The 288358-nt window shown below is 42.0% G+C and overlaps 2 protein-coding genes and 1 pseudogene across 2 annotated transcripts; 2 read left to right on the top strand and 1 right to left on the bottom strand.

Moving 5' to 3' along the window:
• The first annotated feature begins 11704 nt into the window (after positions 1-11704).
• On the top strand, positions 11705-177077 carry Vat1l (vesicle amine transport 1 like). Its single transcript, XM_027406076.2, has 9 exons — positions 11705-11931; positions 37370-37499; positions 43963-44178; positions 85107-85249; positions 94909-95012; positions 97446-97501; positions 101943-102137; positions 175029-175112; positions 176979-177077. The coding sequence occupies exons 1-9, from the start codon at positions 11705-11707 to the stop codon at positions 177075-177077; spliced, it is 1254 nt and encodes a 417-aa protein (XP_027261877.1).
• Positions 177078-231544: 54467 nt separating this feature from the next.
• Positions 231545-241162, top strand: Clec3a (C-type lectin domain family 3 member A). The gene is made up of 3 exons (XM_027406117.2): positions 231545-231659; positions 237505-237588; positions 240771-241162. The coding sequence occupies exons 1-3, from the start codon at positions 231545-231547 to the stop codon at positions 241160-241162; spliced, it is 591 nt and encodes a 196-aa protein (XP_027261918.1).
• Positions 241163-249175: 8013 nt separating this feature from the next.
• LOC100763763 lies at positions 249176-251349 on the bottom strand (annotated as a pseudogene).
• Between the last annotated feature and the right edge of the window lie 37009 nt (positions 251350-288358).

A 288358-nucleotide genomic window follows, 5' to 3' on the forward strand; every position in this document is an offset into this window, starting at 1 on the left:
TTGAGGTCCACCCATTCATAGTGGTTGTATATCAGATATTTACATTATGATTCCTAACAGTAGCACGATTACAGTTATGAAGTAGTATGAACTAATTGTATGATTTGGGGTCACCACTACATGAGGAACTGGACAAAAAGGTCACAGCATTAGGAAGGTTGAAAACCACTGTGAGGGAAATCATAAATAATCCCAGTTTCATTAGTGACCATTTGGACAGTTCAAAATCATGATCCACACTAACTTCTGGAGATCTCTAATAGAATTAAGAACTAGTCACCCACTTGTTTGAAATGTGTCTGTTCCCTGTTTTCTTTCATTCCAGATCTGACTTCCCTACTCTACTACCAATGCTTCCTGGGGTCCACCCCAGTCAACTTGACCGCTAGTGTTAGCCCCAGTGTCTGCTTTTAGGGAAACTTAAACCAAGATGGCCCATCTGTTAACATTGCCCGTCACCTCTTCACGTACATGTGGAACTGGTACAACCTACCTGTATTTGTTCACACACCTATCATACTGGTAGACTGACTTCCTAACCTGACAAGTGAAAGGTACAGGAAGTTGCCGGGAGAGCAATCTCTACTCAAAGATGGAAGGTATAGAATGTTTGATGCATTAACTCTAGGCTTTAGGGCCCCTAGTATGAACACAGGAGCAAATGGAATTTTTTTTAATCAGGGCAAGGGTTTGCTTTGTCGTCATTCTTGAATCTTCAGGTTTGCGCTACCACTCCAGAGGAGCTTGTTATAGCAATTTGCACACTACTATTAACCACTATAGACAGACAGCTCCTGGTACTCAAAAGGAAACTCAACATCACTAAAGCCACATCTATGCTTGGAACGCTGGTGGGGTCAGTATCCAGAAATCCTGAAAGAGCAGCCCTGTCCCTTCTCTGGGAGCTCAGAAAACCCTTCCTCCTAGTAAATATATCCCACTTGGAAAATATTACTGCATATTGAAGAAATGGGTGAGGGTACCAACATGGGTAACACAGAAGACTGAATCTATAAGTTTATGTATTGAAAATCTCATCCTTGGGGTGATTGTATTGGGAGGTGGGTCTTTGGGGAGGTGATAAAGAGATCCTTATGAGTGGGGTTACTATCTGTGATGGTGAGCTTTTTATTGACAACTTGCCACAAACTAGAATGACCTGAACATACCCTCCATTGAGGAAATGTTTGGATAGGGTTGATCAGTTCGCATGTCTTTGAGGGATTCTCTTTATTATTTGAGGTGGGCAAGATCCACCCTGAACACCAGCAGCACCATTTCATCTTGCACTGGACCCTAAACCGCATAATAGCGAAGAGAGCCAGCTGGACAGAAACAGCTGGAAAGCAAGCATGTGTCCATTTCATTCATTCTTCTCTTGACTGAGGATGTTATATAAATAGTTACTTTGAATTCATACTGTGATCTCTCCTCTGTGATGGACTGTGACTTGGAATTATAAACCAAATAAACCTGGTTATCCCCTAGGTTAGTTTTGCTCAGAATGATTTATTGAGCAACACAAATGAAACTAGTTCAGTATCCTTATAAGATATATTATATCTACATATATTATATCCACAATAGACTCCTCTATCCTTCTACCACAGAAGGATGAAGCCAGAGGCCCCTGCTATGAATCAGAAGAGGCCTTCAACAAACATCGAATCTGCTGCCACTTTCATCTTAGACTGCAGAACCATGATCTTTCTTATTTATAAAATAGGCCCACTCATCTTATGTTGTTCTATAATCCCAGAGTGACTCAGGCTGCCTGGAGCTGAGCATGCTTAGCAGTAAGCTATGTGTAAGCATGGGAGTCTACAAACTGCCTCATGTGCCTTCTGTCCATCACTCCTGCTCCTGGCCTAGGCATCACCCTTCCTCCATGTACCTCATATAACAGTCTGCCTCACTTCCCCTGTGGGCACAATTGAATTAAATCCTAAAGATAAAATAATAACTTGGCTCTTGCAGGCCAAGGAGATACACAGGTGTACACATCGAGGAGACTCACAGTCCATATCTGAAAGGCTGTCTCTATTCAGAAGGGCAGTGGCATATTAAATGAGAGTATGTCCTTTGATTTCTTGTCCTCTCTGAAAATATGAACAGTCTCTAAAAACAATATTGTACAGGATAACTTAGGAGCCTTGCAACATCAGCTTCACATTTTTCAAGTGTCTTGAGTGAAATGGAAGTGGAAGGAGCTTCGGAACTCGTCCAAAGGACAAACAGTATTCCAGGTTGGGAACATGCATAGTTGTGTTGTCTCATCCATGGCTATCATTTCCCATCAATGGCATTTCTGCAGAGAGCCCTTGTGCCAGGTCACTGCCAGTATGAGGACTGATGTGACCTCAGGCCCTAAGCAGGAAAGTCCCTGGAGCATCAATTAGTTCAAGTATCTTCTTTTACCATCCAGAACAAGGACATTTCCAAAGTCACAACAGGCAGGAGGACAAAAACCACAGAGTCAGTCACACAATCCCAACATCTGAGGCTCAGAGTGAGCACTTCTAACATCATGGACATACTAATTATTTTCTACTGACAAGGGTATTTAGCAGCCTCTATCCTTTAGTTGCCTGTAATGCCAGTTGTGACAAAAATGTGCCCAGGCATTGACAAATGACCCAAAGAACAAAATTATCCCACCTGAGAATGAGTCGGCAAAGACCAAAGATTGCAAAGTGAAGCCATGTGGGCTAAATTTGGCTTACAGATATACTGTGTGTTCGTTCAATGTTATATTCATAAGGATTTTATAAATCTTGTATATTTTGCATAAGAAAATCCAGACTACTAGATTCTTGTGAATGTCTAAAATATCTGGCACTCCTGAGCTCACATCCTTACCTGGCAATCATGGCTATTAGAATTTGAATATAAAATATCCCCACAGGCTCATGGGTTGAAGACATTGTCTCCAGCTGGCAGTGCTATTTGGGGAGGCAGTGGAAAGTTTAGGAGGTGGGGCTTTGCTAGAATAAGTAAGTAGGATACCAGGAATGTGTCATTGAAAAGCAACTTGTCCTTCTCTGCCTCTGCTTCTGGGTCACCATGATGGTGAGCAGCTCTGTTCCACCAAGGTATTCTGTCTGTCCACAGCTGGGAAACAATGGAGCCAAAAACCAGTAGTTTGGCAACTCTGAAGCCATAAGTCATAACAAATTGTTCCTCTAAAACATTTTCCCCTTGGTATCTATCAAGCAACAGAAAAATCACCAACACAATGAGTCAAGGTGGTGTTGATAATTTCCCCCTTCAGGACGCCCTCCACATGCCTGTTTATCTCAGCCCCTGCCACCCCTATTACACCCCACACAAGAGCCATTTCATTTGACTCATAAATGTCCTGGTTCCAAATTTAGAATGATGTGTTCTCAAAGTTCGTTGGCTCTGTTTCCTCTTAATAAGCCTCTCAAAAATTTGAGGGCAAGGGCATGACATTTTCTTGTTGCCCTTCCATGGTGTCTGATGCTGAGCAAATACTCAGAGGTAATTATGGATTGATTTATCCACAGCAGCTTTCCCCATACGACACCCTGAGATTACCACCCTTTTGAACGTCAGTGGAAAAGGCCTGGAAGTCAAGTATGCTTGCAAGAAGCTGTCTTCCACAGCCCCATTCGGAGGTTCAAAATCATGCTGCACTAATTTCTAAATCTACATTAAAGAAAGCTTCCTAACTGCACTTGACCCGGGTTCCCAGTTAATTTGCCTGTAGAATCCCCTTTAACCCTACATCCATCAGTATCCTAAGAGACAAGTGTACCACTCAGTGGACTTCAGAAAAGGCTAACACAGAGCCCTAACCTATCCTAGTCAAACGGTGGTTAAAATACTAAGTGACATACTAAAAGGAGTTTCAAATAAGACACACTTTTCCCAAGCACAGACATCAATTTGGATTGCCTCTTTTATATTTCCCCACAAATCTGGGAAGACAGCATGATCAATATACACATTTTGCAAATTAAACAATAAACACACACACATGCAGAGAGAGAGAGAGAGACAGAGACAGAGACACAGAGAGAGAATAAGGATCTTTACCAGTGGTTCTACAGCTAGGAAGAGGTAAATGAAACCAGGACTGGAATATATAGCCTGACCAACTCTAGGACCTAGGAAATTTCCCTCTGTTTACCTTGGCCCTGCATCCTGGGAGCATCTCAGCACTGGTTTTATATATCCAATCCCCACAAGGAAAGCTCCAGGCCCTATTCATGAAGCAGGTGTAGAAAGGTAGTTATTATGCCTTAACTACTGTGTGTGAGAAGTGATACTTGGGGTTTGTCATGTATCCCATGCAGCTTTTACATGCCTGCAAATCGTTTATCTGATTCTCATTCCATGTGCAAACTGTCTTAACATCTCAGAGCCTAAAATTCACACAGTTGGGAATTGGGAACACTGGGATGTGAACAGTGTCTGGGATCAAAGTAAGTGATCAATATCCATATTTTACAAATTAGGAAACAAAACAATACAGGTTAAGAACCTTGCATTGGGGAGCTGGCTCAGTTGGTAAAGTTCAGAACAGCAGAACTCAGGTGCCTACATCTGTAACTCCAGCACTTGGGAGGAATACAGGCAGATACCTGGAATTTACTGGCCAGCCATTCTAGGTCCATGTTTAATGATGACATTGTCTAAAAAGAAAAAAAAGTGAGTGAGCAAGACATCACACACTGACCTCTGACCTCCACATGCACACACATGCACCTGCACCTGAATGCAACACGTACACACATCCTCACTACCCCACCCCCACAAATAGATTTTTAGAAAGAAAGATTGAAAGGTACAGAGATATGATTCAATTGTTAGGGGCACTTGCAGAGTGATCAGAGGATTCAAGTTCAATTCTCAGAACCCACCGTGTGGTTCACAACCATTTATAACTCCAGTTGCAGGGGATCCGATGCTATTTTCTGACCTCTGTGGGCATAAAACATGCATATGGTGCACATACATGCAAACATACAGGCTAAACACCCTCACATAAAAATAAAACATATACCCCCACCCCTATTTTTTCTTTAAGAAAGGTTAAGGAACTTGGCCATGGTTACACAGTTCCTTTGCTTAGTGCATATTAAGAATTTAGAGACTTGCTAGCTGGACTGATGGATGGATAAATGAGTGACAGATGGTTGAATAATACTTCTTGCCCACTTACTTTATGTAAGTTCTGTGAAGAGGAGGTACTTGCTAAAAGACAATGGGTGGGGTTCCAGTTCCTGAAGAATGTTTCCCATCTCCTGGAAATTAAGCCATTTAACCTCAGAAAAGAAAAGGCCAAGTGTGCCCTTCTGGCATTCTCAGTTGCATCCAGATCTTACAACTTCACACAATCATGACTCTGAGAAAAAGCCAACAAACTGGATACTGGCCAATAAAATAATAACAGAAACAGCACTCTGCAAAAAACCCTGGCTCAGCTCAAACCAGACATGTCAGGAAAATAAGAGAGCTAAGGTAGCTGCAGGGCTAGTTCACCCTGGTGTGCAGTATAATAATCTGGAGAGGAAAAGAGAGACAGAGAGACAGAGACAGAGAAAGGGGGAGGGAAGAAGAAAAGAAAGGGGCCTGAGGAAGAGAGGGAGGAAGGAAGACAAGGGAAAAGGAAGAAAGGGAGGGGGAGGGAGGGAGGGAGGGAGGAGGGAGGGAGGGAGGGAGGGAGGGAGGGAGGGATAGATACAGGGAAGAATTCTCCCCAGGTCTGGTTTCTATTGAACCCTATCTGAGGAGTCAAGGTTTTATTTGCTTCTGAACCTGGATTTTACATCCCTATTCAGTTGCCATTATTCACAATGATCTATATCAAAGTGCTTTGGGGAAATACATCTCTACATAGTATTTGGAAGAAGCAGACAGCATTATTGTGTGATAATTCATAGAAGAAATCGCACAGCCTCACCCTAGGGGAAAACCCTCCAAAATATGCAGAATGGGATAAAGAAATCAGTCAGAAATCATCTTGTAGCATGAATGAGGTTTCAAAACCATAAACTGCTTCATTTAAATGTCCTCACCTGGCCCTATGTGGTATATTCTCCTCCACACTTGGCCAACCATGTTTACCAAGCAATACAAAACAATCGATAAAAATCATCTCTCCATAGACAATAGCTGCTAGTGAGTAAAAGGGAAAGAAAGAGCAGGTAAAATGGTCCCAATTTCAATCATTCATAATCTGGCAGCGACAGATCTAAAATACTCTTCTTAGGGCTAGCACATGCAAGTTATGAAAAAGAATAGTATTTTCTTATTAATTTCTACCATTAAGCTGTAATTCAATAATATGGATATAAAACCATGAAATAGGCCAAAATTCATCTTTGGGGCTGGAGAGAAGTCTTAGCAGTTAAAAGTACTCACTGCACTTTCAGGAGACCAGAGTTCCATTCCCAGCGCCAACCTCAGACAGCTCAGAAGCCCCTGGAACTCCAGCTCCAGGGAATTTACACCCTCTTCTGGCCTCTGTGCACAGCTACATGCACATGGCCATGCACACACACACACACACACACACACACACACACACACACACACACACACACAATAAATCTTTTTTAAAAAAGAACACTTTTTTTTTTGGGGGGGGGGGTGATAGCATCGAGTCTTAAGAGCCAGTGTTTTTAAGTGATGTTGTACTTCCCTTTATTCCCTAATGGTCCATCCTCCATTCCATAGAGTGTCATCTGAGGAAGGTCCAATATCATCTCTTCCCTTATCACTAATAACTGAATTCTGACTTTCTCCTTGGATTCTGTCACTTCACTGACAGAACTACATCCCCCAGCCTCCTTTGCAAGAGGATTAAATTAGACTAGATTCTGGCCCATTGGAGGTAGTATTCTTAAGAATAAAGATCTGTAGGGGTGGAGGGAAGGGTCAGTGGGTAAGAGCGCTTACTCCTCTTGTATATTACAGGGGTTCAATTCCCAGAGCTCATTAGCTCGTAACTGCTTGTTACTGCAGATCTAGGGAATCTGATGCCCTCTGACGACCTTCCTGGACTCCTGCATATGTGCACGTGGTGTACGTGCACACTCATGTACATCTATGTGTGCATATAAAATAAATAAATCTTCAAAAAAGTTAGAAAGATGGAACAACATATAAAACCATACACATTGTCAAATAATGGTTGAGATTTCATGTTTCAAAGTGGCATGGCTCCCATTTCAAAGCCCGAGTCTGCAACACTGAGTAGGTGATCTTGGGACAGCTCTTCAGCTTTTTTGCACATCTCTCCTCTGTAAAATAGGGATACTAGTTCCTAAGGCATAAGATTATCCTGAAGAGTAACTATTGTGATTTATGCATAACAAATTATTCTAACTGGATGGAAATGATACAGTGGAATAAAGCTGATTAAAGAGTGTATGTGGATGCATTGATCATCATACAAGTCATATATTTCTCTATAAATTTGCTGAGCCATTTCAAGTTATTTAGATAATCATTTATAAACTAATATTAAAATTGTTTCAATATTATTTCCTATATCTTTTTGCTCTCTGAATTAAGAAAAGTTTGCTTCTGCGCAGCCCAACCTAAATCAATATTCATCAACTTAAATGAACTTCTCTCCCCCTTCTCTATTCCTGTTTTGTTCCTCCCTCTCCCTCCCTCTCCCTTCCTTCCTTCCCCCTTCCCTCCCTCCTTCTCCCTTCCTTTCCTCCCTCCATCTTCCTATTTCTCTCCCCCATCCACACACATGCACTCATGCAGGCATGCATGTACTCACATACACAATCACTCAGGAACACATGCACAGTGCTCTTTTTCTAGAGCCATTTACAGTTCAGAGCTGAGCTGCAATACTCCATTGTACCAGCAGTAATACAATGTCAGTGTTTGACATTGCCCTTTATGGGAAGGTACTTCCCAAGGAAAGCACTGAGAGAATGCCTGGAATAACCCATTCACAACAAATAAAAGCTGACTTACTGTTTATGTGGAGATATGCCAGCATAGCTCTTGCCACATTCTACTAGAGAAGAGCAACGTTACAAATGCTTACTTTTATTGTTATATAGGACTCAAAGGACAGTATTCTTCTCCAAGTAGCTCAAAGTGTGGTGCGTCCCTTCTGGGTTGTTGTGATAATCAGCTGTCTACCAGTTACAATCTGGGGTTTTTTAACAGTCAGAAGACTCACTTGTAGCGAATAATTATCTTCCATTTAGCACACTATATAAGACAAACACCATCTCCTAAATATTCAGCATGTCAACTATAGCACAGATTTACTTCCCCTGTGTCAAAGGAAAATGCTTAGAAACAACACAAAGGGCCTCGGTGAAATAGAGATATTAGAAGTCCATGAAAAGAGCAGACACATTTAAAAATTCCATTGAGTAATGTAACAGGAGCAGAACTGATTTGACCCAGTTCAACAAACTGCAGTCAGTGTTTTATCTTATCCAAAAGGAAGCAGAAATTTTGAGTCAGGTGTAGAATAGAAGAAAGGACATATGACAGGTAGGATTTTAGTTGGGGGGGGTGGTAGAGGAGGAAGGGAGGAGAAGGGAACTGGGATCTTCATGTAATTCAATCTTGTTTGTAATTCAAATATATAAAATATAAAAAATAAAAATATATAAAAAATAAAAAAAGAACTGAGGTGTCAGATATGCAGAGTCACTTTCTGTAAGGTGGAGATGGTCATTCTTACCTCATGAGGTTATTCTCAGAATCAAATTCTATTATGCAACGTCTAGAACAGTAGCTAGACAACACAACATCATAGAGCGCAATGTTATTAACACTGAAGCCACCTCTACTCACTCAGCCTCCCACAGAAGCAGCTGAAGTTCTCAGCCTGGGGACTCTCTCTACCTAGATACCTAGGGTCTGGTAGAGCAAACACTTCCAGGAACAGCTCATGGTCACTCATACACACAGTTTAGTGAGTAAATAACAATTTCCCTGCTTCTTGGATGAGACAACTCTGGGATTTATTTCATCCACAATGTATCCCAAAGGTCTCCTATGGTTTTAACCCCACTCATCCACAGTGGTAATCTGCTCTTAAAGGCATCCTGTATTGGCTTCCATCATTTTACTGTCTCACTTTCCTAATTTATAACGAAAGCATCCTGGGATTACCTCCAAAATAAACCATGGGCACTCCAATTCTTGTTCCAGGATTGAATACAGTGTAAACACGCTATATCACAATGTGAATAGGGTTCTTAATCGGTTTTACAATAAAGTTCAGTTCACTAAAAGGGGACCTTCTGTTCTGCCTCCATCTGCCGTCTCCCTCCCACACACATAGCCATTCCCTCAGGGAATACTCTTATCATTTTCCATTTTCCATTGCCTGTACTCTCATCTCTAACTGCAGTTCTAGTAACCCTGGTACCTCAGTTTTTTTTGTTGTCTGTTTGTTTTGTCTCTGAAGCTTTTAGTGGTGTTGATCACCTGCATTGTTTTTAATAAAAATCATGTTTCAGAGACCAGCCTCAAATGTTGCTTCCTTCAGCCTCCTCTGCAGGGACTGCAGCTCACAGAACATATGAGAATTATCTGAAGATCACCTCTCACCTGTCACCTTGTATGTGCCTCAGTGGGCCTAGAATCTTCTTGGTCTGCAGAACTGGCCTACATGTCCCCTCCTCCCTGAGAATTCCTCCAGCCTCTGGGATTCCACAGAAGCATCAGCTTTCATTGGCTAAATTGTTCATCCAACAAATATGTTTAATTATGGACCAGTCATGAACTACACCCAGGAAAACAAGGTTGGTTAAAAGAGGCACAGCCCCTACCCACCTAAGTTTAAGTTGGGCAAAGGAACAAGACATTGCTAAATAAATCATATCATAGTTACAAACTAACATGCACTTTTGCGGTGAAGAATCCAGCCTGGGAGTTGGTGAACTTTGCACAAGAAATTGATGCTCTGGATGAGAGTGGGTTAGGAATTAACCCTGATGAAGGTGGTGTGCTGAACCTCCAAGGTCAAGGAGACCTCTGAGTTAAGATGGGGATGTAATGACTTTTTCCAGATTAAGGTCAAAGTTTGAAAACAGAGAGGCGCAGGATGGATGGGAGGAGGAGAGACTGTAACAGCATCATTCTGCCATGTTCCTGAGACCATTGCCCCACCAGTCTCACTCACTGAGACTGAGAACTTCACCGTCACCGAGTTAAGCCACAGCAGCACTTTACGTGGTGCAGATTACAAGTAGAATGTGACTGTGGATGTGCTGGGTAGTTTTATGTCAACTTGATACAAGCTCGTGTTATCTGAAAGTAGACAACCTCAATTGAGAAAATATCTCCATAAGATCTGGTTATATGGCACTTTCTAAATTAATAATAATTAATAATAATTGTGGGTGGTGCCATCCCTGGGCTGGTGGTCCTAGGTTCTAAAAGAAAGCAGGCTGAGAAAGTCTAGAGAAGCGAGCCAGTAAGCAATAGTCCTCCAAGGCTTCAGCAGCAGCTCTGCCTCCAGGTTCCTGCCCTGTTTGAGTTCCTGTCCTGACTTTCCTTAGAGATGGATTGTTACCAGGATGTGTAAGCTGAAATAAACTCTTTTCTCACAAGTTGCTTTGGTCATGGTGTTTCATCACAGCAATGGTAATCCTAACTAGGACAGTAGGTATGGGTGGGTGTTGGGACTCAGGAAGAGTAATGTCACCTGAGATCTCAAAGGTAGGGTTTACCTGAACGGAGACATAAACCTGATGAGAAATTGTATCTCCTCCTTTAAACTGCACAGGGCAAGTCCTATAGAAATCGTTTAAAACAGCACAGATGACCTTTGTTTAATAGCTAGAGTTTATTATGTGATAGACATGATTGAATTGGATCTGTATTTTTTTTGTGTGTGGTGTGTGTGTGTGTGTGTGTGTTGTTGTTGTTGTTTTGTTGTTGTTGTTTTGTTGTTGTTGTTCAGGAGGTTCTTGTTCTTCTGGAGATCCTAGCAGGAACTAGACCTGTTCTGGGACCGAATTCTTCTGGATCGTCTTTGCTCAAAAGAAAGCATAGTTCCCAAGAACTAACTGACATAAGGAAGCTTCAGGAGAAGTCCAGGAAGAGCATCCCACATGACAAGCACTGGGTCCAGAGGGAAAAGGCTGGACCTGGCTCTTCAGAGCCCTGACTGGGATGGCTCTCTAACTTCCCGCACCTCCCTGCGGTTCCATTCAGAACCAGCTGATGGTAAACAGCCCAATTTCCCGGCTATTCAGCCCACCCCTGCCTACCCGCGGGAGAGGAGGCAACCTTGTCTCCCGGCAGCATCCTCCAGGCCCTGACATTCATCTCTGTCCATTTCAAGGCGCCAGAGTCTGTGCCGTATATACCATAGTATTGAGCCTACGCTAAGGGTTGGGGTGTCCAGGCGGCAGCTCCTGGTGTGTTTTATTCAAGAGTCCGTTTTTAAGCTTGCAACAAAGAGCCTGATTTGGGAGCTGCACAAAAGCTGGACTTGAGGTTTGGTTTGGAGCAGAAGGAAATGTGAGGGCGGGGAGTGAGGTAGGGGGGGGTGGGGGGAGTGAGGGCGCGGCTCCTCTGAGTATTACGGTGGAGGCGGTGGACCGCGGCTCCGCTCGCAGAGGTTGCAGCCATTGCACTGAAGAGCATCCCACATTCAACAGGAGGAACCCGCGGGAGAGAAGCCCCGACCCCCCTCACAGCCGCAGCCTGTGCGCCCCGCGACCCCTTGCGCGCCATGGCCAAGGAAGGCGTAGAGAAGGCGGAGGAGACAGAGCAGATGATCGAGAAGGAGACAAGCAAGGAGCCTGCTGAGGGCGGCGACGGCTCCCACCGCCTCGGGGATGCCCAGGAGATGCGCGCGGTGGTGCTGGCCGGCTTCGGTGGGCTCAACAAGCTGAAGCTCTCCAGAAAGGCCATGCCGGAGCCACAGGACGGCGAGCTCAAGATCCGCGTCAAAGCCTGGTCCAGTATCCACGACTTTCTGGTTTTTCTCTCTTTTGCGCGCTGGGCGCTCCGGGAGTGGGTGGGAGAGAGCCTAGGCTGGAGATGCTGCCCAGGTACCCAGTACCCACAGGCAGCGGGCGCCCTCTCTACATCCACACTTAGCTCTCTGAGCTCCCCCACTCCCAGCCCAAGCCTGTGGAGCCTGAGGAGGATCTCAGAGGTGGCCCTTTCCCGCACATCAGATGTAGGGTGACAGGAAGGAGAGTGGCTCCCAGGACTTGAAGTCTGAAAGATTGCGTGTGCCCCTCTTGTAGGACAACTCAGCTGCAACACTGGGAGGGATGTAAGGGTGGGAATTGGTCTTTTACGTGGTTTAAAAAATAGCGATCGCCTTATATGTATTGTTCCCGGTGCCGTTTTTTTTTTTTTTTTTTTTGAGTTTTACATATGCGATCCTGTTTAATACTTCCTGAGTCAGGTGCCTAGGCTTAGAGGTGAGAAAACGGAGGCTCAGAGGAAATGAGTGATCTGCCAAGATCACTCACTCACTGCCAGTGAGTGACCTGGCTGGAACTTGACACTTGATCTCTTTTTTCACCTCTGAGTATCCAGATGGGGCTGAGGAAACGGTGCAGGGCTGGTTGCCCCCACCCCCCAACTCTTGTACATCTCTTTCTCCACCCCCACCCCCCATGAGGAAAGAAACTGAGACTCAAGAGGGTTAAATCCCCAGCCTCTAAGCTAGGTGAAAGGTGAGGGATGCAGCCTTACTCCCCACCCCTGCGTCTCCTGCTTTTCCTGGTGGCTGGGAAAACCAGATGGTGTTCTTTAGGAACTCTTGCATGGCTCTCAGAAAGAGCCCACACTCTAAGAGACCCTCTGTTCCCATTCCTCCTGGGGAGATGGAGTCTAGACCAGCTGAGATTCCTAGTAGTAAGTGTGAAAGCTGTTCTCTGCTTGGGGGCATTACACCGCCATGCCCCTGAAGTCAAGTGCAGTGGGGACTGACAGGAGCTGCTCCCTGGACTCAGCATTCTATAGTAACCACGAATCTTACAAGGGCAGTTGGTTGGATTTCCTAAGCCTCTGGTGTCCCTACTCCATAGAAATAGCAGCTGACTCAAACATCCCTGGGGCAGATGGAGAAAGAAAGCCAGTATCTGCAACCTGATCTAAAGGCAAGAAAAATGCAGAGTTCCCTTTGGCCCCTTCACCATCTTGACAGCAGGCGGGTTTTATTGCCAGATTAGGAGGCAGCTGGTGGGAGCAGTGAGCAATGATCCATGGTTAACTCTTCATATATGAAACTGGTCCTGCTTGACTTTAAACACTGCTTGGAGGTTTCTCAGGTGAGGGGAGGAATTCAGGATAAGAGAAGCTTTCAGCCAACCTGGGGATTCTTTTCATTAACTCTTGGGAAGCCAAGGTGATTGATCCCAGCAGACAGAGATTTTACCTGCCCCTTTCACTAATAAATCACCAGCACCCAGCATAACTGGCGCAGTACATATTCTAAGTAAGTGGTGATGGATGAATGGATGGAGGGTGTAGATTGGAAGAGGGTTGTGGGGTCATCGTTTTTCTTTACTTGTTGATGAAAGACCATCTACCTAGTATAATGTATGAATAACTCCCCTTCTTTAACAACCTCATCAAACATATTATGCACCTATGTACACACTTTTATACACGTGTGTGTGTGTGTGTGTGTGTGTGTGTGTGTGTTTTAGGAACTTTCATTCACACTGAAGATTGAGGCCTAGGATTCAAGGATATATTCAGGGAATAACTGTTAGTGTTACAATTTCAAGAAAAGAGCTGTAGCTGCAGTATGAGTAAGTCTGTGTTCTCCAGCTTCTGCATTCAGTAGCCTTGTGCTAACTGTAAGGAAATGCCAGTAGGAGCAGGGATGTTTTGAAATAATCTCAAGATGAAAGCAAAGAGGTGATTTTCAGAGACTGACATACAAACCCACTCTTTAATGGAGTCACATACTTATGTACACACAGACATATATGTACACACATGTGTATGCACATATACACACATGCATGCACACATGCATGTTTGCACCCATGTACACACACATGCACACACAGTAGCCCTGCTTATTCAGAAAACCACAGAGACCCGGTTTGTACTAGGAATATAGTATGGCAAAGAGCTCCAGATTGATTTTTTTCCTTTCACCAAGTGAGAAGCAGAATTAATCAGTTTGCAAGGCTGCATTGGAATAGCTTGTGGAGATGGCCTGCTGGGCCTGTCATCTTCTGCTGGGCTGGGATTGGCTGACCAAAGAGGCCCATTGATTATAAGTTTCTGCCTTGAGAGCAACATGACTCATTCCATGTTTTTATGAATCAACTGAGGCCTTGTGGCTGAAGGTCCCCCTTTTATCTGCTTTCTGTTTTTAATGGAAACCTTTTATCGTCAAATAGGATATTCTTTTTGCTTGGAAACAAAGCATAGCACATCTGAGTTAGTATTACTCAGACCTGGGACAAGGTCTCAAGTTTGTGAGTCTATAATTATAAACGTGGATAAGAAGCAGGAAGAAAGGCATATTTCATCTCATTTACCCTCCAAGTCACTGATTGGTTGGGCAGGTATTTTTCTTATAGAACAATTTGGGTATTGGGGACACTGGGTGATTTGTCAAAAGTATCACACAAACAGTAGTTAGGATGCATATTTGTGTGTCCCCAGGGCTTCTACTCTTTCCATTTTGTTCCATTTTGTGACCCTCAGAAATACCACAAATGTGATTTGCCTCTCTAGACCATGATATCTACAGTTGTGCCCTTTGTGTCTTTAATAAAATATGGGTATATTATTGTTCTTATGTGTGGCTAAGGTGACAATTTTTTGAGATTCCCAGAGTAATATGCTTGTTTTTTCTGGAAATTAAAGATGTGGTCAAGTGCAGTTTAGAAAGAGCCACTGCTTTTTGCTACTTGGTTGGAAGGACAGAGGGTTTTGCCCTCTTAAAAATTGTCAGCTGATGGGAGACCTGTTTCACAAATTCTTCATTGAGTGGGCTATGTAACAGTAGGTTTAAATGCTCAAGCAGCAAATGAGTATGTGTATGAGTGCATGGGAGAGAGAGAGAGAGAGAGAGAGAGAGAGAGAGAGAGAGAGAGAGAGAGAGAGGGAGAGAGACAGAGACAGAGACAGAGACAGAGAGAGACAGAGAGAGACAGAGAGAGACAGAGAGAGAGTGTGTGTTTTAAAGAAAGGTGGACCTGGGTATTTGTTTGAACTTCTACTCTTCCTTCTGTGTGACCTTGGTGAGCTTATCTCACTTTCTCCAAGCTTCCTGGGGTTCATCTGCAAAACACAGACAGTAGGAGGACCCTTGTAGTGGTTCAAGAGGACCAAACTTGAGTTCTAGCTCAGCTCTTTCCTTGTCAACTGGATACCAGGGATCAGAGACCAGTACAGAGAGCCTTTTGCAAGCAGTTTACTTAGGAAGACCTTTCAGGGTAAGAGAGCAATGCAAGTAGGCCAGGGCAGAGAGAGCCAAACAGGGGTATGATCACCTTTGTGTCGCTCTGCAGAGCAAGAAATGGGGTAACCTTTTGCTAATGGGAGCATGGGCAGTCTTAAGCAGAGGTTCTCATACAATGGAGGATAGTCTTCCAGAAAATTATGAGTAGCCAACATGCCCAGGCAGGATCGAGATGAAGTCCAATCTCACTCTTTGGTTGGCATTGCTGATTAGCTACCCTAAACCTAAACAGAGGACTGGTTTGTAAAAATGGGATAATTGTGATGCCTCCTTTATTAGTACTGTACTGAAGTTGAAATGAGGTAAAATACTCAAGACCTTTATATACAATTAATGGTTAATAAATGACTTACTGTCTAAGCTATTATTTTTGGGTGCCATCACATCACTACCTTACAGAGTCTTATCAGTCAATCTAGAATGGTTTGGAAAGTGAAATGATTGATAATTACACTGGGATAGCAGGGGCAAATTAGAGGCATCCTTGACAAACCAGGGTGTGTGGTTCTCCTAACTGATAAGGGTCTGATGACCTGTGGCCTTGTTACCATCATGTCTTTTGAAAAGGAGCTGGTAAGGTCTGAGTCTGGTTGAAGGTCTCCAGGTTGGGCTGTAGGAATGTATTTAAGTGGCCATTAACAAGCCTTGTCTAGTTTGTGACTCAAATTGGCTTGTGGCGGAAAGTCACTAATGGATTGGGGACGTTTATTTTCCCAGAGTGATTTACAGCAAGAGGCCATATGAAACTGCTGGAAGGAGACCAATTGGATGAAAAATAGTTCTGGCTAGTCATAGCCCCATTGGCTGTTCTAAAAATGGGCTGAGGGCAGGCCACACCAGAAGCAAGTCAGCAGATAAGTAGAATTCTAATATGTCAAAGGGTATATAAGAGACAGGAACAATATGCACTCACTGAATAGTTGTTATGAGCCAGAATTTGAGTGCATATATATATGTATGTATGTATGTATGTATGTATGTATGTATGTATATGTCAACAAGTCAATGTCACTGATTCTGTTTGAAGGAAGACATGTCAGGACTTCAGACCTCCAAGTGGAAGAGATATAAAAACTCCAAGCCCATATTGCTCCTGGATTCTTCAGATTTGGGAGCAAGAGAAGAGAAAATCACAATGATAAAGAACAAGAGTGAGAGGGGGGCGGGGCAGGCAGGTCCAGTGGTGGGTAACACAGAGAATGCACCATGAATTTTTTTTTTTATCCATTTGAGATGGAACTGAGTAAGACTCAAAATTGTATACTGTCTGGCCCCAGATGGCCATTTGTATTTGTGTCACTTCTGTTTCCTCTGTGCTTCTGCGGTATGTGATACCTTGAGGATAACGTTCCTGGGACTGTTGATAAAGAACACTCATGCTGATTAAACCTTGGATCCACTCAAGATAGTGGAGTTCTTTCCTTTGCTTCCTTTGATTAACTGGCCACTTTGCAAACATTGACAACTTGAAGACAAGGTGCCCTAAATCAGTATAGCATGAAACTGTCACTAATGAGGTTGATGGGATGAAATACAGCCAATGACATGCTCTGAGTTTGTTCAAGTAAGCAAATGGAGTCTGTGAGGTTCAATGACACAGCTATTCATAAAACTGAGAAATTATGCTTAGAGAACTCTAAGTGCCCAACTCAGAAGGTGCTCTGACATGGAAATTCGGCTAGAGTGTTCTGAATCACTCTGTTTTGAGGGAAGATAAACAGGGTTTGATATGAAAACGGTGACTCTGTGCTGAGTCACAATTAAGTCTCCTTTGGTAATGAACTGACACTGCTGCTAGCTCAGGGGTCATTCTCATCTACTGAAATTTGTGTTTGCTCATTACCTATATCCTTGCTATTGAGAGCTAGGGATAGTGATGGCACCTGTTTATCCAATAACAGTGGAAATTCTTTGGTCATTTTGTTTTGTTCTGTCTTGAGACAAGGTCTCAACTAAGCATCCCAGGCTGGCCTGGAACTTGCAATCCTTCTGCTCCAGCCTTCCAAAGTCTATATGTGTCCCATCATACCTAGTTAGACATCCCTGCCTCCCAGAAACTTGAATAGGTAGGAACACAAAATTGGCATATGTCTTTTCTCATCTCTGTGACCAATGCCTGACAAAAACAATGTAAAGGAAGAAAAGTTTGTTTGGGCTCAGAGATTGGAAAACCAGTCCATCATGGCAGGGATGGCAGGGATGGCAGGGAAAGCATGCTGGCTGGAGAGGTGGTGGAAGCTTGCAACTGCTGCTGGCTCACATAATGTGGATCAGGAATTGGACAGCTTAGAAATGAGGTTAGCTTATAGCCGTGAAAAACCTACCCACAGTTAACCACCTCCACCAGCCATGTGTAGACCCCAAAGGTTCCACAACTTCCCCACATATCCCCACCAGCTGGAGACCACATATTGAAACACATGAGCCTATGGAAGACATTAAGATTTAACCTCCATCACATGCTTAACACCATTGTTTAAACTCATTGTTTATAGGGAGCCAGCTTGTCCCTTAGAGACTTTTTTTTATCTCAATTTAACAGGGACACTAGGCAGTTCCTTTCTCCTTCCCTCCCATCTCTCTCTCTCTCTCTCTCTCTCTATATATATATATATATATATATATATATATATATCACACATATTTCTCTCTTCCTCCTCATTTTCTCACTGTTATAAAAAAAAACAGCAATGGCCATTAAAGTATAGCCCCCAATAACAGAAGCAGTAACTGAAAAAAAATTACAGTGGTAGATAAATAAGACTGAGAAATTAAAATTAGTAGTAATATTTTATGTAGAGTAGGATTCATGCAAGTGGAAATAGTTTCACTAAAATAAAAGTGAAGTAAATTGTAACTAGCTTAATAATGCTATTTAGAATGTAATTTGCTAACGTCACTAATGTTGTCATAATTGTGTTTATTTTGGTAGCAGGTATATCTAAACTTACTGGGAGTCAGAGTTATGTAATTAAAAATAGTTTGGGAGCAAGAGAAAGTACTTGAAGAAAGAGCTGGAAGAAAGACCAATGAGCCCACTCAGAAATATCTTGTTCTGAACTACAGATGTGAAAAAGCACTTGCATAGCACCCACAAGGCTCTGGGTTTAAAGAAGAAATTATTGGTTCATTCATTCACCCTTTAGAAAGTATAACTGGAGATGGTTGGTCAAGCCTCTTTGGTAGGAAATCAAGTATAAAGATAAGCATGCAAAGTGCCTGGGCTTTGGTTACAGGCAGCCATGACTTAGTATTTTGCTTTGTCTTTTGTTAGTCATGGGTGCTTGAGCATGAACTTAGCTTGAACATGAAGATGAAAGCTTTCATCTTCTGACTTATGGTAGGCTCCCATAGACAGCAAGTAGCCAGAGCTTAATTAAAGAGACATTAGTTAGAAACCAAAGGTATCTCCCGATGGCATGGGGAACGAGGACCAACAATCGTGCCCACCATGTCCTCTGCTTGCAGCATACTTACGGGATCAAAGTACATTAGACACACTGTCTTTGAATTCCATCCTCCCCACTCTGGAAATGTGGTAGCATGGGAATTAACAACTATATTTTCAAGGAGAGGAAACTGGGACTCAGAATTCTGTTAAGTGGAAATACTGAAAACTCTTGTAGATTTGGGTTCTGGGCCTAACTATCTCATTGTGGTTTAATCCTAAGCAAACAGAACTTTGAACTAATCCTGGTAACAGTGCTTGATTTTAGGTATTGAGAAGGTTGGAAGAGTCTATGAGAACCCTTGTTTTAAGTTAATTTTCTCATTGCTGTGATTAAAATACCTAACAACAAGCAAATGAAGGAAGAAATGGTTTTTTCCTAGCTTACAGTTTGGGAGGATGCCTTCCATCATGGTGGGGAATGCATGCCAGGTGGGGAAGGTTCAGGATGCCAGCTGCTTATGATGCATTATCAGTGAGCAAAGACAGAATAAACAGGAAATAGTGAGGCTATAAAATAAAACCTCAAGGCCCACCCCGTGCCCCAACCATTTTTCCTACAATGCTCCACCTCTGTTCTACAGCCATCCCACACAGCACTGCTAGCTGGGACCAAGCACTCTAACACATGAGCCTTTGGGGAGACATTACATATTCAAACCACAGCACCTCTCAAAATCTCTTGCCCATAATAGGTGTTCAATAAGAGCCATTTTTCTTCCTGAGTATCTCACATTTGAATTAGTGTCTCTTGGTTCCTAATCAAGTTGGCAGCAAGGAGCAGGAAGTTGGCTTTTGATCCTTATTCCTAGGGTTGGGAATAGACTTGACTTGCTCTGTCTACCATCACAGCAGCCCTTACATAGCCATCCCCGGGTAGTGGTAGGGATTCTCGGACAGTTGAGTGGGCATGGATAATTCACCCTTGAGAATTTGGTTCACTGTAATTCAAAAGATTCCAAATCCCATGACCTTTTCAGTAGATCGATGGCATCCAACACCAACAACAAAGCTCACCCAGGCACAAAGAAATTGTACCCCCAAGTTCCTAGCACTTCTCTGTCCTAAAATGAATCCTTTTGACATCTTGGCATTTGTCATAGAAGAAAAAGTTTAATTAGAATCTAGAAGAGACTCTTCATAGGAAAGGGCAGCAGGCATGTAATCTCAAATTAGTTCCTCTGTGTGTGATCTCATACAGGAAATTGGTTGGAGTCATGGCTTTGCAATGAGTGAGTTTTATGTTGGAAGGCTCGGGAGACAGCAGTGATGCTCCCATGAAAGGCACTGCTTCATCTCTGAGTGTGATATTTTCTTCATAAGAGCGTGGAGTCGGCTTCTGCTTTTAATCTTCTTCTGCCAGTGACCCCTGACTCTTCATCTAGTTTCATCCTCAGCACTGTCTGGGCCCAGAGCATAGCAAATAGCACTTTCCCCAACAAAACCCCATTAGCAAGCTAAAGCACTGGGTCTTGTTACTCTCAACTTCTCTAATTGAGTGTGGTCCCCAGAGTTCAATGCAAGATAATTGTCCCTTATTCAGGGAAACATAATGATTCATATCTTAGAATGTCACTGCATGCAAGTCTTTGGTTATAAAATACTCTATATTTGAAGTGAAGTGGGCCTGGATGTAAGTCCTGCTTCCAACCATCTTAGAACTTGTATAACTATGGGATCATGGTGGGCTTCTTTGAATCCTCAATTTGTTCATATGTAATATGGGTATAACAGTACCAGTGGGAAAATTTTTTTTTGTGCGTGTGAAAGGATAAAAATAGATAATGGGGGCTTTTGGGATTATTCAGTTAGTAAAGTGCTGGGAAGCCCAAGCCTAGGGACCTGAATTCATTCCCCAGCTTTCACATAAAAATCTGGGTGTGGTGGTGCACACTTGAAATCTCAGCACTGAGGAGGTGGAGACATGTAGATCCTTACTGTTCGATGTAGCCACTGTAGCTTACTTGATGAGCCTAAAGTCCTAGTGAGAGACTTGGTTTCAAACAACAAAATAGCAACATAACACAAAACACAGATGAAATGGACAACTCCTGGGGACTGGTACCCAAGATTGACTTCTGGTTTCCACACACAGGAGCACTATGTCTATGTCTATGTCTATGTCTATGTCTATGTCTATGTCTATGTCTATGTCTATGTCTATGTCTATGTCTATATCTATATCTATATCTGTATATCTATATCTAATCCACACATGCACTTACACGTGCTCTCACACCCACAATATACCTAGACAGTACACCTAAAGTACCTAGCAGTGATATTGGTTTATCAGTATTTGTTGAATTAATGATTTTCTGAGGTACATACTATGTGTCCCAGTGACATTATTGGTGTGGAAGAGATGCAAAGAAATACATTAGGAAGTCCCCCAGTACTCCATAAAACTCTGTGTGTAGTGCTAGGGCTAGAACCTGGGATCTTGTGTGTGCTTGACAAGTGCAAGTTTAATCATGGAGCTGCTTCCTTAGTCCCTTATAAGGTTTACTGGATAGAGTCCAGCATTCAGACACTATGTGTCTCCCCCAAGGGTTACAGTACCCTAACATTAAGAGTGGCTCAGGCAGGAAGCACCCATATTAATTCCCGAAGGAAGAGCAGCAGTGGGACCCAGACATACGTGTTCCTACTGTGTTCCAGGACCTGAGCCAAGCTTAGCAACCTTCAGAGGGAAGAGCAGCCTGTTTCTGCCTGACCTGTGTCTTTCTGTCTCATCTGTGCTGACAATTGTGATGGGCCCCTGCTCATCTAGGCTCTGCTCTCTTCCCTCTTACCTTTTCTGTTTTTCTTTATTTTTTTATTTTTTATTTTTGAGACAGGGTTTCCTGTGGCTTTGGAGGCTGTCCTGGAACTAGCTCTTGTAGACCAGGCTGGTCTCCAACTCACAGAGATCCACCTGCCTCTGCCTCCCAAGTGCTGAGATTAAAGGCGTGCGCCACCACCACCTGGCAACCCTCTTACCTTTTCATAGTCTCCTTTTTCCTGAGCTAACTTCTTCTTAAGACTGACAGAGGTGTCAACCTCGAGATTTGGCTGCCTTGTACAAGTTTTAGTAAGCCCCAGTACAACAACAACAACAAAAATGTTTTTCTTCTGATTTTCAAGCAGCAAGGAAAAAGTCTGATTGCTTAGCCATTGCTTAGCAGCCTCTAGATCTCTTTCCCCCTCCCTCCCTCCCTAGTCCCCAAAGGAATAAAGAACTTAGACTGTATTTATGTCTTGTTCTGTCCTAAACTTGCCTAAAATAATAGGACTGTGTGATTAAGAGCTCACTTGGAGTGTGTGTGTGTGTGTGTGGGGGAGAATTGGCATGGAAGCATGTTTGTGTGCATGTTTATTTCTGTGTATCCTTATGTGAGTGTATTGTAGGAAGGGAGGGGAAATAGATACTCCAAAATCAGTAGAGAGCAGTGATCAGAAGGTACAAACAAGAACCACAAAGAGTATACAAACTGAGCAGATTGTACTTGTGTGTATGTGTGTATACGTGTGTACAACTAACTTTAAAAAGAGGTTAGATTTAGATTGCAGGTCCATAACACCGTGCCCTGTTAGGAGAGACTATCCATGCTGAAAAGATTGAGGAGACCAGATAGAGGCTCTTACAGTTCTTATTTCAAAGTTATTAAATAACATAGAATTAACTCTTTAATGCCTCTTTGGTAATCTTAGAAATTCTAACATTACCAATGACCAATTATATACCAAGTATGGACCTGGTTAATACAGATATCCAATAAATATTCACAGGATAGACAAATAAATGATTGGCTCCGAGGGTAATAATAAAGCTATCATAACATAGCTAGTAACATGCTCAAGATAAATATAGCTTTAAGCTCCCCTCCTTCATCAATAAGAACCTGGGTCTATCGAGCACTTTTTCCAAACAAGAGAGGTCATCTCTTCTAAGACCTGCAGCTGCTGGGTCTTTGAGTAAGGACTGAACGAACCCCAGTGGAAATGTTTTCAGGGTTTTATTTCTTCTTAACATACCATGTTACCTTGGAACCCGAAGTTACTTCCCTGCTCTCTAATAACTACCTTTTCTGGGCTGTGAATTGTGGGGCTCTGACTTCTGAGGATGCTCTGTAATTTTCTCCCTATTGACCTCTGTCTCCTCCACCGAGTGCTGGAGGCCTGTCTAGAGAACCCAGGGGGCTGCTTCTGATAACTGCTATTCCAGGAACACTCACTCAGGCATCTCTCAATGCCTTAGTATCAGAAACAGAATTTGGAGAGAAACTATATTCTCATGACTTTGTCCCCATCTTTCTATGTATGACATCAGCCCCCAAGCTCCACTCCTCAGTCTTCAGATAGTTGGATGTGTTTCCTATGGGGTGTTGTATGGGCTCAGATATGGAGTTCTCCTGTTTTGTCCTTGTAATTATGACCCTTTCCTGTCCATTACCTTGTTTTGCCCCCATTGCCCTTGAAGCATCCATACATATATTTTGTGTCCACTCTTTCTAGAGTCATATTCTTACTGTTTGGAAATAACATAAGAATGCTATCATCATTTCCTTTATGTTGTTCATATATTAGTCATGTTATTATTATATCATTATTGCTATCATAAAACCTTATGGAATCCTTTCTTTGTGTCATGGGCACTATTCTGAGCATTCTGCAGCTATCTCTACAACAATAAAAGAAATGAGATCAGAGAGGTGAATGGATTTGTCCAGGATCTGAGCTAGGCATGTAGGTCAATGGTAGAAGGCTTGCTTAGCAAGTACAAGACCCTGAGTTTGAACCTTAGCACTACAAAATAAACAAATAATAATCACCAAGATAATAAGACTGACAGCTTAGATTTAAGATGGAGTGTGTCTGTCTCCAGCATCCATTCTGTCCTTCTTTATTCACCTGGGATTCACTGACCTGTTCTAGACACGAGCCCTGGGCTGGGAAAACAGCTTGACTGGCAGCAAATACAACATTGACACATCATAGCTATCTTCATTCCAGCCTAGAGTTACAGGCCCAGTTTTCCCCCATGTAAGTTTGGGATTTTGGTTGTTGTTTTTCCTCAGAAGACACACTGTTTTTCAAGGGAACTGTACCCTACCCCATGCAAGTAGTTTGTGTCCTGGGATTTGTGCAAACTCTCATGAGACTCTCACTACACTCTCCATGACTCCCTCTTTTCTCCCCAAACAGTTTATTCATCGTCTTTGGTGGGAGAAGAAAATTCAGCCTTGCCTAGGATCAAAGAGAATTGCTTTTTCATTTATCTGTGCTACCTCTAGTTCAGTCAGCTAATGGAGAGCTATTAAGCCCACCGTTCCTATGATTGGTCTGAGTGATTTTGTAATTGGATTCTTTTTATCCTCCCAGAAAAACTCACTGAAATTGTTCCTTTTGGGGATTTTGTCATACACTCTGACTCAACCTTTCAGTCAGAGCTGGAGATGCTTCATGCAGGCACCAATGCGTCCTCTGCACTTCCTGAAACAGCAGCTTCAGTTTTGAGGGCCTCCTTAATGTGACCAGAGAAACAGCCTGTGCTTCTGGGACACTGGGAAATAACTACCAAAGGCCATAGTGACCTCCTGCCTCCTTCAAGCTGCAAGGCCTGTGCCATCAGCCAGAAGCTTGGCTCCTTCCTTGTGCAGTTTGCTCTTCTCTTCCTAGTCACACTCTTTTCTTTCTTCAGCATAGCTGGGCTCACTCACTCCTGAATGGAAAGCAAACTTCTTAAATAACTGAAAGCTGTGTCAATCCCACATTCTGTAGGAAACAAGAAAGCTTGGTCTGTTAGAGCAACAGAGAAAGGTCTTGAAAATAGCATCTTCCTGTTGACATCCCCAAATGCCTCCTGCTTTCTTCAGATTATCTCTGCTGTCTTCACACTCTCCTCCATCGTCCTCTTCTTCCTCCCCCCCTTCCTGCATGTGTGCTTTGATGAATGCTCATGGATACAAGAGCTTGGTGCAGTGCCTTCCTCTCTCCTTCTCCACTTCATTCATTCATTCATCCATCCATCCATCCATCCATCCATCCATCCATCCATCCATCCATTCGTTTATTTATTTTGAGACAGACTCTCTTATTAACAAAGAGCTCCCCAGTTCAGCCAGACTGGCTCACTAGCAAGCCTCATGCCCCTCCTGTCTGCCTCCCCAGTGCTGCTATTACAAGGGTGGTTTGTTGTGCTTAGCTCCCACAAGGGTGGTAGGGATCTGAGTTGAGGCTCTCCTGCTTCTGTGGTAAGCAGTTTATTAAGTGAGCCATCCCCCCCTGGCCCCTCTCCCAGATTTTAAATTCAGTTTTGTATTTATCTTTACTCACCTTTCACCTTCCACTTCCCAGGGGTAAATCTTTGCCCTTTTCAAAGCAGCCAGTGCAGGAGGTCTTTGATTTACTTGGTTCTCCCCCTCCCCATCACTCCAGTGTACTCCTCAGGCTGCAAGGCAGGCAGAGCTGAGGGATAATTCTATTAACAAAGAGTGGAAAGGAAAGGGGAAAGCTAGGAACTCTCAGATGTTTTCCCGATTTGAGTTTCCATTCTAAGAAGCATTGTTTGCAAACCTTTGATGTGCCGTGTGCTAAGCATTTTTTGAAAGACAGACTTCTAGAGTTGCTCATTATCCATGGGGAAGGTAGGAGCATCATGATCCTGCTACTGTCTCCTTTTAGGCTAACAACACCTAAATAATAATGAAACAACATTTGAAATTCAGTTCTTTTGTGCTAGGGCTTGAATTTGAATTGTCCCCCCCAGGCTCATGTGTTGAACACTTGGTCCCTGGCGGCTAGCACTATTTTGGGAGGTTCTGGAAGCTTCAAGGGTTGGGACCTAGATGGAAAAAGTAGGTCTGTTGGATGTCATGGTCTTAGTCCCCAGTTTCTTGCTGCCTTGTTTCCTGTGTGCCATGAAGTGAACAGCCTCCTTCTCCATGCTCCTACCACCACGCTAGCCTGTTTTTCCACTTGCCCAGAATCAATGGGGTGAGAGACTAGGGACTACAGTGTCTGCAAATGTTAACCAAAACAAAACATTCCTCTTCCTAAGTCAGGTCACATAAAAGTGATTACTCTATTCAGCCACAATGACCACATTTTAAGTGTTTGATATCCACATGTGTGTCCAGTGGCTACTACTATATTTTCTAGCATGTTCTCATCACCCCAGGAAGATACAGACAAAACAGTGCTAGTATTTACCTCTTTCTGTTTGTCCTATTGAAACCACAGTTTTCTTATACATCTTGATCTTCAACAGCAGTGTTTTGGGAAATAACTGTCCTATAACAGTAAAAGTGGATTGCTTCTATTTGGGTCTCCTTGTGTCCTCTGTGGCTTTATGGATAAATCAAGCTGGGGTCATTCTGAACCCTTTCCATCTTCATGATCTAGGACTCGAGGTGAGCTAGGGCTTGAGGGTTTGAGGAATGGAAGCAAAGGGCATGCCGATTCCATTCTTTCTTTGAGAAGCACCCAATCCCAATGGGCCAAGTTAAGAGCTACTATCTCCATGCTGGCAGTGACCCTTGTATAGCGGCTTCTTGTCACACTGTGTAGTCATTTATTTGCTGAGCTCTGAACTCCTGGGAAGCACAGATGTCACTGTTAGTGTTGTAACATCATTGCCTAGCCAACCCCCAAAACACAGAGGGTCTGTTGAATATAAATTGGATGAGAATGAATGCTCTGTACAATCAACTGCTGCCAAGAACCCTTCTGAAGCTCATGCCTTGGTCAGCATAAACATGGAACATAGAGATGTTAGTCTTTTCAGCAACCATCATAGGAATGAATGCCATCTGCTGTTCCCAGGGCTTGAGTAGATAAATAACTCCAAGTTCCCCAAATCAAAAACATTAGTCTTGGCATCAAGGGGAACTTATTTGTGCCATGCTTTTCTGTTTCTGATGAAAACTGGCCTTGGATATTTACATTCTCAATATGTCTCTTTGGCTATTTTATTACATAGTGAAAATACTACTGAAGTGTGTCTTGAATACTAATTTAGACAGATGATCTGAATGTATTTCCTTTCTCAGACACAGTAGCAATAAAGAACTCATGCAGCTATATCCTTTGCTAATAGCATCCATCATCACTGTTCATGTTACAGAGAAAGAGATCTGGGTGGGACAACAATCCCATAATTTACTTAATAAGAGTGGTGAGCTATGCAAAAACATGAGATGGATTAGGGAATTCCTTATATATACTACGGATGTAAAGTCTTGTTTACTTAACAATTGTGGATAGAGAGGGTGGACAGAATTATGTGGAACCAGACCCCAAGGAGACTATGGTTAAGAGAAATAGGAAGAAAGGGTCTGGGCCATCTAAAACGCACTCTTTATACCCTCTGCTTGAATGTGGAGCTATTCTTTGCTGTGACTTACTCAGAACAGTTCTGGCTGTCCTCACATAAGATACTATTTGGGATTTACATACAATGTGTCCCTGCTTTTCACATAGTTTTCCTTCCAAGACTATATGATTTTCACAGTCTTGAGATATCAAAACAGATGCTTATAAAGCCAAGAAAGAAAAAAAATATGAGCAAGATTTTTCTGAGATCAATCAATGCCTATTTTCCTGGGTATGTTTATGCTACCAGTTAGGAGTAACAAACAGATCCCCAAACTTTTGTTCTTAAGAAATGAAGTGAATCAAACATTTGCTTCTTTGACCCTACCTGGATTGGAATTAGGTGCTTTGATGAACATATTATCAGTAAGACAAGACCAGAAGAGTGAATGGCTCACTTTCTCTGTTGTTCTTGCTTGATCAGAGCCTCACATCAGATCTGTTTGGTCCCTCTCATAGTTGGTAGAGGCTATCCTAGATGCTGGGGTCCTTGACACTCACTGAGTGTTGAATTCCACTTGGAATTTGAAGGTGTTTTCCTTGATACCACATGATCCACAGCATCCTGTAACCGTAGCTTCCTACAGACATATATGAAGCACTTGGATATGATTTAATATAGGACTTTTACTCCTGAGAAATATGCAAATCCTACAAGTATTTTGTTGGTGCTGCCTGCTAAACCTTTCTGTTTTCTTTGTCCTCAGTCCCTGCCCCTTTCTTTGTTCTTTGATCTCTTTAATTCCTCATTTTCCCTTCCTCTTACTACTTTACATCCTTAATTAATGCTGTTATTCTAATTTCATGTTTTACATAATTAGTTATTAGAACATGTAAGTCTTTCCATCTCAGGGACCACCATGCAAAGGCGCTCTTAAATATTCACAAGTAACAACTGCTCCATGACCATGAGGGGATAAAAGCTTTATGGTATGCATTGCACCATTGCTCTTGTAGTGGATTCTGCCATATGTCACCAGAACATTATTTTAGGATCCCAGTCTTTATTCATCCTGCTATTGGGAGTAATGACTATTGATGGCTCATTGAGAGCCCATCCCCTTCTAAAGAATTAATTTCAGCAGAAGGGAGCCCCCTTGTCCAAGATGTCTCTCTCTCTCTCTCTCTCTCTCTCTCTCTCTCTCTCTCTCTGTGTGTGTTTGTGTGTGTATGTGTTTCTCACTCTTCCTCCCTTCTTCCCTCCTTCACCCACCCCCGCTCTGCAGATTTCAAGCCATGACTATTCAATATAAGGTATAAAGCCTACCTACTCCCCTTGTCTTGACTAAGAACTGCTAAAAGGATGGCAGTTTTGATGGATTCAGAGACATCTATATTAGTACATCAGAAATCAGCTTCTCCTCTGCCCAATAAAACTTCCCTCCAATGATCCAACCATTGTTCCCTGGAGCACTTAGTGTCAGAATTCATGTAAATCTCAATCTTGAAGTCTGTTTACCAGTGAACTTGACCTTTAATACCTTCTTCGGTATTATGAGAATGATGGAGGTAGATAAGACTCATACTTATGGAGCACTTGCTTCATGAGAGGCATTCTGTAGCACAAGCACTGTCAACATTAGATCCACACCAAAACCTTGGCCTAACCCCCAAGGATGTCAAACTACCCACTCATGTAGAAGGAAGAAAATTAAAGTGAAGGAGTTAAATATATCTTTGGTGATGGCAGAGGGTCTCTGGAACACTTCTTTGAGAAAACCTTATGGGTGTCAATGTTTTGACTTCCTAGCTAGATTCCATCTTGACACATCCCTGGTGGCATTACGAGTGCTCTGCTTCTATGCAGCACAAAAGTCGCCATCATACTCAGTGAGCGTTTAAGAGTTTGTTCCTATGAGGCTTATGAATGTGTTTACTCTAAGCTTTCCAGACCAAGCACACTGCTTGGTAAAGATCAGATGTTCCACACGCTCTTTGCAGAGATCCAGTCTTTGGAATTGGGAGTGCTGGATGATATCGTCCAAAGGATGTAAGTATGGAGACTCTGGATTCATATCACTCACATCTTGACCTGGTGAACTTCAGTTGGGCCCTCATTTTGTTCATTGCAAAATTTGGATAATATCATTATCTCTTAGTATTATTTATGGGCCTTGTATAAAGCAAATGATACTGTATGTACAAACTGCTTAGCTTTGGATGCGGTAAGTGCATCATAAATGTTATCTATCATAATCATTGGTCATGAATCAACTGATTTTGACCTACTGAGTCAGAGGAAGGGACCAGCAATCTACTTTAACAAGCTTTCATGGGAAATCTAATACACAATGAAATTTTCAAACCAAAGCTGGGGAGATAGATCAGTTGGTAAAGTATGAGGACCTGAATTCAATCCTTAGTCCCTATATAAGAAACCAGGCATGGTGGCATGCAGCACTTTCAATTCCAGCTTTGGGAAGGTAGAGACAGGTAGATTCCTGACAATTGCTAATGCTAGCCCAGCTCAATGGTGAGACTCAGTACAAGTGAGAAATGCTGTCTCAAAAAAAAAAAAAAAGATAGATAACCCCCAAGGAAGTTGTATACTAAGGTTGTGTTCCAAGGTTGACTACTGATTTCTGATCACATGAGCATACAGAGATACTTGTACCCACATACACAACACACAATGACATTCTTGCACTCTTATATACAATAAGTGAATTTGTAAATAACTATAAAAGAGTATAAGATTTTAAGGAGAAATTTCTAAGGTTCAGAAGTTACGATGAAGTGGAGCTTTAAGACAAGCTAGAGAATGGAGGCCAGGGAGATGGCTCAGTGGATAAATCACCTGCAGTACAAGAAGGGGGACCTGAGTTTGGATCCCCAGCAACTACCTAGGTGCATATTGCAGTCCTCCTGTAATGCCAGCACATGGGGAACAAAGACAAGAGGTCTCTGTGGCGTTTTTGCTCGCTAGACTAGTAGAGTTGGTGAGCTCCAGGTTCAATGAGATACCCTGTCTCAGTAGATAAACTGGGAATGAACAAGGAAAATACACAATATTAACCTTGGACCTCTACATATATATTTACACATTGTGCTCACACACATGAAAGCATACTTGCTCACATACACTGACAACACACACACACACACACACACACACACACACACACACACACACACACACACACACGCTTTCTCCTAAAAAAGATAATATAAAGAATATATTTAGGTTAGAGTATCCAAACCACCAACTGAGAAAAAATCAGTTTATACACTATCCCAGGCCTAATTTTAGGGGAAACAATTGTATATTCATATAGCAAGTCTATATTATAGCAAATGAAGTGCTCAACAATAGTCCCCCTGTAATAAGACACTGAACTTCTGAAGGTGATTTATTTACTAATCTGTCTCTTACCTGGACCAATGGCAAGATAAGCATTGAGATTTCTGATGAGCATACGATCAGAATATAGGGTGGAGCTTTTGTGATCTGTGTCCATATAAATGTAGGCTCAAAGTAGGTGTTCACCATGGTGGTCTTCGCTTAATGATTTAACGTAGTTTGGATTCCCCTGGTCAGGGTTGAAGTACTGGCTATCTGAGAAGAGCTGGCAAAAGCCCTAAAATTCTTTCATAATGTTAGCATATCCCAAATGACAACAGATAAGAGTGCACAGCAGTCCACCATGGTTTATAATTAGCAAGATGCTGATTTAGTAGTCAAAAACTCAAGCTCAGAATTCATAAAAAAGAATGTGCATGTTTATTCAGGGCCTATGATATAGGCTTGGATGGGGTACTGGATTGTCCCATGGCAGGTTTCTAGTTGTGCAGGGAGATTAAAATTGTCCCTACCTTGGTCTTCATAGGTAGCATCTTCATTATGGGAGCAGTATTTGTTGGTGCAGACCACATGACAGAGACAGAGTAACATCTCTCATTACCTCTCCCAAGGCTTCCTAGGGTGACATGATTCACCAAATAAGGAAAGAAATGATAGAGATCAAGGAAGGCTGGCTCCTTTTATGAGTCCATATCTCTGTCATGAGCACTAGTGTCTCTCCCTGTCTCCCTGGGATTTAATTCAAATATTACTTTAAGTAGAAACCACAGAAGAAAGGACCATCAGAAGAAGAGCGTAAGAGGTGAGGAGGGCTTCAGAGACTCAGTAATGGTCCACAGACAATGGAGTGAAGTGAAGATTCTAGAATCTACATCCATCCTTTCCCCATTTCTTCTTAGCCTTAAGGCCTTTGAGTCTAAGATGATTGACTTTTGTGCATTTGGTTTCCTTGCATTTCACAGTGTCTGGGGCTGTAAAACAAGAAAGGAATCTCAAGGCCTTTGTTCAGTCTCAGCTCTGCACAGACTACAGATAATGCTTTTGGCAGTTCCTTTCTTTCATGTGATTTTCAATATATATGTTTATTTGATGGGAAAATGATATTTGCATGCTTTGTTTTCCTGGACATGTTATAAAGCTTAAAGAGACTTGCATGAAAACATATTGTAAGCTCTGCTATTGTCGGTAAGTGTAAGACAATATTGTTTAAAGGGAATGTCCCCAAAGACCTCCATGTTTCCTATTGCAACATTGGAACCCTCTTATGGTGACAGTTTTTCAGGATATCTTCCTCACACTGCTGCCTTCAACCCTTTAGGGTTCTGTTTCTCAGTAATAGCCCTTTTATACCTAACTTCTAATGAATAATTTAGTATGGGAGGAAAAATCTGAGTCTTTTTTTACACATTAAAGTATTCCAATTTTTTTAAATTAGGATTATAGCAGAACATTATCAAGTCCTTTCAAACCATTTTGCAATTATTTCAAATGCTTGAAAATTGTAATATAAAGCAAGATGTGAGGAGTCCTTGTCACATGCTCAGGGAACACAAACTCTCTGTACCTTTCTGGTCATGATGACTTATACCCTCAAACGTAGAGCCAAAATAAATTGTTCTTCCCTTAAGAAAAAATTCAGTAGAAGAGGCATCAAGAGATTATCTCTACCTCTCTCCCCTCCAACCCCCATGTGTACCTGGGTGATTAAGCACCCAGGTGCTTAATAGCTCGCTCACATGAGTGTCCAGGTAAAAATCAGGCTATCTTAGAGAATACTGGAAACTATAATTGTGAAGCTGCATGGCTTGGTAGCCCCTGCTTTGTTGTGCTTTTGTAGCAATGGAAAAATAAAAGCATTAAGTACAATGGAACTGAGGTCAACAAGCTTCACTCTTTGGCTTTTGTTTCCATATTTCTAACATCATTTCTTTGAGAAAAATAATGTTTCAATGGGTGGTTAATGATGGTGGTACTTGTTTAGTTTTTTGATTTGGGTTTTGTGAGACCACAAAGGGAATTCAAGTAAAGAGATTCCAGTAGAAGCAGATGCAGAGATTTACATCCAAGCACTGGGCTGAGCTCCAAGAGTCCAGTGGAAGAGAGGGTGGAAAGATTATATGAGCAAGGTGAGGTCAAGATAGTGAGGCAGAAACCCACAGAGACAGCTGACCTGAGCTTGTGGGAGCTCATGGACTCTGGATGGACAGCTTGGGAGTCAGATGGGACTGACCTAGGTCCTCTGCATCTGGGTGACAATTGTGTAGCTTGGTCTTTTGTGGGGCCCCTAGCAGTGGGACCAGCACCTATTCCTAATTCATGAGCTGGCTCTTTGGAACCTATTTCCTATGGTGGGATGCCTTGATGATGCCATGCATGGCCTTGATGCAGGGGAGAGGAGCTTGGCCCTGCCTCAGCTTGATGTGCCATGCTTTGCTGATTCCCATGGAAGAACTTACCCCATCTTTGTGGAGAAGTGGAGAAGTGGAGAAGGAGGAGGAGTGGATGGAGTGGGGAGGGCATGGGACAGATGTGAGGAGAGAGTAGAAGGAGAGGGGGGAGAGGAAACTGTGGTTGGTATTTAAATAAATTTTAAAAATGATGAAAAAGAGAACCCAGTAGAAAGATGTGTGAATAACAAAGGAATTCAGAGAGAAGGAGGCATGAGGGGGCACCAATTTGTTCTCTTCAGAATATTTCCATTTACTGACTTTTGGGGAACAACCATTTGTTGGGATAATTTATTTGCTCATATTAAAAGTGGCTCCTGGGGCTGGAGAGATGAATCTGTAGTTAAGAGCACGGACTGCTCTTCTTGAGGATCTGGGTTCAATTCCCAGCACCCACATGGTGGCTCACAAACATCTGTAAATACAGTTCCAGAGGATTTAACACACTCTTCTGGCTTCCATGGGCACCAGAAATGCACAAGATGATGGCTCAGGGGTTAAGATTGCATACTGCTCTTGTGGAGGACCCAAGTTCAGTTCCCAGAACCCACATCAGGTGACTCACAGTTGCCTGTAACTCCAAGTTCAGGGGGTTCCCATGCCTCTAGGCTCCTCAGGTGCCTGCTTCATATACACACACTCACATGCAGACACAAACACATACGCATAGTTAAGAATACAATCTCTTTCTTAAAAAAGAATAGTTCCTGCTTGGATTATGCATGGCCATTCTTCCAATATTGGACTCCTTTTTGGCACACTCAGCAGCTGACAAGAGGGAAGGGTGAGGAGTTATAAACATTGCCCTGGGACATGCTACTTTACCCAGCATGATGGGTGGAGAAGTTTCCACGAAGAGGCTGGGGAGATGGCTCAGAAGATAAGAACACTTGTTCCACAAGCTTGAGAACTTGAGTTCAAATCCATATCAAAAGCTAGATGTGGCATCATACATGTCTGCGACCTCAGCACTGAGGGAGGCAGAGCAGGAAGGTCACTGGGACTCGCTGGTTGCAGGCCTCGTTTCAAATTCAGTGAGAGACTCTGTCTCAAGGATATAAACTGGAACATGATAGAGGTGGCAACCCAATGTTCTCTGACCTCCATGTAGCATGCACACATACATGCACACATGTGCATACACTACACACAAAGTACTACACACACACACACACACACACACACACACACACATACGTGTGCCACATGCAAACATAGTATACTGTATTCTTTAAGGTCTCAAGTTTATATTATGCTTGAAGTCAAATCCTTTCATGTTTCTTAAGGATTATACTGACTTAATCTGTGTGTCTCTGGTTTCCTCATTTGGAAATGGCTACCACAGTTCATTACTCCTGGGAGCATAATTAAGTTTAAAATAATAAAATAGAAATACTCAGTACAGTTTCTACCACAAATCAAACTCCTAACAAACTCGACCTATATCCATTTCAAGAGGTTGTGGATGATGCAACAGATAAATGTAGTCCGAGGACAGTAGGTCACCTCTTCTGTACTGAAATAAGACACTAAGTGCTTGTTTCCCAGGGTCAGAGCCATTCCCCATGACCTGATGGAATAACTGAATATCTTACATGGAAACAGTCAGTCTTAACTATTCTTACTGAAGAGTTCAGAAGCTTGGATCTCAGTTCACAATGCCAAAGACAACTGAAGACAGCCCTCCTAAGCTATGTAATGGGCACCTAGCATGAAGCTTTCTCCAGGGTGGCTGTGTTTCCAAAATGGCTGAGTGATTGTTTTCTGGCATTTCACTGTCTGGGTCTTGGAAAACCATAAGTTATCACACAAAGGAAGCAGTGAGCTGAGTCATGTGTGGGTGAGGTGGCATGCTTGATTCAAGACACAGAAATTCTTTTTATTGTTCTACAGCGACTTTGGACAAGAGACCTTTTCACAGAAGCAAAGTTTGTGCATAGTTGATGTTGTCCCATATAAGCTCTGGAATGGCTTTTAAACACATCCCTTCTTTTATTTTAAAAAGGTGGGCAAGGCTTCCTAGAATGTTCACACATCTCTTGCCTTCTTAACTAAAGATGTGCATTACAAGCCTAATGTTTCCTAATACGTTGTACGAAGCTGGTGCCATGTTTCAGGGCTTCACTCTTTAGCTTTCACAACAAGTCTATGGGTGCTGCCTAACCCTTGCCTTCAGATGGGAAAACTGGGGGCAGAGAATCCAAGTTACTTATTCAAGGTTGTATAGTTAGAAGTGGTAGATTTGTGATCTCAACTCCATCTTCCCAGACCCTTAAGAAACATAACTTATTGTTGGAGAACATTTTTGGTTAAGAAATGACAGAAATGATTATTAGACATCAAAGAAGGACCCTTGGAAGTCTGAACATCCACTTCAAAAGTGTTTCCATTGTTTTGGTGTTTGAAAAGGGTGCATTTTAAACCTGAAGTACAGCTGGGCATTGGTGGCACATGCCTTTAATCCCAGCACTCAGGAGGAAGAGGCAGATGGATCTCTGTGAGTTCGAGACCAGCCTGGTCTACAAGAGCTAGCTCCAGGACAGCCTCCAAAGCCACAGAGAAACCCTGTCTCGAAAAACAAAAACAAAACAAAACAAAAACAAAACAAAACAAAAAACCTGAAGTACAAACTTCTATATATCCATGACAATTCCTTTGTTTAGCAGATTCTATTTGAGTACCTGCTTTCTGGTGTGACTGTGGTACCATAGCATGCTAGGCACTGTAGGAACAAAGAAATTTCATGAGGCACACAGTTGCCTTCCAAAGGGTCCCTTACAAGAGATGCATCATCTGAGGCAAGATGGGGACCTCACTTCACTCTTCATCAGGTGGACCTCAAGAAAGTGTCGACTTTTAAATCCACCCTTCAAGGAAATTGGCTTCCTTGACTTCCTCCATCCTGTATAAATGAGACTAATGAGTGAGAGCAGGAGACACAGGCAGAATTAGATGTTCTTTTGCTTTCAAAGAGGCCTTGCTGTGTTCAAAATAGTTCAAGCTGTTTCACTTGGCCAGATGCTAACTGACCTTGGGTTAGATGGAAACGTTTGTTTTTTAGATGGTAGCTAACAAAAATGAGAAGCTTGTAAGAACTGCATCTCTTGATGAAAGATGTGCTTTCAATGAAATATGTTCCTCCATGCAGTTAGCAAATGAAGCTAAATGAAACTCTAAATTTAAACCAACATGGACAAAGCCATTGGATACATTGATGGCATCCATGAAATTGAGCATATTATTTCCTGTGGCAATGACTTACACATAATTTTCATGACTGTCTCCTTTTAAAAGTAATGAGTTAACAGAAAATACCCTGTAACTTCTTGTACTGGGTAGTTTTGTGTGTCAACTTGACACAAGCTAGAGTTATCAGAGGAAGGAGCCTCAGTTGAGGAAATGCCTCCTTGAGATCCATCTGTAAGGCATTTTCTCATTTAGTGATGAAGGGCAGAGGGCCCAGCCCATGAGCTGTTGTGACATCCTGTGCTGTTGGTTCTGGGTTCTATAAGAAGGTGGGCTAAGCCAGTCATGGGAAGCAAGCCAGTATCAGCTCCCCTCCATGGCCTCTGCATCAGCCCTGCCTCAAGGACTGTCCTGTTTGAGTTCCTGTTCTGACTTACTTCAATGATAAACAGCCATGCAGAAGTGTAAGCCAAATAAAACCTTTCCTATCCAACTTGCTTTTTGGTCACAGCAATAGAAACCCTCACTGAGACACTTCTGTCATTCAGACATGACTAAGATGTTGTATTCTCACACCCCTGGGGCCATCTTTTGATGTCTGTTTTCTGAGCCACCTTACTCCCTTAAGAACTAATACAGTCTCTTGATGGCTCCCATTTACTATTGTGGGTGCTACTTATGCACAGTGCTGGCATAAATATGTGTGATGATCAAAGAGAGATGGTTGGTTGCATTGAGCCCTTTTAAATTAGGTCTCCTTTCTCTTTCTGTCTCATAGATCAACGGGTAGCCATTGTGTCTGGCTGCTTTCTATGCATCTGCTTATAGCCACTCTCTAGTATATTTTTTCCCTGGGATTAAGGGCTAGAATGCCTAGTGATCAATCTAGTCAATATGTGTTTTCAGAATAAGGGTGAACAGACTTTGAGGGGGGATAAAGGGGGCTGAGTTAGAATGTGAACTGCAGCTATCCTCACTGCCAGGAAAGCATTACTTATCCGCAAAGAGATAATTGAATTTTGTTTTATTGCTGATATCTAGCTAAGTGGCATTACTATTAGGGACACTTTGGCAAGAAGAATTTGTTTTTCCAAAAGGAAGGAGAGGAAAGGAGGGAGAAGACAGACGACAGGGCCAGGGAAGGAAATGCCAGAGTGGTGTTTTGAGGGGATCTCATTTTGAATCTCTTTCTTTCTGCTTGCTGTTTACAGTGGCTTGAACTTCATTGACCTGATGGTTCGACAAGGGAACATTGACAACCCTCCTAAGACACCCTTGGTGCCAGGATTTGAGTGTTCTGGGATTGTTGAAGCTCTAGGGGACAGCGTGAAAGGATACGAGGTAAAGTTTTAAGTATGACATAAAGAGCAGTAATCATCTAGAATCTATGAGATGCTAAGACTATGTAAGAGATATTTGAAATAATAGCAGTCGTGTTTTATTTTGTCATTTTGAGTTAGATAACATTAACCATATCTGTTATGATAGGACTTTGCAAAAAATCTTATGACTTTATTTGTTTGCTTATTTTTTTAAGAAATTTTTTCATATACTATCTTTGTTGCCCCTGGCAACAGTTTGGATAAGTGGGCTGAACAAGTCTTGTTATATTCTTTTTTCATACTTACTTAATATAGCTATTCAGACTTTTCAGTTTTGTAGTAACGGAATGCATAGTCTCTTGCTCCAGCCCCAGCTACTATTTTCCACCATCTCAGGCTTAGCAATCAACTACAAAACACAAATGTAAGGGGAGTTAATTATAAAGTATTTACCTAGTTGGTACCTTTTAAGTTACTATTTGCAATTCCTGAGCTATTTTAGGAATGGATAAAATAGGATTTTATATTAAAAGAAATAGTTTGAGTCAAGGAACCTCACCCTGACAATAGGATAGGATTGGTGAGGGATGATTAATGGCCTTGGGAAGAGGGCAACATTTAAGTGCTTTATTTCCTTATTCTGCTATAATACACATGAGGAATTCTCCACAATAAAATATTTTATTTTGAAAACCTGATGTGTGCCTGAGTCTTCCCATGTTCTAATACAAACTAAATACTACTTGGTCTATAAAAACTGAAGCACTGGGCCTGGCAAGGCAGCTTTGGGATAAAGGTGCTTGCCACCAAGCCTGATGATTTTAGTTCAATCCCTATAACACACAAGGTTGGAAGAGAGAGCTGCAAGTTGTCCTCTGACTTGCACACAACTGTTGTGGCACACACACACACACACACTCTCTCTCTTTCTCTCTCTCTCTCTCTCTCTCTCTAATGAAACATTGAAACAACATCAGTTATATAAAAATTGGGAGTTTGTCATCTGAAAACTCACTAGAAATTAAATTCAGGGTTCTCACTCATAACAGATCTCCGTAGAAAGGCAGGGGGACTGACATCTGAGAACACACCATAACCAGCTTTGTAGAGCAGTCTTTTTTTCTTTAACCACAATGAACACTCACACACACACACACACACACACACACACACACACACACAGAGAGAGAGAGAGAGAGAGAGAGAGAGAGAGAGAGAGAGAGAGAAGGTTCTTACTATTCCACCAGGTTCAGAAGGTGCAATAATTCTCTGTGAGACTAGAAGGTAGAAAGTAGAAGTAGATCCCAGATTTAAGTCACCAAAGCCATAATACAGTTCCTAGAATCCCATGGCCTTTACCCATGTTCCCACCCTCACCCCCAATGCTACAAAAATACATGCAAGGAATGAGGAGTGAAGATGAACCCTGTGAAATCCAACACCAACCTTCTCTTCTGCTTGACTTTCAGCATATGGCTGGTCCTCACCTGAAAGTATTGAATATTCTAAATTCATGTTGGGGAATGCCTGGGAATCCTATCCCATTTAGTGATGCTTCTGTCAATGGTTTCCAAATAACATAGGAGAAGAAAGCTACAGAAAAGAGGAAGAGATGAACTTTGGATTTTAAAATACAACTTCACATTCTCTGTCCCCAGTAGACATTGTCACCAAGGCACACATCTCTCTTTCTGGAAGTGCTGCACATAAATGGATCTGTTTGTTCTCCACTCCTCCACATGGCCCCAAAGGAAAACCTCACTTTCTCATTCTGCTAGCCCTGAGCAATGAATAAATGCCAATAAACAGAAATGTTATGGTCTTGGTTTAGAGGGATAGCTTACCATACTCAATTAAATGCATTTGTCCTTTAGATATGGCTTATCTTCTTTTAGTTAGCCCTGACTTGACAGCAATATCAAGCCTTCATGGCAACCCCTCTCTTCTGCCAATGATTTCCAGTTGCACACAGTTTTAAAAAGTCCCTTGTATGTTTCTGTATAGTATACTGTACAGGAGAAAGTCAACACTAATATCCTCTGTGTGGAATTGACTTCAGATTAGTAATCATATTGGAGACGAATTCTACACAGCAACATGCTCCATGGCTCTCTAGGTTTTATCAGTAGCAAAGGATTGGAAAGTTGTGTTCAGAGACCATCAGTAAAAGATGTTTTGGGCTCATGGCCTCAGAGCAGATTTATTTTGCTTACTATAATGCACCAACTGGATAAATACAGATATATATTTCACATGTATGCAAGTATATATGTGTGTGCTGACGCCGTTGCCTAATCACATTTGCCATTTTGAGAAGGAAATAAATGAACAACTGATATACTGAAATTTAGTGAGAGACCTGAGACACTTGCAATGTGAAGCACATTGAAACACTCAATTCATGTCACTCTGTGGATACTAGAGGCCATTACCTACTCTGGCGTTCTGAGCTCAGTTTTCACAGTTCTGTGAGGAAGAGGCCAGTGCTGGGTGATCTTGTCCAAATGCTTGCATCAAAGACAACACTTAGCAGTCACTGCCAGCGGGACAGCCTTTCTTTCCTCTCTCAGTTTCTTCATTGGGAAGCAATTCCTTTTGCTTCGTGTAGTGGAGCAGGTCTGTGCTTACCAGTGGATCACTGATCTGTGAATCCCTGAGCTTTGGAACCAGTTTATTCGATGTAAAACAGGTACACATGTTGCTCTTTCCTGGGTTTCCATGCATGTTGCTAAGTGCACTGGATCCACATTGCATCATGAACACAGTATCCATTTCAGAGATAAGGAAAGGGACTTAAAGAATCTGCATCACAGATTTCCCTGTGGTGTACTTCTACACAGTATGTTTTCATCATAGCACTTACCTCAAGTACAATGGGTTACTTGTTTGTATTTGGAGTTGAAGTATCAAGATGCTGCCACTCTCCAGCTCCATGTTTCTTTGGGTTCCTTTAAATGAAGATAAATATTTATGGTCATTCATTTGTACTGGAGGTCTATGACAGAACCCATCTTAAAGGAGTTGTTGCTATTGTTTGATAAGGATAGGAAGCAAACACCAAGCTGCAAGGGAAAGTAAAATAGTAGAAAATCAATTATAATAAATATATATAAAAAGGAACCATTTCTTTAGAAAAGCCATTAATTCTTGGGAGTTGACACTGGCCATAGAAATTTGTTATTACATTTAAAGACTGTAATAAAAGGAACTAATATTTCAGATTCATGAATGTTTTAATTTACCTAGCACATGATGGCTCATGAACCATTAGTGTTTCTTCTGTTATTTCCATTTATCTTTAATAATGATCTGCTAATCAAAAAAAAACCTTGTCATTTTAAAAAGGTAGCTTTTTTCCCTCTTTTTTTCATAATGTTTGCCCAGGCCAACTATTGATGAGAATGCAGTGTCTGGCTGTGCCTTCTCATTTTTTTGCCAAAGCTTACATGAATCAAACCACCTGAAGCATATAGCAAAATGCCTCTGTGTGCTACAGTCCAGTAAACATTATGTACCACTTATCCCATCAATGCACTCTCCTGTTTCATTCTAAGCCATGTTTCTCTTGTTCAGTTCATGCCTGAAGGTTTTTTGTGAACCTCTTACCTGCCAAGGTTCATGTCCACTAGGATTAATAATCCTAGGATTTTTTTTTTCTGGTTTTTTGAGATAGGGTTTCTCTGTGGCTTTGGAGCCTGTTCTGGAACTAGCTCTTATAGACTAGGTTGGTCTCAGACTCACAGAGATCCACCTGCCTCTGCCTCCTGAGTACAGGGATTAAAGGCATATTTCACCGATTTTGATGGACACAAATACAATGAACTAGACTGGAAAGGAGTCTATCTAGGCATAAAATAAATAAATGAGAGTGATCTGGACTCTGAGTCCTGTCCTCAGGGATCAGGGAAGTTTTAGCAGAATTTTAACTACCCTGCTTTATCTGATTCCCTCATCACTAAATTAGAGTAGTTAAATAACAACTGAGTTAGAAGATATCTTGTCACTGACAGTACATGATGTGTCATTCAAGGAGGAGGGAGGGCTATTAGCACCTGGGCTCCATGGCCTCTGGAAGATTTTAATACATTCGTTGTAAAGGATCAAAAATGTCTTGAAATAGGGAGGTAGATATGGATATGCATCTTTGGAGATGCTAGGTTTTGTTTAATGGAAAGGAAACTTTAATTTCCATCACATCCTAATTTCAGAAACCCATCAAAAGTTATAAAATGTATTTTTGTTTAAATTTAAAACATGAAGTATGTCCATCAAAGTGGAGGACTACTTCTATCCAGTATTCAGTGAGTCCAGGATTACATACAGACTTGAGAGCAGAGAAAAAAAGAAAGCAAGTTTAAACCAGAGCCACAGATAAGTCTGAGCAAGGACTCCTCACTGCCTAACCCAGAGAGGACCCAGGCACAGGAGCACATGTTTATGTCTAAGCCATTTTTCACCTCCAGCAAAAAGGAAAGATGTAAGTAGCAGCTACTCCTCTGTGCCCAGCCATCAGATCAACATGGTGATTGATTGCTCTCTCAGACCAAGCAGACCAGGCTTTGCATTGTTCCTATTGCTGATAAGGCATACCAGGGTTCAGTGACTCAGATCTCTCTCCTGAATGGAACTCTGTCAGCTATAGGTGGGATGCCCTGACACAAGAACAGAGATGTGCAGGTTCTCTTAGAACACTACAGATGTGGTCCTCACATGTGTTATCTAATTGAGCTCCTCTTAACCCAGATCTGATAGGTTCCAGGATAGCCAGGAAAGTCTGTCTGTCTTTCTTTCTTTCTTTCTTTCTTTCTTTCTTTCTTTCTTTCTTTCTTTCTTTCTTTCTTTCTTTTTGTTTTTCAAGACAGGGTTTCTCTGTGTAGCTTTGGAGCCTATCCTGGCACTTGTTCTGTAGAACAGGCTGGCCTTGAACCCACAGAAATCTGCCTGCTTCTGCCTCCCAAGTGCTGGGATTAAAGGCATGTGCCACCGACGCCCGGCTCAGGAAAGTCTTTATAGACACTGTGACATCCGCACACTGAAGTTATAGCAATCTTATCCCCTAATACACAGAACTAACTGGTTCTAAGAAGCAGACTACTATGAAATCTCTTGGACCACATCAACCCTCTACACACAAAAATCTTCACTCCTCTAGACCAGTGTCTGAAACATCACCATGCTCATACCATCAGCTTAAGAGTTTATTTTCTACTAAAATATTCCTTCCAGGTGAAGTTGCTTCCTAAGACCTGCCACTCAAAGTATTTGCCACCTGCAACTTTTCAAAGAATATGAACAATTTAAGAGTATGAATTGTAACTCGTTACCATTATATCACCTATGCTTGGAATTCGAGACTGAGAAGGGGCTTACATAAACAATCATGGCAGGAGAGCACTGTGATATTATGGAAATTCACACACACACACACACACACACACACACACACACACACACACACACACACACACACACACACTATACACACAGCCCTTTACCTGTGTTGTGTGACCTCAGGTCAGAGACATAATATACCTTCAGTTTCAATATGTGCATAGTGGGACTACTACCCCAGAAAGCAGTCCTGGAGACTAAATAACTGATGTAATAAGAAGGTTAGAGTTCAGTATATAATTGTTTTTGTCCAATAAATGGGTTTTTCTGTTACAATCAAGTGTGCAAATACAACAACCTCTCATGAAGATAAAATCATTCCCAGCCAAATCCAACGTGTAAGTCCAAGGGCACTTGACTATGAGAGCTAAAATAAGCCTTAAAGGAAGGGCACAGGATTCAGGTGAATGGCAATTTGAGAAGGAGAGAGGAAGGATGTGCATCGTCCTACCCTTATCAGGTGTACAGATACTCTTCAAGCTTCTACCACCTAAACAGTCTTCAGAATTCTATTGACAGAAAATGAGGATATAGCTCAATTAGTAGAATGCTTACCTAGCATGCAAGAGGTCCTGGGCTCAAGTACCCAACACTATATAAAAGCAGACATGCTGGTGCATACCTAAAACACCAGCATCTTCAGCTACATAAGAAATTTTAGGCCATCCTAGAAAACATGAGACTGTTTAATTAGAATGAAGAGAAATAAGGGAAGAGGTGGAGGAGGAGAAGGAATAGAATTATTCTAGTGACAGAATGAGTTTCCCACCTTCGTGGCTGTGAAGAAGACACACTAGCAGGGAAGATAGGTTGTTAAGAAACCTAAATAATCATATGATTTATAGCAGTTTACTTGAGATTTTACCGAAAATATATAAAAATGTGCTTTTTACATCAAAGAACAAATATGAAAATCAGAAGGATTTCTATGGCAGTCACAGTGTATGAATTAGGAGAAACAACCTATGCCTATTATGTAAGAGAAACACTGTGTATGCTATGTATCATGGATAGCTCCTGATAAGTCTGGCCCTTGTTAGAACCCCATCAAGAAACAAGCTTCCTTTAACTTTCTATTTCCTTATTCCCAGATTGGGGACCGTGTCATGGCATTTGTCAACTACAATGCCTGGGCTGAGGTGGTCTGTACACCAGTGGAGTTTGTCTACAAGATCCCAGATGACATGAGTTTCCCTGAGGCCGCTGCCTTCCCCATGAACTTCGTCACAGCATACACGATGCTGTTTGAGATTGCCAACCTCCGGGAAGGGATGTCTGTGCTCGTGCACTCAGCTGGTGGTGGGGTGGTAAGTTTCCTGTTGGTGTTTCTATTTCTTCAAGGTCATGATGATAAAAATGGAGTTGAGCTTGACAATGTGATTATTTTTTTAATTTAAATTAGAAACAAACTTCTTTTACATGTTAATCTCAGTTCCCTCTCCCTCCTCTCCTCCCCTGCCCTCCACTGACCCCACTATGCCAACCCCTTTCTGCTCCCTAGGGAGAGTGAGGCCTTCCTTGGTGGATCTTCAAAGTCTGTCATATCATTTGGAGCAGTGTGTCTAGGCTGTGAGAGTATCCCTCTATGAGGAGAGGGCTCCCAAAGTCATTTGTGTACTAGGGGTAAATACTGATCCACTACCAATGGCCCCATAAATTGTTCAGACCTCCAAACTGACTTCCTCCTTCAGGGGGTCTGGAACAGTCCTATGCTGGTTTCCCAACTATCAGTCTGGGGTCTATGAGTTCCTCCTTGTTCATGTTAGCTGGTTCTGTGAGTTTCTCCAGCCTGGTCTTGACCCCTTTACTTATCACTCCTTCCTTTATGCAATTGGATTCCAGAGTTCAGCTCAGTGTTTAGCTGTGTCTGCTTCTGCTTCTATCGACAATGTGATTCTAGACAATGTGATTCTTATGTAAGTTGTCATTGGTAGAAATGATCCTCAACCGCAGTGGCACTTACATGATCAGCAAAAGTATAAATTGTTGCAGTGTGGTTAGGTTGAGCCTCACTGATGGTGTCTCTGGGGCGTAGGGTGGTCTTGGAGTGTTATGTGCAGACACAGAGATCTCAGGCATGGTTTCTGTGGAGAGACACTGAGTCTTGGCATCATAATCAAGTGCTGTGTTGATTATTATGTGATACCTACACATGACACATCCTATTGATGTCATGTAAAATGCCAAGATAGTGAATAATGCCCTTTTCTTTTCAATTAATTGCAGCATTTGACACAATTGTTTTTAAATTTTTTATTAGAAACAAGCTACTTTCACATGTCCATCCCAGTTCCCTCACCCTCCCCTCCTCCCTTGCTCCCCACCCCCCATCCCAATCCCTTTCTGCTACCCAGGTGTGAGGCCGTCCATGGGGATCTTCAAAGTCTGTCATATCATTTGGAGCAGGGCTTAGGCCCTCCCCCATGTGTCTAGGCTGAGAGAGTATCCTTCTATGTGGAGTGGGCTCCCAAAGTCCATTCGTACACTAGAGATAAATACTGATTCACTACCAGAGGCCCCATAGATTTCCAGACCTCCAAACAGGCATCCTCACCTAGAAGGTCTGGAACAGTCCTATGCTGGTTTCCCAGCTATCAGTCTGGGGTCTATAAGCATCCCCTTGTTCAGGTCATCTGTCCCCATGGGTTTCTCCAGTCTCGTCCTAACCCTTTGCTCATCACTCCTCCCTCTCTGTAACTAGATTCCAGAGTTCAGCTCAGTGTTTAGCTGTGGTTGTCTGCCTCTGCTTCCATCAGCTACTGTTTGAAGGCTCTAGGATGGCATATAAGGTAGTCATCAATCTCATTATAGGGGAAGGGTATTTAAGGTAGCCTCTTAATGACTGCTTAGATTGTTAGTTGGGGTCAAACTGGTAGGTCTCTGGACATTTCCCTCGTGCCAGATTTATCTTTAAACCTATAATGGCTCCCTGTATTGTGGTATCTCTTTTCTTACTCTCCTCAGTTCTTCCCTTGACTAAATCTTATTGCTCTCTCATGTCCTCCTCTCCCCTCCTCTTCTCCCCTCTCTTTCTTCTAACTCCCTCTCTCTTCCCCCATGCTCCCAGTTAGCTCAGGAGATCTTGTCCCTTTCTCCTTCTTTGGGGAACCATGCATGTCTCTCTTAGGGCCCTCCTTGTTACCTAACTTCTCTGGTGGTGTGGACTGTAAGCTGGTAATCCTTTGCTCTAAGTCTAAAATCCATATATGAGTGAGTACATTCCATTTTTGTCTTCTTGTGACTGGGTTACCTCACTCAGAATGGTTTCTTCTAGTTCCATTCGTTCGTTTGCCTGCGAATTTCAAGATTTCATTGTTTTTTTTTTTTCCTTTTCTGTTGAGTAGTACTCCATTTTGTTAATGTACCACATCCATTCTTCAGTTGAGGGGCATCTAAGTTGTTTCCAGGTTCTGGTTATTACAAATAATGCTGCTATGAACATGGTTGAACAGATGTCCTTGTTGTATGATTATGCATCTTTTGGGTATATGCCTAAGAGTGAAATTGCTGGATCTTGTGGTAGAATGATTCCCATTTTCCTGAGGAACCATCATATTGATTACCAAAGTAGCTGTACCAGTAGGCACTCCCACCAGTAGTGGAGGAGTATGCCCCTTTCTCCACATCCTCTCCAGCATAAACTGGCATTGGTGTTTTTGATTTTAGACATTATGACAGGAGTGAGATGGTGTCTCAGAGTTGTTTTGATTTGCATTTCCCTGTTGGCTAAGGATGTTGAGCACTTTCTTATGTGTCTTTCAGCCATTTTAGATTCCTCTATTGAGAATTCTCTATTTAGTTCTGTACCCACTTTTTAATTAGATTGTTTGGTGTTTTGGTGGCTAGATTCTTGAGTTCTTTGTATATTTTAGAAATCAACCCTCTATCACATGTGGGACTGGTGAATATCTTTTCCCATTCTGTGGGCTGCCGTTTTGTTTTGTTGACGGTGTCCTTTGCCTTACAAAAGCTTCTCAGTTTCAGGAGGTCTCATTTGTTAATTGTTGATCTCAGTGTCTGTGCTACTGGCGTGATGTTCAGGAAATTGTCTCCTGTACCAGTTCATTCGAGGGTATCACGTACCTTCTCTTCTAAGAGGTTTAATGTGGCTGGATTTATGTTGAGGTCTTCCTTTTGGACTTAAGTTTTGTTCATGGCGATAGATATGTATCTATCTACAGTCTTCTACATGCCAGCATCCAGTTATGCCAGCACCATTTGTTAAAGATGCTTTCTTTTTTCCATTGTATAATTTTAGCTTCTTTGTCAAAAATCAGATGTTCGTAAGTGTGTGGGTTAATATCAGGATTTTCCTAATTACCGATCTGAACTGGAACCCAGATGCAGAGAAGGACCAGTGAAGAGCACAGAGGTCCAGACCATTCTGGTGAAACACACAGAAACAGCTGACCTGAACATCCGGGAACTCTTGCTCTCCAGTCTGATAGCTGGAATACCAGCATGGGACTGCTCCAGACTCCAGGAACATGGGTTTCTGTGAAGAAACCTCAGAAATCTATGGGACCTCCTGTAGAAGCCCAGTATTTATACCTAGCACAGGTGTGGACTTTGGGAGCCCATTCCATATAGAGGAATACTCCCTGAGCCAAGACAAATGGGGGTGGGACTAGGCCCTATCCCAAAGGATATGAAAGACTCTGATGACACCCTATGGAAGGCCTTGCCATCCAGGGGGAGCAGAAAAGATATATGACAGATAAGGTTTTAGTTGGGGGGGATAAGGAAGGACAGGTGAGAGAAGGGAACTGGGATTGTCATGTAAAACAATCCTGTTTCTAATTCAAATAAAAAAGGTTGGAAAAAAATCAGGGTTTTCAATTTCAATTGGCCTGTCTATTTTTGTTCCAGTACTAAGCTGTTTTCAGGACTATAACAGTGCTTGAAGTCAGGGATGGTAATGCCTCCAGATGTTCCTTTATTGTAAAGGGTTCTTTTGCCTATCCTGGGTCTTTTGTTTTTCCATATAAAGTTGAGTATTGTTCTTTCAAGGTCTGTGAAGAATTGTGTTGGGATTTTGATGGGGATTGCATTGAATCTGTGGATTGCTTTTGGCAAGATTGCCATTTTTACTATGTTGATCCTACCTATTCAAGAGCATGGGAGATCTTTCCATTTCCTGGTATCTTGTTTAATTTCTTTCTTTAAAGTCTCAAAGTTCTTGTTATACAGGTCTTTCACTTGTCTGGTTAGCATTACCCCAAGGTATTTTATGTTGTTTGTGATATATAGTAGGGCTACTTTTGTTGTTGTTGTTGTTAATCTTGTATCCTGCCACTTTGCTGAAGGTGTTTATCAGCTGTAGGAGTTCCCTGGTAAAGTTTTTCAGGTCACTTAAGTAAACTATCATATCATCTGCAAATAGTGAAAGTTTGACTTCTTTTCCAATTTGTATCCCCTTGATCTCCATTTGTTGTCCAATTGCTCTAGCTAGAACTTCAAGTACAGTATTGAACAGGTATGGAGAGAGTGGACAGCTTTATCTTACTCCTGATTTTAGAGGAATTGCCTTTTATTTCTGTCCATTTAGTTTGATGTTGGCTATTGGTTTACTGTATATTGCTTTTATTATGTTTAGGTGGGTTCCTGTTATTCCTGGTTTCTCCAAGACCTCTGTCTGAAGGCATTTTTTCAAAGCTTTTTCAGCATCTAGTGAGATGATCATGTGATTTTTCTTTCTCAGTTTGTTCTTATGGTGGATTACATTGATGGATTTTCGTATGTTCAACCATCCCTGCATCCCTGGGATGAATCCTATTTGACCATGGTGGATGGTTTTCTGATACATTCTTGGATTTGATTTGCCAGTATTTTATTGTATATTTTTTGCATCAATGTTCATGAGGGATATTGATCTGTGGTTCTCTTTCTTAGCTGTGTCTTTGTGTGCCTTGGGTACAATTCTTATAATAACATTCTATTCTACTTGTCATCTGGTACATTTTTGTAAATAGGAAAAATGTGCACAGAGATTGACCTTTGCACACAAACCTTAGCCCACTCAGGAGAGTGATCATAGTATTCTATGTAAAATCTTTAAGACATATCTTTGCCAAATGGGAAAATGAAGGAAATCAAAATTTTTTGTCTATAGTTCAGGTCCATGTGAAGGCCATACACTATGCTTTCAACATAAGCACCAAGACACATTGAAACCACAGAAGAAAAACCCATGGTACCTGAACTATAGAGAAGAAATTTTCTTCCATGGTTTCACTGTTTCCTGGTGCTTATGTCCAATGCATAGTGTATGCCCTTCACATGGACAAGGACTAGACTTGACATATTCTATTGAGGTTTAACTGGGACTTTCATCTTTCTGAGAGGAGTTGGTATTACTCATCAACTCAACAAAGATTCACTAAGCACATGGCATGCACTAGACTCAGAAGAGCAGGCACAGTCTAACAGAATTCTAAAGGTTTCTAAGTTGTGATTCTGTTTTCTGGCTTCAGAGATGAGTTCTTATGATTTAATCTAGCTTAGATATTTTCAGTGGAGGTTTTGTTAGTATTGATTTTTTTAAATCCTTGGCTTTTTACAATTACCAGAGTTTTCTGAAGTATTACACAAGTGTGTGTGTGTGTGTGTGTGTGTGTGTGTGTGTGTGTGTGTGTGTAAGCCAAAGGTTGACACTGGGTCATCAGGTGTCCTTCCCAGTTATTCTCAATCTAATTTTTTTAAAGGAAGTCTGTCAATGAATCTGAAGCTCCCAATTTACCTAGGCTGGCTGTCCAGAAAGTCCCAGGAATCCTCCAATCTCTACCTCCCTGCACTGGGACAATAGGCCAACAACACATCTCTTTTTAACATGGATGCTGAGGCTGGAACTCCAGTCCTCATGTTTGTGTAGGAAGCACTTTACCAGGCCAATTCTCCCCACCCATGAAGGTCATTTCTACATTTTCTTTCTGGAAAATAAGCTCACATCCGAAAGCAAGGGTGTGAAAGTTTCAGAATGCCATAAGAAGAGATCTTCAATCTCATTCACAAATTTGCTGATGTCTTCTGACCATGAGTAAAGATATAATAAAAACTAAATGCGCCTTAGAAGAGAGAATACTTTCCGTTCCAGCAATTTGCTAACAGTAAGCAAGCCATTTAGAATGCTGGCATTTATGGTCTTAGTGTGTTCTGCATACAAAGTGTGGGGATATTTTCACGTTGCCAGCAGAAACACATATCCTTATAGTGATGTTGGCTTCGGTCCTGCTAAGGTCAGTGTGATGATGGTTCATTACACTTAACTTGTTAACATAACTAGCTCTGGGATCACCTAAAATGCAAGCTCCTGGGCATTACCAGGACTTTCTTGACCAGATTATTTAATTCAGGAAAGCCACCCTAAATGTGGAAGCCATTTTCCAAGAGCAACCCAGATAAAAAGACATGGAAGACAGAAACCTTGCTTCTTGCTTACTTGCCTCCACTCTTGCTGGCAAGTCCATCTGTCCTATTGCTGCAGCACTCTTTCAATGGCAGTAGAACCAGTCTCTTCAGGCTTCCAGTGTAAGCTGAAGACTAGTAGCTCTCCAGGAATCTTTAAAGCCTTCAGCATCAGACTAGGACTGCTGAGATGCCCAGTCTCATTGACTGAGCAAGCCAGCAAGTAGCACTTGTCTGTGGTCTCTGCTTCAGTTCCTCTCTCCAGAGTCCTGCCTTGACTTCCTGTGCCAACTTCCCTCAGTGATGAACTGCTCGCTGGAAGTGTAATCCAAAGGAACCTCTTGTTACTAAGTTGCTTTGGGTCAGAATGTTTTATCATAGAACAGCTAATTTGCATATATCACTGATTTTTCTTCATCTTTCTCTTTGTGCTAAGAACAAATAGAAACTTATCAAGAGCACATTTCTCATACATGAAAAGAAATTCTTAGGAGCTCACCATAGTTTTTATGCTGCCTTTTCTGGGCTTGCAGATATTGCCAACAATAACTAAAATGAGAAAATGGTAAAGAATTAGAGAAAAGAGACAATAAGAGGAGGAAAATAAGTTAATGGGGATTACTCAGGCTGGGGTATTTTAAAGCTTTGTTTGAGATGGACAACAATTTTCTCTCCTGCCTTCATAATAGCTAGTGAAAATAGCGGGGAATGATTATTCATGTGAGCAAGCTATGTTCATGTGATGGAAACACACCCATTAGAGGGGAAATACTGGTTTGGAGACTAGAAGGCTGTTCTGTGGCTTCCCACAAGGAACATATGTGGGAAAGCCATGGCAATCCTCACTAGAGCTCAAAGTCAAGAGTAATGTTTCCACATAGTCTCCTGTGCTGTGCTCCCAAGGTTGCTGAATAGTATTGAAGTAAAATAAAAATTTAGTGAGAGTCAACTACTGGGACCAAGAAGATGTGGCCTGGCTTCATCTTTGGACAGATTTAAAGGTATGGTTCAGCCTCCTATCTCTCGGCGGGTGGGGGGGGACGGGGGGGGGCACAGGACTTATTGAAAAACATTTCTTCCAGACAAGATTGGTAGGTTCATTGAAACAATTCAGTGTCACCCTTAAAGGAATGAGTGTAGACGGACCAAGCAAATACTTACACATACAGACAGTTATTTGAGCTGAGCAGGGTTGGCAGTCTTGCAGAAATAAAGATTGGCCTGGGGAAAGTGGGGACCACCTCCACCCCACATTGTGGAGGTGAGTGAGTCCTCCAAGTTAGAATCAGAATCCTCCCAAGAAAATGGCTGGTGTTTACCTGCATTCTTGTGACACCCTTGGAGAAGAATAGAGTTGTTTCACACCACTGTCATAGCCACCCTGTGCACAATTGTTGCAGTAGGCAGGACAATGGCTCCTGAAGACACCCCAGTCTTTGGCCACTCTGAGTGTGTTCCTTACAGAGAAATTGGAATTTCTCAAATTTGATTAGGGTAAGGGTCTTCAGATGGAGAAATTCTCTCAGATTGTGGCTAGTTCCAAAGTAATCACAAAAATTTTTGAAACTAGAGAGGGAAACAGAAGAGTAAGGAAGGTGTGAAAATGCTTCTGTGTGGCTTTGCTGACAAAGTAGGGCTATGAGCCAAACACAGCAGGCGGGCTGTAGTTGCTGAGAGAGACACAGCATCTAGAGCCCATGGAAGAAAACAACTCTGCTAATACTTGTTTCAGCTGAGTGAAACCCATTTTGGATATGAGATTTCCAGAGACACAATGTAAGAAAGATAAATTCTGTGAGCTCCTAAATTTATAGTAATTTGTCACAGAGGCCATTTTTCCTGGACCGCCCCTCACAGTGGCGATCCCACTGTGGCTTAACAAAAGCACAGGCAGCAATAGAAGAGTTAAAATTTGTACCTACTCTGGGTGATCCTAAACCTATTCTTTTCCCCAGCAAACCAGAATGGTAGAACATTGGCCGTTCATTTTCATGCTTCCATTTACTGAGGACTGGGGAAATGGCTCAATCTGTAAAATAAGTGCTTGCTATGCAAGCATGAGGGCCTGAGTTTCATCTTCAGAACCTATACAGGACCTAAAGCCAATGAGGCAGAGACAGGCAAGTTTTGGGGCAGCCAGTCTAACTTGGTAAATTCCAAACCAGTGAGAGACCTGGTGTCAGAAAACAAGGTAGGCAGTTCCTGAAGAATGATCTCTGGCCTCCACACACATACACATACACACACACACACACACACACACACACACACACACACACACACGCACACACACAGATGTATACACACACATGTACACACACACAAACACACACACACACACACACACACACACACACACACAAACACACACACACCATTTAGTGAATTTTCAGGAATAAGTATAAACATTTCAAAATCTGTGAGACTGTGGCCCAGGTATAAGATTAGACCTCAGTAGGATAGAACTAAATTGGGTTTCTGTAAAATACACAGTCTTAATAGCACCAAGATCAGCTTTGCATTAAATATTAGGGTGGAAATTTTGCAGATAGCTCACAAAGAATGCCAACCTTAGCTATGATTTTATAGAACTATAATAGGACATTGAGAAATAATTTAGACCAGAGCAGGATGTGTGGTCGCTGGAGTGCCCCAAATGTATCCACTACTCTATCAAAGCCTTGGATCCATAATTTCCTCTGACTATAGCATGAACAGATGGCCTGAGATGATAATTCCCCTAATCAGATCTTGAGAAACTGGTGGGAAATTGTTGCATGAGCCCTTAAAATGAAAGTAACAAAATAAGCAGTGGTGTGGGACTCCTGTCAGGAACTGTGTGGGCTTTCTTCCAATTCTATTCAGCATACCTTGTTGGTGAGCCCCTGAGTTTGGGCATCGTGACTCGGGTGTGTTCCTTTTTTGGAAGTGGCATGGCTATTACTGGGAAGCCATTTGCATCTATTTGTGACAGTCAATGCTATTTACTTTGGGATTCTACCCTCCCTCTATTTTCCTCATATTGGAGCAGTGATCCCCTTGGCTGTGAGTGGCATCCCCATTTGACAATATAGGAACTGACGAATAGGAAAGTGAGAGTGGTAAGAATATCAGAGATATAATGTGCTCCAAGCCTCTCAATCCTGTACTCCATGCTCTTAATGCTTCACCATCTGGTCCTAGCATCAGAGAGCTGAGAAGATGAGAGTGGTTGACCTTACAGACATCCTCAGTAAAGGACTCCAGGAAGATGGTGCTGGGTCAACTTCTTCTTCTTCTTCTTCTTCTTCTTCTTCTTCTTCTTCTTCTTCTTCTTCTTCTTCTTCTTCTTCTTCTTCTTCTCTCCAACTCTTTTCTCTTCATCCTCCTCTTCTCTTTTCTTCTTCTTTTTTGTTTTTCAAGACAGGATTTCTCTGTGTAGCTTTGAAGCCTGTCCTGGAACTTACTTTGTAGACCAGGTTGGTCTTGAACTCACAGAGATCCACCTGCCTCTGTCTCCCAAGTGCTGGGATTTAAGGTGTGCACCACCACTGCCCAGCTCTGTTTCTTCTTTCCAAAACGATCTTCTTGCCTAATTCAAATGTCACCTTCTCTGTGAAGCCATACAGCAGCCCATATCTAGGTAAACACTTTTGTGAAAGCTACAGAAGAATCTTTATAGCTTTTCCTTTATACGTAGGTTCATCTGAACAGTGGTTTGTAGTTTGAGGTATTATCCAGTAGGAAGTAGGGATGGTTGTGTGGTCAAAAAATCCTGAATGTAACACTCAGCTCTGTCTTCCAAGAGCTAGATTATTGTGAATAATGTAAAGTCTATACAATAGAAATGACTGTATCTACCTCATGGCATCATTTGAAAAGTGAGAAAAATGGGGTCATCATTATCTCTGACATAAAGTCTATTGATTTTCTAGAGAAAGGGAAGGAAAAGAAGGGGCAGAGAGAGATGAAAGGAAGGTATGATGAAGGAGTGGAGGAAGGAACGAAGAAGACACACAGAGAGACTGACCTTTAAACTCATAGTACCAGGAACAATATTAGACCTAAAGCAGGGGCTGAATGATTTATAGCTTCTGGAAATATTTGATGCCAACAAAGGTTTACTCTTGTTCATATATCATACTCTCCAAAATATGCAATGAGGTTGACACCTCACCTCTGCCCAAACTTATAAAAGTTTAATCAAAAAGGATTGTGCAAGCTCAGATCAAAGCTAATCCTTCAGAACATCTAACCAGTACTCCTCAAAACTGCCAAGATATTGAAAATAAAAAACAAAGAGCACCTAAGAAACTGTCACATATCAGAGGAGACAAAGAACACAGGATATATGTGTTGGCATTAGGCATATCTGGGAAGAGGGGATCTCACCTGAGGAATTGTCTTTAATGGATTAGCCCATGGGCAAGTCTGTGGGGGAAATTTCTTAATTAATAACTGATGTGTGGGGTCCTGGCCCACTGGGGGCAGTGCCACTCCTGGAGAGGTGGTCCTGGGAAACATGAGAAAGCAATCTGAAAAACCGAGTAAGTAGCATGGCCTTTGCTTTAGTTCCTGACTCCAAGTTCCTGCTTGAATTTCTGCCCTGATTTCCCTAAATGATGGACTGCTTTTGGTCAGTTGCATTTGGTCAGTGTTTTATCAAGGCAACAGAAAACCAAACTAGGAAAACATGAAAGTGAAATATGGTGCCCTAGGCCAGTTTCTGGAACAGAGAATGTAGCCTAATGGTAAAACTGGTGAATTTAAAAGAAACTGCATTTTAGTTAATATGTTAATTCCCTACTTTGGGTGAATTACCCCGGAGTCGAAGGCATTGCCATTAAAGTCAGCAAGGCAATGTTTGTATGGAAAGTCTCTATACCTCTTTGTAAAACCAAAATTGTTCCAAGATAAAGAGAGGAAAGACAGACAATTTCAGCTAATGGATTCTTGGCTAAGGTAAATGGATTTTCAAATTCTTTATACATCTCCACAGCAGCCTCTCATTTTCCCCAAGCAAAAGGGTGCTTTAGAGAAATCAGAATGCAGCTAGGGCTCCATCAATCCCAGCTATAGTTGCAAATCAGAAAGACAGGATGAAGCAGCTCCAACTCTTTCCTGGAAGTGAATGAGGTTTTGGGCATGGGCTACCAGATGACACATTGTGAGAGAAGTGAGAGGGGAAGAGAGAGGGAGATAAAAGGAAAAAGAGGGAGAGAGAGAGAGAGAGAGAGAGAGAGAGAGAGAGAGAGAGAGAGAGAGAGAGAGAGAAGCAGGCTGAGAAAAATCTGATCTTTCCATGGGCCTTAGTAAGGAAAGTACAGTTTAACTTTCAGAGTTAACTGGCTACATACAACTTAAGGACTACACTGCATTCATTATGGATGAGTTATCTTCCAGCATCATTCAAATCCTTGAAAAGAAGCAACCACAAAAGGGAAGGGGAAGTCTCTACTGGGGAACCCTAAGTCTCCACTATAGCATCCCATGGGCCCAGGAACTGGTGGTCCTGTCTAAATGATGAGTTCATGATTCTTTAGCATGAAACTTTGAGAACATGGAGAAAGAGCCTCAGTTGTTGAAGGTGTGTAGGATAATGCCTTCCTCTCTTTTCTTGTTCCTCAGATTTAAAAAAAAATAGACAAAAGCAACTTAAGGGAGAATGGTTTTTTGAGTTGGAGTTCAAGGGTACTGTCCATCATGGTGCAGAAGTCATACAGCAAAAGCTGGAAGGAGCTGGTCACCTCACATCTACAATCAGGAAACAGAATAAGTTCATGCTCTTGTCAGTTCCCTTTCTCCATTTATACAACCCAGGACCCTATCTGGGGAATGGTGCCACCCACAGTGTGTGGGTCCTCTCACCTCAATTAATGCAATCAAGATAATCCCCACAGTCATGCCTGGAGGCCTGTCTCCCAGGTTCTGTCAAGTTGATAGTTGGCATCAATCATCATAGGAAAACATACAACCTCAATAAGAGTCAGATGTGGTATGGGACTTTTTCAAGGGTGGAAAGTTGATCTTTCTAAAGATTGCAACCCATTATTGAGGGGAGGGCATGGTAGATCAGAGATCATGACTCAGCAGCCAGGGAGAAAAGAGAATTCTCCCTGTGTATCTTAGAAGTGTATTTTGTTGAAAATAAAACCATGATTGATCATGAAAGGCACTAACATTGACCCAACTACTCAAGCCTACAACCTAAGAACTATGGTTTGTTCTTCTCGGACATGATGTCCCCTCCAAATCCCATGATTCATTCATGTATTCATTCACAAATTCAGCACATAGATTGTGAAGATTCACGCAGTTCACGACACTGCATTATGAACTGGAAATTGAACAAGAGATTATCCTCTTTCAATGAAAAGTCCAATAAATGAAAAGTGGGCACATTAATCAAATAATCACATAGATAGCTCTTCTGTGGGCTTTGAAACATGAGTGTTTTTAACAGAGACCCCAGATAGAATCAGGAAGCTACTTCCTCACAGGAATGCCATTTGCACTCCAATCTAAGGATGATGGGTGAACTGAACCACAGTGGAAGCAGAAGACCTTTGTGAAAAGTGCATTTGGGATGAGTTGATTCCTGTGGGTAGGGAATGTATTAGAAATGGAGGTGGGTTGGGCTTTCATGAGAAGTGGGGGATATGCCTTCAGTTAAAAATTTCAGACAACAGGATAATTCCAATGTCCACCAACCTCTCTCCATCTGTCTTAGTTTGGTTTCTGCTGCTGTGATAGGTATTATGACTAAAAGAAACTTGGGGAGGAAAAAGTTCCTTTCATGTTACAGGTTGCAGCTCATTGTTTATAGAAGCCAGGGTAGAAGCTCAAGAAAAGTAAGAACTTGAACAGGGCAGGAACTCAAAGCATAAACCATGGAGGAGGATGCTTACCTCCTTTCTGTCTATGGCTCATGCTCAGCCAACTTCTTATATAACCCAGGACTACCTGCACAGAGCTAAGACCACTGACATCCATCAAGATAATGGCTTACAGACATATCTAAAGGCCAGTGGAATTCTTTTCCTGAGGTTCCCTCTTACAACTCTGGGCTGTGTCGAGTTGCAACTGAAGCTAACTAGAAACCCATCCTGCCGTTCCATTGTGGCCCCAATATCACTCAGTTAGGATATTGCTGCAACTCTTTAATGGTTTCCTGATCATGAACTCTCCTCTTTATTCTTTTTAAAATCACTCTTTCTGTGTGTATGATGTATGTGTGTGCATGTGAGTTCAGGAATGCCTATGTGCACGTGTGTGCCATGATAAGCTTGTGGATGTCAGAGGACAACCTTAGGAGTAAGTCTTTACCTTTTACCCTGTTAGAGACATAGCATTCTTTGGTTGTTCATCTCTTCATATAACAGGCTAGCTGGTTCATAAGCTTCTGTGGATTTGCCTGCCTCTGCCTCCTGTCTCACAACAGGAGTGCTGAGATGACAGAGGTATACTACCATACTTGGCTGTTAAATGAATTCTGGGGATTCAAATTTAAGTCACCATGTTTGCTCGACAGGGACTTTAATCACTGGGCCATGTGTCCAGCTTCACCTCTCTGTGTTCTTTCAGCAATTTGCTTGGGGCCAGAATGGTTCTACAACCCAATCTGCCCATATGTCCCTTTGCTGTAATCAACAGTGGGGATAGTGGGGAATAATGGGGATTATTCTCAGGTTAAGCTCAATATCCTTAACTTCTTGGAATATGCCACCAATATTGCCAAGATTCTCTTGCAGCTACTATCTGATTTCTTTTCTTAGGTCTGTACCTCAGTAAGACATAGAGTCTTTCAGTATCCATAAAGGGCAAGGAAAGGATGGCTATCTGACCACCCAGTTCAGGGCTCTGCTCTATATGAGAAGCTACATGATGAGGGATTGCTTTTTAAGCTGCCCTGGCCATGCCCTACCCTCAAATCTAGCTAGGATGATGTACTGGTGTTTGGGTTGATGGTGGGTGTAGACAGACTCTATAATACAAACCAGTTCCAGGTCTGTCTCTTCCATCACAATCTCCCATGACTTTTCTCCCCCAGTTGCTTGCAGGTGTTGAATTCAATCCAAGAGACATGCTGAACCTGGTACTGTTCCATCGACCTGGAACCTTGAAAATTTTCACTTTCCTCCCCCACCCCATCCATTCCCTGTCCCTACCATCATGCAGGATTCATGTAAGCAAGGGAAAGAATAGAAAGTGCTACTATCTAAACCAGTCAGATTCCAAGGATCTCCTCTTCCCGCCTCATGTTCCTCCAAGTCCCTGCAGGATGCCATTAGTTCTTCTGCTTCCCGTCTGCATCTTTTGTCTCCTGGGCTTTCCCAAGGTCAATGATTCAGACCTGAGTCCTGGAGTCAGACAGTCTGGGTCAAAAGTCCAGTGCTTTGAGCGATTACTTAGCATCTCAGTTTCTTCATATATAATAGGAATCAAAACAATGCCATTGTTATTCAGAAGTCCTCTATTTGTGCTAAATGAAGGGATAATTAAGGGGCACTGAACTCAAAAAACAGGCATAAAGTATTAACAATGATAAAGTGAGGGTCAGCTTACCTCACCCTATCCTCTCAACCACAAAACTCATATCTCATATGTTTTGCATATTCCCTGCTTCATAAGGGCTATAAATACCTATATTCCAAAAAGCTTATCATTTAAAAAATATTTTAGATGAAGTTTTTGCTAAGAAGCCCTGCTACTGAATTAATCACAGAGGCAAAATAACAACCCTAGAATTCTTGTAAATTTTAGTCTATTAGGCAGTTTGGAGGGCTCTTGTTCATGACAGAAAACATTTTTCTAAGAGGTTTTTTTTTGCATTTTTTTATTAAATTATTAATATTTTCACATGTACTTTCCCTCTCCCTCCCCCCACCCCCATTCCTTCTCCCCCACCTCCAACCTACCCCCCACCCCATCCACCCACCACTCCCCAGGCAGGGTAGGGCCCCCAACCAGGGCTCCACCAAGTCCACCAAATCTTCCTGTGCTGGGCCTAGGCCCCTCCCCATGTGTTCAGAGACAGAGCGAATCCCTTCAAGTGGGATGGGCTCTCGAAGTCCCTCCCACCCACCAGGGCAAAATGCCAGTCCACCTCCAGAGGCTCCCAGGAGTGCAGGGGCCTCCCCATTGGCATCCATGATCAGGGGGCTGGATTAGTCCTGTACTGTCCTCCCAAAGAGCATCTGGGGTCGATATGCTTTCCCTTTTTCAGGCCAACTGTTTCTGTGGGTTTCTCCAACCAGGTACAGACCCCTTCGTTCTTCATTCCTCCCTCTCTTCAACTGAGTTCCAGATTTCAGCTCAGTGTATTTCTGTGGATGTCTGTCTCTGCTCTCATCAGCCACTGGATGAGGACTCTAGAATAGCATAGAGAGTATTCATCAATCTCATTCTAGGGGAAGGGTTTCTAGGCCATCCTCTCCTCCACTGCCCAGACTGTCAGATCGTGTCATCCTTATAGGTCTCTGGAGATCTTCCTAGTTCCAGATCTCTTCTCGGACCTATAGTGGCTCCCTCTGATATGGTATCTCTCATCCTGCTCTCTCTAGGAGATATATTTTCATGGCCTCTGTGCCTGCCCTTCCCATCCTCCCCCACCATCCCATGGCCCATGAGTCCTTCGTCCTTGCCTTCAGGGATCTAAAGAGCCCCTGTAATTCTGTACATAGAATTACAGAGCTTGAAGGAGGCAAAGACATCACCCCCTTCTGCCAATCACTAGCGATGCACTAGATGCTTTGAAACATTTGTTTATTTCCTATTAAGTTTTCTCTGTTGGACTTTATGCAACATCAAGAAAGAGAGAGTGTGAAGTCTCAGTTTAAAATCCCTCTGTTCCTGTGTTATCTTCTGAACTGCTCCATCTGTAAAGTTTGAATGAGATTACTGCTAGCCTTTGCAGTTACTGTGAGCCTATATCAGCACATGTCATATGAGCAGCCCCAACAAAAGTTTAGCTGTTATAATCTCCCAGACTAAGAGTTTTGATAATGTTTCCAAAGCTATAGATTTAGTCAGTCAGATCCCAAGTATCCAGGGCTGGGGATTCCCACAGCATATCTAGTGCTCTTGACACTACTCCCACATCAACGGCCTTGGAAACACCTTCATCTCTCTTCATTTTTTTTTCTGCCGCCTTCACTTTGTGCCATAGAATAAGTAGATTTTTCTGTGCCTAGACACTTGGTCCCTAAAGCCCTGCAATGATAGGAAGCAGAACTGCTAAAAATTTAAAGAGAACAAAGCAGCTCTGCCATGTCCTTCATGAATAATTGACACCACCAGGATTAGCTGCATCTTCACATCAGCAGAAAGGGCCATGACTAGGGTTAAGTCCTCCTTTAACTGCCAACCTTAGCAGACAAGCAGTTGCTTTCCTAAATATCCAACATGCTCCTGAGAGATATGATGGAACAATCTCCCACTCCCCATCCTCACAAACGTCTGATGATAACATCTAGGATGGGTTCCTTATGCCACCAATATGCTGTATATTAGATAGATATTAAAAACATTAGATATATAGATATTAAGTGAGATAGACAGACAGACAGAAAGACAGACAGACAGACAGACAGACAGACAGACAGACAGACAGACAGATAGATAGATCTAAATACATTGCTGGCTTAGAGAATCCTATATACATTCCTCTAAGCTCTGTCTTTGCCTGGCAGAGCCTTACTTGAACTCTATTTTGGTTGCTTTTAACTCCTGCACATAAATCATAATTAGCTTAAAGAACTACCTTTATCATAAATATTGTAAAGGTTGGGTTTGGCCCCAAGGCCATTCACTCAGTATTGGATGAATAAATATATCAGCTCTTGAGAGCAGACATACTAAAGGAGATCAAGCCCCATAATTTCCATTCATTGTCTGTGAGACAGAAACTGGAACAGCTACATTTTAACAGAGGAAACTGAGGCATAGAAAGGTGCCTTAGTTGTTTGAGGCTACGTTGTGCTACTAATGGGAACTGGTTTGTGAACTCTGAATAAGGAATCCAAGTTTTAAAGTGTTTGGCTGTGCAGATGAGTAAGTTGTTCTGACAGAAGCCTTGTTTCCACTTGGAATGAGATGAGATGGCTTCTCCTCTATGCATTTTGTGTTGGAAACTCTTCTCCTGTGTTGAGAATAATATGGTCCTGTCCAGGAGCTGACAGATCCCCCGGAGGAGGGAGGACTCTATAGATTACTTCTCAAGGAGTCTGACAAATTAAGTGCTCCAGCCTCTCTTGACCATAAGGTTCCATCTAAAATTAAACCCCCAACTGCCACATTGACAAAGGTAAGAAGAGTGCAGTTCCTTCATTCCTGCCTCTTGCTCATTAAGCCCACATCAAGCACATTAATGTTGTTTGGTGAATATCTGGAGAAAAAGGAAGTCATAAGAAGAAATAACAAAAAGGTCAAATGGAAAACAAAATCTTTTGTAATAGAAAGAGTCCAGAATTCTGAAGCCAGATTTGCAGTTTTGTCATCTGGAAAAATGTGGCTATAATGTCTTCTCATGGTTCTCAGGTGGTGTTTCATAACGAGGATTTTGTAGTTGAAATATCATGCTGCCTAGCACATAGAAAATGCACTTACTAGCTGCTATTAATAATAATATTATTTCCAACACAGTATCATCATCATCCAATTAGGAATACTCAGTGGTATTTTGGCATTCACAGCCAGGAGCAGATGAGTAGTAAACAGCACAATCTAAGGGCTGCTATCTTTTGACACCTAGAACAAGGGCAGATAAGGTGAATTTCACCTCCTTTCATGTATCTCTCTTGAAAGCATCTGTTTGGGGCCTCTTGAATTACTAAAATTGTCTCACATGAGCATTTCCAAACATCAATTTCCTTCCACACAGAGGAGATCATTAAACTTTCAGGAAAAGTTAGCTGCATAGCTCTAGTCCCTTGAACACATGCCAAGATCTTCAATCAAAGGAACTAGTCTTTTTCTAGGTTTATACAACCCTAGGGACACATCAGCTTTCCCAGTAACACACCTGAAAGGCCACAGCTGCTTTTCAGAATACTATTACCTTATTACGAAAAGAAATTGGTTAGCTGGGAACAAATGAGGTATGTAGCAAGTAACACCATTTTCATATTTGAGGCATTAGTCTATGTTCTAGGCAACACTCTTGGGCTGTTGACCCCAGTCCTAGATACCATGTTTCCTAGGATGGCCTCTGGTTATCTCAGAATTCTGAAGCCAGATTTGCTCATAAGCTTCCTCCAGGGTAAATTCAAGTTGCCTTTTCCAATCATATACTCCTTGCTCAAGATATGCTTGGGTCCCTAAATTACACACCAGAACAGGGAAATGAAAATACAGGCTCACCTTTCCCTCATATAATCCAGAGTCTTCCCTACCCTATGCTCATAAATAACTCCCTAACTGTCCCCCAAAACATTTCATCCTGTTTCTTTCCATTGTGCCTTTTTATTTCTTTATTCCACTCTCCTTTCTGTTCTTTTCTCTTTCTGATCATTTCTATTTCTACCTTACATTTCTTTGTCTCTGCATCTCTCTTTCTTTACTCTTTTTTGTTCCATTCTTCATTTTTTTCTATTCCTACTTTCTCCCTTGTCTATCTTCCTCTTTTTTCTTCCTCCTTTACACCTCTCTTTCTCTCCTTCTCAATATCTGTGAAGTATAAGTATTAGAAATAATTGTGCTGGTCCCTGGATATTTTATATTAAACAACCCATCTGAGAACTAGAATATATGACACAAGTATCTACTATTCATCACTGGCAGTAGTGGTAGGACCCAGAGGGAGGAGTAAAGATTGCTGAGGCTGAGGAACATAGGACATGATTTCATATTCTAAGACATCACACATGACTGCTTATGGTGTCCAGGGTGGAGAGGACATAGGGGAAGAGAGGAATAAAAATGACAGAAACAGAGTGTTGAAAGAATGGCCACAAACAAAGGACTAGGATATGCTGTAGGAACTTAACAAGTATGACAGAGAACAGAAAAAATAGAAAGTAACAATAAATAGGCTGGCATCTGAGTCCAAAGAAGCCAAGTTGAGAGTGGTAATCTTGTCCTAAAAATTCATATGGAGTCCTTAGAAGAGTTTGAGTAGATATTCATTTTTATGACTTTATGACTTTTATGTCATTTTATGACTTTATGAGGGAGGGCTGGGGAAAGATGGATGTGAGTATGTTGGATATGACCAGTATGAGAACCAAGTGCATTTAGAAATGGATGCATTCCAAAGTTCTACTTCCAAGATCTCCAAGACGATATTCACAAATTTAGGCATTTTTTCTATATACATTTGTTGTCATCACTGTGTTACTCCTGACAAGTCCTTTTTCATTAGAACACAGATTTTTTTCTATAAAAGTAGTTATACCAGCATGTCTTCTACAAGGTGAAGTAGAGCAGGTGCTATGTCTGTCTATACGGTGAAGTAGAACAGATGCTGCTTCTGTAAACTGAGGTAGACCAGATGCTGCTTTTATGAGGTAAGGTAAAACAGATGCTCTTCCTGTGAGGTGAGGCAGACCAGACATGACTCCTGAAAAGTGAGGGATCCCAGATATTGCTTCTTTGGGGTACATTAGATGTTTCTGCTGCAATGTGAGATAGTCAAGATGTTGTTTCTGTAAGGTATGGCAGACAAGATACGTCTTCCATGAGGTAGATTTGATACTTAATGGCAAGTGAGGTAGACAAGATAATTCCTATGTTACTGATTGTCTTCATTAGTGTTCTGTGTTTTCTTTGGGAGGCTATCTTTAGATCCTGTGTGAAAGCTGTATTATATATTAATTTCTTTACCACCACCACTTTTACCCTTACCATGACCTCTTTCTTTAAATTCTTAGAATTAGAAAGGTAATTAAAAATTGTCATTAAACATTCAATCTCTAGAGACTTTTTGAACTAGAATACTGGTTTTTATGGCTTATTTAGCTGTCCTTCACTTTTCCATATAAAATACAGTCACTATTTTTTTCACTCAAAGTACTGTGAGATTTTTAATGAACCATTTGGTGCAAAAATGGAAGAATTCCTACCACATTTTATGTAAACATAAATGTCTAATAAAATTGCACTGAGTACTATGATGTAAAATCCCAAACATTCTTTGGGATCAAGGTATTCCTGGCCTCTAGCTGTCAGGAGAGTTAGCTGCTGATGACTGCAGCCTTCCCTGAGAATAGCCTTAAAACAATAGAACTATATTGTAAAAATGTTTCTGCCCTTTGTTAGCCTACATCTGAAGAAACAACTCTGAAGGGCTAGCTAGTCCAGTCTCAGAGCTTCTCTGGCATCTGGGTAGAGAATCTCTCCAGCATACCACAGCTTAGCTTCCTCCTCTGCCCAATCCTGCTTTTTTTTCACCCCTTAACACATATTCTTCAGGTCTCCCCTCACGAGTCCTTTCCCAGGAACCTGGACTACAAAAATTATAAGTATACTATATTAGGCACCATATGTGTACTCCATACAAACTGCCTGACCTATTGATACCCCTCAATCATGAGCCTCATTTAGATCTTACTGTGTGTGTCCCTAACTAGGATCTCTGGTTTAGAATTTAACACAATCCACAACTCTACTGAGTGTACAAAAGAAATGAATTCTAATGGATTGAATAAATGGGTGGATCAAGAAGCTGATGAATGCTAAACCATTTTGGTCTCCTCCAATGTATTAAATTGATAGCCTGATAGACCTTTTGCTTAATTTTATGGTATAGAAGGCTTCCCTGTACAATCGCCAAGCCCCAGAATTCATGAGAGAGAAGAGGAAGTGGGAATTTACTCCTCCACTGCCCAAAAACTGACAGAAAAAGGGGTAAAGATCTGCCACGTGAAATGAGCCAACAAAGGTGGAATACAAATGGGCACTCCTGCTGATTCTGGAGTTCTTCATGAATATCTCTCAATGCTTCTGAGAAACATATTACTGCTGCATACATGGCCATTTGATTTGATGGTTAAGTTTTATATTCCCATAGTGTAAGATTTGAAGTTGGAGTTATTGTAAACCCAATTTAACCTGACAGGGGGAAAAAGTAAAACAAGCATGCATATATAATATCTGCCTCTTTAAATCCATGCTGGAAAGTCTAATAAGACTACTTTCAATACTACAGTCAAAAATAGCTAGCTAAGAGAATGTTGTGTGTCAGACCCTTCCGTGCCTACTTAATATGTATTACCTGGGTTTTCTCACTTTACAAATGAGTAAGCTGATATGTAGAGAACTAAGAAAGACTATAAATCAGCAAATAGTGCAGCCATAAATTGAACCTTCATCTGCTAAGTATAGAGCCCTAACTACTCTCCCCTGTTACCAAATGAGTAAATACATTCATTACTAAATGCAGTGGTTTTATAACTGTGATTGCTCTCTAGTACTTTCTCCTGCGAGGCAAACCTGAACACAGGTTCTAAGATGAAGAATATATATATGAGTGAGACACAATGGTGCACAACTGTAATCCACCAAGTAGTCACTCTGCCCTCTAGATACCTTGCTCCTGGGAGTTGGGATAGATGGTTAGACCAGAAGAGAAAAGCAGGGCTTCTTGTATAATTGATTCTCTGAGGATGACCAACCTCAAATTCAGCCTGGGTTTAGAGTATGGTGTTGAAAAGGGAGCCCTTTCCTCATTCAAGGACAACTATGAATTTCACTTTATTTCAAATACATAGTGGCACTCAAGCCTGGACCCAGCAAAGGAAGCTACCTAGGTCTTTCAAAACCCAGCTGGTTTTTGTTCTCCAAGGATCATATAAAATACTGTCTGATGCTGAAAGAACCTGAGTCCACTAAAATGCCTTTGTACACATGGATGCTTTCCCTAGGACTTGCCTGATACAAGGCCTTGGAGAGACAAAGGAGGGAAGATACAGACCTTGCATTGAGATGGGTCTGTGGAGGACACCAATAAACAAGTAAACATGTGGACAGCAGTGGGGCAGGGGGCTTCAGGGATAGAGGCAATGGAAATATTCAGGGGAAAATGGTTAATTGCTTGGAATGGGAAGGGATAATGTGTCAATTATTCTTAAGAATAAGTAGGAGTTTTCAAGTAACCAACAAAGCACTGAAGCCAAGGACCACATGATCTTTTCAGGGAGCTGCAAACACTGAATATGGTCAAGGCTGAAAGGCACGTGCTGACAAATGAGAAAGGTGTCTGGTGACACATGATGAGGGTCCTGAACCCCCACCCCCTATAATGTAGGCCTCTCCAAATTCTTTTCCAGATCCACCAATTAAGTTTTATCGGAAAATTTTTAGTGTTAAATTAATGGTTAAATGAATGTCAAAATAATACCAAATAGCACTTTTGGGGGGTTTTATCAGGTAGATTAGTTACTTTTCTCACTGATGTCACCAAATACATGACAGGAATCAACTTAAGGGAGAAAGGGCTTATTTTGGCTCATGGTCTGTCATCATGGAGAAGGCATAGGCACAGGTATCTTCATGGTGTAAAAGCATGAGGCAGCTTGCTTGTATCTCACTGAACGAAGATGTAAGTCATAAGTATGCCTTCCCTTGGTGACAGTTTCTCCCACTAAGATCCACTTGCTAAAATTTCTACAACTTCCCAAAACAGCATTACAAGCTAAGGACTAAGTGTTTGAACACTATCTATGGGGAACATTTCACAGCCTAGTAAATTGGTATGTATAATATATATTTAATGTACTTTCTTGGATTAATTTGATAAAAGTATGATACTGTGGGATTTTTCTTATTTTACTTGTGTTCACAACAACTTCAGGAGGTATAGATAGACTATGATCATTGACGTGTTTTGAAATTTTAAACTACTTGAGAGTAACTAAAGTGAAGCCACATATACAGAAATGCCTATGTGGCAAAATATAGCATAGATAGCAAATGGCAATGATGGAGGTAAAATCCACACATGGGTGGCTCTTCTTTAAAGCCAGTATTCAAAACCAGAAACATAGGTCAGAAAAGAAGGAGACAGAAGGTCCAGATTTAGCCATCTGCTCATGTCCTCTAACCACTTGCCTATTTTTGGAGTGTACAGGAGAACTTGCTACATGCTATCTTTTCTGATAGTACATGGGGTTGTGTTAAGCTCTGAGAAGTCATTCGGAGAGTGGGAGAGCAGGAGTGAAGTTCATGGTCTATACAAGGTAGAAGTCATGCACCATTCTGTTTGGAGGGGTAAGTGTAGTATTTGCCTCTTCTCCAGAGCCCTGACAGATGGCCAATCTACCTATTACTACATTGAACAAATTGAGCAAAGAAAAATTTTATCTGGTAATCTTTATTTCCCAGGGGCCTGTGAGTTTTCCAATAGAAAGTTCTAAACTTTCCAGGCAGTAAGTCTGGATTTGATGTGATTAGGAACAAGTCCAGTGAGGAATGCATTAAGGAAGGCAAGTATTTTAAGCCTCAAGAGCAGTGTGTGAGGGAGCCCTGTTCTCCACAGTCTACCCCATTGTGAGAGGAAGGTTGGACATTCAGTGCTAAGACCTGGGCTGTCCAGATGGCCAAGTATGATGTCCAGATGAACCCTCCCCTGCGTTACTCAGAGTTCTTCCCTCACTGTTAGACCAGGGGCTGGACCTGCTGGATAGAAGAGGGGCAATCAAAGGAAAAGACTGCCTCCGCCTTCCTCTGACATAAAGTTCATGGGGTGAATAGTGGACTTTACCCAGTAGATCTTTACTATTTACTCTGTGCTTGGCAGCATGCAAGGTATCTGGAAGATAAATCAAGCACTATCTTCAGGGACTGGCATGTAGCCAAATGGAGGTTTTATATACATACATACATACATACATACATACATACATACGTACATTCACATACATCTGCTGTGTATTAATATAATATGCATAAGTCATAAATTTATGTGCATATACACAAACTTTATGTACACACACAGAGAGAACTCTTCAGAACATTATTGAGTCTTTTAACTCAATCTCCTAATGGTCAGGCTGCCATACAAAAATATAAGACACAGCATTGGGCATGTAGTTCAGTAGCAGAGAGCTTGCCTAACATGCACAGGGTCCTCTGTTCTACCTCCAACACTTCAGAAAATTAATTAATTAATTAACTAAAATAAAATTAAATACAACTACTGGCAATATCTTCAGAGTAGAGTTATTTATTTTGGTTCATGGTTCAGGAGAGTTCTATGCATAGTTGCTTGACCCCATGTGCTTACACAGAGCATCACGGCAGCAGGACTACATAATAAGAAACAGTTGTTCAAGGCAAAGCAGAGCAGGAAACAGAGAACAAGACAAGAAGTGGCTAGAGATAATTTACCAGTAAGGACACATCTACCAATAGCCTTCCAGTAAGGCTCTACCTCCTAAAGTTTCCAAAACCTCTCACAATAGTAACACCAGCTGGGTACCAAAGATTCCAACAATGGACATTTGGAAGTCATTTCAGGGTCATATGGCAACACATCCGGGTCCATACTGAGGGATGACACTGAAGCAGACACAGGTATGGTTATGTGAAAAGCAGGGGAAATCACCCTGCTGGCCTTAGAGCACAGCAAACACTGGGGCAAGCAATGTTGATAGCATGAAGTCATTGGAACAGGATTATCCTCCCTCTTGAGGTGCTGTTTCCTTTTAGTGGTATAGATGTTATCATTGAGCCCAGTAGCAGACATACCAACATCTCCATCCTGAGGTCATCACAGCCAGTCCCATCTTCTAACAGCAAATCATGCCTTTTATGGCCCCAAAGCTGATTACTACAGTGCAACGTGGTAATGTTGGAAGGGCTCTGGAGTTAGTGTGCCCAGGACCACCCTTCAGCAAATGCCACATGAGAACTGGGGTACCGGTTCCTAAAATTCAGGCCTCTCAACTGGAGAACCATGAGCCCTGCTTTGTGTTCTATATGATCTCTCAGAGTCCCTACTGGAATGGAGTTGTGTTGTTCACTGGAGAAAGCCATTTTCTAGACTTTCCCATCTTCCCCGACTCACTTCCTAATTCCAGGATTAATTTGAAATAACTATATGCACCTATATTTTTACCTGACAGTGCATTTGGAAGGGACCCCCACCTCTTGAATACATCTTCCATGACCAGGCAAAGGTCAAGTCAATTATTTCTCCCTGTAAATGCTCTCTATCAACATTTCATCTCTAGCAGTGCCTTCCTGTATAGGGAATCTTCTAGCTATGTAGACTTTTCTGTCTCACCTCAATCCTGATTACCTTGGACATTTCTTTTCATTTATTAATTTTGTTTTTGGAGACAAAACGTTTCCTTGCCCTGTTCTAATGCATCCTTTTGCCTTGCAGGTGTTAACATGTACTACCACACTTGACTTTCTACTTGGAAAATTCTGTCTCATTTAAATGTTACCTCCTCTTAGGAGACTGCGATGCTTCTTCTTCCTCTTCACACTGTGCATTGCCTTTCTAATGTGGCTCTCACCAGATTCCATCTGATTACCCATCCTTTCACCCATCCATTCATCTACACATCAATACACCCATCCATCTACCTACCCATCCATCCACTAATCTATATACCAATTCATATATTCGTTTATTCACTCACTTATCAACCCATCCATCTATCTACACACCCAGTCATCCATCACCCACCCAGATAATCCACACATTTATCTACCAACCCATTCATCCCCTGACATCTCTGCATTGGTTGCCTCTGTATGCTAGGCAAGAGGATTGTGCAATTTCCCATCCCTCTTCCTGGGCTACATGGATTGTTTTAGACATCTCTGTGCTTTCCACAAGTAGCACCGTGTATGTAAAGAAGGGAATGTGTGGCAAGGGTTAGATGACATTAAACTGAAAAACCTCACCTGTTGTAGTTGGACAACATCTGTGTGATGACAATGAGCATTTTAATTACATGGCAGCAGATACATTAAGTATGTGGAATTAACAAACGAATATGTTATCATCAAATCACAAGCCATATGTAGACAGTTTCATTATTTAAAACAGCTTGTAAAACATTAAGCCAGTGACCATATTTGATTTCTCACTACCAAAATACATTCTTCAAAGCAAAAATACTCCCTGGTGGACTCTGCTTTATCCTTCTGTAGACTAAAGAGATGGGAATTTTTGTTTTAATGCCACAAATCCTCTCTGTAGAACTTTACAGAGCTTTTTTAACTCAGTTTCCTGCTGGTCAGGCTGCTGAATAAAAATATAAGACAGTGCTAGGGATATAGCTTGGTGAATTTGCCAAGGACAGACAAGGCACTGGGTCTATTTGAGACACTACAGAAAAATGTACTCATTATCAAAGTTAAATGAAATACAGGATATAACTTGAACAATGGGCAACCTCTCCTAAGAAAACTATAGTGAAGAGGTTGGGAAGAAGGCTCAGTGGTTATATGCTTGCCTTGAAAGCAGGAAGGCTAGAATTCAGATATCCAGGAGGACTCATGTAAAATGTTGAGTTGGCATCTCAGCCCACCTGTAATTTCAACCTTGGAAGTAATGACAGTAGATACCCAGAGCAAGTTGGCTAGCAAGACCACCTGTATCAGCAAGATCTGAGTTTGACTGAGAGGCACTGCCTCAATGAATATGGTGGAAGAGCAATTGAGGGTGATTCCAAACAACATCAACCTCAAGCCTCCAAATATATGGGCCCATGGGCATGCATACACATATCACACACACACACACACACACACACACACACACACACACACACACACACAGAGAGAGAGAGAGAGAGAGAGAGAGAGAGAGAGAGAGAGAGAGAGAGAGAGAACCCACAGACAACTACTGTTCTACTCAAACCTCAGGCATTTACAGTCTGTCAAGTAGTAGTATATTGGACACAAATTATATGTCATAGATAAAAACCCACCTTCTATAGATAGCAGAGATCTCATTACAAAGATACTTAATAAAGTATGGTTCAAACTAGTACACATTATAATTCCTGGTAAGGCATTGATTTATTAAAAATATAGTTTAGCCATACAATAGAATTATCCTGCAACTATTAAAAAATGATGGTGCTACCATTTTTTATGATCCACCAAAACACAGTATGAGCTTAGAAATAAAAAAATACATTGAGATGCACAGTGGCATTCATTCATCACAGTTCCAATTCTGTGGGTAAGCAAACACATCATCAGAAAACAAGAATGAAACAAGCCAAAGGGACAGAGTGTTTATCTCTGACAAACAGCATTGTAGTTGATGGTTTTATAGCCTTTTGGAGTTTTGGAGTGTAGTTCTTTAGAATGGCCACAAATGTGTGTTGCTTTCTGCAAAGAGCTCAATGAACCCCAGTATAGATTCCCACCATGGCACTATGGTGCTTTTCATTCTCCAGTGTTTACACATAGCAGGAGAAATTACTGTTATGCTTGGAGCTTCTCCTGTTCTGGGAAGCCATGGCTTTCTGTTATGCCAGTTGCTTTTTAAGAATGAAGGTCATAGCAGAAACAGTAACTATAGTGGTTTGCATTTAGTTATTTTGTTGATTGTAACCTATGGATATTGATATTTGGAGTCCAAAGCAATGAGAAAGGGGAATCAATGATAAACCTGTTACATCTCCCTAAGTATCTTGGCGCTTCTGATAAATGGTCATTGTATTATGTTTCCCCCGTGCTATGTCAGTAGTGAACTCCTAAATTTATTGGGTGTGCTGGAGAGCAAACCCTGGGCCTTACATCTGCTAGGGAAGTCCTCAACCACTGAACTACATCCCCACCCAGCCCCTGAAGCCACATGCCTGTCTGACTCTATACAACTGGGTTTGTTGTTCTGTCTATCCATTAGAGAGCAGACATGATTTGGTTTGAAAATGCAAAGTTTCATGTGATACATCATGCTGCAAATAAAATGGAAACTTGTGGAAGCTGTTGGTTGCCTGAAGAAGATCTGCCTTCTGAACTATGTCTCTCATGCACCTCTGTGCCAGTAAGCAGTTCTAATGTTGGTGACACCACCCTAGAAGCAGTCACACAATTAGCAGTGTCTTTATAGAGACATGAAATCATGCTGTGCAAATGACACTCTCCCTTCTACATGTTTAGTGTTACTCTGATCTTTATGATCCATCCGTGTACCACAAATTCTATTACTCAAATAAGCTATCTATGACACACACACACACACACACACACACACACACACACACACACACACACACACACACTGCTCCACTGTGCTGTGCTTACGATTATTGTCACATTCCAGGTTACTATTTACTGGACATGAGTCATTGGAAAGAGATGAAGGAAATAAACAGGCTGACCCAGAAACAGAAGCCTCGGGATACAGGATTGATGTTGGAAACACAGCAGTAACAGTGAGAACAGTGAGGGTACAGCACGAAAAGATCTATGGCTTTGTGTGCCATGCTTCTTAGCAGCACAGTGAGGCTGTCTGATGTGGGAGGTCATTAGTTCCCCATCTCACCTGATTTGTTTTCATCCTGGAACCTTTAGAGGAGGATGCTGAGTCAGGAAGCTCTTCTTCAATAGGCAAAAGGTTGGACTGGGTGACCCAAGAACATTTTTAAGTTTCCCATCTTCCAGTCTGTGCTCTCCATGCTCCGTGTTCTCCCTTCTTGAACTCCAGTGTGAGAGACAAGCCCAAATGCCTGATCTACAATCTTCTTGAAAAGATGGGATAGGAGATGAAGTCTTTCATGTTAGTGTTGACTGGTGCCACGCAGTGTGTTGAGCCTTGTGGAGGGCTATCTCCTTCCCACCTACAGCTACCTTGAGGAGGGCACCATGGCCACACACGTGCTCTGGCTGCTTATGCAATTTTTCACCCAGGCTAGTAAATGAAATGGAGTATTTCTGGAGGTGCTATGTTCCCAGAACAAGCTATTTAGTGTTCCTGGGATCTAGCAAATCTGGAAGCAGAAAGTAGATGCCCAGTGCATTGCCCACTGGCATGTGTAAGGCACATAAATATTTACTGAGTAAAACATGTACACATAAAATCTGTGGGACACTGGGGAGACAGAGAAAGGAACAATGTTGCTTTACTGAGACAGCAAAGAAGGAAAAAATTTAAAGACAATCATAGATTGAGTCATTTATTTATCTGCTCCAAGTTTTATGAATAGCACCATACTGGGGCTCTGGATCAGTGGTTCTCAACTTGGAGGTTGTGACCTTTTGGGGGTCAAACAGCCCTTTCACAGGGGTCACTTCAAACCATCGAAAAGCCCACATATTTACATTACAATTCATATCAGTAGCAAAATTCCAGTTACAACAAAATAATTTTATGGTTGGGAGCCATCATAACCATGAGGAACTGTATTAAAGGGTTGCAGCTTTAGGAAGGTTGAGAACCACTGTTGTAGATAAAGAGGTGACTTTAAAACAAAGAAAGGGTATCATTGCTTAAGTAAGGAGATGGCTAAGTAAACAGTACTAAGAATGAAATAATTCTGCTCATGATGTATCCACAAAGAATTCCAGTTAACTTTGAAAGTTTCTCCTTAAAATGAAACAGCATGACAAAGAGCTTTGGACACACTTCCTGGCCTGCAAAGTGAGCCAGTCTGAAGATGAAGGCATGGAAAGATGAAGTGACTAGGTCTGAACACCCCAGTAGGAAGCCTTATCGGGAGACTGATCCATGGCATCTCAGTTTCCTACAGGACTAACTGGTGAAGTGGTCTGATCTGGGAGCCTTAGATGTTACCTCCAGCAGTGACAGGTCCTGACCTGCCCCATTCAGAACCTCAGCCCTAGGATTTGAAGTGACAGTGAAGAATCCCCATGACTGGTCTGTGAGGCCTGGCAGGAACAGAGCAACAGTCTGAATTGGGGAAGTTCACAGCCAGGGCAGGAGCTTTCAGATGAAATGCTACATCACATCAGAAAGTGTTGAAACCCACACTGGGCTCCAGCTGGCGTCAACCACTCTGGTTAACGGGAGGCCTTCAGCAAGTGCAGGCATTTAAAGTAGGGCAGAAGGCCATTTTGCCAAGCTGTAAAACCCATCCCAAGGAAGAGCATCTGATCTCTGCTAGGCAACATTGCAAATTGGTTCACAGATAGCTGTGTTTAGGGAGTAGATGCTATGTAGACTGAAGCCTAAAGTAAGAAAGGCAAGCTTGTGTTTCCTCACAAGGTTCTATGCCTCTGTGTCTGGTTTGTTTGCATGGTTGCATGGTGGGTTACAGCCAGTTACCCAAACTGCATATATACAGCCATCTGTTCAGAGTATCCAGGTCACGTCCCTCAAGGAATGTGCAATAGATCCTCAGTCTTACTGAGGCTCCTCCCTCCTAGCCATTCTGTAAGTTTTCTCTTCACTCAATATCAGAATGACAGTATGACCCAATTTACCAGGACACGATTGATCAAGGAAAATTAACAATAGCATTCTCTACTTTCCTGTTTCAAGAATAAATTATAAGGTTTGGATTGAAAGAGATGTATTTATAAGATCTACAGCTCCAAACTGGGTACAAATTGTCATTTGGCTGGAAAGAGGAACCTGGCATCCCCACCATGCAAATATAGCCATCCCGGAAATCTGTCCAGGTGCACCAGTTGGGAGGCAGCCAGCCTGGAAGGGTTCTGACTCTCTGTGATTTAGAGTCCTGTAAGGGGGCTTAGCCATCTGGTGGGCTGACTGCTCCCTGGCTAAGATTCTAGCTACATGGTTACTAGAGTCCAACTTGAGACAAAGAGGCAGTCTATGAGCTATGAGTCTTCTGTGGCTATGCATAACCTCTACTACCTGGAAAACATTTTTGACCAAGACACAAGCCTTGGTGTGATGCCTATAAGGATGGGTTAATAGGGCTGTTGTATGAAGTCAGGCAGGCTATACACTGCACAAAGACACCTGCTTCTGGCAGGCAAGCAAAAAATAGCCTCACTTCAGTTGCCCAGACTCACACCTCTGTGGGTACAGGGTTATGTTTCCAATTCACATAACATTCTAGTAGGATACTGTTTCAGAGTGGCCATGGTTATAAATGGAACCCTTCCAATCTAGCTAATTGCCCTGCAATTGACAATTGTGGGTCCCAGAATGCCTTAGAAAAAAGTCATTTAACCTGGAATGACTAGACCCAAGATCAATACAAAGAATGGACTCATGCTTTGGATAAGAATAAAAATCGGGAGTCACTGAGCTGAGCTCCTTCTCTGGGTGTGCCCCATGCTGAGCAAACGCTCATGCTCCAGTGAGCATCTTCCCTACCTCTGGGGCAGTGACCACTTTCTCAAATGTACAAATGGGAACACTGAGGCTGTGTTGTGTGTGTGTGCATGGCTCATACATGTATTGTGAGCACTCAGGAGGCTGAGACAGGAGGATTGCTATGAGTTCCAGGTTAGCCTGGGCTACAGTGTGAGATCTTGTCTCAAAAAAGCAAAAAGTAAAAGATAGAAGACAGACAAGTGAAGAGGGATGAGTAGAAGAGAAAGAAGACTCCACTTTGTTGAGGAGGGGCATTAGGTATGGCTGTGAGTGTGTGGACAGTGCAGAAGAGACTAACTCTTCCAGGGAACTCTGTGAGGCACATGTTCTGGCCCTGACCCCGTGTAAATCATAGCACAGAAGTCACTGTAGTGTGACATTTTTCTTGGAAAGTGCAAGCAACTGACTACTCACCCCAGATGTAGCACCAAAATGGACCAGAGAAACAATTCCACCTGAATTTAGCTTTGTGAACCAAGGAGTTTACTGGGGTGATTCACAGGAATATGGGTGAGGAATATAGATGACCCAAAGGCAACTAACTGCACCCCTGGAAAGCCCATCACATTACAAACAACAAATCATGGAAGCTGCATTCCTGGAGATCCCTACATGACTTTGAGGCAGCTGGGCTGGCAGAGTCTTCTCTCCTCAACAATTCTTAGTGCTGGTATAACTTTGGAGCAAGCTTTGTGAATCTTGTAAGTTTCAGGAATTTCCTGAGACCTTTGAGTTTTATTTACTTCCTGGGTTTTGTTTTGTGGGTTTTTTTGTGTGTGATTTTTATTTAAATTCTTTAATTACTACTCATATTTACACATCCATTCCCCGCATTCCCTCGCCCTCCCATCCTCCCATGTTCTCTACCCCCTACCCATCCCCTAACTCCTCACCAGGGATAGTGAGGCCCTCCACCAGGGACTTCAAAGTCTGTAATATCATTTGGGAGAGGGCCTAGGCTCTCCTTGCTGTATCTGGGCTACCTCCTGGGTTTTTATGCTCTCTTTTTTTTAAATAATATATTTGCTTATTGTGCATGTGTGTTCATACATGCCATGGTGCAAATGTGGAGGCCAGACCAGACCATAACTGTGGGAGTCAGTTCTCTCCTACTAGGTGAGTCTTGGAGATGGAACTCAGGGTTTCAGGCTTGGTGGTACTTTTGTTTGTTTGTTTGTTTTTTGTTTTTTTCAAGACAGGGTTTTTCATTGTAGCTTTGGAGTCTATCCTGGCACTCAGACCTGGCTGGCCTCGAACTCACAGTAGGAGCCTTTGGGAAACTCAGTGTACACTTCTGTGGCTACAGCCCAAGTAGCTCAGAGACCACACACCTCCAAAGGGTGAAAGCTTCAGGCCCTGCTCCTGGTGCTAAGGACTTATTTCCTCTTTCTGTGTCTGACTCACAGAAGCCTACATCCGTCATGTCCCTAGTGACAGGATCCCACACACTGAGCTACAGGCTGTGACGTCAACCTCAGTTAGGCAAAGAGGAAGTGAAGCATGACACAGCCATGGCTGACATGTTAGAGGCAGGAACCATCATGAAGGGGGTGGATCCCAGCACTGCTGCACATTGAAATTCCCAGGGAACTTAAAAGATACACTAAGAACCAAGCTCTGTTCTGGTTGGGAATAGAATGCCTGCCATTCAGATCTGCTGGGTGGGCTTTTTGCCTCTATCCCATGGAGTAGATGTTACCTACTTAGGATTATTTGCCTCCAGAGTTCTCAACATGAGTTCATCTGACTCCTCAAAAAGACTTATTAAACTGAGACTGCAGTGCCCCATCTGGCCAGTTCTCCTACGGAAGGTCTGTGTGGAGCCTTTGAAGAGGCCTCTATAAGAGGAGATCGCCTGGTACTAGTTCTGCGATGTCATATAGCTAGTAGAAGAGGAAGGGGAAAAGGCTGACGGCATTTTCCAAGCCTTTTCAAAGAATGTGTCTACTGCTTTGGGGGGGAACTAAAAGGGGGACGATCTTGTTGTGTTAACTTCTCCTTGGGAAGTATGAGCAAACACCTACTCACCCAAATAGGGACCAGCTGACAGATTCAAGTCTTGCTTGGAGAACCAATGTGTTTATTTGGCTTGCTTACAGGAACACTGGTGACTGGTAACTCTGGAACACTACTGGAAGGCCACCCCCCCTTATGATGGGTGATGGCTTCTGCATAGCTGTGTGTGTTGGCAAGTCTCTATCAACTTGACACAAGCTAAAGTTATCAGAGAGGAGGGAGTCTCAATTGAGAAAATGCCTCCATAAGATAAGGCTGTAGATAGTCCTGTAAGGCATTTTCCTAATTAGTGATTGATGTGGGAGAGCCCAGGCCATTGTGGGTGGGGCCACCCCTGGCCAGGTGATCCTAGATGCTATAAGAAAGTAGACTGAGCAAGCTATTAAGGAGCTCCCTTGCATGGTCTCTCCATCAGCTCCTGCCTCCAGGTTCCCACTGTGTTTGAGTTCCTGCCCTAACTGCTTTCGGTGATACTTTGGATGTGAAAGCATAAGCCAAATAAACCCTTTCCTCCCAAACTTGCTCTTAGTCATGATGGTTTGTCACAGCAATAGTCACCCAAACGATTGTGCAAATGGAGCCCAACCCCCTCCAATTAGCCTTCCAACTTCCATAGTCTCTACCACTCAACAAGGCCATGTGCATCCAGCCAAGAATTATATGGCAATGGGGTGTGGGAGGGATTGGCAGTTTAAAAAGCAGTGTCCCACATTCTCCCCCTTTTTCCTGTCTTCTGCCTTGACCTTGTACCCCTGTAGCTTCTCAACCACTGAAATTCTCAGCACCCACCTGTTACAATCCGTGTAATGTTTAGGTCAACAACAGCTTTGCAACAACACAACAAAGGAAAAGAAAAACTGACTTTTAGAGGATAATAGATGAGACCATAGAATATTCTTGGCTACTTTTAGTGGTGAGTCACAGAGAGCAGTCCCCAAGGTGGGGTTTGAAAACCATGTTCTTCCCAGAATGGAGGGGACTGAATTGTTGAGCAGGCAAAAGACAGCATCAATTGTGAAGTTCCAATGTGACCATCTATATTGTTATATAAGAGAAGTAAGGATGGTATGAGTGTCCAGAGGCCTGGGCTTTGTGATACAGCACACAGTGGTCTTTGCAAGCCTGTGCCTCTGTGCACTGATGAAAGGGGAAAACATCAGCCTGTGATTCTTTGGAACAAATCTTCCCTCTCCATTTCCTCCATGCAGTTTCTCAGTGCACTCACAGGCTCCTTCTGCTCAGTCTTTTCTATTCTCTGACCAAAATTAATGGTCTGTGGTTTCCATAAGCTGTTTAAAAGTGAAAACAACTTTTTCAAGAGCTAAACAGAATTCTATTTTTAGGTGAACTCAGAAGTGGTTATGATGCTAATAGAAACTTCCTTTCCTGTCTTCTTTTTCTGCTTTGCTTTTAAATGGTATTGGGGATTGGACCCGAGCCTGCCAGCATGCTTGGCCTTGAACTCACTCTGTATCCCAGATGGGCCTTGAACTTGAAATCTCCTTGTCTCTACTCTCAAGTAGATGGGATGAATGGCCTGTGCCCCTGGGTCTAGTTTGATTTTTACTGTCTCTAGGAAACTTCTTCGAATAGTCTTTATAAGGTTCAGTTGAAGAATGAGTTCGTTGAGCAGAAGTCTTAAACAAGAACAATCTCAAAAATCATTCATTTAAAAATTTATTCATTGGTTAATTATTGTTGTGTCTATGTCCATGTATGCCCACATATGTGTGCAGATGCAAAGGTGAAAAGATAGTATCTGGTGGATATCCTCTATCAATCTCCATTTATTCCTTTGAGGCAATATCTCTCACCAATCCTGTGGCTCTTTTCTTAGATAGGACAAAAACCAGTAACCCTCAGTAATCCCCCTGCCTCTGTCCTTGTTGAGCTGGGATTACAGCAATGCCTTGAACACCTGACTTCTTATGTGGGTGCTGGGATCCTAACTCCAGCCCTCATGATGTCACAGCAAGCACTCTTAACTGCTGAGCCATCTCTCCAGCCTCCTAAGTTCCCATTTTTAGAACAGTGAAACTGGCACAGAAAATTAACTTGCCCCAGGCCACATGACACATTTAAGAACACACAACATGGTGAGGGCCATTTTTCTCTGTCTGGTCCCCATCAATGTCCATTGCACCATTCCTTAATGCACATGTTTATTTCCTGCATATGTACAAAAGCATGGGACACCATAGAGTCTTAGATCCAAACTCTACTTGGAATTGGTACTTTACCCTGGTGGTCTCTAGATATGTCATTGGACTTCTAATACTGCATTGACTCTTTTCCTCATTAAAATACAAAACCCAAGTTAGAGGAACCATGTGTAATTCTTTCAACTTTGTAATTCCAGGACCTCTAAGCAAAATCAACAGGCAGGCATTACAGACATATCTACAGGCTTGAGTGAGTTAAGTAAGAGGGAGGCTGAGATATAGAGGATGATGAGGAACAATACAGAAGAAATGACAGGGAAGAAGATTCTAAACAGTAGTGACTGGATGTCCAAAGGTCCTGTGGTGAGAGACAGGGTGACCCTTTGGAAGAAGTGGTATTTTTCCCTAGGATCAAAGCCAGACTTCTAACATATAGTGAGAACAAAACTGGCTAGGTGGATGACTCCTGCACTCTAGAGTCCCTTGTGAGCTACCCACTTACTTTTCTTGTGTTGTTGAGTCTCTGATTCGGATCTCAAATCTCTGCACTCTGTTAAAATCATGTCTTCAATGCTCACCAAGTGACTTTCCAGAATTCCTCTGCACTTCTTCCCATCTCCAAAACTATAGCCAAAGATTGTTGCTTATTAAGTACTCAGTATAGACCATGCCAAAGGCTAATCCTACTGCTCCTCTAACCATTTATTTAGTATGACTGGATTTTCTACTGTAGGATCTTGTGTTGTGTTGCATTTGTGTTATTTAAGTGTGGGGACCTGAAACATTTCCTCATGGTTGTCCCCAGATTTCTTGCTCTCTATGTTTTGGGGTATGGTTGAAAGCTCCAGCAACCTTGTGATAATGGACTAGAAACCTGTTCACACCTATACCCAGCTTTTCAGACCAAACCAGTAAAATCTTGAGATTGAGGCCAAGAACTATAGTATCTCCAAGACTCTGAAATAGGTGTGTCTAATGGGTACCCCACAGGCTGCATGCATCTGAGGATAACTATGGATGCAGCCAAACACATCTGTAGGTTAGGGTTAGGGTTAGGGTTAGGGTTGGGTTAGGGTTAGGGTTAGGGTTAGGGTTAGGGTTAGACAGCATCATACTGTGATGCCAAAAGACTGAACTGCTAAAAGGTTAGGTCCTGGGTCAGCAGTCTGCATGATCATCTGGACAGATGGAAAGACTAACAGCAGCGTGGGTGACTTTAGAGTCCGGACACGCAGCTTTATCATTCACAGGCCCCGTAACTTTGGGCCAGTTCCAGTCCCTCTCTGAATGCCCATTTTGAGGCTCAAATGGGAAACAAAAATTGTGTTAGAGTGGTTTAAGGATTCAACAAAGACTTTAGTGGCTGGCTCATGGAGGGACAAAAGGGAGCCCAGCTGCTATTACTGATGCATTGTTAGCCATAAGAAGGGCAAGGGTGCTTGGAGCAGGAAGCTGTGTCCCTAAGAGGGAAGGTGAGCCAATTAAAATAGGCATGTGCATATCTCTATTAACTGCTGCTGCCAGAAGCATGGATTGTCTTGTTCATTTTATGCCGTGGGTCTGCAGGTAGATTGCAAAATCCTTTTTATTGAGAAGTCATTCTATCTCCCACAAATGTTTATTGAGTCACTGCAATTCCTTGACTGACTGGAGAAAGGAAGAATGAATGAGCTGCTGATTTTGCATTATCTGGGGAGTGAGAGAAAACAGATTTCCTATAACTGTGAGGGAGGATGCTTAAACACAGAACACAGAATGGCATTTACCTTAAAAAAAATCATTGAGATCTCATTGGGGTCTTTCATCATCTCATTTAATTGATGGGATGCTAAAAGGCTATAAACAGTTGAATTTGTGCTTTCTAACCATTATTACTTAATAATATATATTATAATATTATTAAAATATTATATATCATACTTAAATAGTATATGAATATTATTAAAAGAATCCTAGTTATCTATTGCTAATTAAGTGTTCTTTTTTAAGTTTTTAAGATTGATCTAAAGTCTGTCTGTCTGTCTATCTATGCATGTGCATGAGAGTACCCAAGGAGGTAAGAAGAGGAAATCAGTACACACTCTTAATTGCTGAACCATCTCTCCAGCTCCTAAATGTTCTGTATTATGTATTAATTATATGTGTATGTGTTCATGTATATAACACTAACTGTATAAGTATTTGATATCAACATATAATTATACATTATTCTAATTCATAGTGTCATAAATATATGTTATATGCATATATTATTCCTTATATAATACTCATGTTACATGATATAATTTAGAGCCACGCCTGTATGTTGATTTCAGTCAACAGCAGATTTCATGTGCAGCCATAGTTCCCTAATGTTGTAATGTTTCTGCCATTTTAAGTTTGTGGTAAGCTACAATATCATGGTGGGAGCATATGGTAGAACAAAGCTACTCACAACATGAAGCAAAAGAGAGAGATGAAAGCCCAGAGTCTCACATTTCCTTCAAAGGCTACAACTACTGACAATGACACGAAAACTCCCAGTAATCTCTACCCTCAAAGTGTTACCTCAACTATGCTGCAGACTGGGAAATAAGCCTTGACCACACACACCTTTGGCAGATCTTTATAGTCAAATTAAAGCAGGATTTTTACAGAAGTAGCAATCAAACTAATGGGAGATCCTTGCAAATGGTCCCTAATCCATGTCAGTGGCATCCTCAAAGGAGGATGAAATTTATACACAAGAAACTGGCAGAGAGAGAAAACAATGTGAAGAGACAGAGACAGTGGGGAGCCATCTGCAGGTCAAAGAAAGTGTCCTGGAGCAAAAATCTCCCTCATAATCTACAGAAGGAATGAACACCTAGATTTGGGAGCAGTTCTAAACTTCAAGAAAAGTTTTTATTGTAGAAGTTATCCAGTGTGTCATGTCACTGTTGTGACATCCTTCATAAATTGATTCAAAGATAAGTCCATCTTCACGGTGGTCATGAGTTGTGTTTTGCATCAGATGAATTTGATATGTGATTTGGAGGGATCCACCAGATAGAGACTAATGTCAATAGCATTGAACTAAACAATGGGGATTTGGGAATTAGTTGAATGAATAAATGTCACATTGGTCCAAAAACAGAAGGAAGAAGGGGCTAAAGGATGTTAAAGTTAATTCTAACCTCTTCCATCACTGTCAGGGTCTGCTCAAGCCATATTACATCAGAGATGTAACCGAGGCTGACATGAGGTCAGTGAATTTAAAGGAGTTGCTGAACTGGCTGATGATATTAATGTTCATTTGGAAGACAGAGCCTTCTTTGTCCTGTGAAATCTGGTACAAAGCATTAATTAAATACCGAAACTATCCTTAGCATAGAGAGCTGTGCCCTGTGTAGAGTCTTAGGCTTGTGTCCATAATCTAAAATGTTGATCTCCCAGTGAAAATGGCATGCCTATTTTAGGCAGCAAGTTAAAATTTCTTAGCTTAAAATATCAAAATAAATCGACAGCAGAATAATAGAAAATGGAAGTAACTGGAGTCAGGAAGCCTGAGTTTGAGTCTCAGCCATGCTTCTGCAAAGCTGAGAGGCCTGGACCTTGCTGTGGTCCTTCACCTCATCTATGAGACAGTGTTTGGGGAGGAGACACGGGGTGATCTTACAGTTCTGACATTCAATGAATCTCTCCAACTTGTTTTTAATTGGCATTGGTGATAAGATAACATTTCCATAAATTGACCTGCCAACTTGAATTATCTGCCAACATGAAGACATGAAGATAAGATGATAGGCAGAAATGACTGTGACTGATGACTGGTAGAAAATCTCCCTCCTTAAAATGGTAAAAAGAATTCTCACCAGTGATGACAGTTTCTTTTAATGCATCTTAATTACCAGCAAATTGGGTTTTACTGGAAAGTTTTGAAATGCACATGCTCACATAATTTTGTTCGATGTCTTAAATGTTGACCATATTGGTAGAGGAGATACAAATCAACCCCTCTTAACTGCAGTTGTAATTCCTTCCTCGACCATTTGCCATTTAAACCACATGTTGACCTTTTCTTTATTTGACTGGACATCTTTAGCCCTGGATATAATAAGCCCCTGAGGGGGAGAGATGATTAAGATTAATTGAGTATCTAGTCCGAATCACATTTTGTCCCAGGTCCTCAGTCTGGTATAATACTTCATTTAGCCTTTCCCTATGGGACCCTTTCAGTCAGCCATGTATATCTGCTCTATGCAACATGCTGAAGCTTGCTGGCTGAGGGCTTTAGTCTAGCCACGAGCACTCTTGACTCCTGAGGACACAGAGCTGTCAAGAGATACTCCTACAGAAGCAATCCTCAACCAGTAATAGATGGAAATTAGTTTGACAAGCTCTTGATCAGGGAGGTGTCAGAGAGGCTGAGCTCTGGATGTCCATGGTAGATACGAATTTGATAACACATGAGTGGTCAACTCTTTCTTTGGGGGGATTTTGTTTCCCTGAAGTTCCACATGTTGTTGAACTGAACCATTGGGTTAAATCATCTGGGTTCTCTTTTGGGTCTTTTTGTGTGTTGGCGGCGTGTATGCATATGTGTATATGTATGCACATGCTCATATATGTATATAGGTGCAGGTGCACATGTGTCCTTTGCAGGGATTCCTGAGGACAACTTCACATGTTGTTCCAGTTTACCAACTACATTTCTTTTGAGAAAGGTTCTCTCATTGGCCTAAAACATGTTCAGTTGGACAACTAGGATAGCTGTCCATCTAGCCTTAGGAATCCTCCTGTTTCCACCTCCCCAGCACTGAGGTTACAAGCATGCTCCAGAATTTTGCTTTTCTTTCTTTTCTTCTCTTTTTTTTCTGAATGTGAATATTTTTAAAGGATGTGTCATCTTGATGACTCCCCTTTGGGGTAGTAACCCTGTTAGTATCTAAGATTATCTTACAAATAAAACATTTATATTCAAGTGTTTTCTCCGAATTTGTTTCTGAGCATCAAAATAAAACATCTTCCAAGATCCCTGTGGAGTAGATAGTATGACTGCTGAGATGTAGCTCAGCATGGTTAAATAGTAGTTAAGTTTAGTGCTGGAGTTATCTGGCTCCTATTGGCTTTACTCACACACAAGTGGTTACCAGCCAATGCAAGTTTTGTCCTTCAGGAGACAGTGTTACAATGCCTGAACACGTTTGGCTGTCACAGTTGAGTTGGAGATGTTCATTACCTTAAGACGGTAGAGGCCAAAGATGCCAGTAAATACCCTACAGTTTTATCTGAGAAATGTGAATTCAAACTCAAAAATGTCAACTATGTCAAAGGTGTAAAATTCTGCCTTCTTCCCAGCAATACTGGCTGTTAAATAGTTAAGATCTATTACGTGTCTGCAAGTGTCATACTTTGTGGTGTATTCTTGACCCATGTTATGCACCATCTCTCTGAGAATGGTGATGTTTATGTGATTACTCTGTGTTGTTTCCAGGGTCAAGCTGTGGCTCAGCTATGTTCTACTGTCCCCAATGTGACCGTCTTTGGAACAGCTTCTACTTTCAAGCATGAAGCCATCAAAGATTCTGTGACCCACCTCTTTGACAGAAATGCAGACTATGTGCAAGAAGTAAAAAGGTAAGGGGGTGGCTTTGCAGCTCGCCAGGCTGGTCCCTCCTCTTCGATTGAAGATCATTAATGTTTATTTAGAAGATGGCTAACTGTGGGGCTAGGAAGAGGGTGATTAGGATCATTTACTGCTCTTGCAGAAGACTGCCATTCAGTTTCCATCACCTCGTGGAAACTCATAAGGGTCTGTAACTCTAATTCAGGGATCTGAAGCACTCTTCTTTCTTCTTTGGGTACTGCACTCACATGCTACACAGCATACATTCCGACAAAACACTCATACACATGAAATAAAAGTAAATCTTTATAAGATGACTGACAATGACAATAGTAAACATATATTGGAGGTTCAGCATAGCTCTGAGGTTGGTGTTTCACATGTGTGTTGGTGCATCAAATACTCTCAACCTCCCTGCTATTATCCCCAAGGAAGAAGGCAGCCCTAAAACTTGCAAAACTAATGTGTTAATGTTATGCTAACTGCCACTACACTGTCTTGACACATGCAAGTCTAATTCTCAATTATTCACACAAAAAAGCTCAAAGTAGATGCTCATCTGTAAGGAGATTCTGGTACCCAGGCTCTTTATATTTTGGGTCCATCATCATCCTGAGCCTTCTTTTCCTTTGGTTCTAGCTAGAAGATGGGAAGATAGTAATAGACCATGTATTGGAGTTTTTTATTGGTCAGTTCTGGGAAGACTATAGATAATGCTGCCCAAATTTGATGCTACTGTTTGGGTCCCTGGCCACACTTCACTGAGAGCAGACTGAAAAGCATCACCTCCTTATACAAGCAGGCAGACCTTGCCTTCATGGAGTGGTGAACATCAGAGCCTCAGTTCATACCAGGCTCCCTGGCTTGTGAACCTGTGCTTTCTTTCACTGTAGAGAAGGTGACTTCCTAAAGAGTAGAGCATGAGCATAGTTACCTGTAGGAAGAAGAGAGCCTGGAAGAGGATGTTTTAGAGATAGAGGTAGCTGTCTGCATACTGAGCAAGTGAGTTCAAAAGTTCAAGGGTCAGGAAAATAGCAATAAATCTCCAACAGGGTATAAGTTCAGGGATGTCTGACTATACAGTCTAATTACAGTTTACCTGTGATCCAGAAGCTATTGATCATGGCCATGTGTGTCGACAGAAGGAATCCCCTGGAGAGCCCAGGTGCTTGTACAGCTATAGATGGTGTGTGTGTGTGTGTGTGTGTGTGTGTGTGTGTGTGTGTGTGTGTGTGTGTGTGTGTTTCACTTGGCTGCTGCCCAGGGTGAACTCAGTCTCATTGTTTTCAACTGAGAACTGCAGGAGGAACCAGTGGTGGCCAAGAGCTGTTATTTTTCTCTTTTCATAGTCTAACACTAAATTATAAAGCCCAAAAGTAATTAGTCACCCAGCCAGAGCCATGATAAAGGAACATTTTTTTCTGAGTCACAAATTAAGATTAAAAGGGACAAACATCTACCTACAAAGCTGGGCTGTTCAAGCAGAAATTTGGACAAGATTGGGGTTTTTATTAAGTGGGGGCATTTTTGTAGAAAGGAAGTTTTTCTGATGGGTGGATTTTAAAATTTGTCAGTCTGGAGCTCACTCATTAAAGTGATTGCTATGCAATTGTATGGACCTGAATTCAATCCTCCAAACCCAGTAAGAGCCAAGAACAGTAGCACATACTTGCAATCTCATCACTAGGGAGGCAAAGACATGAGAATCCCTGGGGCTTGACGGCCAGCCAGTCTAGCCAAATATATCTCAAAGCTTAATGAGAGACCCAGTCTCAAAAACTAAGGTAAAGTTAGACATGGTGGTGCACACCTTGGGAGGCAGGGACTGGCTCTGTGATTTCAAGATTAGCCTGGTCTACATAGTAAGTTCGAGTCTAGCCAGGGCTACAATACAAAGACCCTGTCTAAAACTTAAGATGTAGAATGAATGATTGAAGAAGATATTCAGTGTCAACCTCTGGCTCCTCCACACACACACACAGACACACACAGACACACACAGACACACACACACACACACACACACACACACACACACACACACACACACACACACACAGAGACAGACACACACACACACACACACAGAGAGAGAGAGAGAGATAGAGATAGAGATAGATAGAGAGAGAGAGAGAGAGAGAGAGAGAGAAAATGTAAGGCTATCCCAATATTTCCAATAGTACATAATAAAAGGGGGATTTTTATCTAAAGCTAAATATTAGAATCCCATCCCATCTCTCAGAGGTGCAGACATTACAGGTAAATTTAAAGACTTCTGTTTTCCCATTTCACCTACTTTCAACTTGAGTTTCCCAAGCTCTGATCTGAAATATGAACTATAGTTGTTCCTTCATAATCTTTTCTTTAGCTTCTTCAGCTGATAGTTTTGCATTCATCTACCTAATTGAGGGTCTGAGATGGGATTGAATCTGTGTCAAAGAGGAAGAGCCAGCAACAACCAATCAGGAAAACTCTGTACTTACGGAGTTTGGAGGGGAGACAGGAAGGGGAAAGAAGAAAAAGAAACTATTGAAAGAATACATTGGTTTACACTTTGCACATACGCTCTGGTGGAGAAATTCAGGTGGGAAATTCTGACATGATAATGATCTGAGTAAGTTTTGACTGAGAGTTGAAAGATGAGAAGTTGAGGGGCGAATAGCATTTTGGATGGGTGGACAGCGTTGCTGAAGTGCTATGGAAACTCTAGATTCTGAAAGGAAACAAATGTAGCTGGTTGTGGAGAGCAATAAGAACAGAAAATCAGGACACCTCAGCTGTCCTCAACAAATGGAAGCTCATAGCCAGGTGACTCCTGCCTGGCCTACTTCCCACCCAGCTGCTCCATCTCCTCAGCCCCACCCTCCCTGGCTCCACTCAGAGCCAGAATCAGTGATTTCTACTGTCAGCAAAGTAGAAGGCAGGAGTGTCTTGGACCCATCTCACTACCACCTGCCTCTAGAGGTGGCTTCCAACAGCTCATTTTAAGTAGAGACCCTGTGGATATGGGAAATGGCTAGGGAACTGTGACTGTGAAGCCTCTGCCCAGAAATTCTGTCCTCTGGAAATAGTCCGGAGCAAGCTCAAAGCCAAAGGCACAAAGCTACTGAGCTGAGCTCTGCTTCTGCATGGTCGTCAGTGCTCAGCATATGTCGAGAGTGACTTATAGTAGGCCTGTCTGTAACAGCAGCAATCATATCCAGCCTCCACTGTCAACAGAAGGCAAATAGTGCAGGGATTTTGCTACACCACATGTGTGTGTTATGTAGCTCCTAAAAAACGATAATTATGAAGGCTGTGTCACAAAAAGAAAAGATGCCTATGGCAGATTTTAGGGGAAGAAAAGAGAATGCCAAGTTCCATCAAAACTATGATCACAACTTGATTCAGATTCTCTCTGCATGGGCTGTCCAACGAAAGAGAAAACACTTGGTCACACACATGTAGTAAAGCATGTGCAGTGTTGTTTCCTTTTTTTTTTTTTTTTGGTGTTTTCTGTATATACATGGTTATAATAATCTATGTACAGTGAACTACAACAATACAATAAAACAAAATTTCCTGAAATAAAAACTCATACAGACCAGCCAATTGGAGGGACTCTTTCGAATTCATGCTAAGCCAGGAAAGAAATTAGAGGAAAAAAAAAACATTTATTTTGTAATACATGTGTTGTGTGTGTATGTGTGTCCATGCATTTTTTATGTGCGGGTATGATCACACATGTGTGCATGTGTGTGGTGGTAAGGGGATAGTCTTCACAAATATTGATACCCATCTTTGAGGCTGGGTCTATCATTGGTATGGAGCTCACCATGGCTAGACTGGCTAGTCTGTAAGCCCCGGACATCCTCCTGGGTCTGCCTCCCAAATATTGGGATTACCAGCTTGCTCACCACATCCAGCAATTTTATTTGGATTCTAGGGAGCCTAACTTAGCTCCCATTGCTTGTGAGGAATGAACTTTAACAGCTGAGCTATCTCCAGAACCTGGTGAAAAACAACTACTCTGATGTAGACTTTGTCTTTGCATTGGTTTCCTTATCTATGTGTAAAAGAAGATGACAGTGGATGGAAATGGACCAGTTAGAAAACTTGAGGGCTGTGCATCTGATTCAAAGGCCTTCAGAAATTAAATAAATAGAGGGGGTTGGAATTGCATAGAGAAGGTCAACATAGCCCCATGGCCCCCGGAAGGTTGTAAAGCATTTCAGCAGGAGGGGGTGTGGGAATGAGCCTCAGGGGAGCTGGGACAGGGCAGAAAAGGTAAGAAGACCATGCTCAGTCAGCCTCTGCTCACTTAGATAACCACTTCACAAGCATCTTAAACAAATGCCCTCCACTTCACAGATGAGAAGACCAAAGCTTAGGTCCAAATTTACCTTCCCAATGTGTGCGCTCAGTTTTCCCCAACTCTTTATAGTTTGCAAGGTGACCCAAGGAAACATTTGAGCTGGAAGAATGTATCCATCACTTTGAGTAATTTTGCTGGTATGGACTTTGGTTTCACTGGTGTGGACTGCCATGACTCATTGAACTATGCACTGCACGTTTTAAATCTGTCCTATTTATTGCCATCAACTATAGCTCAATAAGGCTGCCTTCAAAATCAAACAGTTGGTGGAAATGGTACACAATATTGTTTAAGACCTTATGTTTATGCATTCATGTTTTATTACTTTTTATTGATGCCTTAAAAATATGTTATGCAAACACAATGGTGACCAAGGCACACGTATCCCTTTGTCCTAAAATGTCAAAACTATTAGTCACAGTTAATGTGATAAGCAGTGGCATCAACACCAAATAGAGACAGCCAGGGCATTTGGGAACGTACGGAAGTGATGTCTGACTGAAAGCCCAAAGCACACATGGAAGCTCGTTTATTTTAGGCCTTTGCAAATTTGATGATGTGGACACTGTTCTTATTTCTTTAGGGAGAAGCCAAGGTACAGAAGGTTTAAATAGTGTTTACAGACTTACATGCACTGGGACTTGCCACACATGGCCTGCTTTCAGAGTTTAAACTTTCTATCATCTGTGCACATGCTCCCTAAGGCAATTGGGGTGACTCACCCCTGGGTCAGTGAGGGAACCAAGCCACCCAACTTGAAGGCTGTGGCTGTGTGAGATGCTGAGGTGGCAGGAACAGGCTAGATCAGGGCTCTTTATTCTTAACACTGTGTACACTTGGAGTCATTCTGTGTTTGGAGGCCATCCCTTGCAATGGTATGTACTAGATGTAGTTAACAGCTGCCTGCCATATCCCCCATATCATGGCAATGTGTAACCTCTCTGTCCATCACCCATGGGGGGGGGTGAGCAAACAGCTTCCAGTTAAGCAACCTTGGAATAAGTAGTGGTTGAGATGAGGGGGTGTGCTAATTACCTGGATTTCTTTGCTCATTCTGATTTGTGTGCATGTGCCAAAATATCATACTGTAACTTATAAATAAATGCAGGTATTGCATGTGGAAAATTTTATTACATGTATTTATTTGTTATTTATTTATTAATGGAGGGTGTGTGCCATACTCTGTGTGTGGAGGTCAGAGGATAACTTGTAGAGGAAGTCAGTTCTCTCCTCCCACCATGTGACTCACTGGGCTTGAACTCAGCTTGTCAGGTTTGATGATTGGCACGTTTACCTGCCAAACTATCACTCTAACTCAAAAATGTAAAATTTATTTCTTTTTTAAATTTAAATTAGAAACAAGCTTGTTTTACATGTCAATCCCGGTTCCCTCTCCTCCCCTCCTTCCCTGCCCCCCACAAACCCTTTATCCCATCCCCTTTCTGCACCCCAGGGAGGGTAAGGCCCTCCATGGGGGATCTTCAAAGTCTGTCTTATCATTTGGAGCAGGGTCTAGGCCCTTCTCTGTGTGTCTAGGCTGAGAAAGTATCCCTGTAGGAGGAGAGGGCTCCTAAAGTTCATTTATGTACTAGGGTAAATACTGATCCATTACCAGAGGCCCCATAGATTGTTCAGGCTTCCTAGCTGACACCCACTTTAAGGGTGTCTGGATAGGTCTTATGCTGGATTCCCAGCTATCAATCTGGAGTCCATAAGCTCCCCTTTGTTCAGGTCAGCTGTTTTTGTGGGTTTCTCCAGCCTTGTTTTGACCCTTTGCTCATCACTCTTCCCTCTCTGCAACTGGATTTCAGGAGTTCAGCTTGGTGTTTAGCTGTGGGTGTCTGCTTCTGCTTCCATCAGCTACTGGATGAATGCTCTAGGATGGCATATAAGGTAGTCATCAATCTCATTATAGGGGAAGGGCATTTAAGGTAGCCTCTCCACTATTGCTTAGATTGTTGGTGTCATCCTTGTAAATCTCTGGCAATTTCCCTAGTGCCAGATTTCTCTTTAAAACTATAATGGCTCCCTCTATTATAGTATTCTTTTCTTGCTCTCCTCTATTCTTCCCCCGACTCAATCTTCCTGCTCCCTCATGTTCTCCTCTCCCCCTGTCTTCTGTTCCAATTTGTTCGAGGGTACCTCCCACTTTCTGTTCTAAGAGGTTCAGTTGGCTGGATTTATGTTGAGGTCTTTGATCCATTTGGACTTATGTTTTGTGCATGGCGATAGACATGGATCTATCTGCAGTCTTCTACATGCCAGCATCCAGTTATGCCAGCACCTTTTGTTGAAAATGCTTTCTTTCCATTGTATAATTTTAGCCTCTTTGCCAAAAACAGGTGTTTGTAGGTGTGTGGGTCAATATCAGGGTTTTCAATTCAATTCCATTGGTCTACCTGTCTATTTTTGTGCCAATACCATGCTGTTTTCAGGACTATAGCTCTATAATAGGCTTGAAATCAGGGATGGTGATGCCTCTGGAAGTTCCTTTATTGTACAGGGTAGTTTTGGCTATCCTGGGTCTTTTGTTTTTCCATATAAAGTTGAGTATTGTTCTTTCAAGGTCTGTGAAGAATTGTACTAGGATTTTGATGGGGATTGCATTGAATCTGTAGATTGCTTTTGGCAAGATTGCCATTTTTACTATGTTGATCCTACCTATCCAAGAGCATGGGAGATCTTTCCATTTTCTGGAAATGGAAATTTCCAGAATTAATTTCTTTCTTTAAAGACTCAAAGTTCTTGTTATAAAGGTCTTTCACTTGTTTGGTTAGCATTACCTCAAGGTATGTTATGTTGTTTGTGGCTATTGTAAAGACCGATGTTTCTTTGAATTCTTTCTCAGCCCATTTATCATCTGTATATAATAGGGCTGTTAAGTTTTTTGAGTTAATCTTGTATCCTGCCACTTTGCTGAAGGTGTTTATCAGCTGTAGGAGTTCGATGGTGGAGTTTTTCAGGTCACTTATGTAAACTATCATATCATCTGCAAATAGTGAAAGTTTGACTTCTTCTTTTCCAATTTGTATCCCCTTGATCTCCTTTTGTTGTCTAATTGCTCTAGGTAGAAGTTCAAATACAATATTGAAGAGATATGGAGAGAGTGGACAGCCTTATCTTGTTCCTGATTTTAGAGGAATCGCCTTGAGTTTCTGTTTGATGTTGGCTGTTGGTTTACTGTATATTGCTTTTATTATGTTTAGGTGTGTTCTTGTTATTCCTGATCTCTCCAAGAACTTTATCATGAAGGCATGTTGGATTTTGTCAAAGGCTTTTTCAGCGTCTAGTGAGATGATCATGTGATTTTTCTTTTTCTTTTTGTTTATATGGTAGATTACATTGGTGGATTTTTGTATGTTGAACCATCCCTGCATGCTTGGGATGAAGCTTACTTGATCATGGTGGATTATTTTTCAAATGTGTTCTTGGATTCAATTTGCCAGTATTTTATTGAGTATTTTTGAATCAATGTTTATGAGGGATATTGGTCTGTAGTTCTCTTTCTTAGTTATGTGTTTGTGTGGTTGGGTGCCAAAGTAATTGTAGCCTCATAAAAAGAGTTTGGCAATGACCCTTCTGCTTCTATTGTGTGGAATACTTTGAGGAGAAATGGTGTAAGCTGTTCTTTGAATTTCTGGTAGAATTCTGCACTGAAGCCATCTGGCCCTGGTCCTTTTTTTCGGTTGGGAGGCTTTTGATGACTGCTTCTATTTCATTGGGGGTTATAGATCTATTTAAATTCCTTATCTGTTATGGATAAGACAGAATCCATCCTTCTGCTTCATACAAAAAAACAAACCTCAACTTCAAAGACAGACAGTACCTCAGAGTTAAGGGTTGGGAAAATATTTTCTAATCAAATGAGCCCAAGAAAGAAGCAGGTATAGCAATCCTAATATCTAACAAATTAGACTTTAAACTAAAGTCAATCAAAAGAGATGCAGAAGATCATTTCATATTCATCACAGGAATCCATCAAGATGAAGCCTCAATTCTGAACATCTGTGCCCTAAATACAAAGGCTTCCACATTCATAAAAGAAACATTAGTAAAACTCAAATCACAATAAAACCTCACACACTTATAGTGGGAGACTTCAACACCCCCTCTCACCACTAGACAGGACCACCAGACAAAAACTTAACAAAGAAACAAAGGAACTAATAGAAGTTATGACCCAATTGGGTTCAACAGACATCTATAGAACACTTCTTCCAAACACAAAAGAATATACCTTCTCAGCACCACATGGAACCTTCTCTAAAACTGTCCACATACTCGGCAATATAGCAAACATCAATAGGTACAAAAAATTGGAATAACCCCCTGTATTTTATCAGACCACCATGCTTTAATGTTAGAATTCAACAAAACCACAAATTGCATAACCCCTCATGAGGAGCAATGTACAGGAATGCTCATTCACCAAGATAGGTGAAAGACTAAAGAAATAAATCCTATCCATGTCTGATTGGTAAACCAAGAGTTTAATTTTTTTTGTGGAGGGAGTTTACTTACAGGCACTTTGGTAAGCCATTACTTCTAAAACATGGTAGTATTCAGGCATCCATATCATCAAAAAGCCTACCCTACCATACATGGCAACACACAAAATTTGGAACTCTGCAGTTCCCACCCCAGTCAATATTAAGTCTCCTAAATACTGTAGCACCACAAAGACAATGTCTCAGATGGAAGGGAGCAGCTAGAATCTCAGGCAAGTGGCTGGCCAACCTTCTTCCTTTTGTGAGGGAAGGTTAATGGGACCAACCTTCTGACTACAATTTCCTCTTCATTATTCTACTCCAGAGTTTTTCTTTGGAGAGATATTTTGCTGTCCAAACTTTGTGAAATACTTGTACAGATAGTGCCTGACTCATGGTGGTTTGGTCCAGGACATTTTTTTAAGCAGTGACATCCATAGACATTATATTTCAGATATTGATTTTGAGTTCTTCCTGGGCTACCAAAGTGTCTTATAATATTCTGTGATGCTAGAGGTGGGGCAGTGTCAAAGCAGCCATGTGAACATGGGGGTAAATCTTTGGCATGCTACAATGTATTGCACTGCTTAGCTATGTCAGATATCAGGTTAGATGAATTCAACAAAAATTTAACTTGAGGTATTTTCATCTTACAGAGGACTTATCGAAGGCATCTTCAGGAAGTCAGGGATGACAGTAGTTAAACAGATGGCCCTAGAGTGTTCACTCGTTTTATTCTGGACACTAGATGATATGACATGGAAAACAAAGACTCAAGAGTTTGGTTCCTGACCAGTTACATTATTTTGCCTCGTCTCTTTCTGTGCAGGATCTCTGCTGAAGGTGTGGACATTGTTTTGGACTGCCTGTGTGGGGACAACACTGGCAAGGGGCTCAGTCTCCTCAAACCTCTGGGGACCTACATTTTATATGGTGAGTGCATACACAATGGGCTAAGATGAAAAACATCAGAAAACACCCCACTATGCTTACCACAGTCTTCAAGGTGAAAAGTGTTAATATCCTGGGTAAAGGACAAACTTGGAGTGTCGGGATTTTTTAGTATGCTTATTATATTGATACTGTTGTCATAAATTATAAAACTAACTAACTTATTGCCTACTGCCCTATCCCATACACTGTCATTTTTAAATGTTTTGTTTTGTTTGAATAGCCCTGGCTTGCCTTGCACTCATAATCCTACTGCCTCAGCCTCTTCAGTGATAGGATTATAAGTGTGAGCCACCATGCCTGGCCATATCTACTATGTTCTTGAGTGTACAGGAAAGTTATGAAGATTAGAAGCAAATTTTCTCTATCAAAATGAAACTTTAGTGCCTGACCTTCTTGTCACACACACACACACACACACACACACACACACACACACACACACACAAACAAATTTAAACTTTGGTCTCCACAAATTCCAAAAGGTGTATAGAAAGCCAGAGGCCATCTTCCAAATCAGAGTTTTGGGGTATCTGATGTTTGAGATTCCTTAAACCTCTCTGTCCTGTCCTTGCATCAGAAATGAGCCTTAAATCTGAGTATTTCAGAAGGAAAAAATGAAGTAAATTCTCTTTATAAAAGTGATTTTTGGGGATTATAAATATCTTCTCCTCATCAGATCATTATTACAAAAGAACTGAGCTCACCAAGCAGGTGAGCAACACTCCTTTGCTGACATGCTCTGGTCATTTCTATCCTGACCACCTATTTCCCAAGAAGTAAATAATTAGCTAATATTATCAATGGAAAAACCTACAAGGGTCAATATCATTATAAGAACATCGGATGTGACTAACAGAAGGCAGATGGACAATTTATTCATCCTTCCTTTTCATTAGCCAGGAGTTATATTTTTGCCTCAATTCCATCATGTCATTTGGGTGAACTTCAACTTGATTATCTCTCAATTATCCAAGTAATTACATTGATCACTTGGTTACTATGTAATGGAAGCCTGACACTATGATTCCTGGGACTCATTACCCCATCAAAGATAAAGGAATGGTTAACTGATTGGGAAAGAGTTTAGCCAGATCAAATGGTTAATTCTAAAATATGCAATTTTTAAAGTAAATGACTGTTCTCTAAGAAAAATTATGATTCCAAATGGGGAATGTCTGTTGAGAGGGGCTGTGCCTCAGGATGTTCTCTCTATTGTCAAGAGTTTCTTCTTCTCACCACATCCCCGTTGGAAACCCTACACAGGGGTCATTTCCCTCTGAGCATCTCATCTCATCTTTCCCTCCATCTGGTATCTGAGTGTCACTTGGCCCAGTTGTCATCACACGGTTTCCAATATTCTTTTACCTAAAGTTTTAGGTTTTGTTTTGTTTTGTTTCTTAACTTCTCTGCCTAGAACCTTTTGGATCTGACAAATAGTCACACATTCCTTGGATCTCTGAAATTACTGTTATCTCCTCCATCTTTCCTGTATCTCATTTTTTGTATGCATCCAAGTTTTTCTCCTACCCTTCAGTACCCAGCCCGTGTCAGAGTCCTAAGTCCCTCACTTGCTAGTAAATCAAATTTGGATCTATGTACTGCTTTCCTACAGAAGTTCACTTCTTATTTTCAATCAACATAACCAAAATGTCCCATATTATTAAAACATTGGACTAATGAATCACCTTTTGCTACATGCCTGGTTTTCCAAAGGAATGAAACAACCACCATGAGAAATCTCCCTTCCTCTAAGAGTTGATGACACCTAGCCAAATGTTCCACTTTGTGCCCCACCCTAACACTTCTACTTTTTCCAAGACTGAAGCATGTTTTTGTAAGCTTTTGCCACTTGTGTACAAATGAAACACCTGCCACTCTTCTTCCATAAGAAGATATCTTGGACCAGGCTGGTGAAACCCACAGAAACAGCTGACCTGAACAACAGGGAGCTCTTGGTCCTCAGACTGATAGCTGGGATACCAGAATGGGACTGATCCAGCCCCCAGGAATGTGGGTTTCAGTGAGGAGACCTCGGAAATCTATGGGACCTCCTGTAGTAGTTCAGTACTTATCCCTAGCATAGGTGTGGACTTTGGGAGCCCAATCCACATAGAGGGATACTCTCTGAGCCAAGACACACAGGGGTGGGCCTAGGCCCTATCCTGAAGGATACGATAGATTCTGATGACACCCTATGGAAGGCCTCACCCTCCCTGGGCAACAGAAAGGATATATGATAGGTAGAGTTTTAGTTGGGGGTGGGTGGTAGGAGAGGAGGGGAGGGAGAGGGAACTGGGATTGACATGTAAAACAATCTTGTTTCTAATTCAAATACAAATATTTCAAGATTTAAAAAAAAGATATCTTGATTTTAATGAACAGTTACTTGACTTGGGAATCTTTCGTTTGCAGGATCATCCAACATGGTTACTGGAGAGACCAAGAGCTTCTTCAGTTTTGCAAAGTCAGTAAGTATCTGTGCCTGTCTGTGAGCTGGTGGTTAACATTCATTTGCATGTTGTGAGCTCCATCTAAAAACATAGGTCACCAAGCAGTGGTGGCACATACCTTTAATCCCAGTGGTGGAGGCAGGCAGATCTCTGCGTTTGAGGCCCACCTGATCCACATAGTAAGTTCTAGGGCATCCATGGCTACACAGAGAAACCCTGTCTCTGGAAAAGCAAAAACAAAAACAACAACAACAAAAAAGACATTGGTCAATTGCTAGCCTGTCATCTGCATTGTGCATTCTAATAAATCCCATTTCCATACCTTGCTAACTGCACACAGGCCGGATGAGGACTTGAAAGTTGGTGGTGTCAGTAAAATTTTGAAAAGCTTCCTTTTTATTCCAGTAGAGATTGGTTCAACTATCTGTTACAAGTGAACGTAGATTTACTGGACTGGAATTGTTCCCTATAGTAAACAGTCTTTTATTTTGACCATTTTCTGGCCAGGATTCTGGGGGCACAGTAGATTTCTGTGTCCCCATCCTACTGTGTTGGAGATGGGAATGGGAAACTCCTAACTTGAATAATTTCTGAGTGTGTGATGACTTTGTCTGACATTGAGGGGTGTTCTCCCTCACTGCAGCTGCTCAGAGCTGTCTGTATGTGTTGGCATTAAGCTGGGTTGGGATTGTTACCCCACCCACTAGAGCAAGGGACCACTATTTCTCACAACTGTTCAACTTCTGTCCTCATGCTCCCAGTCTCTGGTGCAGCCAATTCACCAGATAAGTGTTGCAAGAATTTCTTCCCTGTGGAGATGTAAATGACACCCCCACATAAGGTTCTCACAAGAAACCAAAGTATGATTCCATCAGAGTTCACCCAGAGGAACCACTAACATTATTGCCCTTACAAATGGAGTGTGGGTGAGTAATTAATGGTGGGAGTGCTTTAGCTGACCCTAAAGCAGCTGCACTGGGAAATTCATAACCAGCTAGATGATGGCTTCCCCGTGGCCACATAAATGGAGCCCCTTCCTTTAGCCTTCCCAAGATCATGTTTGTCTATTACCTTCTGATACAGCTAGACCCCATGCAATTAGGGCAAAATTGCATTACAAATGGCCTGTAATCTGCAATTTCAAGTGAGGACCTAATGATCCCCTCTACCCTCTCCTTCTCTGAGGGAATGTCAGGGATGAAAATGGTAGTTGTTTCTCTCAGAGGAGTATGCTCAATAATGATAAGCATTACCACACAGGCATTTCCTGAGCCTCTACTGTGGGTAGAATTCCAAGATATCAAGGTATCACCATGGATGGGACAGAAGTGTTTAGGACCCTTGTGGCTCCTACATTCTATTAAGGAGATATACCCAACAATAAGGAAATGTGTTAATAACTGGATTGTGAATGCCCATCCAACCTCAAAGGGATTCTGGAAGGAGGCAGGATGAGGTAGAGGCATTGTGAACAGGGTGGTGACAGAGCCAGGGAACAGACACTAGAATTCACTCTCCATATATCACAATGGAGTTGTATTGGTCACATTTTGGAAGGGTTTTCCCATCTCAGTTAGCCCAGTCTAGAAATTCCCCCACTTACCCAGGGATTTGACTCCAAGATGATTTTGGAGGCTGTCAAGTATTAAAAATGCCAGGAATATTTATCTGGACAGCCCAAATTTTACCCTCAAAGAACATCTGCTGAATTGGGGGATGACAGTATTCCTTCTGTATGTGAGATCAGAAATTAAAGGACTCATTTTTTGCATTGTTTGCATACGGGATTTTAATAAAAGTGAAGTCCAGGAGTCATTTGAACTTCAGTGCCTGTAGGAACAAGGATAGAGCCTCCGGAAGGATGCTATCTACTGTCTGTCCCTGCAGACAGGCTTTGTACCACTAATAGCTGTTTTGTTGCTGTGGATACAATTTGCATGACGCTGAAAGACTGCTATAAGGAATTGTGCTGGTCCCAAATTACATACAACCGTAAGAAATGTTTTCCCTTTTCTCACCCTTAATGCCCAATCCCAACACTCAGTACTAATGAAATAATTACAGTGTGCCCATGCTAGAGGAGGTATTTATAACAACACAGCCAGGATGGAGACTCTTCCTCAGATGAGTACCTTTGTGCTCTGGAGCTGAAGGTCATGAATAAAAGCCCAGAGGCCCAGGACCATGCAAGCTGATTGGTTAGAAGTAAATTGAAGAGAAGGTTTTCTGAGAAGTGCATTGATGGCTTTTCTCCAGGAAAAAATATCCTATGCAATCAAGAAAGGCACATTTAGAATCTTATAGAGAGTTCTCACTCTGATATCTTAATTATGCTCCATCTTAAGATTTCAGCTGAGTGAATTCTTTATACTTTGTCAGACTTGCTGTTCGATCTTGGGCCATTACAAGAGTGATTCTTTTTTTTTTCCCGAGACAGGGTTTCTCTGTGTAGCTTTGGAGCCTATCCTGGCACTCGATCTGGAGATCAGGCTGGCCTCAAACTCACAGAGATCCACCTGCTTCTGCCTCCCAAGTGCTGGGATTAAGGCATGTGCCACCAACACCCAGCTTTTTTTTTTTAATTTTTTATTTGAATTAGAAACAAGATTGTTTTACATGTCAATTCCAGTTCCCTCTCCTTCCCCTCCTCTCCTGCCCCCCAACTAACACCCTACCTATCCCATACCATTTCTTCTCCCCAGGGAGGGTGAGGCCTTCTATAGGGGGTCCTTCAAGTCTGTCATATCCTTTGGGATAGGGCCTAGGCCTATCCCGTGTTTCTAGGATCAGGGAGTATCCCTCTATGTGGGATAGGCTCCCAAAGTTACAAGGGTGATTCTTACAGATGAAGTTAACATTTAGGGAGCAGCCAAATTCCAAGCTCTTGCTTCTTGCTCAATAAATCTCAAACATGGCTTTCAGATTAAAAGGACAATTAAATTTATTTATACATATGGAGCATGGGATATATTCACATGAATGTAATGGCATAGATCTTATATGAGCACATTTGCTTTCTATGGCAACCTCCCTCTCCCCAGGTTATAATAAGGAAACTGAACACAGAGAGGTTAGGTGAATTGACTAGTTACACAACTAGCAAATGACACTCAGCTCTAGACATTTAAAAGAAGATTTTAACTATACTTGTTAAATATTTTTTTTGTGTGTGTGTGTGTGTGTGTACATCTGGCATGGTTTGTGTGAAGAGGTCAGAGGACAACTTGCAGAAGTCACTTCTCTACCTTCACCATGTAGGTCCCAAGGATAAAACTCAGGTTGTCAGTCCTTGTGACAAGCACTTCCCGGCACTGAGGCACTGAGCCATCTCTAGAGCTATTCGTCACAGCTGTGCAGTGGCTGTAACATCAGCTGGCTTGCATTACACAAACATTCACTGAGGTCCTACAGATGTGTAGGTAGCAAGCTTAATTCTGGGGCCCAAGATTGTGAATTTTTATTTTGGGGATACACATGCTAGGAGAGCAAAAGTAAGGGAAAACAGTTTGCAAATAAACAGGAAGCCCTTAGGCAGGTGCCACCATATCTAATTTTATGTGGTGCTGGAGAGCAAAACCAGGGTTCCTGCATACTAGGCATACAGTCTACAAACTGAACTACACCCATAGCCACATACATGGAATTCTTCACTGAATCACATTTAGCAGTGCTGGGGATGAGACAGCTCAAGAGGAGCAGTACATCTGACCATAAAATCCTTGTCACATATCAAATGCTGAACCCACACAAGAGCCATTTACACTTGGATTTATCAATCTGTGCTGTGCTCTCTTCTTAACTTACCCTTCCTTTCTACCTACCTTTCCAGTAGCCTTTTCATTACTCTTCCCTGACTCACCCTCTTAGAAAAAAAAATTTAAAAGATGTTCTTGCATTCGTGGTGGTCACCTCTACCGTGCCTTCTGAAAGTCACTATTTAGCTGACAGTGACAAGGATTTCCCTCCTGTCTCTATTTCCAAAGTTCTGGGATTACAAGCATCCACCTCCACAATGCTCACTCTATGTTTTTCTAGAATTTAAACCCAGAATTTTGTATGTACTAGGCAAACACTGTCCCAACTGAGCTACATTCCCAGTGTAGACAGTATTTTTAGTGTCCCTTTGTGGTATTATGTTAGTATTCAAACAGATATGGCTTGTGAAGCATTTTTAGAGTGGAGATTTTGGAATAAGGAATGCCCAGTCTTCTTTCTCTCTCTCTCCAAGCTAAAGCTGTCTCACAGCATTGCTGTCTAGTATATCCTCTGCGCCAACTGCTGTGGTTCCAGAGATAGATGCTTAAAAGACAAATCACCAAGACTGCTTGCTCGTCCACCAGAATCCACCCAGTTTCAAACCTGGCTTCCTTGGAGTAGATGATAGCTCATGATATAGTCAATGTTGCACATTGTAGCCCAGTCTTCAGACTTCGTAACCTAGAATCTTCTCTAATTGCAGTGGTGGCAGGTGGAGAAAGTGAACCCCATCAAGCTGTATGAAGAAAACAAAGTCATTGCAGGGTTCTCACTCCTCAACCTGCTCTTCAAACAGGGCCGCTCAGGCCTCATCCGGGGAGTGGTCGAGAAGCTCATTGGGCTGTACAACCAGAAGAAGATCAAGCCTGTGGTGGATTCTTTATGGGCCCTGGAGGAGGTAAGCAAGCAACTTCTTGGTTTATTTTTAGGAATTGGGGCATCCATGATAATCTTTTACAAAAACCATTTTCTCCAGTTTGTTTTAAGCAAAAGTCTAAAGTAGTGAACCCAAGCTTCTGACATCAAATTGTCACCTACCAGGTTCACACTCAAGAAATATATAGTTGAGCATCAAGAAGAAAATCACCAAAAAAATTCATAGCATTTATGTACATGCATGATTTTCATTGGATCACATTCATAGCTATCCTTGGTCACACATGGCCCACAGGTTTGGCATACTTGGGTCATGGTGCTTTAGGTATAAGGACCACATCAAGTTCCCAAGAGACTTTCAAACCAAGTGCCTCCAGCACTTCTACATAAACCCTTTATTCCTGGGTAAGACATCAAATTTGGATGGATACATCCGGTTCACCTTGATTACATAAGGGTGTGCACATTGTTAGAATGTCATGAATATTGTCACTGTATGGATACATAAGAGATCAAGATCCAGGTAGCTCATAGATGGAAATGATTTGTTTGCAAACACTGGACAGTTTATGCTCCTTTGAGACATTGTCAGCTGTCATTGTGGACACTGAAATTGTGTTGGGTCTGGTGTTGAACTGATTTAGGAGTTTTGCTGCTGTGGTGTTGTCGTTGTTGATGACAGATCTGACAAAAGTTCTAGTGTTTGAATGCATTCTTGAAGTGTGAACAAAATAACCTTCAAGGATGCTACAGTAGGAAGGAACTGGTTGGTTTGGTTCATATGGCACTCAAGGAGGGAGGAAGTCTTCAATGAAATCCTAGAAATCCTTCAGGACAAGAGAAGGGTAGAGCACATAGGAAGTCAGTCATGACAGTTTCTTGTGAGAATAAAAGAAGCATGTGGCCTGGGTTTGGGGTGATATTTCAGATCTCTCTCAGTCATGAGGCCTTGGAAAATGCTTAAGTTGGCATGAGTTGTGTTGTTCATTTGTTTCGCATTATTTTCATGGATGAGGTCATATGGAAGAAATAGTTGATGGATGGATGTGTATTTGTGTATGAGGGGTGTGTGTGTGAGTATGTGCACACATGTGTGGCACACTCATCCTTATATGTATGTGTGATGGCCAGACATCAAAATTAATTGTTTTCCTCTATCATGCCCCACTTTGTATTTTGAGATAGTCACCTACTGAACTTGGAGAATGGAATTTAGGCTCGACTTCTGGCCAGCGCTCCCCAGATCTGCCTCACTTCCCTCTCCCAACACCAGTACTGGGGTTACAGATGGACACCATCATGCTCAACTTATATATGGATGCTGCAGCTCCTAACTCATATTCTTATGCTTGCACAGCAAGCATATAGTCTACTGGGCCATCTCCTTGGCCCTGGAATAAGTGGTTTTAAACTTTGGGGAGTCACAGAAACCATTGCAACCTAAGTTGCAAACACTAAGTTGTGTGAATTAGAAGTTTATGTGTGATGGAATTGGGTGAAGCATAACCATGCCTTCAGATTAACTGTTCCTAGACCAGTGAACTTGAACTATACCCATATATGTCATCCTAATATTGAAGTATTGTGGACACCCTTTACAACAACAACAACAACAACAAAAGAATAGCCACCCAAAGTCCTGGTTTGTTGTGATAACCGAAATCAATATTCAGTACAGGGCATTCCTAAATCAACCTAGCATAAGTAGAAAACAAACTGCATGCCCACATTCCAGAGAAAGATAATGCAGTTAATATTCCAGCTTCCTTCCTTCCCAACCTTTTTCTATTGCAGATGCTCATTGTGATTCAATTTATTGCTTAAAGTAAATCAGACGATAATGTGTTCTTTGTCCTGTGTAATTGCCAAGATGGTTAGCCTCTTGTCATCATTTTATTGAAAATCTTTTCAATTTAATGAACAGATATCCGTATGGTATTCATAGTGGCATGCTAGAGAAAAACAGGAATAATCAGGACAAACTCCCACCCCTGTGGCACATAGAAGACTTATGTTTAAACTCAGTGCCCAGAGACCCACAAATCTGGTAGCTTTTGAGGGTTTAAAAACTGAGAGGAGGTCCAGATGGCCCAAGGAGTTTTCCTAGAATTTGACACCATTCCTTGTTCATGGTAGTGATAGAGTTGCTAAACACTCTGCTGAATAATTATTGTATGCACAGTTTAGGGGAGATGCTGAAGATACAGTGAAGAATAGATAGATAATATCCCTGGGTTTTACAAAGCTTTTATCCAAGGGTTGAAGGAACAGAAAATACTAAAGTAGGCAAGGCAGGCAGAAAACTTGCCGCTTGTAATAAGCTCCTAGGAGGGCATATGTTAACTATGTTTTCATCACAATGACCACACTACCTGACAACCTGGGATGAAAGTGTCACTTAGGGACACCATTTCAGAAGCATTCCATCTTTTGTGGAGGGGAAGACATGGCAGAGCATCTCAGATCATGGTGGTGGAAGAGTGTGGGATTGGCTAATCATATCATAGATTGATCAAGGAAGCAGAGAGCAATGCCAGAGCCAGGGCCCACCTCTATTGACCAGTAATTACCAGATGGACCTAGCCTCCTAAAATAGCATTACTGGCCTGGGAACAAACATCTGGAATACAAGCCTGTGGGGGACATTGCAGATTCAAGTGGTAGCAGGGGGACATTGGGGGAGGGAGGCACTTAGTTCCCACATAGAAGTGTTTGCCAAACTCTTTGCATCATTGCCTCTCTAAGGACCTTTTTCAGACATTCTCCACCTCCATGAAATTTTAATGATGTGTGTGTGTGTGTGTGTGTGTGTGTGTGTGTGTGTGTGTGTGTGCACATGCATGTGTGTATGTATATGTATATATGTTAAGTATGTGTATTTGTGCTTTATGGATAAAAAGTTGTTTTTTATTTCCCAAGATCCCCATTTTACTCTTTGAGACAATGTGATATCCAATGAAAGTCCCCACTGTAGAGTGGCTCAAGGGATAGGAGGTCTCTCTTGGAGTAGCATACTTGGAAAAGGTACTTGAAGGAGGTAAAATCCATAAGCAAAATAATTTCAGACCCAGGAACAAAGAGATAACGGAACATCTCAGAGAGTTTACAGGTGAACTATTCTAAGTCAAGAAGGGATGGTTCAAAGAAAGCCTGGACAGGGCATCAAAGATGGGCCAGAAAGAAACTTGCATTTACTCTCAGTACTGTGAGGGTCTGCTGGTGGGCCAAGGTCAGGAGGAACTGGAGTTATTAATCAGAGTCCTGGACAGTTATGTGATCCAAAAGAGTTCAGTGCAACCAAGGAATTATAAAGACAGGCTGATTTCAAGCCAGCAAGCCTCCTAGTGAGCAGCTGTGCTTCCATGGCAGGGTTTAAGAAAAGGCAGCTGGACCTGCCATCACTGTCCCTGTTTAGGGGACTGCTGGAGTAACATCAGGACTTGATAGAAGATTGGGTCCACCCAGGTTGCTGGGAAAAGGTCTAGCACTAACCAGCAGCAGGAAAGTCATGGCTGGCAGCTCTCTTGTCTGAGTCATGTGTGGACGTGGAACTTAGAAATTCTGGGACTTGTCCTTGAATCTTCAGGTGTCCTGCCATTCCCATACTCTGTTCTGTTTGTCTGAGCTGTACAGGCTACTCTGTGGTTGTTTGAATAAGAATGGCCGTCAGAGAAACCCTGTCTCAAAAAAAAAAAAAAAAAGAATGGTTGCCTTAGGCTCATATATTTGAATGTTTAGTCAGTGAGTGGCCCTATTTGAAAAGAATTAGGAGGTGTGCCCTTCTTGAAGGAAATGTGTCACCACAGGGCGGGGGGGGGTGTCAGGCGGCAGGCTTTGAGGTTTCAAAACCCCATACTTGGCCTAGGATCTCTCTCTATGTATCTACCTACCTATCTCTCTGTCTGTCTGTCTGTCTTTCTGCCTAAGGAAGTTTTTAGCTATCTCTCCAACACGTGTCTGCATGCTGATATGCTCCCTGCTATGATGACAATGGACTAAACCTCTGAAAATGTAACCAAGCCCCAGTTAAATGCTTTCTTTCATAGGAGTTGTCTTGGTCATCTTCACAGTAATAACACAGTAACTAAAACATCCTCCCTCCCAACACACTCTCCTGAGTGTACATGCACACACACACACACACACACACACACACACAAGAGAGAGAGAGAGAGAGAGAGAGAGAGAGAGAGAGAGAGAGAGAGAGAGAGAGAGCTGGAACCCAGTCTAAATCTTGAGATTAGTCAAGTCCTGATCCACTGTACTCCCAACCATTTTCTCATGTTCTATGCATCCACCTACCCACTCCCTGCCCACACTCCAGCAGCTTCCAGTTTTCTGGTCTTTAAACCACCCACATCCTCCCCACCTTGATTCTCTGAAGAAGTTGCCTCCTCTGTATTAAATAGACACTCTCCCCATTATTCATGACTATTTCTGTGACCTATGCAGAGAGACCTTCTCTGCCCCCGCCTTCCATGGAAGTCACCTCTGCCCTGGTCACTGACTCCTTTCTCACTGTTTGGAGGTCTCTGTTGTATTAACCAATGATTGATCAGCTTGTACATTGACTCTTGGCTTACATCTACTAAAAGGTAACCCCTATGTGAGGAAGATCCTACACCTAGGCTTCTAGTGGCTGACAGAGTGGATGCTCAGTAAGCAGCATATTGTATGGATGAGTCAATGAGCCCAGCACCACACAGAAACCTGACTAGCTGGACACTTTCTATGTTTAATAATAAATATTTGCTGAGCAAATAGGTGAGTAAGTGAAGAAATAAACAAGCTATACTTTTTCAAAGATGCTTCCCTGCAGCCAGCAAGTTGTCTCAGTGGGTAAAGGTATTTGCCACCAACATTGATGGTCCCTGGAACTCACAAACTGAAAAGAGTAAACCAACTCCCACAAGTTGTCCTCTAATCTGTGCATCTATACATACTATATACATACATACATACATACATACATACATACATACATATAGTGAAGGAGAGAAAAAATTATTAAATGAAATGTAAAAAGAATTCAACTTCAAATAAAAAATATTATTTTTTAAAACAGGGTTTCTAAGCAGAAAGAAAGAAGTTTTTCACCCAGGGCCTGATTTATGTTTTGATCTGGATAATTTTTTATTGTGAGTTGGGGGACCTGCCCTGAGCAATGTTGAGTCTACTGATTGGATTGCCAACAGCAGCAATAAAAGAAAAATGTCTCTAGTTATTGTCATATGTCCCCTGGGTCACTGGGTAGGACAAGGGTGATGGAAAAACTATTCCTAGTAGAGGATCACAGTTTTAAAAGAAGCTGTGGGACTGAGGTTGTGACTCAGTTGCTCAACATTTACTACACAAAGTACCACATTTACCAGGAATGATGGTGCATGCCTGTAAATCCAGCACCCAGGAGGCAGAGGCAGGAAAATTCGATGTTCAAGGTCATCTTGGTCCATAAGGAGTTTGAAGCCAGCCTGGAGTACATTACATGATATTCTGTCCCAGGAGTGGGGAAGGGGAGAGGAGAAAAGGGAAGTGGATGGGAAGCCAGGAGAAGCCAGAGCAACAGAAACTATAGTAGATGATCCAGTCACCGGCCAAACAAAGGAACTGTAATCAGTGTAACAGGCTGGTCCTCCACAGAAGGGAGACAGACGGCGGCTGCCTGTTTGCCAACAAAGCCTCCACAGCCACTCATCAGCAACACCCACCAACTTTCTGACGGTTCTTTTCTACAATATTTACAGACATCTGTTTAGAGCTGCAGTTGGGCCAAATGCCGAAATTTATCAAGCCCACACAGCTCTTCTGGGCTTAAAGGGAGTACAGCATGCTTATTGCTTGAGAACCTTCCAGGGTGAACTGTAATGATTTCCCTCCTCCCATTAGGTAAGGGCTGACACAAAATTGCTTCTTAGACCAGCTATGTAACTCAATTTATAGAATATAAAACCCAACGGGATTAAAAGAAAATTTTCTTGGGCTCTCTGAGCCCTCAGACAAGAAGATTTAATAATATCAGACACGATTAAAGGTTCTTTCTAGCCATCTGTCTGGGACTTTATTGTAAATTTAATACACAAAGCAGAGTAGGGGACACTGTAGTCTCCCATTTGCTTTTGGATGCTAAATGTACAGCTGTGTTTTATATTGTGAGAAAAAAATTAAGCTTGCAGTTTAAAGCTGGAAAGGGGACAAAACTGTGTTTGTCACCCAAGTAGCTGTTGCTCCCTTGGGCACTTGTGATGCTTGTCTTCATAGATAAGCTTTGGAGTCGCCATGGAAACAAACCTCTGGGTGTGTCTCTGAGAGCAGTTCCAGAAAGGCATGACTGAAGAGAGAACACCCACCCAACATGGCAGCATCGGCCTATGGGCTGGTATCCTGAACTGAATGAAACAGAGCTGAGCATCAGCATCCATCTATCTCTGCCTCCCGATTATGGGTGCAGTGTGACCAGATGCCTCATGCTCCAGACACTATGCTCCTGAAGCCATGCTTCCTTGCCATGGAGGCAGAATAAACTCGTCTCTCCTTAAGTGACATTTGTCAGTCATTTGGTCACATGGACCAGAAAAGTAAATAAACAAGCACCTACTATGCACTTACAGTATTTTCAGCTGTCACAGCTACACAAATCATAGGCAACCTCTTTTCTGTCCTTGAATTGTTAGCAAAATTTAAACCTATGAAGTAATTAGAGAATAGTAGTAATCAACTGCCAGTTATCAATTTCAACTGCAACTGGGTATGAAATCAAGAGAGAACGAAGTTAAGAATGAACTAAATGCTCAGAGATGGTTTTAGTAGCCATAAAAGGGAAGAGGGATATATCTCCATAAGTAAAGCTCCAGCTGTACAGGCATATATATGGACCCTAGCTTATATATGCAGTACCCACATAAAAGCCAGGTATGATGGCACAAGCCTGTGATGCCAGCACTGGAGAAGTAGAGATGGGCAGACTCCTTGTAGGTTATTAGCCAGATAGTCTATGAAAATCAATGAGCTCCAGGTTCAATGAGAAACTCGGTCTCATAAGGTGCAAATGATTGAGGAAAGTACCCAATGTTGACCTTTGGCCTCCACACACATATAAACACATAAGCACACACATCTCCAGGGACATGTATACACAGCTAGGTGAACACAAACATACACCACACACACACACACACGTACATGAGAATAAGTGGTGCTTGGTAAATTCTAAAAGAATAGAAATCATTTGGTTGATGTTGGGTATCACAAAAATACCACACACTGCAGGGACAATGTGAACAAAATCACAGGCATGAATAAGGCAGGTGGGGCAGAGAGAAAGTTCCAGAGTAAACATGGGAGAGGAAAGAGGAAATAAGGTTTGGTGAATGGATCCAAATCACAGACACCTTTGCTGCCTGGCAGACTTGGAGTTGGCTTCTGATTAATATGGTTGCTATGAGAAAGTATGACACCATTTTATTCTCAGTTGAGTGAGGTTCAGCCATACCCCAAGGTGATCACAAAGTTGTCATGAGCCAGAAGTGAGGCTTGATGGTAAAGACCTGTAATCCCAACACATAGGAGCTAATGGCAGAGGAACATGAATTCAAGGTCAGCCTGGGCTCCAAAGTAAGCTCCAGATAGCCTGGTCTACAGGCCAAGGCGAAGACCCTGTCTCAAAAGAAAAAAGTGGGGCTAGAGAGGTGGCTCATTAGTTAAGGCTGCATTCTATTCTCACAGAAGACCCCAATTCAGTCACTAGCATCTAATCTGGTACAGCCACCTATGATTAAAGTTCTAGGGAATCTGATGCCCTCTCCTGTCCTCCAATCGTATCTGCTCTCACATGAATGTACCTACACACAGATACATAGATACATGTAATTTAAAACAACAAATCTTTTAAGAAGAAAGTTTTTTAAGAAACAAAACACGTAGTAGACACGTATAACACTAGCACTTGAGAAGTAAAGGTATCTGCAGTTGAAAGCCAGCCTTGGCTGTGTAGTTATGTATGAGGCCAACTTAGGCTATATGAGACCCTTTCTCAAAAAAAACTAAAACACCAATAATCATCCAAACGCTATGTATCTAGACTATATCACAGTGGACTTTACCCATTTGCCAGTTAACAGCTCACAGGGGCTGCCTGAGATCTTAATAACTGTATATATTTGTGCATGCATGTGGATACTCATGTTTGTAGATTGTACACATGAGTGTGGGTACCAGTGTTGGTGAGAGCATCTGAGAACATGTGTGCTTTTGGAAAGTGAAGAAAAATTTCAGTGTTATTTCTCAGGCACTGCCTATATTTTATTTTAATATAGGGTTTCTCAGTAGCCTGGGCCTCATCAAGTAAGCTATTCCAGCTGGCTAACAAACTCCAAGGATCCTTCTGTCTCTGCCTCCCTAGCACTGGAATTCTAAGTGCAAGTCACTTCACTCAGATTCATTGGATGGGCTCTTGGGTTCTTGGGATCTAACTCAGGTCCTTGCACTACCAACAGTATGCATCTTAGAGCCTGAACTATTTCCCCACCCCTCAATATATTTATAAGTTCTCTTCTGAAGGCACCATGTATAGTATTTAGCAGCATGATTTCATCAAAAGTCTGGCTGTAGTCTCCCATATGACACTACGAATCATAGGTGGCTCTTTAAGTTTTAATTATGCTACATTAAAAATGCTATTTCAGGTACTCTGAAGCCACATGTGGCTGGTGGTCACCATACTGGACAGGGTATGTTTAGAATACTCCCATCATTGCAGAATGGCTCACTGGAGCTGGTCTATATGATGATGTCACCCTTCTGCTTGAAGGCAGGGAAAAAATTGTCTCTGCAGCCTTCTGGCCTGGTTGCCTCTCAGTCAATTATGTTAATTGTGCCCTTCCATTTATCTCTCTCTTTGCTGTGGTATCATGAAGGTCACTCCCTAAACAGAGTCACTTATTTGATGTATGTGTCCTGAATCTCTCATTATGCATAACCTGCACTTTAGCTCCATGTAGATAGCCACGACTGAATATATTTGTGTCTTTCATTCAAAGCCAATACTAGCTCCAAACAGACACAGGCTGTCTAAAGGCATGACTGGGTGGAAAGAAAGGCTAGATGCTGAGCTTCGAGGGTGCTTTTCTATGCCCAGAGACAAAAGAGTAGCTGGATAAAAGAGAGATTAAGATGGGGAAGCAATCATAAGAGAGTGGCATGACCCAGGGACAGAGCTGGCAGGGGAAGGGATGATTGACAGTCCTAACATAGTTGTAGGCTCCAGATGTCCCCAGAGAGCTGAGACCCACAGCCATGTGGTAGAGAAGAGGACTGGATAACTATGGCCATTAATATAGCTGGGAGACTCTAGATGTGCCAGACAGCGTTTGATATGCTTCATTATTAACTTGGTTAAACTCTCCAGTAACCCAAAGACCTAGAGAGCTATTACACTCATCTGTAAGATCACAAAAATGTGCTTCTGGAGAGTTTTCACTGCCCAGAGACTCTGCCGTTAATTGAATTTTCAGGACATTTGAACCTTGGAGAAATCTAAAGCATAGACATTGTAGGAAAAAAATGGCAATGAATAAATTCACTGAACAAAAGAATAAGCTAAGTAATTATATTAGGAATCAGCACATACTTTGTGGAGGCCTTAACATTTATTTAATCTTCATGAGGACCCTGAGTGGTGGTTACCATGCCAACAGCTGTGACACAGATGAGGAATGGAAGCCTACAAAGGTAAAGTTTCTGGAGATCACAGAGCTTGTATGTATTAAAGCTGACCTTGATACACAGAGAACCTGACTCTGAACTTGGGGGAAGGATCGTTAACTTCCCCACTGTGGGAGGGAAGGATAACTTGCCCCTTCCTTCACTTGGTGGTCAGACTCAGAGGAGGTATCCTTAGGCAGTGTCATTTGGTATGCAGATAGTTATTACCATTGGCCACTGCTTGCTACCAAGGGTGTATACACGAGATATTATTAGGTTAGACCCAGGCTCATTGCCAATCGTTCAGAAGGCCAGAGAGGGAATGTGTAGGTAGGGCAGAGTGACAACCAACATAAGCCTGCTGCTTGGCATCAGGCAGAGTAACTGCCTGGACATCATCCAACAGGAGCCCAAGTCTGGAGGAGGGCTGCTTAGAAAGAGGATTAGGGAGTCCCTGGGGTGAAGGATTATGAAAAATGGAGTGGGACTGCTCACAAGCACAGGATTTCTTATTAGAGAGATAAAAATGTTCTACAGTAAATGGTAGTGGTTGTCATACAACTCTGTGAATGTTCTAGAAACCATTGAGCTACATACCATGAATGGATGAACTGTATGATACTTGAATTATATTTAAATACAGGATGGTTAATACTGATTGTCAACAGAATCTAGAATCACCTATGAGACCAGCCTCTGGAGATGTCTGTGGTGGAGTGTCTAGATTAGGTTAGTTGAGGTGAGAAGACCCACCTTTATATGTGGGTGGCACAATCCTGGGGTCCCAGACTGAAAAAAAAATGAGAAAATGAACTGAGCACCAATATTCATGGTACTCTGCTTCTTGACTTGGATGTCATGTGACCTCACATTCCTACCACCATGCTTTCCCTACTATGATGGACTGTATCCCCTTGAACTGTGAGACAAGTAAACCCACCCTATAACTATTTCCCATTTCAATGCACACCCCAAGTTACATGTGTTCTGTTATCCACTTGTGTATTTGCCTTCCCCCTTCTCCTAGCTGTCCAACAGACCAAATAAATTGCATAGCTCTAACTCAGTTCACCCATCTATGTAAAGCAAAATCTCATCTCTTTGTAACTGGTGAGATGACTCAGCAGGTGAATGTGCTTGCCTCCAAGCCTAAAAACCTGAGTTCCTTCTTGCTCGAAGGAATGAACCAACTCCTAAAAGTTGTCGTCTAATGGCTAAACATGTTCGATGACACATATGTGCATGTGCCTGTGTGTGTGCGAGCACACACACACACACACACACACACACACACACACACACACACACACAAACACAAATAAGTAAGTTAAGCATAATCAAATTTCTTTTAGGATGTTCACATCTGTCAAGAGACTGAGCCTGGAGGATTAACAACCATCCTAGGCTACATAGTGAGTTCTGGGCCACCCTAAGCTATGGGGTGGGACCCTTAAAAATTGAGATATCAAACATCAGGGATTACTAGGCAAGGTGCCAAGTAAGCAAGGAGAACTTAAAATAAAACCAAACCAATGTCTACTTCCAAATCACTAATTTTTGAATATGCTACCCCACATGACAAAGGCACTTTGTAGATGTGATTAAGGATTCAAAATGATTGTATTACGTAAATAGCTTCAGTGTAGTCTTGGGGACCTTGTAAAAAGGAATGTAGGGACCAGAAACAGGGAAGGCACTTTGATACCATAAGCAGAGGATGAAAGGTTTTTTGATGTAGAGCCATGAGTCCAGGAATGGGAAATGACTATAGGAACCAGAAAGGGCAAGGACCCTAAGGCACACAGCTAGCTCGGGTGATTTAGTACACAATAGGCTTTATACCTAAACAGCTGTAAGATGATGAATTTGTGTTGGCTGAGGCCCCTGCATTTGTGGCCATTTGTTAGAGAAACAACAGGAATCTAATGCACTATCAATGTCCCAAATACACGAGTCTCTGAGCTTTGGAAACAATTGCCTGTGAGGCCTGGATCTACACACAAGGGGTAAAAGGGAATGTATAACTTTATAAGAAGGAAATAAAATGAAGAGAAGAGAGTTGAGCAGAAGTGAGAGCTGGGTCTGTGTGATAGCCCAGCTAAGGCCAAGGAGCTAGAGAAAGAGACAGGGTGTGAGGATTCAGGCATTATGCTGGCCTGCCCCTATCACCTGGTCAGTCCAGGGTTGCATGATTGCATAGTCTGCATGCAGGTGCAGAGGACCTCTTTAAAAGACAGACTCCCACCCACTTACACTCTCTTCTCTTTCTGTTCTCTCTTTTCCTCTTCCTGCTGTTCCCCTGGGGCAGACAGGACTTTGCCTGTCTCCTCCTTCTCTTCTGTCCTCTCTCTATCTCTGTGTCTCTTTTCTCTCCCCCCCTTCCCTTTCTAATAAAACTTCTCACTTAAGCTCTGTCTGCCTGGCATGTTTGTGTCCACCCTCCACCCCACCCCCTGCCTTGGACACCCTCACCTGCCATGTAATGCACATGGGTCCTCACGATTTATTCCTAACACAGGGGGAGCAGACACATCAATGTAGAGCCAAAAATTTCATCAAGGTAAACACAAAATGATGGGGAGATTGGGGAAGCTGACCTTGAGAGAAGGAAGAACAGATAGGATAGTAGGAATCCCCCAACCAGGTGCCCAAGTGCCCCCATTATTGTACCCTCAGTGGATGCCTGTGGCTCTCACCTCACTTCCTTGGTCCATGCTGGAAATTTTGTTCACTGTGCCCTTTCCTCTTCCTTATCTTCCTAAAGAATTTCTGGTCATTTTCAAGACTCAGAAAAGAATTAGGAGCTTATGACTTCAGAGCCCATGGGCTCACCTCCTTCGTTGACACATTCATGGACTACCTGTTAAAATGCAGAGAGCAGTGGTCACTTCCATTTCTAATTGGAAAAAAATTGTTTTTGTTTTTTTATTTGAATTAGTAACAAGATTGTTTTACATGTCAATCCCAGTTCCCTCTCCCTCCCCTCCTCCCCTACCACCCCCCAACTAAAACCCTACCTATCATATTCTAACTGGAAAAATTAAATGAACTAATAGACAAAGAGTGTTTAGCCTATTGTTGACACAGAAGTCCTTGATGCTGTCAAAGTGCATTGTCACACCACTGAAGCAGAGTTAAAGTGTCAAGGTGCCAAGAAAGTAGAACTCAAGAGATTTCCCATGCCTCAGAGCACACATTTTCCTTGGCCCAGTGCATCATCTTCTATTCAGATCTAATCCAAACAATCCTATCTGCACCACAGACCTCAGTGTATTATCCACAGCTTAATGCTCCTGTTTGAAGTCCACAGGCTCAGGTGTGATACATTCCTGTTATGAAGAAAATAATTATCTTTTGCCTTTGCTCCTGTCACTTGGTAGAAAATATATCATGAAACTGGTCTTCTTTGCAAGCTGGGGACCATTAATGTAAGCAGCTCCTGGATATGTTTTTTAAAAGATCTGGAGCTATATTCTGCTGATGCCAGTGGTTAGAAGTGTTCTCTTTGCCTCTGGAGCTAATGGAAAAGTTATTTTATATATCTTACTTTCAGGAGAACAATGGAAATTATCTCTAAATGTTTTCCAAGGTATCTATAGAGGTAAGCTATTCACAGATGTTCATTTTGTCACCAGATTAGGTGGAAGAGCTTGCTATGCAGCAGATAAAGAGATATTTGCACCCCAGCACAGACATCTGCATCAGAGGGTGCAGGGATAAAGGCCTGGCAGCCAAGCATGCCAAGAACAAGCTTCACTCCCATCCTTTGGAACCTATCAACTGTTCCCTGAACCCCTGTTTCCTCCATCAGAAATGGAAATACTTGGGTCTGGTGAGATGGTGCAGTCAGTAAAGAATTTGCTGTGTAATCATGAGAAATAAGTTTGATCCCCCAGAACACACATGTTTTAAAAAGCCAGACACAATCACAAACTTGTAAAACCAGTACTGGGGAAGGCAGAGACAGGAGGATTCCTGAATCTCGTTGGCCAGCCTGTCTGGCTGAATGGGCACACTCCAAGTTCAGTGAGTGACCCTACTTTTAAAACTAGGGTAGAGAGTGACTGGAGAAGACATCTGAAAAATGGCCTCTGACTTCCACATGCTTATGTATGGAAAGTATGTAGACACACACACACACACACACACACACACACACACACACACACACACACACACAAGAAAGAAATGAAGATACTGTCATATCCCTATAATTATTATTGGGCTTTTTAAATTATTGCACAATCCCCAAAATTCATTGTGCATTGAATTTTTAATTGCAAAGTACTCTATTCACATGAGACTTGGTTCCCATATGTGAATAAATAGTATAGCTGTTGAATCAATAGACTGTTTTATTCAACCCTCCTACTTCCTAGCAGTTACCCTCTAACACTTTATTTTTCCCCATTCCTCATTTTCCTATAGAATGGGAACTGCTGATTTTGTTTCCCAGTGGCATTGTGTGGCCACTCACTCTCAGTGCTGTACCAGAGTACTGTGGGCCAAGCTGTTTAAGCAACTAAAACTTTTTGTCTTTCAATATGGTGAACAGAAAGACAATGAAGATGGCAATAGGGTTAATGCTTTCTGAGACCCATGAAAACGGACTTGTCCATGCCTGTTTAAGCTTCTTGTTGTTGCTAACAGTCTGCAGGGTGCCTTGGCCTGTAGATGCATTACCCTGGTATCTACATTTATTCCTTAGGATGGTATCCCCCCATATTTCCATCTCTCAAATTTCCCATTTCCTAAGGACACAGATGATACCAGGCTCTACCTCCAACAACACAAAGTCTGCCATCTAACACACTGCGTCTGAAAAGGTGGTCACAACAGAAGGCCCTAAGCATTAGGATTTCAACATACATACAAATTAAAGGAGCTAAAGGTTTCAGATTCAGGGTTCATTGGGGACCCTGAGATGGGTCACCCTTTTGGATAAGAAACTTATTAATGCTATAAACTGGGCGTGGGGAAGCAGTGGTGCTCTGAGAAGAGTTGAAACGCACAAAGCAGAGTGGGAAAGGGGACGTTCTTATGTCTCAAAGGAAGGAGAAAGGTTTTGTGTCACAGGGTCAGTGAGTAGTTCACAGCATGGGCTGCAGTCAGGCTGTCTCTGATTACTGAGCAGGTCTTGCCTCCCAAGAAAGCACTGTGATGCTCTGATGGTGTGTGTGGAGGGTGGACAAACATAGTTGAGGTGTACCCATTATGCAGATAGCCTTCTGCTGTCCCGTGTTCTGACAACCTGAGGTCTGTAAAATTCCTTGGGAAAGTAAAAATAAATGGCACTGGCCAATTTCTTGGAATCCAGTCACCAGGGGAGTCTGTTACAAATTTACAAATAGGATCTTGGTAGGGGGCCTTGCCATTTTCTTATATCAAATGTGGCTATAAGAAAGAGGTTTCTGCAGGTAGGCATGGCCTGATTAGCTTATAGCTAAAAACCTAGCAGACAAGAGGGGAAAGACACAATTCAACACATACTTTATGAATCCAAAACGATGGGAAAGTACAATTATTCTGTGGACTATAAAGCGCCAAAGAGACAAACTTTGGTGTCTGGATTCAAAGGGAAGATTCTAGAAGAGGTTTCCATCTACCTTCATCTAGGTCCAGTCTGTAGTTATTTCAGAAAAATCACCTCACTTCTTACCTGGGTCTTGCTTTGTATTCTATAAAATGAAGATAATGGTGGTACCTTCTCAATGGAGATACTGTAGTAATGGCCAGAGGTGATATGTATAAAGTCCCTGGGGCTTCTGCCCTTCAGAAGCAAGGAACATGTCTTTCCCTGATCCTGCAGTTGGTCCTCTGTGGCAGCTTCCTCCAAAGTACCACCATGGGACCACAGACTCACTTGTGCTCCTGCTTATGTTGCTCAATTGTTAGCAAAGGCATCTGTAGATCTGCTTCAGGGGTAGGAGCTCCTTGCAGCACATGTGATAAACACATGCTGCTGTCTGCCTCTCTCTTCCTTCAATCACCCAGTCTTTGATTACTAATTTGTTAGCTTATTTGGAAGGGCTCTGCCAGGAAAGTGCCATGTGCCTGTTAGTCATTTAATAAGCTGTAAGTGAGCAGCTGCCCACCAGGTCCTGGATGGATGGCAAAGTACCAGGAGCAGCTGAAATTTGATGCTGGCCTGGAGCCAGCATAGTGCTGAGACCTTAACTACATTAACTTGTCTGATGCATGATGGTCCTATCAGGAAAAAAAAACAACAAACAATTCTTTATCCCATTTTATGGGCAAGAAAGCCAAATTTAGTTTCAAAGAGAGGGTTATAAGACCTTGTTAGGGTCACACAGTAAAATAGTGGAGCCAAAACTTGACTCTCAGGTTCACTGTCTCCTAACTAGAACACAGATCCCTTTAAGAGTAAGGGTGTCCTGAGCCCTTCTCTCAGGTTCTCTCAAATTCTTATTGAAACAACCTGGCTCAGGGCTGTTTGAAGGGGAGAGAGAACAGCTTTCAAGACCCCAGCTCATCAGTCCCTAATTTCTCCAATTACAGAGGACTTTATAACCTAAACCTTGGCTCTTGGCTTTTACATCTATGAGATGAGAATAGCCCTTGGTCTCCCTGCCTGTTCAAAAGCCTTTTGCAGTCATACAAGTTGTTGACTGGATGCTGGAGGATAAAGGCCAGAGTGTGGGGCAGCTGAGATGACACAGCAGGTAAAGGCAAAGCTGGCTGCCAAACCTGATGCCTGAGTTCAATCCCTAGGATCTACATGGCAGAAGGAGAGAACTGACTCCCACTAGATGTCTCTGACTTCCCTGTGCCTTGGCCATGACAGCTTGTGCATGTACGTGCATGTACACACACATGTGTACACACACACACACACACACACACACACACACACACACACACACACAAAGTGTTAAAAATAAATAAAAGCCAGTGTGGGTTCTTGGGGACAACCTTTCCAATTTCTCTTTCAATGTCTCACTTTGATAGTTTTTCCCTAGCAACTTCACATACATATGTGTTTACTCAGCAGGAAACAAGTAGGTGAGGGCAGGCCCATGAAGATGAAATCTTAACGCTATGACTAGGAGGTAGAACAGGAATGACTCACCTTAGTTCCCTGTGGCTGGGGGAGCTAAGCCCACATTCCAGATGAGACAGAGATGAGAACTGATACCTCTGCCAAGACACAAAACTCTTCACAGTCTGACAGATTCACTTTACTCCAAAGCCAGAACCCCATCACTCTCACTTCCTTGGCCTCATCCTCACTTACAGCAAATTGCCAATTACTTGTTTTAGTTCCATTACAGTTCTTTGCTCATCAGTTGAGCATACTCCAAAGGAACACTTTACTTTCTGAGCTACAACATGCAAGGTTGTGCTGGAAAATGCAGAAGTGACAATAGAAAACAGTGGCAACTTCCCTGTACATAGACTATAACCTGTTTTTGAAGAGATCAAGGCTTACAGTGAACCCATAGAGACAGCAGGACAAATATTGTGACCATTACACAGATTTTCACATAGATAGACTGAAAGGGTGATTAGTAAAGTAAGAGAATTTAATATCATTTTATTATGGAGTGTGTGTGTGTGTGTGTGTGTGTGTGTGTGTGTCTGTGTGTGTGTGTGTGTGTGCGTGCATGCATGCGCGTGCCTGCATGTGTACCTGTGCAAGCATGCATGTACTCTGCTTTTGTGCATGTTTACCTTTTTCCCTCACCACCTTTTTTTGCAGCTAAAAGAATAAAGTGTATAAATATGATACGATCACAATGCCCCTCCCACATTTAGGAAATATTTTTAAAAGGCATTAGAGATCACCCAGAATTGTACTTCCTAAAGAAAACAAGCTCTTGTTTTAATGTAGCTCATTCCAGCCTTTATTACAGTACATACATTTTATGACCCTTTCTCCCTCCCCCAATGGCTTTAACTGTGGGTGCCCCAGGTCTTCTGCTGAGTCTGTATAAGCAATTTAAGAGTCTGATGTGATGCCAGAGAAGGGACATGGGGTCACAACTCAGTGAGGTGGTATTTGCTTTGGAATGGTGTTGTCAATAGAGCAGGGGGAGGACCTCGATTTATCTCTAAGGTCATAGCTGTGTGAGAATTAGAGTGGTAAAAGGACTTGGGTTGAAGAGAGTATTAATGAGGGAAATTACCAATATGGAGCCAGGTAAAAATACAAAGGATTTTAATAGGGAAAAAGCCTTACAGAGCGACCTAGCCAGCCAGTGGGCAGCAATCTGTACAGCAAGCCGAAAAGTGAAACCAAAAGCGAAACCAGCCACCTGAATGCTCCTCACTCTACATCACCCTGACCATGCCCTCAAGGGCGTGGTCAGGCACACCTGTAGCCAGCCCCTAAGCAGGCACGGCTACAGCATCCTCTACAGAGTATAGCAAGATCAGAGCCAAAGGGGTTGGAGGTGGGACTGGAGTTGTGACATTGAGATTCAAGGAACAAGCTGGTGCCTTCATTTGTAGCTTATCCATGATTTATAAATGATGGTGCATTTTCTCTTTTTATGCCTTTATGGTCACAGAGTCCTTTAGAATAATTGTCACCTGAATTCTATCAAATGCCTGTGCTCAGATCTACTGACTTATTCCTTGTTCAGAACAAATGGGAATGGACTCCCTTTAGACAAGATAGGGCCAACTGATGGCTTACAAGACATCTGAACTCCCTCCCCAGCCCCTGACATCCATCACCAATTAATCTTGGTCTTTTCCACTGGGTGCATATTATTGTTGGATGACTCCCAGCTCAACATTCCAGGCAGCATCTGGTTCTACTTGGAAAGGTATATTAAATGAACTACAGTGGTTATCCCTACCCCTCACCACAAAAGGAAAAAGCCTGTATGTGTTCTACACTAATGCAACTGTGCTTCAAACATGTTCACTCCATAGTTGGTTCATTTTGCAGATATGGAGCCAGTATAAAGAGAAGGCTGATGATATAAGTGTAATCCACCAAAATTTTCTATATTAGAAATAAAAAAACATACACAACCATGTTGTTACTGGCTGATAGGCCCATCATATTCCTCTCTTTTTCTCTGTGTTCTATTCATCTAATAAAAGCAAGGGCTATGGATGAAGTTGGAAATGCATGATGACATTCCTTTTTGTAATTAACCTCGCCTGTGCATGTCAGGGGACAACAGCAATATGAATTATTTATATAATTTATCCTATTTCCATAATAACATTGTGTAATTATCTCAATAGATGCCACAGCACTTGATAAAATTCAACTACTATTTCTCATTTAATTACTGGTTTTTGAGTCTCACACACACACACACACACAAAAAAAAAAAAAAAAAAAAAACGAACGTGGTTGATGTTCTAAAATGGAAGTTAAAATCAAACTTCTCAACAGTGCTGCATTTGGTGTAAAGGCATACGACTCTCAAAAAGCTATGCACAGCTAGGATGGTCCTCACAAGAAAAAGCGCTGGCAAATAAACTCATCAAAAGATGAAGAGACTGTGCTGCTGCCCTGGCAATAGAATACTGTTCCTGCATGGTGGGTTCTTACTAAAAATCTCTTTTAGAAGGATGCATCTCTGTTCTGGGTAGACACACCCTATGTTTAATTGCATACCTGCCTACTGGTACGGAGGATATGGCAAGAAACACTAAACTGGAGGTTGCTCACTTGTAAATTTTGGATGCAATACCACTAGATTACCAGAGGCCAAGGACATGAAAGACACCTGTGAAATCTAAGCCCTATCTTTTATTGACTTTGATTTATACTTCACCCTTTTTTTCTATGTTAAGTCTAAGACTTAAACATATATTTGCTATGTAAATTAATTTTAGAAATAGACTTCATGGTAAGTAGTTAGCATATATAATTCTGTATCTCTGAGTTTGGTATTCTGTGAGAGTGAAAATTAATCTGTTCACACTTTTGGTAGCTACTAAAAATGATAGCTCTACTACCTACTAACTTGTAAGCTAACCAACGGACTGACCCAAGATTAGAAAAAATGTGGGAAAATAAGCACAGGTCCCAATGTCTCACAGAGAAATAGCAACAACCCATATACAGTCTTTGAGGTTCTGGTTTGTGAGAAATTGGTGTGGGTATTTTTAGAAGCAGTCAAACAATGCCACTTTTCAAAAAGATGTCTAATACATAACTCAGTCACAATATTGTCATTAAAACCCACTTCTGGCTGGGCAGTGGTAGTGCATGCCTTTAATCCCAGCACTTGAGAGGCAGAGGCAGGTGTATCTCTGTGAGTTTGAGGCCAGCCAGGTCTACAGAACTAGTTTTAGGATACCCAAGGCTACACAAAAATCCCTGTCTCAACAAAACCAAATGAACAAAAACCCAGCCACTTCTGGGGCTACAGAAATGGCTCAGCAGTTAAGAGCAACTACTGCTCTTGCATTGGCCCCGATTTCAGTTCCAAGAACTCACATGGAGGCTCACAACCACCTGTAACTCCAGTTACAGGAATTCCAAAGTTCTCTTATGGCTACTCTGGGCACTGTACACATGTGCTGCACATATATACATGCCAACACTCATACATGTACAAAAACACATAATTCTTTTTAAATTCCACCTCTGCATGTATTCTTTCATAGTACTCTTTTTGTTCCTAGTATTATTTGTTTGTTCTTTTGTCATGAATGACACCAGTGGTTTACCAATGTGGTTTATTTATCTATTCACTTAGATTCTTCTTCTTCTTCTTCTTCTTCTTCTTCTTCTTCTTCTTCTTCTTCTTCTTCTTCTTCTTCTTCTTCTTCCTTCTCCTCCTCCTCCACTTCCTCCTCTTCTACCTTCTTTTTGAGAAATGCTCTTACTGTATAGCTTTGGCTATCTTGAAACTCACTATGTAGACCAGGCTAGCCTACAACTCAGGGAGATTTACCTGCCTCCATCTCTTGATGTCTGGATTAAAGGCATGGGCCACCACACTGGGCTTCACTTTATTCTTCTTATTTGTTTGTTTGTTTTTACAGACAGGGTCTTTTTCTCTGTAGCCTTGACACCTGTCGTGGGACTCCATCTGTAGACCAAACTGGCCTCAAACTCACAGAGATCTGACTGTCTCTGCCTCCCAAGTGCTGGGATTAAAGGCATGCACCACTACTGCCAAGCTTCACTTTATTCTTAATAGTTTTCACTTTTAATACTATTTCTGGCTTATTTCTTTATTTCCTGACTTCTTGGGCTGTAATATCAAAAGACATTGTAGGGGAAATGGATCCCACTTCTGACACCATTCTGTAACAATAAATCTTTCTGCCAAGCTGCCCAAGTTCCACCTGCCACCACGTTATGTTCCCAAGTAACACACAGAGACTTATATTAGGTTCAAATGCTGCTTGGCCAATGACTAGGATTTCTCATCTGCTAGCTCAGTCTTAATTATCATAAATCTATGTATTTTATAAGACTTATCTTATCAGATGCCAGCAGAAGTGCCCTGTCTTCCGGGGCTCGCATGGTGACTCTGCCTTTTCTCCTCCCTTTCCCAGAATCCTCCTTGACTCCTAGTCCTGCCTATCTTGCTTCCCTATTGGCCAACAGTGCTTTATTTATCAACCAATAAGACAATCATATACACAGAAGGACCTCCCCCATCATCTCTTCTTTGGAGTCTCCTCTTAAAGAACATCAATCCCATCATTAGACCCCTTCCTCCATGTTCCCATCCAACCCTACATAACTCCCAAAGACCCATAATAGCATGGCTCTTTGATGGCGTTTACAGTCTCAACACATGAATTTGGGGGAACACTCATTCATTCTGTAATACTTCTCAAATTCCCTAAGGAAAGCCTTATATCAGCTTTTATTTCCTAAATAGTATTAGGACTTAGATCAGTCTTTCTTTGCTAATTAATATAAGGACTAGAGATAAATAAATGCAATTTGAATATTATTTAGAAGTGACATATATAGTTATAGTCTACCCTTCACTTATTTTTTTAAGATGTTGTTCTTGACTGATCCAGACCCCCTGAATGTGGGTGTTAGTGAGAAGGCCTCGACAATCTATGGGGCCTCTGGTAGTAGATCAGTATTTATCCCTGGCTTACGAATGGACTTTGGGAGCCCATTCCATGTGGAGGGATACTCTGTCAGCCTAGACACATGTGGGAGGGCCTAGGCCCTGCCCCAATGATATGAAGACTTTGGGAATCCCCCATGGAGGGTCTCACCATCCCTGGGGAATGGAGGGGGTTGGGGGGAGGTCAGAGTGGGGAGGAAGGGAGTGAGAGGGAGAAGGAACTGGGATTGATATGTGAAGCAGGCTTGTTTCTAATTTAAATAAAAATAAATTATAAAAAAGATGTTGTTCTTTGTAAATTCACCTGTAATTTTTTTCACTAATTATAAAATGGCTTGCCTTCTCTGAGCATCTGCTATCTACTAAGGCTGGGCTCATGATCCAGAGACACAGAAAAATCAAAGCACAAAGAGAATGATTATAAGCAGGAATAAATAGAGATCTTGTTCCAATAAGGAGCAAGGCTCCTCAGAGTGACTGATGACAAAGAAGCATAAGAACCAACGTAGGTGTCAGCTTGGGCTTGGGCAGTCTATGGGGCCTCTAGCAGTGGAACCAGTATTTATCCCTAGTGCACAAATGGGCTTAACTCATTCCATATGGAGGGATACTGTCTCAGTCTAGATACACCAGGGAGGGACCAGATCCTACCCCAAATGATGTGACAGACTTTGATGACCCCCCCCATGGGAGGCCTCACCCTCCCTGAGGAGTGAATAGGAGGTGGGATGGGGGGTTGCTTGGAGGAGGAATGGGAAGGCAGGAGGAAGAGGGAACTGGGATTGGTATGTAAAATAATATTGTTTTTAATTTAAATAAAAATTAATTTAAAAAAGAAAGAAAGATCCTTTGAAGCTATCCCCCAGAGTCAATATGTAAGTCTTTGTTTATATGGCTCTTGTCAACAATCTACAAAGACACTTGCTAGCTTTAGATGCTCCAAATCTGGAAATAATTTTCTCATGGTTAAAAAAAATAAGGTGGAGGGAAGGAAAGGAGGGAACTATTACACTGGTTGATGCAGCTCATCGTTTCTGCAGGAAGGAATTTAAGACAAAGGCACATAAGAAAAGGTAACGCTGATACGAGGTGCCTGATGTTACTTTTTCTGCCAAGATTCTAACCTTACAGGTTTTTGCACTTAAAAATTTTATGAGAAGGGATCCTCAGATAATTCCTGTAAAAACCTTGAAGGGTAGATCTGGGATCATTCTGCCTACCCTTTGGAATTCATTTCTCAGCCCAGGTCTGTGTTGCTGTTTTTTTTTTCTGCTTCTGGTTTCTGTGTGGCAGCCATTTTTCAGTTTCCTGTTATACATGTTGATTTTTTTTTTTTGTCCAGGTCTTCAGGCTTCTATGCATCATGGTTCCCTGCTTGTAGCATTACATGCTTCTTAGATTTATTATAACAATATCCATCCTCAATGCTTTGGAACAGTGACTTGCCCGTGTCTGTGCTTCCTCCAATGTTGTTATAAGTGTAACATAAGCCCCTGCTGATTAAAAGACACTTTGGTGCTTTTTTGAAGGATCATCATTAAAAATTGTCAGTACTGGTGGCTTCTGCTTCTCTCCCTGGCAGTCCTTTCTATCTGATTGATTGATTGATTGATTGATTGATACTTAGGAAATATGGCTTTGTTTTAGCTACTTTTCATATTTCTAGGACAAAAACACCCGACAACAGCAACTTGGGAGAAGGGTTTGCCCTAGCTCATGGCTACCAGGGATTCTGTCCATCACAGTGGGGAAACCATAGTAAAGCAACTTGGTCCAATATGTCTGGAGCTTGCAGCAGCAGGGACTCACATAAAAGCTAGCCAGAAAGCAGAGAGCTTAGACCCAAACCAGAAGCAGGTATCATTCAAGGTCTTCCCCTCCCCCTTCTGCTAGACCAGAAACCCCAAAGTTCCACAACTTCCCCCAAACAGTACCACCAGATAGGAATCAAATACTCCAGCCCCTGAGTCCATGAGGAACATTTCACAGTCACAACTGGCTTACATTTGCTAAAGCCTTACTTTATTTCCTTAGCTTGCATTGTTAAATTTCCCTTTATATCACACATTGCATGTCGAGTGGTTTTTATTTCTCCACTATCCCACCCACAGTTATTATTTGATGACTCTTCCAAGACCTGTTAAAAAATGTTTTTAAAGTGCTTACTTAATTCACTCATCCAAATTTTACTAGTACCTGGTCTGGGCTAGGGGATGCTGTAAGGTGAGGAGACAAGGCCCCACCCAATGTCCCGGGGTCAAACACATAGAGGATGATAAAACTGATACATTAATCCATCAGTTAATAACTTTAAAATGAGATGAGTGCTTCCAAGGATTCCTCATGGAAGCACAGCATGATTGATCTTGGGAGACCAGACAAGGCTTTCAACACATCACAGCGAGCTGATTGCTCATCATAGGCCACTTCCTTATTACCACTTATTAATACAACTGGACAGTGCTGAGACTGATGGACAAATATCAACAGATTCAGCTTTAGGGTGTTGGGCCTGGGATGCAGACAGTGTGCAGAAATTCATTTGGGCAATGGTCCCAGAGCAAAAGAGGGAGGGAGAAGAATATTCAGAAAATGAAGGATATGTTTTTAAAGGTAACTCCTGCTGTGCATGGCAAGTGCCTGATTCCAGTCCCTGGGGAGACTTAGGAATGTATCTCAGAACTGTCTTCCTGGGAAACCAGAACAAATGGTATTTGCCATTAAGTGTCACTCCCCATGAGTCAAAGGTGAACCCACAGACACTATCTCTTAGTCTTTCTGGCCAAACTCTACGTGGAACAGGTTCCAACAGCAGTAGTTGCACAAACTTTCCAGTATAGAGGGTTGGAGTTGAATTTCCTTTAGCAGAATACAATGTAGAAACCTATGAAGATGTTTGCACCTGGTAGGAGGCAACAGAGAAAACTCCCTAGTAAAAATACACACAGGTGTATGCTAAGAACTGATTTAACAACAGGCCCTTAGAAAGAGAGTAGTACTTGCCAATTTCCCTGGTGTAAATGTCCTCACCACTATGTCACTGGAAACACAGTGCTGGAAAATAAGCAAACCATCACTTCTCAGAGCTCACATAGACCCAGTTCCATAGGGCTGGCTGACAATTTGATCTCTTGAATGGTGGATTGGACCAGATACACAGCTCCATTTCGCTAGTCTTCTGTGTGCAGAAACACTAGTTTTATACTGGTACAACATGACTAGAGAACACAACCTTAAGACATTCTGGAAGGTTTACATGAGGCCTATTTTGAAAATAATATCAAAGTAGACCTTCTCTCCCTGGCACCAGCCTTCAGACTTCACTGAGGTCCATTTCTGTTCAGTTCTTTAAGTCTTACAGCTCTAGTCACTGCTTTGCATTCTCAGCGCTATGTACTTGCAATGAAGAAACATAACTGAATATTTATTTTCCATATTTTTCAACAAGCTATAAGCTTCCCAAAGGTAGGGACAGACATGGTGTTCAATTTCATACTCATGTACTAATTTGCTAGTTTGGTACATGAAACCTCCTCCCTTTTACCTCCATTTTGCTGAGTGATGCCAAATACAATACTACCTTCAAGCAGGGTAGTTTAGGTCCATCAGAAGCAAAAGCTCATGGCCATGGTTTTCTCCATCAATGACTTTAATGTCTGCTTAGGAAGAAGTAAAAGCAAAGAATAGCAGTGGGTGGCTCTCCTATAATAGCGTTAGACAACAATTAAAAAGCTATGCCAAGTTTTTCATAGTTAGTTGTTAAGTGAATAGCCAAGATCATTGGAGCTCCTGGGGTTTAAGAAAAAAGCCACAAAAAGGGATGACTCAGTTGCTAAAAAGCTTGCCTTGCTAGCATTGGGCCTGAGTTCTATGCCCCAGAACTCACATAAAAAGCCAGGCACACAGTACATGCTTATAATCCCAGTGCTAAGGAGGAAGGACAGGATGGTACCTGGAGGTTGCTGGCCGAGCAGTCTACACAAATTGTTGAGCTTCAGGTTTCATGAAAGACCTATCTCAGAAAATAAGGTGGAGAACAGCTCCTGACCTCATGTGCACATCCACTGCACACCCAAGTGCCCACCCTCATCCCCCCAAAACCTTAAAAAGCCAAGAACAACTACTGAACCTGCCAAAGCATAGTTGGTCACTGATGCTAAGAGTGCTTCCATGGCTTCAAACAAGAAGAGGAGAATGACATCGAGAGAGCGCTGGATCATATGGGTAAGAGTCTGGTGATAATTATAACATAATAGGGATAGAAATCATTGCACACTGAATTCTGACCATGCTCTTAAAACTGGTCTAAGAATCCTATGCAGACCATGTTTCATTTAATCCTCCATAAGAAGGAGACAGTGCTATCTATTTTTATCTCACAGGAAGCAGGCACAGAGTAGGGACAAATTGATCAAGGCCTTTTGGTAAGATGTACAAGATGAGGAAATAAATTATATTTAAATTTTGCTTTAAAATTAGGTTGTAGCAATTTAGAATCACCTAGGAGACATACCCCTGGGTATGTCTGTGAAAATGTTTCCGGAGAGGTTTAACTGGAGAGGGAAGATCCATCCTGAATAGGGAAGAATTATAGTATGGGCTGAGTTCCTAGACTGATTATAAAGGAGGAAATATTATCATTGCTCTCCATTTACTGACTGTAAATGCAATATGACCAGATAGATTTCTCATTTTCCCATCACCCTGACTTATTGCAATAATGGACTGCACCCTTAAACTGTGAGCTAAAAAAGACCTTTCCTTCATTAAGTTGCCTTTGTCCAGTAATTTGTCACAGTAACAGGAAAATAACTAATTCAGAGGAGTGCAGCAGCTTCTCTAAGACCATACACCTGCTCAGTGGAGGAACTGGCTTTTTAACACACATCACTGGAAACATGCATATCCCCATGCTTGCCTTTGTTTTTGTCCTTTATCTTAGTCCTTCCTCCCTTCAGTGTTCCTTAGAGTAGTTCTGATGCAAACATCACAAACTGTCTCCAGGATATTCTGGTTACTCCCAGAGGAATACAGAGTCACTGCATCAGTGTAATCCAAATAGAAATGAGCATGAGCTGGTCAAGACAATATCTAACATTATGTCCAAAGGGAAATTTTGAGGTCCTAGTAGTACTAGCTTTTGAGGGTGAGGGTAAATGAGGTGAAAATTCCCAAGAACCAGCCTGTGGACCTCATGAGGATACCACAGTTCCCTCTCTGTCCAGAGGTCACTTTGCATTAACATTTACTGGGGAGCTGTCAGAGAGTTGCCTTATTTTTGCAAACTCTCTGGCTGTCTGCCCTTTTGAAAACAAAGCTTCTCAGTTACACGGTGAGCATTCAGAAGCTCTCACTGAAGCTCAGAACCAAGGAAGAAGACCTTGGATTAAAAAACAGAAGCACTGCTATTCTGGAACTGGCTCCTACCAGCTCTCAACTGTAGATTGCTAAATAGGGAGAGATTTTGTGAGCCAGTCATCCAATAAAGCTATTATATTAAATACTAAATTGTGCAAAGTTATCATTTAAATGGTTACTGAAATCAGAAGTAGCTAATATTTAAAACCTATTGATTTTTAATCTTTACTTGATTAGATATGCTCTTAAGTTTATTTGCTTTAATTTGTCTTTTATGGTCAAGTGTAATTAATGGTGAACTACTTCATTTGCACCTACACATTGATGGCAATTTTTCAACCCATGAAGAATGGCAAGTACTACATCCAGAGCTTGATTTAGTATTTATTAGTTTAATAGGCTTTGGAAAGTAATGACAAGCTAAGGAAACAGCTGTGTGGCAAAAGCACTTGCTCAGAGTGTGTAAGGTCATGGGTTCAACCCCCCAGTACTGTCAAAAACAGAAACAGCAATGAAGGAAATGTGAATAATGCAAATTAATCTTTAAAAGCTGTCTTGCTAAGTGATGAAGCTGAAAGAGATTCATTTATTAATAGAACTTGTTTGAGAGTAAGAAGGAGCTTTACCGTAGATCAGATATCAATCACAAAATGCGCTGAACTATACTAAGTTTCCTGTGAGAAGAGGAATTGGATTGGAATGCAGTTCAATTTGTCAAATCATGGTTGAATGGTGCCCAGAGGTTGGCTACAGATCAAAGGGTTTGGCAAAAATCAACAAATGCATCCTCTGAGAACAAATCAACTGCCACAGAGTCGACATGAGTGTTATGTGTTGTATTAATATTTGTAAATTGTCAAACACACATTTTCTGTGCCAGTAAAATTTATCACAAATTTATGTATATACACATAGGATCCTTTTTCTGTACCAGAAAGTCAGTCAGTCAACTTATGGCATATGACTACCTGTGACCATGACCCTGAGAACCAGAAATTCAAAATATATTTGGGGGGAAGCAAATGACATACATAAGAAAATAGATTATTTTTGTAAAACATTGTTTAATGTGTGGAAAGATTACAAAAATGGTGAGTGAAAGACCCATACAAGATTCTTCAAGGGGTCACCAGGAAGGCTCTTCAGATGGCTGTGTTTTGAGCTATGTAGGCAGTTGTGGGTCAGCCTGGATATCATAATGAGACCCTGACTCAAAAAATAGATGAATGGATAGTTACAGATAGATAGATTGATAGATAGATAGATAGATAGATAGATAGATAGATACATACATACATACATACATACATACATACATAATACATACATAGGTAGGGATATGGATATATATGTAGGTACACACATATACATATATCATGTATGAATTGAACTGTTTTATTATTTTTATAACTTGTTGAACTGTTGACCAAGAAATATCAAGGCTTTGAAAGAATCTACATTGAAGGTGATGTATACTTTTTAAGTATACTACAAAAAAAGATTTTTCTTCTGACACATTGACTTTTGCCAGTTTTTAAACAAGTCAGTCATATTTTCAGAGTAAACTCTTATCATTCCCCCATTTTGTTGTTGCCATCCTGAGCAAACAGCACCGTCTTGATTAGTGGTGATTGATCTCAGTGCAATGCTACTTACTTCCACAGAACAGCCGGGCCACACAAGAGTGCTAACAGACACTGCTTTGATGAAAAAGAAATCATCTTTGTGTATTCATCAGTGAATCAAAGTTTGTAAACTAAGCACCAGAGTGGGAAAAATTTAGATGAGAGATACTGTTGAATAATCTTTGCCCTTGGCCTAATGGAGACCTCAACATAGATCCTAAGTCTCTAGGGTCCTTGTGAAACATCACTTTCTTAATGAAGGGCCAATTTGAAAAAAATGAGAGAGGAAAGGGGGATAGGATTAGAGGAAATTTAAGCTCATCTTCTTAACTAGATGATATACCAGGAGAGAAAGAAATAAAAATGAAAAGGGTTCCTAGTCCTCTTGAGCTCCTGAGATGAGCTGTTACCATGGAAGGTATATCTGTGATTTATAATCTCAAAGTTATTAGCTTTTATTAAAGTATTGTCTTTCATCATCTCACCTTTAATATTGGAAAATAAAAATTACTAGAGGGATTCGAGTCCCATGGCAAATTTAATGGAGATAATTAAATTCAACCTAATTCAGTCCCAAGGATCTTTATTCAGCCTCAAATCATTACAATAATGAAGGTACTTTTTGACAGAGCTCAGAGACTAACCAACATTGTGATTTGGCTTGTCCACAGATTCCATTAACACAGGGTGTACAGGGCTACAGATAAGAATATTGACAGAGTCAGGAAGATTGTTAGAGGCTGGACCAGATTTCTGTTCTGTTTAATTCAAAGACTGCTCTATTAAGCCCCTTGCCATTTTGTAGGCAATGAGTTTCTCTGAAAGCAGGAGAGATTGTTACAAAGTATACCGTTTTAGTTAGTTTTCTATTACTGTTAAAAACACCATGGCCAAGGCAACTTACAAAAGAAAGTGTTAGCTGGACTTTTGGTTTCAGAAGCTTAGAGTCCAAGATGGTGGAGCTAACTGGGCATGAGGCTTTTGAAACTTCAAAGCCCACCCCCAGTGACTGGCCTTCTCCAACAAGACCACACCTCCTAATCTTTCTGAAACAGTTTCACTAACTGGGGACCATGTATTCAAACGTATGAGTCTATGGAGCCATTCTCATTCAAACCACCACGACACTGTGCATTAGTTACTTTTTTCCTTCTTGGGACAGAACACCTCTCAGACACAAGTTCAGGGAGGAAGCATTTATTTTGGTTCATGGTTTGAAGAGGGTGCAAATTCATCATGGTAAAAAGGCATAGTGATAGGACCATACATCTTGGCAGGTAAGAAGATCATGCTGGAAGTGGGATCAGGTTATATCATACTCAGATCCTACATCTCAGTGACCCGCTGAATCCAGTGAGGCTCCTCCTCCTAAAGGTTCCACGATTTCCTAAAAGAGTGCCACCAGAAAGAGAGCATGTGTTCAAACACATGAACTAGTGGAGGACATTTCACACTCAAGCCATGGAATACACTAAGTAATTGAGATATTAGCTTTGCATTTGAGGAGGCGATCGATGGGTTGAAAGAATGCTAAACTCCAAGAGTTCCTCCATGTTTGGTGGTGGAGCCCCAAGTGATAGACTTTCAATTAATGACCAGGGAAGACTCTGGGTCTGGGCTACCCTTCCCATCACCGTAGGAAAACATTGATTATTTGGCACCCACATTTGGTGGCAAAATAGGCAAAGAGTTGATTCATAAACCTAAATTCTCTCAGTCTTAGATAGGGTTTCTATTGTTGTGATAAACCACTGTGACAAAAAAAGCAGCTTGGAGAGGAAAGGGTTTATTGCAGCTTACAAATCTCAGTTCACAGCCCATCATCGAAGGAAATCAGAACAGAAGCCTGGACATAGGAGCTGATGCAGAGGCCATGTAGGAATACTGTTTACTAGCTTGTTTCTTGTAGTTTGCTTACAAACTTCTTATAGCACCTAGGATTAGCAGCCCAGGGGTGGCACCACCCATGGTGAGCTAAGCCCTCTAATATCAATCATCAATCAAGAAAATTGGTCACAGGATTTCCCATAGGCCAATCTGGTGGGTGGCGTTTTCTCAATTGATGTTCCTTTATCCCAGACAACTCTAAATTTTGTCAAGCTGATACTATCCAAAGACACACTTTGAAGAAATCCATGTTAGTGTGTGAATGGGAGCTACAAGAATGTGAAGTAAAAGCAATATGATAACTGGATCAAAAAAAAAAAACCTCACTAACTCATGCCATCTGGCCCAGCCAGCTCATTATTCTGTGGTCTCAGAGGCCAGCCAAAGGAGACACGGTGTCCCCAAATAAGCTAAGTATGATTTGGTGACTGAGAAACATTTTTCTCAGGATGTCCCAATTAATGCTATTGGCATCCTTGCAGGAAGCCAAGACTGATATCTCTCTTCCTCAAACACATATTTCAAACCCTGTGATATTCATTCTTCCCTCTGAATGTCTCATAAAGCTCATCCTCTCTTGTCATCCCACAGAAGCTGGAGTAATTGCATTGGCCATCTTCCTTGTTAGACCCCCTTATAGACTGCTTTCCCCTTGTTTCCAATGCCCTGCCATGACCTCTACTGTGACTAATACTAAAATGTCAGATCCCAGAACCAGCTGGGAGGCTAAGTGATACACATGGTGCACTTGGCTAATGTCTTCTATAGGACAGGTGGAAAACATCTTCCAATCATTTCTCAAAACCTACTTCCCTCCATGAAAAAGAAGGTCTAAAAGTGGGGATAGATGCAATGCACCCATCCTCCCAGCTGAGTATACCTATCTATTCTTCCTTTTCCCACCACAGGATCCTTCCCTTATTTATCTTGTGACTCAGAATATATAGGTTCCTTATTAATGTTTGTTCACTAGAATAATTCTCTCTCTCTCTCTCTCTCTCTCTCTCTCTCTCTCTCTCTGTCTGTCTCTCTCTCTCTTACACATACACACACACACACACACACACACACACACACACACACACACATACACACACAATATTAGGCTGATAGTTAAAATTAAGTTGCTCAGAAGACAGGAGCCATCCATCATTCCTTCCTATCTAGCTTATTCCTTATTCAGGAGCGCCTCAGCTAGATAAGCAATTCTAAGGCATCCATCTTTCCTTTCACCCTAGAGCTCTGCTTTGGGGAGATGGAAGGAAGGTATTGAAAACAACTAACAGTGAAAGACTGTAAGTCCCTCAGGAGTTTTAACCTTGGTGGTGGTGGTGGTGGTGTGTGTGTGGTGTGTGTGTGTGTGTGTGTGTGTGTGTGTGTGTGTGTGTGTGTGTGTGTGTGTGTGTGTGTGTGTGTCTACATGCACACATGAATGTACATATGTGTGTATATATTCATATGCACTATCAGTGTGCATGCACATGTGTGTTGTTATAATATACATGTGTGTATATGTGTGTTGCAATGCCTCATGTGAAGCCTAGACATGTGGAAAAACAGAAATCCTTTCATGTCCCCTGATTTTCAAACCACACAGACCCCTTTGTGATGGGTGTTTTACCTAGACTGGGATGATGTTTTGATGGGGAAGATACCGGGATGATTAGTTGAAACAAAACATTTTCCAATTAACAGAAATAGAGGCTGGAACTGGAATGTGAAGTGTTCTATGACAGCGTTGCCAGGCAGCCTGTGTAAAATTAATGAGAGGTAGAGATATGAGGAACTGTTAAACACCTCCCTTCCCTGGCTTAAGAGGACTGGGGGAGGATGAATATGATAATATGATGTGGAGTCATCCCATATCTTTGCATAAGTTTGCTTTGCCTTCTCTGGTCCATTTGTTTCTGCTCCTGTTATATGCACTAAAGCACTAAAGTGAGACTGTTGTAAAATACAGGAAATAGCCATCAAATCTAAATCTTCTGGGTGTGCAAACCAAGAGACTGCAGCAAGCATGGGGTACCTGGAGTGATGAAAAAAAAAATCTTCATTGCTAACCTGACTAGCTTTAGAATCACCTAAGAAACACACCTCTAGGTTTCCATAGGAGGATGTTTCCAGAAATTCGTAACTGCGAGTGGGAGACTCACCCTGAATGTGGCTAGTGCCATCTCATGGGCCAGGGTCCTAGGCTGAATAAAAATGAGATGGTAAGCTGAACCCCACTCCCATCTCCTTGCTCCCTGCTGTGGACACAGTGTGACCAGCTGCCTTACACCCCTCTTTCCTCCTTGAACTGTAAGCCAGTATAAGACAACAGCCTCCTCCTTAACACTTCAATCGAAAAGTCACCAATACTGCTGGTATTGCTAAAATAGGTCACCTATATGTCATCTAACCAAAAAGCAAACCATACTCACACAGAATCAAAACTCTATAAAGGAGAGCAAGGTAATTGCTGTCCAAATGCAGTTCTAGTCAAGTAAGACTTCATTCAGCTCTCGGAATCTGGGATTCTACAAAATTCTAGCTACTGTAAGTCTTGGCTGTTTCCAGTCAGATATGGTGTGGCATGTGGAGGTTGGGGCAGAGGGAACCAGTAGGGAGGCAGAGTCCTTATGATTTCTGAAAGCAACAGCCTGAGGAAAGGAAGAGGAAGAAGCAGGGGAGACTTCCAAAATGCCATGTTAGAGATTCACCGAGATAGAACTGGTGATGGGAAAAAGTGACTCCGCATACCTCAGTGAGACTTGAAGACACTGCTGAATTACACTCAGAAGTGTTTAAATTCATTTGCATATGCATAATGTCTATGTATAGTGTGCATATGAACATGTGTAATACATAAAGTAATGCAGGTTCATAGTGTATGCAAATATACCCACATTCAGTGAGTACAAAGTTAGCTCAGTTCCCCAACACTCTGGATCAGAATCAGCCATCGGTTCCATCTCCTGCCATTTTTTGGTGCTGAAAGTGGCCACCTGAAATCTATGTTATGAAGGATGACCAGGACAAATCTTTTCTGAGTTAGAAATGGCTGTCATTGATGCTAAGTGTCCCCAGACTTAGCAAAAAAGCAAGACAGGCTTCCTGCTCTTCCCTGGCTGGAGCAAGTCAGAGATGAAGAATGCAGCGAACCAAGCTACCACTCTGACTGACCATGGAGTTGTTTTTAATGAAGAGTGTATGTTGGTGATCCTCTGTCTCTCAACAAGAGATGCTGCTATAGAATCTCTAGGGTATCTCACAGGGGAGTCTGTAAATTTTATCTATAAGGGCCCATGAAAGAAACATAGGCATCAGGAAGGAGAACTCTATCTCCTAAGGAACTGGTTCTCTCCACTCTTCTGGAGACCATGAATCTTGTAATGAATTATGCTTCCTGTTCTAGTTGCATTCTGTTGCTGTGATAATACAACTTAGAGGGGAAGGGGTTTGTTTTAGTTTACAGGTTACAGTTTCTCATTGAGGGAATTCATGACAGGAACTAAAACAGGAACTTAGAAGCTGGCATTACCTCTGACCTCAGAACTCATTTAATAGCTAGAGCAGTACAATAGAAACTATAGAGGATTACTGCTTGCTGGCTCACTCACTGGCTCCCTATGGTTTATAGTTAGCTAGCTTTCTTGTATGGCTCAGCAACATCTGCCCAGACAGAGATGGTGTCACCCACTATGGGCTGGACCCTCCAACATCAGTTAGTAAAGACAATCCACCACAGATATGACCACAGGCTAATCTGATCTGGGCAATTTCTTGCTTGAGATTCCTTTCACATGTGACTCTGAGCTATGCCAAGTTGACAGTAACAGTATTAGGACACTTCTCCCTTCCTGAAAGAGCCAGAAACAAAAAGAGCCAGTGTGAACACACATGAACTCATTTGTGTTTCTTCTTTTTTATAGGCTAACTATTTGACATTTTCTTATTTATTTATTTATTTATTTATTCATTTATTTATTTATTTATTTCAAGTACATTTGTGTTTTGCCTTCATGGATAACTGTATGAAGAAATCAGATCCTTTGGAATAGGAGTTATAGACAGATTTGAGCTGCCATGTTGGTTTTGTGAATTGAACCTGGGTCCTCTAGAAGAGCAGTCAGTGCTCTTAACCACTGAGCCATCTCTCCAGTCACTCCCCTACCCACCCACTTATTTTTGAGACAGGGTCTTACTGTGTAGCTCTAGCTGGCCAGAAACTTACTATGTAGACCAGGCTGGCGATGAACTCACAGAGATCCACCTGTCTCTGACTCCTAGGGCTGGGTTTACAGGTGTATGTCAACACAGGCAGGTTATTTAACATCTTTAGAGATGGGGAAAATGGCATCTACACTGCCATCTTCATGAGCACATTTCATGTGGTAGAAACACAAACAATAAATTCAGAGATGCTTTGCATACACAAAGAAGCCTGTACTGACCTGAAAGACTTAGGCTATATCTAAGATGTGAAAAGCAGTGATTGAACAACTCAAATTTAAGTGATGGCTCTGCAACCATTGATCCCATTCATTTCCCCATTCCTTCATATCAGCCCTCTGCCCCTGCACACACCCCCAAATAAAACAAAATTTAAGAGAAAACAAAATAAAGAGTAAAAAGGGAACAAACTTTAAAAATCTATCGTGGAAGTTGTCGTGTGATTCTGTGAGTCATGCCATGTATCTCTTTGTCCATTTATCTTAACTCACCAGTGTTCATTGCAGAGTCATTGGTCTGGTTCAAGGTCTCTGTTTTCTACTCTCAGTGCCCTATGTTGTGGAGATCCTGAAGCTTTGGGTCTACAGGTCATGTCCCTTCATGTCCCCAGCAGATCATAGATGGGGTGGATGATGGGGCAGGCCAAGTCATATCCTTGAGTCTGGGTCTGGGCATCTGTGCTCTCATCAACTGGATGGTCTCTGCTGTGATGCCCAAAGTGCAGGGCAAGTTTTCCCGTGTGTTGTTACTAGTCAAGGGTTCAGCTCCATAACCATCTCAGCCCACTCTATTCCTTTTCCTTCTCTTCAGATATGCCTATGTCCATAGGACCTGAACCATTCTGTCTCCCTCTCCCATGAACAACCATATCATGCCACTGCTCACACCAATAGTGTCCATCTGGCTGGTACTGCAAGGTACCAGGTGGGTCTGTGTTCCCCACACCCTCAGCCTGGAGTGGCCAGCCCCAGACATGCATTTAGGTCTCCTTGACCCACTCAGGTTGCCTGGGGGAGGCGGGGTGTGCTGGGCCAGGCTTCCTCATCACAAAGAGATCACCATAGTGCCCAACCAACCACCCGGAGCCATGGTGGGCTCCTGGTTGCATTGGGCTGCATGGTGTGGGGGGTTTCTCTGGAATTCAGTCAGGGGCCAGGGATTAGGGTTTCCCCCTATCCCGGCCTGTGGCTAGTTGAATCCTATCCACCCATTTGGGTTTCTTCTATCTGTTTTTCTTACCCTTTAATCTTGTGTAATTATGAACAGTTTCTTTGTCCTGGTTTGGCTACTTATTTTGTGATATTCAGGCATTTGCATTTCTCTTAATCCCCTCAAACCTTCTTGAATAATAATAAGTCAGAGGTTTCTGTGCTCTTCAGAAAAGAAAAAAAATAATTTAATTTCACATAAACACTTACTGCAAGAAGTTGCTGCTGTCTGCTGAGTTCAAACCTGAGGACTGCATTAGTCAGATGTATGTGACTGTGTCCAATACCCAGAAGGACAGCTGATGGAAGCACGGGCATAATTTGGCTCATGGCTGCAGAGGTTCCAGTCCATCGTCAGCCAGTATAAATGGAGTTCTTAGTTGGTCTAAATAACAAAAACCTGGAGTAGGAAATAGAGGGACATGCTGAGATATCAGAGAGAAGAAGGAGCACGCCAAAGCCACCTTTACCTCCTTAGATTCCCATTGGGAAAGAGAGCGAGTTCCTTTCTCTTCCCACTTATATCCTCTCTCTGCCCAGCCTTCTCACTTCCTGACTGTCTTATGACCTCACTTCCTGTCTCCTGACCTCTATGGTTAGCTAGTGGCAAACTCCATCCTCTGATCTTCACACAAGCTTTATTTGTACAAGCAAGATATCACCACAAGCCAGCCCCATTGCTTTTAGACACACAGCAAGGTAAAACATCAGGTAGTGACAGTGTGTAGCAAAGTTATTTGCTTCATAGTGACCAGGAAACAGAGAGGAGTGAAAATGGAACGAGGAACAAAGCATGTCTTTCCAGGGCACACTCCCAGTGACCTGCTTTCTCCAGTGTGCACCCATCTTCTCTTTCTACCACTTCCCAGCTATTCACCATCATTGATACAGCCAGGAATTAAACTATTGACTGGGCTTGAACTCTCGGGATGCAATAATTTGCTGAAATTCCATCATGTAGAGAAATTCCTGACGTATGAACCTGTGAGGACCATCAAACTCAAATTGAAATCACAACAAATACTGTATCAGATAAGTCTGTCTTCTCTCAACCATTTGTGTATGTCCACATCTGTGTGTCGGTCTCTGCATGTATCTGTGCCACTAAGTGTGTCTATGTGTGTTCCATGCATATATAAAATCCACAAGACTCTTACAAGGTCCTGGAAAAACAAAAAGCACTATGTACCTGCTGAGCCACTCAGAGCCACACAATTACAGTAATTACCAAGGCCAGTTCCATCGCGAAGCAGCGGAGTTAGACAAGTTTCAATTGAGCAGACAAAAGCACCTAAGCCACTATAGGATGTGCTTCTTATTATGGGCTGCAGGGGAGCATTCTTTTCCTGCGTTGGCCTTGGAATGAGAAGAGATTAATTCTTTATAATGAAAAGACAGGCAGCTGCTGGCAGCTTGTCACAGCTGGGAATGGAAGTGGTGGGGAGATGTGGCATGTGACAGGACCATACTTAGGCAGTGGGCAAGGAAAAAGGCAGCCTTGAAAATAGGGGTATGGGGGGGGTTGCATTAAAGTCAATGGTGCTCTTGCCATACACCAAACACTTCTAAGAGTTTCTCATTATACATGCATACCCAAAACTCCTGATGGTAGATGAAGAAAGTGAAGCATGGAGGAATGCAGTCTCTTCCCCATGGAGGAGCTTAGCTCAGACTTGGCTTCCCAACCTCTGAGCTTTTCACTATATCCTACCCCTACAGTGTTTGTTGTCTAAGAACTGCCTGGCTGCCATCCAAGAAGACCCTGTCAAAGATGCAGACACTAGGGCCTCAGCCCACATGTATCTATTTAGAATCTTAGTTAATCTCTTCATATATTTTGCTTGAGAAACACTAGGCTATCCCTGAAGGCCTCTCTCAAAGCCTGGAGCCCCTGGCCACAGTGGTGGGCCTTGGGAAGGTTCTCCAGTTCATAGACTTCCCCATGCAAGAGTCTGCAGGTCTCAGCATTCACCAGAGACCTGCTGACATGGCAGCTGTGAGCTTGCTGACCATCACTGACAGGAGCTGAGAACTAGGAACCAGCAGGAGCCCATAGCAACATCCCCTGCCCCTGGGTAGACTAAGGTTAACAAAACAAATAAACTGCCCTGTTGTCAGGCTTGTTTTGTGTGCTCTGTCTGCATCTGTGAAAAGTCCCTTTGGCATTTACCAGAAGGCTTCCTCATTCCTGCTCTCATGGCTTCTTCTCTGGGGCTTAATTTCTTATTCTGCAAGATGAAAGAGATGGGCAAAAACATCCCCAAAGCCCCCTCCTGCTCACTTTTTACTCAGACTGGAATACACAGCTATTAAACTACTTTTGGTGGGAGAGTGGTTCCTGTAAGAATTGTTCTGGGTAAGTGCATTTGAGTTTACATGAGAGTAAGATGGGGTTTTTCTCCAGCCAACCCTTCACCATAGTCTAGACATGTCTCTCATGATACCTGCCAGCCTTCCCACATCCCCTTCTCCAAGCAAAGACAGAAATCTGCGTACACAGCTCTTAAAGTAAACATACCCAAAGCTGGGTCCCCAGTCTTTTCCTGGCTATGGGCCTCTTCTCACCTGACTCTGCCTCTCTGAGCTTCAGTGTCTCTGCTTTCCATAGACAAGCTTTTTGATTCATACCCTCCACTAAATTCCAGAAGCTATAAAAATCTGAAATGATTTTTCAATATTTGCTACTCCTGAGGCTTAGGATCTGTTTTCTTCCTCGTAGCTGCGGGCAGGATCTCTGCTTAGTATGTGTCCCTCCAATATCAGTATCATCACCTTCCCTGCCCCCAGTAGGTTCCCTCAGCCCCAGTATACACCAAGCATTTTAAGATTGAGTATAGAGACCAGCAGACAGCACACTAAGATAGCCAAACCCTTCTCTAAGACTCTGTCCCTTTCTCCTTTTCTTAATACCCCTCAAGCCAGCCTCTCAGACCTTCAGTTTTATTTCCTTATTTCTTACAGAGAAATGTCTTTCTTGATTTAAGACCTGGGATCAACAAATACCCCCAAGCTCTGTGACAGTCATCTCTGCCTACAGAGCTTTCATTTCATAAAAACAATTTCTTTCTGACCATGTGACCATCTCCACGAGAGGAGCTGTGATGGTAGAATTGTCTCTACTCCTTTAATCAAAAAGAAGCATGCCTTCTCTTATGGTTTGAATGTGTAATGTCCCCAAGGCTCCAATGTTTAAGCACTTGGTTCTTAGCTGGTGACACTGTTTCTGTGGTGTCTAAATATCTTCTGGAATTCTGATCTGACAGTTGTGAAATTAAGCCACCTTTATCAAATAATTGTTACTTTGGTCTTGATCAAGTTGTTTAAAGCTTATCTATAAAACTGGGCCAATACACTTCATTGGGGAAAGGATACCTGGGAGATTAGGGGATTCTTCAGTGTGGTTTTCCTCTGCCCAGAGTCAAATAAGCAAAGGGAACCATTTCAGCTTCTGGTACCTAGTGTCTGTCCCACTTTGTTGCATCAGATGGACTCAGCAGAAGAGACTAACCCAGAACCATTTTTTACAGTTTCTCTTTCTAAAATCAATTTTCCTTTTTCCTTGACCCTGAGGATGACATAAAATCTAGAGGGGAGACTGAAGGAGACTGGAAGAATAAATCAGATCTCAGAACAGCAGAGTTAGTGCTGGGTTATGGAGTGGTACCTTCTGAGAAATCTTTAAAACAACTTAAAAAGCCAGTAGCAGCTTTTACTTCCTTTCTCTCGGCTTCTTGCCTTGAAAGATCTTAACCATGAAATTGACTGGATGCTGTATTTGGTCCTTTGATGATCAACACTACACATCCGTTTGATCCTTCCCCACCAGTGATCCATCATTAAGGCGTAAGAGAGAAAAGCAACACCCACAGAGGTAAGAGTTAGGTACATGGATATGGCCATGTTTTCTAAAAAGTATTCCAAAATTAAAACTCAGGAAACAGGCTGCAGAGATGGCTTAATTCTTAAGAGTGTTTGCTGCTCTTCAGCAGGACCCAAGTTCAGTTCCTAGTCCCCATGCTGGGAAGCTCACAGTGGTCTGCAACTCCAGCTCTAGTAGATTTAATACCCTCTTCTGGCCTCTATGGGCTCCTGAACATATTAGGCACATGTGTGCACATGAACGAGTGCACATGCACACACACACACACACACACACACACACACACACACACACACACACATAATTTTTAAAAATCAGAAAAACATAAGGCATGGGGGTGCATGCCAGAAATCCCAGCACTCAAGAAGTGGAATTTCAAGGCTATCCTTGGATACATTAGCAAATTTGAAGCCCCCCTTGGCTAGATGAGACCCTGTTTCAAAGTAAGTCTATAATAAAACCTGAGGGCAACTCCACAGCCCTCTCAGCACCATACCAACCCCAATGACTCTTGTAACTGCAACTTCTTCATCCGGGCCTTTGGCCTTTGTCAGGGTTAGGATTGTGAACATGTGTTTTGTTTTGTCCCCAGACATATAACTATATTGGACACTTTACCTCCACCCATGACCTGGAATGGGGCTTTTCTTTAAACCAATAATTAAGATCAAATAAATAATATTTAAATACAAACCCCTCTTGAACCATGTCTTTCATGTGCCTCACCAAAACCAGTTACAAAAACAATTGCATAGACTGTCTTATTAATAGCTCAAGAGAGAAGTCTTGGAAAGCAAGAAATGCTGTGTTAAAGTGGTGGTGAAGTCTATTGGATCTCCACAGCAGAATGCTCCACTGTTTTTATGCCAGGGGACCCGGAATGCTCTTTATGTGTGCTCTGCATTCTCAAGATGGATGGAATGTGACATCCTTCTTTGTCTCCAGAAGTCCCCTCCCTCTCCTTCAGCTATTGGACTCCCAGCTCAGTGGTATTTAGACAATGAGTCACTCTTTTCCAGGCATGGACCTTTAGTGGGGGAAAGATCCATGGCATCTTTAAACACGGGTAAAAGAAATGTGCATGGTTTTAAGCACATGCAATCATGTTGTTCCCCAGGAAGTGTGGAGGCAAGCTGACTCCTTCAGCATTGGGTGCTTGATAAATAAAGCACAAGATGCCGTTCTCAGTTCTGGCAGACCAGAGAGCACTTCAAATAGGAAAGTAAATTTTAGGTAAAAGAAAAGAACCTCATTTTCCCAAATCATCAACATTTTTCAAGCCATTGATACTTTCATCATGGAGAGGGAAGCAGATAGGGAATCTGATGGGGACTTAAGTGACAGAAATGCCTTACATCAGGAAACAGGAGCCATCTTCCATACTCACAAGGTGGCAAGACTCATGTCTATTTTGCTGTGGAGGAAATGCCTTGAGGAGAGCAGTTGGTAAATGATACATCTGGTATTTGAAGTCAGCAATGAGTTTCTGAAGCCATTCTCCTGTCTCACACAATATACTTGGCTTCCTGCAGGCCTTTCTTTCCAAAAAAGGATATCATGTCCAAATGAGTCTCCAATCCACACTATATCCCCAAATTCTTCTTACTGTAACAAACTACCAACCCAGTCTCCACCCCAAATTACCTATCTTCTTTGGAGTGAACACCAGGACCCACCCCTACACCTTACTAATCACCATTCTCAAAATAACACACCATGTTCCACAGCCAGCCCATTTTCTCCAGTAACACTCAGTGGCAACCTCTGTGTGTGTGTGTGTGTGTGTGTGTGTGTGTGTGTGTGTGTGTGTGTGTGTGTGTGTGTTACAGGGGATTGGCTTGGCCCAGGGCCCCTTGCGTGCTAGTCAAATGCTCTTCACTAAGCTCTATCCCCAGCTCATAACATTACATATTCCTGACTGCTATGGCCACAGGTTTTCTTTGGGGACATTGTTCAACTGTTGCCCACACAGTAACCACTGCCTCCTACTCCACCATACTCTCCACCATCACTGCAGTAAAGAAAGCCAACCAGAGTTTGGTGCACCCTTGTGCTTGGACAGCTCTCTTCCATGGTGGAATGGGACCAGTTTACAGGAAAACATCATGAAGATTTCACCTTGGTGAAGCAACACTCAGTAACACATTCCCAGCATTAACCTGACCTTTGAGATGGGCTCAGGACTCCTGCCTCAGGTGTATGTTTCTGACACCCAAGGAAACCCTCTGCAGACTGCAGATGGCCCTTTGATGTTTAAATAGTTCTAATCTCAAGGTGTTCAGCGCCTCATTAAGGAAACTCTTTGCTCTTGTTACCAGGAGACCCCCCCCTCCTCTTGGCCTTAGAATAGTACCCTTGTCCAGTGGAATGGGCAGATGTGAGCTCTCTGTGTCTTTCTTTCCCAAGGTGTTTGCCTTTCTAGAAACAGCAGGTAGGGAAAAGTGAGCTGAACTGATGACCCTGTATTCTCTCTGGTTTAACACACTGTAACCAATATAATTCATTGTATGTTTGTGATGTACTTGACACCAAACTAAGGATCTTAAATTGTGTTCCAGTTCTTTTGAGTTAGATCATACTATCATCCCCATTTTCCTGGTGAGACCAAACAGCAGCTACTCAGGGGTGCCCATCCAGGCAATGAGAAAGCCAGGTTATTCTATTCCAGAGGTCAGAAGATACATTTTTCATTAGATTGCAGCTCATAACCATTGACTCCTAAAGTCATCATTTCAGAGAAGGGGAGGACAGCTTGCTTAGCGTCACATCAAATGACATTAGTATGCACAGGACAGCCATGTTGAAGGAGAAAGATTCTAGGATTTAACTATTTCAACAGTATTTCTTAGCAAAAAGAACCCAAGACGCAGAGAGAAGAAATTACTTGAAACTAAGATACTTGCTTCCTTGATCTGGGGAAACAATAGGCTACAGAGAGTTAACTTTTACATCCAATTTTCCAGGATGTATTTTATGGAAGAATAAGAGATGTGAGACATTAAAAAGATACTCCAGAAAAGAAAAATAAAGAGTTTGGGGCTCAAATACTACATTTGCTGATATATGAAAAATACCAGTTACATGAGGTATAAACTGACTTTGTAGAGAAATTGCATGCAAGAAAGGACTTTTCATCACCATTTTTAACAGTGATCTTACAGAGAAAATTATTTATTTGTACAAATGCAGAGTATTGTACACTAGGATCCTAGTAGCAAATCATGGAACCTGGTGCTGAGTGATAACTTACAGACTGCTATGGGATATGGAAAAGTCATACAGCTAAAAGAAATGCATTGATGTTAGCAAAGGCAGATATATGGTAGAGTTAGTGGTAGGATATTAAGGTTCATTTATTATGAGTAGAAAACTGAATTCCTCATGTGCAAAGCTCTGTGGACTTAAAACTTCTGATATGTCAAAAAGCTGTGTCTCTGGCTGTTGAAGTGGCTTAGCAGGTAAAGGCATTTGCTGCCATGCCTGACAACCAGGACCCACATGGTGGAAGGAGAGAATTGACTCCTGAACATTGCCCTCTGATCTCTGTCTCTGTCTCTGTCTCTGTCTCTGTCTCTGTCTCTCTCTCTCTCTGTCTCTCTCTGTCTCTCTCTGTCTCTCTCTGTCTCTCTCTCTCTCTCTCTCTCTCTCTCTCTCTCTCTCTCTCTCTCTCTCACACACACACACACACACACACACACACACACACACACACCTGGGCCCATAAACACTTAATGTAATTTTTAAATAGTTTCACCTCTATGATGATATTTTGTATTGCCTGCCTGTTTTGCCTGGCAGATTAAGAAGGTCACTATATATTATTGTACCCTGAGTTTTCTTTTATTCGTCCATCCCTGGGCATATAATGTGACATTTGGGTTGTCATTGTTTTGCTGTAAGATGGGAGGGTTCTCAGGAAATGTATCCTACTAGCTTAAAATCTAGTAAGTTCAAGAAGGACCAGATAATTGAAATAAATGAGTTTCTTTCCTACAGAATATCATGCTGACACTGTCTACAGCACTTTCTGAATTTTGACTGTGAAGACTCTTTTCTTAGTCTTATCTCATCATCCACCATTTGGAACCCACAGTAGAAGCACAATGTCCAGGCCTACTGAGGAAGCCATCCTTGAGATGCAACAGTTCATCATTAATGCTGGCAAAAGCACCCTAAGTTTCCCCTTCTCTAATCCTCCTACCTGCATTCTTGCTTGCCTCCATGAATTCACAGAGATCCAAATGGGAGGAAAACAACAAAAGGTTTTTTGTTGTTTAGCAGAATCACTGTGTTAGCTCCTAGGAAAATGAATACTGGGACTCAAGTGTGTTAGAACTGGACCCTAACCGAGGGTTCCAAGGATTTAAGAAACACTCTCCCACACAAATCTCATTGGTTAAAAATTGCCACTTGGCTCCACCTAACTGAGAAGGTTGGGAAGTGTAGTCCTCTTGAGTCTCCAGAAAGGGGAGGAAAGTCAGATACAAGTACCAGGTCCTCCAGCTTCAGCCTCCACATTCTCCCAGTGGCCAAGAGAAGGAACTTATGTGAGCTGAGATTTCACTCACCTCATCTCAAAGTATCCTTACTCTATCTCCTTCGAGCATAGAGTTCCTTGCAATTTATTTGTGTTCCCCATTTTCAGTTGGGAAACTGTTGCTTGGGATGTTTAAGTCACTTGCCGAGGACTCTTTCATCTGGCATGTGACAAACTAACATCAAACCCTCGTCTTGAAAGAACTGTATTTACCTAATAGGGTTGTTGAGAGAATCAAGGGAACCAGAATGTCATTCATTCAGTCAAATATTTATTAAACACCTACATGTACCTAGTTGCTATTCAGGATTTGGAGGAAGTGTTAGATACTGCCCACACAGAACTGAACCTTGTATGGGAATAAAATAATAAGCAAAGAAATAATCAAATGATTTCTGATAATGACAAGCCCTGAGAAGAAAAGTATAATACATTAAAGGCAAAGGACTGGGGGACAGATAAAGACAGCAGATGTTACAGGTTAAGGTGTCAAAGACAGCAGGGTCTGGAGATAGCGAGGCAGTCTCAAACAGCCAGAGAAAGAGGAAACAGCTAGTGCAGACATAAGATGGGAACAAACTGTTTACTTTAAAGAAAACATCAGTAAGGAAAATGTGCTATGGTGGGAAAACAAACGGTGGAGTAGCAATCTCTGAGATCAGAGAAACAGTTTCATGGGGCATACTCAGTGATGAACTTAGAAATAATTTAAAAAGGACAGGAACAACACAATTGAAGCATCTGAAGAAAGGGATTCTGTTAGCCGTGTGTGTGTGTGTGTGTGTGTGTGTGTGTGTGTGTGTGTGTGTGTGTGTGTGTGTGTGTGTGTTTCTGGCTCCTTTGTGTAGAATAGACTGTTCTAGAAAAGAAGGAATAAGAGAAGAGGTAAAGAGAGTTTAACGAAGGCTTCTGGAGTCATCCAGGCAAATGATGCCACTAGCCTAGGTGACAGAGGTAAGAGAAAGTAGGAAGTGTTGAACCTGAAGAATGCTTGGGAAGTTGAGTCACTGGAACTTGCTGGTCTATTAGAAGTAAAGACTGGGAAGAAGAAATCAAGAAAAGTACTGGACTGAAAACAACAAATGAATAGTGGCGTTAGTGGATAGATTCAATGTCCCAAAAGGTGTCTGTTTTAGTTCCTGGAACCTCTGAATATATTTCCTTATGTGACAAAGGGGATTTTACAGGTATGTTAAAATAAAGGATCTTGTGATAGGGGGACTATCCTGGATATCTAGGAAGCCCACTGGAGTTATGAGGTTATTGAAAGAGTGAAGCCCAAGGCCACAGCAAGATACTGAAAGCCTCAGATAGTAACCTAGGAAACGGACTTTCCCCTGGAGCATCCAGACAGAACACATCTCAGCTGACATCTTGATTTTAGGCCACTGAAAGCCATTTTGGATTCCTGCCCTCCAGAATGATAATAAATTTGTATTGGCGATGGCCACTAGGCTAGTGGTAATTTGTTGTAGCAGCAGCTGGAAATTAATATCACTTATTTGGATCCTTTAAAACACTACACAGTGACCACCATAGAAAACCAGCAATTACAGCCAAGAGAACAGAAGGAGACAGGATAGATTTATTGTCTAACTTTAAAATGGAAAAGTGCTTAACTTTGTGGTATCTTCTGTTGCATCAACAGGCAGGAGGCATCAGTTTATAGCAAATTTTATATCTGATAATGGGGGGCTAGGAGAGTAAGTTGCAGGGCCAAGGCTATGATGGGTGAATCTGCAAATTAGGACACTTCCATGTCTGCTAAATAGACCTCCCTTTTCTTTTGCCATCGAAAGGGACTCAGGTCTAGTTTTTAATCTTTAGATGAAGAGAAAAAGGTGTCATGGTGTTCTGTTCCCCTCAGGGCCAGTGGACTTCCTCCAAACAGGTCACTTACCTTTGCCCCCCTAGTGGAATTCATTCCTCTTAATTAGCATATTGCCTGAAACCAGTGAAGTGATTCGCTGAGTGTGTGACATCTCTGAAAAATTATGAAAGTTTCATTCAGAGAGTAACAATTCTTTTTGGCTGTATGAGATTGGATCTTCATCTACTATGACATGATTCTAATGTGGTCTATTGAGACTTTTATGAGTGCAATTAAGAAATGTCATTACTACTTATTATGGATAATAGAATAAATTGGCAGTTCAGGTACTAGAATCCATATTCTACACCTTCACAATCTTTGGAGAATTAGAGCTGAGCTGACTATTTGGGCAACCAGGATTTTTCAGTGCCTTCTGGTAAATGGTAGCTGAGCTCACTACTTCCTCCAGTGTCCATCCAATGATGGCTATAAAGAAAATCAACCCTTATCTTAAATTGAAGACAGACGAAGACACGGAAGAAAGGGAGATGGAGAATGAAGATTAGAAAGCAATGTGGTAAGAAATATGGGAAAGGGGTTCAGACTGGATCCTGTGCACAGCCATCATTAGAGAAAGTGTTGCTTAGGGATGTCAGTAATGGTATTGACATTAAGCGGGCCCGAATCTGAAGCTCATCTATTACATAAACTATCTGAGTGGCCATTCACAAATTGTCTAGCCCTTCAATTTGTCCATCAAATTGAAGTGATAAGAGCTGCTTGTAGGCCTGCTGACCATTGGGAAGAGGAGATAGGGAGAAGAGCCACAGCACGCCGTCTTCTGGAAAGACCTGGACATTGCAATTATGAGTTCAAAGCATAACTACCCTGGGTCCACGGAGGGAATGTGCTCTTCCGTGGTTAGGATGGATGGTGAAAAAGCTCAGGGGCCACCTCCCACTGCTCCAGTGCCATGCCTGCCTACCTGTTGTCATGCTCCTTACCATGAAGGTCAGGAACTCTACCCTCTGGAACCATGAGCCCCAAATTAAAATGTCTTCTTTTCTAAGTTGCCTTGGTCATGGCGTCTCTTCATTGCAATAGAACAGTAACTGAGACAACTTAAAAAAAATAAAAGGCATTGCTCTGAACAGGTGGGAGGATCCCTGATTTCATGACTAAGTCTGTTGGATGCTAATGACAAGCATGAAACAAGCTATAAAAGAGAAGACCACAGCCTAACTCACATCTGTGCACAGAAGACCATAGTCTAACTCACATCCAGTTGGCCAGGTGTCCTGCATAGGTCCACTCAGTTCCTGCCACTGTCTGGGAAGTTGAAGAGCACAGCCATCCCCCCCCAGAGCCTGTGTCACTGTTATTTCACACCTAGATACCACACCAGAAAAGCAATGAACAAATGGAATGAGCCAATTCAAATGTTCTGTTAATATTGGAAAATGATCCATGCTAAGGAAACCACACAGAAGGGAAATGGGGATTTTGAGAAGGGAATTCTAAGCATGGGTGGACTGCTGTGTCTCTGTAGTCACTTCCCACTCCTGATGCAGGTTCAGATCCTCCTTCCTGTTAACACTCACCAGGATGCTCATAGCCAGCTTCTGGCAGCTTTCTGTCCTGAGAACCCTTTGCTGCCCCCTGGTGGTTCTTATAGACTCCACAGACAGCAAGTAATGATAGTGGCTCCTATTGCCGGCTGGAGTCTCTCCCTCCTCTCCCAGATAACTGTGGGAAGTACCTATTTCTACCTCTTTATAGGACTGAGCACTCTGAAACACTAACGACTAGAGATCTGAGCAACACAGAGCTGGGCAGGAGCCAGCATACCTCAGCTCCTCAGAGCAAATTATACCCATCTGTTGATGCTTCACAGCTGGAAACCAGCACAGACAGAACTAGCTACATAAGAGGCATCACACATCAGCAAGTGCTGCAAATCAGGGCTTCCCCTACCTGAGAATCCTACTCTTGTACCTTCACCATCACACCAATGGCCGACCGGCCATATTTACCACCTCACGGATGACAACACATGCCCTGAAAGGCAGCCACCCAGGAGAACAGCCCCCAAACCCTGTCCATTGTACTATATCTAGCAATCTCTCTTTGGTTCCTGACTTGCTTCAGAGGTGTTAAAAACCAAAGTTTTGAGATTCTGTGCAAAAATATAAACAGAAATACTTAGGATAAAGCAAAAGTAACTTGGGGAGAATATAGAGGGTGTAAAATCTCTGCACAAAATGATTATGCCTTATATCTTAGGGGATGTTTTTTCCTCTCCTAATAGTCATTACACCCTCAGAAACTGATGAGCTTCCAGAGCATTATAAATTTCAGACATTTAGCAGGGCCAGCACTAAAATAGCTCATTAAAGAGTATAGGCTGGAAGGAAGCCTGGTTCATCTACTTTATATGCAATAATCAATTACAGCACATTTCTCCACAGTAGTTTCTACTACTCTCCTTTAGGATGAAGTAATGGAAATGAGATCATGAGACTTAAAGAAGCTGTTGAATACATCTCCACTCTGTCCATACAAATTCCCCAAGGCAGGAGAGGAAACAGACAATCCCGCCAAAGTCCGTGGCAATAGGTGCCTTGGAGAGTTTTAACAGAAGCATGGAAGCTTTGGCCAGTGCTCTGCCAACCAGGTCTAAAGGTTGGTGATTTGTGACATTTTCTAGTTCTGTGGTATAGACAGTCCCACTTGGTGAAACTCAGACTACTATTGTGCTATCAAGTGATTTTCTATATTCCTGCAATTTGAAATTGTGGATCCTTATGAGCTTGTACAAGCTGAGCCCAACATGTCCCTATTTGGGATAAGCGTTTATGTGGGGCTGGGGTTATAGATCTGTGATAAATTACATGCCTAACATGTGTGAAGCCCTAGATGCAATCCCAAGAATCATGCCCAAAACAAAAATCTAATGTTAAGTTAGTTCAATGATGCATCTGTGATCAACCAAAAAAGCAGTATTTCTCTCTGCCTTCACGTCTTCCAGCATCTTCTAATAGGTGTTTCCAAGAGACAGTTCCTTCAATGTGCAATGACGAAGCATAGAGCTCAAACTGGCCTTAAATCACCCGGCAAGAATGTTACCCCCTTTGCATTCTTCTCCCAGTGCTCCTAAGGACATCAAAAGTGAAGTTTCAGAGGGTATAATGGTCCTTGGGAACACTTTTCATATATATATATATATATATATATATATATATATATATATATATATATATATCCTCTTCCCTAATCTGGCATGAAGTTCAGTTTAAATCCCCAGAACCCACATAAAAATAAGCTGGACATGCTGAAATCACAGTACTTGAGAGGTAGCAACAGGGGTCTCCCGGGGATGGCTGGCCAGCTAATCCAGCCTACTGGTGAGGGTCAATGAAGTATTTATCTCAGAAAGCAAGGCATGACTGGAGAGACGGCTTTGTGGACAAAACATTTATCATGCAAAAACCCACTGAAATCCAGATATAGTAGCAAACGTCTAGAGTCTGGTGTTCCTACAGAGATATAAGAGGCAGAGACAAGAGACTCCACAGAAGCTTATGGACCAGCTAGCCTGGCATGTGCATAGGTAAAAAAAAGAGACCCCTTCTCACAGTGGAAGTTGTGAACCAACACCCATGAATGTCCTCTGATCACTAAAAAAACACTGTAGTGTACAAGTGCCTATGCGTGCACGCGTACACACACACACACACACAGACACACACACACACACACACACACACACACACACACACACACACACACACACCTGTAATGATTCTCCACAGTTCCTCTAACAAGGATCCCTAAATAGTGAAATTATGGCAGACATAAGAGATTCTCAGGACCCCTTATTCCCATCTTTAAGTCCTACCTCTTCCATATCTCCGCCTTGTGACCTTGAGCAGAGTATGAGCTAGGATCTTCCATTACCTCATCTACAAAGCAAATTGAATGCACCTGCCTTGTACTGCATCAGGAAGATGAAAGGCAATGAAGCCTGAAAAGCATCTTTCTGTCTGCTGCTGGTGTGTGTGCTCTAAGAACTCAATAACCATCCTCATTACCCTCATTACTACTATTGCCTACGGTACTCAGGGCTCAAATACCTATTGCATCAACATCATTATTCTAGGTCTATTCTGGTTTCTTAAACAGTTATGGGTGGCTGTGTATCTGAGTGTTTGTGCCATGACTGTGGAGACTGGTAAAGGAAAGGAAAACAATGCCAGAAGATTCACTGGGCAGGTTTTTCCTAATGCAATCTGGAAAGACAGACAGACAGACAGACAGACAGACAGACAGACAGACAGACAGACAGACAGAGAGGGAGAGAGAGAGAGAGAGAGAGAGAGAGAGAGAGAGAGAGAGAGAGAGAGGGATGCTCTTTCAAGCTGCCTTCATCTTGGGGTGATTTCTTTAAAGCCTGTATGAAATCCCAAGGAATAGAGAATGAGAAGACCAAGGATAGACTCCACATTGCACAGAGGCCTGTGTGTTCATACAGGTCAGATCATGTGGCTTTAGTACAAAGTGTTAGTTTAGAAGCATCCAGAAGTTAACAGAACTCATCTATCAAATCAGTGGAGACAGACAGTGTGGTCCTATATCTTGCACAATGCCTAGATTTTCCCTGCACAAAGAGCTCCCAGACTACAAGAGGGGAGGAAGAAAAATAAAGTGGGAACAAGAGAGAGTAATGGTTGGCTGTGTCATGAAAGAAGCAGAGGGAACTATTTGAGGGTGTTTGGAGAAATCCTTCCCTAAACAGATATAAACAGTCTACCCCTTTCTCATAAAGTTGCAACAACAAACAGAAGTGTGATTCCACCAAAGTTCACTCTGGGGAATCAATGAGTTTATTGGGTTTGCTTACAGAACATGGATGAGGAGCTACTGACAGGAGCATGGCAGACCCCAAAGTATCCTCACTTGAAGCTATTCACTCGGGCTTCCCAACTGTTTTATGGATGGAGCCCTTCTTCAACTAGACTTCCCTATCCTATATATTTTGATACCTCCAAGATGTCCCTTCCCAAAGACCATATGCCATTAGGGCAGGATTGCATGCAGATGCTAAGAGGGGCAGCTGGAACCTCAGGTGATGACCCAAAGCCCCTCCTCCTGTGAGGGAATGATGGTCTCTTGCAGTCAGGCACTGACTTCAATGAAGATGGTGGCTATTTAGCCGAGAGGCCTGCATTATACAATGGGGAGGGGGGAGACCCAAAATCTACACAATGGAGAGGGTAAAAAATGGGAGGGTTGAATAAGAATAAAGTATAAGAAAATATATGTATAAAATGTCATAATAAAAGCAGTTCTTTGTGTACAAAAATAGTCAAAAACTGGAAATATTTTCTTAATAAGAAGTAATTTTTAAAAAGAAATTAAGGCCAGGTGTCTTAGTCAATGTTCTGTTGCTATGAAGAGGCGACATGACCATGGAAACTCCATAAAGATAAGCATTTAAATAGAGCTGGCTTACAGCTTCAGAGGTTTACTCCATTGTCATGGCAGGTAGCTGGCAGCACACAGGCAGACGTGGTGCTAGAAAAGTACCTCAGATAGCTGGAGAGATGGCTCAGCCATTAAAGAATAGGCTCACAACCAAACATATAAGAAAAGTAACTCAGAATTGTACATCCATATCCACAGGCAGCAGGAAGAGAAAGACATCTTAGGCCCTTGAAATCTCAAAGCCCACCCCCCCCCCCAGTGACACGCTTCCTCCAAAAGGCCACACCTACTGAGGCAATGCCATACCTCCTAATCCTTTCAAATAGTGCCACTCCCTGGTGATCAAGCATTCAAATCTATGAGCCTATGGGGGTTGTTCTTATCCAAACCAATACACCAGGCATGATGATCTATGCCAATATTCTCAGTACTCAGAAAGTGGAGGCAGGAGATCATAAACTCAAGGTCATACTCAACTACATAGCAAATACAAGGTCAGTGTGAGCTACATAGAACCCTGTCACAAAAACAGTAAAAAAGAGTGTTCCCCACCCCAGGAACTTTTGTCTCTATACCTTCTGAAAATGGATCATTTATCAGGAAACATGGCTAGCTGTTTCCAAATTATAGAACTTATCTTTGAATTGTTATTTTCTTTCCATAAGGAAAGTAGCACATTCTTTTTTATAAATATTTAAACCAAAAGAAAGAAAGTGAACAGAAACCTCCCATATTCCCATAACTAGTGATATTTTTATGTGTTTTGTTGTTTCCAGAATTGTCTTTTTGTATAGGGATTTTGTTTTTGCTTTTCTTTTGTTTAAGAGTTAGGCATTTGGAGAAACATACCAATAATACTGTATAAAAAAATAGGAACTACTTTTTGTACTCATAAGCATGTACAACTACTACAAAATACTCTAAGTCATGACAACAACAGCATTTAGTCAACCATTCCTCTATACATGGATACCTAGCTTGCTTTTTCACTTTATTGGCATAACTACTTTCATATTTTGAATGTCTTTCTTTTAATGTTTTTAAAATTCCAGTTGGAGGATTATTTTTCAAGGATATAGTCCCAGAAATGGAACTACCAATTTGAATGATTTTAAAGAATTTGCATGGTGTATTAAAGACCTTTTACAGATTGTACAAATTTCCTTTTTAATATTTATATTTAAAGTGTGTGTGTGTGTGTGTGTGTGTGTGTGTGTGTGTGTGTGTGTGTGTGTGTGCATCTGCTTGTGTGTATGTACACAATGCATGCAGGTGCATTCAGAGATCAGAAGAGGGAGTCAGATCCCCTGGAGCTGGAGCTGTAGGCAATGAGCTGCTGGATGTTGGTGCTAGGAACCAAACTCAGATCCTCTGCAAGATCAACAAGCATTCTCAACCGCTGAACCATCTCTCTCATCCCCACAAATATTTGTTACACTCCTTGGAGTGCCTGTGACTTGTTTCTTATTGGTATGGAGGAATTGTCTCATACCTTCCTTACACCTCCTAACAAACTTTTTGCTGTGTGAATCTTACCATACCCATTCTTCTCCACTACCTTAGAGGGTCTGGCTGGCTACTATCCACCAGCTCCATGCACTCCACTCTGACCACTTTTAGGACCAGCGTCCAATCTGACGATGCTGAGCCCAACACATAATCCAGTTGCTGGAAGACAATGTCTCCTTCAACTATACACTTGGATTTCCTATATATTAGGGCTGTTTTAGTCTTGTTACCATGGCAACATAGACCCTAGGCTAATAGATATTCCTTGGTGCATAAAAGAAAAAAAATAGCTGATAGGCAAGCAGGAAAGATGCAAAGGAAAACATTTTTTAAAGGGTTGGTTAGAACATTCCCGTTTCCCCTTCATGTCCCTGCAAATGGGCAGGGATAATTAAACATTAGACCTTAAAGTCACACAGATGCTGACAGTGGGGACATAAGGAAGTTCCAGGGCTGATGAGACCATCTGTTTCCAGTGCTAATTGAAATGGATGGAAATAAACCAAATTATCTCAAGATTTCATCTCTTCCTGACAGAGTCTTTCAAAACATGGGTCACTGTGTAGAATCCTCTCCACCATTTGGGAGAGTTACCCAACTTGCCAACAACTTAAAATGATCCTAAAACCAAGGATTTAGTAGCACACCTCAGACCTGGTCAGCTCTGCCTCATCAAGTATCCCTCACTCCCTATCCCCACTGGACTCCCTGTTTCTCTCCACCTGCCAACACTGCCCTCTGCAAAGTCTTCCAGAAACCCCTCATGGCTCCCTACTGCTCTTTACAGAGTCACAGCTGTACAGTTCAATAGTGCCCCCAGGAGGCATGGTGCCACCCCCAACTCCTGTTTTCCTGACTGAGCCACCTACTCCCCTTCCGGACTCTGGTCTGAGGGGACACAGCTTCTTTTCCGGAAACGCCTCTCCACTCCTGAAACCCCAGTGAGAATGCCACTTTTCTCCAAATTGAGTCATTTCCTCCCCTGGCTCCCACGCCTCTTCATTCATTTTGAGAATGTAGCTCTTCCCACACTTTATGAGAATTGATTGTCTCCATGGCCTCCTCCCTCCTCTCGAAGCCCGTGGCTTCTCTGGGGTATTGCTTTGCAAGCATTCATCTGTGCATGCTGCCTGGCTGAGAGGTGGTTGAAGTTTTTACCTTGGCAAAGGTGAACTGGCTCATTGAAAAGGCACATCCTTCTCTGGGGAGATGGGAATAAAGTTCTCAAAGCATTGAGTGTGTAAGTAACCCAAAGCCTTCCCCCATAACATTATCGCCATAATCCAGCAGAGTGGGTGAACACTGGAGTACAAAGTCATTGTCATAGTTGTTGATATCCAGGCTGACCCACAACTGCCTACATAGCTCAAAACACAGCCATCTGAAGAGCCTTCCTGGTGACCCCTTGAAGAATCTTGTATGAGTCTTCCACTCACCAGACAATTTTGTGACATTTCCACACGTTAAACAATGTTTTACAAAAATAATCTATTTTCTTATGTATGTCATTTGCTTCCCCCAAATAGATTTTGAATTTCTGGTTCTTAGGGTCATGGTCACAGGCAGTGATCTGCCAGTAAATGTTGACTTTCTGGTACAGAAAAAGGAACAGCTCTTCTATCTGCTATGTCAACAATGGTAGGCAGATTCACCTCCCCATCTGTCTCTCATTTTCTGTGTGCAAAGTAAGACTAGCCATGCTCTCTCTGCCTGTCACAGGATCCTAAAATGCAGCAAATGCACAGTTTGTGGCAAACGCTTTCAGAGCTTGTTCCTTCAGCTCTAATTGGCCAGTGGAACTGAAGTCGCCATCATTGGCTTCTGAATTCACAGTGAATCCCAAACCCTGGACACAGGAAACCATAAGACATTACCTACCAGTCATCAAAACAGTGGCAGAATGAGGGACACACTGAGACTAGAAAAAACAGCAACCCCAGGGATCCAGAAGGAGGAAAACACACACACACACACACACACACACACACACACACACACACACACACACACACACACACAATGCTTCCATAGAGAAAGGAGAAGGCCTTAAGTTAGACAAAGCCTTCTGACCAGTTGGCTGAAGCAGGGGGTGCCCTATGACAGGGCACCCTGGCAAGGATTTGATATGGGAGGCTATGGACTCTCACTTGCAAAGCTAACTCTACCTTTTAGGAGACATGAAGCATTCTCTCTACCTATTTAGGGTTTGCTCACACGTCTCCCAACAAAGATTCTAGGCTGTTCATCCCACAAGCTTTCTCTGGACCCTGTTCCTTCATAACTTACTTGCATTTTAAAAAATCGGAAATGTAAATGAAGAAAGTGAAAATTATCTCTAATTAGGTGAGCTATCCAGGGATTGTAATTTTTAAGGTGTATCTATGTCCTTTCTATATGTAATTATTTACTTATCTGTAGATATAGCCAGATATAACTATTATGGTATGGTTACCTTTTTTAAAATTTTTCACTTTGCAGAATGCTATTTTGTGTTTCTTTAAATGTTTGCATTTATTTTAGTGTGTGTATGTGTGTACATGTGTGCATGTGCACAACACACGTACATGCATGTGTATGTCACTTTGCATATGGAGGTCAGGACAACTTGCAGGAGTCAGTTCTCTCCTTCTACCATGTAGGTCATAGGGACTGAATTCAGGTCATCAGTCTTGGAATCAAGTGCCTTTGTCTGTTGAGCCATCTCCCCATCCCTGTCTTGTGTTTCTTAATGCAGGGATGTGGGTCCCTACTAGCCTTTGACTCATACTGGCTCCTATTCCCTTTCTAAGAAGGCCTCACCCTCCCTGGGGAGCAGAAAGGATATGTGATAGGTAGGGTTTTAATTGGGGGGGGGGCTGGTAGGGGAGGAGGAGAGGGAGAGGGAACTGGGATTGACATGTAAAACAATCTTGTTTCTAATTCAATAAAAAAATCTGAAAAAAAAGAATGAGTCAAGTCCACCTGCTGAAATCCCAACATGCACCTCTGCTTCTAATATTTCAACTCATAGCACAGTAAGGTTGGTCTCATCATATTCCTTTGGGCTATGGGGTATTCTACCAACACTGTGATTCTAATTCATCCCACATATCTTATCTACTTATCTGTAGATATAACCAGATATTATATTCTGGTTTGGTTGCAGTTCCTCCCCTCCCCCGCCCTTCTCTAGACCAGTCCCTCCAAACATAGGCAGGTGAACTTCTGCTGATGGGTCTTCTGAGGGACCACACAGAGATGGTGAATGAGTTTCATTAACAATGCAATAATATCCTGAAGGGTTCTTTCTGCACTGAGTGGAAATTTAATTATTTGATGCTTGCCCAGAACAGAGGCTGGGATCCAACTCTTCCTCTGCTGCCCTAGAGTTGAAGAGTTTATCACTGTAACTCTCTGCTGATTTCCAGTGTGGTGTGACAGTTAAACCAAGCAGTAACAAGGCCTCATCCATCCAGGTGTTCCTCATTTCATCCTCTCCAGGGATTTTTTTTTTTGTGGTGTTTTCAAGATAGGGTTTCTCTATATTGCTTTGGAGGCTGTCCTGGAACTCATTCTTTAGACCAGGCTCAAACTCACAGAGATCTGCCTGCCTCTGCCTCCTGAGTGTTGGGATTAAAGGTGTGCACCACCAACGCCTGGCTTATCCAGGGATCTTAGCCCAGCCAGAGACTTCTTGTTTTCATTCCTCCCACAAATCAGCCGAGCACAGTGCCTATCTTATGATGGACAAGCACCATTTGTGAAATGAAGTGCTGTTGGGATTCAAAAGTTCCAGAATTTCACAGCCTTTGGACGATATAACAGCATGGCCAGTGTGATGGTCGATGTTATTTGTTGGCTTAACAGACTCTACTAGAATCACCTCTGGCTGTGGCTGTGTGGAATTATCATAATTATGTTAATTGAAATAGAAGGTCTGCCCATTGTGAGTGGTGCAATATGTAATAGAGATAGGGAACTGAAGAATAGTGTGTATTCATCACTCTCTACTCTCTGATTGAAGATACAATGTGGCCAGCTTCTGATGTCCTTGATCTATGAGCCAGAATAAATCTTGTTCCCATACATTGCTTCTGCCAGGGTATTTTATCATAGCAAAAAGGAAAGGAACTAAGACAACCAGTTTATCACTCTTTCAGGCACCATGTGTAATTGAGGCTGTCTCCAACCTAAATTTTAAGAGAAAAACATTCTAACCAAGGAGCATATGAAGTCAGAGACCAAAGGTGTTCTGTTACTGGACATCTCCCATGCTGTACGCCTTACTCTCTTCCTAGTCCCAGGGTTAAAACAGAACCAAATCTCAGGTAGGCAAGTCCCTATCCAAGTTGTTTCATGGGATTAAGATGAGGCAAGATGCTGTTTTGAAAAACACATCTACTAAGTAATGGAAAGGTGAATATGTACAAATATATTCCCATGATGCTTTAGTTCTTAACTGGAGGAGATATGCAGTAGGGCAGCTTTTGATAAAGCCTGGAAACACATTTGTCACAACTAGTACAACTATATGGTAGAACTAAGAGTAATTCTAAGAAAATGATGACCTCCCTCTCCCAAAAGTTGGGATGGATTTTTTTTCCCTCAGGGTTGTGGATAATTGTTACCTGTTAAAAGTTGATTATAAGTTGCAATAGGGTTGGGGGTGGAATCATGAAGTTTAGAGTTAGGAATATCTTTTGGAAAAGAAAAAAGGGGAGTAGATGGGATGGTGCACAGGACCACTCCACAGCAAAGAAGCATCTGACCCTAAATGTCATAGATTGAACGATCCCTCCTCAGAGGACAGGATAAATGCAATGATCTAGGAAAAGCAAGTGTAGGGGAAACAGTACACTGATGGCCCTGTGCTACAGTCCCCAGCATCCTTCAGCCTCAGTCCTCTTCTCCATTCCTTTATCATCCGCAGAGGCTTCCTATTCGCACATTGCAACAATGTCTCAAGCTCTGCGAATATACAGAACTAATTTCTCCTTATTCCACTGTTTGAACTTGGGCACGCCATTAACCTAACTAAACGCCATTCTTCTTTCAACTCTCCTCCATGAGTGACAGGGACTCAAGAAGAAAAATGGAAGTATTTTTATGTAACCCTGAGTGACAGCCTGATAGACTCCCACCAGCTTCATGGCACTGACGCAACAAAATGAGAATGCATACAAGGTGCTTTGCTTGGTGACAGCACCTGGCAGGCACCTGTCATGTGTCAGCTGCTGTGATGGTATTGCAGAATGTCCTCTGCCACCCAGGAACTTACCACCCCTGCCTTGTCCTTTACATTTACCAAAGTTTTGTTTTCAGCTTTCTACTACAACCCACTGGCAGGCAGTGACTCATACTACTAGGTGCTTCTTCAAAGCCCAGAGGCCTCCCCATTCTCCCTCTCTCAGTCAAAGGAGCTAACAGAGACTCCCTTCCATCTAAAGGGAAAATACCAACTTTCTGAAGGAGCACTTTGTACAGAATTGCTTTTCTCTAAATGCTTTTACACAGAGTCAATCTTTTTCATTTCACTTAGTCAGTGCATCTCAATTCCCTTAAGTACTGAAGCCTCTCCCCATTCCCTGCAAACCAACCTTTTCTCTGCAAACCTAAGAAAAAAGTCACCCCTGCCTACTAAATTGTAGCTTCCAATGTTATTGAGGTTCACTGTCATCCACTTTAAGTATATCTAATTACTTAAGAACTTTCAAGGCCTTGAAAGACCTTTGGGCTCCTTACAGTGTGTGAGTGTGTGTGTGTGTGTGGGGGGGGGGGTCAGAGGTCATTGTCTTGGATGCCTTCTTCTCTGACTTCTCTGCCTTATTTTGGGGGCTCATTAATTTGAATTTACTGGCTGGCCAGTAAGCCCTAAGGATCCTCCTGGCTCCACTCCTCCAGCAACAGAGCTATAAGCATGAGTCATTTTTACTGGGGTTCAGGGAGTTGAACTCCGGTCTCTGTGCTTCCATGACTAGTCCTTTATTAACTGAACCATCTCCTTGGCTCTGGACTTATTACAGTTTTTAACCCTTTCCACAAGTTCTTCCTTTGATAGTTCTACGTGAAAACCTTCAGGCATGGTAAAAAAAAAAAAAAAAAAAAAAAAAAAAAAAAAAGACTCAGTTGTTCACCTGCGACTAAGTAAAACCCACATGATCAGTCAGCAAGGTTATTACATCCTTAGTAAGGAGCTACATCCTTTCAGGCAAAAAATACCGCATCTCTTCCCTGATTTGAGGATTCTTCTTCTAAAATATCCAAAACAAGAATAAACTTTAAATACACTTTCTGAATTCCCCCATTGTCTTGTGGAACTTCACAAATGTCAGAAACTCAGGTTATTATCTTAGCCTCCCAATCTCTAGATAGGACAATATTTTCTTAGATTATTTCTGTCCTTCCATTTGGCTAAATGATAGATTTATAGCCCATCTTCAAGTCCCAGATGAGAAATCACTTCCTCTCCATGGCTGTCTTGGGTTTTCATCCTTGGCCCATTCCCCAGCAAACTGCTTCCTCTTCTGTGCTCACCACATCCACAACATCTCTCTTGTGCAACAAGCTAGGGGCATGGCTCACTGTATGATGGATGGCAGGGTGTATACCTAACATACATGAGGACCCTGGTTTGACCTCCAGCATGGCAGTAACAACAATCAAAGATTGTACAGTCTATATTGGAGTTTAGGCCTTTCTGAGAGACTGCATCTCCAAAGAGGAAGCTCTTTGTATCTCTTTGTTTCTCTTATCATCATCCATCCCCCGGCCTCACACACACTAGAATTAGCATTCATTGGATGCTTACTTCAGTTTTTCTCAAGCACCCAAATCCATTGTTGATTAAAAATTAAATAGTCAAGCATGGCAGAGTACATCCATCATCTCAGCACTCGGAAAGTAGAAGAGAGAATCAGAAGTTCAAGATCATCCTTGGGTACATAGATAGTTCAAGGTCAACTTCTGCTGCATGATACTCTGTCTCAAAAAGAATATGAATGACTAAATCAATAATTATAAGAAGCATTACTCTCAACATTTTTCCTACCCTTTGCTTTCTTTAAAAAAATAGAACAGAATAAGTATGACTACTCAGACTTGCTATAGATTAGGTAGATTTCTGCTGCATGGCTGCCTTTGACTCTGTTTTATTAATTGAACCTCTATATGACCACAATATATGTTTGACCAAGGAACCCCATGCCATCAAGATGCTCATCAAGAGAATGAGCCACTCCATCCTTATAGTTCTGACTTGCCTTTTGCTTTTCTTTCTTCCTTACACTCAGGATGTTCCTAGTGTCTTCTGAGCCAATACTTGCTACTAATGCCCCCTTAAAAATTCTCTTGAGGGAGCTGGAGAGATGGCTCAGTTGGTAAAGTGTTTGCTACACAAGTCCAAGGAAGGTCCAAGTTTGAACTCAAGTACTCATATAAGAAGCCACACACCATGTTACACATCTGTCATCCCAGCACAGGGAAGGCAGGGATTGAAGGATCCCTGGAGCTGGCTGGCCAGGAATGAGTAAGCTCCAGGTTCAGTGAGAGATCTTTTCCCAAAGTACATGGTAGAAAGTGATCAAAATATAAGATGGAGAATGATTGAGGAGGACATCTAACTAAGGTCAACATATGCATGTACACCTATACACAAGCACACAAGAACACACACACATATATCATCCTCTTGAAGTATCCCCAATAGCTAGATATCCTGTTGCCAAGTAGAGACTTGCCTTACATATAATAGCTAATTCACCCACTGCCTTCCAAAATAATAGTCTTCATACAAACCCAGACAAGAGAAAGAGTGGTTGCTAGAGTGCAAAATTTAAGACAGTACTCACTTTCAGGCCCTAATCCTCCCCTTGCATGGTTCTGAGAAAAAGTTCCTCCTTAAATTTGACTCCATGTCCTGCATTTCCACCAAGGTCCACATGGAGTTTGTTCAAGGAGGAGATGAGGATTGCCTCATGTTTGCTCTTTTCCTGGTAGGTCAGTCCATGGGCCTGACAGTTCATATTTCCAGTCATTCTTCCATAAAGCCTTGTGGCCAACGACTGGATAGATAACTCAACAGTTAAGAGCCCTTGCTGTTCTTGCAGAGGACCCAGATTTGGTTCCCAGCACCCATATCCCATGACTCATAACTGAATGTAACTCCACCTCTAAGGGAACTTAGGCCCGCTTCTGAACTCTGTAGGCACCTACACTCACATACATACCTCCCCCCCACACACATGCACATAACTAAACATAAGATAAGTCTGACTCTGTAGGCACCTACACTCACATACATACCTCCCCCCCACACACATGCACATAACTAAACATAAAATAAGTCTGACTCTGTAGGCACACATAAACACACACACACACACACACACACACACACACACACATAACTAAAAATAAAATAAGTCCATCTTTTCATTGTAGGCATCAATCACTTTCATATCTGAAACTACACAGCAGAACCAGGAAATTCAGGTCCTGTGGGCTGATTAGTTCGCTCTTAAACACCCACTTTTGATTTTAAGCAGCCATTGGTCCTTCCAAGAGATGAGCCTGGTTCATGTGATGTCTCACAGATGACTTTTCTAGACGAGTCTTGTCATTATGGTATTTCTCAATTCTTCATTTTTCAAAAGTTTTAATTTATCATCTACTAGGCACAGTGACTCATAGAATTATCCATCTTCATTTCTTTTCCTATTCTAGGTGAATGGTTCTTATTACTATTCATAACACAAGCCCAGTGCCATGGTTATTAAGTGATGTCATTTGTACTGCAATGGCATTGTGCCTTTCACACCATTCAAAAGAAAATTGAATATTATGAAGCATTAAATGAAACCCCCAAACAAAAACTGAGCTTCCTATAACCCTCATTGCCCAAGAATAAAAGAATGAGCCACTCAAGTAGCAGTGTGGAAATACCTGGATATTCTGTTTGTATGACACATGTTCTTATTTCAACTCTGTTGCTTGTAAAGCTACTGTGACAACCAGGGGAGAAAGGAATTTATTTCAACTTACAGTTCTAAGTTACAGCCCATCCATTGTGGAGATGTCAAGGTGCCAGCAATTTCAAATAGCTAGTCACAGCACATCTGCAGTCAGCAGCAGAGATAAATGCATGCATGCATGCAGCTTGCTTGTTTTTGCTCAGCTTAATGTCTTCACTCTTACACAGCTCAGGAGCTCCCACATAGGGAGTTGTGCTTCCCACAGTGGGCTGGGTCTCTCCATATCAGTTAACTCAATTAAGACAATTCCCTAAGTCATGTCCACAGGTCAACCCAATGTGAACAGTCTCTTATTGAGACTGTTTCCCCAGGTGATTCTATATCTTGTCACTTTGACAAAGCTAGCCATCATAATGCATACCCTTGGAAAGTCCCCACTCACATGTCTAGCATCTAGGTTCATGCTCACTTTGTTCTTTAGTTCCCATGGCCATTAGCCTTTTGTGGATCTTTTTCACAATCTTCTGTTGGTCAAAATTGTCCTCTCTGTCCCATCCTCCTTAGCTATAAGTAAACTCCATTCATTCTTTAAATCCCAGATCAATTATTTCTTTTTTCAGATTTCTCCCCAGTCCTCCAGCCAGGTCAGATTCCCTATCCACATTGTCCTCACACCAATGAGCAATGGGCAAATGGCAGTGTTGTGTCTAAGCTTGTGTTTAGGACCCAGACGGGAACTTGGAGACACCATATACCAATCAGTCTTCCCAGATCTAAGTTTGAGTGTACACTTAACACATTGTGTTTGTTTATCTTTTGAAATCGAGTCTCACAGTTTATCCATGACTGGCCTCAAATTCATAGCAATCCTCTCAAACCATGGCCCAGCTTCAGTAAATTTGATGAATGTTTTAAATGTGCTAATCTAAGATGAAACAGCAGCACATTAACTCGGGGATTTGAAGACTTTAAATGATGGGAATGTCTCCTGAGAGGTTTCAGAGTTGAAGAATCCAACAAAGAGGTTGAGACAATAGAAACCAGCAATAGTAGAAAGGTCTTGCTCACCCTAGGCTCTCTTTTCCATCCACTCTTTGTTTGTTTGTTTGTTTGCTTGCTTGCTTGCTTGCTTGAGACAGGATTTCTCTGTGTAGCTTTGGAGCCTGTCCTGGAACTCACTCTGTAGACCAGACTGGCCTTGAACTCACAGAGATCCACCTGCCTCTGGGATTAAAGGCATCAATCTGCTCTTAATAAGAGAAAAAAAGAAGTAAGAGTAAAACCCAGACAAGGGAGATTTATTCAATATGGCCACTCTGGGAAGAACAATGGGATCCAGCCCGCACCCCTTCCCACAGTCTAGCTCCGGGGTTCTGTAATAAGGTCTGGGTTAAAGCAGAGGCCAGAGCTCCTGTCCAGTTGTGGTCCTGCCATTCATTGTCTGAGCTCCAGTCTCTCCTATATGTTATGGTTAGTTGTCAGAACTGTGTGAAATTCCTTCCTGGGACACAAGCTTCCCCTCCATTTGGCACCATGTTTTATTGTTTTTCTCCTGCCAGCATGACATTCTGGGGGAAATTCCAACTCCTTGGGGCACTTTGTTTCAATTGTCTGTTAGCCAAAAAGAAGGACACAAATGTCTCTTTAAAATACCTTTATGCTTGTCCAGACAGTCACACTTCCAGATGCCAGAGAGGAAGCTGGGAGCTGGGAGCTGGGAGCTGGGATCTGGGAGCTGGGAGCTGAAAGCTGGGAGCTGGGAGCTGGGAGCTGGGAGCTGGGAGCTGGTAATGGCTTCAGTTACAGAGAGCTAGCTCCTGTCAGAAACCTGCCTCCACTAGGCAGGGGATGCTTTCACTATCCTTCTTGTCTTCTGTTCTTCTGCCAGAGTCTCCTATGGTAGAGGAATGAACAAAGTGGCCAGAGAATGGATGAGAGGCACAGAATTTTGAGAACACCAAGGGTGCAATCTGTGAGGCAGCATTGCTGGACTTCTGGAAACCTCATCTCTCCTAGATCTAGTGTAGATAGATATGAGCACATTTGGTTATAATTGCTCCACAGCTGCCCTGCTCCTACATGCTGTGAGCCAATTAAATTTTCCTTGTGGGTCATGCCCTGAGTATTAAACACAATGGACCTCATGCAGAGCATGAACCAATGGCACCAGATGAGCTATGCTGGGCTGCAGTGCAGAGGCTACACAAATCAACCAGGGACACTGCATGAGTAAGACTACCTGCACACAATGAAGTAGTTTTAAATGATTTATTCTAAGAACCCCTATTAGGAGGCTGCAACCTCCATGAGGGTCTGTCTGTGTTTAACCTTGGGTGCAACAGTTAGGGCAAATTGCATGGAAAACAAGAGTCTTGGTTGACTATGGGCCTGTAAAGAATCAAAACGCAAGAGACAGGAGTCCCAGGATACCCACAAAGGGTTGTTCTCAGTCAGAGCACTGCGGCTTAGCTTTGCTGATTCTAAACCTTCTGCATCATCAGATAGATCCAGGGACATCTGGCTGCCATTGGCCTTCCTCTCTCTGACTGTTTGCCTCCTTGTTCCCTCTCCTCTTCCTACTACTGAATCTCAGATCCCAAGGCCTGTTCAGTCTTCTGCCCACACTTTAGGGATGGAGAAGGGAGAAGAAATTGGTGTTCACCATGGTGCATTGTCTAATGATGAAGGTCAGAGATGACAATGGGGAGCCTCATATGGATGTACATTATTTTGTCATCATTGTCATCCCTGTAGTGATGTCAGATACCCTCACTAGTCACCTACTCTGACTCACTCATGTCTTAGAGGTCACAATGACCTAACTTTAGTTCTTGATGCCCTCACGGCCCACGATCAATTACCAGGTCCCCACATAATCCCTGTCTCACAGCCAGATCTGGCTGTCACATGTGCAATGCCAGAGGCCAGAGTACAAGCAGAGGCATCTATCCTTCGAGTGGCCAGTTTTCTCACACCCTGAGGTACCTCCTAAGCTACTAGGACAGTCTCTAACGGAGAGCTGGGTTTTCTTTAGGAAGTCCAATAGAGGGCGCTAAGACCTCAGGTTTACTCCTACAGTAACTCCTGGTGAAGCACATCTTCCTGGTCCTGAGCAGACATTATATGAAATTAGTTTGTGCCAATCACTGTGCCGAATTCCTGATTTGCCATCCCTGTCACTCTTCATAATGGTGGTTCTAGGAGGTGGACCTAACCTTGTGATGGACAGAGTAAGTTCCCCCCAAAGACATCTGTATTCTCACCCCCCCAACCTGGGGTCATGTGACCGCACAAAGCAAAGGTGAAAGTCACAGAGATGAGGAGGTTCTATGCTGGCTTTGTAGATGTACTGGCAAAGGGATCCAAAGTTCTAGAAGCTGGGAAGGACAAAGAAATGTGTTCCTCCTTTGACCCTCCAGAGAGGTACATGGTCTTCAACCTACCTGGATTTTAGATCAGTGTGACCCACATCAGATTCATGACCCCAGAAGTACAGGAAAATAAATTTGTATTTCAAGTACTATGCTAGAAGTAATTTGTAACATCAGGGAAAACAAATATATGCAAGACTTTACCTACACTTCACAGGGGGAAACATGTCTCAGGACCATTAGGTAATAGTGTCATATAATAAATGCAGAAGTTTAGATTCCAACTGAGTTCTTGAGGTTTTTCAGGGCAGGCTGGGGTCCCCACAGGAATGGCAGATAGTTAGTAAGTAGGGTATGCTTGGGTGGGGTGACAGGGAACACTGAAGAGGTCCACTGTCCTTCCCTGTCATACTATATAAGCAGGTTGCTCCTTTCCACTGCCATGTTTTCTTCCTACCCAAACATCATTCGCTCCCATTTGAGTGCATATATTCTTGAGAGGGTTATGGAATGCTTATCTTTATGATTAACCTGTTTACTAAGGGAAAGTGAGGTTCCTTCGAAGTAGACCAGGGGCTGGAGAGATGGCTCAGCAGTTAAAAGCATTTGTTACTCTTCTGGAGGACTTGAGTTTGGTGCCCAGTTCCCATGTAGAATAGCTCACAACTGCTTGTAACTCCAGCTCCAGGGAAATATGACACCTCTGGTCTCCAAGGCTACAGCACTCCTGTGTATATACTCACATGCACACACACAGAGATATACTCATGAATTTAAAAATAAAAGTCTTTAAAAAAAGATAGAGCACCTCCACTCTACCTGGGCTTTGGCACTGCAGAGTGGAAGAGGGAGTAGGGAGCGTAGAGATTGCTGTTTCATGTAGTCAGAAGACAAAACACAAGGACATCAGACAGTGTTGCCAAGTAGAAGCAGAGCCAATCGATTGCCTGTGCTATTATCTGCTTGGGTGGCCATCCCAGTAGCCTCATGAAAAACAGCCATAACAGAAAAGGCTCAGGTGACTTCAAGATCTTGAAATGCTGAGGAGTCTAGATGGCAAGACTCAGATTCCATGCATCCCACTGTGTGGATGGGAAACTAGTGTCAGTGGATATAACCTGAGAACTTCCAGAGTACCCAGCCCTGGGAAATCCAGCTGCTGGGACACATCTGGCTAGCCTAACAGCTAGCAGAAGCTGTTGTCTCCCACAGGGTATGGGGAGAAGCTCTGATTAGCAACAGACTCCTCCAGGCCACCCAGGAAGCACAGAGTAGGCCACCAAGAGTCGGCTGCCTGACTCTGGGAATTTGAAGAGACACAGGATGGAAACCCACTGGGTGAGACTTGGCCACAACCGCTCCACATATCCACTTGTATGTTCATCTGTTCACTTATTTGTGCACTCATTCTGTGAGTGACCATATGCTGACCTTCCTTTGCACTGGGATTCCTGTAAGCACCCCCAAGCAGTCCATGAGCTATGTGGGGCCTCTGAGTGTTTGAAGAGAGGCTGGTCTGACTTGGGATACTTCATAAGTTTGCAGCATACCCCAAATTCCCAAAACATAGAACAGACACACATCATTAACTTAGTATAGAATACACATTGAAATGAGAGAGATTTGAATAGTGTCCTAGTTGCAGTCTGTCGCTGTGAAAAATATCAAGACCAAAAGCAAAATTAGGGAAGGAAAAGGTTTGTTTCCACTTACAGATCACAGTCCATCACTGAGGGAAGTCAGGGCAGGAACTTGAAGCAGAAATCATGAAGGAACACTATGTGGGACATACATAGGCATTGCTGGCTTTCACATACATGACAAGACTACCATCCCCAGGAATGGTGCCGTCCACAGTGGCCTGCACCCTCCTGTATCAGTTAACAAGACAATCCCCCACAGACATACCCATAGATGAATTGGTCTCTCCTGAGAAACCCCACAGCTGAAATTGCCTTCTCAAGTTACACTAGGGTGTTAACAATTAAAGCTAAGTAGGACAGAGAGTTGGAAAAATACGTTATTGAAATTGATTTCATTAGCTGCTTTGTTACATTTCTTCCTGTGCCTAGTCAGAAAACCTTTTGGCATACCTGTAGCCTGTTTTGTGTTTGTATCTAACTGTGTCGTTCTGTTGGCTCACCATATAAAGGCTGGCGGAAATGTTACAAGTCCAGGGATGGTGTTGATGTTACTGCCAGCCCAACTTGCCAGGACCCCACAGCACTTGGCCAGAGTGTGAAGATCAAGTGTATGGGGCACAGAACAAGTGCCCAGAAGAGTTCACAGTTGAGCTGTCAGATGCATTAGTCCCAGGACTAGGAAGCTCCTGGAAGCCATCTGGAGCATGCAGAGATGCACAGCAGGCAGCCCACTGAGCTTCAGGTGTACCTTCAGTTGTAGAGTGCAGAGTGCAAGAACTGAGGGAAGGATTTTGACCACTGGGATAATAGACATTGCCCCTGCTCAGGCTGTCAAGAGCAGAGCAGTACACTTTTGAAGCAAGCCACCAATGGAGATTCAGTGTCCCATTCAGAAGAGGACAAGAAGATGATTTGAATATGTCTTCCTTAAACCAATGTCTAAATATTATAATTTGAACCTTTAAGCATTTTCTACAATACTCACTGAACATTTTACACTCTTTTTAAGTTTTTAAAATAATTTTATAATTTTTTATTATTTTTAAATGTGTGTGTGTGTGTGTGTGTGTGTGTCTGAGTGGTATACAGTGTAAGTGCAGGTGTCCATGGAGGCCAGAAGAAGACATTGAATCCCTTGGATGTGGAGTTGCAGGTAGCCATGAGTTACCTGATACGGATGCTGGGAACCAAACTTTGGTCCCCTTCAAAGGCAGTGTATGCTCTTAACCACTGAGCCCTATCTTCCACACTGGTGGCTTCATAACTATAAAATCTTTGAAATCTGCTACATTTTTTTATGGTGACAGTATGTGGCAGTTGGAAGCACATTCGAGTGCAAGACTTATGGCTACTGAATTAGGCAATGCAAGCCTACAAGACTTGTCCAAAATGATGCAAACCTACAAGACTCTTCTCCTTAGTGCAATGTTGGTTTCTAACAGAAAGATGCATAGAAAAGTCTTGGATTCAGAGGAGACAAATCTCCCCAGGTGCTCTCAAACATCTGGAGAGCAGCACCTATTAGGGGACCTTTTATAAGCTGACAAATTGGCCATAAAGTCTGAACACAGCACAAAAGTGTCAGCAGAGGCCAGTCTTGTGTGGCCAGCACAGCCCTGTAATGGGTTTTGCCCAGAGTCTTCGAGGGAGAAGCTGGCACTCACTTCTCCCACTTGGTTCTCCCTTCTGAGGGACAGCCAGAGGCAGACTTCTTAGATGCACCCACCTGTGTTCTGTGAAAAGCTAGTGCAAACATTCCCTCAAGAAGCTCAGCATGTGGATGAAATAGCACCATACGTGCAAAATGCTACACCCTGTGCCTGATAAAGAATTGATCAAAAGTGGTAGTCTCCTTCCTTCTAAGCCTCTGCCAGTGGGGCTCCTGCACAGCTCCAGGAGCAGCCTTAAAGGATCGTGGAGAGTCTAACAGCATGACTGGGGTGGGGGTAATTAAATGACCTCTTGAGATTGCTCCTGGTCCTTTATCAGTTTTTCCATAGACAGGACTTCAAGGCAATGTTTCATTTCAGAGAGAAATTTCCAAAAAGTATGCAGATTAAAGGCAACCCTACAGGGGACTTCTCCTCACCCCTCCAGCCTCATGATCCACTTTAACTTGTAAGAAAACAGCTCTTTACATCTTCCTGGACTCCTACTTAGTACAGTAGCAGCTTAAAGTATGCCTAACTATGTCCTATCATCCTGGCTGCTCTAGATGCTGAGACAGGAGGATTACAATTTGCTGTCTTTCTGAACTTCAGAGTGACTTCCAGACCACCCTGGGAAACTTAGTGAAGCCCTGTCTCAAAATAAAAAATAAAACGGAGGTTGAGGGTGTGGCTCAGTGGTAGAACAGTTGGCTAGGATCTGCCAGTGTCTTACTTAGGGTTTCTATTTCTGTGAAGAGACATCATGACCACAGAAACTCTCATAAAGGAAAACATTTAATTGGGATGGCTCACTTACAGTTTCAGAGGCTCAGTCCATGGTGGAGAGCATGGCAGCATGCAGGCAGATGTGGTGCTGGAGGAGTGGCTGAGAGTTCTACATCTTGCAGGCAACAGGAAGTCAACTGAGACACTTGGAAGTATACTGAGCACAGGGAACCTTGAAGCCTACCCCTACAGTGACACACTTCCTCCTACAAGGCCATACCCACTCCACCAAATCCACACCTGCTAATAGTGCCACTATTAGAGATTATGGGGCCCAAATACATTCAAACTACCATAGCAAATTAGGGGCTGGAGGTGTGGCTCAGCAGCAGAGTGCCTGTTTGGAAACCATCAGGGAAATTCTGGCAACGTGGCTCAGCAGTAGAGTGCTAGGTCAGAATCCACCAATGAGGAGTTAGGGGGCCATAGCTCAGTAGTAGAGCACTTGCCTAGAATCTGACAATGAGGGACTAGGGGCAGTGGTCAAGTGCTTGGCCAGATTCCACCATCAAGAGGCTAAGGGTGTGGCACAATAGTAGAGAACTTGCCTGGTATACAGAAGGTATCCAGGGTTTCTACTACCCAAAAGGAGCATCGTGAGGGAATTCGTTACCATCTTCTACTTTTGAGGATCAAGTGAAACATCCCGCTTTAAGTAAAATTGAGGGGAAATCCTGGGTTTGAAGTCTATCCAACTTGATTCTGAATCACACTTCTTAGCCTTGTAATCTTTGAGTGAATTGTTTATGTTCTTTAGCCTTGAGGTACTTATCCTTAAAATGGGCACTGTATGTACCTCATTTACCACACCACCTCCACCCCCCCAAAAAACAGTGAACTTTAAAGCACTGGTGATTTCACAGGCTTGGGATAGGTATCTGGAGCTGGGTATGGTTTAGCTGGGTCCTTTTGCCTGTACAAGGCTACAGTCAAGATGTCAGCCAGGATATGATTTCATTTCAAGGCTTGACTGAAGAAGATTCTACTTCTGAGTTCTTTAGGGGTTGTTGGCAATATTTAAACACTCAGAGGAGCTGGGTGTCTCAGTTCCTTACTGATTGTTGGATGGAGCGTGTCTTAGATCTCTGTCATGTAAGGACTCTATAGGACAGCCCCAAACAATGTAGCATGTCTTACTAGAGGCATTGCAGCATAGCTGTGGTCTTCTGTAACTTAATCTTAGAAAGGGGAGTGCATCCCATCTGCTGTACTCTACAAGGAAGCAGGTCCCTAGCTCCAGCCTACACTCAAGGGGAAGCAATCACAAAAGGATGTTAACTCACAGGAGGGGCAGAGAGCTATGCGAGAGCTTTTCAGCTAGCACAGTAGGCCTTCCTTATCTACAGATTCTGCATCAGAAGTTTCAACAAACCTTGCAGCGGAAATACAGGGGAGGGGATTGCATGAACATGCATGCTTTGATTTTCTGTCATGATTCTCTGTGTGGTAGAACAGCATGGTATCATATTGTATTTGGTGTTTCAAGTGACGTAGAGAGGACTTAAAGTCTATGGGAAATGGATGTAGGTTCTATGCAGATACATACCACACTGCTTTATAAAAGGGCACGCACACATGTTGGAATCCATGAAAAACTTTGGAATCAGCCCTCCACAGACACCGAGGGGCAACGGTGGTACCTGTTGTTATGACCAAGAGTGAAAATACTTCAGAAGTCACCATGTAAATGGAAGGAATCAACTGGTTTATTTATTGGGGTAAAAAAAAAATTATGTGACAAAACATAATGAGATGGTTTCCCACCACGAAGTGACCAGAAACACTGCATTTGAAAGATGCATTAAATTTATATTAAATGTTGATTTGCCAGCATGTTACCACATAACATTATTTGGATGGTAGAGTTAAAAGGCCCTCCTCTCCTCCACTTAATTTTCAAGGTACACCTGCAAGCCCTCCTAGTTGTTTTAGAATATCTACATTTTTATATAGAGATGTAAATAAAAGTACGCCTGTCGGTTTTCTCATTTAGCAAGATTACAAAAGCATTTGATCCTGCTGTGTCTTCTTGATAATTAGTGGTGTATATCTTTCTTTTCCTTAACAGCTATGCAACATTTCCATTTGGTAGATGGATGTAGAAGCCGTTGTTTATTTACCCATCCCTTTACTGTGACACAGAAGCTGTTTCAGGGTTTCTCCACTAAAAGCAATGCAGTCATTATCTTTTATGTTTTTCTCCCATAAATTGAATTGTGTCTCTAAAGTCTCAGAAAAGCAATTTGAACACAAACATTTTAATGGTTCTGTGTGTTTGGATCCAAATGAATAGAAGCCTTTGATTTTCAAATAAGCAAACAGTTCTCCATCAGCCACAGGCTGAGTTCCTCACAAGCAGTTAACTATGTCTGACGTTTTCTTTTTTAATGTCATAGCATCTAGCCTTGAAGCAACATTTACTGAGTATTTGTGGGCCGAAGGAACAAAAATATTTTAAATTGTGAGACTTTATGAAAAACATTTAGACTCAATCTATTATAAATTTTTATAAATTGACTTTTGCGAGGCAAGAGAAATTGCATCCCCATTTAGATTTCACTAAGATGTGGAGAGCACACCTGGCTCAGTGTCGTCTCCATTAATCCCCACAGCGCCCCCTGCAGTTCACTTTCTACACAGCAGCAGAAGGAAAGGCTCAGAACAAACAGGATTGTGTATTATTATTACAACCTTCTTTTCACAGGGGGCCCCCAGGAAGTTCGTAAGTCTGACGAGCGCCTAGACATGGAAAAGGAAACTATAGTCCTTTTTTTTTCTAGGGAGTGCTCTCTTCTGAAGAGAGTTCCTGCTAGGTAGAAGCAGTTTCTTCCAACACTAGAAATCATGGGAATTCTGCAAAGATAATTCAGTCCTGGTAATTGGTTTACTTAATGAAATTAAGAATCAGAGTTATGTAAACTTAAGTAGGAGGGTCTCAAATGACTCTCACAAATGCTTAACATTTAGTCCCACCACTCTTGACTTTAAATATATGTATGTATGTTGTGGACAGCAGTGGCTCAGTGTCTTCCTCATTAATTCCCACAGCGCCCCCTGCAGTCATTTTTCAGACCCACAAGACTTACTAGAGATGGTCAGAGTGTATGACAAATGGATATGTTTGCAACACGAAAAGTTGCTGTCTGAACCACTATTTGAGCTGCAGCGCCCTCTGGTGGAAGGCCGGCGGGATGACTTTTCCAGGCCCATTCTCCAGGAGCCACATCTCACTAATCAGCTCTTGTCTGTCTGACTTTGTGTCTCAGGTAAAGGAGGCCATGCAGCGCATCCACGACCGGGGGAACATCGGGAAGTTAATTCTGGATGTGGAAAAGACTCCGACTCCGCTGGTAAGTGGAATGCAGAGGAAACTACGGGTTCAACACCAAAGGCAAATTGATGGATCATCAGGTGTAGGTACAAATGATGAAGAAGAAATGCAGGCAGTTTACAGGCTCTCAAAAACTAGGGGTGATCAGATGATTCCAGAATGAGGGATAGTCACGGGCTAAGCTGAAAGTGGAGAAGACAGGAAAATTGCTGAGTGAGGACGGGCTGGAATGGATAGAAAAGGACCATTTACAGTTGTTATCTCTAGGTTGCTACCAGTGGGAAGACTTCCTAGTTAATTCTATGAAATGTATTGCATGTGCCAAAGAGAATGGTGCCAACTACCTCTGGATGCTCCTGGTGCTCCTGTTCAACTCACTTCCATTTTTGGGGAAAAAACCCTGATATCCAGGCAATCCAGGAGAACACAGCACTTCAGATTCACCTGTTCCCAAACTGGCTGCTTTGGGGGAGGGGTGGCATACGTTGTAGCCCTCAATGCAGAGACTCTCTGACTGCATGCATTCAAAGCCCGGGGCCTTGTCCATTTGCAAGCTAGGAAGGTTGCTTTGTACTCCAGCTTCAGTCCTGTTTATGAGCTAGAGATTGGCAGGTTCTTCTAGGTCAGTTAGAAAGTCATTCATTCACTGAGCATGGCTGGCCATCCTAAGTTCTAGGTAAGCTAAACAAAGAAAACATGGAGGTTTGTTGTTGTTTTAAGTTTCTTTACTAACACAGTAGTCTTGCATCGGTATCTGTCTTTTTCAAGAAAAAAAAAAAAAAACTAAAATGATCCATAGCTCTCAGTCCAAGTGTGTATTTTCAGAAATAGCTCCTGGTCTTCTGTAGCCATAATATGGCTCAAGTGTAATCGTCATTTCACTCCATACAGAATAGTTAAAGGAGAAGGCACTTGGTGACACAAGCCACTGATAATAATATAGATATAAGTTTTTAAAATACTCTTGAAGTCACAGGACTGTATAGTGGGAAATTACCAATATGGAGTCAGGTAGAAATATAAGGGTATTTAATAGGGAAAAGGCTTACTTACAGAGTGACCTCGCCAGCCGGTGTGGCAGCAGTCTGTGCAGCAAGTACCAAAGTAAAACCGAAAGAGCAAACACAGTCACACTATGTCACTCTGACCACACCCTCACAAGCGTGGTCAGGCACACCTGTAGCCAGCCCCTAAGTAGGCGTGGCTACAGCTTCCCCTACAGGACTGTTTGAGGGAAAATGATGGCATGAGGTTAGGGAGAGGGAGTAGGATCTCAAAACTGCCATGCAAATACACTATGGCCTACGTAAATAGGTCCAATGCACAGAAGGCTCCAGATCTGCCCTGGCTTTCCATGCCAAGGCACTGCTTATCTCCATGAACCCATGAGATTCTCATGGCCCTTGGGCTGGGGTTATATCTGCTTGACCAAGGGGCAGAGCCCATCATATTAAGGCCAAATAGTCCCCCAATTCAGGCCAACAGGACTTACCCCTGTTGAATTATTGCTCTTGTTTTCTGGAAATATTTTTACCCTGACACCCAAAGGAACAAAGAGACAGTAAAGAATGGGTACTTGGAGCTTTGGTGGTAGGGAAGATGTCACAGACCTTCTAGATGGAAGATAGCATGAAGTCAAACCGAATCTAGGGCGTGAGATTCAGGATGGGTGCAATGAGATCACCTCCAGAGCTAACAAGTGATATTAAAGGAAGCAGCAGGGCCTTGAGTGTTAGTAAAGGGTACAGAAGGGATCCTCCGAGGCACTTTCTCCTATGGGAATGACCACTCTGAAAGAGGTCCACCCCACAATGCTTTGTCTGATGCTCAGAGATGGTGAGGGAGTGGGTACATAACCTCCATCATGACCCCTGTTGAATTGCAGATGGCCAATGACAGCACTGAGACAAGCGAGGCAGGGGAGGAAGAAGAGGACCATGAAGGTGACAGCGAGAACAAGGAAAGGATGCCCTTCATCCAGTAAGACCTCATATCCGAGAAAGTATAGAGGACGGCTGTCAAGAAAATGGCCGCTATGAGACCTCTCCTGTGCCCCAGTGAACAAATGCTGTAGTCCAGTGTGTATCGTGTTTGTCTGCAGTCAGCCAAGCTAAGAAGTTGTTGATCACTGTTGTGTTTGGAATTAAGTGCCAATCCCATTCCATGCAGTATTGTGTCCCTTCTTGGTCTGAGTATCACACTCTCCCCTCTCCCTCGTATCAAACCCATCCTTCTTCGGGTCCTTCTTGACAGTTCTAGAATAGCCATGCAAATTAATACAAGACCACAGGGCCCAATGTCTAAAACCAGACATGGGCAAGGCCAAGTTTGATTGAAAGGTGTTGTCACAGAGCCCTGTCCAGATCCCATTATTCTTCAGGCCAATGACACTCTTTGCCTGCCAGAAATCAGCTATGCCTCCAACTATGGCACTTGTCAGTTTGGCTAGTGGCAAGAGAGTAGGCCAGGAGAAGTATTCACGATCTTATAAATGCAGACCCCCCCAAGCAGTACTTTGTCACTCTCCCTCTAAGAGGCCATGTCTCTGCATTTGCCTCTGAACCTTAAGGCTTGAATCTCTCTTTAACTCTGATTCCTGGTTCTTATTCACAAACCCAGGGAGGCAGGTGTGTGTTCTTTCTAGGATAGAGATGGGTGAACAGCATCTATCTGAGGACCAGCTACAGAGACCTCTCCTCTGAAACCACATCTCATGAGCAAAGTCCCCCCCATGGCCACACACAGGAGTTTAATTAAATCCTAAGGATACTCACCACATGTAGACCTAACTCAGATGTCATTAAACTCACCTAGGTTCTCACCCTCAGTCTTCAGAATCACCATGGTTATTTCTAAGTTCCTGCCTAAGAAACACCTTTCCTAAGGAAGAGCTCCCTTGAAGACCACATTTGGGGTTGGAAAATCAATTGGTTTCTTTTTGCCTTCTTGAAGAATGTTCTTCTGTGCAACCAGCACAAGGGATACATATGGTGGCTACTCAGCATCTGATGCCGAGTGTATGTCCCCCTCTCCAATACACAAAATCCTGGTGCTGACTTGCAGGCTCCTTAGAAATCAGGGACCAAACTGCTTGATCACATACCCTATTCTATTTTCCAGATTGAAAGACATATCCTTGTCCTTTTTAATGGACTTTGAAGTGACAACAGTTACCTTAAAGGAAAAGGAGTCTCCCTCCACAGTGGGGCTCCTTATTGCCTCTTTCCAGCCCTTCTGTCCTAAGAGTTCATATGTCACTCACAAACCAAGGTAGATATAAAAGTCACCCATGCAATTGGCACCCTGAATTTATTTTGCCTTCTGGGATTCCCTCATGCCCTTGAGTTGGTGTTCCAAGTTTCTTTACAATCTTGAAGATGTTAAGAGGGTTCCTGTCTTGCCCACCTTCTTCAATGATAAGCTTCAGGGTGAACCCCAGGCTTTTCCCATGGGCTGGGAACAAACCCATTTCAACAATTCCTTGCTTGGTTTGCAAAGTCTCTGTAACTGGTCTCATACCATTCATCGTGTTCCTTTTTCTGGATTCTGAATCTGTGGTGATGATTTCTTCATGCCAAATATTTACCTGAATGGTAAGTATTTCCTCACTGTGACTGTACAAGTCAAATATGAAGATGAGAAAAGGTACCACCTGCCAATAAGCCAAGGGATGAGAATATCAAAGAGAGTGCCAACCACAGACTTTTGTTTTCTAGCCCTGGGGAGTGACTAGCACTCCAGAGAGATGGTGGCCCTTGCTAAATAGCATGTAGTCAGTCACATTTCTGCCATAATCATGCTCAAGGGTTGGTCGACCTGAGGACCACTCTCAAAGTGCTAGTGTATAGAAATAGCCTTCTGGTCATTGGCCATAGGAGGGTTCTCCTTCAGGGGACACAGAACCTGACCCACATTCAGAATCCAGATGGTCTTGTCATGTACAGCAGAGCGTATAGGAAGTCATCTCTCCCCAACTACTGATTACACATGGAAAACCTCTCCTCTACTGAGAACACAGAACGTGAAAACCTGAGTGTGACCAGCATGGCCCTGGAGAACAGGAGGGTGAGTGAGAGACAACTAGAATCAGTCTGTCATCCTGTGGACTCTTGTGCTAAGCACCTTCCTTCCCCTCTCTCTATAGTTTCCTGGAGGAAGCATAAAGAATGTCTGTTTGCCTTAAGGGAACCGCAAAGGCTTCCTGGAAGGTTGAGCTTTATTGGAATGAACCGAACATCATCTAATGTGTCTGTGGCTTCAGAGCTTTCGTTATATTGTTATATTGTGCCTACAGAGCAAATTATGTTTACATAAAAATATAAATAAAGTATTCAGCATAGCATAACCCCTTCTGGCATCTTTTACTCCACATAAATATTTGGTTGGGTGGCCTCACTATGAGAACATAAAGAGCAAGTAACTGGGAGGAAGAGGGGATCACTTAAGATAGGAAATACAAACTGAAGACCTGATAGAGGAAGAAGTTGAAATGAGATTATCATTTTGAAAAGACTTCTAGCCCAGACATGGTGGTACACACCTGTAATCCTAGCACCTGAGTGATAGAGGCAGAAGGGTCAGAAATTCAAGGTCATTCTCTACTAAATAATGGGTTTGAGGCCAGCCTGAACTACAAAAGACCCCCATCTCAAAAAAAAAAAACTCACCAAAAACTCATTCTGATTACCTGGGCATAGTGATGTAAGTCTGCAATCTCAGCACTTAGTATGCAGAGAATGGAAAATGGTGATTTTGAGGCTAACCTTCGTTACATAGTGATCCCCTGTCTCAAAAATAATTTTAATTGCATGCAGATGATACCAATAATGATACCAAACATAGAAAGTAACAATAATGAAAATGGCAAGCATTTATGAGACACCTACTGAATGCAGCTGAAAGAACAAAGAATGCATATGCTAAATCACTGATTCTTCCAACAGTGCTAAGTAACATCTGGTATTGAACCCACTCACGGGCAGAAAGACCAAAGCACATGAAGCATTGATACCATCTAAGGTCACATGGCTAGTGAATGGCAGAGCCAGCACTCAGCAAGTTCCAGCCAGGCTTTCACTATGGAAACCTATGCTCTTAACCACTGATTACACATCTCACGCTTTAAATATTGGTGCTGTTAGAATTCAACATAGCCTGCAACTTTAGATCAGATGCCAAAGCCTTTATCAGGCCACGCCTCCCTGCAGTTTTTCTCTGGAACAGAAAATTTAGAAGCAGACTGTGCTGCGACTTGACAGCCCTCAGTTTATGGTTCCTAGCTCCTTTGTGCTATTTCTCAAGCAGGCTATACTCAACTAAATCAAGTGATGTGAAAATTCCCTATTAGCTCTAAAAGATTCTAAAAAGTCAAATCTTCCCTTTGTTCTGGGGGAATGATCCAAGACTCCTCAGAGGGATTTGGTCCTGAAGGCTGATCTCTGAAGAACCGCCTCTACAGTGTTCTCTCTCTCTCTCTCTCTCTCTCTCTCTCTCTCTCTCTCTCTCTCTCTCTCTCTCTGTGTGTGTGTGTGTGTGTGTGTGTGTGTGTGTGTGTGTGTGAATAAAGCTCCTTTCCAAAGTTTTCCCTTCCCTTCCCTTTAAGGGCATCCTTCCCTTCCCTTTAAGGCCTCATCATGCCCAGATCAATCTCCAGATCATGTTTCTATCCAATGTGCTCCCTTCCACCATGAGGCCCCATGATGCCCTTGAGGTCCTCTCATGATAACAAACCTCACTGAAGAGAACTGAATGTCAGCATCCTCTGCAGATCCCCACTTCCACATTTCCTTTACAGTGGCTATAACAGGATGCATGCCCAGTCACCATCCCTTGTTCATGAGAATTTCTTTAGGGATTCTGTTTCCCTTTGATTTCAAGGTTGTGCTTGTAAATTTGTTTTGCCTTATAGAGACTAATACTTGTATCCAGAAGCTCTTTGTCCCCCTCCTGGACTTTCATTGAAGTAGTCTGATTTTAAAGCTTGTATATCTCAACAATGTCCATTTTCACAATCTAAAATTCTCAAGGTTATCGAGCAAAACGCCTTTGCAAGGACAAGCTATCCCAGGAAAGAGAGTTCACGTCTGACAGCTGCTCAGTGCTTCATCATGCTTTCCATCGACATTGTCTCGAGCCCCCATCCATGGATCACATGGATAAATCTCAATTTACAAAGTAGAAAGAATGTTGAGACTATCGTGACATCTATGGTTGTCTGGTTTGGTTTCAATGAGGTAGGGTCTCTAGTAGCCATGCTAGCTTCAATCTCACTTTGCAGTGGAGGATAACTTGAACTTTTGATCCTACTATGTCCACCTCCTGATAGATGAGGTTGCAATAATGTGCCACCACACCCAGTTTGTGCGGTGCTGGGAAACAAACCCAGGGCCCTCTGCCTCCTAAACAAGGACACTCAGACTGAGCTACATCCTCAGCACTGCCAGTGAAAGTCTTACACAGTCTCAGTTCAGAGACTTCCTCATTTATCCTTTCTTATTTAATGCTTTTGTTCTGTATATAGATCTCATGGCTGCCCTCAAAGGGTGCTGTATGTGTCCAGCCATATCCTGACATAGTCCAGAAACAACACCTGGAATTGACACTTAAAGTGAGTAAGCTCTTAGTAAACATTAACTTCCTTTCTCTCTCCACACTGGCCAATGCTGCAAAGAATGGGTACCCGGGAAATACATAGAAGACTCTTTTTCCTTCTGTATTAATACAACAGAGAATTTATAGAAACCCATGTTTGTTTCCTAATTTGATTATAGAAGAAAAAATGGGTGCTTTGGCATTCTCTGTCATGAATAGATTGAGCCTACCTCTGACTACAAAGGTGGTAGGGTGCATGTCCTCTGAATATTTCAACAGGTATTCAAACTTCCAAACAAAGGAGCAACCCATGAAGGAATGACTAAAACAATTACAACACAGGTGTGTGCCCAACTCCATTGCAATGAGTAAGAGCAAAAGCCTTCGAATCTCTCCAACAGGCTTAATGATTTGGAAAATTTGATTTAGCCTCTGAATTTTCTCCTATTGAAATGGAGATGGAATATATTATTGTTTGGCTATGAATTCCCTCCCATTGCCCCGTCCCCAAAGGCATGGTTCAGCAAGCAGTATTCAGAGTTATGGTAGATTGACTGAAAGTGGCCCCATAGGCTCATAGAGACTGACACTATTGAAAGGTGGGGCCTTGTTAGAATAGGTGTGGCATTGTTACAGGAAGTGTGTCACTGGAAGTAGTCTTTGAGATCTAAGATGTTAAAGCCTCACCCTGTAGCATGAATAATAAAAACACAGGGACAGATATTGGGGTTCAAGCTGAAGATCAGAAATGCAAAGCGGGCAACCACTTGAGAGCGCTCACCTCTATCAATGTTCAGACAAAGGGGGCAATCCATCAAAACTCAGATTGCATCTCCAGACTGCACTGCTTCTCACCAAATCTCAGACTGCTGCCTGAAACTGCAATGAGCTCCTTATATTATCTCTAGTGCTGGGATTAAAGGAGTGAGCTCAGTTTCTCTTTTAGACTGATTCACTCTCATGTAGCTCAGGGTGGCCTTGGACTCACAGAAATCCATTTGCCTTTGTCTCCTGAGTGCTGGGATTAATGGTGTATGCCACTACTACCCAGCTTCTATGGCTATGGCTAGCTTTGCATTCTGATCTCCAGGCAAGCTTTATTAGATCATAAGCAATAGATTACCACAACACCCAGTTTGGTATTTTGTTCCTGATGCCTGCAGATCTGGATATAGAACTCTAGCACAATGTCTGTCTGTACACTGTCATGTTTCCCACCTTGATAGTAATGAATAAAACCTCTGAAACTATAAGCTGGCCTCTACTAAATGTTTTCCTTATAAGAGTTGCTGTGACTTTATAGCAATGGAAACCTTAACTAAGACAGAAGGTGGTACCAGCAACTTGGGTATTGTTGTGATAGGCCTGACCATGCTTTTCTTTGGATGAATGTGGACTTTGGGACTTTGGATTAGAAAAGCAGTTGAACACTTTAAATGGGGCTTAATGGGCCATAGTAGTAGGAGCATGGAAAACAGTGGTACTAAGGATGATTTGATCTGTGGGAGCTTGGCTCAAGAGGTTTCAGAGAAGAAAAATACTTGTATGTGACCTACAAACCATTCTTGTGATATTTTGGCAAACAATGTGCCTACTTTTTGCCCTTGTCTTAAAAGTCTGCCTGGGACTAAATTGAAGAGTTTTGAAGCAATGGCATTAGCAGAGGAAATTTTAAAACAGCTTAGTACTGACTCTGTCATGTTGTTATTGGTGTTCACTCTTATAAAGATCCATAATGTAAAGGAGAAAGCTGAGCAAGGAAAAATACAAAACGTACGGTTGAAAAGAAAAGGGGCACCAGGAAGTGCAATGGAGCTAAATCCTGTATTCAAGAATATAAACAGATTAAAAATAAGCCTGATATTAGATGGAATAAAGGGAGTGGTGGCCTCGTGGCAAGAACTTACCCAGCTAAATTCCCAGCTTTTTGAAAAGGAATTAAAGAAAAGCTTAGAGCTCAGTATGTTGGTGCACGCCTTTAATTCCAGCACTCTACAGGAAGAGACAAGCAGATCTCTAAGTTTGAGGCTATCCAAGTCTACAGATCAAGTTTGAGGCCAGCCAAGCTTAGGTAGTAAAGGAAACCATCAAAAAAAGAAAGTTGGGGGCTGGAGAGATGGCTCAGTGGTTAAGAGCACTGCCTGCTCTTCCAAAGGTCGTGAGTTCAATTCCCAGCAACCACATGGTGGCTCATGACCATCTGTAATGAGATTTAGTGCCCTCTTCTGGCCTGCAGGCATACATGCAGGCCGAACACTCTACACATAATAAATACATAAATTAAAAAAAAAAAAACAACAGGAAGCTGGTGAAAATGTATTTGAATGAGGGGTCGTGTTCCATCCCTCTGTGACCAAGGAAAACCACTGAGGCCAGGCATGTGTCAGGAATGTCCCTGAATGTAGGCTAAAGAGGCCATTGTATGAAGCTATAAAGTTGAAGCCTGGATTGCCTTGGAGACCCAAAAATGTTAGAGATGCCAGAGCCATGGGATACATGCCAAGGAGAGCTTCTAACAGGGAGTGGAGCTGGCCCAAGAGAAAGAAGTGTGTTGCAGTCAACCAAGCTTAAAGGAGTTGGAGATGTGAAGAATGTTTTAACATCAGACCTGGAGATGCTGAGTTTGCAGTTTGCCCAGCTAGTTTTCAATTTTGCTTTGGTCCAGTATTTTCTCACTATGCTCCCTTCCCTGCATGGAATAGCAATGTAGATCCTGTGCCATTATATGTCAGATGTGATCTGCTTTTTGATTTTGATTTTATAGGGGGTTGCAGTTAAGAGATTACCATGAGTCTCAGAAGAGACTTTGAATTTTAGTCTTTTACAGAGTTAAGATTCTTATAAAATATGGGGACTTTTAAAGTTGAGCTAAATGTATTTTGCATTATGATATAGCTATAAACTTATGGGGCCAGGGAGTGGAATATGGAAGTTTGAATGAAAATGGCCCCACAGGCTCATGAACTGGCATTATTGGGAGGTGTGGCTGTGTTGGAGTAGGTGTGATGTTGTTTGAAGAAGTGTGTTACTACAGGTGGGCTTTGAGGTCTCAAACTTTTGAGCCAGGCCAGTGTGGCATTCCCTTCCTGCTGCCTGACAATCTGGATTTAGAATTCTCAGCTCCTTCTCCAGCACCATGTCTGCTTGCACACTATCATGTTTCCTGCTGTGATGATAAAGGAATAAACCTCTGAAACCGTAAGAAAGCTCCAATTAAATGTTTTCCTATTGTGGGATATTTGTATACTATTAGAAGATATATGTCTGTGATTGGTTTAATAAAGACCCAATAGCTAGGCAGGAGGTATAGGTGGGACTTCTGAGCAGAGAGAGGAAGTAGGAAGAGATAACCAAGGTGTGGAGGAGACACAGAGAGGAAATAGGAGGTGCAAGATGGAAGAGAGATAACACCATGTGATAGAATGTAGATTAATATAAATTGATTAATTTAAGTTATAAGAGCTAGTTAGGAAAGCCGGGCATTGGTGGCATACACCTTTAATCCCAGCACTTGGGAGGCAGAGGCAGGCGGATCTCCGTGAGTTCGAGGCCAGCCTGGTCTCCAGAGCAAGTGCCAGGATAGGCTCCAAAGCTACACAGAGAAACCCTGTCTGGGGGGGGGGGAGCTAGTTAGGAACAAGCCTAAGCTATAGGCTAAGCTTTCATAATTAATAATAAGTATGCATGTCATTTTTGTGAGCTGGTGGCCCAAAAGAAAGTCCAACTATATTTTCTTTTGTAAGAGTTGCCAGCCATAGTCATGGTGTCTCTTCACAGCAATAGAAATCCCAAGACAAGAGGTGATACATTTCAGAAGTGAGAGCACTGTAACAGCTCTACCATCATGGATGGCTTAATCCATTGGCAGATTCAAAATCTGGGAGGATGCAGAAATGTGGAACAAGAGGCCTTTTTGGAAGAAGCATTGGCTAGAGTCACTGAAAGGTATGCTTGTGATGGCCTCCTTCCATTCATCCTCTCTACTTCCTGGCTGCCATGAAGTGAACATCTTTGCTCTCCTGTGCCCTTCTGACCTGATGTTCTACCTCACCACAGCCCAGAAACAACAGAGTTAGCCAAGCATAGACTGATTAGAACCTCTGAAATCATGAGCTAGTCCTTCTTCTTGTGAGTTGGTTTCTCAAGTGTTTTGCTACAGCCATTAAAAGTCTGACTGATACAAATGGCCATATTGTCTATGTTTTAGGATTGTACAAATCTTAAATGTACTACTGTATGTGTACGATATTGAAATATCACCTGCACATGCCTAGTATGATCCAGCTTTTATCTATCTTTTTAGTGTCTCACAGGGAAAAGAATGAAATTTTAGCCATCATCCAGGAGTTCTCAGTTCAATGTCATGATAACAAATACATTTTATCTCTTCCATGAAAGGCAAATTTATTTGAAGAATCCTCCTTGATCCTGAGAACTGATGTGTGTTGAGTAGAAAGGAATGACCATAACTAATGAAGGGGTTCCATCAGGAGCAGGTACAGACAACTATCCAGGCAGATATTTAAGTATGTGAGTGCAGAATCACAGGGTGAGCTCATGGAATGATCTGCCTAGCTGTTGTGTGCATTACAAAAAGAGAGACGGCCAGGCATGGTGGCGCATGTCTTTAATCCCAGCACTTCAGAGGTAAAGGCAGATGGGTCTCTGTGAGTTCCAAAACAGCTATGAGTTCAATACCAGTCTGTTCTACATGGTGCATTCCAGGACAGTCTGAGCTATAGAGTAAGAATGTGGAGAAACAAGCTGGGACACTGGATTATGACTATCCATGAAATCCAAGAGTTTTAGGTTTTATGCTAAACATCTTTTTTAAATATGAAGAATGAAAAAAAAAACATGGGAAATCTTTCTAAAATAAACTTCATTGTTTTGCTTGGTCTACCTTTGGGAAGCAGACCAGATAGGGTACCATATTATGATGACAGGTTTTTTGATCAACTTCCCAGGGTCCAAACGTGACCTATTTGGCTGTATTTTAGGGTGGCTGCTAAATTGGCAAGATGTGGATAATAATACTTATCTCAAGAAAAGAGATAAGCACAGCAAGGCATGGTTTTTCCTAGGAACCTAGGAATTGTTTTCCATTAGAATCTTCCAGAAAGTAAGCTACCATGCAAAGGAGCCAAAATTAATCTGAGACAACAATCCACATGGCATGGTCTCATGCCAGGACTCATCAAAGATTAGGATTATTTACAAAACAAAACAACAACAACAAAAAATTGTTCCAGCTTACAGTTTGATTTCCATGGGATGAAACTAAATAAAATAAGTCAAAATAAACCATGAAAATTACCCATAATTAGCTGTTTAACAACCACTTTAGATATGCCCACACTGAGATATAACAATGCCTTTTCAGTACATATTGTCCCACCCTACAAATAGGGTACCAAATTTTACAGAGGTTGGATAGCCTGCCCATAATCACTGTATCAGGAAATGCAGGGTGCTAGTTTGAGAAACAGACCTCCATATGATAGAGAAGCTCTTTCCAGCAATGGGGAAATATGGAGTCCAGAAATTCCTATTTATCTTCCTCACAGGAATATGTCCCACATATTAGCAAAAAACAATAACCTCCTCATTACTAGACCTGGTATAAAATCAATGTTCTCAGGAAGTATATCATTAGCACAGCTTATGTCATAGGATCATTCCAAACCAAACGTTGAACAGATTTTGATTGTCCAACCTGGCTCCATGTGCCCACTCCAGTAACTTGCCATGGATCAGACAATCTGATTTATAGCTGTTCCAGAACCATGCCAGTGACAGAAAGATAGATTCTCATAGGAAGGGATGCTGGCCAGTTAAACCATCTTGGTGGTTTGAATAAAAAATGACCCTCATAGGCTCATAGGGAGTGGCATTATTAGGACTGTGGTCTTGTTGGAGTAGGTGTATCCTTGTTGGAGGAAGTATGTCACTCAAGGTGGTCTTTGAGGTGTCAGAAGCTCAAGAGCCAGACCTAGTGGCTCACTGGCTCTTTCTGCTGGCTGCAGAACAAGATATAAAACTCTCAACTCCTTATTCAGCACCATGTTTGCCTGCATGCTACCATTCTTCCTGCTGTGATGACAATGGACTACACCTCTGAACTGTAAGCCAATCCCAATGAAATGTTTTCCTTTATGAGAGTTGCTGTGGTCATAGTGTCTCTTCACAGCAATAGAAACTCCTTTCCCCCAGTGTCATAATTCTAAGGCATATTCTACAAAGCATCTCAATGGGTCATCAGGGAGGGATCAAATCTAGGTTGCCCAGAATAATGACTTCCTCTTTAATCTTCCTTGGGGCTCTTACTTCCTCATCTTATTCTCCTACTCCCCTATTTCTGCTGTGGAATATTAGTTTAAGATGTATTAAATTCATGCATGCTGTGGAATATTTGTGTAATGATGCAAAGATGTGTTGCATTCTTTATGTTGCATTTGTTTACCTCTGTAAAGCTGTGTTACTTTGCTTGCCTAAAACACCTGATTGGACTAATGAAGAGCAGAGGGTTAATAGCTAGCCAAGAGAGAGAAACAGGCAGGCCTGAGAGAATAAATATGAGGAGAAATCTAGGGAAGAGTGAGGAGTGAGAAAAGAAGTAGAGGACACCAGGCACCAGCCACATAGCCATGCAGCCAGTCATGGAGTAAGAAGGAAAGAAAGATATATTTACAAAAAAAAAAAAAAAAAAAAAAAGAGCCCAGAGCTGGGCATTCATAAGTAAAAATAAGTCTCTAAATTTATTTGGGGCTAGGAGGTGGGTGCCTAGAAAGTAAAGAAACCAACTGTAAAGATAAATAAATCTTTCTGCCAAACCGCCTGAGTCCTATAGCGATGTGGATTCTTTCTGCCGGCCACCGAGTTCTGCCTGCCACCATGTTAAGGTCCCAAGTTACACACAGAGACTTATATTAGGTACATATGCTTCTTGGCCAATGACTAGGATTTCTCATCTGCTAGCTCAGTCTTAATTATCAACCATAATCATAAGACTTATCTTATGTTGGATGCCAGCAGTAAGCACCCTCTCTTGCTGGTGGATCACATGGCAACTCCAGAGCAGAGAGCAGGAGCAAGAGAAAAGGGGCAACTTCCTATTTGTTCCTGCTTATATGAGTCTGCCTGCTATGTCACTTCCTGCCTATACCACAAGACTTCATTTTACTACATTCCCAGAGTCCTCCTCGACTCCTAGTCCCACCTAACTTGCTGCCTCATTGGCCAAACAGTACTTTATTCAACAATCAATAAGATAAATATACACAGAAGGGCATTCCCCATCAACCAACCACATATTTCTACTTCATGATATTCTCTTCCATATAAACAACACTCACCCAAGTCTTCCATTGTATTTATCATTCATTATGTGCCCAACAGTGATTTACACTCACACAGCAGTCCCTACCAAATCCCACACATATATGATCTGGTTATACCAAAGTTTACCAAGAGCCATATACAGTTCTTGGAATGCTGACAGCTCCCATCTAAATGAAGCTTCTGCATTGGCCTTTGTCTTCTCTACCTGTAAGCTTATTCCAGCACCACAAGATACAAACACACATGGGTTGTAAGTAGAGAAAAAGTGCCCAAAGAGCAGGCTCAACTAATGGAGACAAAGAGCCTGATAATAAATGCCCCACTCAGCACCCTTGTCCTGTGTGTCATAGTTAAGAGTCATGAATAGTCCCCCATTTCCCTGCTCCTAGTTGCTAACTGTCTCCTTTCCCTTAGACCACTTTGGGTCAAGCCTTTGTCTTCTAGCCACCTATGGGAAAAATCCAAATAAAAATAGCAATTTAGATGTTAATTTTCCAACTTCTCCTTAACAATTTTACAAAGTAAATGATGCTGTCCCAAGCTGGGCGGTAGTGGCACAAGTCTTTAATTCTAGTACATGCAAGGCAGAAGCAGGCAGATCTCTGTGAGTCCAGCCTGGTCTTCAAAGTGAGTTCCAGGACAGTCTCCAAACCTGCAGAGAAACCCTGTCTTGAAAAACCAAAAATAAACAAACAAACAAAAACCAGATGCATCCCCATTTTACAATGATAAAATACAAATCAGTGATATCAAATAAAATATCTAAAACAATACAATCAGCAACTGAATTTCCAAAAGTTGCACTCAAGAAATCAAGCCATGCTCTCCCAAATGCCCAAGTGTTTGAAACCACATACAACCACTTCACACTCTGGAAACATTTACTCAAAATTTAAGCTGGTGTCATAGTTAATAAAACTCCTGGTGCCAGTTCTTCTCTCTATTTTCCAAAAGGCTTTCCAGGAAGTGAGAAGGGATTACTGTTGTTTTTCCACCTCTAGAGAATTCTATCCAAGGGAAAGAGCTGAGCAGCCCTGATGACATAAAGGACTGTGCTGTGAGACAGACAATCAGATCAACAGAAAGAACCATAGTACATGTGGCTGGTGAACAACCAATTAGTAAGGCAGGAAATCAGTGCCTCATCAAATTGACACTTCAAGTGTATAATTATTAACTAGATGAATTAAGAGTACACCAAATGCTCCCTACCCATGTTCTAACTCTTGAGAAGTAGATTTAATTCTGCTGTGCAAATATTTACTAACCTGCAGCTATGTGCATGGCTTTACTTTACATGTTGTAAAGGATTCAGAGAAGAACAGAACCTGGACGAGAGTTCAGTGTCTAGAAGATAGAGCAGGCCAGAGATACAGTTCACAGGACAGAGCTGGCGAGGATAAATGAATGGCACCCTGGTGTGCAAAATTGGAAGAAGCAATGTTGAAGCAAGACTTGGAAAGTCTCTAGGAGATGGTATGAAATGATAGTAAGTGGGCTCGGTTTTCTCTTTTGAAATTGTTTTTATTTTTATGTGTACCACTTGCATGCAGATACCCAAAGAAGTCAAAAGAGGGCCTCAGATCCTCTAGAGCTACAAGTTACAGGTGGTTGTGAGCACTTGAGATCAGTGATAGAAACCCTTCCCTGGGTCCAATCTCTTCAGCTCCCAAGGACTCAGTTTTCTTGCTAAGAATCAATTGTGTCTGTTGTAGAGTATCCACCAGAGAAGACTGCTGGGACAGGGGTTTAAGCCAATAGAAAGTCTTTATTAGCCAGCAGATAACTACACTGAGTGTTCAGGATCCCAGTGCAGCATCCCTGAGCCTTTCTCAGGATGAGCTTTTAAGCACAAAAAAATATGTTCTGGGTTGATAAGCTTCAGTGTTAACAAGAACAGTTAGCCAGAAGCAGAACTACAGCAGCCCCAAAACCAAGCTTAGTACGTTTAGAGACTTTCAAAGGACTATGAACCATGGTGAATTAGGTCTTTGTTTTCATTGTGGCAGGTGGTACTCTCTACATGTTTTATGGCCTGAATGTTACTTCCATCATGGAGTCAGTTGTGCTAAGATCTGGGGTCTATTAAGGTCTGGGGTCCTTTTATATTCCCCACTGGTCTTAGAGAATGAGTCAAATCATGGACTCATTCTTCTCTAAAGAGATGTAGTTGGTCCTAAGGACCATTAATTTTACTGCACTGACACATAATTGGCCATATGGTTTAAGATGCAGGGCCCTGCCATTAATGCCATGAGAATTAAAGGTCCAGTTAGTGCTGATAGCAGAATATTTTGCCAGGGGAACTAAGAGAACAGAGAGTGGTATCAATTATTTGATTTATATTTTTGAGTTTTTTCCCAGAAGTAGCAACATTTTCTCTAATTACTCCTGATCAATTAGAGGAAAGCAACAGGTTTCTCCCAAATTCATACATAGTTTTCCTTGTCTCATACGAAAAATTAGTCTAAGTCTTTTCTTTTTTGTAGGACCATTTCTGCAAAGGGATGTAACTGTTGTTTTAATTTAGAAACAGAAACTTTTAATACGTCTAGGTCTTGATTAACCTGTGTACTAGTTTGGAAAGCATTAGAAGAGGTACATTTAGCCACCATTGGTACATGCCCACCAAGTGTTTTCAGGGGCTTGGTAATATTGCTGTTATCAAGGATGAGTTAACCCATACGACCGAATAGGAGGCATCAGGGTAAGGGGAAGTGCCCAGGTTAAAGGCTGTGGATATTAGACGAGTTTCAGCCCCTTGTAATCTTCTAATGTTGATTTGGACTGCCCCTGGTCACAGTGAGTTTTGCCAGTTAATGGGCTGACAGCCTGGTTAGTTCCTGTTGCGATGTATTCTGGGGGGTGGGGGCAGGTGTCTAAGCATAACCAGCAATCCTACTTGATTAACTATCCCCAAGGTCCCTTCCTATGACATAGAGTCTGATTTTCTAGGTTTTTCCTGTTTCCCAAAGGCCAGAATCTTTCTTAAGGAATTTTTCAGGAAGCCTAAATTTTACAACCTTAATTTTTGCTATAGAAATTTCCTTGTTGAGGAAGGGAGGGAAAAGGGAACTGGGATTGTCATGTAAATCAATCTTGCTTCTAATTCAAATTTTAAAAAAAAGATAAGAAAAAGAAAGAAACTCCCCTGTTCCTGGCAATTAGGGGTTCCAGCCTCAGGGCATGCATAGAATTTTAAACTCTACTTTTATCTCAAAAGATAAATTCCCATATCTTTCTTTTCTCCAATACAACAAGAAACTTTAGTGGGCATCAGTAAGCAAAGTCCAAGATGGAATATTTGCCATGTTAGTTATTATCTCCCCTCTATCTGTCTTCCTTAGTTCCTGGCTCCAGGCCTGAGGATGGTGGGGATTGGACCATAACCCTCTTTTCATACCAAACACAAGTCTCAGGAAGAGGGGCAGCGAGTGAAAGGGCCTGGTGCCTGATGAAACCTTAATGTCTGGAAAGTGGCTTCCATTTTGGGGGGGATGTGGTGGATCCCTGGTGTAATGCCAGTCGCCTTCACAGCCACAGGAGTGGAGAGAGTCACCTTATAGGGTCCTTTCCAAGTTGGCTCCAGTGCCCTTTGTCTACCCACTTGACCCAGACAGTATCACTAGACTCAAACAAGGGGAAACTAGTGGTGGACTTGGAGGTCAACTAGGTCTCTCAGATGAATAGCCTGAATGGAGGACTGAAGGGCCTGTAGTGACTTGAGAAAGGAATGGTGAGAGTTCTGCCAACAGCTGGTCTCTGAGCCAGGGAAGGGGCGGGGCTACCATACATAATCTCATGGGGGTAAATCTGTCCCTATATGGAGTACAACAGGCTCAAAGCAAAGGAAGGTTTATCCACAATTTGCTGGGCTTTATGTTTTACCTGCCATGATTTTGAGCTCTATGTTATGCACAATGAAGTTTTCTTTCCTTCCTTCCTTCCTTCCTTCCTTCCTTCCTTCCTTCCTTCCTTCCTTCCTTCCTTCCTCTCTCTCTCTCTCTCTCTCTCTCTCTCTCTCTCTCTCTCTCTCTCTCTCTCTTTCTTTCTTTCTTTCTTTTAAAACAGGGTTTCTCTGTAACTGCCCTGGCTGTCCTGGAACTTGCTTTGTAGAACAGGCTGGCCTCAAACTCACAGAGATCTTCCTGCTGCTGCCTCCTGAGTGCTGGGATTAATGGCATGTACCACCACCCCAGCACAATGACGTTTTCAATCTATCTAAGTTATGAAGTCTCAACCTAAGTCTAAAGCTTTAACTATTAATTGAGAGGTTTTGGCTATGAAGGCTGAACCATTGTTGGATGCAATTGCTAGGGGAAGGCCAAATCAGGAGACCAGTTCCTAGAAGAACTTTTAAACTACCGATTAAGCAGTTTCAGTCCAGGTGGGGAATGCTTCTACCCACTAGAAAAAATACTTGTAAAAACTAGCAGGTACTTTTTTTATCATCTCCTGGCAGGCTGGAGTGAAGTCAGTTTCTCCAGTTTGCCAGAGTGCTGATCTCTTATCCTGTCCCCTTCCCAGGTAAGAGCTCTTTGTTTTGAATTTACTTGAACACAAACCTGGCATCTGGCTAAGACACCCCACAGTGTAATATACCTTGGTCTGAGCAACTCAGAAAGATTTGTGGGCCCTAGATGAGCAGTCTAGTAAAAGTCAGTTACCAGAGTCCTGTCAGTTGTTCCTGGGAGAATGATTTTTCCCTCTGGTGCCCTCCATCAGCCTGTGGGTTTGAGCTGTTCATTTTAGAAGAAATGTCTCAGGCAGCACCAGGCCAGAGTATGCCATCAGAATATCAATAGACCCCACTGGTCTTAGGGCCATTTACCGGACAACCAGGTCAGCAGCTCAACAGTGGAGGACAGCAATTTGTAGGGGAAGTCAAATAGCTTCTAGGAGGGATAATATTTTCTAATATCCTTTTTTCCAGTGGCGAGAAGCTCTCTTCTTCTATAGATCACACCTTGAACATGCCTGCTAGTGAAAGCATAGCAGCTGTCCATGTATATGGTGGTGAACTTTCCTTTTCCGCATCTGAGAGCCTGGGTCAGATCAATCATTTCTGCTCTCTGTGCTGAGGTACCTGGCTTGAGCCCCCAAATCATCTCAGTTAAACTAACTGCAGCAGCTCCCACATAACTGGTTTCATCGTTCATCTTGTGGTAGTCATGGATGAGCACCTGTGGGTTGTCATCAGACAAGAGGATAGCAGGATTAATGGTGGTGGCTTTTTCAAACCAGACTCAAGGGTGGTCTAGAAATAGGACCTGGTACTGTGTCACGTGTGCATTGGACAGCCAGCATTCTGGTGTTCCTCAGAGGGCCTCAATGTTATATGTTCTAAGATAATGGACCAGAGTTAACTTATTTGTTTGTTTTCATTAAGCTAGCAGTAGCCACCATGACTCTTGGACAGGTGGGCCATCATGTAGCTACAGGGTCCAATCATTTGGATAGTTATGTCACAGGGTGTTTCCATGGCCCCAATGTTGGGTTAAAATCCATTTTATAATACTTTTTGTTTCATGGACAAATAGGTGAAAAGGTTTTGAGACATCTGGAAGTTATGGGGCATGAACCAAAATCAGAACTGTTTTTAAAGCCTCAAATGCCTTTTGTTTAGTCTCAGTCCAGATTAGGGGCTCAGTACCCCTCTTTGTGCTGGTTTATAGGGCCTTACTATTTCCACAAACTCTGGTGTCCAGAGACAGCAATACCTAGATGCTCTCAGAAACTCTCAAGCCTGTCTCAGTCTTTGGAGTTGGGATCTGAAGTATGGCAGTCATCCTACTCTGAGGCAGGCTATTTTTGCTTCCCCTCACCTGATAGGTAGCCTCCAAAGTACTAAACTGGCCTTTCATATCTGACATTCTGAAGTCCAAAGTCTGTAATGCTAGCAACAGTCCCTCGGTAGCCCTTTTATAATCTATTTTATAAGGAAACCTCTGATAGAAGATCAGGAAGTCAGCATTCAATGTCTCATCAAACAACTGGATAATTGTTAAATGCTTGGGGCAACCTGGTCAATGTAAGTCACCACTGTAACCTCCCTTTGCATCTGTCTGTTTAAAAGTAAAGATGGGTTGACTCACCTCTGCCAATGGGAGGCTGAAGAATTCATCCTTGAAGTCCAAAACACTGTACACCTGTTTCTCTGAAGAAATCAAACACATGAGAATCAGTGGTCCCCAGTTTCTTCCCAGGCAAGAGAAGTGTATTCCAGGGTGACTGGGAAGGCACCAGGATGACTGTCACTCCCAGCCAGATAGTATGGACTGTAATTTCCCTTTTTGTTTCCAGGTTCATTGGGTTATTGCTTAATCTGGATGGGGGTAGGTAGATTGATTAGTTGAACAATTATAGGAACCTGGTGTTGGGTCAGTCCTGGGAGGATGGTTTTTGCCCATACCTGAAGATAGAGGTTTCTGTCCCACCATGTCCCGCTGCCCTTCAGCCCCAAATAAGTACACAGAGACATATTAATTATTAATCTGTTGAACAATGGCTAGGGCTTCTTATTGGATAGATCTCTCTTAATTATTAACCCATTTCTATTAATTTAAGTATTTCCACGTGGTCTTATTTCACAGGACAAGAGTCCACACCTGTTGTTCCTTCCTTGGCTACATGGCATCTTCCCTGGACTTCCTCTCCCCCAGCCTTCCCCTGGTCTCGTAGCCCCAATTATGCTTTCTGCCTGGCCAATCAGTGTTTTATTCATCAACCAATAATAGAAACATATATACAGAAAGACATCCATCATCACATACCCTCAGGAACCTTTGCTCTCAATCTGAGAGATAGTCCAGCTGTATCTTTTGATTGGAGGCAGAACTTTTAGCTAGAAGATACTATTCTGACATAGGTAGATACAAACATTTTGCTGGATATCTGTAAGTCTATTTGTGTTTCATCATCAGAGAAGGTGATGGGGGCTTTCAGTTTATCCAAAAGGTCTCGTCCTAATCAGTTCTCTGTTTTTAAATGCCTTTTGTGCTACCTCCAGCAACTGGGATCTACTTATACCTTTACATTTTTCTGGCTTTTTAATACCAGAGGCCAAGTAGATGACAAAGAAAATCTTTTTAGTAACTGTCTTTAATCCTAGCAAAAGTTGTTTAGAGTCTCTTTGGTCAGTGTTGGACACAAGGGAAAGTCCATTTTATCCGGGTAGCTGCATTGTCCAGCAGTGATTCTCCGTCCATCCTGGGGATTTTTTTTTTTTTTTTTACTTTTTCAGAGAATGATACATTCTGAGGTTTTCAATTATATGGGTCATTGGTTTATATGAAGACATCAGTCATGAAAGGAGTGGGTTGGCCTCTTTTCCCTTTCCCTGGGGTTGCTTAGAGTAGGCAGAGGAGTAGAGGGAATGCTCATCTCAGGGGACATATTTCCCCCTTCCTGTGTGCAGTGCACTTAGATGTCAGGGGACCCTGGATGAGAGACCTGTTTCCCGACCTACACATTGAGATGTTCCCTGACTGTGAGCAGGAGTCAAACAACCAAACAAGGTAGAACAGGGTTTTTATGTTTGTTTGCTTTGGTTTTGTTTGGGTTTTATTTTTGTTTGTTTGTTTCTCTGGGTGACTTGGCAAAGCCAAAAATATTTAGGTCCCCAACAGGAGGGGACACAGGTCTTGGGGGGGCGCTCACACCAAAGAAAGCCATTAGTTAACAGAAGGAAACAAAACTAGAAGAAACATAGAAAGAGACATGCACACAAACACAGAGAGGCAGGTGGGAGAAACGCAGTAAAGACAACCAGAAGTGGCCACCACACATTCATACCCCTGAACAAACAAGGGGAATCCAGTGATATCTCACATGGGGATCCAGACACTTCCATATGTCCTAATATAAGGTACCTTAACCAGACTTATCTCCAGAGGTGATAGACCAGGCAACTTTTTAATTTGTTTCTTTTGGGGGGGTGTCAAATTCCTTCAAAGCACTGGGCAATGATTGATCAAAGAGAGTCTTGGGGATCTGGAACTCAGGCTGTACACCCACCCCCCAGGAGCTCCATCGCCACTGCACTCTTTCACACTCCTGGGATTCCTGGTGTCTCAAAGTCTGGTCTCTGGGAATCTCAGTGGGATCTCCAGAAATATTGGAAGTATCCACCAGACAAGACTTCTGGGACATGGATTTAAGCCAATAGAAAGGCTTTATTAGCCAGCAGACAACTACACTGGGTGTTCAGGATCCCAGTGCAGCACTGAGCCTTTCTCAGCATGAGCTTGTAAACACAATAACCATGTTCTGGGTGTACATACTTCAGTTAACAATAACAGTTAGCCAGAAGCAGAACTACAGAGATCAAAATGCAAGGTTTTTGTATTTTAAGACTTTGCCAGGACTATGAACTTTAGTGGATTAGGCCTTTGTTTTCATTTTGGCAGGTGGTGCTATCTACATGCTGAGTTTTATGGCCTGAATGTTACTTCCATCATGGAGTCAGTTGTGCTTCCATCATGGAGTCAGATCTGAAGCCGTTTCAGTGTCCTATCAGTAGCTGTAATACGTACGAATCAAGGAATCTGAAGACTGATAGCCTGGGTTTGAATCCCAACTCATAATTACCAGTTTTGTGACCTTGAATAGGGTTATTAGCCTCTGAACCTCTGTCACCCTCTTACCATCAAAACATCATGGTACAAATTAGATGAATCAGTAGATGCAAAATGCTTAAGTGGGAGACTGGCACAGAAAATACGTGTACTTGTGAGGCCCTTGACCATTGTACCTGACCTTCCTTGAAGCATGACCTTGTCCCCAAGTACTGTTAGGAGTTGAACTCTACCTAACTGGGCTCAGGGCCCATGGAAAGGCCTTGGGAATATGCTATACTAGTAACTTGATGCCAAAGAAGAGAGGTGTAAACATACAAAAATCAATGGAACACATTCAAGCTGAGAGTGGTTGTCTTAGGGTTTTTATTGCTGTGAAGAAACACAATTACCATGGCAACTCTTATAAAGGAAACCATTTAGTTGGGGTGGCTTACAGTTTCAGAGGTTTAGTCCATTGTCTTCTTGGTGGGACATGGCAGCATGCAGTCAGACATGGTAATGGAAAAGGAGCTTAGAGTTATACATCTTGATACACAGGCAACAGGAAGTGGCTGTGACATTGGGTATTAACTAGAGCATAGGACACCTCAAAGCCCATCCCCAGAGTGACACACTTCCTCCAACAAGGCCACACCCCTTAACAGTACTACTCCTTTTAGGGGCTGTTTTCTTTCAAACCACCACTCCCTGGCCCCCAAATTCTTGTAGCCATATCATAGTGCAAAAATACATTCAATCCAATTTTCGATACTCCCCATATTCTGTAATAGTCTCAAACCCATTTAAAAGTCTAAAGTTCAAAGCCTTTTCTGAGATTCATGCAATCTCTTAACTGTAATCTATTGAAAACTTTAGAAGGCCAGCTTCTAAAATTTTCACTCAGGGTTCAAAAAAAAATGAGCCACAAATAAGTTAAGGAACTAAAATCAGAGGGAAAAAAGAATTGACTCACACACAATTGCTACTCTGCATGTTCCTTTCTTCTTCTCCTTCGTCTTCCCCTTCTCCCTCGTCTTCTCCTCCTTCTCCTTCTCCTTCTCCTTCTTCTTCTTTCCTCTGCAATTCTTGGGGGTACAGGTATATATACATTTGCAACAGTAATTCTTTTTGCAATACAAAATTGTAAATCTTGGAGTCAGCAAGGCAGATAAGATTTACACATAGAGTAATAAACTAAAACTGCTGGGGGAAGCTTTTATCACCAGTTGCTTAGGGCTGTAAGTCAAAGAGAGGGTCTAAATTTAATTTACACAAGAAACAAAACCTGGCACCTTACGGTGCCCTGGCCTCAGTGGTGGCACAGGCCTTCAGGAAAGTTTACTTTTCTCTGAGGACGAGCACATGGGCTGATTACCTTTGTCAGTATCTTCTCAGGGGACACAGGAGGGAGCAGTAAATCTCTGAGCTAAAATCTTGAGTTAATAAAACAAGAAGTTTGAGAATCTTTTAGTGTAAGCTTAGTTTAGGTTATTACTTCTCTATCTACCAGTGAGGTAAAACCAGGGAATGCTCATTTTTTTCTATCCATCTAGGCAGCTATGAATCAAGAAGTTTGGGCATGCAGTAATTCTATGTCCTTGGATATCTGGGAGTGTCTTAGATGCAATGTTTTTTCCTGGGCCCTATACACTGACTGAATGCCTGTCAATAAAGATAATTGCAGGTAGAAAGATCTCTGTAATTACAATGGAGAGGGAACAAGGACCTGATAGTGGGAAACGTCTCACATATAGCTAAGGAATGTAATCAGTAAACTCCAACTGGGAGAAATTGTGCCCAGTAAATGATCAGGTAGTGCTAAACTGTGAGAAGTAAATCCCAAGTTTGTTGCAGAAAGGAATAAGCTACAGGAATAACTATATGTCACACTGATCAAAGGGACCTCAAAGACTACAGCCAAAGTTACAAACTTCCTCCAACAAGGCCACACCTACTCCAATAAAGGCACACCTCCTAATAGTGCCACTCCCTATGAGCTTATGGCAGCCAATTACTTTCAAATTACCACAGTGGTTCCCTAAAGAGACTCCATGAGTCCCTAATACCAAGATCCCCAAAGCCAATAGTATTTCTTTTTTACTCTTTTTCTGACAGTGCTGAAGGTATAACACAAAGCCCTGGGTATAATGCAAAAACTCCCAATACTGAGCATGCTCCACCCTGGCTCCCTCCCTATACTTCTGGAGCTTAGGACTTCACTGGGTTAGTTCTGATTTCTGTAACATATAACCCAAGAAGCCCGTCTAATAAAAACAGAGTTCCTGGTAAACTAGGTAGAGATAAAGTAGATGGTTCAGCTTCCCGGTTGTGTCCATCTTAAGCATGTTTATCTCCTAAAGGAAGGTCAGGCCCTGTAGGTGACAAAAAAAAAATTCCACTGCATATCCTAGGGTAAGTTTCAGAATGGGCAAGCCATATTTGCAGCTTTTCTGCAAGTTGGACATGATATAAAAACAATAGTTAACAAAAGAACTGACAGGAGGCTAGGGGCAAAGTTCAGTTTGTAAAGCACTTGCTTTACAAGCACAAGGACCTGACTTCAAACTTCCAGAACCCATGTAAAATTGCTGGGCATGTGGGCACACCCTCATAATCTCAGTATTAGGAGGCACAGACAGGAGGATCCCTGGGGCTCATAGGGCAGCCAGCTGAGCCTAACCAGCTGTGTTCAAGACCAATGAGAGACCCCCTTCTCAAAGAAGGTGGATAGGGTTTCTGAAGATAACACCTTAATTTCCTCCTACTGACACACATAACAAAACTGAAGCTCCTGGGTACATACACAACACTACCAAAATTGCCATGGTAATAGATGTTATTGCAGTCCAGTTAAACACTTGACACTCCAAGTCTTGGAGCTGGAGGACATTTGCAAAGCAGCCTCCTTGGCCTCTTTATAAAACTGAACCCTAGAAATACACTTGCCTGGCACTCAAACTGGAGCTACTCAGCCTCAAAGCTTGCACAAGTTTGGATTTTGACTTTCCCCTGACTGAGAAGACCTGCCAGTGCACATACTTAATACCCTGCTTTCGTCTGTATAAAATCCACTCTGTTTGCCAGTTTTGAAGTAGACCTTGCTTCTGGGTGTTGACACTATTGCTATTTAAAGGCTGCCTAGACATGGCTTGCACAGTGAATCATCAAGACAGAAGTTTTGTTTTATCCTCACCAAGAAACTCACATGGAAAGGGAAGCAATTGTCTGCCATTTCTATAGTCTATCTCCAGCTATCAGACACATTGAGATAGAACCAACTCCTTACATGTTCCCAGGACCCAGGAAAGATTAAAATATAGTGCTATCCATTCATACAACAAAGACATCTGTTCAACAATGTTCATAGCAGCACTATTTGTAATAGCCAGAAACTGGAAGGAGCCTAGATGCCCCTCAACCGAAGAATGGATAGAAAAAAATGTGGTACATTTACACAATGGAGTACTACTCAGCAGAAAAAAACAATGGAATCTTAAAATTTGCAGGAAAATGGATGGAACTTGAAGAAACCGTTCTGAGTGAGGTAACCCAATCACAAAAAGACAAACATATGTACTCACTCATATGTGGATTTTAGACATAGAGTAAGGGATTACCAGCCTACAATCCACACTGCCAGAGAAACTAGTAAACAAGGAGAACCCTAAAAGAGACAAATTTTGACCCCTGGAGAAGGGGAAAGGGGCACCGTCCCCTGAGCAAATTGAGAACATGGGAAGAAAGGGGAGGGAATCATGAGAATGAAAAGGAAGGATGCAGAGGTCATGAGGGAGCAGAAAGGTTGAGTCAGGTGTAGATTAGAAGAAAGGATATGTGATAGGTAGGGTTTTTAGTTGGGGGTGGTAGGGGAGGAAGGGAGGGAGAAGGGAACTGGGATTGTCATGTAATTCAATCTTGTTTGTAATTCCAATAAAAAATAATAATAATAAATATAGTGGCATCCATTACCATAGTCATGCCCATTGAATTTTTATTGAAGTTCTTGGAGGAGGAGGAAGAGTCTTAGGGGTCCTCAGTGTATTAGCTATTTCTCCATTGCTGTGATAAAACACCATGAGCAGAAGCAACTTATAGAAGGAAGGTTTATTTTGACTTTTAGTTCCAAAAGGACAAGAGTCCTGTCATGGTGGAGAGGCAGGAAAACAAGAGGTAGTCACAGAGGCAAGAGCAGGAAGAGCTCACATCCTCAACCACAAGCACAAAGCAGGGAGAGTGAACTAGAAGCAGAGCGAGGCTATGAACTCTCCAAGCCAGTCCCCAATGATGTACTTCCTCCAGCAAGGCCACACCACTTCATAATCTCCACAAGCTCACTACTAACGGGGACCAAGTGTTCAAATTCTTGAGACCAGGGAAAACATTTTCATTCAAGCCATCATACCCAAAAGCTGTCATCATGATAAATAAGCAGTTAGTCATCAGTTCCAACAGGAAGTGACCATTGCTAAGTGCTCTGTGTGGACTTTTGAATTCTCTCACCATTTGAGACTAAGTTTCTCAGAGAAATAAACTGAGGCTAGAAGGTAAGTAACTTACCCTTGTTCCATGGCCAGCAACTTGTTGCCAAAATTTAGACCCTAATCATCTGGCTACAGAGCCTTCATGCTCAAGTGACCCCCAAGAAACAACAGCTTCATTTGCTGGTAGACTGCCACATAAAATTCTCAGTTCCATTGGAACTTCAGACAAATAGAGAATAATTTTTGGCACATGTCAAAAATACTATATGAACACATCTAACATCCAAAATGTATATGGCAATGGGTGGGGTGGGTGTGCACACCCAGGGTAGGGTTTTACATTCTATGGCTTGTGTCTTCTTTCCTCTTCTCTGGCAATCCCAGCACAATGGAATTACTCCCAGGCATGGTTAACACTAATCCTAGAAAAGGTTCTCCTTCATACTAAGGGCTAGTGAGAGTATGTACGCTAAGGGAAGGGATGGGGAATTGGGGGCAGTTTCACATGAATATCTGAGAACCTGTCCTCATTCTCATTAGGTGCTAGATAAGATGGAGCCATTGCAGAAGTGTCCTGGTGGTGCTTGTTCAGTAGACTGTGCAAATGTCAATCTTATATGCAGGTGCCTTTGCTCACAGGACAGAACCACAGCCACAATGGAGCTCTGGAGTCACATGGCTCTGGTTGAATTTTAGTTGCTCCAACTCCCTAAACCTTAATTTCCTTCTGTTTAAGTGATAAAAAATGGGACAAAACAACATCTGTAGTGTTTGATTTGAGGTTAAGTTGAATTAGTATGAAGGTGCTTAAAATTACACCTCAGATTTATAAGAAACACTAAATGAATGGTAACTTCCATATGAAGAGAGAGAGACAACAGAGAAGGGGAAAAAGGGGGAAGGAAGGGTAGGATGGGGTGGGGGAGGAAGAAGGAAAAAAAGAAAGTGGAGGAAGGGAGAAAAGAAAGGAAATAAAGAGGGAAGGGAAGAGAGGGAAAGTGAGAGGAGAAGGGGAGAGGAACGGGAGGAGAAGGGAAAGAGGAGTGGGAGGAGAGGGGGAGGAAGGGGTGAGAAGAGGGGATGGAAGGGGAAGAGAGGGAAGGGGAAGGAAAGGGAAGGGAAGGGAATTTTGAATCCAGTAATTCCTCCACTCTCCTTCATCCTAAATAACATATGGGTAAATATCCACGAAATGGCCATGCATTGCATATAGACCTGTGGAGTTACATTTACTTAGCCTAAGGTCAATCGGTGCAATCAGAACCTCTGTTATCACCTCAGCCTCCAGCTTGACAAGTGTCTTCATTCATATCGAGTCACCAAACCATATTCTCATCTTTTGATCACACAGTTTTTTGTTTTGTTTTTGCTTTTTTGAGACATGGAATCTCTGTGTAGCTCTGTAGACAGGCTGGCCTCGAAGTCACAGAGATCCACCTGCCACTGGCCCACCTTTGAAATCCCAGTTTTAGGGGCATTTGTCAGAACTTCAAACAAACTTCATCTATCTTGTTGTAATTACTGCAGATTTTTGTTCTCCTTTCCCTAAGTCTGGTAGAAAATCCAGCCATCCTCAGTAAACATTTGTATATGTATTAACCACTGGAAGATGATGTTCAAAGTTGAGCCAGGCTTATTTACCGGCACACCACTCCAGGGTAGAACTTGGCCCCACAATGTTAAGAGAGACTATGACATCATGGAAGGTACAAGTCTCCAAAGGCAGACAGACATGGGCTCTAGCTCTAGCATCATTCATTCTTCAGCACACCAGACTATGAGTGGGAGAGGGCTGAATGTGAGCTTCAGATTCTCTGTAACCACAACTAGTCCATATTGAGTTTCTACTATCTCACTGTGTGCCATGACCTTGAGCATTCCAAGAACATCTCTGCTTTGGTTTTCTTTGGCTGAAGTGAAGAGGCCTAACTTAACATCAATGCAGCCATGACAGGCTGCAGACTAACAATACTGGGACTAGGCCTTAAAATAACCAGGAAAAACCACAAACTGTACCCTGTGGAAGACCAATCAGAATTGATACAAACAAGTACTAGATGCTCCAAAACATTAAAGATAACTTACATAGCTTGTATATAGGTTGTCAATTTCCTTGCAGCAATGCCAATACCAGTCCCTATTTGACAAGATCTTGCTGCCCAACTCCTGTCCAATTAAGGAGTTCAACCCCCATCCAAATCCGGAATTCCCCTAACACCCTCCCATCCTTTACTCCTTAACCTCCCCCATCACTCCCCCTCCTCAACTGAGCTCGAAACTCTCTGATCCATCCACTGTGTTGGAACAGACAGAAAGCCCAAGCTCCAGCTTCCAATAAAGGCTCTTTGTTTTTTCATACAAATTTAGACTCTTTGTCATTTCTGGGGGTGGTCATGATGTGGGCATAACAGAAGAACACATCACTGTGAACTAATGGGATGTAAGCAGCTTACTTTTACCATTTCATATTTCCACAGGTGGGGAAAGTAGATCAGCTGGTTCCTTCACTCATGCATCCTTGCTGGAGCCAAGGCCTCCTCTATACTCACAAGCTCATGGCTTTCTTATATAAACATTCCATTGAAAGGCCTCACTAAATTACTTCTAAATCCTTTCACCTTTGTTCTGTTCTAGGTGGGTTGAAGCAAAGCTCAGAGCCCACATTCAAGGGAAGAAAATTATATAAGCCTGTGAACAACAGGGATTGGGATGGGGAAAGCCTGTTAGTATCTCCCACTATAAAATGAGAAGACCACTACCCGCCTTGAAATATCAACCAGAGGATTAAATGAGCAGTCTTACATAATAAGCAAAGTGCTGTCAATTCTCCCCCACAAAGAATAATAAACACTTATGATTTACCACATGCAGCTGAGAAAAAGGACTGAAGGGTCAGTGTGCTGTAGTGATTAAGGACATAGAAGCCCCCCTTCTCTCTTCCTTCAGAGTCACCATGTGAGCCCGGAAAGACAGGTCACTTGCCACTGGCATCCAATAAGATAAGTCTTATAAAATATATAGATTTATGATAATGAAGACTGAGCTAGCACATGAGAAATCCTAGTCATTGGCCAAGCAGCATTTGTACCTAATATAATTCTATGTGTATTATTTTGGCCACCCAATGCCCCAAGGTTCCCAGAGGAAGAGAGAAACCTGCCGCTTCAGCCGGCCCTGTCAGGCTGCTGAGAGGCATCAGAGCAGCTTCCATGTGCTCGAGCCATCCCCGTGCTCTTGGGGGTTGGACTCGGCACTCCTGAGACAGCCTGCAGCTCTCGAGAGTTCTAGAGTTAGGATTCTGAGCTCTCACCGCTGCAAGCTGCCTTCCAGAGACTACTCAAACTGCAGCAGAACACGGGAAGCTGGAGGCAGTGTTACGAAACTCCATGTAAACTTCACAAAAGCTTAAAAAGGGATTTTAGCAGCAAAAGATCAGAGACAAGAAGCATGACTTCTTGTTAGCATTTTCTTGGGTGGGCTCTGTTTTGCTAGAGACAAGCAGAGACCCGAGCAGTTGCTTTAAGAGAGGCTTCCTGACTCAGCAAAAGCAGAAAAAAACCCACAGGACTCTTTTTTTTGGGGGGGGGGGGTTTCGAGACAGGGTTTCTCTGTGTAGCTTTGGAGCCTGTCCTGGCACTCACTCTGGAGACCAGGCTGGCCTCAGATTCACAGAGATCTGCCTGCCTCTGCCTCCCAAGTGCTGGGATTAAAGGCATGTGCCATCAACACTGGGCCTGCAGGACTCTTTTTAAGAGGCCCAGGTAGGAAGGAAGGAGAAAGGAAGGAAGGAAGGAAGGAAGGAAGGAAGGAAGGAAGGAAGGAAGGAAGGAAGGAAGGAAGGAAAAAGAAAGAAAGAAAGAAAGAAAGAAAGAAAGAAAGAAAGAAAGAAAGAAAGGAAAAGAAAAATGATAGGTGTTAGAAAGAGGCCTCATGGTGTAAAGGTGATGCTGCCAGGATTGACAGCCTGCATTTAATCTCTGGAATCCACATTACAGAAACAGAGAACTGACTTCCAAAAGTTATCCTCTAACATCTACAATCACAACAGGGCATGTGTGCATTCTTTTCCACATGCAATAAATAAATAAAATGTAAAGTTTTAAAAATCACTGTCTTTTCTATAATTAAATGCGCTCTTTTCTAGAGAAATCAAGCACTCTTCTTCCATCATGTGAGTTCCAGGAATCAAACCGAAGTCATTAAGCTTAGAGGCAGGCACTGTTACCCACAGAACCATCTTACTGGCCCCAAAGATATTTTTAAAATGGGATTGAACACTAACGGTATTGTTTTATGGAGCCTTATGGTAGGAAAAGTATACCGGTTTTAGTTACTTAATGAGAAGAGAAGGGTCACATTTGGAGTTAATGAAATACCAATTTGGCATGGACCAAATGGTGACCGTTGGTGCTTAACAAAGCTCCAACATTTGGACGTTGCAGATCACACTTCTCCAGCATCTTTTAACTTTCATTTTTAATGAGTACTACTATTAATGCCTTTCCCTTTGGCAAATTTTGTGCAAACTTTGGTAAAGGATGAAAATATGTGCAATGGTAGCCTTTAGGTTCCTGGAGAAGTCCAACAAAAGACCACCATACACATATGCAATCAGCAAGAGCATTTATTACCATGCTGGGGCGGTACATCCAACACAAAGGCAAAAATGACAACCTCCAAGTTCTTTTATATACAACTAAAGGAATTCTAAAAGCAGTGTGATCATTCTATCTAGGATTGGTTTATGCAAATGGCAATCATTAGTATGTTTCGAATTGATTAGGGCTAACAGTTGTCTAAGGCTATAGCTTTTACATCCTTGGGCAAGTCTGGACAAGTACTAGGCTTTGTCTCTAATTGGTTATTGCCTTAAGGCAATGGGAGGTTTGGGTTAGGTCTAGTATGTGCAGTTCTTCTCACGCTCACTCACTGGAGCATTGATGACTGTTTGGTTGCTCTTTGTTCATGTCTGCCTTAGAAACTGTCTTTTCTTGTTTGTTTTTTGTTTATTGTTTACTCAAGACAGGGGTTCTCTGTATTGCTTTGGAGCTTGTCCTGGAACTCACTCTGTAGCCCTGGCAGCTTCGAACTCACAGAAATCTGCCTGCCTCTGCCTCCCAAGTGCTGGGATTAAAGGTGTGCATCACCAATGCCCAGATAGAAACTGTCTTATTTAGTTTCAAGAGGCAGGAACTCAGGCCTAGTTCTTAAGTGAGTTATTAGGGGCCTATCATGATATTTGTTTGGCCCTCTCAGTAGCTTCTCTAAACAAAATAATTCTTTGGAAAAGATCCCATTATACTTTCCTAATTACACCAGTAACAGGAAAGTTCAGATCTAGAGCCTGGGGACATTAAGGGCAAGAATTCAGTTAATAAATATAGAGAAATCAGAATGGTAAAAGTATAATGGAAAAAGAGTAAGACATCAGGACCTTCCCTTTCGGGAGGGTGTCTATCATACGCATGTAGCAGGATAAGAAATGTCAGATGGAGAAAGTAGAATCCCTGGAAACTTTAGACCATACTGGCCTGACTTAAACAACAGTGTCTGAAGCACAAAGGGAAAAGAGCCACACCCCAGGTTGTCCTCTGATCTTTCTATGGGTGTCATTGTACTGTCATTCATCCATCCCGACTCAGATACACAAACAGGCACTCACACATGAACACCTACAATGTACATCCCACACCAACACCACACACACACACACACACACACACACACACATGTTTTGGGTTGGTTTTTTTGTTTTGTTTTGTTTTGTTTTTTTGAGACAGGGTTTCTCTGTCTCAGAGGTGGCTTTGGAGGCTGTCCTGGATCTAGCTCTTGTAGACCAGGCTGGTGTCAAACTCACAGAAATCTGCCTGCCTCTGCCTCCTGAGTGTTGGGATTAAAGGTGTGCACCACCACCACCCGGCCTTGGTTTTGTTTTTAAGGCAGGATATTACTATGTAGCCCTGGTTGGTCAGAAGCTCTCTATGTAGATCAGGCTGACCTTTAACTCACAGAGATCCCCCTGGTCTCTGCCTCCTGAGGGCTGGGATTAAAGGTGTGCACCACCACACCCAGCCCAGATTTTACTCATACATACACATATACAGATATTTTTTTTTTTCTTGAGACAGCGTTTCTCAGTAGCTATGGAGCCAGTCCTGGAACTTGCTCTGTAGATCAGTCTGGCCTTGAACTCACAGAGATCCACCTGCCTCTGCCTCCTGAGTGCTGGGCATGTGCCACAACCACCTGGCCACATATGAAGATCTAATGATTTCAAGAAAAGCTTTTGTAATTCTACCCAAATTTCTATAGCAACATAAATTCATTAGTGGTGAAAAGCCCAGTATAGGGCTTACTGTGAAAGAGCCTCCTCATTTCTACCTCCATCCTATCCCATGACAAGGCACAAGCTAGGACATTCTAGACTCCCTAATGAAGAATCCCAGTAAACAGCTGGGCTTCTATAGCAGGGCTTGGACTTGGCTGAAGCATCCTGCCACCTAGTGGCTGTTCAAGGACTTGCTTTTAGTTTCCCCTTTCCTCCATTACACTTTCCATTTGTTGACCCAGTAAATGTTTGCCCAGCACCCAGTGTTGTCAAGCACTTTAATGAATCGCTTTGAATGCTCTTTTTTTCTGCACATAACATGGGCATAAGTAAGAATCAGTTTGGAAGAAAGGAAGGAAGATATTTTTAAAAGATACTTCTCTAGGGGGGGTTCATTCATGAAGGGTCAGAGTTAGGAAATCTATGCTGGATTCCCATGAGTAAATACACTTCAGAAACTCCGAAGATATCCGTGTGTGGTGGTGCACACTTGTAGGAGGCAGGCGGATCGCTGCAAATCTGAGAATAGCAAGCTCCCAGCCATCTAGAGCTACTCAGGGAGATCTGTCTCCAAAACAAAACCAACAAAAACCAGCTACAGACTCCACCCACTCGCCGGAGGGCCCAGACTAACCAGCTTGGCTTCTATCCAGGCCCAAAGCCAGGTCTTGGGTCGATCCACACTACCGTCTACCCCATCTAGGACCTGCTGGAGCTAATGAAGGGAGCAATACCTACAAGATCTCCTGTGGTGGCAGCCACAGGATATCCCAGAGTTCCTGTGAGGATTCAGGCAGGGTGGGCTACCAGAAGCCAGAGGCCTTGAACCAAACCAGAGACCCATTTATCAGTAAAAACTGATGGAACAAAGAAGTATACTACATGGCACACCGCAGCTTCCATTGCTGCAAGGACGAACGGAGGTGTTGGAGAAGCAGGAAGGAAGGTGAAGCAAAGAGATTTTTCTGTTGTTGTAGGTTTTGTTTTGAATTGGTTTTGGGTTTTTTTTTTTTTTGGTTGAGTTTTTAATTTTTTAAATTTTATTCATTTATTTATTTGCTTTTGCTTTTGTCGCTGTGTGCTTACTTTGATTTGTTTCCTTATTGCTGGGGGGCGTGGCAGGGATGAAGGGAGTCACGAGGGGACTGGGACTTGAACAGAATCAGAGTACATGATGTGAAACTCCCAAAGAGTCAATAAAGAAGCTATTTTTAAAAGCTACAATTTCCACAAATATTCCCTAGGGGCTCCCTAAAATACAGACGTGAGCCATAAACATTGAGTTGTGACACCAGAAGGTTCATAACCCAGTTTTCTATGTGTGCAGAGTCTGCTTAAACATAATATTTAGTTTCCAAACGGCCTTCATATCTACAATAGCCTTTAATCTTTTTGCAACCAAATGAAAACATTATCTTCACTGTGCAGAGGAGGACAGTGGTGTCTGCCAAGGACATGTTCATTCTTCAGGTCCCATAACTAGTTCAGTGATAAAAATGTGCCTCAGATCCAGGCTGTGACCAATTCCAAATCCCATCATTCTGTGCTGTCTTGGGCTGACCCTGGACATGGGGCCAATATCAGAGGACTGACTCTGGCCAGTGCCAGCTGTTAAAGGGCCACATAATTAAAATATTTGCTTAATAAATAGTTTAAGAATGACAATGCACAAAGGCGTTGGTGTCGCACGCCTTTAATCCCAGCACTTGGGAGGCAGAGGCAGGCAGATTTCTGTGAGTTCTAGGCCAGCCTGGTCTCCAGAGGGAATGCCAGGATAGGCTCCAAAGCTACACAGAGAAACTCTGTCTCGAAGAAAAAAAAAAGGAATGACAATGCAAAGCCAGGTGGTGGTGCCACATGCATTTAATCCCAGCACTAGGGAGGCAGAGGTAGGCGGATCTTTGTGAGTTCGAGACCAGCCTGGTCTACAAGAGCTGTTCCAGGACAGCTTCCAAAGCCACAGGGAAACCCTGTCTCAAAAAATAAAACAAAAAATGCACAAAGCATGGAAAACAGACAGTTTTAGAGATAAATAAGATACACCTCTTTGTCTTCAAGGTTTTTAGTGTCCTTTGGAATTCTTCACACATCTCTTTTTTTGGTTCATGTTGCCTTTATTTACTATTCTGCCTCACCATCTCTCACAGCTCCCAGTAGTATGCTGGCTGTGCTGGCAAACCAGCAATCTGGATTGAGAGAAAGAAAGAAAGAAAGAAAGAGAAAGGAAGGAAGGAGATAAGATGGAGGCTGTGGGGGAGGTTGGAAGGAGAGAGGGTGTAGTTGGTTGTTTTACTTTTTTCTCGATGGGGGCCCATCACCCAGCTCCCAAGCAAATCACATGGAGGCTTTATAATTTCTTATGAATATTCAGCCTTAGCTTGGCTTGTTTCTAGCCAACTTTTCTAATTATGCCTTCTACCTGTTGTCTCTGGGCTTTTTTATCTTTCCCTATTCCTCATACCTTTCTTTCTTTCTTACTCTATTGCTGGTTGTGTAGTAGGTGACTGGCCCCTGATGTCCTCCTCTCCTCCTCTCCTTCTCTGGCTCCTAGATATTCTCCCAGATTTCTGCTCCCATTTATTCTCTGTGCCTCTGGGGGGGGGTTACAAAGACAGATTCAGATGAAAAAAAAAAGAAAACCTCTAAGGGTTTATAGTGTATTTAAAAATATATGTAGGCTTGAGAGACAAAAAGAAACAGGATAAAGTAATTGAAAGAAAGAAAGAGTAGCAGGGTGGTGGTGGCGGATGCCTTTAATCCCAGCACTTGGGAGGCAGAAGCAGGCAGATCTCTGTGATTTCAAGGCCAGCCTGGTATAGAGAGTGAGTTCAAGTGCAGCCAATGTCACACAGAGGAACCCTGTCTCATAAAAGGAAAAAATAAAAGTAAAAGAAACAGAACAATAAAAAAGCCATGTAAAAATGGAAAATACACAGAGAGTCTGGATACTGTATGCTATTGTGTTGTTTTTGAATTGTTTAATTGCTGGGGAAGGAGCAACAACTGCTAAAAGACATTTGATTATCAATGCTGCTAAATTAATCCAACTTACACATTTTAAAAATGCCTTGACTTCTAAATTTAAATATAAGGACAGGCTACTTGGGAAAAGAATTTTTGCTATGTTTCCACAGAAAAGGTAAAGCTATGGATTCTTTCCAGACTAATATGGTTTGGTGAAGCAAGACCCCCTGAAACAGTGTCCCAGGTGATCCAACATGTAAAATAGCTGCCATGTTACAGCCTTACAGACTACAAAAACAAGGACCTGGCCAGGTTTCTGTGTCTTATCATGATCCCCATGGTATGGACATTGGCCTCCAACTAGCAGGAAGCAGTTTGGAATGAATGAATGACACCCAAATTCCCAAGTATTGTTTATAAATATTTGTTTTCATCTAAATGGGGTTGGTTATAAATGGTAATGATCACAATCAATCTTTTTAAAGGAAAAATGGGGAATAGGATATAGAAATGAATACTTTAAAAAAAGAACGCAACACACCTTTGCATCGTTAAATGTTCCACAGCATAAATAAATGTAACTCATCTTCAACTAATATTCCTCAGCAGGAGGGAGAAGGTCTGATGCCGCTGATTTGTATGGGGTAAAAAAGTTCCATGTTGCTCAATTTCTTGTCAATAATTGACCAATGAGTTTACAAAATCCCCAAATACTTAGGAATTTGGTATTTAGGGCCAGTAAGACGGTTAGTGAGTAAAAGCCCTTGCTGCACAAGAAGCCTGACAACCTGAGTTGTCAGGTTGATCCCTGGAACCCACCATGGAAGGAGAGAATTGACCCCCAAAAGTTGTCCTCTGACTTCCACACATACTGTGGAACACAAATTCCTGCACACAGAGACACACACTCACACTTGTGCGTGCACAACCATACACACACATTATATACGCTAAAAATAAACAAATGATTTTAAAGCATTGGATATTTGTGCTGGTTTTAGGTTTTGTTACTTTGGTTTCTAACAAGGTGTTCAGATGCACCTCAGGCCTGCACATGTGAGGCACATGCTCCACCACTAAGTTAGTTCACAGTCCAAAGTTGTACACTCAAGTGCTTCAAAGACAGTGCCCACATGGGCAGAGGAGACCTTCCTGGGAAAGCAGAGGATCAAAGGGAAAGCAGATCCCCTCGGGTAGATCAGAACTCTCTGTGGGGTTGGTGTAGAGCAGCATAGGAATTTTTTGTTTGTTTGCTTTGTTTTAGAGATAGGGTATTACTGCTGTATAGCCCAGGTAACTTCAAATTCTTGGCAATTCTTCTGCCTTAGCATCTCAATGATGCATTCACAAGCTTACATTGCCACACCCAACTGGGCCTGTGAAAACTGGCTGCTGAGAATGGATTTGGCAGCCTCAGCAAGCAATTTGGCAAGCTTTGCTGTACAGTTCTTGTCAGGCCCCAGAGAAGATGGTCATCTCATCTAGAGAAAAGATTCTTTACATGGGCAGAGCTGGTTTGCTTGTCTGCCTCTGGAACCATGGACAGAGAGCCAGCCATTCATCTACATCAAATCACTAAGAATTCCTTTTCTACAGCAGAATCTTTTTAACTAGGAGAGATATACGTTAGGCAGTAAAAGGCTCCATAGCAGATAAAAAAAAAAAACTGTACCTCACAGGGCACCATGAATACTCATAGGAACACATGGGATCACTCTTGAACAATAAAGGGAAGCCTCATGAGGGAAGGATTTCATCTGGTTCCATCTGCACAAAGAAGGTCAAGTGATATTCAACACAGGGGACATATTCCAGACAAAATTAATCAATGGTCTGTCCCACTTGTGGCCATACCAAGTAGGAGTAAAACTGTGTTTTGTCACTCCTACCTGTCTACAGGAATTAACAAGCATCAGGGAGAATGGGCTATTATCCCCAAGGAAGCAGGAAGAAGCCTGGTCCTGTTATAATAACCATGATCTAACACACTCCACCCTGTCTCCAGGAGAGTGTGATTAATGTTTAATCAAGCCTTGTCAGTTACATGAAGTCAAGGAGAAATCCAATTCCCCCAGTGTGGCACTTTTCATTAAGAGTGGAATATTTTATTTGCTAAAAAGCCAACACCTTACTTTATTAAGCAGTTGTTTCTATCTTGTCAAAAAAACATCCCTAGGGCAGATTCACAAATAAAAATCCATAGGTATATTAATCAGGGTTCTCTAGAGAAGCAGAATTGATAGGATGAATATGTATGTATGTATATATGTATTATGTATGCATGTATATCTATAGATATATAGAGAAATATTCATATATGTGTATATAGTTATATATCTATCTGTATATATATATATATATATACATACACATACTTTGATATATGTGAATATCTATCTGAACATATATTCTATGGGTATATATACAGGATTTATTAGAGTGCCTTACAGATTATGGTCTGACTATTCCAGCAATAGATGTCTCCTGATGGAAAGTCCAAGAATTCAGTAGTTGTTCAGTTCAAAAGGCCAGATGTCTCAGATGATTTCTATACCAGAATACCAAGGAAGTAGGCAGTGAAGAAATGGACTTGCCAGTGAGAGTGAGAGCAAGCATGCAAAGAGCAACAACTTCCTTTTCCCCAGTACTTTATACAGGCTGCCACCAGAAGGTGTGATCAAGATCAAAGATAGACCCTCCCACCTCGAAACATTTGGATTTAGGGTAGGTCTTTCCACTCCAAACGATTGAATTAAGAAAAATCACTCACAGATGTACCCAGCCACTTGGGGCTTAGTTAATTCCAGATGTAGTCAAGTTAACAAACAAAATAGCCATTAAAATGAGCAATCAGAAATTTAACTTTCCCATGACGCTTCCTGGTCACTAGAAATATTATCATGGAATAAGAGGCAGAGGATAAATTTATGAACTCTCTCTCTCTCTCTCTTTCTCTCTCTCTCTCTCTCTCTCTCTCTCTCTCTCTCTCTCTCTCTCTCTCTCTCTCTCTCTGTGTGTGTGTGTGTGTGTGTGTGTGTGTATGGATTCCTGAATACCAAACCATGAATCAGAACCTGACTCCTCCAGGAGCTTTGAGATCTATATCACAAGCCACAGACACTGTTAAGTGCCAAACTAGTAAGTGTGAACAGTGTTCCAGAGAGAACGCTCCCAATGTGCCTAACTAGCCAGAGTGAACAGCTCTGAGAAAGCTCCCAGTGTGCACATCTGAGCATTTCAAGGAAGAGTGCCCACATAAGCAGAGGAGACCTTGCTAGGAAAGTGGAGACTCGAAGGAGAGATAGACTCACTCTCAGGCAGAGACGGAGCTGAGTGTATGGGGTAGGTTATATCTACTTGTAATCCAAGAACTTGAGAACAGGAGTCAAGAAGATCAGGAGTTTAAGGTCATGCTCAACTGCATGATGAGTTCAAGGCCAGCCTAGGCTACATGAGAGCCTGTCTCAACAACAACAAAACTGAGCCACTGAGATGATTCAGTGGCTTAAAAGACCCTTGCCATCACCAATCCTGAACTGGCCACTGGCCTGAGTTCTCTTTGTGAAAAACGACATAGTGGAAGGAGAGAATCAGCTCCTCAACAAATGTGCAATCACCTACCTAACTACATAGATATATTCATAAATACATACATAAGAAAGCAGAAGGCCATATTGAATGTCAATCTAAGAAATGTTTCTTAGACATGTTCCTTGCTAACATACCCTTTTGTGCTCCAGAATCTGTTAGCATGCCTTTGATCTCAGAGGAGGTAGGTGGTGTGGTTTGGATCAATGTTCCTCCAAATGAGTGTACAGGTTTTGTTTCCAGATGAGGCAGTATTAGGAGATGGTCTGGGCCTTTAAGATACAGACCTAAGTGATTGCAGAACCCATCTTATCATTTCTCTGCTTCCTGGCTCCATATATGAGCACTGGCACCCCACTGTCATATGCCGCACTCAGCAGAGGCCAAACCAATGCCCTCTAACCATCTCTTCCGACCTCCAGTCTCATCCAAACTGTAAGCTAAATAATCTTTTCCCTCATAAGCTAATTCCCTCAGCTCTACATCATAATGGCATGAAGCTGACCTTTCGGTGGGACAGAGCAGCTCAGAGTGTGTTTTACTCCCTTCAAAATGGGGATCAAAGAGGACTCTTTCTGTCCCATCATCCAGCCCCTCACCCTGCTTTCAAGCTGGCACTGTGAAAAGATGATGCTGGAGTCAATGCAGTCACCTTGTGACTGCTAGAGAAGTGAAAAGAAGGACAGAGATGCTGGCCTAATGCATAGAGTGCCATGAGCCCACAGTGGAATGAACTGCTTCCTCTTAGGAAAGAAAAAAATATACTCATGTTTGCTCATTTTCTGTTATTTATAGCCGCACACGGGCCTGAGCTTACTCAGATTTCAGAGTTTTGTGTGCTTATTATTAGGCAATAAACTACCCTAAAACTCAAAGCCATAGGTCTGGCCATATTGTTTGCCTATAATTTTGTGGACCCAACTGTGCTCAACAAGGTTTACTATCTCACATAGCTTCTGAGGGCCAGGGATTTGGCATTTGGGGATGGTTAAGTTAAGTGGCTCTAGCTCATAGAGGCCTCTTCACAGGGCTAGCTGAATGTCTTCAGAACTTGCCAGCTGGCTTCTCCGGAGCAGGAAATTCCAGAAATAGAAGTGGAATTCCCAGTGTCTTTCATGACATTATTTTAGCAGTCATGTTATGGGCAGGTGGGTTATAGCTCAGTCAGTGATTGATTGCCACAAGAAGTTTGATCCCCAAAACTTACATGAAAAATAAGGATATGTTAGCACATCCCAGGGCTCAGGATACGTAGGGCTTGCTGATTAGCTAGCCAAGTAGAATTGGTGAGTAGGAGATCCCAGTAAGAAACACTGTCTCAAAAAAATAAAGGTTAAGAGTGGCTGAGGAACAACACACAGTGCTGGCCTCTTCCTGCTCTCTCTCTCTCTCTCTCTCTGGCTCTCAAAGAAAAAAGGTTATTATCATGTTCACAATTTCATCTAACAGCATTCATTCTTGTTCCATGAAGGAGACACTAGGCTTCACAGTGTATGACCGTGAGTTCTGCATCAGACAGTGGTCAATCAGAGAGTCAAAAGCATTATGAGGTATAATTGTGATACACATGAACACAGGTGTGTGTGCTCACGCGCACGAGCACACACACACACACACACACACACACACACACACACACACACACATGCACGAATATTTTGAAGGTCTTATGGCAGAGATCTGACTACTGATTACAGAACTGGTCAAGCTGTCTGTAAAGCTGTCATCTTTCTTTCTGTGACTGGAGCTGAAGGTCCACAGAGACAGTCACAGGGAACGGGAGATAGAAGTCAAGTAGAAAAAGGAGGATCAGTGAACCAAGGAGTGTGAGATGGACCTTCATTACTGTCTCAGTGCCTTTGACTTTGGCCTCCTGGTTATCTTGCCAGTAAGTGGATGCCTCTCCATGAGCAGAAATGCTCTAGGATGGGCCTTCTAGGAAGCTTAACCTAGCTTCACTGAGTTGAGGCCACAGTGGTTTATGTCTGGGAATTGTCACTGAGATGGGACACAGGAAGTGTCTGTGGGGCTGAAAGAGCTCTGGTTCCTGAATCTATGGATTGTCATGCTCATTGTATGAATGAAAAGAAATAGAAAATTGAAATTTTTTTTTTTGGTTTTTCGAGATAGGGTTTCTCTGTGGCTTTGGAGGCTTTCCTGGAGCTAGCTCTCGAGGCTGGTCTCGAACTCACAGAGATCTGCCTTCCTCTGCCTCCCAAGTGCTGGGATTAAAGGTTTTTGCCACCACTGCCCGGCTAGAAAATTGAAAACTTAACAACTAAGGCAGCTTGTTCAACCTGTGCCCCTCAGGACATATGCAATCGAGTATATCTATAAATGCGACCCAATACAAGGCAGTAAATTTACTCAAAAATTATGAAATTTCCCATTTTTGTAATTCTATTGCACATTCTCGAGCATGTCCTTGTAGAAGACAATGTCATTCTGTAATGTCAAAAGATTGGGCACCTGCACAAAACTTAAGTCAAAATGGATCAAAGACCTCAACATAAACCCAACCACACTGAACCTACTAGAAGATAAAGTGGGAAATACCCTTGAATTAATCAGTACAGGAGACTGCTTCCTGAACATAACACCAGTAGCACAGACACTGAGATCAACAATTAATAAATGGGACCTCCTGAAACTGAGAAGCCTCTGTAAGGAAAAGAACATAGTCAACAAGACAAAACAACAGCCCACAGAATGGGAAAAGATATTCACCAACCCCACATCTGACAGAGGGCTGATCTCCAAAATATACAAAGAACTCAAGAAGCTATTCTCAAAACACCAAACACTCCAATTAAAAAGTGGGGTACAGAACTAAATAGACAATTCTCAATAGAGGAATCTAAAATGGCTGAAAGACACACAAGAAAGTGCTCAACATCCTTAGCCATCAGGGAAATGCAAATCAAAACAACTCTGAGATACCATCTTACTCCTGTCAGAACGAATGGCTAAAATAAAAAACACTAATGACAGTTTATGCTGGAGAGGATGCAGAGAAAGAGGAACACTCCTCCACCACTGGTGGGAGTGCCAATTTGTATAGCCACTTTGGAAATCAGTATGGCAACTCCTCAAGAAAATGGGACTGAGTTTACCACAAGATCCAGCAATTCCACTCCTTGGCTTCCCAAAAGAAGCACATTCATACAACAGGGACATTTGTTCAACCATGTTCATGGCAGCATTATTTGTAATAGCCAGAAACTGGAAGCAGCCTAGATGCCCCTCAACCAAAGAATGGATAGAGAAAATGTGGTACATTTACACAATGGAGTACTACTCAGCAGAAAAAAAAGCCAATGGAATCTTGAAATTTGCAGGAAAATGGATGGAACTCGAAGAAACCGTTCTGAGTGAGGTAACCCAATCACAAAAAGACAAACATGATATGTACTCACTCATATGTGGATTTCAGACATAGAATAAGGGATTACCATCCTACAATCCATACTGCCAGAGATACTAGTAAACAAAGAAGACCCTAAAAGAGACAAACTTTGTTCCCTGGAGAAGGGGAAAGGGTCACCATACCCTGAGCAAATTGAGAACATGGGAAGAGGGGGGGGGAAGCTATGAGAGTGAGAAGGGAAGAAAAGGAAGGATGCAGAGGTCATGAGGAAGCAGAAATTTTGAGTCAGGTGTAGATTAGAAGAAAGGACATATGACAGGTAGGATTTTAGTTGGGGGGTAGTAGAGGAGGAAGGGAGGGAGAAGGGAACTGGGATCATCATGTAATTCAATCTTATTTGTAATTCAAATATATAAAAATAAATAAATAAATAAATAAATAAATAATATGAAACCAAAAAAAAAAAAAAAAACAGGATTGGGCACACCTGAATGTTTTATTCCAATGAAACAGAGTTACTTCTAAAGCTAAGGGCATGATAGAAATCTTGCATGCCTAAGACTCTGAAATTGAGTCTTAATACCACAAAGAAAAATATTTACCCTGAAAACACTGATATCAGATATGGTAACTCAAACCTAGGTCTTAGGAGGCAAAGGCAAGAAGATTCAGAGTTCAAAAGCAGCTTAGGCTACCTTGTCTCAAAAACTGAAAGAGCACAATCCAGCCTGCTGTGGTGGCACAAGCCTTTAATCCCAGCAATCAAAAGGCAGGTCAATCTCTGTCCTCAGGCAGTTTGGGGCCAGCCTTGTCTGCATTGGAAATTCCAAGACAACCAGGGCTCAGTAGGGAGATTCTGTCTCAATACAAAACAAAAATAAGCAAATTAAAATCAAGAGAACATTGACATATGTTTTGCAAAAGATTTAGAAAAAGAAATCTAGACATTCAAAAGTACAACCATTATATTGTTTTGATCTGACTCCCTCCTCTACATTCCCCATTCCCCATCTCATGTTTCTGTTTTATAAACCACTTTTACTTTTGCAGGGTGGTGTGATGGTGGTGGTGGGAGAGCTCATGAGATAGCTCATCAGATTAAAAACCGTGCTGCCAAGCCTGAAGATCTAGTTCAATCCCCAAGCCCCACATGGTAGAAGAAGAGGCCAGAGCCCTATAAGTTGTCCTCTGATTCACATGCCATCATAACACAAGTGCAAGTATGCTCTCAAAATAAATAAAAGTCATTTTAAAGTGAACAAAAGCACATATACTATGGACATTTTCCCTGTCAATCAGCATCCTATTATGGTAGAATTTCAATAGTCCAAAAATCCAATATATTCACCCATTTTGAGTAATACTATTGTTAGTTTAGTCATTAAATATTTCTTTTGCTTCCTCTTGATGAATGTCCATTGATAGACTCAGACCCAGTCTGTATTCTCTCTTTATTCCAGTAAGAGTCACTCAAAGGCAAACACTGGCTTTCTCACAGGCAGCCTTGGTATCTGGTATGTATTTTGGAAGATGGCTTCGTCTCCTCAGCCAGAATTAATTAGAAGAAGCTGCAGGCCCCATGAATGAGGGACTTTCAGAGACATTAGCCTGTCTCTTGGACTTGCTGTCTCCACACCCGCATGGCCAGCTCTGGAAGCATTTCCTGTCTGGCTTCAACTTGAAGGAACCCCAGCAGCCAATATAAGCTGCCTAGCCCTCTGCAGACTGGCACAGAGCAGAAGCTGAGAAAGACTCTGGAGACGAAAACTAGACACTAACCAAACAACAGCAGTCCCTTCACTGTTTACCAGGTGTCCAGAATGGATGTGCTGGTGGCTTCCTGAAAGGAAAGAAATGCTGATCTGTGTTCTGAGGCCCTAAAACCTCTTGCCTCTGAGAAAAGAGGCAGTGTTTTCTGACATAACCTCTTCCCCACTAGCCTGGAGGACTCTACACACCTTTGAAAAAAGATATAAAAGCTGATATATGACTCTGTTATTTTTTTTTCTGGTGGGAGAATTGGAACTCTCCCTTTAAATACAAATGTGTGTGAGATGACATTGGGTATTATGGGATGAAATTACAGGGACAATTATCCTGAATCCAGCCTGACCCATCCTACTATCCTCAAGCTTAAAGTGGTGGACAGAGGGACTTTCTTTGCCAATGCAGAGTTGTCTTAAACTCCATTACAGGGCACCCTGAAGTGTGGATGCTGCATTGTCAGGGAGACTCTCCCAATGCTTAGCATCTCTGCGTCGTACTGAGGCCAGCCCTGATTCTTTGGATCCTGCCAATACCCATTTGTATTGCATATCCTATTCATATTTGAATATCCTGAACATATTTATATATCACATCCATATTTGCATATCGCAGATTTTAGCTAGAAGGTAAACAATGCTTACTTTAAAAGGTAGAGTGAGTGGAGAGATGATTTAGCAGTTGAGAGTACTGACTATTCTTGTAGAGGAGTTGGATTCTATTCCCAGCACCCACATGGTGGCTGTAACTCCAGTTCTAGGGAAGCTAACATCCTCTTCTGGTCTCTGCAGGCACCAGTCATGCACATGGCACTTGTAAATACATACATGCAAAACACTCATACATTAAAATAAAGTAAACGAATGAATAAATATAAAAGAAATGTCAAAGAGGAAGAGCCAGCCATTCCAACATGTGTAGGAGACATGAGGTCCTTGTGCTCACAGATAAGCACCAGGAATGTTAAAAATACAATGTTGTCTTTTCAAAGAAAGATGCCAACCTGTTTTCTGCCTAGAAGGCTGGGAATGGGTATGGTTAATAACCTGGTGACCTCTGTGCTATCTCTATGGACAGACCACATTTGGCTTCCCCAGATTCTTATGTCTATCCCAGTCACCCTCCCCAGACCCTTATCTTGAGCTATGTTTCTCAGTCTATCTATAGAACCCATTTTTATGGAAGAGGTCACATGTGCTTTTCAAAGAGTTTTGATGTAATCATGTCTTAAGCTTTGTTGTCCACATGGGATTGAATTAATCACCACCAGAAAACTTTTTTCCAAACTGTGTTGTGCTTAAATAAGTACCTAAATAAACTATTGGGGGTCAGACTCTTGAAGTTTGAACCAACACTGGCTACTGAGCAATGTTGAAGAAGACTTCCTTCTGGCCTCACAGGGATCAACACTCTGCTGGTTGTGGTGTTTGCAGACACACACACACACACACACACACACACACACACACACACACACACGAAAAACTTTCCTTGTGATTCACATGGACCATCCTGGAAGCTGACCCAATCCAACTACAATCCTCTTGCAGGATAGTCACTGGCTAAGACCCTCTTCTCTTTCCCATTGGATAGGATTGGTAGTAAGTACTGAGAATCCCACATTTCTCATTCCCTATGTTACAGTGATATTAACTATATCTAATTTATGCTAACAAGGGTCCGAGTAACACTTTAAGTAAGTGCTTTACAAGTGTGAGTTCCCTTGTGTACCCAACAACCCTGGATTTTAGGTACCACTATCTCCTGTTTCAACAGATGGAGAAACAAAGATGTGAGGAGGTTGAGAAAACTGAAGAGGTTGGAAAAACTGTCCACCAAGCACACACTGGATTTGATCCCCAACAATCCAAGATAATGTGCTGCTAAGCATTAGACTAAGTACCTTTGAATATATCTGTGTACATAACATATTTTCCAAGAAAACAGTCTGGATAGATGTTTCAGCATTGAAAATCACATACTGTTCTTGCAGAGGACCCTTGGAGGCTGGTTGCCAGCATCCACATCAGGCAGCTTACAGCCTCCCATAATTCAAGTTCCAGGAAATCCAATAACCTATTCTGGCTTCCACTGGCACCTGAGTGAGTGAGTGCACACAAAGATACACACACACACATACATACATACATACATACATACATACATACATACATAGAGAGACAGAGACAGAGACAGAGACAGAGACAGAGAGAGGGAGAGGGAGAGAAGAGAGAGTTGTCATCAGAGATTCTAAAACAACCTCCTGAAATTACTCTTGTCTACCATGACAGGCAGAAGCTTCATACCAAGATGAAAATTAAGCAACACCCCTTAGCTCCATCACTGAATTTATGCCAATGAAGCACTAAGAAAAAGTATTCATAGTCAGAAAAGTGAACCTGCTCAAGTTTAATATTCCATCTTGTTGCCATCTTCTTGCTTCCAGTACAAGAAGAGCAACAGAATGCTGACGTCCAAGGAGGAACAAGGACTTTATTTGTTGCTGGCACCTAAAGGATGAAAACCATTTCTACCAACTCCAACTCTGGGAGTCCCACAGAGGGGGATTGTTAAGGTCTTTCCACTGTGGTCTGCCCATGCTCTCAGAGGAGGGAGATGAATACTGACTTATTTGTATCCTTTAACCATCTTGGCAATGATACCAGGCAAGTCTCACCATAAATCTGAGATGCTGGTACATCTGGGAAAAACATTGACTGAATGTTTGTTTTCCTTTAAAAATGAGCTTTCAGTGGAGTTGGGGTTTGGAGGATGGGAAGAGAGGATACAGACTGGGGAAGTAAAGGTGTGGTCATCAAAAAGAAAGGTAGTAGGAGCTTGAATGCTATTTTAATAATGATTCATTACATTCATAGCAGTAAGATCTCCTATTAAATAATCTGGGTATCATCATTCCATTGATAGTTTTCAGGGAATTGTTTTAATCTTCCAATCTTGATGGTAAATACAATCCTCATACTGTAGGAATGTGAAGAGTAGAAGGATTGTTCTCATAATAAATTTGTTCAACTCACAAAGCCAGCAAAGGCAAAGGTAGGGAGACACAATTTGACTCCAGTCTCTGTGATGTAATTTGTGCCTTTCAACTATCCCATGTTGGTGTGGAGAATGAGGAAAGGAGTGGGGTGTGTAGATATTTGAGGGCCAAGGACTTAGAGTCCTTAACACTTCATCTAAGGGTCCTAAGAAGTAGCCAGCATGGGAAGGTGTTATAGGAAAATTTGGTCCTAAAGAGGGAGGAACTGGTTCAAGATGAGATCATGAATTAGGAAGCAGCCCAAAGAAGTGACTGCCACATTCCCAAAGCCAACAAACCATGGACAGATATTACCTCATCAGGCATGGTCATGGAAGAAACAGCATAAACAGCAGGCTTTGGTGAATTAAATTGGGTCCTGTAATCGTGTGTGTGTGTGTGTGTGTGTGTGTGTGTGTGTGTGTGTGTGTGTGTGTGTGCGTGCGTGCGTGCGTGCGTGCGTGCGTGCGTGCGTGCGTGCGTGCATGTGTGTGTGTGTGTGTGTGTGTGTGTGTGTAAATGTGGGGAGAGAGTGCTTCATAAGTGTACATATGTATTGAGACCAGAGGACAACCTACTTGAAAAAAAAAGTTTCTCACTGACCTGGAGCATGCCAAATGGGCTCTTGGGCCAACCAGTCATGGTCTGCCCATCACTGTCTGTCTAGAGCTAAGATTACAACTGTGTGCCACCACACCCAGTGTTTTTTTTAAACATTAAATTCTGAGAATAAAACACAGGTCCTCATGCTTTCAAGTACCTATATAATGAGCAATCTCCCAGGCCTTATAAATTGCCAAGACAGAAGATTAGTCATTGTAAGCTGATAACAGAGATGGAGGGGGAGGAGGAGGAGGAGGAAGAGGAAAAAGAGGAGCAAGGATGCTTTTTGGATAAAGCAGAAGCCTGTAGTGTTAAATAAATCTGTCTGACTTGCTGGGCAGTGAATTCTCTACCCTAGTAAGGAAAGTTCCAAAAGAGGACTATCACCAATACAACATCACGGACTCCTGTAATAGGTCTGATGACTGTGTATCTCTTAAATGTGACATTCTATTTTGCTCATCTTCCTGTCCTGACTTTATCAGAAACTTTCACATTGAACTTTTGGATAAACCCAGGAGGCCCCCATCCCTCTCACCACCAGGTGAATGTTGCTTCTTATCTGAGTTCTGATTGTCAAAGAGCTAAATTTGACCATTTATAGATTGAGAAAAGAAAACCCACTATATAATAATGACTTCCTTACTGTATTTACATGAAAAAAATCTTGTCATGACAGCCAAGAAACTGAGGGGAAAAAAAAACCTAGCATAACACCTAAGATTAATGGAGTCTAAGTCACCATCTTTCCACTTCAAAGCATCTAGGTTGACATGTCTCATACAATATATGTTTATGAAAGGCCCACTAAGCTATCTAGCCATCTTAGCAGGCATTAGAACTCTGCCATCCAACATGGAAGCCACTGGCCACAGGTGGCTATCCAACAGCATTAGTTTAAAAAATAAGAAGGGACCAAGGAGTTGGAGGGTGCAGCTTGTTTGCATGGTAGAATGCCTGCCTAGTATGCAGGAAGTCTTGAGTTTGATATCCCAGAATCACATAAAATGGATGTGTTGGTACATGCCTGTAATCCAAGCACTGGGGAAGTTGGGGCCAAAGGCTCAAAAATTCAAGGTCATTCTTGACTACATAGCAAGTTTGAGGTCAGTCTGGACTACTAGAGACCTGAAGGAAAAGACAGAGAAATAAGGAGGGGAGAAGACAGAGAGGAAGAGAAAAAAGCAATTTCTGTATCCAATATCACGTATGTAGTTGGATATCAATACATGAAAGGCAATGGCATGCACAGATCTAAGAACCTTACATAGGTGTGATGCCTTGTTTTTCTTTATGGAAGTAGAAAGGGAAGCCAGAGTATCCCATGGATGGTCATCTACTGTGACAACACTATGCACATCTCTACATGTGTTCTAGTTTGCTTAGTCCTACTGCAAGATGGGTAAAAAACAAAACAAAACAAAAACAAACAAACAAACAAACAAAAAAACTGTGTTTTGCTTTTTGTTTTTGGGTTTTTTTTAATGATCATTGACCACTGTCACACAACTAATAAGTCACATCTGAAATTTGCTCTCATGCTATCAGAGCTCTTGTTCATTCCCATAGGTAATACTGCCCCAGTGTAGCACAGTCTCACAACCTCTTCCTTTAAAACCATCTCTGACTCTCTTCAAAGTGTTGACATTCTCAGTGGTCACCAATTTGAGTCACAGACAACAGAAACAAGGTAATTTGTCAATCTACCTAGCAACCTTCCTTCCTTGCATTTCAGCTTGGCTGTGCTATATCCAGGTTCAATCCCATGACCTTCCCTAAATGATGCCCTTGAACCTCTGAGCACAGCCTTCAAATGTGTTTGGCCTTGAGTATTAATAGACAAAATCACAATGTGGCCGGATGGATTTGCTGGTTAGAATTCGAGACTCTGGAAAATAGCTTAGAGCAGACTTTAAAATAGCAACTGGGTAACAAACACACCAGTGACACAGGGTGGCCCAGGATGTGTGTGTGGCAAACAGACATTTATTAAAGAAAATAAAATACCGGTGACAGTTTTAAAATCCTCATCAAAACACTTTTTGTCTGAAGGTAATATTTTTATAGTTCCTATTCCCTGCCTATAAATGTGTACCCCTTCTTAAATAGCCATTTCAGAAGCCCATATCCAACCCAGGAGACAAGCTAGTTTCATCATTCTGATTAACAAAACAGGAATTGTTCAGCCTTCAAGAAAAGGGAAGCTGCCTTCCCTGAAGGCAGTGGGGAAGGGACCATCAGTCTCATTCTCTTTCGTGTCCATGGTGGTCTTGATTTTTTTTTATTAAGATTCTGAGGGTGATTCCAGAGTTTTGGAGGCAAGGACTCACATACAGGGACAGACCATGTTTGACATCAGAGTCATGTGTGACAGTATGAGCATCTTTGGCTTGAGATGCAGGCATGCAGGTAGTATTCATACATACATGTGCTGAGGAGTTGTGTGTCAATTTGATACAGTCTAAAGTCATCTGAAAGGAGACAGCCTCAACTAAGAAAATGCTTCCATAAAATTAGGCCGTAGGTAAGCCTATAAGGTATTTCCTTAATTAGTGAAAGGTGGGAGAGGGGCCTTCTTTGGCTCAATAAGTCCTTAGAGCTCTACCTGCTGTCTCTTCCTTTAGCCAGTTATCTAGCAACTTAATCTACATATTTTCCTGAAGGGGTGGAATGAACTTGTAATTTCTGCAATAAGGAAAAAAAAAAGCTAAATTTGGGTGCTGGAAAGATGGCTCAGCAGTGAAAAGCATTTGTTGCTCTTAGGAAGGACCCAGGTTTAATCTCGGCACCCAAGAAGCAGATCACAACCATCTGCAGCTAGAACTCCAGTTCCCGGGACTCCTGTTCTCCCCAGTTACCAGGCATGCAGGCATCACACAGAGATACATGTGCTGAAGAATAATTTTGTTCAATTTGACACAAGCAAAAGTCATCTGAGAGGATGGAGCCTCAATTCAGAAAATGCTTCCATAAGATCATGCTGTAGGCAAGACTATAAGGTATTTTCTTAATTAATGATTAATGAGAGAGGGCCCATCCCATTGTGGGAAGTGCCACCCCCTGTGATGGTGGTCCTGGGTTCTACAAGAAAGCAGGCCTAGCAAACCACAGGGGTCAAGCCAGTAAATGGCACTCCTCCGTGGCCTCTTCGTCAGCTCCTGCCTCCAGGTTCCTTCCCTGCTTGAGTTCCTGTCCTGACTTCCTTCAATGAAGAACAGTGACATGGACGTGTAAGTCCAATAAACCCTGTCATCTCCAAGTTGCTTTGGTTATAATCCTATAATAATAACCCTAACTAGGATAATACATGAATGCAAAGTGCCTATACACATAATGTAGGATAAATAAATTTAAAACAAAAGCTTTTTAAAGTCAAGGCAGGGTTTCCACCTGTGTCTGAGCACAAGACTGAGCACCTGTTAGATATTCAGAGCTTCCCCAGGGCTCAGAGTGATGACCTCTTAGCAGGACTCCAAGTGCTAACACAGCCACGAAACTCATCGCACTTCTGTGGGTTGAGGTGCTGTATTCCTCTGGTGATGGGCCTCATTGCTTGGAAAGGAGGGAGGATTGGAAGGACACAGAATCACAGTTGCCTGCACATGTTCTCAAGTATTTACTCAGAAAATGCTACAGAGCAAGGATTGTACTGTGTATCTAAGCAAGCTCACTGACCCAGTCTCCAGCTTACAGATAGCCAGCAAATGAGTGGATAAAACCAAAGTCCAAGGTATCAAACTGTGGTAGAGAACAGCAGATGGTGCTTAGACAGTGCAGAGAAAGCCTGAGTGTGGAGGTGACATTGAATTCAGACCTAAAAGAGGAGGGACCAGCCACAGTCACACCAGAATACACAACAGTTCAAGTTTTGGGAGGGATAAGGTAGAAGACCACAGGAAAATATCTTGAAAGGCTCTGTGTGTGGGGGGACACAGTTGTGATTAAAGTGACCAAAGTGACCGTCAGATTATAATTCAAACTTGGCAAGCAGTCTCTTTGACCTGAGAGTCACCAGGAAGAGCTTTGGGAGACACAGGTGGTATATAAATCTCATAAACAGCTATCGAAATCTAGTTTGATGTTTAAATTTAACAGAAGCTCTGTCTCAAAGTGGCTGTGGGGGGAGGGGCAATCCCAACATTCGATGTTCAGATGGTTATGGGTTTGGGATGTTAGAGAGCTAAGCCATACCCAAAGATAACTTCAGGGGCTCGGATTTGGTCCACTGAGTGGATGATGAAGACATTTACTGTGATGGGAAACACAGGGTCAGTAAACAGAACTTTTTTTTTTTTTTTTTTAAATTCACAGGACGCTCATGGGGAAAGAAAACAGCATTTAATTTTTAACCATTATATATTGAAATGCCTCTAAGACATTAAACTTGAGGTGTCATATGAGAAGCCAGACATAAGAATTGGAGGGGAGTAGATTCAATGGATGAGTCTCTGATAAAGAATCTGACTCCCTGAGAGGGAACAAGATTATGGAGCAAGTGAGTATAGGGGATTTGAGCTCCCAGCAGGGATGGTTTGATTAACCAAGAGCGTCAGATTTAGTGAGACCATTGTGTAGGATACTATAACCATGGATACAGCATTGTCCATTTGTTCACACCCACATAATGTGAACAAATGGCAAATCCATCCTTAGTTAATAAGTGACGTATCCTTTGATTGTAACATATCAATTGGTTATGTCATAACATTATCATAGATTGTAACATACTAATCTTTTGATTGTAACAAACTCACCACACTAATTCAAAATGTTGCCAGTAGGAAGAACTATGCTGGCAGGCACAAGAAGGGTGGCAAGGTATGAAGGAAGTTTTTGTCCCCCTGGCTCAAAGTGTCTGTAGATTTAATGCTACTCTGTAATAAATAAATAAATAAATAAATAAATAAATAAATAAATAAATAAACTCTACTGGGCCTGGAGAGTTGACTCAGCAGATAAGAGCCCTTACTGTTCTTGCAGAGGATCCAGGTTCGACTCTTAATATCCACCTGGAAGCTCACAACTATCTGTAACTCCAGTTCTATGGGATCCAACACCTTCTTCTGACTCCTGTGGGCACTAGGCATGCACATAATTCACACAGGTACATGGGAGAAAACTACTCATGCACATAAAATAATATTTTTTTCTCTTTTTTTATTAATTCAAGTTAGGGAACAAGATTGTTTCACATGTAAGTCCCTTCTCCCTCTCCCTCCCCTCACCCCCATCCTTCCTCCTCCACCCCCAATCTACCCCCCACCCCATCCACCACCACTCCCCAGGCAGGGTAGGGCCCTCAACCAGGGCTCTGCAAAGTCCACCAAATCTTCCTGTGCTGGGCCTGGGCCCTTCCCCATGTGTCCAGGGCCAGAGTATAAAATAATAATTTTTAAGACTAAAAAAAAACCCCCACAATTCTAAAATAAATAAATCCTACTAACTTGAGAAGAAAGAAGCGTGGACTTTTGGATGAGACTCAAAGAAAATCAAATATAAAAGGTATCAGAGGTTTTCCTGGAAAGTAACAAAGAGCCTAAAAACCTTATATACTTATTGAGAAGAAAAAAAAATGCCTTCCCTTCCAAGGGTACTGTGAGGGTAGTGCAGCTCCAAGATCTAAGACACACACTTGGCTTTTCATCATTGTTTGGCAACTTGAATTATCCCCCTCTGAGGAAAGGATTTGCAGAGATGGCATAAACATTTTTGATCAATTGTGGAATCAATGTTTGCTTTACAGATTGATCTTTTCCCCCCTTCAATCAAAGCTCATTTTTTTGCAGCCCAAGCCTTCCAGAGTCAGGGAAAAGTAGACTGTGATGTCATCTCTGGCCCTGGGAACCTTAGTGATACTGGCAAGACCACTTAGGCCTTTCGAGACTCATTCTCAATCACATACAGCAAGCATATAGGCTTGCTATAAAGAGTAAAATAGCCTGATATTGAGATCATCCTGGGTTACACAGTGAGTGTCATGTCAGCCTGAGCTATGTAGTAAAAGACGTGTCTCATAAAAGCAATATTTGGAGCCTGGAGAGATGACTCGGGAATTAAAAGTACTTGATGCTCCTGCAGAGGACTTGGGTTTGGTTCCCAGAATCACATGGTGGCTCACAAACATCTGGAACTCCTTATTATAAGGATTTTCTGTCTCTGCCTCTCTTGTGTTGGAATTACAGGTAGGGTATCAAACTCACTTGCTTTTCCTGGGTCCTGGGTATATAAGTCTCATGCTTCTCCAAAAAGCACATTACCTACACCATCAATCCCATCCCACCCACCCCCACATAATACACAGTCTTAAAATTCATATCTAGCTAAGAACAATTACAGCCTTTCATTGTCATTATCTATTTACTTTTCTAAAATATTTTAATTTTTATTATTTTTGCATTTGTCAGGGTTTGTGCACATGAGTTCGGTTACCTGTGGAGATGTGGGATTCCCCCTAGAGCTGGAATTACAGGAGGTTGTGAGCCACCAGATGTGTGTGCTCAGAGCCAAACTTGGGTCCTTTGCAAGAGCAGTAGTCTCTCTTAACTGCTAAGACATCTCTGCAAATCCCTCATTGCATTCCTCTATTTCTTACATAATTCATTTCCAATCCCTGAACTCCAGCAGAATAATGCAGACACAGTAGTGTGTGGACACATGAGTGTTCAGACTTAACCTGTTTAAATGCACAGTGGTATTGGAAATGGTAGCAAATATCTAGAATCCAGCCCTTGGGAAATAGAGCCTGGAGAATCAGAGTATCAAGGTCATTTTTTAGCTATATAGCAAGCTTGAAGCCACTTTGGTCTACATGGGAACTAAAATAAGATTTTAGTTTTTTCATTTTGTTCATTTGTTTGTTTTTGTTTAGGGTTTGTTTCTGTAGCTTTTGCTGTCCTGGAACTCACTCTGTAGATCAGGTTGGCCTCCAACTCACAGAGATCATCTGGCATCTGCCTCCTGAGTGCTGGGATTAAAGGTGTGTACCACTACCACACAGGTTTAGTTTTAAAAATAAAAATAAATGGGCCAGGGGAATGGCTCAGGGGGTAAAAGTGCTTGTCACCAAGACTGAAGAACTGAGTCTGATCCCTGGGACCTACATGGTGAAAGGAAAGAACTGACTCCTGAAAATTGCCCTCTGACTGTCACATGTGTTTGTAACATACTTTCGCATACACACACAGACACAAACACACATGCACACACAATGCACATACAGGAACTTCCCTGATGGGATTTAGGCTTTTTCCTTGGGGAGAGGGGTCATAGTATCACTTTATTTTCTGCTGCTGAGAGTTCATCCCAGTGTCCCACATCTGCCAGGCAAGCACTGTGTCACTGAGACACATCCTCAGGCAATTTGGCTATTTTTTTTTAAACTCTGAGAACTAAAATGGATTCATTTTCCAGATATTTAATACACTTCGAAGCTCTAATACCAAGGCTTACATATTGGGTCTTCACAGAGACCTCAAGCTTCCCAGATATAGTATATATTAAATATACTTCATATATCAACGTTTTTAAAAAAGCAAGTCTTTCTTTTACTCAAATACACTCTGAAAAGGCAAATGGATAGGAAAATGCAAACAGAATAAAAATATATGCATCAGGAGCCCAGCATGAGGTAAAAGAACAGCAGGCCCCCTTATGCCATGATCGGAGGAACTTTCCAACCTTCCGTCAGCGGGCTTCTAGCCAACCTTGAAGCTCCCTTATATAAAGTCAGCCCCAGGCAGCCCAGAGCAAGATGTGACCTGACAGCCTCCCTGCTTCCTAGTTGCTCCAGCGCTGCTGACCAAGTGGCCAGACTGGCTTGTCCCAGAACCATGGCAAAGAATGGACTTGTCATTTGTATCCTGGTGGCCAGCTTACTCCTGGACCAGACCAATAGCTACCCATCCAGAGTGAAAGCCAGGAAACACAGCAAACGCCGTGTGAAAGGTAATGGGACTTTGCTGCCCCGCAAAAACCCTAGGCTTACTCAGGCAGGGAAGGTATAGCACTAGGTTCATACCCAAACGGCACCAGGAGATCAACATTACATCGTGGGTGTGTGGCTTTGCAGGGGATCCGGTGACTTTTGGAGTCTCTGGGGGAGTTTGCTATTTAAAGAAATCATATACTAGCAGGTTTTTTTTATTATTGAAAAATATTTTATAATGAAAACAGTCTGTATTTGTGCCTTTTGTCCAATGAATTTTGATAAGGTGGAGCGTTTCTGAGCTAGAACTCACATGGACCTGTGGATATACGGCTTTATGGGTGGTGGGAAAGCAATATACTGATTAGTGGTATCCTGTGATCATCTGGGTATAAATATATTCAAATATATTTGTAAGCTCACTACAGTCTCATTAAGTTAGATGGCTGGGGCGACTGGCTTCCTTTTGGCTATCCTGTGGGTTTATTTCCCCTTTGGGACAGTTGTTGAAATCATGTATCTAATTTTTCATATCATGGACCACTGAATGTCTCTTTAAGAACCTGTCAACACAAAATCAGACAGGATTTAAAGATATTTTGACATGGAATTCACTTGCCAAGCATAGCTGGATTTGAGGTTGGTTTATGCTAGGTTGAGAGACAAAAACTTCACAGCTGCAAAGAACCAAGATGATGGGACTGTATCTGCCTGAGATGGAAACCAGAGCAAAAGAGAAATGCAGATGTCCCAGTGACGTTTTATCTCAGGCTCTGAGTCATTTTCCTAACAGGGTGTTTCAACAAAAATATCATGTTGAAATAGCACTGTTTCCTTAGCACTTTCACTTTGTTAAATGCAAAGCCAAGCTGCAAGGGACAGCTGGCTCACTTGGGAAGTGGAGGCAGGAGGATCAGGATTTCCTTTTATTTTTTATTTTTTCTTTTCTATTTTTTTTAATTTAAATTAGAAACAAGCTTGTTTTACAGGTCAAGAGGATCAGGATGTCAAAGTCCTCTTTGGCTAGGGAGTTCGAGCCTGGGCCTCATGAGTCCCTATCTTAGCAAACAAACAAACAAAACGTGAACAAACAAAAGCCTCCACTAAAGTCTAGATTTCACCTGTCAGCAGTGGATGATGAACCCTCTTGTGGGTCTTTGCTGTTATTGTTTTTGGGTTGTTTTGTTTTGTTTTGTTTTGTTTTATTTCCTATTCCCAAGGACCATTTCCAAAGGGCATCTATGAAAGTCTGGTCTGAGGGAAGGTTGTTTAAGCAGAGATGTTTTTCCTTCTAAAGTATTGCCTCTCCCTGAAATCTCTTTAAATGAAAGTTTCAGATAGTTCTCATGAGGAGGTGAAGTGTATAGCGAACGGCAGGTGAGGATGGCAGAAAAAAAAAAAAAGAGAGAAGACACTGAGTGGTGTGCCATGCTTTTGTGACTCTCCATTTTTTACTGAAGTAGGAACTGTGGGGAGAGGGTAAAATGTATATATGCAAGCTCTTTGCTCTTTCTGATTCCTTCTTGCTCTCTCTCTCCTATCCTAATATCACCCCCAGCCGGAATGTTATTTTAATCATTTGCAATCACATCTTTTTGGTTTGTTTTTGTTGGTGGTGGTGGTTTTTTTTTTTTTTTTTTTTTTTGAGACCAGGGTTCTCTGTATTGTTTTTTTGAGGTTGTCCTGGAGCTCGCTCTGTAGACCAGGTTGGCCTCAAACTCACAGAGATCCGCCTGCCTCTGCCTCCAGAGTGCTGGGATTAAAGGCGTGTGCCACCATCGCCCAGCAAAACACATCTTAATCATCCCCCCTCCCCCAAAGTAATAATCTTTGCCTTCAGATCTAATGAAAATCAGGTCTACAAGAGGTAAAGCAATCGGCTTCAATTTGCTGGTTACTTCTTTTCCCACCTATTCACGTGGTTTTTTTGTTTGTTTGTTTTGGTTTTTTATATATATATTTTGAGTTCCTTGAGATAGTCCCAAAGTTTACAGACCCAAATGTGAAAGCCAAGGCAGGAGTGGTGACACATATCTGTAATCCCAGAACTTGGGAGGTGGAAGCAGAAGACTGTGAGTTCAAGACTAGCTTCAATTATATAACAGATTTAAGCGTAGCCTGGGTTTCATTAAGACCTTGTCTCAAAACCACAAAACCACCATTACCAAAAAAGTAAAATCTGCCTTTTCCCTTCCAATCCTTACTCATAATTATCTACTATTAAAAACAGATTGACATTACAAATATTTGACAGGTAAATAACTTTACTTGAAGTGCTCAGTCTTGAATAGCTATAAATGGAGGCATGTTTCATTCATTTTAACAGCTGGGCAGGTTACTTTATTGTTTGGGGAGGTTCCCACTTAACTGGTTCTTCCTTGGCAAAGTTTCTGTTTGACACAGTGTTCTGCATAAGACCTTTGTGCGCATATGTCTATCCTTGTACTAAGAGACTGTAGTATACTTTCTAGAAGCAATGTTCTCTGTTAATCAGACTCTCTAATTGTCCCTTCAAATGATAGCACTAGTCTATGCCATTCTCACTTAACTGCACAAACCAACACCTTACCATGTTTCCACTGGAAATATTTGTTGTGTTTTCTATCTTGAATCTGATACTGCATAGCCACGAACACAAAGGAATAGGAGCCCCTTTAAGAGACTCAAAGTGGTGACAGCAGTTAAGCACCAAATACAAGTGTTCCCTAAGTACTTACTTCATGGGTCTCAACAAATTATGTGTTATACTAATGAATAAAATATACCTTTTAGAGTGAGCTAGCTCCTCTGGGCATTCCTTCTGTTCATACATCTGAGCAATGGAGAGCGGAAGCCACCAAGGTACCCAGATGATGGCTGCCATAATGATCTCCCAGGAGCCTAATAGGAACACATGTGTCTTTGTGGTAATGACAGTGTTTACAGCTACTTATTTAAATAGAATAGGAGCTGGAAGCTAAGCAGGAAGGAAGGGGGATGAAATGTGTCTAGCTGACAGCTTGTAAGTTGGAAACAAGACCACAGAGGGCCTTTGCAAACCTGGCCCCAGGAGCTGATGGGTTTGCATCCTAAATGCCCCTTTATTTATTCCAGTTTGAGCAGTCTCACCGGAAAAAAAAATATGTGGGCAATGGCATTCCTGAGCTGAGCTGTTAAATGCTTAAGAACTGATGTACAATGTCAAGTGAAACAGAGGTGGAGGGGGTGCTGAATACCCCAGAAGGCAGTTTCCTGGCCCAAATGTGAAAACATCTGGCTTGTGAAGCACAAGTTTAAGGGGACAGAGAATTAGGACACTGGATTTTATACTCTCCTGAGAAATCACAAAGACACAAAACTGATTTTCTTTTGTATGTGTGCCTGTACATGTATGTCAGTATGTGTTCACAAGTATACATATGTATATGGAACCCAGAAAACAGCCTCTAATATTTCTCAGGTGTCATCCACCTTGTTATTTTTTGTTTGATTTTCTTTTTTATTAGAAGTGTCTTTTCTTGGTCTAGAGTTCTGACAAGTAGGCAAGGCTGACCAGCCAGGGAGCCCCAGGCATCTGCCTGTATCTGCTTCTCAAACTGGGATTATAAGCATGCCACCATGCCTAGCTTTATTGGTTAAACTTGGGTTCTGGAAGGTCGAACTTGGCAATCATTACTGATTGAGCCACCTTCCCAGTCCACATATCCGAGTCTCCACACAGCAGCCCTACAGAGACAGCTGGAGATGGTTCATAATCATCTTTACTCATCATCTCTGTCTAAGTCCATGTGCTGAGGACCAATGAGCTGGAGACAGCTGCATTACAGAAGCAGATCAGAGGAGTGAGAATGAACAGGCTGGAAGCCAGAGACACCCACGTTTGAGTTCTGCATCTTATGGTCTTGGAGACTTTCAGAGGGTGGAATGCAGCTTTCTGTTTCTCTGCACCTTCTTCCCTAAGGATCTCAGAGACAGTGAAAGAGCTGGTCTCACAGCCTAGTATGTATGATGTCTTTTAATATATTCCTCTGTAGCATTTTGTGTGGCTTGTCACAGTTCCTAGTGATCATGAAGACAGTCCCCATTCTTCTGGAATTTAGATTCAGTCACAGCTACTTACTTATGTACAACTGAGGTTAGCCAAAGACAATCATGAAGATTTTTTTTACCCCATCTAAGAACATTCAAGAACAAATAAATAACCGGGGCTAGGGATATAGTTATTGGTAGAGTCAATAACTATATTAATCTCTAATACCACCAAAGGGGGAATGGGGAGGTGGAGAAAGAGGTAAATAAAGTGGCTAGAGAACAAGGAATAAGGAGAAATAGTAGGTGATGAGTTTCCCATAGGTAACTTTTCAATGGTCCTTTATCACTCAAGCCCTCCAGGAGCCACTGCACCTCCACCATACCCCATCAGCATCATAAAAGTCCCAGGGTCAAGGAGGAGAGTCTGAGTTCTGGCCTTACCCACCATGGCATTTAGCTCTTTGCACTCACCCTGTCTTCCATTAATATTCAAACAGCATAAACCTTTTATATCTCCCAAAGTATATACCCTCAATACAAGCGCCATTCATGTTCACTGTTGTTTGTGTGAATCCTGGATAATAAACCAAGGAAACTAAGTAAGTAAAATCCAGATGGTGCTCTGAAGGAAAATAAACAAGGTTTGGGGAAGGTTAGCAGTGGGGATGCTAATTTCCAGGGTTATCATAGAAGTCTACTCAGAATGCAATTAGGCTTGGTAAGGAGAGATGAGAGCAGACACCACCTGCAAAGTATCTACAATCCTTCTCACCCAGGGTCTCTTTGTATATTGTCTTCAGGGCACACTTGGCTCAGCTCATCAGAACCACCACTGCCTTGGATTCTACATTCCAAAGCTGTGTTTGTTTGTTTACATCTCAACTTCAGTTCCTCCTCCCTCCTCTCCTCCCAGTCCCTCCCCCCACCCCTATTCACTCCTCCTCTGTATCTCTTTGGAAAAGGGCAGTCCTCCCATGGATATCAGACAGCCGTGGCCATGGTGTATATTAAGTTGTAGTGAGACTAGGCATCTCCTCTCCTATTATGGCTGGATGAGACAACCCTGAAGGAAGAAAGGGTCCCAAAAGCAGGCAACAGAGTCAGAGACAGTCCCTGCTCCGGCTGTTAGGAGTCCCACAAGAAGACCAAGTTGTACAACTGTAACATATATACAGAGGCCCTAGGTCAGTCCTATGCATACCCCCTAGAACAGTTATCTGTTCAGTTTCTGTGAGCCCCTATGAGCCCAGGTTAGTTGAGTCTGTGGGTTTTCTTATGGTGTCCCTGACCCCTCTGGCTCCTACAATCCTTCCTCCCCCTCTTCTACGGGATTCTCAGAGCTCTGCCAAATGTTTGGCTGTGGGTCTCTGCATTTGTTTCCATCAGTTCCTGGATGAAGCCTCTATGATCACAACTTGGTTAGGCACTTATCTAAGTATAGCAGAATATCATTAGGAATCATTTCATTGACTTTTTTTTTCCAGTTGTGTTTGATTCTATCCTAGGAGGTCTCTAGGCTGTCCAGCCTCTTGGTCTTGACCTCCCAGGAAGTGTCTGGGGTGAGCTCCCTTTCATGGTATGGGTCTCAGGCTGGGTCAGTCATTGGTTGTCAACTCCCACAATTTCTTCATCACCTGTAGGCAGGACAAATTGTAGGTTGAAGGTTTTGTGGTTGGGTTGGGTTGGGATCCCAACCCCTCTACTGGAAGTCTTGCCTGCTTACAAGAGATGGCCAGTTCCTCTGTATCCCTGAGTCAACCTTATAGACTCCTATTTTTGTTTTTTTACATTTCCATTTTATCTAATCAAATGTTTTCCATCTTACCCCCTCCCCCACCCAACCACGCCCCCCAGAAAAGGATGGTGACCTGAAGTCTCAAGTAGAAAAGCTGTGGCGGGAAGTGAATGCCCTGAAAGAAATGCAAGCTCTGCAGACAGGTGAGATGGTCAGTCACCAGAGTCTGCTCTGGAAGGGGAGCAGGCAAGAATCAGCCATTGCCTGGGATTGAGCTCATCCAGGTTGAATGTTGAGTTCTGGGGATTGTCTGTTAATTAAAAACAAAACAAAGCAAGACAAAAAACAAAACAAAATTGACAGCCAGATATGCTAGCACATGCCTTTAACCCCAGCACTTGAGAGGCAGAGACAGGGGGATCTCTGAGTTGGAATCCAGCCTGGTATACAGAATGAGGTTCAGGACAGCCAAGTCTAGACTTAGAACACAGGAAGTTCCCTGGGGCTCACTGGCCAGCCAGTCTGCTGAATCAGGGAGCTCTAGGCAGAGTGAAATACCTACTAGAAAAACAAGGTAGAGAGCAATTGAAGAAGATGCATGACATTAGCCTCTGGCTTCCACACTGAAATACACACACACACACACACACACACACACACACACACACAAATCATACACAGAAAGAAATATACAAACACAGACATACACACACAGAAACTTGCACAGAAACACATGCACACACACACACATACACACACACAGAAACATACATACACAGACACACACACAGAAGCACACACAGAGAGATACTTTAAAGGCCAGGTCTTAATTACCTTATGTCTGTGTGTCTGCTTGTTTGAGACAGGGTCTTACTCTGTAGCTCTGGCTGTCATGGAACTAACCATATAGACTAGGCTGGCATCAACCTAACAAAGGGTGCTGTGATTAAAGGCATACATCACCATTTCCAGCCTTAATTACCTTCTTTATAGGTGGGGAAACATAACAAAAGGAGTATTAAATGACTGAAATGAAGCATTACCTGCCAGATGTTCACTGAGTGCCATTAGGGAGCCACAGAGATTTGACTGAAACAGGTCCACACCAACAAGACTACACCCAACATGGATGCGCATGTAAAGATATTGTTAAGGCCTCTGCTTGCTAACAGACTTTGTCTGGAGAAAAGCTCTCCTCCACAGCCTACTAGCTGCACATACTTCTGTGCTTTAATGAATGAAAACAGAAGGCACAGGTCCTGAGTAGCCCTGGCCTGTAAGGATACCAGGAGCCAATATCTCTCACACTGGCTTCGAGAGTTGAGTTTTGAGAGTCCCCACAGGAATACTGCCTATTAAAGTTAGCACCTTCAGGTTAATGAAGTCACAGCTTCCCATCAAGTAGTCATTCCTTCCAAGCTAGTGTATGCTACCAAACCAGGGTCACCTTCACCGTACACAATGCTGCCTAGGAACAGGGTGATAACACTCTTTTTATCAGCTTTCCAGGCATACATAATTGGAAAGTTAAAGTAAGGCCAAATGATTCTGTATAATGAGAAAAAAATAGGTTACTCTTTCTGCGTGTTCTGACACCATTAATGCTTTGTTCTGAGACAGAGCCTTAAATTGAGTTGTATGGCTCAAACTCACTACACAGCTGAGGCTGACTTTGAACTCCAAATCACCCTGCCTCCACCTCCCAAAAAGCAATGCATCAGCATACCAGGCTACTACCTAAAAGTTAATTTTCCAATATATATGTTGAATAGTCACTTTGAATTGGCTTCTCCAATACTTCATACTAAAATGTGATGGAGGGAGACTTAGGTCATGCATTATGGCTCTAGAGCTTGGCTCAACAGTACTAAACCCTTAAACTACCTGTGGCTTTATTTTATCCTGAATAACCTAAGCAATATTACTATCCCCTGTTTATCTTTGTAAGAAAACCACAGTTCCAGCTGGGCATGGTTGTGCATACCTGGTAACCCCAACACTCAGGAGTGACAAGTTTATTGAAGGCCAGACCAGGCTCCATGCCAGCTTGGGATCTGTGTCAAGACCCTTGTTTATTAGAGCATGGCTGTAGCTGAGTTGATAGAACACACTTGCCTCACATGTGCAAAGGCCTGGGTCCTATTCCAGCACTGCATTAAAAAACAGGGTTTGGCCAGGCGTTGGTGGCGCACGCCTTTAATCCCAATACTTGGGAGGCAGAGGCAGGTGAGTTCGAAGCCAGCCTGGTTTGAGTGCCAGGATAGACTCCAAAGCTACAAAGAGAAACCCTGTCTTGAAAAACCAAAAAACCAAAAAACCAAAAACAAACAAACAAAAAACCAGGGTTTGGTGACACATGCCTGATAATGCCACAGAATCAGCAGATAGAAGCGGGAAAATCAGAAGCTGAAGGTTCTCCGGAGATACATAGTGAATCAGAGGCCATCTGGGATTACATGAGACCATGTCTACAAAAACCACAATGAGGGCTGGCAAGATGGTTCAGTAGGCAAAAGTGCCTGTCACCAAGCCTGACAACCTGTGCTTGATTCCTGAGCCCCACTTAATGAAAGGAGAGAACAGACTCTCACATGTTGTCCTCTGCCAAATGCACTCTGGCAGGTGTACACTCTCACACACACACACACACCACACACACAGTGTTTCCCTGTGGTTTTGGAGGCTGTCCTGGAACTAGCTCTTGTAGACCAGGCTGGTCTCAAACTCACAGAGATCCACCTGCCTCTGCCTCCCGAGTGCTGGGATTAAAGGTATGTGCCCCCACCGCCCGGCTTTTATGGTTGTTTTTAAGACAAGATCTGTCTCTGTAGGGCTGGCCAGGCTGGAACTGTAGATCAAGCTGACCTCAAATTTATAGCAAGCATTCTGTCTCAACCCCTTAAGTACTACAGTTATAGGCATGTGCCACCACAGGTGGTTTGTGTTGCTTTTTAAATTATGAAATTCCATTTCATTCTAAACGTCCCAAGGAAACCCACCATGTGGTTCCTTACATAAACTAGGACACAAATTATCTCAAAGCAACTTAGGGTTTAAGGTTATGTTTTGAGTCTTGTGTGGGTATGAATTCATTATATGTTCCCTAAACCCTTTGGGGGCATGATAACTTGTAACAATTTCTCTAACTTCAATAACCTGACAAATGTGGATGATAAAACACCACAATATTGTGTGGTTGCTGAAATTGCTAGTTATTGCCTATTATTGTGTCTGGCATGAGTAAAGCCATCATTGGTAACTCATCACTGTCAGCACATCAATCATTACACAAACATCTATCAATGCTTGCTAGGTTTAGTATTAGGTATGTCACACACACACACGAAAGCATCCTACTTCTTCATCAAATTTCCCATCTTCACAGTCTGTCTTCGAGGCACCAAAGTCCATAAGAAATGCTACCTTGCTTCAGAAGGCCTGAAGCACTACCATGAAGCCAATGAAGATTGCATTTCCAAGGGAGGAACCCTGGTTGTCCCCAGGAATTCTGACGAAATCAACGTCCTCCGAGACTATAGTAAGAAGAGTCTGCCAGGTGTCAATGACTTTTGGTTGGGCATAAATGACATGGTCACAGAAGGCAAGTTCCTTGATGTCCACGGATTTGCTGTCTCCTTTCTCAACTGGGACCGTGCCCAGCCCAGTGGTGGCAAGCGGGAAAACTGCGTTCTGTTCTCCCAGTCAGCTCAGGGAAAATGGAGTGATGAGGCCTGTCGAAGTAGCAAGAGGTACATATGTGAGTTTATCATCCCTTAGCAAGTCCCTCCCAAATATCCCTTCCAACTAAAGCTGTTCATGATAAATAAGCTGGTTGTCACCCGAAATAAGTCAAAATTACACTTATTAATTGCAAGATTGTAATGCCAGTATTGATATCCATAGGTTTATAGAGTCAGACCATATTTCTACTTTAGCTCATTATGGTGTTACCCTTCATGTAGCAAAGGGGATCAGAAAAGAATGACCCAGACATGGTAACAAAGGGACTTCTGAAAATGGGCTGTCAAATCCCTTTCCAACTCTTCCTGTCTATCTCAGGTAGATAGACCTACCATATTTGAAAAATATAATAGCTATGTGGTTCTTCAAGACAGAAAAGCAAGACTGGGATGCCTGGAAGATTTATCTTTAAAATTTGTCATGATAAAAATACATTTTGAGAAATGTGTCATTGGTTGATTTTTCCAGTTGTGTGAGCATTGTAGTATGCCCTACATGAACTCTATGTTGTAGGGCAAAACTCCAGGTGACCTCTAAATGCCTCAAGACACAAGCTGTGTGAGTATGATGCTGGTCCAACATGGCAGGCTTTCACAATATACTTCTTTTCCTAAGTACAAAGACATAATAAAACAGTTGGAAACACAGCAGAGTATACTATCTTTCCATCACTATAATAAGATACCTGATACAGACATGTGTGAAACAAAGTGAGATTTATTTAGCTTATAGTTTCAGTGGGTAAAAGCCAAAGATTAAGCAGCCCTAGTGATTTGGCCAATGGTGAGGGTGGCAGATTGTTAGCAAGAACTAGTGGTAGCATCTAAAACAAAATCAGTAATAGAGATGATGAGTAGGATCTCCTTTCAAAGGAGTGTCCCTAATCACCCAAGGACATACTAGACAGATCCACCTCCTTAAGGTACACAATATCTTTCAAAATTTTGTCACATCAGGGTCCTTGAGGGGACAGAGCAATCAAATGACCTTCAGTTATGTGTGTACGATAGGCATATAAACAACACACTCATTTATTATTGTTACCAAGTATTACATGCTGTGCTGAATCATGTTAAACTTTATGCCTAGTGGTGTGTTAGGTTTGTTTTTAGGACTATCACCAAGAATATATATTGCTACACATAATTTGCTACATGAGGATAGCAAAAACGTTTCTAGGCAATAAATTGTTCAGCTCCATCACAGCCCTTGGGCAACCATCAAATATGCAGTCTATTACTGGTCAAAATATTGTGCAGTGCATAGATATATTTAATTGACAAGAATGTCCTAAGTGGGAGATTCTAGGTGCTATATAATTCAAAACCTTTTTAGCACAATGCTTAACAGGCTTAACCCTGTTAGCCTATGGTCCTTGCTTTCAGATGCTACATCCCCTTGTGAGACATGGCTTCTGTCTGCCATATCAGAGCGGGGATGTCTGGAGAGGTTCTCATTTAACTCTTCAATTTCCCCAACCCCAGCTTTCTTGGAGGTGCCCAGTCAAGTCTGCCCGCAAAAGTGAGTGAGCATATTTGATCAATTTCTGCTCTAAGCATTCTATAACTACTTCTAGCCAATGAACAAAGCTAAGAAAGGAGACGAGCAGCAGGTGGTGAGGACAAAGAATTTAGAAAAAGACAAGGCAGGACTGGGGGTGCAGTTCAGTGGGTAGAGTGATTGTCTAGCATGCAGAAATATCTGGATTCAAATGAAAAGGACCTTTAAACCTATAATCCCATCACTGGGGAGGCAGAGGCAAAAGGATTAGGAGTTCAAGGTCATGCTCTACCAACTGAACTGCATGAGGTTTTATTTAGATGACAATAAAAGAAATATGCCTCTTTCCCTTCACTTATATATCCTTACAGTCTCCTTTTATATGTGATAACAGTATTTTTTACTTTCTTTACATATATATTATCATTGTGCATTTCACTCTATGAGGGACAATTTGTCACTAGAAGTTGAAAGTTGGACTTACATATACTATTTCAGAGTAACACATGTGTGCAATTTTTTATTCAAACAATGCTATTTCCATTAAATTGCTTAACTAGATTTTATAAAAATAACTTCATTGCTTAAAAACAGCAGCATAAATTTAAGGCTTAGGGGAAATGGGTTTTGTAGAAATAAACTATTCTGAATATATTCTGTCCTTCAAATAAACATCTTTTCTCTTTTGTGAATAATGTCCTATTCCTAAGAGCTGAATTACATATGCTTAGAATTAAATTTTGGGTTTGTTTTTTCATTGCATAATAAAGTCCCAAATCTGATCAGTGTGCATTTGTTTAGATATTGACTACATTTATTCAGAATATTATATTTATATCAAACAGGGCAGAATTTAAGAAGGAAAAGGCCTGGATTTGATCAAACTGCTAACACCGGTGTATTGGAGAATAATTTCAGCTAGCCTTGAAGAAGCACAATTTTGAGATGGGGCATGGGAGATGGGAGTGGGAGTGGGAGTGGGGAGCAGGGGAGACTTTAAACACATGTAATTGGAACAATATTTGGTTGCTCCCAGGCAACCACAATATCACCATTGTCTTCTGAAAGATAACATTAGTAGGTGGGCAGTAGCTAAGTCGAGAAAGCACTTGCTTGAAGAAGTGAGTTCAGACCTAGAAAGACACATAGAAGGCTGAGTGTGGCAGTGTGCACTTGTAACCCAAGTACTCTACAACACTCAAGGTTGTCTTCTGACTTACACATGTGTCCCATGTATACCTGCACCTACACACACATGCACATGCATAGGCACAGGACACACACACACACACACACACACACACACACACACACACACACACACAATCACGTGGGGGGGAGGGAGGGAGGGAGGGAGGGACGGAAGGGGGGAAGAAGGGAAGGAGGGAGAGAGTGAGAAATAAATTGAGCAGGCATGACTGAACAGCACATTCCCATCACATTCCTAGTTCTGTGCTAAATTTGACACAATTCTCACTTTACTTCAGAATAACACTGCAAAGTAGGCTCTAGATTCAATTTTGTTATATGGAAGAAAAACACAATGAGAGAGGTGACAGCTGTCCTAAATCACATGCCCAGAAGTAGTGGACCACTCATCACACCCTCAGCAACCATGGAAGCTCTGACTTGGTAAAATCTGGCCCAACAGATGATGGGGCCGATTCCAAGTCACGGCTCAGATTCCTCATATAGGGTCATAATTTGGGCAAACAGATAACTTGAGAAGACATTGGCTCTGAAGCTGGTGTCCTGACCCCTTTGCAAGGCCTGGGTTAAGAGGTCAAGGACCATATGTAGATGGCAGAGTTTGGATCCCCAAAGATTGTGACAGATAGGTTCGTCGTTCCCAAGCAGCAAGAACTCAAAGTAGCATCAGTAGCAGCAACTAGAAAACACAACCCCACAGAGCCACCAGCAGCTAGAGGAATTCCTTTCCCACTCACATCCTCCATTCACTTAAATGAGGTCTTTCACTACTATGCTCTGGAAAGAATGGCATGATAAATCAGGATGCAGCAGAGTTAGTGACTATTAAGTCTTTAGACAGAGTCATAGATGTAAAAGACAGTATACATCCTAAGACAAGGGTGTAGGCATCTTGAGAGAAAGTCGCATTTCATCAAAGAGTCTGTGTATGTGAACCTGCAACATTCTAAGTTATGTTCCGCCAATGTTGTGATTTATAATGAGTTTAAAGATTAAGGAAAACACAAAATTTAAACAAAGTTTGAAAGTTAAATAAACATGTATAAGCTGGTTTCTCTCTGACTGTGAAAGAGGCCACATTTGCTATTATATCAATGACTGCAGATACACAGTTGAGAAGGAGGGACAAGGACAGCTTCTCTGAAAATGCCTACCCTCCCCCCTCCAAAAGGTAGCGGGCTGGACAGGAAGCCATTAAAGACAAGGTTCAAGGTGGTGTAGTGGGAATGTTGAAGTGTAGCTCTCCACACTTGATGGCTCTGGCATGGATGTAGGAGGGGAAGGACTCAATTCTATTTAAAGGGTAGGCCACAGAAAGTTTGACCATGCCACAATGAGTATAGAGATAACACATATTAGACTTTTCCCCCTTATTTTTCTTTTTGCTTTTTTTTGAGGGGGCAGTATCACATGGGTGGGGACAGCCACAGAAGGACTGTGAAGTGGATGTGGTCAGAATACACTATATGAGATTCCCGGGGAGTCAACAAAAATGTTATGTTGAAAATAAAGTAAGGTCACATGCTCAGGGGAGAAAGGAGGAAGACTGATGGGGAGGTTGAGGCCGGTGAGTTCTAGGCCAGCCTGATGTGAGCATGTGTTTAAGTGACTGAGTCTCAGAAGAGGTTATGAACGACCATGGGAACTTTTAAAGTTGAACTAAATGAATTTTGCATTATGACAGGCGATAAGCCTATGGAGGCCATGGCGTAGAGTGCAGTTGTTTGAATGTGAATGGCCACCGTAAGCTTGTATTTTGAATGTCAGGGTCCCAGTTGGTGGATTGTTAGAAAGGACTAGGGGGCATGGCCTTGTTGGAGGAGGTGTGGTCTTGTTGAAAGAGGTGTGGTTTGTTGGAAGAGTCGGGATCTTTTTAGCAGAAATATGGCCTTGCTGGAGGAGGTGTGTAGGGGACTGTAGCCACGCCTGCTAGGGGCTGCCTATAGGTGTGCCTGACCATGCCTGTGAGAGCATAGTCAGGGTGATGAGGGATGTTCACACATGGCAGTCTCTGTTTTTGCTTTCATCTTTGGCTAGCTGTACTTACTGCTGCCCCGCCAGGCTGCCTAGGTCACTCTGTGAGATTTCCCTATTAAATTCCCTTGTATTTTTACCTGACTCCTTATTGGTAATTTCCTGTGATATCTGGTTGTCACAAGCAGGATATTGTAAACCTAGGCCCCCTTTGGGAGAGCCACCGGATACCGCAAGGACTGTGGAAGAGTTGGTCGGGATCACACTTCCTCTCTCCTCAGGTGCACACAGCTTGAAGCCAAGCCACTTCACCAAACAAGTGCATTCCCTTTGCCGCTGAGGTGTTCAGAGTCTGCCCAGCTGGGAGAGTTCTCCAGATCTCCCCACGTTTTTGCAATGCAGTTTCTAGCTGCTTGTGCACGGGACTGGCTGGGATTGCGGCCTACCAGCACCCGGAGGCCCCCTGCCCTTGAGCTGAGTAGGCCTCTGGAGTAGGCCTCAGCTTCCAACGGGGCCCACGGCTTTCCCTTGCTGAAGTGGAGAAATGCTTCTTACTGGATTGTTCTTCATGGTTAGCTCAGCCTATTTTCCTACAAATAGAACAGGACCACCTGCCCAGGTGTAGCACCACCCGAAGGAGGCTGGATATTCTCACATTAATTATAAATCAAGAAAATGCCCCACAGACATGCTCACAGGCCAACCGATACTCTCATAAATATCTAGGCTTGCTGGTGAGAGTTCTTGGGATCTGCCACTCACCTCAATGCTCCGGTTACAGGCATTCTGACCTTCAGTCATGCCTAGCTTTTTTATGTGGTAGCTTGGGATTTGAACTCAGGTCTTTATGCTTGCTGAGCAAGAGCCCTTACCCACTGAGCCATCTCCCTAGTCTTCATAACAACTTATTGCTCTCTTCAGAGGATATGGGTTGGATTATAAAATTAAGTGGTTGACTTCATAGGGACCTAGGTAGATTTTAGCAGTTTTGAAGGCTATTGAAGAAGGGTCCCTCCCTCATAATCAGAAACTTGTTAAGCCAGAAATTGAAACCCCAAGGCTTTGATTATTGGGCAAAAGAATAGTATCGATGACACCTTTTTTTTTTTTTTTTTTTTTGCAAAATGTTTATTCTATACATGCACTGCATTCAGAGGGTGTTAACACTTTAAATGTTTATCATTTCCAAGTAATGAGAATAAACAATTTTATCAGATATGCAGCTAACAATTGATTATTAAAACTTTTTAATGGATCTAAAGTTCTCATAAATTTTAGTACAGATAGTTTTATTGTTTGTTTCATCTAGCAAATGATTTAAAAAAAAGTAGTATGCAGAACTAATCGTTTCCAACTGTGCAAATATACCATGTTACCAAACCACCAATCCAAAAGCGCTTGCCAAGCTGAATCAATTACAAAGACATAATAATTGGGGGTTACAGAAATTGTGTAGTGTTTTCAAAGCTCTTCAGAATTACCCAGAAACACAAATCTCTGACACTTAGGAGTTGAAAGATCTGTTTCCCAGCATTATAATTTTAATTTGCATTTACATTCATTTAAAATATATTACTCTGATATTTATATCACAATGGTGCTTTCCAGTGTCCACAATATTTATATATGTAACTCACTAATGTAAGGGACTGTTCTTACCTCTGTAACTAAACCTGAGCAGAAAAATAAACTACCACCCCACATACCACTATAAAAACGGTATGACTTCTAATAGATGAATGCAACATGGTTTTTCATATTTGAGCTGTATTCTAAATACCAGTATGTAAACTTGCCTATTTAGTATATGACAGTTATAACTTTATTCACTGAGAAATTATGCATTTATTTTCCTCAACCATTTCTCTTACTTTATCTCAACAATTTCTTGACTTACTGTTTTTGTCAGTGAATCACAAACTGTATTTCTTGGTGGGTAGGGGAAAAGATGACAAACAATGTCAAAAGAAAAAGAAGACTGCCGAAATTAATTCTTACATTTTTTTCTCTTTTATATCATTTTAAAAAGTCAGTTACATTGCTTAATCTTTCTTTCTTTTGAGACAGGGTCTCTCACTAGGTAGTTCTGGATGGACTGAATCTCATGTAAACCAGGTGGGCCTAGAATTTAATCCACCTGCCTTGGCCTATGAAGCTGGATGAGGATTGTATGACTCCCCATCTAGAAGCACTTTTATTTTAAACACCAATACAAATAAATTAATGGCAAGCCAGTACCATCCTGCATCCTAAAATTCTAATCCATCCTAAAATTCTAATTTCCTTGGTAGAAGAATAAAATTTTTCAATAATCCATTACAACGTTTAGTTAGATCTATGATTTGATTAAGTTGGTCAAAACAGTGAGAAATCACAATCCAGGAAATGGTTGGCTATTTTGGTTGTAGAGGTGAAGACTCAAAGAACAGAGACTAACAAACAAGTAAAACAATGTGTCTCCATTTTAAAGAGGATTTGAAAAAAGTCACAGGGCAATTTGAACCTCTGAAATCTATTTGACCTATCCAGTATTCAGGTCTGGAACAGAATTTGTCAATTTGTTTTGAACCATCTCTATCCTTTTCTTGAATATCAGACTGATCGGTACTCAGAGCTTCACACACAATCAGAGCTTAATAGCTAGCTCAGTACAATACAAGATTTTGTTTTGTTTTGTTTTTTTATTAGTTCAAATTAGGAACTTCACATGTCATTCCCTACTCCCTCTCCCTCCCTTCCTCCACACCCCCTTCCCATCTACTTTATAATACAGTATGGGAATTTCAGAAAACAAACTAAATTCCAAACTACAAAAAGATCTACTCCAATATTACATTCAGGTTTCAAATCATTTAATAAAATGACAAAAGATTTGACTTCAATCACTTTGTACACAGTCACACCTAGAACACACACCTCATCTACTGACCTGCTCTGCAACACAAGGCCATTTGTCAGAGACTGCATTTTTCAAGTGAAACTGTTAATAGAATAAAAAAGTAATTTCTAATTTTTACAGAAATGTTTATTCAAAAAATATTTTCTCTCACTCCCTAAACTCCTATAATGAAGGATGTATAGTATTTTTATTTTCTCATCCAAACTAAATCTAAACCATCAAAATTGATTCCAGGCAGAAATCCCTGCAAATTAACATCAAAACCAAAAATAGAACAATTATATTTATATATATGCATTATATAAATATTTATATATATTTATACTGATTGGAAACATCCAGCATTTGAAAATCACTTAGAGATGAAATTTGAGCTCCTCTTAAAATTCCAAAATCCATCATATTTAAGGACATACTTCCCATCTTTCCTGGCTACTTCCTCCCTTCGAAACAGTTCAATATAGGCTCTAGTGGGAAGAGACAAGTTTCTGAGTAGTTTTTGTTATGTTTTGCTTTTGTTTTGGTGATCTGGGTGGCAAGAACAGCTCTCTCCCTTTACTTTGAGTCACTCCCTGAGGTGTAGCCCTATGGCTAAACTGGTGTCCCTGTTCCCTGATTTTTCCAGCTGCCCCCCGGGGAATGGCATTGCCTCGAAAGCCAGAATGATACTTACTAACCCTTGTTTCTGGTTTCTTGTGTGTTTTTTCAACAGGATGCTTGGGTGCTCCATTCTCTTTATTTCTGGTGGGAGATGCCACATTGGAAGGCGTTTCCCTTAGTGGTTATACAAGAATTGAAGCTGGTTCTTTAGGAGGCTTCTGACACACTTCAGCATAAGTTAACTTTCCAGGTTCCTGTAGACTCACAGCTGTGGGTGTGTTTACCTTACTACTGTCTGCACTTGATGGCTTTGCAGTAGCTGGAGAAGAAACTGGTAGAGTCATCTGGTTGATAACATCCTTTGGAAGTGAGGAATGCTCCCTTTGATCCTCCTCTTGCTGAGTTGTGCTTAATGCAGGAAGCTCAGCAGTACACGAAGGACTGGGATTTAAGCTGAGTTGCTGGGCAGAAGCACAGTCTTTCCGTTCATGCTCTGAATGCACTGGGAAACTAACACTCACTTCTTCACTATCCTTTTCTTTCTTGACATCTTTAGTGACATCATACATTCTATTCTCCAACACAAGTTCATCTCGCATTCTTGATGAACTTCCAGGTAAAGGAGGAGCATTTGTAGCTACTAAATCAAACCTTGGTGTTGAAGCCTTTGCTTCAGTTGTTGAAGGGTCTTTTGATCTTGTCAGCTTCTCTTTGTCTTCCACCACTGAAAAGAGTTCTCCTGCCTCTACCAAAGTCCTCAATCTGATCCATCTCTAAAATGGGAGCATCCTTTTTTCAAAGTTTGTTCTTGATTCCCTGTTACTGTAGGGTTATGTTGTTCAGAGAGAAAGTTCCTTGAACTAGATCTGCTCAATGGTCCATCCCCCTCTGTTGAGTGTTCTGAACCATGGGATGACCTAAAATGAGGCTGCCAAGGATTGTTGTGGAATGGTGCACAAATATTAATAGTAACATCATTTGTTTAATACGATCCTGGTGAGGTAAAGCCATTCACAAAACTACCATTGTGAAAAGGAGCCAGTAGTGTTACATAGTAAGGTGCAGGACTTGGAGACCAAGACTGAGGCACAGTACTATACCCTGAGTACTGCTGATGAGGGTCATACACTGGCTGCATAAAGACTGGTGAGGGATATTGAGTTGGCGTCTGATTGGATTGAGTATACATACTAGAATCCATTAATGGATAATCATTCTTAGCCAAAAATATAGCAGTGGCTTTTATCCTTACCATGATTGGCTTGCCCTGAAACGTTTTAACTTCTTCTCTTAAATATTGAAAAGCCTGTTGTGCATCTGTATCTGACTGGAAAGTGATATACCAGGTACTGTTTTGTGAGAATTCACAGCTTATCACTTTGGGGCTGTTTTCATTTTTAAACAAAGCTTTTATTTCCTTTACTGGCGTTGTTTCAGGAATTTCTCTGAGAATTACAATACAACGCTTATGACTTGGTCTCACCTTCTTCCCTTCTCACTAACTTGTCCTAGAGGAGAAGATCTCAACACTTCAAAAATTAAATTTTGGTCTGTGGTCAGTTTTTTTATTTCCTCCATGTTGGCAACTGTCCATACTGGAACAAACTGATTACCATCCATTTGAGTTGTCAAGTAAAGATCCTTTGATAAATTTTCTCGAGAGAAACAGAACTCTAATTGTTTTTTCAGACATTTTTTAAATCTTCTGTAGAAATTGTTGAACTGCTTTCTCCAGAAACATCGTATATTTGGTAATGCAGATCTTCAGGTCCTGAAATCATTCCAGCAGCTTTCTCCTCCATGTCTGAAGTATTCCTTGTGTACTCCCAAGAGAATACATTACTTCATATTACTTGCATATATCTTCTGAAATTTCTGTATTACCCTCAGGATGAGATCCAGATTTGGCTGCATTTTCATGCCAGAAACTTTCATTTAGAGGAGTACCATCTGGATTTCCAGAATGAATTTCTTCCTATACATTGGCATTAGCATTTAAACAAGTACCATTAGATATTACCTGCTCCACGAAGAGCAACATGTCTGCTTCCTCTCCACATGATCATTCAGGCTGCTGCTGTGACTCCCAATTGGCTCTCTGAATCAATGACATCTTCGCTTTCACCCTGGGCTGAGGCTTGCTTGTGGATGTTGTGGTCTTAAACTGTACAAAAGATTCTAAAATTACTATTTAGCTTGAGGCTTTCTGATTATGAACAAAGAAATTATGCTGTTTGCCCCTTAGGAGTTGATCCAAATGGGCCTGTCAATCATTTGAACAGCAAAAACAAAAACAAAAAAGTGCTTCAAGAAAGCTGTCTGATCTGGCTCATTGATGGTGGCACATGCCTTTAATCCCAGCATTTGGGAGGCAGAGAAGAGGGAGATCTCTGTGTTTTCAAGGTCAGCCTGATCTATATAGAGTGCTACAGACCAACCAGGGCTACATAGTAATATCCTGCCCTAAATACAAATCCCAAGATTTGGTCTACAAGAGCTACAAGAGCTATTAGGTCTACAAGAGCTAGTTCCAGAACAGCATCCATAGTCACAGAGAAACCCTGTCTCAATAAACCAAAGGAAAAAAAAGAAAGACAGCTGTATGCTAAATTTAAGAAATAATATAAAGCGAGTAGAGAGGGACTCAGAGGTTAAGAACAATTGCTGCTCTTGCAGAGGACCTTGGTTTGGATGGCAACAATCACATGGTGGCTCATAACTATCTGTAACTCCAATTCCAGGGACCCTGATGCCCTCTTCTCACCTCCTTGGGCACCGGGCATGCACATGGTATGTACATATATACAAACATACATACCTACACAAATACATACATACATACATACATACATACATACATACATACATACGTACATACATACATACATATGCAGGAAAAATACTCATATGCATAAAATAAAATAAGAAAGCCTAACAAGTAAAATAAATAGTATGACGCTCACCTAGATATACATGGGAACCAAACCACTGGTTACTTTTTGTAGTATATTTCTTCTTTAAATTCCCTATATAACAAACCTCTTCTTTAAATTCCAAATTTCTACTGAACCACTATTTCTATTTATTTTCTTGATTGAAATCTGTGAGATACTACTCTGCTCCAAGAAGGCAGTCATTAATTATCATTACTTTAAAGATATGTTTTATTATGTGTGCCTGTTTATGTGTATACATGATGGCAAGTACCTGTGGAGGTCAGAAGAGGATATCCTAAGCCCTTGGACTGTAATTTCAGTGGTTGTGGGTTGCTCTGGTAAGTGCTCTTGTCTACTAAGCCATTTTTCCAGCCCCAAATACATTGATTTTAGCTTTCAGACAAACTAAGAGAAGTTTGAGGCTTAACCACTGTGGCTTACCTTATACCCTTACATGTGTCATTGATTAGATTCTGGTGCCAAATAAATGGAAACCCTAATACTTAAAATCTTCCTTGTCTTGGAACTTTCATGATGCATCCATAGTGACTATTTTTGATTGTGGACACATTGAAATGGTCTCAGGGAGCCCAAGCTCTATTTGTACTTGTTACTTAGTGACGACTAGCCTTTTACTTCTGATCCTTCTGCCCCTGCCTCCCTCCAAAGTGCTGGTATTACAGGCATCTGCCACCACACCTTGCAACAGAGTTAACTCCTAAACAATGACACCCTCTCCTTTCTGAGAATGAGGACTACATGGAATTGAAAGATTTTAGTTTTCTGAGGGAAAAAGTTTTAAAAGATTTTAGTTCACAGAGAGAAAGTTTCCCACAGGCCTTGGCACATTACAAAGGAGTTGGCCCCAACCCTGGGCACATCGTATGGTTTAGACTGGGGCAATCGCCAAGACAACCCTCTTTGGGTCACACCTGGCTGGCCAACAGACAATTGAGGACTTTTTAGGGTACATTCTGTGTTTTTTTTCCTTTGTAGAAAAGCAGGTCACACCTGGGTGACCACTCTAAAAAGAGATCATACTTTGTAATCAATCACTTTGTGCCCCTTGTCTATATGCTGATCTGCATTTTTTTCCTATATAAGGAGCCTGTAACCCTTGTTGGGGTGTGCAGCTTTCCCGATATTGCTGACACCTGAATGCACATTCATTCAACAAACCCTCTTGCTTTTGTAGCTCTTGGTCTAGTTTTTCTGAGTCTCAGGTGCTCCTCGGCACCCTGTGCCCTTAGGGGCCTGTGAATCTTTCATTTGGTGAGCTAGCCAGTCGGTCAGAGGAGACCCCAGACTCATTACTGTGACTAAGAGGAGGTAAGTACGGCCAGCTTATTTGGATTTATGTTTTCTCTTTGTCGGTCTGTTTGGAAACCCTGTATAGGCTATGCAGGCTTTGTAGAGACTCATGAGGTAGACTGACAAGTCATTCCCCTCTGATTCCACCCCTGGAGGATGCTCCATGGGGAGTTTGGATGGGCGAGGGTGCACAGGCAACCCTCATCCCTGGGAGTAGATGATGCAAGTGTCTGCTCCCCTTTGAGTTTGTCGTTTCTGTTTGGCACTGATTTGCAGCCTTTATTGTTTGGCCTAACTGTCTGTCTCAATGTTTGTCTCTTTGTCTCTTTTTGTTTCTCACCATCTGACCACCATGGGACAACAACTAACAACCCCCCTTAGTTTGACTCTAGACCACTGGGGAAATGTTTGGGACCGAGGCAACAACCAGTCCCTGGACATCAAGAAGAAATAATGGCAAACTTTCTAGAGTTCTGAGTGGCCAACATTTAATGTTGGCTGGCTTCAGGATGGTTCTTTTAATCTTGAAATTATTTTATAGGTAAAATAAAAAGTGTTCGACCTGGACCCTACGGACACTCTGACCAGGTTTGTCTAAGATGGGGATGTCTAAGAGAATCAAAAAAAGAGCAAAAAATAATAAAAATTTAAAGAGGGTCAAAAGGAAGTCATAAAAGTGTCAAAAAAGAATGTAAACTCTTTACTAAGGGCTCTCATATCTATTTATAATAGTAATATGGGTGAAAAATATTGACCACACCAGGTTAATTCTGTTTAAAAGTTTTAAAAATTAATTCTATATAACTTGTTAAAAGGTTCTATCTGTGTTTTCTGGTATAGATGTAAATTTTATTATAAGCCAAAAGCCAAAACAAAAATGGTTCAAATATTTTTACTGTCTAATTCTAACAGCAGCCAGTCACTTATGGACATAGTTCAGAATTTATCTCTGAGCTCTACTCATTAAATTTGGGTTATCAGGAATTCAGATGTCTTTTTAATAAAAATAATATTAAAACTGTCTCATGGTTAAATCTGTCAAAAAGTTAAAAATAGTAACACTGGGAATTGACAACACAAATTTAATAGTCACCCAGATGATAATAATTTTAAATACATCAAGGACACTTTATTTTTGATATTCTTACAAAAAGACATTAAGAGATTTTTACATGTTCAAATTTATAAGGTTATAAGATATTTATACTTCTGTTATATTGTTAATATTTATGCTTAAATCAAAAGAGCTAAAAACTAAGATCACAGTCATAAGTTCCATATGTTAATAAAAAAATTAAGCTGTTTATTTCTTATGGTACAGTAAGACAATGACCTAAGTTTAACTTCTAAGCCCATGGGTCTCAATTCTTTGGAGTTTTAAAAACAAAACTCTATTATAAAGATAGCCTAGGACCATCTATATGTCAGATGTTTACATTGATAAAACAAAATATTTTTAAAGATAAACCTGACAATATAAAGTCTTAGTTTTATAAAAGCTGCTAACCTGTTATAAGATATTAAAAAATACAAGTTGCTAGCCATTCTTATAAATGAACAAGTTGCCAGACTTACCTAGGCAGACTTCTAATACTATAGAGATCTGCAGAATATGGCATTTAAAATGTTAACTAAAAACTTTATAATATCAGACAGAGAATTTTAGATCCTGACAGTGACCCAAGGTCTCTAAAGAAGTTATGGGGCTCCATGAATTGTGACAACGGTGACCAATGAGCATGATGCTAAGATGCTATACCTGCTGCCAGGCAGGAACGGGCTCAGACTATGGACAGGCTACAGGACACTGGAGAATTGATTGCACTACCTTTGCCTAGACAAAATAAGGTCTGTTTTTCTATGTCCCTCTTCCAAAGAGAGAAAAAACTCTCACTTTATAGACCTGGCGAAGATTTACTTCTGCCCCCAACACAATTGAAACTTGGATGTGGCTAGCTGGACCCTGTCATTTTTAATGGATTCCAAAACTGTATGAAATTTGTCCTTCTCAGATCTCTGATAGTATTAATGGTTAAACTATAGCCAGCTTTATAGATCATTTAATAAAGTTCTGATAAACTGATAAAACCAACTGCCTGCTGTTCAGTCACAAGCTCAAGGTTTTTGGTTTACTTTGGTTGTCGTCTAAATGTAAACTTGAGGGGCTTTTCATCAGGCCAGGAGCAACTCTGTCCAATTTACGCCTGACTCTCTGGACAGAGAGAAATGTGCAGGCTTCAAGCCCAAATCTGTAGTTTTTGCTAGAACTCAAAGATATAAATAAATTTCTGCCGTTCTACAGATACCCAATATCTGCTTTTTCTGCAATGTGGCTTTTAATACAGATTGATAGTGATAAAAAAATCCTAAAACTTCTATGTCCTATTATATAATAAAGTTCATATAGGCTTCAGAGGATCAAAAGTCATAAAGCTTGGATCCACTTCTCACAGATAAAAAAGGACTCCAGATAAGTACAACTTTTGTTATCCCATCTATTTGTTTCTGAGGATGGGATTTTCTCCCTTGTCTTGGAACACCTGTCCTTCTTGATCACTAAAATATGGGCCTAAGAGTTCCAATCAGATATATAAGTTTTAACTTCTGTTCCCAGTTTAAACATGTCTCAACAGATTTCTACTTCTGGCAGACGAATATCAGTTGAGGAGTACAGCCTGCTCCTAAAGACTTCGAGCCCTAGACTTGCTATGGATGTGAACCAGTCCAGCTGATATGGACACCCCCTATCTCTGCAACAGAGTCTGCCAACCAGAAACTCCTGATGGATTCTCCATTGCCTAAATTTCTTTTTTTTTGTTTTTCACTAGCATTTCAGCCTTCTTGGGTCCCTAACTTCATCCCAAAGTCAGCAGGAAGTAGCATGGAAAAGAATAGGTCGCCTATTTTCCCTGGTTAAAATGCTAAGTCAAAAGGAACTCCCTTCCATGGGGGAATACCAATATCTCTCACTCCCGATGGGGACACAGAGATGGCGGCCGGGGTCAAAACTGGAACTGCAGCACTGGTCCAGGGACCCCACCACTATAATGAGCTAAAAACAGCCATAGATGAGGATATTAAAGCCATAAAAGGATCCATCACTAAATTAGAAAAGTCTTTGCCTTCTCTAGCGGAAGTTGCCGTCCAGAATCATAAGGGACTTGATCTCCTTTTCCTTAAAGAGGGTGGAATGTATGCTGCCGTAAAAGATGAGTGCTGTTTCTATGTTAACCATTAGCCATTCCATGGCCAAGCTCAGAGAAAGACTCAACCATCGTCGAAAGAAATGGGAGTCCCAACAAGGCTGGTTTAAAGGATGGTTTAACAGCTCCCCTGGGCTCACTACCCTAATCTCCACCCTCTTAGGATCCTACTTATTCTTTTACTGCTTAGTTTTGGGGCATGCATTCTTAATCACCTACTCCGATTTATTAAAGAAAGCTTATCCATAATCCAAGCCCTAACTCTTTATCAGCAATACCAGGATCTCAGGCAATAAGAAGGACCATGGGTTTTAGGATTAAAACCTCACAAGAAAAAATTCTTGTGCTTTAGTCTGCCATTTACTCACATTACAGGCGACAGCCACCACTCTCAAGTTTCAACATTCCTTTTTACTTGCCAGAACTCATTTTCACCAAAAAACTAATGATGACTCTATAAGGCCTCACACAAGGGCATTCCTGTTGCTGCAGAGCCTCTCTGAACCGTCTGCCCCACTGGGAAAATGTTTCTAGATGTGTGCACGGAACTAGCTTGCACTACAGCCTACCCGTGCCCGGAGGCCTCCTACCTAAATCCAAGTAAGCCCAGGCTTTAAGCAGCGACTTTCCCTAGCCCCTGGAGCCAAAAAGCCGAATTATTTTTAGTGGTTGGGCCTGCAAGGCCATATACTCACTAAGATAAGCATAGGCACTTTTGTGACCTCTCTCCACTGATACTACCATCTTACCTGACCGACCATTGTGAAACTCCACCCATGAGTAGCTGAATGCATACACTACCTTCTGGTCAAACATAGTTACTGCATCTGTAGTAGAAATCAGGTAAAATTATGGCAGAATATTTATCATTTGATAAAATCGGTAATATTTTTGCTTATTATGTGAATTCAATGTTTGAGGAGGATGCTAATCTGCCAATTACTCACCTGTATGCAGTAATGGCAGTTAGCTTGTTGGTACAAATAATATTACTAGCCAGAGTCCTCAGGAACAGGTACAAGAATAACCTCACCACCTGCTTGCAGGAAATAACAGCTTTACGCAATGAGGTTTTGGAGAACAGATTAGGTCAGGAAACAATTGTGCAGCAAGTGGAACAGATATTGAATGATAAGCTTGGCTCTGTTTCCAGTACGCTAAACACAGAGCAGTCTGTTACCCAAGATGAGATGCAGCATATTTATGATAAGATAAACACAGAGAGATCCTCCATGTCTGAGCCTTAGAGGCTAGGCTGTCAGAAGAACGTGACAAACTAAAGAATTTCTGTAGCCAGCTAGAAATTCTGATAGGCACTGTTACCCAGAAACTAGATGCAAGGGTGCAAAATACCCAGGATAGGTTTGAAGAATTGGACATTGTCATTCAATCAATTATTGAAGCATCTAAGGTAGCAGATCACAAAAAATGAGTGTAGATTTGAATGTTTGGAAGATACTTTACAGCACAGGGCTGATGAATTACAAAGTTCCATAGAGTCGATTGCTGAGGACTCATATCAGCAAATCCTGTCCTCGAATCTGGACTCTGATACCTAGAAGGCAGTTTCCATACCATCCAAATGCTGCCTAAGGACTGTAGGGAGACACCCTAGCCCTGCTCAATAGTCCTGGGACAGGTGTCAGGTGGACCATGGACTCGCCCATAAGGGCGTGGTGAAGGAAAGCCAGGGTGACATAAGGGAAGCTTCTTAAGGGCTGCACATGGAGACCCTAGCCCCTTCTCTCTGGCCGCACTTGCTGGGTTCCTGTGACCTTGCTCTGGCCTGCGTTTTGCCCTGGTGCTTTCTTGAATAAAGAAATCTTACCATCACAGACTATAGTTCATCTCTGTGCGCATTCGGCGCCCAGACCCCGCAACCTGGGAGGAGCCCACTGGGGCTCCGCTGTGATCGCTACAGCCAGGAAAGGCAGCCTAGCCCAGGAGCAGTGAGTTGCCCATACTCCTTCTCTCTCCCCTGACTCCTGCGCAGCCGGTATCAGTCCTGCCCGAAACCTGCCTCCCAAACCTGCCTCCCACTGTTCCAGTGGGCCACTGAGGTCGGCCTCCCTCAGCCGCTCCCCCCCCCCTCAGCACTCCCGTGCAGAGCGCGCTCTAGGCTCTCGGCGAGCACAGCTAAAGTGCTCAGCGCTCCTCGGGCACAGCTGAAGCTTACTGTGTGCACCGCCACCGCCACTGCCACCACTGGACCTCTGCCTCCCACGGCGGTATTTCCACACTGACGGCTTGAGTTCCCACCACCGGTCCACCCGCCTGCCCGCCGACCACCCGGCCCCAGCCTCGCCTGGCTTCCTGGCCGCCTGGAGAGCTCTCCCGCACATTCACTTTAGCTGTGTTTGTGCTTAGGGCCTGAACGCCAGAGCTGCCTTTGCACACAGCAGAGGGTTTTCAGCTTTCATCTACAGGGAAAGCACCTCGAAGCTTCACGCTGCTACCATTACCCCGTTCCCACCTGCCTGTCTACACCTGCCACAGCTTTACTCCCAGAGCCCCTCCCGCCATCTGCTGGGCCAGTCCCTGGCAGGGTAAGCTTTTCAACTCTAGCTGTGGGCACAGCCACCTGCCTGATGCAAATACCTACCAGGTAAGTTCTAAAGATTTCCTTAGTGGCAAAAAACAGTTTTCTGTGAGTCCGATCCTACTCTAAATAGATGTGGCTCCGCCACCTGCTGGCCAGACATGGTTACTGCACCTGGAAATGGAATTACCAATAAATGTGGTTGCATTTCCTTTGCAGTTAGACATGTATAACATATCTTATGCCTATATGCATTCAGTGCTGGAGGAACAGGCTGACTTGCAAAATATTGGCTTATATGTCTTGTTAGCTATGACTATATTAATTCCCATGTTGTTGTTCCTCAGGAACAAAAGTAAGTCTGATTTCTCCACCCACTTGCAGGACATACAAGCCTTACATAGCCAGGTTCTAAATGAAGCAAAACTTACCTATTCATTGCTTCTTGAGCTGTTAGAACAAAAACTGGATGATAGGCTTCGTTCAATGTTCTATACGATGCAGGCAGATCTGTCTACTAATCAAGCTGAAGTGCAGCACATTTATAACGACATAAAAACAGACAGATGCTCCATCTTAGAGTCTTTATGGCCTGATCGGGCAAAGGACCGTGATGAGATTCAGGAACTTATTCAGACCTTACAGATCAAACAGACCACGAGGAACTGAAATCTAGTTTAGGGATGCTACAAACTAAACAGGCTACAGACCATGGTGCCTTAATGGCTAGGCAGGCAGCAGACCATGAATCGTTGCAGACTGCATGCAGCCACTGAGAAACTCAGCAAGGCTCTCTCTCCTATTCCTTTGTTACTAAGGTACAAGATACCCAGAATAGGCTTCAACAATCAGATAATGCCACTAAATCAATGGCTCGGAAATGTGAGAGGGACTATAATGAACTTAGAACTGAGTTTCAAGCTTACAGGAGGAGTTACAGACCAGGGTTACCAAACTGGAAATGTCTATTGAGTCTATGATGGAGGCGAATCACAACCTTGATTCTAAATTTCAATATCTGGATGGCTATTTCCAGGCCACCCAAATGCTATCTAGGGATGAATGTATTACCCGTCTAGAAAATCTTACAGGAGAATTGTCGAAGCAAATTGTGGATTCTGCATTACTCCTTGAATCTTTCATGATGGATGAGATTAAAGCCTCTCATGAGAAAGTCCTGACCAAGCTGGCAGATCATTTTGGACAAGAAGACACAGACTCACTCTGATCCGAGATTCCCAATTCGAGAAGGTATTTCAGTCACCATAAAGCAGTTACACACACACCTTTAGTCTACCTGGCCATTGTGATAGACAAGCAACCATCTAAAAAACACTCCCAGGGGCAGACAGCATATACATGGCAACCAACCCAATTAAAGGATCTTAAGCATATTAAAGAAGAGGTTGTCTCATATGGTCTTCATAGCCCATACGTAAAACAGCTGTTGCATTCATGGGCCACCTTTAATAGGGTGACACCTGCAGATTGGGTAGGACTGGCTTCAGCTGTCCTGGAGAAGTCTTGCCAAATTGAATGGAAAGAGTTGTTTAGGGAAGTAGGCAGGCTCCTAGAACGGCAAGCCACCAGGGACGGAGTTGATGCACCCCTCCAAAAAATCCTAGGAGAAGGCATTTATGCTGACCCACAGATTCAGGATGAATATGACGACCATATGCTGTCCCTATGCAGGACAGCAGCACTAAATACATGGGACAAGTTTCGTGAATCAGGAGAACAACTAGAAGCTTATGCGAAAATAGAACAGGGACAAACAGAACCATTTAAGGACTTCTTAGACTGATTGACCAGAGCAGTAGACATACAGGTAGCAGATCCAATGATATGACATCCAGTTGTGTATAGCTTAGCTTATGACAATGCAAACCCAATGTGCAAAAGAATACTTTTGCCTCTAAAGATCAGATCAGCTCCACTAGAAGAATGGGTTCTGCATACTGCCCATGTTGACTGTAACATACAAGATGCTAGAATCTGGGCAGAAGAAGCTGTCCCAAGAGGTTTCAACAGACAACAGGAGATTAGAAAAGATAGCAACAGAAGGACTTGGGAAGGAAGAGCACCTTACAGGGGCTCACACAGGTACCGAGAGGCCAGTGCTCATCGCCACCATGACCCAGAGCCTCGCATAGGAAGAGCACGCTCCAGGAGTACACGGAGGCATCAGGAGAATAGATGTTTCAGCTGTGGTAAAATGGGACATATAAGGAGAAATTGTAGACAGAGAAACTCTAACGATTCCCCACCTGACAGGTCATTGCCCTCTGGGTTATGTAGGAGATGTGGTAAGGGCAAACACTGGACTAATGAATGCAGATCGACCAGGGACTTACAAGGGAACTTTTTGGCATTGGGAAACTCGGAAGGGGGACTCCAGCAGGTCCCTACCCTGAGAACAGTTCGATCATTCCCAGTAACAGTGGAAGACAATCTCTTGCAGGACAAATAGTTCCTTGCCTATTGTGGAAAATGATACCGCTCTAGAAGGTAGTTTGAATAGTGATGAAGAATCACATATGATTGGTGAAAACGAGAAACGCATATTTTGGCAAGCTTCTATTAATGATAAAAGGCCTCAGTCACTGGTGAAAATTAATGGCAGAGATATTAAAGGTCTTGGAGACACTGGAGCTGATGTAACTATTATCACTCAGAAATGATGGCCTAAGAAATGGCTGCTTAAAGAGGCAAATGTACAATTTTTAGGAATTGGAACTCTATCTAGAGTTCAATGGAGTGTTAACTCGGTGGTCTGTATTGGACCGGAAGGACAAAAAGGAATACTAAAAACTTATGTAGCAGATATTGCTATAAATTTATGGGGTCATGATTTATTACAGCAATGGAATACTCAAATTAACATCCCTCCAGTGTCAGATACGAATTCTAGAAAATCACTGGATAGTAGAAAGGATCGGGTAAGATGCCATGGAAAATGGTTACCAACTATCCAGGCTGTACAGACACTAAATACAAATGACAGGCCTTCAGAGGAACCAAAGGCCCTGCCATTAAAATGGCTTACAGATGAACCGGTCTAGATAGGGCAATGGCCTTTGACCTCTAAAAAGCTTGAGGCTCTAGAAAAGTTAGTACAGGAACAGCTAGAGGCTGGTCACATAGAGCAATCTACCAGCCCTTAGAATTCTCCTGTATTTGTCATCAAGAAGAAGTCAGGTAACTGGAGAATGCTGACAGACCTGAGAGCCATAAATAAGGTAATTCAGCCTATGGGTGCTCTACAGCCTGGAATGCCATTGCCTTCCTTAATACCTGAAGGATGGCTGATCATAGTAATTGACCTGAAAGACTGCTTTTTCACTATACCATTACAAGAAAGCAATAGAGAGAAATTTGCATTTACAGTGCCAACTCTTAATAACTCACAGCCAGTTCAGAAATACCAATAGAAGGTTTTACCTCAGGGGATACTAAATAGCCCCACCTTATGTCAACAATTTGTACAACAACCTTTGGAAATAATTCGTAGAAAATTTCCACAATCTCTGGTTTATCATTATATGGATGATATTCTTTTAGCAGATTCTAATGAGGAAACTTTGGAATGTATGTTTGAAATGGTGAAGGAGGTTCTGTCTAGATGGGGTTTACAAATTGCCCCAAAAAAGATACAAAGAGGAGATTCTATTAACTATTTAGGATATAAGATAGACTTACAAAGAATCAGACCTCAAAAGGTACAAATTAGAAGGGACCGTTATCAAACTCTTAACAGTCTTCAGAAGCTACTAGGAGAAATTTCTCAATTACAGACGATTATTAATGTGGAAGGACATGACTTAAAGCATTTAAAAATGGCACTAAAAGGTGATAAGGACTTAAACAGTCCACGAATGTTATCTGCTGAGGCAGAAAAAGAGCTACAATGGGTAAAAAACAGAATATTGGATGCACATGTAGATCGGATAAACCTTGATCTAGACTGCATTCTGATTATCTTGCCATCCAGAGAATACCCTTCTGGGATTCTGATGCAGAGGGAAGACACTATATTGGAATGGATATTCCTGCCACATAAGCAGAACAAAAAGTTAAAGACGTATATAGAAAAGATTTCTGATTTGATTTTAAAGGGCAAATTAAGACTTCGTCGGCTGACTGGGAAAGATCCAGTGGAGATTATAGTACCTTTAACTAATGATAAAATTTCCTCTTTATGGCAGGATAATAAATATTGGCAGATAGCTCTTACCGACTTTTTTGGAACAATTAGTAACAACTATCCCAAAACCGACAGAATTAAATTCATAAAAAAGACAGTTTGGATTCTTCCACGCATTGTAAGACAAACTCCCATTTCTAGAGTTCTTACTTTCTACCCTGATGCTAACAAAACAAGTAAGGCTGGTTATAAAGCAGGTGAGGTAAGTAAAGTAGGTCAAAGTCCATATACATCTATACAGAAAGCAGAATTATATGCAATTCTCATGGTGCTTATGGATTTTACGGAACCTCTTAATATAGTTACTGATTCCCAATATGCAGAGAGAGTCGTCTTGCACATAGAGACTGCAGAATTCGTCCCTGATAATACTGAACTAACCTCATTGTTCTTACAGTTACAGGAAACAATCAGAAACTAAAGTAACCCACTGCACATTACGCATATCAGATCCCATACGGGTCTGTCAGACCCACTGGCACAAGGCAATGATGAGATCGATCGTTTATTGATTGGCACTGTGCTAGAAGCCTCAAAATTTCATAAAAAGCATCATGTAAATAACGGGTTTAAAGAAGAACTTCTCCATCACTTGGCAACAAGCCAAAGAGATAATGAGAAACTGTCCTACTTGTTCCTTTTATAACCAAACTCCGCTGCCAGAAGGATGTAATCCTAATGGCCTTTGGAAGAATGAGATCTGGCAAATGGATGTCTTTCACTTTACAGAATTTGGAAATTTGAAATATGTGCATCATACCATTGACACATTCTCAGGTTTCTAATGGGCTACTGCTCTCAACTCTGAAAAAGCTGATTCCATTATTACACACCTACTGGAGGTGATGGCAGTTATGGGTATACTGGCACAGATAAAAACTGACACTGCTCCAGCATATGCCTCCACAAAAATGGAACAGTTCTTCAAATATTATAACATTAAGCATGTCACAGGTATACCACACAACCCTACAGGACAAGCAGTCGTTGCAAGGTCTAACAGGACACTTAAGGAGATGCTCCATAGGCAAGCTGGTAAGTCGAAACCCCCCCAAACATAGATTGCATAATGCTTTATTAATGCTAAACTTTCTTAATGCCAATGACAGTGGACAAACAGCTTCGGGAAGACACTGGACTACGGAAAAAACTGCTGTACTGAACCAACCAGTGTATTTCAAAGATGTGCTGACCTCGGTATGGAAACCTGGACATGTGTTACGTTGGGGTAGGGGTTTTGCATTTGTCTCCACAGGAGAAGAAAATCTTTGGATACCATCAAAATTGATCAAGATTCGAGTTGAGGAAGACAACCCTCTCAACAAGGATGACTGACAGGTATTTACTGAGGTATATCTCATGAACTAAATAAAAGCATCCCAAAGGATGGGAAGTGCTTTGTTTTCATCCTCACAGGAACCCACCTCCAGAAGTCAAAGGACACTACATGTGTAGATACTTAAGGAAAGAACGTAGCTATAACCATGGAACAAAAGGAACGTGCCATACGGTAACATTTACAGCTGTCTCTCAAATAACTCTATTTCTCTTCATTTCCTAGTCCCTATTCAATTAAATCGATGCTGGATTTAGAGTTGGATTTGGCTTGCCTACTCTAAAATCCAAGCATGTTATTTAAAAATTTTAAAAGTTTCTGTGTTATATCAAGAAGCCAATTACTGTAATACAGAATAAATGAAGAATAAGAGGACTATCTTGGTTCTTTCTTTCAAGGCCTACACCCTCTCATAATTGTTGTTCTTCAAGGATTGCCTTTCCCAGTACACAAACATGAACAAGCAAACATTTCTCTGATGACACTTATTGAGTCCCATACAGCCAATGAGAACCAGCCTGACAACAATCCCTACATGCTCTGGAAAAAGAATTGGACTGCACCTCCCCGACTGCACTGGATTCAACTCACTCCATTTCGACTGACACTCCAACCAGAACCTCGAGTAATGACTTTTTTCAATTAAGTTGATGATTACAAAGTAGATCTTCAATCAAGCAAATCTCATTTAACATGGACTAGACATAACTCATTAGACACTTTCCCTGTACTAGCATTTTTTTCCCACAGGACCCCACATGACTACCATCGTCCCATTTCAGCATGAAGTAACCTAGAAGATGCTACGCCCCCGTTCCCCATTATTGTTTATTAGGGTAGTGTAAGCCTAGTTAAGAATGACCTTCTTATTGTTTAGAGTTGGGATTGGAAGGAGGTGTTCAAGTTAGACACCTTTTCCACATGACTTTAAGACTTAGCTGGAATAGACATAGGATGTGCCATAGCAGATTATGGTATCGTCTTGTATTTCACCTTTATGCCTGTTAGTTTTGGATATTTTACACTATTAAGTTTTAATCCTCTTTTAGACTAAAAGGGGAACTGTAGGGAGACACCCTAGCCCTGCACAATAGTCCTGGGACAGGTGCCAGGTGGACCCAGGACTCGCCCATAAGGGTGTGGTGAAGGAGGGCCGGGGTGACATAAGAGAAGCTTCTTAAGTGCTGCACATGGAGACCTTAGCCCCTTCTCTCTGGCTGCACTAGCTGGGTTCCTGTGACCTCGCTCTGGCCTGCGTTTTGCCCTGGTGCTTTCTTGAATAAAGAAATCTTACCATCACGGACTATAGTTCATCTCTGTGCGCACTCGGTAATCTTAAGAAAGGACAACCATTTTAAACACCTAGAAAAACATGTAGAGGTGCAGTTAGAGCAATTTACAGATTCGCTAACATGCTTGGAATCTTTTATGATTAAGGCGATTGAAACTTTTCATAAGGATACCATTACTAGGCTTAAAGATCATTGGGATGCACAGAGGCAGAATCACTCCAATCGGAGGCACCTACTCCACCTAGGTAACATGACTATTCCTCTAAGTTTGTTACTCATACACCATTAGTGTACCCAGATACCATGGCAGAAAAGCCAGCTTCTAAGAAACATCCTCAGGAACAGATGGCTTATGTATGACAACTTATACAGCTGAAGGATCTTAAAAATATTAAAGAATCAGTTTTCTCAGATGGTTCCCTTAGCTCATATGTATAACAGCTATTACAATCATGGGCAACCTTTAACAGTGACACCCACAGATTGGGAATGATTGGTAAAAGCTGTACTTGAGAACTCATGCCAAATCCAGTGGAAGGCATTGGTCAGTGAAGGGTTGAAGCTCCTAGAGCATCAAGGCATAATGGAAGGTTATGGAGCCCCCCTAGATATGATTCTTTGTGAGGGTATTTATGCTAACCCACAAGCTCAGGCTGAATATGACGACCCTATACTGTCCCTATGCAGGAAAGCAGCATTAAATGCCTGGGATAAGGTTTGTGAGCCAGAAGAACACCTGGAAGCTTATACCAGAATAGAACAAAGACCTACAGTACATGTAATTCTACTGCACTAATTAAAATTTGTAACTAGGGCTGTAGAATTACAGGTAACAAGTCCAGAAACAAGACAATCAATTATATATACAGTAGCTCATGGAAATGCAAACCCAATATGCAAAAGAATACTTTTGCCTTTAAAGATCAGATAATCTCCACTAGAAGAATGGGTGTGTATGCATCCAACATTGACTATAATGTGCAAGATACTGGAGCTCAGGTAGGAGAAGCCATCTCAAAAGGTTTAGAAAGGCAACAGGGGATTAAATGTTTTAGATTTGGGAACACCAGGGCTTGGGAAAGACAACCACCTTACAGAGGTCAACATAGGTACCAAGAGGCTAGAGTTTACTACTACTATCAACCAGAAACTTGGGTAGGAAGAGCCTTCCTCAGGAGATCACGAAGGCACCAGGAACCGAGATGTTTCAGCTGTGGAAGAATGGGAAATACTAAGAGAAATTGTAGACAAACAAATTTTAACAATTCCTCATACAGAAGGCCACTGCCTTCTGCATTGTGTAGAAGATGTGGTAAGGGCAGACACTGGGCCAATTAATGTAGATCTACCAGGGAAATGCAAGGAAACATGTTAAGGCGTGAAACCCCGAGGGGGACCTCAAGAAGTCCCCCACAATGAGAAAGGTCAGGTGGTTCCCAGTAGCAGTGGAAGACAATCTCTCACAGGACAAATAGATAGTTCTTTGCCTATTGTGAAAAATGATACTGCTCTAGAAGGTAGCTTGAATAGTGATGAAGAATCAAATGTGAATGGACAAAATGAGAAACGCACATTTTTGCAAACTTCTATTAATGATAAAAGACCTCAGTTGAAAGTGAAAATTAATAATAAAGTTATTACTGGCTTAGTAGACACTGGGGCAGATGTGGCTATTATTACCGAATAGGATTTGCCTCAGAAATGACCTCCTAAAGAGGCAAATGTACAATGTTTAGGAATTGGAAATCAATATAGGGTTCAACAGATTGTTAACTTGGTGGTCTGCATTGGTCCAAAAGGACAGAAAGGGAGACTGAAACCATGCGTGGCAGATATAGCTATAAATCTCTGTGTTCGTGATCTCTTACAGCAATGGAATACTCAGATTAATATCCCTCCAGTGTTGGATACAAATTATGTACAATCTTTAGATAGTAGAAAAGATCTGGTAAGATGCTATGGAAAACAGTTACCAACCATCCATGCTGTACCATAACTAGGTACAAATGCTGGGCCTTCAGAGGAGCCAAAGGCCCTGCCATTGAAATGGCTTACAGATGAACCTGTTTGGGTGGGACAATGGCCTATGACCTCTGAGAGGCTAGAGTCTTTAGAAAAGTTGGTACTGGAATAGCTAGAAGCTGGACACATAGAGGAGTCTAGCAGCCCTTGGAATTCTCCTGTATTTGTTATCAAAAAGAAGTCAGGTAAGTGGAGTATGTTGACAGACCTGAGAGCCATAAATAAGGTAATTCAACCAATGGGCTCTCTGCAACCTGGAATGCCATTACCTTCTTGATAGCTAAAGGATGGCCTATCATAGTGATTGATCTAAGAGACTGTTTTTTTTTTTATTTTTCACAATACCGTTACAGGGAATTGATAGACAAAAATTTGCATTTAGTGTACCAACTCTTAATAATTCAAAGCCAGTTAGGAGATATCAGTGGAGGGTTTTGCCAAAAGGATTGCTAAATAGTCCTACTTTGTGTCAGCATTTTGTACAGCAACCTTTGGAAATAATCCGTAAGAAATTTTCACAATCTCTTGCTTATCATTACATGGATGACATTCTTTTATCAAATTCAATAAGGAAACTTTGGAATGTATGTTTGTAATGGTGAAGGAAGTTTTGCCTGGTTAGGGGTTACAGATTGCCCCAGAAAGGATATGAAGAGGAGATACTATTAACTATTTAGAATACAAGATAGACTTCCAAACAATCAGACCTCAAAAGGTACAAATTAGAAGAGATGGTTATCAAACTCTTAATTCTCTTCAGAAATTATTAGGGGAAGTTTCTCAATTACAGACGAATAGTGGTGGAGGAGGACATGACTTAAAGCATTTATAAATGGCCCTTAAAGGTGATAAGGACCTAAACTGTCCGTGAATATTGTCTGTTGAGGCAGAAAAAGAGTTACAATGGGTAGAAAACAGAATATTGGATGTGCATTTAGATGGGATAAAACTTGATTTAAACTGTATTCTGGTTATCTTGCCATCCAGAGAATATCCTTCTGGAATTCTGATGCAGAGGGAAGACACCATATTAGAGTGAATATTTCTGCCATATAAACAGAATAAAAAGTCAAAGACATATATAGAAAAGATTTCTGATTTGATTTTAAAGGGAAAATTAAGACTCCATCAACTGACTGGAAAAGATCCAGCAGAAATTATAGTACCTTTAACTAATAAGGAAATTTCCTCCTTGTGGAAGGATAATGAATATTTGCAAATAACTCTTACTGACTTTTTGGGAACAATTAGCAACAACTATCTCCAAAACTGACAGAATTAAATTCATAGAAAAGACAGTCTGGATTCTCCCTCATATTGTAAGACAAACTCCCATTTCTGGAGTTCTTAACTTCTACACTGATGCCAACAAATCAGATAAGGCAGGTTATAAATCAGAAGAGATAAGTAAAGTAGTTCAAAGCCCATATACATCTGTACAGAGGGCAGAATTCTATGCAATTCTCATGGTACTTATGGATTTTACAGAGTCTGTTAATATAGCTACTGATTCTCAATATGCAGAGAAAGTCATGTTATACATTGAGATTTCATACTTTGTTCCTGATAATACAGAATTAACTTCACTGCTTATACAATTACAGGAAACAAACAGAAACAGAAGTAATCTTATATACATGATACATATCAGATCCCATACAGGTCTGCCAGGCGCACTAGCATAAGGCAATGATGAGATTGATCATTTATTAATTGGAAGTGTTCTAGAATCCTCAGAATTTCATAAGAAACATCATGTAAATAGCAAAGGTTTAAAAAGTACTTCTCCATTACTTGGCGACAAGCAAAGAAGATAGTGAGAAACTGTCCTACTTGTTCTTTTTATAACCAAACTCCATTGCCAGCAGGTTGCAATCCTAAGGGCATTCGGAGAAATGAGGTTTGGCAGATGGATGTCTTCCACTTTGCAGAGTTTGGAAATTTGAAATATGTGCATCATACTATAGACACATTCTCAGAGTTCCAATGGGTTACTGCTCTTAACTCTGAAAAAGCTGACTGTTATTACACACCTGCTAGAAGCGATGACAGTCATGCGTATACCTGCACAAATAAAAACTGACAATGCTCCATCATATGTCTCCACAAAATTAGAACAATTTTTCCAATATTATAACATAAAGCATGTCACTGGTATACCACACAATCCTACAGGACAAGCAGTGGTTGAGAGATCTAAAAGAACACTTAAGGAAATCCTCCAAAGACATGCTGGTAAGTCAAAATCACCCAAAATTGGTTGCATAATGCTTTATTAACACTAAACTTTCTTAATGCCAATGAAAAAAGACACACAGCTGCAGAAATACACTGGACTACGGAAAAAACACTGCTGAACCAAATCAGATGGTATACTTCCAAGATGTACTAACCTCTGTATGGCAACCAGGACATTGTTACCATGGGGTAGGGGTTTTGCATTGGTTTCCACAGGAGCAGAAAAATTTCGGATTCAATCCAAGTTGATCAAGATTGTAGTTGGAAAGGAAAAACCTCTAGACAAGGACAAATGACATGTATTCTCCTAAGGTATAACTCATAAACTAAATAGAAACCTGCCCAAGGAAAGGGAAGTGTTTTGCTTTTATCTTCACAGGAAAACTCATCTCAAGGAGGAAAAGGACACTGCATGGATAGATACTTAAGAAAAGAAGGTATCTACAACCATGAGACAAAAGGAATGTGCCATATGGTAATCTTCACAGCAGTCACTCAGAGAAATCTATTTCTCTTTATTCCCTAGTCCCTATTCAATTAAACCAAAGCTGGATTTAGAGGTGAATTTGGCTTTCCTCCTCTAAAATCCAAGCATGTTGTTTAACTAAACTTCATAGTTTCTGTATTGTATCAAGAAGCCAATTGATGGAATACAGAATCAGAGAGAATTTGGGGACTGTCTTTATCTTTTCTTGGCTCTTTCTTTCAAGGTGTACACACTCTCATAATTGTTATGCTCCCATGGTTGTCTTTTCTAGTATACATACTTACACAAGCAAACATTTCTCTGCTAACATTTATGTTTGAATCCCAGTCAATGAAGACCTGCTTGACAGCTATCCCCTGATACCCCAGAAAAAAATGGGCCATACCTCCTCGACTGAACTGGATTCAACTTTCTCCATTTCAACTGACACTCAGACCAGAGCTCTGGGTACTGACTTCAATCAAGTTGAGGATTTCAAGCAAGATCTTCAATCAAGCAAATCCCATCAATCATGGACTGGTTATAATCCATTGAAGACTTTTACTATACTAACATTTTCTTCCCACAGGGCCCCACAAGGACATCCCATTTCAGCAGGAAGTAACTTGGAGGATGCTTCCACCCCTTTCCCACATTGTTGTCACTTTGGATAGTTTATATAACTAGTTAGGGATAGCTTCCTATTGTTTATAGTTGGGAATGGGAGGAGGTGTTCAGGCTTGGACACCTCTTTCAGATGACTTTAGTGTTTTTTTTAAAATAGATAGGATATGACATAAGCAGATTGTTGTACCTTCTTATATTTCACTTTTGTGATTGTTAATTTTGGATACTTTACACTGTTAAGTTTTAATCCTCTTTTAGATTAAAAGGGGAATTGTAGGAGATGCTGTAGCCATGCCTGCGAGGGTGTAGTCAGGCTGATATAGGGAAAGTTGAAGATGGAGGAAAACCTACAGGGCAGCCTGCTTTTGCATTCATTGGAGGCTTGATTTACTTACCTTGGCCCTGCCAGCTGTCTAGGTTCTCTGTAAGTAAGGCTTTTCCCTATTAAATTCCCTTGTGTTTTTACCTGGCTGCATATTGGTAATTTCCCACATTACCTACCAGCAGTTCCACACCCTCTCCAGCATAAATTGTCATTGGTGTTTTTGATTTTGGCCATTCTGACAGGAGTAAGATGGTATCTCAGAGTTGTTTTGATTTGCATTTCCCTGATGGCTAAAGATGTTGAACACTTTCTTATGTGTCTTTCAGCCATTTTAGATTCCCCTATTGAGAATTGTCTATTTAGTTCTGTACCCCATTTTTTAAATTAGATTATTTGGTGTTTTGGAGACTAGTTTCTTGATTTCTTTGTATATTTTGGAGATCATACCTCTGTCAATGTGCGATTGGTGAATAACTTTTCCCAGTCTGTGGGCTGCTGTTTTGTCTTGCTGACAGTGTCCTTTGCCTTATAGAAGCTTCTCAGTTTCAGGAGGTCCCATTTATCAATTGTTGATCTCAGTGTCTGGGCTACTGGGCTACTGAACATTACTGGGTGTAATGTTCAGGAAGCAGTCTACTGTACCAATTAATTCAAGGGTATTTATTTGTCTTCTAATAGGTTCAGTGTGGCTGGGTTTATGTTGAGGTCTTTGATCCATTTGACTTAATAATAACAATAATAATAAGCCTCAAATTATGGTATTTCTCCAAAAGAGCAAAAAAGGGATAGGTGCTAATTCAAAATCTGCAGTAAACTTTCCTAGACCATTAACAAAGTACCCCCTTATCCCATGTTCACAAGGCTTTTCTGAGCATGTCCTTTTGGTTGATTGAAGCCCAGGTAATTTAAGGGCCCCCAGTCTTTCCTTTTCTGCAATCTTTTATATGTTCATGTCTGGATCTTCCTCCATAATTTCCTATTTTCCTGCCTCAGACATAGGCATTTGTGTACATGAATTGAAACACCCAATGTGAGTGTGGGAGGACTATCTAAGCCAAAAGCCAAGAACAAAACAAACAAAAAAGAATAGTGGCAAGGCACTGTGGCTACACCTTTAATCCCAGCATTCTAAAGGTAGACACAAACAATATCTATAAATTTGAAGATAACCTGGCCTACATAGTGAGTACCATGTTAGCTAGGGGCTATGTGGTGAGGTATGTGTAGTGATATTTTGTTTGTAATCTAACAAATAACACTTGCCTGACGGCAGAGAAACAAAGCCGACAGCCGCCTCTACCAATGCTCAGACCAAAGGGGCCATCTGGTCCTTTGATTGAATCTCCAAACCGTTCTACTACTCACATTGCCTAGACTGCACTGAGAGATGTAAAGTGTGCAAGACTGAGAGATATCAAAAGATAGTTTTGGATGGTAATCCAAGTTGTGTTTGAAAGTAAATTAGGTATATGACTTTGAACTCACCAAAATAGAATACATAATGGAGTATATTCTCTGAATTTGTGAAATGCAAATGAATTAGGCAATGTTGATAAAATTATTGCCTGTTTATATCAGATATAGTTAGTTATTGTACCTATTGTGGATAGTTTTTCTGTTATTAGTTATAGCCTTCACTTTTATATAAGGCAAAAAGGGGAAATGTAGTGCTAATTTGCTTATAACCTAACAAATAAAGCTTGCCCAATGGTCATGATTCAGAGTTAAACCACTAGTTAGCCAGTGAATACAGGCAGTGGTGGTCACACCTTTAATCCCAGCACTCAGGAGAAAAAGGCACATGTATATCTGTGAGTTCAAATCCACCCTGGTCTACATGAGTTAGTTAGGTTAAAAGAGATAGAGAGCTCACACCTTTAATCCAAGCACTAAAGTGGAATAAGAGGCAGGAGCTCAGTTCAGCCTAGGCAGTCTGAGGAGCAATGAGGTTTAGACACCCAGAGGACAAGAACACCCCTTCAGTTTGAGCATTGGTACCAGTGAGAATTCTCTAGTGGCTGGACACTTTGTTTCCCTGGTCATCATGAAAGCTTTATTTGTTAGATTACAAACAAAAATGTCACTACAATCCTGTCTCCGTTAGAAAAGAAAACCCATTGTTTTAGTTCTTGTATTCCAAAAGAAATTAGGAAACAGAAATACATAATTGAAAATGTATTTGTTTACAGCTATGTAAAGTAGGAAGAGAAAGGACCTAATTTCCCTCCCTGCCACCTTTGGCAGTCTTATTTAGAAAAAACCATGACACAAAAGCTAAAAGCTCTCTGGATTTTGCTGTGAGAAAGTTTCAACAGTCCACTGAGAGGGGCTTGATTTAGTTCCATGTAGCCCTCATTCTGAGAAAGCAGGGGCTGTCATAATTTAGCCGTTAACACTGTTGCAAGGTGTGGTGGCAGATGCCCTTAATGCCTGCATTCTGGAGGGAGGAGGAGGCAGAAGAATCAGAAATAAAAGGCCATTCTTCACTATATAGCAAGTACAAATACAGCTTGAGCTAGGTGAGACCATTTTAATCAGCCCACAATCAAAAATAGTCACTATGGCTGCAGCATAAAATTTCCAAGTCAAGGGAGAGTTTAAGTATTAGGGTTTCCATTTATTTGTACCCAGAATCTAATCAATGACAGTGTAAGACCCCCTAGAAAGCTCAGGCTTCCAGGATCTAAGCCAAGGACCACGGCCACCCCAATCACCAGGCTGAGTTGAAAGCTTGATGCAAACTGCCTGAGGCTTTATTGCTGTTTAATGAGCTAATCCCATGTTAGCTTGGGTCTTTCATCCACCTGCCATGGGGGATGGCAACAAAAGACAGCTTTTGGATTTGGGCTAGAAGCATGTACACTTTTCTTCTGTCCAGAGAGCCAGGTATGGATTGGACAGAGGTGCCTTTGGCCTGATGAAAAGCCCTTTAAGTTTATACTTAGGTGACAACCAAAATAATCCTAAAAACCTTGAGCTTGTGCCTGAACAGTAGATAGTCATTACTTTATCAGCTAACATACTGACTAGTCTATAGTGGATTTGACTGTCTGATGCTGTCAAGCTGACAACCTTTAATATTTCAGGGATCTGACAAGGGTATATTTTATCTGAATCTACTAAAAAGTGACAGAAGCCAGTTAGAAGCCAGTCTATATACAGTTAGCCATACCCAATTCTCTCCATTATCGCTGGAGCTAGATGTCTTAAATAAGAGCAAGCTTCGCCCGGCCTATAAGGTGATAAGTTTTTTTCCTCTCTGTGGAAGAGGGACATGGAAAAGTCTAACTTTGTTTTGTGTAGGCAAAGGGGGTGCAATCAATTTTCCAGTGTCCAGCAGCTTTGTCCACAGTCTCGGCCAGGTCCTGGCAGGCAACAGGTATCACCTCTGAGCATCTTGCTCACTGGTCCATGTGCAGGAACTGGGGTGCCTCATAATCTTGTTTGGAGACTGTGGGTCAGTGTCAGGATCTGGCAGTCTGTCTGATATTATAAACTTTAAAGATAACATTTTAAATGCCATATTCTGCAGGTCTCTGAAGCATTAGAGGTCTGTCTGTCTGCTTTAGTTACTTGCCTTAAGCACACATTAAACATACAGGTGGCTAGGTAAGGTCTTATTTCTGTAATTAATTTTTAGTCTGACTGTAACTGGTTTTAACTTATTAAAATATTTGAAACTTAGCACAGCTGAATTTAAAACTGCATAGAGTTACCTTATATTCCTTAAACAGTAGCTATATGTACACATTGTAGCTCTTTGCTTAAACTTAACTTCTTTCTGAGACAGGGTTTTTCTGTGACTTTGGAGCCTGTCCTGGGATTCGATCTGCTGACAAGGCTGGCCTTGAACTCATAAAGATCCACCTGCCTCTGGCTGCAAGTGGTGGGATTAAAGGCATGTGCCACCAACACCCTAAACTTAACTTCGGAAAACATAAACTGTAACATCTTGTAATAGATTAGTATCTTTTATAAAACGAGAACTTTACATTGTCAGGTTTTGCTTTAAAAATGATTCAAAATTGAAGCTCTTTAAAAAAGACATTTTTAAAAAACATAAACATTTAAAAAACTGGTTTTAAAAAGAATTTAAATTCCCTTAATGTGTTTCTGTACTATATAGAAGTATTAACATTTTAAATCTTAAATGAAAAACTTGTTTTTAAGATCATACCACTAATTTTGTCAAATTTAGTCAAGATGGCAGTTTAAGTATCCTTTTTCTAACTTCAGCAAAATGGCTACCAGTCACCCATGTGATCAGTTTGCCAAGGGGCTGGCTACAAAATGGCGGTAACCTGCACCATGTTTTAGCCACATGCTTGTAACAAAACTTAGGTTATGCCAGGCAACAGAACATTTTAAAACAAGTATACATAATTTACTTGAGAAATAAACAGGTCTTTTTAAACAGAATTAACTTAATATGGTGAAAATTTTAACTTATATTCCCAGTTTTTAAAATTTACTATTTGTATACATGAGAAACCATAAAAAACAGTTTACATTGCTCTCTGACTTGTAACAACCTTTCCTCTGACCTTTGACAATTTTCCTCTGACCTTCTATGACTTGCTTTAACCCTCTATAACTTTCTATATATCTTTAGTTTATTCCTCCGATTTTCTTAGACATTCTTAGGCACATTTCCCTTTCCCTTTCTCTCTTTATTAATTTAGTCTCCTACATTTTCTCTCATTTCTTAGTCAACATAAAAACTCTTATCGAAGTCCTTAAGGTTTTTTTTTTTAAATAACTTTAAGACTGTTCATTCATTCATTTCTTCCTTTCTTTCTTTCTTTCTTTCTTTCTTTCTTTCTTTCTTTCTTAGAACATCCGGATCAGGCTAGATTGTTCACCTGCCTGAGCTCCATGTGCTCAGGGAAGAGACCTGGGGGTAAGGTGCTGCTGCTGGTAATCCCAGACCCTCAGCCAATGCACAATGCAGGGGTGGGAAGAAGACCCCAGCGGTTTCCCTGTATACCATGTGTGGAGCACAGAGAAGGCCAGGCAGCTAGGCAGATGGCGTCCATGCAGCCATGTGCTCTGAGCAGGGAAACTTCCTCTGCAAGCCAGGACCCACAGCAAGATGGCAGTTGTGGCAGAGACAACCCCACTTTGTATGCCTCACAGACCAGCAGGTGAAAATAGAAAACCAGACTCACCTACATCATCCAGGCTCACCCGTGACATATGGCAGAGGAACTCCTGTCCATGCGACGTGCTCAGGGCAACAAAAGACCCCTGACCCATGCATGCCATGTTCGTGGGCAGTAGAGACAGAAAGAGATGCTGAACAAACACACAACACAAATGTAAAATGTGGACAGACAGTACAGTAACACAGACTAGGGTCCTATTTGGAAGTTCAGATGACTGGCCCCATGGAGATCAACTTGGTCCAAAAACAAGTCTACCCTACAGATTGGTCTGCCCGCTTGGGTCCCCTTACAGATGGAGCAGGCAACTTGCTCCCAGAAAGTCCCTGTCCTACAGATTGGGCTACCCGCTTGGGTCACCTTACAGATGGAGCAAGCAACTTGGTCCGACCAAGTCCCGCTCCTACAGACTGCAGAAGTTGTCACCCGAACCTCCACCCTAAACAATTCTTATAGGCCTACTTACAGATGTCACTAACGACCCTATTTACAAAATTAACAGAACTGACACACCAGGAAAATGCAGGCGGGGAGGGCATGGACTTCAACAGATCAAGATAATATAGATAACAATCCTGCACAACTGTCCAGTCACCCAGCCTCTTCCAACCCTCCAGGCTTTACAGAAACCATAGAGAAACAAAGACTGGAAAAGAAAGTTACCTAGTGTGGTGCCATGTTACTCAATGAAAGGGGGTGTAGTAACTTTAACTGACTAACTATGGTTCTTAACGTCTGTTGGGTGGTCAAAAGTCAGACTGAGGGGGGTTGGTTACAGTAAGTCCCATCAACAAATCACAAATAAGACAAAAACAGAAAACCAAGACACATAGACAAAAACTATCAGATGTCTGTCTCCAACTAGACAGACAAAATCACTCCAGAAATACAGATGGCCAGGAGGATGTATAACTTCCCCAATCCAGGAAAACTACCATACCCTCACTGGCTCCCAGACAGGAATCTCCCAAGAATCCCTGAGGTTCCCACAGACTTCCTGGAACGTCTTCCAGGGTGGCAGTTGCTGATCTCCTAGCACGTCTGCTGATCACACTGTCTCCTCCCGAGATCAGGGCTCTTGTCTCTTCCCAAGACAGGAGTGACTGCAAAGCACAGAACCAGATATCAGCAGGCACATAAAAAAAAAGAAGACACAGACAATACAGGGTATCGGCTTACCTCCAAGATCGACTCCACTCAGGTGAGGGGTGGTTGCAAATCCTGGATGAGCCCCCAAATGTAAGACCCCCCCCCTGAAAGCTCAGGCTTTCAGGATCTTAGCCCAGGACCTCAGCCACCCCGATCACCAGGCTGAGTCGAAAGTTTAATGCAAACTGCATGAGGCTTTATTGTTGTTTAACAAGCTAACCCCATGTTAGCTCGCATCTTTCATCCTCCCGCCATGGTGGATGGCTACAAAAGACTGCTTGAAGGGGCTTCATAGAGATCTTATAGGGCAGCATAAGAGGAGTGTCTAGAGGTACGCACAGGCTCGGGATTGATGTGCCTCCAGGCTTGGAGGGTTTGTCCTGTGTTGATTTGCTAATTGGTTGTTATGGCCCATAGGCCCTCTAAGAGTGGTTGCTATGCTCTGCACGTCATTGTTGTGCACCTGTCTGTAAAGCACACACAGAGTCGTAAACCATACCACCATCAGCTAACTTCTGATTGGTTCCTTGCCACGAGGCAAGCACCTAACCTCTAGTGACCAAGGCAAGGTCATCCCAAGCACGTGTTACTGTCATGGCTGCTGAAATGGGGAGCTGGTCCCTTCAACACATATAAGGATATAAGTGAATGAGAGTGTTCAAGCTTCAAACTTCTCTTAGTTTGTCTGAAAGCTAGAAACAATGTATCTGGGGCTTGAAAAATGGCTTAGTAGACAAGAGCAAATACCAGAGCAAACCACAACCACTGGAATCTCAGTCCCAGGATTTTCACTGTGGGAAGTTTATCTAAGCCTACTTATTTTATTTCTTTGTTTATTTTCTTTCAAGTTCTTCAGCAGGAGTGTCTTCCTCTCTTGGTGGGTATGGGACCAAAGTTCCTTTCTGGTAGATGGAAACAGTTCCAATACTCTGATGTCTGTCCTTTTGTGGTGGATGGAGATGGCACTATTGCTGGAGCCTTGGCAGTGTCTGGGTGTTTTGCATTCAGCCACTGAGTTCCCTGCCCTTGTTTTAAAGTTTTCTTCCCAGCAACAATATCTTTCATTGAACCTTTTTTTTTTTGTGATTACTTCTTCACTCACTAGGAATTTGTAATAAAATGTACTCACTTGTGTTCAATAAGTTTGACAACACTCAAAAAGAAAAACAAAAACAGAAGTATTTAAGGGGTACAAATTTACTAGGATATAACTGGAGCCAAACATCTCTAATTCATCAATACCAGTAAGTTGGTAATGTTGACATGCCCTGCCCAAACACTCTGCAGACCTGATTTAACTTAAATCATGAGTCCGTATAAAGGCAAGCTTGGTGTTTTGGTGAAAATGAGGTCTGGGAAACTACCTAGCATTTCTGGCTAGTAAAAAGGAATGAAGGAATGTTGAAACTTAGAGTGGTACTGTCGCCTGTAATCTCAGTACATGGGAGACTAAAGCAGAAGGATTGCAGTAATTTTTAGGCTAGACCAGGCTTTACAATGAATTCCAGGTCAAACTGGGCTACAGAGACCACACCTCAATAATAATAATAACAATAATAGGCAAGTTTTAGAGAAAATTCCTAGTCAGTGTGACCTTAGGAATGTCACAGGTGCCAATTTGAGTCTGGAGTTTCTAGGTCCCTGTACCTATTTATATTAAATTTTCCAGAGACAAACATTTATTACAAGAAAAGGGGTCATTTATTAAGAACATTATTCAAAGGAGCTTGAAGCTGTGCCAGGCCCCAACCTATGGTCTTCCTCCAAAAGAGCAATAAAGGGAAAAAGGCTAAAACAAACTCTTCAGTAAACTTCCATGGACCATTAACAAAGTACTGACTTCTCCCATGTTCACAGGGCTTTTCTGAGCATGTCCTTTTGGTTGATTGAACCTCAGGTAATTTAAGGGTTCCCAGTCTTTCCTCTTCTGCAATCTTTTATATGTTGATCTCTGGATCCTCCTCCATAATTGCCTATTTTCCTGCCTCAGTAGTAGGCATTTGTGTACATGAATTAAAATACACAATGTGAGTGTGGGAGGACTATCTATGACCAAAGCCAAAAACAAAACCAAGCAAAAAATTATAGTGGCAGGGCACTTTATGATTGAAAGTAAATTACGTACAAGACTTTGAACTCACCAAGATAGAATAGATAATGGAGTATTTTCTCTGAATTTGTCAAATGCAAATGGATTAGACAATGTTGATGTAATTATTGCCTGTATATCATATATAGTTAGTTATTGTACTTATTGTAGATAGTTTTCTTATATTAGTTATAGCCTTCAATTTTATATAAGGCAAAGAGGGGAATTATAGTGATATTTTGCTTATAACCTAACAAATAAAGCTTCCCAAGGATCAGCATGCAGAGTTAAACAACTAATTATCCACACATCTAAGAAACTAACTACTTAGCCAGTGAAGACAGGCAGTAGTGGCCACAGCTTTAATCCCAGCACTCAGGAGGCAAAGGCAGACGGATCTCTGTGTGTTAAAGGCCACCCTGGTCTACATGAGCTAATTAGGTTAAAAAGAGAAAGAGAGCTCACACCCTTAATCCCAGCACTAAAGAGGAATATAAGGCAGGATCTCAGTGCAGTCTAGGCAGTCTGAAGAGCAGTGAGTTTGGGAGACCCAGAGGGCAAGATCGCCTGTTCAGTCTGAGCATTGGTACTGTTGAGAATTCTCTAGTGGCTGGACATTTGTTTCCGTGGTCTTCAGGCAAGCTTTATTTGTTGTATTACAAAGAAAAGGTCACTACAATCCTGTCTCAGTCAGAAAAGAAAACCCAATGTTTTAGTTTTCTTGTATTCCAAAACAAATTAGGAAACAGAAATACATAATTGAAAATGTATTTGTTTACTGCTATACAAAGTAGGAAGAGAAAGGACCTAATTTCTCTCCCTGCCACCTGTGGCAGTCTTCTTTAGGGAAAACCATGAGAGGAAAGCTAGAAGCTCTCTGGTTTGCTGTGAGACAATTTCAACACTCCATGGGGGGGGGTGTTCAGTGCAAGCAGAAGCATAAAGGGAAGGTTTAACAGGACTTGCACTCCCATGCTTCTAGAATGATTTACATTTGAAAAAGTAATGCTATTAATACTGAACACACTGAGTGCATATTGCTGTCTTTTCCATACAGGGTCATATTCACATTTAAAATACTGTCCTTTAGAGGCTGCTTCTCAAGACAGATTTATAACTAAACTTACAAGCATTTTTTCTCTGGAAATTTTAATTGAAATCTCGACCTGTGAATCACAGTCCTTGGTACAGGGCACTGTGACTGCTTCAGGGTTGGGGCATGACATTAGTCTGCACTATTGAACCTAATGTGTTCATCTTTATACTCAGTGCAATTTATGAAATGAAAGCCATGCACCACAAGGCTAATGAATTACTTTTCAAATAAGTATTGGAAGTAAAATTGTTTTCCAAACAGTATATTCTTGTAACTAGTGTCTGTGTATATGAATTTACTTATTATATTTGTTAGAACCTATTTCATTAAACATGAGATTTAGATACTACAGTCGCTTTTGTTTCTCAAAGGCCTTGACCAAAATACTTTAATGATTGGAGTATCAGGAAATTCATGCAATAACTAAATGAAGTAGTAGTTTTCAAATTTAACTTTTTAAAAGTCGCTAAATACTTATGACTGTTTTATGCATCAAGGTATGTATATCATCTATTCTTCTGTTACCCTAAGAATAGGGACTCGGATACCTCAAATGGAGTCATCATAATAGGTTGTGAGCCACCATGTTTTCTGCGAGCAAATCTGAGAGGTTAGCAAGTGCTCTTAATCATTGAGCCATCTCTCCAGCTCCTCTTAATTTTTGTGACAGGATATGGAGCTAGTCTAAGCTGGTCTGTAACTGTCTAGCCCCACTTGCCTCAAACTTGGGACATTCTCCTGCCTCAACAAACCATGTGCCAGGGTTACAAATGTGTGCTATCATGCCCTGTTTAGTAGTATTTTGGTTAAGCTTTGGTTCCCTATTATTAGTGGGAAGTGCTAATGTAGGGGAATCTGTAGGCAAGCCTACTTAGGGGCTGGCTACAGGTTTGCGTGATCACACTTGTGAGGGTGTGGTCAGGGTGACATAGAGTGAGACTTTCAGGGGACTGCGTTTTCTCTTTTGGTTTCACTTTTGTACTTGTGGCACAGACTGCTGCCATGCCAGCTGTCTAGGTTGCTCTGTAAGTAAGGCTTTTCCCTACTAAATACCCTTATATTTCTATCTGACTCTATTAATTTCCCACTATATCTGGTTGTCAGGAGCAGGATTTTGGAAACCTACACCCCATTTGGGACAGGCTGTGGGTCCCACCAGGCCTTCGGCCTTGGTGGGGAAAGGTCCCTCTCTTCACAGATGTTCCTGTTTTCCAGCAGACCCTTTGTCGCTGAGCTGCTCCCAGCTTGGAGACTCACACAGTACTCCTATGGTTTTACTACCGTGTGCTCAGGACCAGCTGGGACTGCTGCCTATCTGCACCTGGAGGCCTCCAGCCCTTGAACCAAGTTGGAGTAGGTCTTGGCTTTCAACAGGGTTCCTGCAGTAGCCTTAAAGCTGCACCTCATTCAGTGGATGCAGCCCCAAGGCCGTATACTCTCTAAAATAAGTGCAGCCGCTTTTGTGACCTCTCTCCACAGCTGCCACCCACCACTGCCTAATGCCGAGGACTAACTGAACACCTGTACCACCCACTGGACAAAGATAGTTACTGTATCTGGAATAGAAATCAGGTAAAATTATGGAGTAATATTTATTATTTGCTAAAATTGGTAATATTTTTACTTCTTACAGGAATTCAATGTTTGAGGAGGATGCTAATTTGCCAATTACTGGCCTATATGCCATAATGGCAGTTAGCTTGCTGGTACAAATAACATTACTAGCCAGAGGACTCAGGAATAGGGATAAGGATAAGCCCACCACCTACTTACAGGAAATAACAGCTTTACTCGGTGAGGTGTTGGAGAGCAGATTAGGTCAGACCACAATTGTGCAGCAAGTGGAACAGAAATTGGATGATAAGCTTGGCTCTGTGTCCAATACACTAAAGACAGAGCTGTCAGTTACCCAAGATGAGATGCAGTGGATTTATGCCATGTCTGAGGCCTTAGAGGCTAGGCTGTCAGAAGACCATGATGAGCTAAAGAATATCTGTAGCCAGCTAGAAACTCAGATAAGGAATATTACCCAGAAATTAGATACAAAGGTGCAAGATACACAGGATAGATTTGAAGAATTGAACAATGCCATTCAATCAATTATTGAAGCATCCAAGGTAGCAGATCACAAATTTGAGTCTAGATTTGAATATTTGGAGATAATTTACAGTACAGGGCTGACAGAATACAAAGGTCCATACGGTCAATTGCTGAGGACTCAAAATCAGCAAATCAAGAACTGGAATCTAGACTCCAATACCTAAAAGGCAGTTTCCATGCCATCCAGATGCTTCCTAAGGATGATCGTAATAAAGACCTAGAAAAACATGGAGATGAGCAGTTAGAGCAATTTACAAATTGACTAACATGCTTGGATTCTTTTATGATTAAGGAGATTGAAACTTTTAAAAAGGATATCAATACTAGGCTTAAATATCATTGGGATGCCTCAGAAGCATTATCACTCCAATCCCAGGCACCCACTCCACCCAGGTATCATGACTATTCTTCTAAGGTTGTTACTCATACACCATTATTTTACCCAGCTACCATGGTAGAACATTCAGCTTCTAAGAAACAGCCTCATGGACAGATGGCTTATGAATGGCAACCTATACAGATGAAGGATCTGAAAAATATTATAGAATCAGTCGTCTCATATGGTCTCCATAGTCGAAACGTAAAACAACTATTACATTCATGGGCAACATTTAAAAGGGTGACACCCACAAATTGGGAACGATTGGTAGCAGCTGTACTTGAGAATTCATGCCAAATCCAGTGGAAGGCAATAGAAAGGGAAGAGGAAAAGCACCTTGAGCGTCACGGCAGAAAGGAATGTTTTGAAGCACCCCTAGATAAGATTTGTGGTCAGGGTATTTATGCTGACCCACAGGTTCAGGATGAATATGATGACAATATACAGTCTCTATGCAGGAAAGCAGCATTAAATGCCTGAGATAAGGTTCGTGAGCTAGGAGAATGCCTAGAAGCTTATACCAGAATAGAACAGGGACCTACAGAACAGTTCCAGGACTTCTTACAAAGGTTAACTAGGGCAGTAGAATTACAGGTACCAGATCCAGAAACAAGACAATCAATTATATATACAATAGCTTATGAAAATGCAAACCCAATATGCAAAGGAATACTTTTGCCTTTAAAGATCAGATCAGCTCCGCTAGAAGAATGGGTTTGTATGCAGCCAAATTTACTATAATGTGCAAGATGCTGGAGTTTGGGTAGAAGAAGCCATCTCCAAAGGTTCATAACGGCAACAGGAAATTAAAAGTTCTAGAGGTGAGGATGCAAGGAGAAGCATCTTACAGAGGTCAACATAGGTACCAAGAGGCTAGAGGTTACTACTACTATGAACCAGAAACTTGGGTAGGAAGAGCCTTCTCCTAGAGACCATGAAGGCTCCAGGAACCTAGATGTTTCAACTGTGGTAACATGGGACATACTAAGAGAAATTTTAGACAAATAAATTCTAACAATGCCTCATGCAGAAGGCCACTGCCTTCTTGATTGTGTAGAAGATGTGGTAAGGGCAGACACTGGACTAATGAATGTAGATCGACCAGGGACATACCAGGAAACCCATAAAGGTCGGGAAACACTGAGGGAGGCCTCAAGAAGGCTCCCACATCGAGAAAGGTCAGGTCATTCCCAGTAGCAGTGGGAGACAATATCTCACAGGACAAATAGATAGTTCTTTGCCTATTTTGAAAAATGATACTGCTCTAGATGGTAGTTTGAATATTGATAAAGAATCAAATGTGAATGGACAAAATGAGAAAGGCATATTTTGGCAAGTTTCTATTAATGATAAAAGGCCTTAGTTGAAAGTGAAAATTAATAATAAAGTTATTTGTGGCTTGGTAGACACTGGGGCGGACGTAACTATTATTACCTAAAATACTTGGCCTCAGAAATGGCCTCTTAGAGAGGCAAATATTCAATTTTTTGGAATTGGGACTCTATCTAGAGTTCAACAAAGTGTTAACTCGGTGGTTTGTATTGGACCGGAACGACAGAAAGGGATACTGGAACCATACGTGGCAGATATAGCTATAAATCTCTGGGGTAGTGATCTCTTACAGCAATGGAAAACTCAGATTAATATTCCTCCAGTGTCAGATACAAATTATGTACAATCTTTAGATAGTAGAAAAGATCTGGCAAGACGGTAATGGAAAACAGTTAACTAACCATCCATGCTGTACAGTAGCAAGATACTAATGATGGACCTTCAGAGAAGCCAAAGCCCCTGCCATTGAAATGATTACAGATGAACCTGTTTGGGTTGGACAATGGCCTATGACCTCTGACAATCTTGAGGCTTTATAAAAGTTAGTACAGGAATAGCTAGACGCCAGACATATAGAAGAATCTACCAATCCTTGGAATTCTCCTGTATTTGTTATCAAAAAGAAGTCAGGTAAGAGGGGAATGCTGACAGACATGAGAACCATAAATAAGATAAATCACCAATGGGCTCTCTGCACCCTGGTATACTTAAAGAATGGCCTATCATAGTCATTGATCTAAAAGACTGTTTTTCACAATACCGTTACAGGAAAATGATAGAGAAAGCTTTTCATTCACTGTACCAACTCTTAATAATTCACAGCCAGTTAGGAGATATCAGTGGAGAGTTTGACCACAAGGAATGCTAAATAATCCCACTTTGTGTCAGCAATTTGTACAGCAACCATTGGAAATAATCCGTAAGTAATTTTCACAATCTCTTGTTTATCATTACATGGATGACATTCTTATATCAGATTCCAATAATGAAATTTTGGAATGTATGCTTGAAATGGTGAAGGAAGTTCTGCCTCATTGGGGATTACAGATTGTCCCAGAAAAGATACAAAGAGGAGATTCTATTAACTATTTAGGTTACAAGATAGACTTAGAGAGAATCAGACCTCAAAAGGTACAATTAAGAGAGATGGTTATTAAACTCTTAATTCTCTTCAGAAATTATTAGGGGAAGTTTCTCAATTACAGACGATTAGTGGTGTAGAAGGACATGAGTTAAAGCATTTAAAAATGGCCCTTAAAGGTGATAAGGACCTAAACAGTCCAAGAATATTATCTGCTGAGGCAGAAAAAGTTACAATGGGTAGAAAACAGAATATTGTATGCACATGTAGATTGGATAAACCTTGATTTAGACTGTATTCTGGTTATCTTGCCATCCAGAGAATACCCTTCTGGGATTCTAATGCAGAGGGAAGATACTATATTGGAATGGATATTTTTGCCACATAAACAGAAAAAAAGTTAAAGACATATATATAAAAGATTTCTGATTTGATTTTAAAGGGAAAATTAAGACTTTGTCAACTGACTGGAAAAGATCCAACAGAAATTATAGTTCCTTTAACTAATGAAGAAATTTCCTCCTTGTGGAAAGATAATGAATATTGGCAAATAACTCTTAATGTCTTTTTGGCAAAAATTATCAACAATATTCCCAAAATTGACAAAATTAAATTCATATTAAAGACAGTCTGGATTCTTCCACTTATTTTAAGGCATACTCCCTTTTCTGGAGTTCTTAACTTATACACTGGTGCCAACAAATCAGATCAGGCAGGTTATAAAGCAGGTGAGGTATTTAAAGTAGTTCAATGTCCATATACATCTGTACAGAAGGCAGAATTATATGCAATTATCATGGCACTTATGGATTTTACAGAATCTCTTAATATAGTTATTGATTCCCAATATGCAGAGAGAGTTGTGTTACACATTGAGACTGCAGAATTCATTCCTGATAATACAGAATTAACTTCTCTCTTTTTACAATTACAGGAAACTATCAGAAACAGAAGTAATCCTATATACATATTACACATATCTGATCCCATATTGGTCTGCCAAGCCCACTAACACAAAGCAATGATGAGACTGATCATTTATTAATTGGAAGTGTGCTAGAAGCCTCAGAGTTTCATAAGATACATCATGTAAATAGCAAAGGTTTGAAAAAGGACTTCTCCATCACTTGGCAATAGACCAAGGAAATAGTGAAAAACTGTCCTATTTGTTTGTTTTATAACCAAATTCCATTGCCAGCAGGTTGTAATCCTTAGGGCATTCAGCGAAATGATGTTTGGCAGATGGATGTCTTTCACTTTGCAGAGTTTGGAAATTTGAAATATGTGCATCATACCATAGACACATTGTCAGAGTTCCAATGGGCTACGGCTCTTAAATCTGAAAAAGCTGATTCTGTTATTACACACCTGCTAGAAGAGATGGCAGTCATGAGTATACCTGCACAACTGAAAACTGACAATGCTCCAGCATATGTCTCTACAATATATGGAACAATTTTTCAAATATTATAACATGAAGCATGTTGCCGGTATACCACACAATCCTACAGGACAAACAGTGGTTGAGAGATCTAATAGAACACTTAAGGAGATGCTCAACAAACAAGCTTGGAAGAGTAAACCCCCCAGACATAGGTTGCATAATGCTTTATTAACATTAAACTTTTGTAATGCCGATGAAAAAGAACAAACAGCTGCAGAAAGACACGACTACAGAAAAAACTGCTGAACTCAATCAGCCGCTATACTTCAAAGAAGTGCTAACCTCTGCACAGAAACCAGGACATGTGTTCCATTGGGGTAGGGGTTTTTCATTGGTTTATACAGGAGAAGAAAAAGTTTGGATACCATCAAAGTTGATCAAGATTCGACTAGAAAAGGAAAAACCTCTCGATGAGGAGAAATGACAGGTATTCTACTAAAGTATATCTTATAAACTAAATAGAAACCTCCCAAAGGAAAGGGAAGTGTTTTGCTTTTATCTTCACAGGAAAACTCATCTCCAGAAGGCAAAGGACACTGCATGGGTAGATACTTAAGAAGAAAAGGTAGCTATAACCACCAATAAAAATGTGCCATATGGTAAACCTTACAGATGTCCCTCAGAGAACTCTATTTCTCTTTATTTCCTAGTCCCTATTCAATTATACCAGTGCTGGATTTAGGGGTGGATTTGGCTTTCCTCCTCTAAAATAAAAGCAC

Source organism: Cricetulus griseus, chromosome 3 (genome assembly GCF_003668045.3).
Source record: "Cricetulus griseus strain 17A/GY chromosome 3, alternate assembly CriGri-PICRH-1.0, whole genome shotgun sequence".
Lineage (NCBI taxonomy): Eukaryota > Metazoa > Chordata > Mammalia > Rodentia > Cricetidae > Cricetulus > Cricetulus griseus.

Coding starts and splice junctions, on each gene's coding strand:
- Vat1l (XM_027406076.2), top strand. CDS start 11,705: ATGGCCAAGGAAGGCGTAGAGAAGGCGGAGGAGACAGAGCAGATGATC. Junction 11,932..37,369: donor AAGATCCGCGTCAAAGCCTG/GTCCAGTATCCA, acceptor TGCTGTTTACAG/TGGCTTGAACTTCATTGACC. Junction 44,179..85,106: donor ACTCAGCTGGTGGTGGGGTG/GTAAGTTTCCTG, acceptor TGTTGTTTCCAG/GGTCAAGCTGTGGCTCAGCT.
- Clec3a (XM_027406117.2), top strand. CDS start 231,545: ATGGCAAAGAATGGACTTGTCATTTGTATCCTGGTGGCCAGCTTACTC. Junction 231,660..237,504: donor CAGCAAACGCCGTGTGAAAG/GTAATGGGACTT, acceptor CACGCCCCCCAG/AAAAGGATGGTGACCTGAAG. Junction 237,589..240,770: donor AATGCAAGCTCTGCAGACAG/GTGAGATGGTCA, acceptor CCATCTTCACAG/TCTGTCTTCGAGGCACCAAA.